Here is a 223452-nt window from a genome sequence, read left to right on the forward strand (position 1 = left end):
TTCCTTAAGGAAATTTGGGAGCAAGGAAAAAAGATGCAAAGTAGGAAGAAAAGCAAAGACACTTTGGAGGCGCAGGGTCTAAGCCTGGACGGACCCAAGCTGCTTACCTGGTGCGTGCCTGCTATGTGTCAGGTACCCGCTAGGTGTTCGAGGTTTGCGAACAGAAGGGCAGGAGGAACTGCTGGGGCGACCGAGAGGCTGGGTGGCGCAAGGGATTAAAAGCACACCGCTGGAGAGGCAGCCCCGGGGCAAAATAGGGGGCATCTTCCCCTCACCTTCTTCAAAGCCTGTTAGAGACAAAAACTTTAAATGCCTGCTGCCAGAGCTGGGAACCACTTCCGATGTAAAAGATAGGAAATATTCTCAGAAGCAATGTTAGAAAATAGGAGTTTTTAAAATAAAAGCTTGTGATTTATAAGCTGAACTAAAGTTTGGGTGTACTAAGTGTATGTCATTAGATTCTTGTGGAATTAGCCTGGGAAATTAATACCATACGTTTTTCTGTGAGAAAATGTGTTTAAGACAACCACCTTCCCAACTAATTGAAGTGTGACCCGGTTATTATTATACACTGCCCAGCACCCAGTTCTGGGGCAGTCAAGAGCAGGACACTACGAACAGCTGTTACTGCCACCTGCCTGGTACTCGGCTTTCTGAAACAAGTCACAGGGTTGTAGAACACCCAGGAGCAAGCAGGCGGATCACTCTTTAAACACACAAAACAAAAAACCTTGCACTATGCTGCTCTAAAGTAATCAGTGATTCTGAGACAGCATCCTTCTCCCTCAGAGCACCCTCCCCTCTTGCATCTACCAAGGAAAAATAAAGAAGACAATCTGAAAACAGTTAAAAGGATTTAAAAATTATTTACTCTTTACTTTTATTACAATAAATATTTATCAATAATAGAATGAAACAATTTTAAATTAAAACCTACTGCATTACTTTTGGGGTTCACAGCAGCAGAAATAAACATAAATCCAGTTCAGAAGGCAAGGCTTCCAGAATCCACTGGCAAGAAACAGTCAGGTCTTGATTATCGATCGGGGCCAGCAATGGGGAACAGTAACACCAACGATGCAAAAGTAACAGTGATAGGATCTATTTGTGGACCAAACTGTCTACGACTTCACAACACTGCAGATAAGGAACTTTTAAGCGAGTTGTAAAGCCCCATTTCTGCAAGAGCTAGATCTCTTCCCCCCCTCGAGCTCTTGAGCACAACAACTGCTCCCAGAGCTGCCTTCTGGCCAGGGATGGGCCCCACCACCATTCAGAGCCAGAAGACTCAAACCCGATGGAAGCAGCCGTCTTCTTCAAAAACTGTCTTTCTGGCTCACAATCCCTGGTGGAAGGGAAACAGAAAGAGACGTATTTCACACGGGCCTTCCGTGGGGATTGAGATGAACTGCAAGTAGGAACGACTGTGGCTCTAGAGGAGGAAGAGGCTTCAGAATTAGGGGCTACGTGCCGATTAGGTCAACAGGAAGAGACAATCTAACGAGGGTGTACCATTTTTGCAGATAATCAAGAGCACACTGCATGTATATATGAATATATCATACATAGATATGCAGAAAACCTATGTGTACATATCAAATACGTATACACACACACACCACACATAACCAGATAAATGCTACATTATTTACCACGAACACAGCAAGTTCTAGACAGACCCATTATGAATATGCTCCATTCAACTACCTGAAAGAGGAAACGAAAGACTTTGTGTTCCCCTTTATCTCACTGACACACTCTGCTTGTGGCACACACGTCCCAGTTGCGTAAGTGGTGTTGCTAATAGGTACCTGAGAAGGCACGGAGTCGTCCTTGTTTCAGAATACCACACACAGCAAACTGCAACGGGTCCGAGCCACACAAGGTACTAACTGATTCGGCAGGATGCCTGCCACCTGTCCTTAGTCACAGGGCACGAAGCCTTACGCAGAAAAGTAGCCATTTCTCTTCCTACAGGTGGCTACAAATTTAACCTGTTTTGTCCTACGGGAGGGGAAGGGGACGAGGTAGGGGTCAGGGAGTCTGTACCTGGGCAGTAACTCACTGCTTCCCCACTACCCAGAGGAAATGCTACTTTCATAAAACAACTAAAATTTGGAGTGTAACACTGAAGTCTGCTTTCTTGGCACGTTTTGGAACGAGCATGTCATTACATGTAGCTGGGTGTTTGTCTCCCGAAAGCTGACTCATTTCGTTTAAGTTATCTAAACAAAATAACCTACAATGTTAATACTGTGGGCAGTTTCAATCAGCAGTTGTTAAAGTCTGATGCTGAATGATACCAGTAATTCACACAGATGTAAAATGCAACATTCATAGATCTTGTGAAATGAACATCCCTCTGGTAACGAGTTAGTAATATCAAGTACTAACTAAATGTGTTCCACGTAAGGTCAAGAACTTACTCCTTAGAATTAAAAAGTGCTCGTCAAGAATATAAGAATCTTGGGATCATGGCGAGTTGTGTATGTTTTAATAAAAAAACAAAATCAATTCCAAATTTTAATGGTTAACCCATAGAAACTGCTCAAGAGAAGACTTTAGCCAAAGAGCCATAAAGCATCCCCAGCAGTCAGCCAATCCTGGTATCTTTAATACTGACTTTAAGTTCCATGTAGCATTAGGTACTCTAAGGCCATGATCCAATTCACAAGCTTTAAAAACAGCACCACTTTGGTTTAGCCTACCTTTCTACAAATGATTCTGTGAAGAGTAAGACAATGTGAATGGACCACACAATCCTTCTGTTAGGTCCATATGGACTTTCTTATAGGGATAAGCCCTTGTTAAGATATTCTAAAATCAGTCCACGTGCCACTTTCCAATTCTGGGAACCCGGCCTTTCTGACCGAATGCAACACAGTCTCCTCACTCCGGCCACCTGTGAGAAGGCTACAGATGGCAGAACATTTTCTGCTTCCCTAAATATTAGCTCATTGAAGATCTCTCTGTCTTAAGAGCAGGTCCCCGCTTAAAAACAAACCAGAAAAATCCGCTAGATTACTATCTCTCGCATATTTGTTTATTGAAGAGCAAAGCGTAGTACTAGCATGTGGGTTAGAAAGTAAGGTTACGTTTATTTTGCACTGTGGAAGCCCTGCAACGAATCAGCCAGCAGATTCCACTCCCATGGCTTCACACGAGGAAGAAGGTACATGTTGCCACTCTCTCTGGAAAAGCTCGACAACCAGGATTTACCAGAAACCCTAGTGTAACTGCTTGCCAATGCCAGTCATCTGGGCCACTGTCAAAGACGGAAAGTAAACTACACAAGTCACATGGGTCACAAAATTAATAAAAGAAAAATCAGAAATTTACTTAAGCTTCCTAAGACATAGAGAGCATCACACATTCAAGTTTCACGGTGATTAGTTTAACACCATTTGCCTGTTAAAACTGTCACTTAAAATATACATGTCAAAGTGCTTCAAATGCAGCATACTAATTAAAATTCCTCTTGGAAGGTTCCAGTACCGGCAGCTAATTTAGGAAGGTTATTCACCCACAGGGTGTTCAAGAAAGGGCATGCTGCCTTACAAAGACACTTGAGAAGAAAAAGAAAATTCTAACTGGACTTCACAAATCTCCCACAGAGTGCTCAACCAAGTCCAGAACTGCTAAAGGCCACTCGGAACATAGGAATCAACGCAACCAAAGATTTCTGTATTTATTTTTGGCCTTTCTGGGGACCCACAGCCAAAAGTTCTAGCCCATCGGCTTCATTCTGTTGCCTCCAGCACATTCCCAGTCCTAGACCAGCAAAGAGATCTAAGGCAATCAAGGAGATTGGAATGTGGCAATACCTAGGTGCTACAGAGCAAGTTGGCGCCTCTGTCCTCGGTGGTGGCAAGTTCAAAGGAAGCCCAGAAGAAGAATGAAAGGAAGAGTCACACACAGGCTTCTAGTTAGAATGGAAAGGGGAAATGGAGCCTTTGACTCAAACACCTTCAGTTTACCTTTTTATTTTCCACAGGTGATAGAATCAAAGTCTACTTTGGCAAGCAAGGTACATTCCAAAGGTTTTTCAACGGACTACAAAATAAATTCTTGGAAAACTGAGCATTTAGGAAACCTCCAAATTCACATTTGAATTTGAAATTAGTGGCGGAATGATGATTCAAATTGAAATGTGAGAAGTTTAAATTCTGTATTGCACTAGGATCACTGGGCACTAAGGTGACCCCTTTTTCTCCTTAAAGTGGACCCGATGCCTGCTTTTTCTCTTACATGTTCCCCCAGAGCCCAGACTCCGGGTCATGATCAATACTCTTTTGGTACCTACTTAGAATGTGGGCAACCCTAGACGTACACTCCTCTTCCCCAAACCTCTACTAAAATAAGTGACATGTTGGTAGTAGCACAAGTACATTCTAGACTAATCAGCACGGAGCTTTTTTAAAATTAGAATTAAGAGCATTTTAAGCATGGTGCGATTCAAATGCCAAGGACGATTTTGCTGTTTGTGTATTACGCGGTTGTGTGCATCGGTTGTGTGCGAATGGAGGAGCGCTGCCGTAACCCGTGACAATTTTAAACTGTGCGATGCACTGACGGTCACGAATGTTAGTAAAGGACTGGGAAAGATGGCAATAACATACTCTAGTCAGGTAAAGATTTTTCTATCCCATGCCCCCCTCAAATGTGGGGGAATTAATTTCTGTCAAGCACCGAAGAGCACGTTTCATACCATAACCGGACAAGAAACTTCTCACAGGTCTGGGTAACTCTGGTCCGCAGAGACACAAAGGAAACCTCCGGCCTGGCTAAGGCACTCTACTCTGAAATGGACAGAAAACATGCATGTGTGGCCAACCACGCCATTGCTCCCCTAAAGGCAGCTCAGCGTATGCTGGGAGAAAGGCTGGGGTGGTCCACTCACCCCCAAAATATCATGCAGAAGCCTGAAAGATCTTGTATATTTATATTTATACTTTGGAAATGTGGTGGTAATTGGCAAGACACAAATGCTCAGAGCTATTTGTAATGAAGTCCTGCTTCAGCTGCTGTATCACTACGTAACAAATGGGGCTTTTGAGATGCACTTCAAGATGGCAGACGAAACCAAGAAAACGTCAGCAGTATACCAATGATGCACAAGTCCACAGTATTCTGAAACAGTTACTCAGTTTCACTTTTATCTTGCTGACGGCCACCTTTCTTTCATCTAACGGTGCCAATGAAACTATGGCATAATTCTTTACCACTGTAGGGAAATATACAGTACAGGCACAAATAATTTCAAATAAACTTAATGCAGTAGAAAAAGAACAGAAACACACTTTGAGGTAAAACAGCCCCAGAAGTACAGGACACGACCCCATGCCAGAAAGGGTGTGTGTGTGTGTGTGTGTGTGTATGTGTGTGTGTGTGTGTATAACTATACTGTACAAGGTGAAGAAAGCCTGTGGTCCAAATTTGTCATTTAATAAATATTTATCAGTTCTTTCCTTATATAATACAGATTACTCTCATTCTGTGTACAAGGTCAACAAAATAGTAAAATGATTAGCTCAGAAACCTTTGAATGAAGCTTTGTTCCCGGCCCAAAATAACACTTGATCCAGTTCAATTTTGCAGATGACAAAGAACAAGGTATACAAAAAATAGAGTTACCGTTACTTAATTCATTCATCCTCTGACCTCCATGATGGCAAGTTACTAACAAACATGGAATCACTACCCACATTTTCCTGCATCAATTTCTCACCTATTTTCAGTCTCAGAAAAAGTCACCAGATATACCTCAACCTTTACGAGCCGTTTTTAAAAATGAGTACAGAACCATGAGTTAGCTCCTTGACTCCTCATTTCTAATAAACTGGATGACAATGATTAGAATTTACAAACTTAAAAACTGAAATATCAATTATAGTTATTTTTACAAAGCAGCAGACTGAAATTTAAAAAGGAATACATTACAATTAAATTTAACGATGGTCACATTCATAGATAAATAATGGTAAAGAATTTAATTACATATCAACACAGTGGTGCCAGTTTTATCCAAGTGCAATCCATCCAAAAAAAAAAAGGGTTTAAGATACACTCTTCATTCAAGCACAAACTTCATTCAGTGGAAAATAAAGGAAAATCAGCAAGTAAATTTCACCACCACCAAACTACACGGAGACAAAGTCAAGAAGAAAGTCATGAGAAGGTGTCATCTAAAAAACAACCACATTGAAGTCAAAGGGATTTTTACCCCTGTCAGTAAACCTCAAAAATTATTCCAAGTCATTTTAAAGAGAGTAGATACTAAGTAAGGCATATATCTCAAAAGTTTTCTTCAACTGGGGAAGTGGAGAAGTGGGCAAGTTGGGGAAGAAAGAATTTCTACTTCCTTATCCTGTATGAAATAAAAACACAGCACTCTCTCCTCCACAAAAAAGAGACAGGACGGATGAATGGAAGAACAAATTGAATCTGGAAACTAATTTCAGAGTGAGGTTCATAGCAGTAATTCATAGGGAGGTTCGTGAGATTCCTAACTCCAAGGTAAATTTCTCTTATAAGGAAGTTTATCTGTGTTCCTTACGAGTAATTATCACAGGACTGGGACTGTCACATGCATTCATATAATCATAGTTCGCAGGCACCAAATCTCACCAACTTGCCGCTGAGGGGGAAAATACATTTAAACGATGAACCATGTTAATGTGTGAGCTACAATTATGATCCATTCTCTACTAAGTCTCAATAGAATATTTCTCTTTAAAAGAAAATTAAACCGGGGGCACCCGGGTGGTGCAGTCGGTTAAGCGTCTGACTCTTGATCTCAGCTCAGGTCATGATCTTGGCAGTTAGTGAGTTCGAGCCCCGCATCAGGCTCTGCGCTGATTGCATGGAGCCTGCTTGGGATTCTGTCTCTCCTTCTCTCTGCCCCTCCTCCACTTGTGCTCTCTTTCTCTCCTCTCCAACTAGGTAAATAAACTTAAAAAAATTTTTTTTAATTAAATTAAATTAAACCATTTGTCAAGATCTGTTCCCAAGAAAGAGAGCCAGAATACTAGAGAATCTAAATATATATATTAGCTCTCTTAGCACATGAGGACAAAAGGCATTTCCATGGGAAAGAGAAATGAGTATTTGGCAACTGTATATTGTTCTGTAATCATTTGGCATCTCTGGCTAACAGTAACTTGCTCTTATCTTTTCCCCATATTAGATTTGGGCTATTGATAACTTCCATAGCAAAAGACCTACTACTGAAACAGTATCAAATATGAAAACATTTTGTGGTTTTCTTAATGTTATCAGTGTTCCTAAACCAATCTTGGGGCTCTAAAAATAAAAACAAAGCATCTTTAACTCTGTACGAACCAAAACAGCATGGACTCATGAAGCTAACATCACTAGAAACATTTTGCTGGTCTAAAGTACATTATGCCTAACCAAAATGCCACACAGTTTTATAAAAAGTAAGTTGGGAATTAGTAGGTCCAAAATTTCGTAAATTCAGATCATTTGTCCAAGTACTATACACACTGAGTTCCCGTGTCTGTTAAGCAGATCAGTTTAGTTCAATGGTGATGGATGAAATATTTACAAGCATCTTATTTACAGTACTTCCTTCTGTAGATTACAGGCCAATACTCTTTTCTTCCGTTCCTAGTCAATCCGAGTTTGGTTTCCTCAATGAGAAGGGATAAATCTGAAAATGGTTGCTCAGCTGCTTTACCTATATAGAAAACCAGAACATGAGACGGTAACAAACACATTCCTAATTATTTTTAAAAAGCACACAAAATTCACCCACTGGAGACAATTTACCGACTGTAACAGCAAAACTCAGCAGAAATAATGAAGAGGCTTTTGTGGACTAGGATAGCTACTGAGCTAGAGGGCTATAGAATTCTACAGAATACTAGAACTACCCTGGGAAAGTTAGGACTTAACATGGGTCTGCCTAACTCCCAAATCTAGAATTTCTTCCAGAGCCCTCCAGACCACCCAGATTCACACCCAAATCTACTGGGTTAGTTGACACAATAATATCTAGTAGGTCAAATATTTACATATATAGACTCTCTATTCAACTGCTTACAGCATTTCTAGATAATCATTCCTAATCCTGATGAAACAGTATAAAAGCAGATCTCTACATTTTAGGTTAGGGTATCCCTAGTGGGCAGGCAAGACCTTGGTTATGTGTCAGTTACCAAAGTTCTAGTTCTGTTGCTGTCATTTATATTTCAATAGTTCAAATGAATGTTCTGTGTAGCTTTCAAGTTTCACCTTCTGGTCAGAAGTTGCAAAACGTGGCAAGAGAGCACAAAGACCGACAAAAAAGATATTCCTAGAATTTTTTTCAATTACTTTGATTTATTTTCCAGATTTTTAACAGTGAAAATATACTGCCTTCGTAATTTAACAAAAAAGGTTTTTTGGTTTGGTTCGGTATATGTATGGTTTCTTAAAGATATGCTTCTGAAGGGTTGTAAAAAATTAGAACAAGTATAAAAGACATTTACAACTATATTCTACTTCATGCATGTGAAATATAAAAGCCTAAGAGTGTTGACATAAAGCATTTATGTTAAGTATGCATAAATAAAAACATAAATGATTATGTCCTCATGTCACAATCCATAGTTATCGTGGATTTTTTTCATCTACTTTGTTCTAACAAATGTAGGCTGCTTTGGGGAGAACACTAAGGGAAGAAACCTAAGTTTAGCAACATATACAAGGTAAAAGGCATGACAGGTGTGCTCATTTAAAAAAATTTTTTTAATGTTTATTTTGAAGGAGAGACAGAGCGTTGAGTGGGGGAGGGGCAGAGAGAGAGAGAGACACACACACACACACACACACACAGAATCCCAAGCAGGCTCCAGACTCTGAGCTGTCAGCACAGAGCCCGACGCAGGGCTCAAACTCACGAACCACAAGATCGTGACCTGAGCTGAAGTCAGACATGTAGCCGACCAAGCCACCCAGGTGCCCCTAGGTGCGCTCATTTTAAAATATTATGACAGAAGACATGTGTCTCAAACTGAGTCACGGTAGAGTTCCTTTCAAAACAAGCATACCAAATAGAAGCAGTATTTTAAGAGCCATAAAAACATGAATACCCTTTTACATAACCTCATTGCTATGAAATTATCCTCAGAAAATAAAGAAAAATATATTACTCCAGATTGTTATTTTTGTTGTTGTTGTTATTCCAACCTTATTTGTAATGGTGAAAATGTGGAAACAACCTAGATGATTAAAATAACTGGATCATAATTAAGTAAACTGGGTAATTATTAAGTAATCTCCTTGCTGGAACACTGTACAATTAAAAACCATAATTATAAGACCATGCTAAAATACATGATTAGAAAAGAATGTTAAAGTGTGAGGAAAAGAAAATAAATTGCATGGCTCTGATTTTCATTTTATTATATCTACCTTAGTCCATTTGCCCTGAAACTAGTCTCTTTTTAGAAGAGAATATTAAGGTTTGCAAAATACTTCTTAAATCCATTCTCTTCTATAAGTCTCCTGATAAAAACTCCCCTAAAGCTAAAGAAGCAAGTATACAGGGGCACCCGGGGGGGGCTCACTCGGTTGCACATCCGATTCTTGACTTCAGCTCAGGTCATGATCTCACCGTCTGAGTTTGAGCTCCATGTCAGGATTAGGATTCTCTCTCTCTCCTTCGCTCTGCCCCTTCCCTGTTCACACTCTCTGTCTGTCTCTGTCTCTCAAAATAAATAAATAGGGGCGCCTGGGTGGCTCAGTCGGTTAAGCGTCTGACTTCGGCTCAGGTCATGATCTCATGGTTTACGAGTTCGAGCCCCACATCGGGCTCTGTGCTGACAGTGCAGAGCCTGGAACCTGCTTTGGATTCTGTGTCTCCCTCTCTCCCTGCCCCTCCCCATTTGTGCTCTGTCTCTGTCTCTCTCTGTCTCTCAAAATTAAATAAACATTAAAAATAAATAAAATTTTTTAAAAAGTATAGAAATAGATAATCAACAAATGGGATTACTTGGTCTCATATAACTAAAAGCACACAAGAGCTTACAATTCCATTCACCAAGAAAACAGTTCACATTTGTACCTAAAAAAAAAAGAACTCCTCATAATAACTATTGAGTTTTAAAGTTATTTGTAGTTACTGTAACATACTCATCAGAGAAACAATATCTGACATTATGTACCTGGATATTATCCAATATTTATAGGGACTATCCCAATTCTTCCAGCTACTTTCATAAGCAACTTTCTTTTGAAATTTTTCCTTCGCCACTTTTCTACTACTTACAAGAACCAAATAGAACCAATTTTGCTCTAGATGACTCACCACTCGTACTCCATAATGGATGTGGGCCAGAGTGAAAACAGCTGTTAAGGTATACAGGAGAATGCTCTCAACGTAGGAGGCTACTCCTAAGTTTACCACCAGGACAACCAAGAAAAGAGGAACCAGCAACCAATTCAAAGTTGGGCACCGAGTACTGCTCATTTGACAAACAATCAGCTGACACTTGAAGTTAGGGAAAAGGAAAAAAAAAAAAAAAAAAAGAATGAAAATTTAATTAGCAAAGCACTTCATTTTCTTAAAATATAATTTATTGTCAAATTGGCTTCCATGCAACACTCAGTGCTCATCCCAACAAGTGCCCTCCTCAATGCCCATCACCCACTTTCCCCTCTACCCCAACCCCCATCAACCCTCAGTTTGTTCTCTGTATTTAAGAGTCTCTTATGGTTTGCCTCCTTCCCTCTCTGTAACTTTTTTTCCCCCTGCCACTCCCCCATGGTCTTCTGTTAAGTTTCTCAAGATCCACATATGAGTGAAAACATGGTATTCGTCTTTCTCTGCCTGACTTATTTCACTTAGCATAGTACCCAGGTTCCATCCACATTGCTGCAAATGGCATGATTTCATTCTTTCTCACTGCCAAGTAGTATTCCACTGTATATATAAACCACATCTTCTTCATCCATTCATCAGTTGATGGACATTTAGGCTCTTTCCATAATTTGGCTATTGTTGAAAGTGCTGCTATAAACATTGGGGTACAAGTGCCCCTATGCATCAGCACTCCTGTATCCCTTGGGTAAATTCCTAGTAGTGCTATTGCTGGGTCATAGGGTAGGTCTATTTTTAATTTTTTGAGGAACCTCCACACCGTTTTCCAGAGCGGCTGCACCAGTTTGCATTCCCACCAGCAGTGCCAGAGGGTTCTCGTTTCTCCACATCCTCGCCAGCATCTATAGTCTCCCGATTTGTTCATTTTGGCCACTCTGACTGGCGTGAGGTGGTATCTGAGTGTGGTTTTGATTTGTATTTCCCTGATGAGAAGTGACGTTGAGCATCATTTCATATGTCTGTTGGCCATCTGGATGTCGTCTTTGGAAAAGTGTCTATTCATGTCTTCTGCGCATTTCTTCACTGGATTATTTGTTTTTCGGGTGCGAAGTTTGGTGAGTTCTTTATAGATTTTGGATACTAGCCCTTTATCTGCTATGTCATTTAGCTAAGCACTTCAAAACAAGTCACTCCAACATTAAAAGCATTCCAGTACTTGAGCCAACACAGTTACACAACATTATTAAGTTCAGAAGTTCTCAACTGCTCAGAAGCCCAACGGAACCCCTGTCCCACCTCCAAACCCGTGGACTCTCAGAGTGTGGGTCAGACAAGGCTGGAAAATAATTTAGTAAGGATGCTATAGAAGGGATTCTTCCACTAGGTAACAGTTTGGATAAAAGGAATTTCTCCCGATTTTAAGATGGTGTGATATCTGAAAAGAACTTTCAAAATAGCCCTGTATAGCTCCTCCATACACCTAAATTTCTTTATAGTGATGAAGAGATGCTATCTCCAATTCAGTCATATTGTCATATTAACACCTCAAAACCTCTCTGGCTTCCTTTACTTCCAATACCTTACTCAAATCTACTTTTATTCCTTCAGAGATAATTTTTTAATACAATGTATTAATATTTTCAGATCTTTAAACCCTGTGAAATCAGTAGGACCGGTGATAATGAACACATATTACACACATGGAAACATAAGCTCAGTGGCTAGCTTTTAAAGTAAAAAGTTATTAAGGACCTGACCAGAGCTAGAGCACATGCTCCCGGGTTGTCAGGACTATTAAGGTCTTTTCTCAACTGCGCCCGATCTCTCCTGGCTGCTGTCTTGCTGGGCCATGGCAGAGAAAGGGCTTTTGAAAAATATGTTGTATTTATTACAAAGTTTTTACACCTGTTCTTAATTTTAAAATCAGCTGATTTAAAAATGTGTGCGTGCGTGCGTGTGTGTGTATGTGTTTTCTCAAAAACCCTTTTTAGTTTCCCTAAACTAATCATTAGATCTGCAGCCATCTGGAAAAGGTAAAAATAATTTTTAGCATGTTCGTGTTTGGGTTTATTACTCTTTAAAGTTTCTACTGTAAAATATCTTTAAATTAAAATCTGTCTATTTTTAATTCTAAAGATTTCTCCAATTATCACATTTTGTCATATATTCCTTAGATAGGACTTAAATGAAAAAAAACCTGGGGCGCCTGAGTCACTCAGCTTAAGCATCTGGCTCCTGGCTTAGGCTCAGATCATGATCTCACAGTTAGTGAGATCGAGCCTTACGTTGGGCTCAGCGCTGACAGCGAGGAGACTGCTTGGGATTCTCTCTCTCCCTCTCTCTCTCTGCCCCTCCCTTGCATGTGCTCTCTCTCACTCAAAATAATAAACATTAAAAAAAAGAAAAAGAAAAAACCTTACTGTGATGTTGGCAAAGGCTGTTCCAACCATAAAGTAGAATAGTCTAGGATGTATCTCTAAAATATCTGAAGGTGACTGAAGGATCCATGCTGTAGACAAAATGAATAGCAAACATGGAGAAAAAAAGGGAACCATAGCTTCATAGACTGAATTGTGTTTCAAGGTGTTATTTTTATAGCTTCTGAAAAAAAAATCAAGTAATACAAAGAACATTATTACAATATAAAAATCATTCCGTATTTGTAACTTTTGTAGTTTTGAAACTTTTTTCACACTTATCCTCTTAATTTACACTCACAATAATCCCACAGCATACATAGAACCAACATTACTAAACCCCATTTTACAGACAGGTTAAGTGACAACGTGAGAATTCAAATTTATATAACTTCCTACCAAGTGGCAGGGCCAGGACTAGAATGGAAGTGTTCTGACCCCGGGGCCTCCAGAACGTAAAGATAAATAAAACCTGATCTTTTGTTTTACAAGGTTTATGCTCTAGGAGGGGAAATAAAATGAACACAAAACAGCACTAGCAAGTACCTGGCTGTGTTATTATGATACAAAGTGACAGAGAATCTAAGAGCGGACGACTCTGCACTGAGACTGTCCTAGCATATCTCACTGTCTCTGGCCACACACTCCCATACGTGTTTGCTCATCTGAACAAAGCCCCAAATTCTCGTCTTGGTTCTGTCACTGACAACATGATTCTGGACAAGATATTGCCTGATGAGGACCTCATCCTTAGAAGAAGAGGAAATGTCTCAATCTCTAAGGCCTTCAGAGCTTTAAATTTTATGGTTTCTATGAATGGCTGCCAGCTGCCATCGACAGGGAAGATTCACAGAGTGTGGCTTGACAGAGAGGATTCTGCAAGACAGATCTGAGAACTGAAGGATGAAGTGGGAAGTACAAGTGTTTCACGTAAAGGAGACAGCACTAGAGGGAAGTGGGGGCCAAATTACCAAGGAGAGAAAACAGCAAAGTACTTCCAGGGCCCGTAAGAAAATTCAGTGGGGCTGAGCAAAGGTGAAGTACAGATCAGAGAAATGAAACTCTGCCCAGGCAACTCCCACAGTATCCCCGGCCCCACTCCTCGGGGCGGGAATTTTTATATAGTGCGACTTGGAAGTCAGCATAGATCCGGGGTTTGGTCCTAAACTACACAAATTCAGAAATTTAATTTTATGATCATGCTGACTAAACTTATACAGAATCAATTCATAAAAACTTACCATCAATTTCTAAAAAGGACGTAAACCTGTCACTATTCAACGGGAACACACTCCTTCCCAATTCACTCACAAAAAATGACAAATTAGAAGACTTGTCTGGTGAACCAAAAACTGTAACAAAAGAACTAGTAGTTTGTGCTGTGGTTGAAATGACCACACAGCCACCGTAGATACCCTAAACGGTCTTAAACTCATCCCAGATTCAAAATACAGCTTTTATGACCTTCTCAAAATGTCCAGATTCCAAAAGCAAAACAGATCCTAAAATTCATCTGAGTAACAACTGTCACACTTCTTGCCCAAAAATAATAAGGTACTTACCTGAAAAAGTTCAATAAACTCATCGGAAGAGTCACACATAATGCACAGCCTAAAAGGGAGAATATTTAAATTACTGTGAATTATTATTCAAGAGAGATTTTTATAATTATCGAATACATACAAAATATGTAATAGTTTTAGACCCAGTAATTCGCAGGTTTGGGTTTACTTCTGTAATGAAATTAAATACATTTCTGAACAACACTGACAACCGGAAGAGCAGCAGGGCAGTCTGGTGGTTCAGTGCGGAGGCTCGGGAGCCAGACTGGGCTCGAGTCTCGGTTGTGCCAACAGGTTACGTGATTTCAGGCAGATTAACGCTTCCGCGCCTCAATTTCCTCTTTTATAAGCCAGAGATAGAACTGGCCCCGCAGGGTTTTTGAGAAACAAATGAGTGATTACACGCAAAGACACCTGGAGCAGGGCTTGGCATACAGGAAATCGCACGAGTGTGAGTTACCGATGGATTCCGCGGTTTCCCGTTGCCACTGATTTTTCTTTCCCAAGCATTCTTCATTTCTCCGCCCGCTCCGCCCACAGACACCAGTTCTTTCCCCTCAGACCTAATCAAGACAGCCCTCCCAGGAAGCCCTACCATTGCTTCCGCTGCCCTCGCTCTCTACTAGCTGACTCTGCTATTCCCAATCACTCGCCAGACTTTTCCATGGCCTTCCTCAGTACTCTTTTATTCCTTCTGCCTTCCCTCTGCAGAAACTGCACTCTTGAATTTACCAAGCTCTCCTAATGATCAAATTCGATATTCTTTCTTCATTCCTGGCTTCTAAGTGAGAGGACTCCATTGACTCTCCACTAACTGTAATTCTTTCTCCCTTTGCCTTTGTGATTCCATCCTCCCAATGTTCCTGTCAGCCATCCAGCTACTACGTGTGGTGTCCTTTATTGGCAACTCTGTCTCCTGCGCATTCCTAACTGGGCATTCACCTGTGCTTCTATCCTCCCTCAGAGAATCCTCTCTTACAGCTTTAACTAGACGCTTCTTGCAGATGACTCCAAAAGCTGGCAACGTACTCTTGGGCAAATCAGACAATCTCTCTGAGCTTCAGACTCCACAGATGTCCAATGTGGATGGGTTCAATGATTTCCTAATATCCCTTGCAGTTTTAAAATTCTCTGATTTGCTGGGGAGGGGGGGTGGTGGTGGCACCGGGATGGCTCAGTCGGTTGAGCTTCCGACTTCGGCTCAGGTCATGATCTCACGGTCTGCGAGTTCGAGCCCCACGTCGGGCTCTGTGCTGACAGCTCAGAGCCTGCAGCCTGCTTCAGATTCTGGGTCTCCCTCTCTCTCTGACCCTCCCTCATTCATGCTCTGCCTCAAAAATAAATAAACATTAAAATTCTCTGATCCGGGGCACCTGAGTGGTTCAGTCAGTTTAGCATCTAACTCCTGATTTCAGCTCAAGTCATGATCTGTTTGTCTGAGCCCAATGCACTGACAGCATGGAGTCTGCTTGGGATTCTTTCTCTCTCTCTCTCTCTCTCTCTCTCTCCACCCCCCCCCCCATGCACGTGCATGTACTACTCTCTCTCCCTCCCTCAAAATAAATATTTAAAAATAAACAAAAATAAAACTCTCTGATTCTACAGATTATAGAGATGTAACTTCCTGATCTTTCTCTCTGTCAAACTCCAAATCAACACATGTGGCAAGTTTCTGGATACTTCATTTGGATATTTCACTGTCACTCAACAGATGAGCCCCAGCTTATGCACTCCAGACTCCCACTGACCACACTTGGCCTGGGGTGAGAAGGTGGTCAGTACACCTGTGGCCTGAAGGATCAAACGACAGAAAGAGATTCCTTCAAAACAGCTCCTAAGACATTTTGCTAAAATGAGATGAAAAGACTGGAATCCACCAAACAGAAATCCCATCTGGGAAGATGAATTACTCTGCCACTCCCGAGCCCAACTGGAACAACGTTCCTCAAGTTAGAAGAGCTTAGAGAGAAGGAGAAGACAGGCTGGTGTCCTCAGAAATCTTTAGCAGGTGACTCGGCTTCGTGCTGGGAAGCACAGGTAGGGAGCCAGGGCTGAATCAATTGACCCAGAATCACTGCGACGCTGAGGTGTCGGAAGCAGGCTGACACAAACTGGCAAAAGATTTGCTACCAAGAGTATTTTTAGTTTAAAATATCTTGAAATAGCTCTAGCTTAAATACAGCAAGCATGTGGGAAGCTTGAGCTCTATACGGGTTGCCAAAAAGACATACCACATCTTCTCTTACTCCTCTCAACGGCACCTAACGTGCTTTCCGTAAAAAGGACGGGCATATCGCAGAGATATTACAGGTTGACTCCATACCACCGCAACAAAACAAACATCGAACGGCACAAGAAAGCCACGTGAATTTTTCGGTTTCCCAGTTACGTTTATGCTATAATGTACTCTATTAAGAGTGCAATGGCATCATGTCTAAAACAGATGTGCTTGCCCTAATTTAAAAATACTTTATGGCTCTAAGACTCTAACCATCATCTGAGCTTTCGGTGAGGTGCAGTCTTTTTGCTGGTGGAGGGTCTTGTCTTGAGGCTGATGGCTCCTGACTCATCAGGGGGGTGGCTGCTGAAGATTGGGGTGGCTGTGGCAAGTTCTCAAAACAAGAAACAGTGAAGCTTCCCAGTGAAGCTTCTGACTCCTCCTTTCACAATTTCTCTACAGTAGGTGAGGCTGTCTGATAGGGTTTTATCCACTGTAGAACTTCTTTCAAAACAGTCAATCCTCTCTAATCCTGCCACCGCTTTGTTTCAACTTAGTTTATGCAATATGCGAAATCCTTTGTTGTCATTTCAACAATCTTCACGGCATCTTCACCAGTAGATACTGTCTCAAGAAAACCATGTTGTTTTTTCATCCATCAGAAGTAACTCATCTGCTACAAAGTTTGAGCACCAGATTGCAGTAATTCAGTCCCAGCTTCAGGCTCCACTTCTAATTACAGTTCTCTTGCTGTTTCCACCACAGCTAGTTACTTCCTTCACTGAAGTCTTGAACCCCTCAAAGTCATCCATCCATAAAGGCTGGAATCAACTTCTTCCAAATTCCTGTCAATGTTGATATTCTGACCTCTCCCCATGAATCACAAATGATCTTAGTGGCATCTACAATACTGAATCCTTTCCAGGTTTTCAATTTACTTTGCCTAGATCCATCAGATCTTACAGCCTTATAAACCTGTATTTATTTCTTCAATAATAAGACTTGAAACTTGAAATTACTCTTCAAGCTCCTGCAGGATGGATGCTTTGTTAGCAAGCAGGAAAACAACGTTAATCCCATTGTACGCTGTAATCAGAGCTCTTGGGTGACTAGGTGCTTGTCAGTGAGCAGTAAGATTTTGAAAGGAATCCTTTTTTTCTGAGCAGATCTCAATAGGGGGCTTAAAACACTCAGCAAACCATGTTGTAAACAGATGTGCTACTGTCCAGGCTTTGTTGTTCCATGTATAGAGGACGGGCAGGGTAGATGTGGCAAATTCTTAAGGGCCCTAGGATTTTCACAATAGTCGATCAGCACTGGCTTCACGTCCAAGTCACCAGCTGCATTAGCCCCTACCGTGAGAGTCAGCCTGTCCTTTGAAGCTCTGAAACCAGGCATTGACTTCTCCTCTCTAGCTATGAAAGTCCTAGATGGCATCTCCTTCCGATATTAAGGCTGTTACAGGTACACTCAAAATCTGTTGTGTCGTGTAGCCACGTTCTTGAATTATCTGAGGCGGATCATCCGGAGAACTTGCTGCGGCTCCTGCATCAGCACTTGCTGCCTCATCCTGCACTTTTACGACACACAGAAGTCTTCTTTCCTTAACCGACTGAGCCACTCAGGCGCCCCAAGCCTTCTTTCCTTTAAACCTCACGAACCAACCTCTGCGAGCTTCACGCTTCTCCTGCAGCTTCTTCCCCTCCCTCGGTTTTCCTAGAAGTGAAGAGAGCTAGGGCCTTGTTCTGAATCAGGCTTTGGCTCAAGGGAATGTTGTGGCTGCCTTGATCTCCTATTCAGAACACCAAAACTTCCTCCATGTCACAATAAGGCTGCTTCTCACTTTCGTATCATTCTTGTGTTTAGGAAGGAGCACTTTTCATTTTCTTCAAGAGCTTTTCCACTGCATTTACAAACTTAGCTAAATGTGTGGCGCAAGGGGCCTGGCTTTGGGCCTATCTCGGCTTTCGACATGCCCCCCTTACTAAGCTTCATCACTTCTAGTTTGTAATTTAAAGAGGGAGACATGTGACTCTTCCTTTCACTTGAGCACTCAGAAGCCACTGGAGGGTCATTAACTGGCCTAATTTCAATACTGTATCTCAGGAAATAGGGAGGCCCAAGGAGAGGGAGAGAGATGAGAGGGAGAGCGGAGGGTGGGTGGCACAGTCAGACACACACATTCGTCTATTAAATGGCAGTCTTCCGTGGGCGTGCTTTGTGTGTCCCCAAAACAATTCCAACAGTAACATCAAAGACCGCGCGTCACAGACCACCATAGCGAATATAATAATGATGAAAAAGTGTGAAATACTGTGAGAATTACCAAAATCTGACAGACAGAGACATGAAGGGAGCCAATGCTGTTGGGAAAATGTTGCTGACAGACTTGCCCGACAAAGGGCTACCACAAGCCTTCAATTTGTAAAAGAGACAAGTATCTGCAAAGCACAATAAAGTGCAATAAAACAAGGTATGCCTGTATGGGGAAAGCTGCTTTATTTACTTATACAGAAACATGTGGGCTTTTGTTTTATTTCAGAAAGAAGAATTCAGGTAAACTCGTAAGTTACATGGAAAATTATGTGCCTATAAAAAGTATCCACTTTACCATCCCAAAATATATCTCACACCTCAGAGGATTCCATCTTCTCGTTAAGTTTAACACTTCAACGTAAATTCAACAATCCTGCCACAAGACTAGCCACTTAAATCAGAAGATTCACTATGTGGTGGGAGTGAAAAGAAGCTAGCCTTGTCAGGCTAAAGAAATCCGTTCATACAAAAACCCCCGAAAAAAGAACATTTGGAAGATTACAGCAGGGTTCTAAAATATCTGTAGACCAGAGCAACAGAGAACGGCCCAAACCACTGCCTAAAAGCCAGTGCCTGACGGATCAGCTTCTCAGCCGTTTCTAAGCTTTATCTAACGCCCATTCTATTAGCAAGGTGCACTGGGTAGCGAGGGGGGTTATTTTTCAGATAAGGGAACAGAGCAATAGCCGACAGCTTGCTTTTTTTTTCTTTTTTTTTTTCTTCTACAGAGGTCCTAATGCCACTCCTAATGCCCCGAAGTAACAGCCCAGATAACTTCCTCTTTGCATAGAAAACACTCCCCCACTCAGTTAATCATCCCGTAGATATTCCCTCTGGCTAAAATCAAAAGGGAAACATTACCACAATCCAAATTTTTTACCAAATAAAACATTGTTACCAAAATCCTTTACCTATTATCCGGTGGCAAAAAAGAGTATCGGAGGAGAATAGCACAACTTTCCAATGAATGTATTACAAAGTAATCTGTGTCATCTATTTCCTACAAACTAATGGTCTTCAATTCTGAGATAGGCACGAAATCTACACCAAATGTCCACCTAAATGTGGATCCTCTCCAACAGTCTAGATTCATTTAAACAGTTAGTTTACGAGGTTTATGCGATTTTGGTATTTATTTTCTTCGGACTGGAAACAGCTTGGTGCCACACACAAAAAAACCACAACACAGGAATTTTATTTTCCTTACTGGTTTGGTTGAAACCCTACAGGGCTATAGGGCTGTTCTGCTCGCTGGAGGGAACGGGAGAGAGGGACAGGTGTTACTGCTCGTAATCAATCAAACACTGGCTTGGATAACAAAGTGATGTTAAAATAGGCTTCAACATGGAGCTTCTTACCAATAATCATTGCAGTGAATAGGTCTCTATATAAGAAATTAAACAGGAAAGGTTCATACCAGGCCTCAACTCCCACAATCGCAGTCACTATGTAGACAAAAGATATAGTCTGGAAGGAAAATGCAGACAAAAGCATACAGAGGCATTAACAGCTGGAAAGGTCAAGGAGCCCGCAATGCTGTATGCAGCGTTAAATCTCGTAGTTTTAGTAAAAGCAAGAAGTACACTTAAATTTGATAATGTGGCAAGTCTTCTTCCCTTTAAAAGTTGCGGGTTTTTTAGCCAACAATGCCATAAAATAACTAACTTCTACACAATGCAAACAACTGGCCATAATTTAGAACACTTTAAGGCACTTCAGGAATCGGTTAAGGTACGACACGGTCCAATTTGCCTACCCGATCACTTTCTTCAAACATTCCAATGTCTGAGGCTTTACTGGGACCTTAGGTACAAACGGGCAAAATGGCAACACAAAAAGCTGGGATTCAAAGGCAGGGAGAGTTAATAGCAAGCCTCTTAAGTAAAAGAAAACAAGTATCTCTACTCATTGAAAGCTCCCAGTAAAGACAAAAAAGCAACAATTATATGTGCATCTCTCTCTTTACAAAATCAACAGTTCAAAGGAATATTTATTAACATTAAGAAACTGCTCATTTTTTAGTTAATAATGACATTGTGATTATGTTTTTTTAAAAGTGCTTTTACTACTTAGAGATAGATGGGAAAACGTTGATCACATAATATCAGGAATTTCCTTTAAAATAATTGGGAGGAAGGGTATACATGAAACTAGACTGGCCATATAGCTGTTGAACCTAAGGAACAGGTACATAAGGGTTCACTATGCTATCCCTACTTTTTTATGTGCTTGAGATTTTCATAAATAAGCAACAAATAATACAAGATAAAAAGGAAATTTTTTTAAAAGCACACATCAGTTCTGGCCAAAAAAGCATAAGGGCAATAAAGAAGGAATGACAATGACAAAGACTACTCCCTTCCCCCTCCCCCCCCCAAAAAAAAATTCATAGCACTGTAGAAAATTTAAGGCAGAACACATACTTACCACCTGGCTAATGTCATATCCCCACGGCAGGAAAAGAATCCCTGTATTATACTTCTCCCAGTGGGACAGGATAAAAGAAAACAAAACTACCCATAGTAGGAGGTAAAGAACAAAAACACTGACACCAGATGGTCCTCGTCCAAAGATGGAATACACAGTCACAACAAAGTAAACACATGACCAACTATCAAGGCCATGGTCAAAAAGCTCCCCTAAAGGGGTGCTGGAATTGGTTCTCCGGGCCTGCTTTCCATCCACACCATCTGCAACAGAAACACATTACCATGGGAAAAGGTCAACATCGGTACCGCAGGGAGAAAATCTTCTTTAACAAACTGGAGAAACACAAAACAAATCAGCGTATCATAGGAATGTTGATGAACTAAAGTACAGCGACCAGCCAGGACTGTAAAAATCCAACCTCTAATTCCTACAATTCAAAGATTTCAGAAAAAAACAAACAAACAAAAAAACCCACCTTAATTTCTTAGAGTTTAACCTAAAACTTAAAGTATATTACATCAACTAAATGGTGTCAATTTTAGATGTGAAGACAAAGCATTGTAGTTGGACTCTGAATTCTTCCAAATCGGACTAACAACTGAGTTGTTCTGCTAGCCACAAATTCTCAGGCCTCCAGAGAATATGCAAGTTATTCATCACAACTGATCTAACCACTCCTTGCTCTAGGATCCAAAAACATCCCGAACTTCAGTCGTAACACCTATTTCATCTTGTTTGAAATTACAGTCACTTTGTTACAGATGTGCTCCTTCCCCGATTTTAAGTGCTTTCAGAAAAGGCTTTGCACACAGCAGGTGTTCAGTAAATATAAGAATTAAATGTATTGAAACTGTGCAAGGCACTGTTCCTGATGCTGTGAAGATTATCATAAGAATAATCTCCGAATAAAGTAAGTTTGCGTCCTCAGTGTTTATAACTGAGAATGGAGACAAAACATGGCGATTAAAGATACAGTACATCCCAAACCACAAAAGAGTTCGGAAAAGGGACAAGCACTCTTCAGGCTAAGATAATCAAGAACGGCCTTCCAGACCAGATGAAACCTGAGTGGGGACATAAAGAATGAGTTGGATTTCAGTAGATAAGAGTATGCTGTTTCAAGAGGAGGGAGTGCTATCAGCAAAAACACCAAGATGGAAAAGCACATGCGTGTTCAGAGAATGCCAAAGTAGTTTAGGTCGACCAGAGGAAACCAGTAGGTAAAGAGGGCGGTAGAGAGGCCAGAAGGGAGGTTGGAGCCAGCTCAAAAGTTTCAGGGAGTACGGGGGGCTACGAAAAGGATGTGAGTACGGGAATGACAGGGGTAAAGGTAGTGACGTGCTTCAGGAAGATTCACCTGGCAGCAGTGTGAATGGCAGAGAGAACACTAACCAGTAAGGCCCGCACTGACATGGAATACAGCAGGAATGAAAGGCTGGAGGCAGGTGAGATATTAAGAAAGTCAAACTGGCAATGCAGCAAAAGATGAGTGGTGAGGCTAAAGGACCAGAAGATCCTCCCGATTTCCCATCTGGGTAACTAAGAGAGTGGTAGAAATGGGGAAGTCCAAAGAGCCTGCCTGACGGAAAAGATGCTGAGTACAAGTTTAGATGCTAAAACTGAACTGTTGGCAGAATTATCCACATGATCATGTCAAGCAACTCAACCTCAGGTACTTACTAACAACTCAGAAAATATATGAGGGCTAGATAGAAACACAAGAGTCATCTCAATAGTGATAAGAATTATCGAGGGAATAAGAGGAAAGGGAAAGTTGAGGATACAGCACAGTGAAACACCTTCATTTAGGGGCAGAAACAGAGGAGCTGGGGCGTGAGGGGTGTAGGGAGAGAAAAAGAGTGGGAGAACAGTAAAACCTAGTTACAAAGAAGAGTCTGAGGGGCGCCTGGCTGACTCAGTTGGAGGGGCACGTGACTCTTGATCTCAGGGTTGTGAGTTCGAGCCCCACGTTGGGTGTAGAGATTACTTAAAGAAATAAAACTTAAAAAAAAAAAAAGAGTCTGAAGCATAGCTCGGCACGCTTGTGCAAGAACCAACCACCCTGCTATAAATAAGACACAATTCCTGTGGTCTCTCAGGAACCGTGAGTCTAGTAGGAGAGACAATATTAAGGAAAAAAAAAAATCTGGACTATAAAAATTTCTCCCCAAAAGAAACAGTTCTATTAACAAGTGCAGCAGGATTAGGCTAATAGTAAAGATTCAGGAATTAAAAATTCCTATAATTACCTGTGCTTATCTTGCTCACTATAGTATTATCCCAGTGTCTAGCTCAGTTTGTTGCAAAGAAGGCCTCTAGGGGCACCTGGGTTAAGCGTCTGACTCCTGATTTCAGCTTAGGACATAATCTCACAGTTAGGGAGTTCAAGCCCCACGTCGGGCTCTGTGCTGATAGTGGAGAGCCTGCTCGGGATTCCCTCTCCCCCTCCTCCCTCTGCCCCTACCCTGCTTGTGCTCTCTGTCTCAAAATAAATAAATAAACTTAAAAAAATCTTTTTTTTTTTTTTTTTTTTTTTTTTTTTTTCCCAAAAAGAAGGCCTTTAAAAATATTGTTGAAGGAACACATGAGAGGATGAATTCCAGATTCCTGCCCAAATACGGCAGATCTCTGTTATATAGCGTTAGGAACATTTCTGCTAGCTGAAGTATTTCCAAAAAGTCTTTTCTCATTATTTGCTGGCTTAATTTACTATTTGCAGCGCAACTCCTGTGCATTTGTTACAAATACTAAATCCGAGAACTGCATACTAATTAGGTCTTGTACATCTTCCCACTGAACCCATTCCAGCTCCACCAGTCTGGGGTGTGCGAAGTTACACAATGTTTTTTCAGAAAGGTAATTCAGGGTATATAGCATATATTATGACAAAAGAACAAAACAAAACAAAAACACCTCAGGCGGACCCAGAGCAGCACCCTGTGATCAAACACATTAATATTTCTGCAGCAAAATGTAAGAACAATCACACTAGTAGGATATAGTTTAAAAGTTGCCTCATGTTGGTTCAAGGCAGTTTTGCAACAAACAGTTCACGTTCGGTGAGGGCTTTTGCCAAAACTGTGGATGTGAAAAAGGTAGATAATATGGTATATCAAAAAGCTCTTATGACCTGCCGTTAAAAGTCAGAGCCCTCAGGCCACTCTCACCTTCTTCCCTATTCCTCCCTGCCCTTGGCAACCAAACCCTAGAGCAGATTTTTTTTTAATGTTTCGAAATGTTTATTTATTTATTTTGACAAAGAGGGAGAGAGGGAATCCCAAGCAGGCTCTATGCTGTCAACACAGAGGGGCTCGACCCCATGAACCGTAAGATCATGAGCCAAAATCAAGAGTCAGATGCTTAACTGACTGCGCCACCCAGGCACCCCTGCAGCAGAATTTTTTTATTTTTAATTTTTTAATGTTTTTATTTATTTTTGAGAGAGAGACAGTGTGAGCGGGGGAAGGGCAGAGAGACAGACAGACAGACAGAATCTGAAGCAGGCTCCAGGCTCTGAGCTGTCAGCACAGAGCCCTGGCGTGGGGCTCGAATACATGAACTGAACCATGAGATCATGACCTGAGCTGAAGAGGGACACTAAACTGACTGAGCCACCCAGGCGCCCCTACAGCAGAATTTTTAAACCTGCTCATATTTAAGAACAAATATGCAAAAGCTTCTGCCTAAAATGTAATTTTTCACTAAGCTTTCTCCTAATTCTTCTGGACTTCACTCTCTTCCTTCCCCAAATTCTGGCAGTTCTGGTCACCTGCAATGTCAGCGTGTAATCATATACCAGATTATACTGGTTTTATGAGTCATTTTTATCTGAGAGATCTAAGCAACTTTAAGTCAGGGTCTGGTATTTTATATTCACTTAAAAACTATATACTTAAAAAAATCATGAAAAGCTGGGGGGGAGGGGTGGGCAGGGTGGCTCAGTCGGTTGAGCGTCCAACTTCGGCTCAGATCCCGATCTCGCGGTTTATGAGTTCAAGCCCTGTGTAGGCCTCTGTGCTGACAGCTCAGAGCCTAGAGCCTGCTTCGGATTCTGGGTCTTCCTCTCTCTCTCTGACCTTCCCTCACTTGTGTTCTCTCTCTCTCTCTCTCTCGCTCTCTCTCTCTCAGAAACAATAAATGAATAAACTTTACAAAAATCATTTTAAAAAGTAATAAAAAAATAAATTTTACAAATAAAAATGAGAACTATATACTGACTACCTACTATGTGTTAGGTACTGTTCTAAATACTGGGCACAGAGCCCCCAAAGAATGTTCGCTTTAGAGTAGAGAGACAAGTAGGTTATATGGTTTTGAGTGCTATGGAGAAAAATAAAGCAGGGAAGGAGAATAGGAGAATGCAGGACAAGCCATGCAAACAGAACCAACAAAAAGCATTCTTGGCAACATAGACAGTTATGGCCTAGCACAGGGACCTCCCTCACCACCTCCTGCACCAAATAAGAATTAATTACTTTCTTATTCTCCCACTCATTCCTGTTTCCCCGCTGTGCTCTATTGTAGCAGCTCTCTCCATACTCCACAATTATCTGACAGGTCGGCATTGTTTCCCAAACTGAAGGCAAAAATGACGTCTTATTCCAGTTGCTGGTAAATATTTTTTGTAAGGAGCCAGATAGTAAATAGTTGAGGCATTATGGGTCATCAGGAGACACCGTTGCTACTACTCAACCTTGTCTTTGTTGCAAAAAGCAAGCATAGAGCCCTTTTGGCTCCCCGAGCAGAGCCATGGCAATCAGTAAGAAGAAGGGCCTGACAAAAGGCAGCAAAAAAGGGGGCCAAGAAGAAAGTGGTTGATCCATTTGCTAGGAAAGATCAGTATGAAGTGAAAGCACCAGCTATGCTTGATATAAGAAATATTGGAAAAACACTAGTCACGAGAACTCAGGGAGCCAAAACTGCATCTGATGGCCTCAAGGGTTGTGTTTTTTAAGTGAGCCTTGCTGATCTACAGAATGATGAAGTTGCATTTAGAAAATCCAAGCTAATAACTGAGGATGTTCAGGGCAGAAACTGCCTAAGTTCTATTGTGTGGATCTCACCCGTGGAATTCTAGGAAAGTTCCATGGTCACAAAATGGCAGACCACGATTGAAGCTCATGTTGATGTCAAGCCACCGACAGTTACTTGCTTCATCTATTTTGTGTTGGTTTTACTAAAAAACCCAACAATTAGATTTGGAAGACCTTTAGGCTCAGCACCAACAGGTCCACCGTGTTCAGAAAAAGACAATGGAAATCATAACCCGAGAGGTGCAGACAAATGACTCGAAAGCAGTGGTCAATAAACTGATTCCAGACAGCATCGGAAAAGACACAGAAAAGGCATGTCAATCTATTTATCCACTCCATGATATCTTCATTAGAAAAGTAAAAGTGCTAAAGAAGCCCAGGTTTGAGTTGGGAAAGCTCATGGAGCTTCATGGTGAAGGCAGTAGTTCTAGAAACGCTACTGGGGATGAGACCAGTGCTAAAGTTGAACGAGCTGATGGATATGAGCCACCAGTCCAAGAATCTGTTTAAAATTCAGTCATTTAATGGTGACAAATAAGAAGTCTTATTTGTGACGTTAAAAAAAAAAAAAAAAAAGAAAGCAAGCAAGCAAGCAGGCAGGCAGGCATAGACAACAAGTAAAGGAATGAATATAGCAGTGTTCCAACAAAACTTTACTTATAAAAATAGGACAGAGTCGGCCTGCAAGAGGCAGTTTGCCAACTCATATCTTATTCTCTGCATCCCTAGCAATGAATGACAATATTTTCCAGAGAGAAACTCAAAAACATATTTATTATACTGAATAGGAAATCAGTAAGCCTTAGTTAAAACGAATTAAGCATAGGAGAAAATGTTAATTTAGTGGATGGCTATCCTTGCTGAAAGAGTCACCAGCCATTGACTAAAATGAATATTTGCCAATTTCTTACCTAGAGTGTAGGCTATGAAGTTGAGGATTCCCACCACAATCCAAACCCAGTCGGGTACATGCTTGTGACCCGGTGCTGCAAAGGAAAGCACTCAGACTTCAATACAAAGTATGATCATTCTTACTATAGCACGCACTGCCATTGAGAAATATTTCTATTTATTAAATAGAAGTTCTATTAAATAGAAGTTAAATAGAAGTTTACAATATACTTTTAATGCAGATTTAGGTAAATATTAAAATACATCGGGAAACTGACAAAACCAAAGAAGTAACTGCCCAACCCCTCATAAACAATAGGCACTTATTTTGAGCTTTAATCATAACTCAAAACTGACTGTTCATCTCTACCTGAAAATTACTTACATGCTAAGAATGAAAAGTAATGTTTTTGGAACTTAAAAGATGCTTGTGTTTAATCTGATCTTCACTGTTGACGAATATCCTACAAACATGTACTGAACCTTCAATCTATATTTTCTCACTACATTATTAACTAGCTAAACAAAAGACCTTTTCATTTGGGTGACTAAGTATCAGAAGGTCTGGGTTCCAGTCCTGGCTCTATATTCAAACGACCATGAATAGATCGTTTATCCTTTCCTATCTTCCATTTCCCAAATATACCAGGACTAGATGGTTTATCTGGTCCTCTAGTTTCTATGACTTGGGGAAATACACATAATATTTACATATTTTTAGCCCTCTTAATAACTAGTAAATAATGTTAGAGTAGTTAGAAAAATTAATATTTCTAGTTATAAAAGAAACTTTTGAAGACGTTCTAAAGATTAAAATACAAATTTTTAAAAGCCGCTTAATATCAAAACCATGCTTGATAAAACTTAATCTTATTATCCACATAGTACCTTATGATCTTCGATTGTCATTTTATTACATGTACAAAAGCTATGGCTTAAAATTTCAATTGCTAAAGGTAGGCATACATACAGTTTCAATATTCAGAATTTCTATAGGATCAAGTTGTAAGTTTTTGAAACTCTGAACTTTCCTAAAAAAAACAATGTTGTTGGTGACTTAATTTCTCCAGGTCAGTCCACAAAAGTCTGCTAACCCCACAACACCAGTGAATTATAACACTAAGACTATTTACTACATCATTTATAAATATTCTTACTGGAAAATACATACTCTGACTTAGAATGCAAAAATTATTCATCTACCTCCATCTTTCTATTCCTCTCAACCCTATCAACCGGCTGAGCAATGAAAATAAACTCTTTTGGCCACTTATCCCCCCTCATCCCAAATACAGCCAGATTCTGTCCTATGGCCTGGGGCAGAAACAGGGCAAGGGAATGTGAAGACAGGAACAGCTATGAAAGAAAACACTGGAGTCTGGGGTGGGAGCAGGCCAACAACTGCCTCCAAAAGCATTTCTCTTCTCCCTTCCCCAACTGACTTCTGTCAATAAACGTTCACGGTCTAAGAACCATTTTCACAGGAAACTTGGAGTTATTCAAGGCAAATGTGGATGCTGAGCAGAGGGAAAGAGAGATCACATTCCCGTCAAAGGCAGGGGGTGATTTTTCTTGCATCATTAGAAAAAGAGAAGGGATATTTCTGGAACTGGTAAATATGTTGGACCCTGCTTATACTCACTTTCAGGCAAAGTGTCAGTCCTAAATATTGTGTCTTCTTGTAAATCCAATTATTCTTTATTTATCAAAACCCCACTGCTTTTTAGACAGCCTATCTACATTAAGTAGCCAATTTGGTTTCTAGAACTTAATGGAAATATGCATAACAGATTGTGAAAACACAACTTAGCTTTTACACCCAATTCTAACATTTTACATACCTTTAAAATATCCAGAACTTCTCCAACAGACAAGCATATCAATTGAACCAGAAAATAACCGCATGTCATTTTTCTCCATTTAGGCATTTTAAATTTTATATTAAAGTAATAATCTTACCTGAAGCATAAAAGTCAGGATCAAAGTATGCCATAAGTAGGAAATTGAACACAACCAGCAGAAAGCCAGAGAAGGTTATCAGATTTGGAGCCAGCCAAGTAGGAAATACCTATTTGTTTCAAAATAATTACAAAATAATTAAAGTAAAGGAAGCGCTCTGACCACTATGCAATATGAAATTGAAGTCATAATAAAAGCTATAAACTTGACAGATCATATCTAGGAGGTATATATATTAAAACGTAAACCACAATGTTCAGTTGATAGAAATAAGCATTTCGTTCTTCTGTTTTCTGTATTTTAAATTCTATAATCAACAAACTTGTAATCATAATATTATTTATTTTAGAAAATGTTTAAATGCATTTTATAAAAATGATAAATTCTAGTATAAGAATATAAACTTATACTTCAACAATAAAATAAATCAAAAGGTATGTGACTAAGGGAAAGGAGAATGAGAGAGTAATTTCTCTAGACATCTTACTAAACAAACACTTGTATCCATAACACTCCTTAAAATACTTACAACTTACTAAAACGTAAGTACAAGCCTATTAATCGTCTTACCTTTACTATAGTATTCCAAAATGGATGCATGACATACAGAGAGAGTGGATTGGTATCCACGGCACTGTACTGTTAAGAAATGAAAAGAAAATATTCAGTTCTCCTTGCACACTGGCAAGTAGTACAATAATCCTCGAGCGAAAGTAATACTACAAAAATAACCCAGAGAACATGTCTGTTTACATGATGTCCTGGTCTATATAACAAAACTGGAGGAACAATATAAATAGGGCAAAGACACAGCCACGTTTCTCTGTTTCACTCAACCAACTTTTATAGTGTTACACTGTTTCGGTGGGGATATTTATATTGCTTACAAGGTCTCACTCACAATGCAAGATCAAAAACGCTCACACTGTGTACATTCAAACACTGACTTTCTCAACCTCCTCCGAATACGCTTACTAAGTGTGCAACCTCGGGCAAGTTACTTCATCTCTGCCTTAGTTTGTCCGCTTGTAAATGAGGACGAGAGCTTCTACCCCAAAGGTCTGCCATAAAAATTAGGCAAATTAACCATACGCATGAGTGCTACATATTAGATATTACTAACTGTGCCTTAACCACCAAAGGATGACAGATCCCTTTACAGCAGGAAAACGGATCACACACATAAGCAACGGAAGACAACAATAGGTTAGGGTTCTGTGGTAATCAAGTTTTTTCCCTAATTATGGAGTTATTCAGTAAAAATTCAAAGGAGATTTTAACAAATAGACACACACATACTGGAGTACCCGGCATGCTGGAAGCACTCCACTAGGTGTGGGGAAGAAGGGATACTTAATTGGTAAGGGATCATTCCCACCTCAAAGAGTGGGAATATTACCTAATTCGTCCAGTTGACATTTACACAATGTCACAAAGAGTCAAATGTCTGAAAAAAAGTTTGTGTTTGTTTTTTTTTTTAATTAAGTCAATTTATTTATCTTGAGAGAGAGTGTGTGCAAGAGACAGCAGGGGAGGGGCAGAGAGAGAGGGAAAGAATCCCAAGTAGGCTCCGATGCGGTGCTCAGTCACACAACGGTGAGATCATGACTTGAGCCTCAATCAAGAGTCAGACACTTAACAGACTGAGCCACCCAGACACCCCAAAAAGTTTTGGGTTTTGTTTAATTAATTTATTTTGAAAGAGACAGCAAGCAGGGGAGAGGCAGAGAGAGAGAGGGAGAATCTCACACAGTCTCCGCTGTCAGCACACAGCCCAACGTGGGGCTCAAACCCACCAACCGTGAGATCGTGACCTGAGCCAAAATCAAGAGTTGAACGCTTAACTGGCTTAGCCACCCAGGAACACCCACACCCCCCCCGAAAGGTTTTGTATTTTATATTTATGCTTAGTATGTACATAAAATTAGTAGTAAGCGTTTGAATATCTAATTTTTTAAAAATCATAAAGGTCAAATTTCTTCCTGAATGCTTTTGAATACACAGAAAATGTTTCCTCATCAGTGTTTCAAGACTCACAAGTGTGATGGAACAAAAATAGTAAATAAACAGAAATAACTTAAAATACTGGAGCAAAGACAGATAACTAGTTAAGTCAAAATGATCGAACAGACTCCATGTCTGAGTACCTTCATTTCTCCAACCCATTCCAACTGAAATGGGATCAGTGGGACAAAGGACCTGAGCTAGACAGTGGGAGGAAAACGGAGAAGAACTCTGCCAGCCACAGTGAGAGGCTGTGCGGCTTCAGCCAGACTCCAGGCAGGAGCCTACTTAAATGCATGTTACTGTTCTGACTACAATCAATTTGTGGGGCACCCGGCTGGTTCAGTTGGAAAAGCATGGGACTCTTGATCTCAGGGTCACGAGTTCAAGCCCCACATTGGGTGCAGAGAGATACTTAAAAAAATAAACCTTAAAAAAAAAAAAGAAGTTTTCTCTAAAAAAGTTTTTTTAAATCATAACATAACATAACATAACATAACATAACATAACATAACATAACATAACATAACATAACATAACATAACATAAAGTGGTACTTGCACGGCTCTCTACAGGCCACAAAGCCTTTCCACATAATAGCTACAGCTACATCTACACCTCTGCAGAATGAGGGGTCCTCAACTGACAGGACTGCTTGGATTTAAGTCTCTGCACCTGAGGACACAGAACGAGTAGGAGCCCCTGGCAGCTGCCAATAACAAAGGGGAGGCCCTGGCCGCACCCAGACCCACTTGATGTAGCCAGCGGGTCAGATAAACAGGGAAACCACACATTTCAAGTCCACCATCTACTGCAAAGTACAGAAGTTGTAAGAAGTCCAAATCAGAAGGAAACTGTTTAAGACATCACATGAGTACCTAATATGGTGTACAAAGTACAATGTTCTTAATTGGAATGTTTGCTGAATGAGTGTCTTTCAGCAGTTTTCCATTATTTAATTTAGAACTACAAAGATGTCCTTAAATGACAGTATTTTGATCCGAAAAGCTCCTCTTTTTAAACCCTGAAGTTTCACCATTAAACTTCTACTTCAGGAGATCAGTAGTATGAAAAGAACAAACAGCTAAATTTAAGAAAGTCAGTCTGCCTAAATGGATCTTCCACATTTAAGCTCAAGTAAGCAAGAAAATGTAATAGGAGATCACAAAAGGTAGCAAACAATAAACCTAAAGAACACTCCGTGCTCTAGCCTTACCTGAGTATTTTTCAAGATCACGTATCACTTAGTATAAACAAAGAAACTTAAAACTGTCTTGTGAGTCAACAGGAGGAAAAAAAATGATTCAGACCTTCCACATGCATGAAAAAATAAGTAAAACATACACTTTTAAAGATGTTAAACTAGATTTAGGTATTTGTTAATGCTCAGTAAACATATTTTTATTTTCTATTGGAATGGTATATATCCGAGTATCTTAACCCAGCAGGCAATCCACTGTTAAGCTCACTGTGACTCGCTTGATCTCCAGGCTGCAAGGCTGGATGAAGCTATCACCCTGGAGAAATGGCTGAAAACCATAGCCTGGGTTTGAGAAAATCTCAGAATCATAAGCGTTCAGGAGATGTCTAGGTCCTTATGTGCCTGACCCTCGCTTATGCAAACAGGTACAACAATCATCCGGCCTCCTTTTAAATGCCTCTGGGGCAAAAAACTCATTATTTCCAGAAGCAACGCAACCCATGTTAAACTAACTTCTCTATACACTAACAAGATCCTCCCCTTGCCCCGTATTTTCTATCCTGTTTTCATTTTGTCTTACAAAGTTAAGCAGACAGGGGTCCAATTTTTCTTCCAAACAATAGTGCTTCAAATATTTGAAGACTGCTCTCTCCCTGTCCTACCCACTTCTTCTCTTCACCTGCTTAAACATCTCATGTCCCTCTTGCTGCTCCTCTTGCCATGCCTTCAATCTTCTTCCTCATCTAGGTCTAGTCTTTAGACCAGAGGTTGGAAAGCTTTTCCGGAAAGCATCAGATAGTAAATATTTTAGGCTCTGCAGGCCATAGAGTCTCTGTAACAAACACTACCACTGAAGCAAGCAAGCAGTCACAGAAAATAAGTACACAAATGGGCACGGCTGTGGTCCAGTAAAATTTTATTCACAAAAACAAGTGCCTGAGGGCTTTAGTTTGACAATCTATACTCCACATGACCCAAAATGTTGTTAAGCCAACACGAACATGTGATCGGGGCAAAAGAAACATTTCATGTGGTGCAGGAGTAGAAAGAACATGACCATAAGCCCCTCTTCCTCAATGACTTGTTTCTCTGATGCCCAACATACTACTTTCCTACGGCAACAAAAGCATTCTGCAGAGTTAAACACAACCGCACAGTTGGACTGCTAAACTACCTTTCTCTACACTAATATGATGACTGTTGGAACCCAGTACTAGACTCTACACTTATCTTATCACATTTTATCTTATTAGATTCAACTCATCCTTCTATCCCTTCCAGATCTCTTCAGATTCAGACTCACTTATCAAGGTGATAGTTATGCCTTGCCAAACCCTCAGCATGTCAATGTGTCATGCTAATAACAGTACCTTCACTGAAGTCTCTGTAAAAATGCTGATCAAGATAGAACTTCTGAACATTTCCCTCAAGATTGCTCTTAGTATACCGAACAATTGTTACTTAGGTATAGAATTCGGTACCGTCACCTATGGCAATTAGTCCATCTTGCCCATGAGAAGAAATTTTCTTAAAATCTTAGTAAGATCAGAATTACTTTAGATTACCTTTTGCCAAAAATCAGAAAGTTTCAGAACTTTTTTTTTTTACTTCAGTACAAGGCAGAAAATAGAGCAGCATTCATTTTTCACTCATTCATTCAGAAAGCCAACAAATATTTATGATTGAATACCTATGACTGTACCAGGCAACTTTTTGCTAGGCCCAGTGAAGAGAATGATGAACAAGACTGAAACGTTCCCTATGCTCACCAAGTCTATGGTCTTTTGTGAGATAGACGATAAGCCCAAAAACAAAGAAAAGTCACACGTTGTGTTAAATACTGTGAAGGAATAAGAGGGTATTTTGCAAGAGGCCAAGGGGTAGGGAGTATGCCTAGTCTGAGTGGCCAGAGAAAGCTTCACTAAGGAAGGGACACTTCGGCTGGGTCCTAAAAGATGAGAAGACCGGCAAGGAACATATGAGATATTATAGGGAGTGAAGAAGTGAGACACTAAAGAGAACATGCTGTTGTAGATTCCATTTATATGAAGTTCAAAAACAGACAAATTAATTTATGGCGAAAGAAGTCATAATAGTAGTTTGATGAGAAAGACTGAAAGGGGGCCTTCTGAGTTGCCAGAATCAATTCGATTATCTTGATCGCAGTGGTGGTTATATGGGTATATACATATGTAAAAATTCATGAAATTAGGGGCGCGTGGGTGGCTCAGTCAGTTGAACATCTGACTCTTGATTTCAGGTCATGATCTCACGGTCTGTGGGATCGAGTCTGCAGCGCGGAGCCTGCTTGGGATTCTCTCTCTCCCTCTCAAAAATAATAAAACAAATCAAAAAAAAAATTTTAATGTCATTAAATTAGACACTTAAGATCTGTGCATCTATATGTAACTTATACCTGAAATGAAATAGAAAATAAAGAATACGTGTGTGGCAGTGCGTGCATGTGTGCATGCACACACCCACGCATATTGCAGGGAGGGGAGTGCGTGCCAAGCTACCTTCCAAGCAGAGAGAACAAAATGTGCAAAGACCAAAAAGCTAGAAATACTTTGAATACTGGAAGAAGGCCAGCGCAGCTATGGTCTAGTGAGCAAGGAAGAGAGGCGTGTAAATGAGACTGGAGAGGTGGGCCTGCACCGCCCGGCCAGACCACAGTGAGCCAGATTTTATTGTAAACCCAGTGCATGTCCTGCTTTACATTTTGAAAGGGTCATACTGACTACAGTGCAGAAAATGGACTGGAAGGGTACCAAAGTGCAAACAGAGACCAGTTATGAGACTTACGGTACATCAGGCAGAGAGGATTATGGGTTAGGCTAGTAGCAGTACAGTAACTTCTACATTATTTCCAAATATGCTGTGAGGTACACATTTTTGAGGACAGTAAAAATGTGAGACTCCCCTTAATTTAAGAATGAAATGGGCTCTAATGAAAGGAAAACTATGAAACCACCTCCTTAGACATAGGAATATTTCCTTTATAAAGGTACTGTGTTTTAAATCCCTTCTCTGTACTGATAAGAAAACGGATACGAACTGACACACCTTTGCACTAAATACAGAGCTTTGGACAAATGATTAATTAGACTGAGGCCACTGTCCCAAGTAATGCTCTACTATCTACAATCAGCAGCAGATTTCCCCTGCTTCGTTTGTCTTCTAAACAGCATAAGGAGAACCGGGCTCTTACCGTCAAATCAATTTTAATATAAGGCCCGTCCTTACCCACCTGAAATATAAGCTTTACACTTATAAAACACATTTAGTTTGCTGCAGTAATCCACAAAGTGGCTCAAGTACAAGTTAACAGTAGCTCATAAACTGCACTTCATGTTAATCACTTCAGAATGCAAGCAAACTCAAAATGACATTTCTAATTTTTAAAAATTACTTCCAAAATTCTTGAGTTCCAAAATTATTCACGTTTTTGGGAGTGTAAAAGACTGTAAAATTCAAAGATCCCAACAGCTAATAAACAGAAAGGTCCAAACTGTGAGTCCTTTCTGATTCATCCTGAAACACGTCTATGAAATTGATCACTTTGTTTGAAACCAGACTACACTTCCTTGGCTCAAATACAATCGTGACCTACCTAAACCCAATTTACTGAAATCATTATTCTCATAATATCCTCCAAAACACACTTTTTGTCTTCCAATTTGTGGCAGGCACAACCTAAAGTAATCCCCAGTGAGTCGAGCCCTTGTATAAGCAATCCCTTCCCCTTGATGGTTCATTCCACTCCCCTGAGGTGGACCCTGTGACTCGTTTCTAACCAACAGAATATAGCAAAGGTGACAGATGGCACTGCCTATTAGGATACACTCTACGACAAGGGTGATGAGATATCCCTTCCGTGATACATTTCACTATGTAAGTCTTCATCTTAGCAGTTTGGAGGAGTCTCTTGCTGGCTTTTATGAAGGAAACAGCAAGGATGTGAACTGCCTGTGGTGAGGGCCATGGGGCAGGGAAAAATGGGAAAGCTCTAGGAGCTAAGAGCCTCAGCCCTAGAGCTGGAAAGAACTGAAGACTGCCAACGACCACACAAGCCTGGATGAGGGCCCCAAGCTCCAGATGAGAATACAGCCCAGATGACACCTTCATTGCAGCCCGGTGAGACCCTGACCAGAAGCGCTGGCTAACAATGCCCAGACTCCCAACAGAGGATGTGAGATCATAAACCTGTGCTGTCTTATGCCACCAAGTCTGTGATAATTTGTTACCCAGCAATAGGAAACTAGTGCACAGTCCGGAAAGCACTACATCATCTTTTCTACGAAGAGCCATCTTGAGGCTCCTACCCACAAAATCAAGAACACCTGATGCCTGAGAGCTGCCATACTACATTACGGTAACAGAGTTTCTTACTGCTCTACACCCATTTCTTGGTTTCAACTGCTCTTCAGATTGCAATAGAATTGAATATCTCTTTGATGAGGTGTTCTCAAACTGTAATCACCAAACTGAACCCAAATTCTCGGGCCCTGCCCCAGACATACAGAATCAGACACTCTGAGCACAGCCCAGCCATCTCTTTTATCGGACCCTCCTGGTGATTTGGAAGCACGCCTAGGTTTGAGGAGCACTGCTCTCCTCAATGTTGAAAACAAACATTAACGGCACTTCCACCACTCCGCGGCTGAGGGATAAACCACACCATTAGTCTAGTGACCAACACCTATTCCTCCTTACGGTAACTTCAAATACTGCAGTGCAAGCAAGAGACACGATATAATAAAATTCAGCAAGTACTCACTAAATTTACTAAGTCCAAGGCATTGTGCTAGAACAATCTGTGGTATAAAAACACCAAAGCTAAACTTAAAATGCAAAAGAAAGGGAGGAAGGGAGGAAAGGAAGGAAGGGAGGATAGAAAGGAAGAGAAGGAAAAGAGAAGGCGAGAAGAGAAGGAAAGAAGGAAGGAAGGAAGGAAAACAAAGAAACAGGATGAAGGGAGGGACCAACCAACCCAAGGACAAAATTTTTTAATTTCTTAAAAGACTTTTTTATCAATACAAGATTTTAAGAACTACAATAACAGAACATGACTCCGTGGGCAAGGAGATCTCATTTCAGTCAATATTATCATTTCCATCTGCTAACAAGTCAGAGGGAAGGTGGTGACAGAAGATTGGAGAAGCTAGAGCAGCAAGAACAAGCAAGTCATGATGACAGATTTGCTTGCTAAACTTAAATAATCTATAATAAATTCTAAGAAGAGAGGACAAAAGCAGGGGTCGTGTAGTGAAGAAACTAGAAATCCTTACAGAGGAAATCTGTATTATCAGATGCATGGGAAACACATGGAAGGTATTGCAGATTCTTAAACAGGAGAGTAACATTTGAGAAGATTTACCTACTCTGCCAGTTGATATGACTAAATAGAGGAGAAATCTGAAGGCCAAGACTATCAGTGGGACCCAAGCTAGACAGTGACCTGTCAGTTACTCTTCCCATTCATTAAGTTGTCACCCTTAACTTACTTTCTTAAAATACCCTTTCTCTTATAAGTTCTTGTGGTGTGGGTTCACATGTCCATTTATGTTAGCCAATGCTGACAAACAGGGAAGCACAAATGTCAAGTTTTATTTCCTATTTACTTAACATTAATATAGCACTATGTGCCAGGTGCTTTACAAATAGTAACTCACTCAATTTTGATAATGATCCTATGAGGCAGATCATTATCAAAATTGAGTGAGTTACTATTTGTAAATGTTACAATCTGTGATCTATTCACAGATGAGGAAACCTGGTCAGAGAAGACACTGTTACTCACGGTCATAACGCTAATATGTAGTTTCTAACTTAATATTAGTCCCAGGGGTGTCTGGGTGGCTCAGTCGGTTAAGCGTCCGACTCTTGATTTTGGCTCAGGTCACGATTTCACAGTTTCATGAGTGCGAGCCCTGTGTGGGGCTCTGCACACTGACCAGGCGGAGCCTGCTTGGGATTCTCCCTCTCTCCCTCTCTCTCTGCCCCTCCCCGACTTGCGCTGTCTCTCTTAAAATAAATACTAAAAAAAACCAAAAAAACAAAAATTATACCCAAAGCTACTTATTTAATCGAAAGACATTTACCTCAATTAAAGCTAATACTATATGAAATGTTCTTAATACTCAACAAAATGTAAGACTAGTAAATTTACAGTCATCTATTCACCTCTGGTAATAATTTTTAAATGGGGGGAAAGAAAACAAAAACACGTCTTTCTTTTTCACTGTGCATGTTTCCCATCTGCGAATATTAGACACAAACCCAATCAGGCATGTCATTGAAGGTCTTTACTGGATGTTTCTATATCTGCTACAAAACACCCAGGAACTGCAAGGCAAAGCCTACCTTTCATTCTTAGATTTGAGAGGAAGCAAAGCATGAAGAAAATGGGCTCCGAACCCAGACCGCCTGGGTTCAAATCTCAGGTTTGGGACCTTGAACAAGTTACTTAAAATCTCTGTGTCTCAGTAAAGTACTAGTGCCTACACCTCAAGAGGCACTTGTGAACATTAAATGAGATAATATATGTAAAGCACTTAAAGCAATGCCTGCCATATAGTAAATGCTATATAAATGTCTGCTATCACTGTCATTATTATTACTCAGTATTTACAACAATATTGCCCTTGCCATTTCAACTTTCCTTCACTGGGCTCACCCGGCTCAGCCCGGTACCTCACAGAGCCACTTCCTTATGCCTAATTTACCATGGTCTTCCTGGTCTCTGTGCCTTGGTTCCCACTACCAGTCTCTCTAGAACATTTCTCCAACTCTCCCTGATGCGCTGGGCAAATTCTTTTTCAGCAAAGTTCTTCACATTTTAACATTACAGGAGTTAGGAAAACAAGCCATCATCAGTGAATTGATATTTCAGAAAAGAGCAAAACAACCAAGATGCTTCTTCCAAATAGTACCTAAAAGTAGACCTACCTTCTTCCCACCACCTTGACTTTTCTCCGTCATTCTGCAGAAGTCCCCCCACCCAGCCCTCTTTCGCTCCTTCTGAGAGACTCCTCTGCCTCTGCCAACTACAAAAATAATTCTCTCCGTGAGCCATTTACAAATCTATACCTAAGGCCACTAAAATGCTTTTCAAGCCTTATAAATGTGTTTATAGGTGGCAACGGGCAGCTCCCCCGATCTACTTAAGGAGACCACGCACAACTAAAGATGAGTTACGTCTGAACTAACTGTAACATATCTAGATAATGCCATCACCAACATGTCATACTATAGCTGGCCTGCAGCCGTAAGTGAAAATCAGGTTTAAGAATTTCTCATGTGTCTACTGTGGCCCAGAAGAAAAGTGTTCTGATATTTGATATCATTACAGAATATTCCTCTAGTAGAGAATAATGCATCCATAAGTGCTATTTCTTTAGAACATGAAGTTTTCTTTGTTTCAACTCCCTGTCCACAAACCACACCTTCACAGGGCCCCATCCAAGAGAAGAGCCCTGCGCAAAAGATTTCTGTTATCCGGCCAGATTCAGCATCATTTATCACTTAAATTATTCTGTGCTAGAAGGGTCAGTCTCTCATGAGTTTGTTTACTCAGGAGATAGGAAATCAAGAAAGTTAAATCTTAGACAAAACAAATGTCAGGTGCTATTCTTGCCAAGGTGCCTTTCCAGAGTTAATGCTTCACAAAACCCTTATTGCGGTGACTGCTGCCTCTACCCACCCAGTCATCTTACCAGAGAACCTGCGTCATCCCAGACACCTACCCCCCATCCCTCATCCCTCCCCTCACACCACCAACACCTCCAGCTGGTCACTCATCGTGTTCTGTCAGTTTGCAATCTTAAATCAGGGATCACAAACAGGGATCGGGAGGATAAACTGAACATAGCAGGCCTGAATGAAGTTTGCGGACTGGTAGGGAGATGGCAAACTGGAGAGCAAATACCTTTTTGAAAGAGGACAGGCACTATTTAGCTCCAGGAGAGTCTTGCCAAGAGGAAGTTCTGGGCCGATGTTTCCACTCTTCTAGTTTTCCTTTTTTCTTTTTTTAAGTAGGTTCAGGCCCAGCACAGAGCCCATCATGGGGCTCGAACTCATGACCCTGAGATCAAGACCTGAGCTGAGATCAAGAGTCGGCCGCTCAACCGGGCCACCCAGTAGCCCCTCACTATTCTGGTTTTTCAAACTAGCCCAGAAATCTGGATTTTTTATGGGGAAGACGCCAATTTTTGAAACAAAGTACGTGTGGGCCAAATTAAACATATCTGCTGGCCAAATTCAGTGGGCAGGTTAACCAGCTTTTACTTCTATCTTTAAAATACCCACGCCACTGCTTTTAGATTCAGGCCTTCCTCATTTCTTACCTAAGTTTATGCAGAAGGATCCTAAAAGGTCTCCAGATTACTCCATCCGTTTAGGAAGCTGCCAAGGCAACCTTCCTAAAATTAAAATCTGCTCCTGTTTAAAATCAAACAGCTGCCCCAAGCCTAGAGCATGACAGTGTGCCTAAAAATCACCTGAGGTATTAAACATGCTGATAACAGTAAGTTACCTAATCTGGATCTCCCAAAGTCAGGCTAGGAATCTGCTATTTAAACACTTTCCCAGGCGATGCTGATGCTGATAGTCCTTAGGCCACAGATCTCCCTAAAGGATAAAATCTAGAAGCCCTTTCCACCAAAGCATCCCCTGTGACAGAGCCCCACCTCCCTCTCTTCAGCCTCATCTCCTGCCCCTCCACCATTATGCCTAAAATCTGCCTTCTTAGGGTTCCCAGCAAATACTCCCGGGCCTTCACTCCTTTTACAATCCACTGCTCCTCTGTTCCTTTACTCCCGAGTCATCATCTGGTCACGTGAGACCCACTCAGCTTGATCTTTCTAGATTGAGCTCTGCCTTTCCCTCCATCCTCTCCCTGAAGCCTTTCTCAGCTTTAACCCTCACTCCCTGGAGCTGCTTCCCTATCCTCTCCCACCTTGCCCGGCACTTACCTAACTGCACTTACTAACTATCTATAGCCGTCTATCTACTTGCCCATATGCCACTAGCTTAATTTTGCAGCCCCAGTGCTATGCCTGACACAGACCAGGCCCTCAATAGATGCTTACTGAATACACGGAATCAAACTGTATGAACCAGTAAGGGTGAAGGCTAGATTCTTTGAGCATTTCCATCAGGATGCACACAGTCTCTCTTTACAACCTGTTAACTGCGATATACTAATTAATTCACAATTATCATAGGTCCCGTAATCAGGCTGTTGTTGACATGCAAGGTAGAACTACCGTAACAGCAGAAACCAATTCATCATAAAATTATTCGCATGAAACCAAACAAGATATTTCAAAGCACACTTACCTCCTCTCTGAAGCAAAATGATACAATTTCAAACTGACTGTTACACTGTCAATTAACCTATGCCTCCCCTAGGCCAGATTACATAAACCACGATAGACGTTTCACCCTTAGCTAAGTGGCAAAATCCTTCAACTCTAAAGACCTGTCCAAAGAAAGGACAGGTAGAAAGGAGGACTAAGCCTCACAAAGGTAAAATCCCTCAATATAATTGTCCAAAGGTACATGAATAAGCAACAGAGAAAATGGCAGTTAAACCCCTGACATCTTCACATTCAAAATACAGAAGTATCCTTCTGATATCCAGGAGATGGACAGCTCCCTTTTACCACACTTCCAAAATGTTTTATATTCTTCTACACTTTCATTCCTTCGATAAATATTTCTTGAGCGCCTATTCTGTTCATACACTAGACCCTGGTCATGTTGAATAAGACAGCTATAGGCCCTACCCTCCCAGAGCTCATATTCTAACAGAGAAGACAGACTCTCAAGTAATGATTCACCTGCTTAATAAAACTGTGGTAACTCGATGGAGAACACAGGTGTTAAGACAGCACATAACATACAATCCATCCCATGCTTTCTTCTGCACCGAAAAGCAATGGTCGTAGTTGCTTACTACTGAAATCTAATTACCACTCTACGTGTGCACAACCTATCCGCAGTTATTCTGAATAACAGCCAGGTTCCCAACCGTAGCTCTCAGATGTACCTCTAGGGAGACAAAGAAATTAAACTAACCAAAAGTAATTTTGCCACCAGCAGCTTTTATACTATCAAGTTTTCTCTACATCTCTTTGCTGTCATATACAGGGTCACCTTAGGGAATAAAAATCTCTTGACTGTTTTGAGTCTTTACCCATTTATGGGATGATCTTCTTCAGAAGCTGTTTTAGAGGCACCTGGGTAGCTCAGTCGATTAAGCGTCCAACTTCGGCTCAGATCATGATTTCATGGTTCATGAGTTCAAGCCCCACATCGGGCTCTCTGCTATCAGCGTGGAGCCCGCCTTGGATCCTCTGTCCCCCTCTCTCTCTGTCCCTACACAGCTCGCATGCACGCACACATGCGCGGTCTCTGTCTCTCAAAAATAACCTTTTTTTGAAAAGCTGCTTTAGGGGCGTCTGGATGGCGCAGTCGGTCAAGTGCCTGACTCTTGAGCTCGGCTCAGGTCATGATCTCACAGTTTGTGAGTTTGAGCGCCACATCAGGCTGTGCTGATGGTGCAGAGCCTGCTTGGGATTCTGTCTCTTCCTCTCTCTGCCCCTCCTCAATTTGTGCTCTCTCTCAAAATAAAAAAATAAACTTAAAAAAAAAAAGCTGTTTTAATTCAATAAGCATTTATAAAGCACTTACTGGTGAAGACCACACAATGGGAATGTGTGATCTTTAGGAAGGAAGTGTCTCTAGGGCAATTCACATTCCAGTGAAACTGACTACACAGATTCTTCCTGAGACACCTTTAGATTCATATTTTTAATATAAACACAATACTCAGTAAGGAACCCTCTACTAGAAGCAGCTGAGGTTATACATTTGTGACCCTCCTTCTTTTAAAATAACATCAACGCACTATATTTTCGTGAACGTTGGACACTTGTTAAAATGACCTTTGTTTTCCAGGATGATAGGAAATCTGCTGTCAGACACAGGAAGTGAGTCAGATAATGGAAGAGTGGAAAAGATAGGAATAGAAAAGCACACTAAAATTTCCTGTAGATTAGAACACCTACCTAGTTGGAAATATAAATTTAGGGAACACTGTTTATAAGAAAAAGTAGATTCCATATTACAGACACTGCTGCAAAGGAAACAGCTATCCTACTGGCACTTACCCAGAAAGCAGATCCTAGTAGGGGAAAAAAGTTTGTTTTTTGGTTTTTGTTTTTTTTAACATAATTGTCAAATCGGCTCGCATACAACACCCAGTGCTCATCCCAACAAGTGCCATCCTCAATGCCCATCACCCATTTTCCGCTCTCCCCCCTCCCAGAAAAAGTTTTATATGTCAATATTTACAGTGCAGAAGAGATAACAGAAAGGGGGGTAGAGCTGAAGGCAAAATAGGAGGTATCTGGGTTAATGACCTTCTTTAATGAAGTTGTAAAGCCCTAGTCATGGTTACCGAGAAGGCTCTGGAACTTCTTTCCACTTAAGTTTTAAGACATGTCAGCACCCCAGGTCAAAATTGTATGATACTACATTGCTTGAAAGCATTGGAATGTATTATATGACTTGCTACGGTCCTTTACAGTTTTTCCAATTCCAACTAGGCCAAATCCATTATGATTTCCTTCAGCAATCCATTCATTCTACATATGTTTAATGGGTTCTTAGTATGCACAACAGTACTGTGCTCAGGTCGTGGTGGTCCGTACAAGTCTAACCTTGGATATTACGTTCTAATAGGGAAACACACTAACAAATTCCATAAGGGAGCAGAGGGTGCTCTGACAGCACACTTAAGGGGAGAGGAGAGGGGCACCTGGGTGGCCAAGTTGGTTAAGTGTCCAACTTCAGCTCAGATCATAATCTCACCATTCGTGGGTTTGAGCCCTGCATCAGGCTCTGTGCTGATAGCTCGAAGCCCAGAGCCTGCTTCCGATTCTGTGTCTCTGGCTCTCTCTGCCCCTCCCCTGCATGTGCTCTGTCTCTCTCTCTCTCAAAAAATAAACATTTTGGTTTTTTTGAAAAGAGAAGAGAGGAGAGCTTAGGGAATGCTTCTCTGAGGAAGTAACATTTAAGACATGAAGATGAATATAAATGGGAAGGGAAGCTACATTCCTGGCAGAAGTAACAACGTTACTTAAAGATCTGAGAAGAGAAAAAAAAAAAAAAAAATGGCAGGAGGGAGGAGACAGCTACTAATGCTGTCAGGGGCAGAGAGTGAGAGGCATGACATGGACATGAAGCTGAAGACCGGCAAGGACCATGACATTCAGAGTCATGTAGATCATGTTATGGACTGTTTGGATTTCATTCCAAGAGCAATGAGAGGACCGTAGTGGGTTTTAAGCAAAGGAGTGATGTGACCAGATGCACATTTTTTTTTTTTTTAAAGATCACTATGGGGGCGCCTGGGTGGCGCAGTCAGTTAAGCGTCCGACTTCAGCCAGGTCACGATCTCACGGTCCGTGAGTTCGAGCCCCGCATCAGGCTCTGGGCTGATGGCTCAGAGCCTGGAGCCTGTTTCAGATTCTGTGTCTCCCTCTCTCTCTGCCCCTCCCCCGTTCATGCTCTGTCTCTCTCTGTCCCAAAAATAAATAAACGTTGAAAAAAAAAAATTAAAAAAAAAAAAAAACAAAAAAAAAACAAAAAACAAACAAACAAAAAAAAAAAAGATCACTATGAACCAGAGAAAAGACTATGAGGGAAAAGGGAATGTGGGCAAGCAACCAAATAAAGTAGTACCAGATTATAACCCCAAGTATAAACTAAATATTCATATTCAATATTAATATTGATATAAATAGTTGGATAAATATACAATGGGAAGAAAAGACAAATCTCCCGTACATAATTGCAAACAAATTATGTCACTACTCTGCCCTCAAGGAGGGAGGGCATAACTCTCCACTCTCAAGTGAGGGCTGTGCAGAGTGAGTTCCTTCCAAAGAGAGTAACCTTACAGGGAGAAATCTAACAAACACTACGTTGGTCAGGTGATCCAAATCAATATCAACAGTGAGTGACAAGTCATACTGATAGCACGTACTTATCACATGACGCAATGAAATGGCACTTCATCTAATGCTCTTCCTCCCCAAACCCCATAACCCTTACCTAATCATGAGAACATCAGACAAATCCTAAGTGAGGGACATTCTACAAAATACATAGCCAGAACTCCTCAAAACTATCCAGGTTACCAAAAACAAGGGAAGTCTGAGAAATCGTCACAGCCGAGAGGAGCCTAAGGAGACAGGACAACTAAATGAAATGTGAGCTCCTAGATGAGATCCCACAACAGAAAAAGAGCATTGGGTAGAAACTAAGAAGATCTAAGTACAGACCTCAGTTAATAATGTATAAATATTGGTTACTTGTGACAAATGTACCATACTAATCTAAGATGTTAATAGAGAAAACTGGGTATGAAGCATAGGGGAACTCTACTATCTTCACAATTCTTCTGTGAATCTATTCTAAAAGTATTCTAAAATAAAAAGATGACTTAAAGCGTACGTGGGAAGAGTGGTAATGGAACCACTCGTCTAGCTTTGCCTAAAAATGATAGAAGGTACAGGACCTAGTGATTCACTAGTTGGTGGGTGAGGTAGAGGAATCGAGAGTGAAAGCGACACAGAGAGCAAGGATGAAAGGTTACAGCCCAGATTTCAGGCTAGGAAAACTGGATGGGCAGGGGAGTCATTCACTGATAAGGGAGCAGCAGAGTAAAACCAGATTTGGAGGAAAGTTAACAACCAGCATTGACTGGAGGCTCATTACGTGTCAGGCCCTTCTCAAATTCCTATAATCATTTTGCACCATAGAGACTATTATTTGGCCCAAAGCCAACTAAAGAAATTAGAGTTTGGGATCAGGTTTCTATGTGCTCCAAAGCCCGCGCTCTTTCTACTACACAGTTCGTTCGGTGCACATTTACTTCATCTGGCAGCCCAAGCGCCACAAGCTACTGAAGTGGAGTGCATCAGCAGTGCGACCTCATACTCCTACTGCCCGGGCCTCATCTGCCAAAGACTAGCTCCATCTGAAGTTGTGTGTAAGAGGCGGGTGGAGATTTCATTAAAATGAAGACAATTAAGACACCACGAAAGGAACTGCATCAGCAAATAATGATGATGGTGGTGATGATGAAGATGAAGTAAAGAAGCGCAGGGAATTCTCTGGTTCCACTCCCGTGGAGAGGTCTCCTAAGGTAGAGGCAATTCCCCGAGGAGGGTACCGAGTCAAGGCGGCGGCCCTAGGATGCTCCCACGCACCTTGACCCCTAAGCCCCAAGTCTCGGCGAGACCCCCGGGGAAACGCCGGCCAGCCCGCCCGCCCAGGTCCACGCGGCACAAGGTGACACGGACCGCGCCTGCCCCTCAGCCGCCAGGGAGAGGCCGGGACGAGAAGGGAGAGGGACGTCCGCGGGGCCCCGCGCTACCTTGTACTTATCAAAGCCAGCCAGCTGCTCCGGGCTCACGTATTCGTAACCAGCCATGACGACCCGAACACCGAGCGCCCACTCGGCAGCGACTCTCCGCGACGAGGTGCGGAAACACGAGCACCACACCGGCAGAGCAAGGATGGGAAGGCTTGGGCAGGCAAAGGTGGTAGGAGAGCTGCGCTCCGCCCACCGCGCACGCGTAGCGGCCTCAGGCCACTTCCGCCGCCTCCCAGGGCGCAAGCGCAGCCTCCACCTCTCCCCGCCCGAGGTGGGGATCGCTAGCCTGCTCACGAGTTCCGCCCCCTCACGCCGTCGCAGTCCAATCAGCGTGGATCGGACAACACGAAGTCCCGCCTTCCAGGTCTTCTCGTCTCTTCATTCGCTAACGTCAAAATTGGTGAGCTGAAGTAAGGCGAGAGTGGAGGTAAAAGGTCAATTTCCCAGGGGGCCTTGCTCCTCCCTCCGGGGGTTGGGGCGGTTCTCTGGTTTCGTTCGGGTTGCGGTGGTGGTCTACGAACCAGTTCAGAAGTACCCAGGGAAGAGCCGTGACGTGAACTTGCCAGAGAAAGGGTGTGTGCCCGGCGCGCTGCGGCTCCCGGCAGGCTGTAGGAGCTCAGGGAGGTGATTGGACGTAGAGAAACCAGTGGGGAGCCTCGGGGAAGGCTTTTTCCGTCTGTAAAGTGGCGTGGAAGGGCGCTGGAGACGAACCCCTCAGACCTCTTCGCTCTCCGCTCTGTCAAACTGTTGCAAATTGAAATTGCTCACGTCTCCAACCAGATAAAAGCACTGGTCTCTGAGTCTCTAGGGATCTTTAAGTGCGTTTGCAGGAAGTGCATGCACGTAACTGGAGCCAAAAGTAGAAAGAACACTAGATCAATGGCTAGTGTGTATCAAGCTAATAATAAAATTTAATAATAGTAATAATTGCTCCCTTTTCTTTTTTTGAGCACCTTCTATAAGGGGAACTTTATATACATTATCACCAACCCCCATAACAAAACTATTAAGTGGAAGGCACTTTCCCTATTTCGCAAATTAGGAAATAAAAATTCAGATTACCTAACTTGACCAGGATCAGGCCATTAATTATACAGCTCGGGAGTGGTCAACCCAACACGAAATGAGGTTCTTCGTGTCGGAAACCACTACCTAAGAAAGATTCTCAGTCTCTGGGTCTCTGAAACAAGGGTGATTCTTTTAAGATCTCTTATGTTCCTTATATTAACTCGTTAAACATAATTATTGGGTGCTCAATCTATGCCAAGAACATTATTTTTATTTCTGCGTGTGTCTCATCTCACTTTCTAAAGTACAAGGTTCTTATGAGGTAATAGATATAAAGCATCTATCATCACACCTGATACATGGCAGATGATCAATAAACTTGAACATCATTTTCCTTCACTTGTCCTAAGGAAAGGACCTGTATCTTGTACACCTTAATTTTCCCTTGTCCTTATAGTCCAGTGCCTTGCAGATAATACATGGTCAATACCTTTCCTTGAATGAATGAGCAGCGATCTCTTTGCTATGCTGTGCAGTGCCTGCTTTGAGGACATTAGAAATGTGGATCTCCCTTTAATCTAGGAACAAAATTGCCTCTAATGAAAGGAAAACTATGAAACCACCTTCTTCGACGTGTAAAAGTATTTCCTTTGTGCATGTACTGTATTTAAATCCCTTCTGTGTACTGATAAGAAAACTGAATTGACAAGGTCTCTGCCCTAAATATGTGTTTTGGACAGTGTATTAATCAGAGTGAGGCTACCGTCCCAAGTAATATGCTACAGATTTCATCTGCTGTGTGTTTCTTCTAATCACTATGAAGAGAAAAAAAAAAAAAATCTTCGCATCAAATGCTTGTTGATATAAGGCCTGTGCTTATCCATCACCCACTGACGCTTATCTGTCCTCTATCTCATACACTGACCACGCTTTCCGCTTTCCAAAATAATCATCATAGAAAATATTTGTGCTAGAAGCAATGTTACCACCTTTGTAATATAAACTGGAAAAAAAAAAGTGTTTTCATTCGTGGCATTCCTGCTTTATTTAGTTTTAAGTATGAGGGTGTCAGATAAATAGATACCTAGAAAATTGGAAGTTAAGGACTAACATAGTTAAAAACTCCAACATAAGTTATTAAAGCCATAAAAATGGCCGAGGTTTCCCAAGGAAGGTTATAAAAAGGTACTGATTTGGTTAGCATTTTAAAATAATTCTGATGCCTTATAGTAATAAGTTCTATGATTTTCAAAGGAATTTGGTATCTCACTAGATCAGCTTAACAAGCCTGAGCCATGGGCCAGATAGTTGTTCTAATTGTACAGAACAGAACGGCAGAAGTATTCTATTACATCTCATGCAAAAATTACCCAGTTTGTGGTAAAATTGGAACAAGAGCACGGGTCATCAAATTTTTAAATAATTTTAAAATAATTTTTCCACTACACCTTGCTTCTACAAGTTACCACAGTAAGATATTTAAAAAGGGAAAATTCACAAGTCAGTTTTAAATCAAGGCTAGAGGGGATTAAAAAAAAGAACTAGGAAAGAACTGAACAGACTCATTAAATTGCTTATTGTTTCTTAAAAATAGAATTCCCTTGCTAGAGTGAACCTTCTCTAGTTAAGTTTTGTCTGCTTGGTTTTTGCTGTATTTCACATTTTTTAAAAACATAATCCTAAGTAAAAATGTGTAGAGAACTCTATTTGAATGGGTCATCAATCAATCATCACAGAAAAGATCTGTGCAACATACTGAGATTCAGTATAAGCTAATACTGCTTTGTACTTCCCACTCCCCAAGTCAGTAGAGGCTCTCTGCTGTTCTGTGACTTGTCATCCCACCTGCCTCCCAATGGTTTTCTGGTCATTTTTGTTCCCTTAACCTTTGAATACAAACTCAATTGTGTCCATAGTCATTCAAAACCCAGATAATCACTGTAAAGTTTCAACCTAGTGTCATATGAAGTAAGAATAAAATGACAGGGGCGCCTGTGTGGCTCAGTTGGTTGAGCGACCAACTTCGGCTCAGGTCATGATCTCATGGTTTGTGAGTTTGAGCCCCGCGTCGGGCTCTGTGCTGACAGCTCAGAGCCTGGAGCCTGCTTCCGATTCTGTCTCTCTCTCTCTCTCTCTCTCTCTCTCTCTCTCTGCCCCTCCCCCACTCACGCTCTGTCTCTCAGAAATAAATGTCAAAAAAAAAATTTTTTTTTTAAAGAATAAAATGACAGGTCTAGTAATTTATTTACACTCTCTACATACTTACCATTCTTTGTTTTGGAGATGGTGATTATTCTTTTATAGCCATTATTCATGAGCATGGCTATTATACATAAAAGGAGAGTTATTTTAAAAAATTGATCTCAGGGGCACCTGGGTGGCTCAATGGGTTAAACATCCGACTCTTAGCTTCAGCTCGGGTCCTGATCTCACCCTTCGTGAGTTCAAGCCCTTCAATGGGCCCTGTGCTGACATTGCAGAGCCTGCTTGCAATTCTGTCTCCCTCTCTCTCTGCCCTTCCCCCTGCTCACTCTCTCGCTCTCGATCTCTCTCTCTCTCAAAAATAAATAAACTTAAAAAAAAAAAAAAAACTGATCCCAGGCAGGAGCATCTGGCTGGCTCAGTCGGTGGAACATGCAACGCTTGTTCTCAGGGTCATGAGTTCAAGCCCTATGTTGGGTGTAGAGATTAAATATAAAATCTTTTTTAAAAATTGATCTCAGGCAAAATTTTATAGTGGGAAAACTCTTATTTTGAGCATTCTTGAAGTTCTGGCAATGACCCAGCATCTGATTTTCCAAGCAGAGAGTTGATACCCCTCCTACACAAACAGCCCCCCGCCCCATTGTTACCGCACTAGAATGGAAGCAGAACTCTAGGTGAATCAAGTACAAATCATTCAGATGGGTAGCCAGAGTGCCATCACCCCATCTCCTTATTCCTTTTTGCTTCATCTAATGCCAGGTCTGCAGATCTAACCAAATGTAACCACTATTCTTTTCATTATTATTATTATTTCAATTTGAACATAGAGCCATACAAGACACCCCATTTTTGAGGAAGGATTATTTTTGTCTTCCTGAAACTTTGAGTCATTGGAGTTGAGATCAACAGTTATTTAGTTTTCCGTGGAAGAGAAAGATACTAGCAGAGAAACCTAAGAGGAGCAAGAGAGAAGGAAAGATTGCTGTAATTCATTTTCCTGTAAGAATCCCCAGAAATCTAGGGCAGGAGTTCAGGCAATAGTTGTCAACATAGATATCTACTGCATAGGGCTTTGAGATCTGCCTTGATATACCCAAGGCTGTGCCGCCTGCTAGACCAGAACTCTAGCAGAAGCTGGTTCTATTTTCAGGAAACAAGGCTTACAAATATGAAACAATGTGTAGAAATAGCAGTTCGTTATCTCCTCCTGTATCCTTGTTGCACTCCAGCCATGTGCCAAATACAGATACCATTATAGACCGTGGAGATGCAAAATGGAATAAAACGTGGATGCCACACAAGCAATACATTATTACTGCATTCTGTGAATGACCAGTACCATCCAATGCCCTAGCTCTTCAAAGTTTCTCTCTTCCCGCCTCCCACCACACCCCCTTTAAAAAGTTCACTGTTAGGGGCACCTGGCTGGCTCAGTCGGTTAAGCGTCCGACTTCAGCTCAGGTCATGATCTCGTGGTCAGTGTGTTCGAGCCCCGCATCGGGCTCTGTGCTAACAGCTCGGAGCCTGGAGCCTGCTTCGGATTCTGTGTCTCCCTCTGTCTCTGCTCCTCCCCCACTCACTCACGCTCTGTCTCTCTGTCTCAAAAATGAATAAACGTTAAAAAAAAAAAAAAAAAGAAAAGAAAAGTTCACTGTTAAAAGTTTGAGATATTTTGTTTCAGAGAATTGACTTGAAGATTGGAAACAAAGGGTTGGAACCAAAACTAAACTTTCTAAAAACTCTGAAATCTCATAGATGTTGATTTAACATTTAAATAAATAATCTAGGGGTGCCTCAGTCGGTTGAGTGTCTGACTTCGGCTCAGGTCATGATCTCACAGTTCATGGGTTCAAGCCCCACATCAGGCTCTGTGCTTGCTCAGAGCAAGCGGTCAGCACAGAGCCTGGAGCCTGCTTCAGATTCTGTGTTTCCTTCTGTCTCTGCCCCTCCCCCGCTCACGCTTTGTCTCACTCTGTTTCTCAAAACTAAATAAATGGAAAAAAATTTTAAATAAATAATCTAGAGGATGAGATACAGAAACAGCTCTTCAAGTGTACTAATGATACTATGATAGTCTTTCATAATGAAATTCTGTATCAGTTGGCATAAGCTGCAAGAAAATAAAAGGTTTTTTCTTTAATGTTTATTTATATTTGAGAGAGAGAGACAGAGACAGAGCATGAGTGGGGGAGAGGCAGAGAGAGAGACACACACACACAGAATCCGAACCAGGCTCCAGGCTCTAAGCTGTCAGCACAGAGCTGGACGCGGGGCTCGAACTACAAACCGTGAGATCATAACCTGCGCCGAAGTCGGACGATTAACCAACTGAGCCACCCAGGTGCCCCAAGAAAATAAAAGGTGAAGCAGATGTAAAAGTTATTTATCACCACATAACAGATCATGCAAAACCTAGTAGCTTAAAATAACAACCATTTTATTTGCTTATAATTCTGTGGGTTAGCAATTTGGAGTGGGCTTAGCTGGGCTGTTTCAAGAGGGGGTAAGTAGGAGCTGCAAGGCCTTTCAAAGCCTAGGCTCAGAAATCACACAGTGTCACTTCTGTCTCATTCTCCTGGACAAAATGAATCACAAGGCTAGCCCAGATTGGTGGGAAGGAAAATAAATTTCACTTCTTGCAGAGAGAGAAGGAGACCCAGAATCCGAAGGAGGCTCCAGGCTCTGAGCTGTCAGCACAGAGCCCAACGCGGAGCTCGAACCCACAAACCGCGAGATCATGACCTGAGCCAAAGTCGGATGCTTAACCCCGACTGAGCCACACAGACGCCTCTAGATTTCACTTCTTAATGGATGGAATGACAAAGTCACCTGGCAAGGGGGCCTGCACAGAAGAATGGGAGCGCATTATTGCAATCATCTTTGCAAACTCCAGATTAGCTACAATGAAGACGAGACAGTAAGTTATGCTTCATCAGGAAAAGATTTCGAAACCACTAAATTGCACGTGAATTCTTTTAAGGTATTGATCAAAAAGAAGTCAAAACAAACTAAAACAGTAAAACCCCTTGTCCCAAGGCTTTAATTAACATAAGCTGTCTCTTGCTTCCAAATCTCCCACCCACTCTCAACCCTCTCCACTCTGGTTTCCAACCTCACCAGCTCTCCTGAAATGGTTGCCTCGGGGCTCCTCACTTTGTTGTTAAATCAGATAGACTCTTGAAGACTTCTTATCTGACTTTTCATCGGCTTACACTGCCTGCTGTCTTTCCTTGAAACATCTTCCTCCCATGATTACTCTGAATTCCGTTTTTATTCTGACTCCTCTTAACTCACACACACACACACACACACACACACACACACACACACACACGGGCTTGATCCCACTGTTTCTCTGCGCTTCTAGAGCATCCTGTGTGATGGGGCTCTTGAGCAAACGGCTAAGAAAGAATTCTTGAGACATCTTTGGTGCAAAAAGGTGATTTTATTAAAGCATGAGAACAGGACCTGCGGGCAGAAAGAGCTGCACTGGGGTTGTGAGGAGTGACTGATTATATACTTTTAAGTTGGTGGGGGTTAGGGATCGCGTAGGTCTCTAAGAAACTTGAAAGCAAGGCTTTTAGGACCTTGAGGGGCTAGCTACTGTTAAGATAAGGTTACTTTTAGTCTTTAATAAAACAAAACCATGAAGGAAGTAAGGCAGCCACGAGTTGCTTGAGGAAGGTCACGCTCTGCGTGTTTCAGGTGTCTATCAGTGGGCTGCAGGCTGTAAAGAGATTTAATTTCAGCTACATTTCTCTTGCCTTTGTTTCCCTCATCATTTCCCCCCCTGAACAACTTGGACCCTTAAATCTTTAAGGTTGTTGAAGGCAGAAGGTCTCATCTTTGGTAGTTTCTTCCTGCTGAATAGGGGCATAGAGATATTTCTACCTATGGGTCAAAGTTGGTCAGTTGAGAATTTAATAGGAGTTAGGAAAGGCTAAGGCAGATGTATCTAGAGTTGATAACATATGGGAGTTTCCTTGAGTAGAAAGGATCATCTGTTGGCTTGAAGTTATGGCAGTGAAGGAATCTTAGCACCAGGTGGAGAGACATGGGAGAAAACAGCAAAACACAATTAAAATAACAAAAAGAAACAGAAGCCCAAATAAGAGTCCTTTGGTAAATGGGGTGCCTGGGGTGGCACAGCCGGTTAAGCATCTGACTCCAGCTCAGGTCATGATCTCGCTGTTGGTGGGTTCGAGCCCCAAATCGGGCTCTGTGCTGACCCATCAGAGCCTGGAGCCTGCTTCAGATTCTGTGTCTCCCTCTATCTCTGTCCCTCCCCTGCTTGTGCTCTGTGTCTCTCTCTCTCAAAAATAAATAAACATTAAAACAATTAAAAATCAAAAAATTTACAAAAGAGTCCTTTGATAGTTGACAAAAATTTTCCTTTAGTCCAGGAGTTTAACCAATTATTAAGGGAAAGAGAGAGATAATTTAAAGAGCCAATTTGAGTATTTGTCAGTTAGAAACTCAGAACTATTTTTGTGATAATCTCGGATGTATATACAGCGTTCTGTTTTTATAAAGGCATAAGTTTTACCTCGTGCAGCAGTTAAAACATCTAATGCCATTTTATTTTGTAGAACTGTGTGATGCATTTGAGTTATTTTAGTGTTTTATAATATAATGTTATTTTGAGAGTCATTTAAGGCCTTGATTGTGTAATGAGTGGGGTTAACCATCACATGGACTCTGTTTTGCTTAGTAAGCAATCAGGTAATTAATAAGAGGCACTTTTATAGAAACAGGAAAAATACAGGTTAATGGTTGGAGCAAAATTATAAACTGAGTGAGTCTGAAGTGCCGCCAGTGAGAAGATTTCTAGATGTCAGGCTTGAAGCATCTTTGAAGTTTACCTCGAGTTGTCTAGCAAACAACAAACATTTAAAGACAATCAGAATTGGAATTTAACATCTGCAAAGGTGAGTTACTGGAACACAAATTTTCTAATAACCCTTATTTCTGAAGACAGCCAAATCAAGACTAATTCATTTGTAGAACAAGTCCACTTTTAACAAAGAAGGCCTAATTATTTACATAAGCTCAGCAAGAACAGCAATTGGGCCTGTGGATCTTTTAAAATTTGCTTTGCTGGAACTTTTGATAAGGAATCTAGATTGAACTTTAGTAGCCTCTCCAGGCCAGAAGCCAAGCCAAGTACTTGCCATCAGACATGCCTGCAGTACCTGTAGATTTGGGCAAATTCCTTCCGCGAGGTCCCCAAGATATCCTGCACCTGCCAGGAAGTGACATTCTTTACTTACCTGGTAAGGCTGCTGGGAACTCTACGAGCTATAAGCAAGGTACCAGAACAACTTTCCCAAGGGGCTTTATTGGCAGCAAGTTTCAGAAAGTCAACTTCAGTTCCCTAAAGCTGTCTGGTCACATCTGAGTCTATGAACGTCACCCTCAAATATGACATTCTAGTCAAAGCCTTGGTAAAATAACGAGTATTTCCAATGGTGTCCTATTACAAGAACAGGTTCTTACTGAACTTAGGCGAGCAAGTGTAATTGCCATGAAGGAGAGAATACTTACTGAGAGCTTTTGACTTTCTGAGGGTTCAGGTAGGTTCAGTTTGTTCACAAGTGAATACTTTATCACATTTCTGTATGTCATAGATATTTTAAGAGAAAATTTCCTTAATATGGAAGAGCAAACATTATAGAATCAGTAATATTTCCAACAAGAGCCACAAAAACTACAATCTTCCCTAATTTATTTAGTCCCATGTTACTAATTCTTGTTCAGTTTGAATGCAGCTTTTTAGTTCTGAAAATTTCTACCCATTTGTTTTATGATCTTAAAGATGTCAAATACCTGTTTGTCCTAAAAGTCCTTTTTATACATCTCCTTGAAGATGAAACACGTTTTGTTAGAGCATCAGAACAATAACTATAAATAGCAAAAGACTCAAAAATGGACATGGTTAACAATCTGATATGAGAGTTCATTATGATGCAATTAATAAGGAAATTCAGTTATTTCTGTGACACATAACACTTTGATAATTAGAATGTTAAGTGATAACCTCATAGCAAGCATATTAAAAATTTAGGAATTTTATATATTTATATATACCAAATATACATATATATTTATTTATATATACCATATATATATTTATATATACAAAATATATATATATAGTATCTATATATCAAATATATAATATATATACATATTATATATATTTGAGCAGTTATAGCATTTACCCAAGCAATACAACCTAAGGTTTACCATTATTTGTTTGACAGGGCTTTCCAAGTACCATACCAAATAAAAAGGCCCAATTGGTCAAAAAGATTTCATCTACAATTCAAATCCTGGGAAGTTTGTTAAAACTTTAGAAAGTTATAAAGCACATCCTAAATAGAATTACAGATCATTACAACCCTTAATTATTTATTTAGCCAAGACAGCAATAAGAAATTCTAAAGGGAAATATGTAGGTTTATATAGTCATTAGCAAAACCTAGCTCCTTTAGCATTGAGACGTTTTAATGAAGTAATCAAAGGCCTGATAAAGACAAAACATAAAGCTTTGATTTTCCCATAAGACAAAAGAGAAAAGACCTTTGTTTACATTTTTTAAAATCAAGAGCAGATCAACAATCCAAGAAAACTTTGTCTTTTTCACAGAGAGAAAAGCAGAATTTTAATCTTATACCAGTGTATTTTTAAAATCCATTCATTTCAATCTTAGTCCGTCCTAACTGCACATAAAATTCCTTTCCAAAGATTTCCCTTTATGAACCTTCTACAACTTTCCTTTGCATTTAGGTTTTGTCCCAAGCCATTTCTCTCCAAACAACCAGTCTCATTTAGGACTAAATTACTTACTTTTACCTGCAACGAAAATGTATTCCTTATTACAAGTGTCTTCTACTTTTCTACATACAGAGTTGCTTTCCTTATTTCCATCAGTCTTAATTACATTCAGCAGAATTTTAACTCTTAGAAACCTTAGACTCCGATGAAAACTAAGTAGTAACCAATCGTGAACTGTGACACCAGAATTTTTTAGATGGCAAATTTATGAATCAACTAAGCACAAAGCAGGTTTTCCAGCAGACCCAAATACCCTTAGTTTTTTCTGCAATAAGTCAAAAGCATAAACCTATGTTTAGTAATTAATGCTTTAACACCTTATCCTATTTGGAAAACACCTAGATGTCCAATGAATTTAACTTTAACTTATCAACCAAACAGAACCTTAAGGCTTCAGGTAGCCAAGAACTGAAAGCTGTCTTAACAATTACCCACGAAAACTCCTGAGACAGAGTTAGCCATCATTTTAAGTCGTCTTTTGGTTAACAAATTGCAACGGAGATAACACCAGTTTGTTTGGCCTTCAGTAAACCTAGGTAGAAAGAGTTTTACATATCTAATCCTGATAACTCTACAGACATGTCTATCTTAATTAAGCCAACAAATTTAAATTAGTTTAAATACCGAATACATTCCACCTGTGTCCACTTAAAGTCAATCACTGTGTTCCCCATTGTTAATTTTTACTTGGGACATTGGCCAGGAAATCTAAAATGGGCGGTGTAAGTCCAAGGGGGGTGCCCTTTGCTCCTTGACAGTGAGGGGAGGAGGAGGAGCTGATGGTGCCACAGGTATGGAAGATGCAGACTGTACCCAAGGTGGTGCAGAAACAGGAGGAGGGGTGGCGGGGCGGGGGGGGGGGGGGGGGGCGAAGAGGAGAGGTGCAGCCAGGAAGCCTGGAGGTGGATAAAAGCCCAGAGGACAGAGAAAGACGTCTCCAAGTCCTAAAGCCCAGACAGATGAACAGGTGCAGACTTTTTTTTCCCCCAACAAGTGGAAATGGCTAGTCTAGGTCAGACCACAGAATATAGGGAACTTCCCCAAAACAAAAGGAGTTTTGGCAGCTGCTTGAGAATATTCTTCAAAAATTTTTTACTGTTTATTTATTTTTGAGAGAGAGGGGGACAGGGCATGAGCAGGGGAGGGGTAGAGAGAGAGGGAGACACAGAATCCGAAGCAGGTTCCAGGCTCTGAGCTGTCAGCACAGAGCCCGACGTGGGGCTCAAACTCACGAACCTGAGATCGTGACCTGGGCCGAAGTAAGACACTTAACCAACTGAGCCACCCAGGTGCCCCCTTTTTAAAAAATTTTAATGTTTATTTATTTTTGAGAGAGAGAGGGACACAGCATGAGCAGGGGAGGGGTAGAGAGAGGGGGAGTAATATTCTTTAAAGTCTTCATCCTGAGGTAGGCCAACCAGAGACAATTGGCTCCAATTATCATAGTCATTAACCCAAGAAATGAGTGAGCCCCCACATACGGCTAGTATAACCTGAATCTATTAGGAAGGAGGAACAGTGAGAGAGAGTGTCAGAGCTTCATTAAGGATGGCCTTCATTAAGGATGGTCCAGCAACCTAGGTTTATTCAGAGGAGGCCTGTTTAGACAATCATCCAATATATCAGGAGGGAGTTTATCAGCCTGGTTAGTGGTGAAACACATTCTGCAAGAGGCCCTCCATTCTGGATCCTGATCTAGGGCCATGAAAGCCCGGACATAGGGTACCTCAGTCCATTCGCCCTGTTTCCTGCAGAAGAGATCTGATAGATCTTATTAACACCATGCAGTGTTACAGAAGATCAGTCCCTTCCTAAATTTTGCAATCTGAATTGATTCCAGGGGGTTAAGAGGCAACCCAAGGGAGATTCCTTGGGGACTGAAGAAGATCCCATGTTTCTAGGAAAGTAGAGAAATTCCATTACCAAAACTCCCCCCCCCCCAACTCCCCGGTGGAGTCCCACACAGGATGTGTCAGAGGTTCCTGGTGTCAAAGCGACCTGAGGCATCCCTCACACAAAATCACTATGATCACCGACTAGCCGCTAAGGGCCCCAGAGAAAGGATGCTAGCGTCCCTTCACTTCCCCATTGCACCCTAGGCTACAAATGGGTGCCTGGTGTATGGACCAAAATACCATGCCATGCCTTGAAAGCCATGCCGTAAAAGGCCGTGCTGTAAAGGCCATGCCTTAGTTTACCTTGTCTTGAGAAGCATGCCATGAAGGTCTTGCCTTCATTTCCCTGATGGCTGTGCCATTTTTAACCCATGGAAAATACTAGAAAAGTTTTACAAGGGGGAATTACCCAATTCTGTAATTTACATGTGGATAGAGGACATTGACAGAAAACAGTAAAGACAGAAATCCATCATGATCTAAGCGACATTCCAACACATACAGTCTTTATAGCCAACTTCCTTAGGAAATGGTCCCTGGTTGGGCTTTAATTCAATTGAGTACTGGTTTCAACTGGCTCCCAGTGGGGTCTCCTGGCCCAAAGGGGCTAGACCAGTGATGTGGAGGCGATCACATTAGACCAATATGGAGGAAACCTCACACAGGAGTCTTAAGATTGGCAGCCACTTAGGTGGCTGTCCTGTGCCCAAGACAGACGACTTTGTATAAGGACAGGAATAAAGAGAGGGCATCAAGTTTCTGGGTCTTATTGCCATTCCGGCCAGGGTTACTAACTTCCAGCCAAAAGGCAGGCTTTCTCCTCCCTATACAGTAGCTAGAGGATTGCAGCTGAGCAATTGATGTTCCAATAAGACCATACTCCCTGAAAAGCCCCTGAAGTGAGAGTAAAGGAAGAAAAGAGAAACTCCTCACCAAGTTTGCACCAAGGCTCAGAGTCCAGATAAAAAGACTCAAAGCCCCACGTTCAGGCGCCAAATGATGGGGTTCTTGAGCAAACGGCTAAGAAAGAATTCTCGAGACATCTTTGGTGCAAAAAGGTGATTTTATTAAAGCACGGGGACAGGACCTGCGGGCAGAAAGAGCTGCACTGGGGTTGTGAGGAGTGACTGATTATATACTTTTAAGTTGGTGGGGTTAGGGATCGCGTAGGTCTCTAAGAAACTTGAAAGCAAGGCTTTTAGGACCTTGAGGGGCTAGCTACTGTTAAGATAAGGTTACTTTTAGTCTTTAATAAAACAAAACCATGAAGGAAGTAAGGCAGCCACGAGTTGCTTGAGGAAGGTCACGCTCTGCGTGTTTCAGGTGTCTATCAGTGGGCTGCAGGCTGTAAAGAGATTTAATTTCAGCTACATTTCTCTTGCCTTTGTTTCCTTTCTCACTGTACATACCTCTTTCTTCACACTTACATGTTATAAATTCTCTATTTTTAATGTGTATTTATTTTTAAGTTTATTTCTTTATTTTGAGAGAAAGAGAGGGAGAGAGAGAGAGAGCAAGTGAGCCTGAGTGGGGGAGGGGTAGAGAGAATGGAAGAGAGAGTATCCTAAGCAGGCTCCATGCTGTCAGCGCAGAGCCTGACATAAGGCTTCAACCCATGAAACTGTGAGATCACGGCCTGAGCCGAAATCAAGAGTCAGACACTTAACCAACTGAGGCACCCAGGCACCCCCTAATGTTTATTTATTTTTGAGAGAGAGAGCATGAGCTGGGGAGGGACAGAGAGGGGGGTGGAACAGAGGATCCAAAGCGGGCTCTGGGGTGACAGCACAGAGCCTGACGCGGGGGCTCGGAAGTCACAAACTGCGAGATCGTGACCTGAGCCGAAGTCGGATGCTTAACCGACTGAGCCACCCAGGCGCCCCAGAAATTTTCTATTGTCTTATCTGTCTTACTGGATTCTGAGTGCCTTGAGGGTAAGGACCACAACTGTAAACCCCGGAACCTAGCATAATGCCTTGTACTCCACAAGTCCTCAGTAAGTACCCCACCCCCCACCCCGCCTTGGTACTTTTATGGTTTTATTAACATAAACACAACGTGCATATGAGCTGTCTATTCACTTTTCTTCGTCGTGCAGCCTGGCATCAGGACTGGTGACTCTGATGGACAGTTGGGCTGTTCTTTCCACCATGGCTTCGCGGGTCTCCGGGGGGACACATTGTAGACAATCCCTGCACAGTGAGATTTGCTGCCCATCAGCAGCACTTCAAGCTCCCTGGCATTGTGGACTAGGAACTTCCAGAAGCCACTGGGCAGCACATGCTTGGCTTTCTTGATGCTCCCATAACCAGTGTTGGGCATCGACTTCTGGGTACCCTATTGTCAATGCCTCTGGGTTTCCACCAGTCGCACTTGATTTTGACAGATTCATCTGACTGGTGCCAGATGAACTTTTTGGTCCTCTTTTTAATGATCTCGGGCTTCACCAAAGGTCTGAGGGCAGCCGTGATGCCAAGTAGGAGATGGCTGCTCACCCCCAGTGAGCGGCGAGGAAGAGAGGGGCTTCGTTAAGCTTTCACTGAATTAAATGAACTGTGAGGGGATAAAGAAATATGTGTTGCTGTCACCAGGAAGTCCTATAAAACTCTTCATATTCATTACCCTAGTGACCCCACACTGGAAGAATATACTTCCAGGAGGTAAGCTGAAAGAAAAGAATCTTTATTGCCAAGATTTATAAAGAGCCATATTTATCACTGGAGGGGGAAAATGCAGGCAATCAAAATGTCCAGTGAATTAAGGACCCAAACTGTAAACAATGGTAAACCAATGTGGTAAAATATACAGTCATTAAAAAGAAAAGTGAGTGGTTGCAAAAAAAAAAAAAAAAAAAAAGGAGGAAAACGCAGAAAATAACAATTGTTGGCAAAGATGAGGAGAAACTGGAATTCTTGTGTGTGTTGCTGGTAGAATTACGAAATGATGCAGCACCTATGCAAAAATGTTGGACGGTTCCCCAAAAAGTTAACCATGGAGTTACCATATGACCCAGCAATTCCACTCCTGGGAATATACCCCAAAACCTGTACATGATGCTCACAGGAGCATTATTTATAATAGCCAAAAAATGGAAATAACCTAAATGTCTTTCAACCGATGAATGGATGAACAAAATGTGTATATCCACACGGTGGGATATTATTCACCCACAAAAAGGAATGGCGGCCTGATCCGAGCTGCAACATGGATGAACCTTTAACCATTATGCTGTGTGAAAGAGGCCAGGCACAAAGAACCGTATATTGTATGGTTCCATTTGTATGAAATTTCCAGAACGGGTAAACCCATAGAGACAGAAAGTGGATTAGTGATTGCCAGGCAATGAGGGTGAGGAGGACAGAGAATAACTTCTAACAGACATGGGGTTTCTTTTGGGGTGATGAAAATGTTCTGGAATTAGATAGTGGTGGCACAACCTTGGGAATATATTAAAAACTATTGAAATGTACCCTTTAAAATTCTATGTGAAGTGAATTTTCATCTCAATTTAAACAAGGTAAAACAGCATGGTATTTAAAAGAAAAGCACAAAATAACACATACAAACTTCTTCCAACCAAAAATGTATTGGTGACCAGTAGGGAAAGACAGAAGAATACCAGGAATTGGGTGTTTTATTATTTTATTTATTATTATTATTGGGCCTTTTATTATTTTGGTAGAGTTGCTTCAAATGTACTACCTTTAAAGACATATCTGCCAGAACATTATAGCAAAGCGTGCAGAGCTAACACCGTAGAACTGTAAAGTCCTACAATTTAGCATAAAACCATACAGTTCTAACATTTTATAAAGTGGGAAGGGATAAATAAAGGAATAAGGCTTGCAACTAAGGCAATAGGTAAAAAGCCAAGGGAGAATTAAGTAGGATAAAGCACTCTTGATAGGTTATTTTTAAAAATCCCATCTTTATACAGGCACAGCCTTTAAATTGTATGCAGTGCTAGAAATTTCATTTGAGAAATGAAAGCCTACGTATATATTACAAGAAATAATTCTCTCATGAAGAAGGTGCCTGTGGCTGGGGTCCCTGGCAGCCATGGTCACTGTCACCCTGGTCCTGCAGAAGAATTATTCCTTTTTTTTTTTTCAAAAAATGTTTTATGTTTATTCATTTTTGAGAGACAGAGAGAGACAGAACGTGAGCAAGGATGGGGAGAGAGAGGGAGACACAGAATCCGAAGCAGGCTCCAGGCTCTGAGCTGTCAGCACAGAGCCCGATGCGGGGCTCGAACTCACAGACCGTGAGATCATGACCTGAGCCGAAGTCAGAAGCTCAACCGACTGAGCCACCGAGGTGCCCCTTGAGTGTTCTAAGAATACTTAGCTCTTCTAAATTTAGAAAAGTGTTTAAAAACACATGTAATAATGATGACTGTAAAAGTGCCACTCACCTGCTATAAAGAAAAAAATGTTTTAAGGAGATGGATATGATTGTCATTCTATAATTCATTTAGAAAATTATAAAAACACACACAAATGTAATAGAACTGCCCTACGACCCAGCAATAGCACTACTGGGAATTTATCCAAAGGGTACAGGAGTGCTGATGCATAGGGGCACATGTACCCCAATGTTAATAGCAGCACTTTCAACAATAGCCATATTATGGAAAGAGCCTAAATGTCCATCAACTGATGAATGGATGAAGAAGATGTGGTTTATATATACAGTGGAATACTACTTGGCAGTGAGAAAGAATGAAATCATGCCATTTGCAGCAACGTGGATGGAACTGGAAGCTATTATACTGAGTGAAATAAGTCAGTCAGAGAAAGACGGATATCATGTTTTCACTCATATGTGGATCTTGAGAAACTTAACAGAAGACCATGGGGGAAGGGAAGGGGGAAAAATCGTTACAAACAGAGAGGGAGGGAGGCAAACCATAAGTGACTCTTAAATGCAGAGAACAAGCTGAGGGTTGACGGGTGGGGGGAGAGGGGAAAATGGGTGATGGGCATTGAGGAGGGCACTTGTCGGGATGAGCATTGGGGGCTGTATATAAGTGACGAATCACAGGAATCTACCCCAAAACCAAGAGCACTCTGTACACCCTGTATGTTAGCTAATTTAACAGTACATTATATTAAAAAAATAAATTAAAAAATGTAATAAAGATTGTTATAAGAGTGCTGTGCTACTTTGAGAAGAGTGCTACTTAAGGGAATCGGTGTGATAAACATTCTGCAATGCTCTTAACAATGTTTTTAAACACATGCAATGGAGACAGTTGTAAGTGTGCTACGTGCCTGCTACTTTGACAAGAGTATCATTCCAGAGTCATTTGACTAACTTGAGAGAGAGGGAGTTTAGAAAAACGACCCCATTGAGTTTTATGAACTCCTGAGTTCATCTTCAGTTGTGCCTGCATGAATCTGACCCCAAACAGCATACCGTAGATTGAACTACAGTAAGAGACAGACCGTCACCAGGGCGCAAACTGACCACTAGGGGGCATATACGTAGCAGATCTGAAGAGCACTGTGCGGCTGGTGAAAAGGGAACTGATGTGAAAAATACAATCCACGGTAGGTTGGGCAGATCTCATGACATGAACCAAACCAGTCAGTTGCCTGCTTACACAAAAATAGCAACATTTTCTATAGGATTTAAATTTTAAAAAAATTTTTAAATGTTTATTTCTGAGACAGAGACAGAGCATGAGTGGGGGAGGGGCAGAGAGCGAGGGAGACCCAGAATCCGAAGCAGGCTCCAGGCTCTGAGCTGTCAGCACAGAGCCCGACGGGGGGCTCAAACTCACAAACCGTGAGATCATAACCTGAGCCGAAGTTGGTCGCTCAACGAACTGAGCCACACAGGCGCCCCTGCAGTCTCATAACATAATATCACATGTCCAGATACAATCCAAAATTACTTGGCATATAAAAAAAATAGGAAATCTCAACTCACATGGGGAAAAAAAAGAAAAAAAACAACAATCAACAGGCACCAATGCTGAAATGACGTAGACGTTGGAATGATCAAAAATAAGACATTAAGGCAAGTATTTTAAAAATGTCGTATGAACATTGTTGAATGAGAAGATGAAAAGTCTCAGCAAAGACATAGAAAATATAAAGACCCAAATGGTAATGCCGTAATCATAATTTTTTTTAAATTACTGCATAGACTCTGTATTGGTTTCCTATTGCTTCTGTAACAAATTACTACAAACATAAGGGTTTAAAACAAAACAAACGTCGTATCTTACAGTTATGAGGATCAGAAATCTGAAGTGAATCTTGCAGGGTTAACATCAAGATGTCGGTAAGGCTGCATTTCTTCTGGAGGTTCCAGAGAAGAATCCATCTCCTTCCTTCTTCCAGCTTCTAGCGGCTGCCTGCGTTCTTTGGCTCGTGGTCCCTTTCTCCAGCTTCGAAGTGAATCACTCCAACCTCTGCTTCTGTTGTAGATCGTTTTGTTGTTTTTTTTTTTGTCCCTCATATTCCTGTCGTCCTTTTATAAGGAAGTGTGTGATTACATTGGGCCCACCCAGATAATCCAGGATAATTTTCCTATCTCAACATCCTTAACTAAATCACACCTGTTATTCACAACAGAGAGGGGAAAAATTTGAAAACCTGAACACAGGTCTACGAAAAAATACAGAAAATAAAAGTCTAATACTTGGCATCAGAGTCCAAGAAAGAGAGGAGAAAGAACGTGGTGCAGATAAACTATTTGAAGAAATAATGGCTCAAATTTGATGGGACACATAAAGCTACGTATGGAAAAGGCTCAGTGAATCCAAAACAGGGCAAGCCTTAAAAAAAGGCCCAGCCTAGCCACCTTGTAACAGCTAAAAATTAAAGACAAAGAAAAAACCTTGAAAGCAGCCATAGAAATGATACATTACTTACAAGGGAACAATAACCATGGATTTTTCATCAGAAACCATGAAGGCCAGAAAGAAGTGGAACAACATTTTTAAAGTACAGTTGACCTTTGAACAACTCAAGGGTTAGGGGTGCTGACCCCTAGCACAGTCCAAAATCCACGTATACCGTTTGACTCCCCAGAAACTTAACCACAAATAGCCTACTGTTGAGGGCAAGCCTTATTGATAATATAAACAGTCAATTAACATATATTTTGTGTGTTGCATATATTATATACTACATTCTTATAATAAAGTAACTTAGAGAAAGTGAAATCTTGAGAAAATCATAAGAAAGGGAATGGAGGGGGATGGGTAAAAGGGGTGAAAGGGAATGGAAGGTACAGACTTCCAGGTATGGAATGAATAGGTCATGGGAATAAAAGGTAGAGCATAGGGCGACGTGAGGCTCGAACTCACGGACTACAAGCTCGTGACCTGAGCCGAAGTCGGACACTTAATTGACTGAACCACCCAGGATCATATATGCTCCAAAGATCATATAATTCAACTCCTTCATTGTATTGATGTGAAAGTGAGGTCTCTAGAAAGATGAAGTGATTGTCTTGAATCACAAGGTCGTGTAATCCTGTAGTTTAATATAATAACCACTTTTCCACTGTTATAGCTTCCTTGGCTTTTCTGAGCACGTGTCCATACACATTCCTTTAATTATAAATAACAGAAACCTGCCCTAACTAGCTCAAGCAAGAAGGGAAATCATTGAAAGAAGTTGGGGTCCCTGATGGAACTCAAGACCAGGAGTGCAAATAAGCATCAAGAATAAACTCAAGTTGGGGGCACCTGCGTATCTCAGTCAGTTAAGCGTCAGACTTTGGCTGGGATCATGATCTCGAGGTTGGTGAATTTGAGCCCCGCATGGCCCGCTGACAGCGCAGAGCCTGCTTCGGATCCTCTGTCTCCCTCTCTCTCTGCCCCTCCTCTGCTCGCTCTGTCTGTCAAAAATCAAGAAACATTGAAAGAAAAAAATAAAAGAAAGGATAAACTAAAGTTGAAACGATGGACTGTCCGTTTCCTTCCCTCTTCCACACACCTTCCAATTTTCCCTTCTTCTGTTTCCGTCCACACGTTAGTCTCACTCTTCCTTTGAGCCCAGACCATCTCCCCAGTCCACGCAGCCGAAAAACAGTAGCTGCTGAGTTTTACGTGTTGCAGATCCGACCTCAGGCTCTTACTAGGTCCCAGCTCCCAGAATATCTCAGAAGAGAGAAATGTTCCCAAGGTGGCATTAGATGTGTCCTCACTGACTCCACTGTGATCAGGGAGCAGCATGACGGTGTAAAACGACTAGTTCCACAGTAAACTGGGGATTATGGATAGAAGGTAATTCTAGGAAGCGAGTCAAAAAGTAAGTAGAATATAAGCATGACAGTAGGTTTTCCAGTACAAGTACCTACTATGTTTTGCTCTCGCACACCTTCCTATATGGCTTATATTGAAACGCATTTTCTAGGTTTACCGACTTGATAAAATCTACCCATTTGTATATTTCGTCAATTAGTTAAGTGAAGTTTTCCAGTTTTCTCTTTCACTAGAATATTGAAACAAACCTTGTTATCATCTTGGATGGTGCTGGCAAGGAAGTTTCTTCAATTCTTCTCCCCTTTCTTTCCACTGAAGGGAGGGAAATTCTCCTCCCCGGAAGGATAGACCGTTTGTTCCCCCCTCACCCCCCAACCTCTTCCCCAAGCAAAAAGTGGTTTAACTGCTTGATAAGACATGCAGAACAGGCTCTGGGTGTTCCCTCTTTGGGAGTGGCCCATCCTCCAGACTCGCTCTCAGCAAGCCGGTCCCCGCAAGGGAGACCCGGAGATGCCTGGCCGTGTCAGGGTCCAGCTTCGCAAATTCAGTTTGAGGAGGATGTATTGGGAAGTGCATCTGGCTGAGATCCAAACCATCTTCTCCCACTCAGCTCTTCCAGTAATGAAGCCGATTTGGATCCCCAGCTGTCTGACTCCTGTGTCCGCTTCTCCATTAGTTGCCCCTCATCAAACCTTAATACATAGCTGTTCACTCAGAGGAGAAAAAGAAAAACAAAACAAAACAAAACTTCTTTCACGGAGTTATATTACCATCTGGAAGCCTTTGGTGATTTGTATAAGGTATTTCGTATTTTTCCTTGTAGATCACAGGTTTGTTCCCAATGGTCACATTTGCCAAATTAAGGACCTCTAGATAAGTAAGGTATTCATGAGCTGACTTCCAAAGAACTGCCTGATTCATACCCTCCTACCCTCGCCTGATTTTAGATTGTATTTATTTTCCTCTTCTCCTTAGGAAAAGAAGACTTTTTGAAGAACTGCTTTCTTTGTGGGATCAATGCTGTCTCATATTATCTTTAATTCATTTTTGTAGACAGAAGTTCCAGTTATTCTATATTTAAAATTAATCCAGCTTAATTCCCTGTATCTAAATTCCCTCAATTCAAAGTCAGAACACCTGGCTTCAAGCTTTGGCTCGCCATCCACTAATTGTGTGATCTTTGCCAAGTCAGTTTCTCCTCTTGGCTCCTTTTCCTCCTCTATAAGTGAGAAGGCTGAAGTAGATAATACTGAGATAGGGAAACTGAGGAGACTCCATTTTATTTGTTTGTTTATTTATTTATTTACTTACTTAAACTCAAGTTAGTTAACATACAGTGCAGCTTTGACTTCATGAGTAGAACCCAGTGATTCGTCTCTTACTTATGACACCCAGTGCTCATCCCAGCAAGTGCCCTCCTTAGTGCCCATCCCCCATTTAACACGCCCCCCCCCCCCGCCCCCCGCCCCGGCCCACCTCCCCTCCAGCAGCCCTCAGTTTGTTCTCTGTATTTAAGAGGAAGAGACTCCATTTTTAAAAGGCTCCATCTCTGTTTTCCTGCTCGGCCCTATTGACTCATGTTCTGTATTTCTATTTGCATCTGAGTAAAAACCAGAGAAGCTACTCAGGTTCCCACTCCAAGGGGGGAAGCAAGAGGGTTAATCATTTTTCGTCCTCAGGCCCCAAACACCTGACAGGATCTAAGAAGAGCCGGATCCCAAATACGTTCCAGAACGTTAGCGTCAAACAAACCTGGCTGAAGGTGGCATCGGTAGTCCCCACTTTCAACGATTTATGGAATACCACCTATCGGGGCGCCTGGGTGGCTCAGTTGATTGAGCATCCAACTCTTGGTTTCGCTCAGGTCATGATCTCATAGTTTCATGAGTTCGAGTTCTGCATCGGGCTCCTTGCTGACAATATGGAGCCTGCTTGGGATTCTCTGTCTCCCTCTCTCTCTGCCCCTCCCCCACTCATGCTGTCTCTGTCTCTCTCAAAATAAATAAATATATTTAAAAGAAAGAAAGGAAGGAAGGACGGAAGGAAGAAAACCTATTATTCACCGGTCTCTCACCTTTGATGGGACCGATCCTGGATTCCTGAAGGAACACGTATACAGGACCCCTTTCCAATATAAACCGCTAACCCCAAGCTACAATGAGACTAACTCTCCTTTCCTTTCTGAGTCTCCCAGGCACTCATCTGTTCTCTGTCACTCGTGCTATCCAGTAAACTCTGTTTTCACTTCTTCCTAGCTTGCATTTGACTTCTACCCTGTAGCCTCTTGCCTGGTCCTGCAGGACCCCCCCCCCCCCCCGCTTGCCCCCCACGATGGATCCTTGGACCCAGCCTGCCTGCATCAATATCTCAGCTAAGTTCCCTTCCCAATCTAACAATCTATCATTTACTGTTGCCAATAATGTAATGCCATGTCTGGTGGAAAGAGAATAAGAAGTTAGGATTCTCATGGGATAAAGGTCTAAGCTACATTTATTCTTTAGTAACCTATTAGTAGTTTATATAGTAAAGAAGGTTTTAAGATAACCTGCTTGGATACAGATAAGAGAAGCCCAGATCGCAAACCTTTGTTATCGAAGACCCTGCTGACGTGTCCTGGAGGGCTCAAAGCCCAAAGGAATGGAAAAGAAATTTCTTTTGCCCAGGGTGCAACCGAAAAGCTGCCGGCAGGGGTGGACACTTACTGGTTTCAAAATATCAGTAGGTATATAGAAGGATAGAAGCCAATAGCCATATGGTTGGCCTTGGACTTGGGGAGTACGTTGGTGGCAGCAATAAGTACCTATTTATCTGAACCCCACCCTGAGCCTGAGACCTGAGTCAACCTGCAGGTGCTTCCTGGCAACTGGGGACACCTGGGCAAACATGAAGAACTCTGAACCCGGTTGGTACATAAGAAAGGAGTTGAGACTGTAAGATTTGACATTTTTATTAAGGCTTTTTTTTCCATTATGGAGTACCAAATTGAAAAATACAGAAACACAGAAAAGCATGCCAAATCCTACCATTTAGTTAGAACCACCGTTAACATCTTGGTGTGTTTCATCTGTGGATTGATTCACTTGAAACAAATATTACTTAAGGCCTCTGGTGCATGGTACTAGGTCCTGGGGAATCCTGAGGTCAAGCCAACGGACGCGTTGTAGAGCCTGTAGCATTCCTTCCAATCTTTTCTAGGCATTGTTTTGTGCCGGCACGGATGTGTCGAACTTTAAAATTACGGAAACAGCTCCATTTCTCTCTTCTGTAGTCCCTGCTCCTCGGGAGCCCCTGTTGAGCATTGTCCGGGGCCACTTCATGCTTTGACTGGTGCACTTCGGTGACCGTGGCAGATGCTGTTAGTGTCCTGTATCCCCCAGGAGCGTCTCAGACCACCTGCTGCTACACTGCACGGTTCTCGCCATGCTGATAGCATCCCACGCCCAGCATTGTAGCTTCTCACTCTGGTTCTCAAACCCGATTCTTCACCGTTTTCAAGCTTTCTGAAATGAATTACTTACAAAGTCTTTGTTTCCCATGCATGTATTTGTTCTGTGTGTCCCCTATGCCTTCCATAGCCGTCTAGCAAGGGGAGACTTGAGGAGGTAGTGAAGTAGAAATGTACTGGGGCTGGATTTTTACTCTAGGATCTGTGTGTGTGTGTGTGTGTGTGTGTGTGTGTGTGTGTGTTTAAATCAACCCTTTCTTTTTTTTTTTTTTTGATTACAAAAATACATGCCTCTGTTTAGAAAAAATATATACCAGACACACCCAGATCCTTACTCCCCTTCCCAGAAGCAACACTCGCCAACTTTCTGATGTGTTTTTCCAGAAATAGCCATTCTAGAAATATCTTTTCTAGGTATAGAAAGCACAGGTATTTAATATAGATTCCCTTTTTTTACATAAAGGTGAGCATAATATACACTTTAAAGTTCACCATATATATTGAGATGCAGTCCAAAATAGAGTTTACTTGACTTTTTTTCCACAACAATGTCTGGTTGTTTGGAATTGTCCCTTTTGAATGGATATTTTGGTTGTTTAACTCATTTACTATCACAAATAACTCTGCCTTGAACATCCTTATACACACATTTTTGTACCCACGTATCACTACACTTCTGTCAACACTGAATATGATCAATACATATCTTGTCTTTTGATAATTAGTAGATGACAGTATTTTCTTATTTCAATGTGGATTTTTATGTATTTCAAACTATTGACATTGCTTTTTCAGTAAACTGATTTTTTTTCTTATTTTTATCCATGTTCTATCTTAATGCTGTAAGATAAAAATTTCTTATGTTAAGATAAAAATTTCTTATGTAAGATAAAAATTTCTTATGTTAATTTCTTTATTCAGTCATCATACTACAAACATGTTACCTTTTGCCTTTTTATCCTAATGCCCTTTTCATCCCCAAATTAAAGCTTCATTTTCTTTTTGGCTTTCTGGGTTTTGTGTCTTGTTTAGAAAAGCCATCCTCACTTCAAAACCATTTTGTGAGATTACTTGATAATCTCTCCCAGCATTTTCCCAGGTTCTTTGTTAAATTTAAGACTCTGGAAATTATCTTAGGCTGTATGATACATACAGGCCTAATGTTCGTCTTTTCTGGGCTCTGGGATCAATGATCCAGCTTCCTGGAAGTTTCAGGACAATCCAGATTTCCCAGATCCCTGGAGACATGACTGAACCTAGCTTATTGACACATTGCTGGCTGTGACCTAGGAGCTGCCCACCCCCCCCAAGCCCTCTCCTCTTCACTGAGTTCTTGGTTCAGACCCCAGAACCTGAGCAGACCATTCTCACTGGGGCATGTGGGTTCCAGGTGGCCCCACAGGGACCTAGATGCCCATGTGACTTAGTCACAGGCTGTAGCACTTCCTCTGTAAATTTGGCGACTCCTGTCCCCTCTTCCCTCCCATCCCGGCTGTGCTGGGCCTTGCCAACTCCTCTTGGAGGAAATTTGCATCATGCAGCAGCCTGAGGACTCAGGAGGACTGATTCACTGAGCCATGATCTACTCAGCTGTCCCCCTGCTACTCCTGGCTGTGACTCTCCCTCTGGTGGGGTCACCAGCTGCTCAAGTATCCCAACCTGTGAGTAAAACTGGGGGGAGGACCCAGGTAAGACGCAGCAAGCTGTGGACGAAGGGACAGGTGGAGGGGCAAGGGCCAGGGGGAGAAGTCATGTAAAAAAGAAAGGCCAGTTTGTTGTAAAATCTCTGAGAGGTCAGTCTTATTTTCCAGGCTGTGGGATAGCTTTTATTTCTTTGAGTCACTGTGAACTCCAGTGATGCCAGAAGGCTCTCCCAGTCAAGCTTGCCCTTTAAAAATTAAAAGAAAAGGGGCGCCCGGGTGGCTCAGTCGGTTGAGTGTCCGACTTTGGCTCAGGTCATGATCACCCAGTCTGTGGGTTTGAGCTCCGCATCAGGCTCTGTGCTGACAGCTCGGAGCCTGGAGCCTGCTTCGGGTCGTGTCTCCCTCTCTCTGTCCTTCCTCTGCTCACACTGTCTCACTTTCAAAATAAATTAAAAATAAAAAATGAAAAGAAAAGAAAAATTTTCCAGATTTGGGAACCACCGGCATAGAGGACAGGAGAGAATCTGAAGAAAGACAGCAGAGTTGAAATTAGCACTTTTTGATCTGTTTTCTCCCAGGTAGCGTCTATATCTATATTTGTATCTCTCTGTGCCTGTATTTGTATCCGTATCTGTATCTGTATCCGTACCCATATCTATATCTGTATCTGTCTCTGGATAGATACCCACATTCACGGACAACTTTGGGAGAGGGAGGAGTTGGTGAGGAAATAATTTACAGGAACAAGAGACCGAGGGAAGATGCTGCCTTATGCCCACCCTCGGTCGCAGTTCCTACGGAGGGAGTAGAAGTCCCCAAGCCTCTGAGCCCCAGCCAGCTCTGCCCAGCCCTCCCCACCGGTGTTCCAGACACAGCGTTTCAATTAGCCTAGAGGCCCAGGGACAGGTAAATTCGGGAAGGAATTAAGCAAAGCATGTTGACTCTCCAGGGTGTGCCTGGTTCCTGGGTTCAGGTGGCATTTGCAGGGCCTGGCGGGGTCCTTGGGGCTGTATCCCTGCCGCCTCCTACCAGAAGCCTGCTTTCCCCTCCTGATGTGCCTGCTGGATTACAGGCAAAAAGAAAGGCTTCAAGGGGCATCTGAGTTCAGTCGGCTGAGCATCTGACTTCGGCTCAGGTCATGATTTCACAGTTCAGTTCATGAGTTCGAGCCCCACGTGCTCACTGCTGTCAGCACGGAGGCCAATTTAGATCCTCTGTCCCCCCACCCTCTCTCGGCCCCTCCCCCATTCTCTCTTTCTCTCTCTCAAATGTAAACATTAAAAAAAAAGAGAAGAGCTTCAAAGAGGTAGAGTCATGCCAAATGACTCAGGCTAGTCCCCAAGTTGCTTGGGGAAGAAGGTGTCCCTGGAAGAAATGTGGGGTCAGCCCCCTCTCAGAGGTCTCTCCTCGTGCTCTGTTCCAGGGACAGAGTCAGGCTGGAGGGGAATCGGGGCAGCAACTGAACCAAAAGAGTGGAGCAGGTGGTGAGTGGATGGAGTGGAGAGGAGGAGGAAGGGGTGAGGGGAGGGAGGGGAAGCGGGGGGAGCAGAGGGAGCGGGGAATGAGGCTGAAGAGGGCACACGTGTGGAGGTACCGATCCACGGCTGGTCATGGCGGCCGCACAGGTCCAGATTCCAGTTCTCTGGCTAAGAGGCCTTGAGAAAATCCTCCATCTTGGAGAGGCTCGTCTACGGGCTGAGGGTTTGGGGGGAAGGGTGGCGTGGAGCTGCGTGTGACCGCACCCCAGCTAGCGAGGGCTATGGCCCTCTTGAGGCTTGTCAGCTCCTAGCTGGCCTATGGGAGGTGGGGCCTGCCCTGGGTCCTGGCAGTCACCAGCCAGGTGTGGGAGGCAGAAGGGGACCCTGGCCTTGCTGTCTCTCCTCTGTAGAATCAGTCTTGGTCTCAGTCTATGTACAGCTGGACTTTTCAAATCAGACCTGGCCATTGACACTCTCCAGGACCCTGACTCCCCCCTTTGCCTCGGCCTCCTCTCCCCCAGCAAGTCTCGCTGGCCTCGGCCTCACCACAGGTAGGGGGGATTCTACGGAGCCCTGCCTCTCAGCTCTCAGCGGCCCTTACACTGCCTGTGGGGGAAGGAGGCTCAGACAAAAAGGAACCTGGGCTTCCCAGGCCTGCGGCCAGCTTGCCTGAACGGCTGCCCCTTTCCATCTCCTGGAGGGTCTGCATGGCCCGGCTCCTTCCCCATCTCCCCCCCAGACAGACCCTTTCCTTCCTGTTCTATGCCCCCCTCTTCGAAACTCTGCAGAGGCCCAAGAGGCAGCCGGTGGTGGGCTGGCACTTCTCCGCCCCCACCCCTGAGGACTTCGCCCAGCAGGACCTCCGCTGCTTTGAACCCTGGCCTGAGGAGGCAGTCCCGGATGGCTGAGGCTCTTGTGACTTCGGGATTGTTCCAGGCACCCAGCCCTAGAGCCTCTCGGGCATCGGGTCCTGACTACCTGGCTGTCTCACACAGGCTGCCCACTTCTTGTCCCCTCCTTTTGCCCCAGAGTGTAATGTCCACCACGATGGCTGCACCTACTGTGCCTGCCTCCCTGGGTACCAGTGGAACGCCAGCGTCTGCTCCTGTCGCCGTCCCTGCCGGAGTCCCCGCAGCCGCGGGCCCTGTGGCTGTCTGGTCTTCAGCCCTCCTGAAGCCGGGTACTGCCAGCTGCTGCCACCTGGTGAGGAGGTTTGGGAACTTGGAAACCAATGGGCCCAAGTGAAAGAAAGCCCGTGTTTTCTCCTCTCTGACCCTTGTGTTTCTGCCAGCCGGCCCAAGCCCAGTGGCTCCCGGTGGTGGGAGAAATGCCAGTTATCCTGGCAGATCACAGCCCTGAGCCTGGGGCCCGAGTAGGGAGACGAATGAACAACAGAGCTCCTGAGACATATGGACACGGAGAGAAAGTGCTAGAGTGACTGCTGTTGACCCCGGAAGGCCAGGAAGGGGCTCCGGCGGCCCCAGGTTACCTAGGGAAGTGGAAATCACCGGCCAAAAGGCTTCCCCGTTGGTTCCCAATGACAGATAGGTCTGGACTGCAGCATCCAGGGACAAAACAAAACAGTATTGAGGGTGTGGGGAGGAAGTGAGGAGGAATGGGTTTCGGACGATGGGGAAGGAGTGAGAGCTTAGCCACGTGGAGGGCCACAATTCATGCTCTAAGCGGCCCCTGCCTCCTGCCTCCCCACAGTCCCCGGAACACTGAGCCTGAACTCCCAGGTGCAGATGCCTGGCAACACGCTAAACCTGACCCTCGTCACGAGCCATGAGACCACCAACCTAAACTGGTTCCTGCGGCCTGCGGGGAGCCCCAGACCCATCCTCCTGCAGCCGGGGACACAGGTGTCCCTGACCTCCAGCCCGGGCCAGGCTGTCCTCAGCATCCTCAACATCTCGCATAAATGGGCAGGTAGCCAGCCTGCCCTTCCTCTCATCTCTCTTCTCCGTCCTCCTCTTCTCTCTGTCCTTCCTCCCGCACCTTGCCTTCCCCCTCCTCCCTCTCTTCTCCTTCCTGCTCTTCTTCTCTCCCCTTCTTTTCCCTTTTCATCTTCCCATTTACCCATTCTGGGGAAACAAAGGCCCGGAGAGAATGGGCTTCCATTTCAGCAGAGAACAGACGCCTGTTTTTCTTCAAGATGTTGCAGTGGCAGCGGGCAGTGCTGGAAAGGCATCTCCTGGTGGAGAAGAGGTTCACCTTAGGATTCGAGGTTCCAGGCTATTAAAAACAAAAGTTAGGAGCCTCTTCTCCAGTCCTTTTCCTCCTCGAAACCCCTTTCAAGGCAGGGATCTCTCTCTCTCTCTTTCTTAAATTTTTAATATTTATTTTTGAGAGCGAGAGAGCCCGCGTGCACGCGCACGAGTGGGGGAGGGGCAGAGAGACAGGGAGACACAGAATCCGAAGCAGGCTCCAGGCTCTGAGCTGTCATCACGGAGCCCGAAGTGGGGCTCGAACCCACCAGCTGTGAGATCATGACCTGAGCCGAAGTCAGATGTGCAACCGACTGAGCCACCCAGGCAGGGATCTTTCTTGCTGGGCTTAAGCAGAGGCCAGACCTGGCAGGAGAGCTTCTGCGGCGCAGGGGTGGGGCGGAGGAGCCGGGAGGTACAGCAGGTGTGTATCTGCAGGTGAGTACACGTGCCGCTTCGAAGCTCAGGGATTCAGGTGGGAGCTGTACCAGGTGGTGAAGGTGCCCCTGCAGGCGACAGATGTGGCCCGGCTTCCAGACCAGCTCTCCATCTCCTGCGCCACCAGCCCCAGTTTCCAGCTGAGCTGCTGCCTCCCCAGCACACACCTGGTCTACACGGCTTCCTGGAGCCCCACAGAGGGCAGCAAAGGTACGAGGAGCGCTGTGTCTGGCTCAGGGGACAAGGGGCAGCTGGTGTCCTCCGAGCAGCTGGCTGTTCAACTCCCAGGAAGCAGAGGCTGCAGTTCAACGTGGGGCTCCGGGTCCAAGTTCATTCAATACCGTGGTTACCCCGTGAGCGATCCTAACCCTCCTGATACAGCAGTAACCACATGAGTGTAGATAACTGCTCACAAGATGTTTTCCCACGACCTTAATGAACTCTGGCCACACACTCTGTGAAGTCCTGGGGCTGGTTAGAGACTCCCAGGCGCCCTTCACCAAGATCCAAGCTCCGCCTCTGCAGTTTGATGCTCGCACACAACTCCGCTCTGCCCCACGGTATCATCTGCTTCCGAAGTTGCTAGAGAGACTGCAAGGGCATCTCTGGGCCTGCCGGGTTCTGGGTCTGCTCCAGGCCCAGTAACCGCTCCCCTCTCTCTCGTGTCACCTTCAGCCTCCTTAGTCAACACGCCAGGCTCCTGGTGCCTCGTGCTGACCGTTCAGCGCTGCCCTGCCGCTGACACCACGTATACTTGTGAGCTGCAGAGCCCAGGACTGACCCCTCTCAGGGTCCCCGTCTCTGTCACCATCATCCAGGGTACGTGGGGCTCGGGGTCCAGCTGGTTGGGTCCAGCTCTCACCTGCTCGCCCTGGGAGCTCCTCGACGTTTCCCCCACACTGGGCCACACGGCCAGTCTCCAGACCCCGAACGCGGGGGAGGCTGGGGCTACACCACGGTTGCTGAGCCTCCTTGATATCATTCTTCAGACGGAGACGCCACCTGCCCTGAGGACTCCTCGGCTGTTGCCTGGAATGTCACCAAGGCTGGCCACGTGGCACAGGCCCCGTGTCCAGTGAACAGGACAGGCGTGGTGAAGCGGACCTGCGGGCCTGATGGCAGTTGGGAGCCCATCCACGGCGGCTGCACGGACACAGGGGTCCTGGCCTTGTTTCACAGAGCCTGGGTAAAGCTTCAGGCCCCGCTGCTCCGGGCCTCGCCCTCCATGACCTACCCCTTTCTCACTCGGGACCTAGCTTTAGAACCCTTTCCCCCCTGAGGCCTGGCCTGGAGGCCCCTCACCTTCCCTGAACCGGAGCCTGGCAGAGCCAGGGTGTGAGGGTGGGGGCCACAGATGCCCGGGACTCTCACGGTGGGGAGGGCGCTCTCCTCCAATCCTAATCCCACCAAGTGTCCAGCCCACTAACACAGGTGTGAGTTCCTTCCGTGTGGCTTCCCGCTCCCCCGGGGACTGGAACAGGGCTGGGGAGGAAAGAGCTGGATGGGGGAGGAGCGGCCCCTCCCTTGTGACATCTCACCCATCCCCCCACCCCCCCCACTTCCTGCTGTGTCTGGTCTGTCTCAGCTGCTGCGGGCAGGCCAGGGCTGGCCTGCTGTGGAGGCGCCACAGATCCTGGCTGAGCTGTCGGAGCAGGCGAAGGTGGTGAGCTCGCCCTCTGACTTATTGGCACTGCTGGGCACCATATCCTTCCTGGCCAAGGTGGTGGTGGATGCCAGAATACAGCTTAACCGCAGCGCCCTGGAGGTGAGATCTCTGAGCCACAGCGGGGGGCCGCCGGGGTAGTGGGGGCCCGAAGCTCTTTACCTCTGGGCACTTCTGTCCCTCTGGCATCACCATGGGCTGTCAGAAGGCAGACCTTTCGAGAGAGTCTGAGTGTCTGCTCTCCTGGTCCGTCTCGCCCCTTGGACATCGGTTTCCAAGGCCATGGAATATGGACAAGGTCTGAGGCTGGGAACACGTGGGAGGTCGGGGAAGGCAGGAAGGGATGTGAAGACACGAGTTCAGAAGCATTTATGGACACGCAGAGATGGGTGGATATGGTGTAAGCTCACGCGCCCAAACAGACACACGCACACACACGACACCTACACGGAGGTCCCCACGCCCTCAGCTTTTGCTGGACTCACCTGAACCAGCTCCCAGAGTGGGCAACGACTGATGACCATTAAGCTGCATCCAAAAGAATAACCAGGGCCAATGACAGTGCGCCCTCTTCCTATCTGGGAATGTATGTCACATGTGGGTGGACAGACGTGCATGTGGCCTTCCACTTCAGAACATCGTGCCCGCTAACCACTGGGCCCCACTCCTAGCTTTACAGACCTGTTGGGGTCAAGGCATTGGAGAGGGCCCCCCTTCACCCTGGGTGGCCCAAGGGATGGAGGCGAGAGAAAGGTCGTCAGATGGAGGTGCTGGATGTGCATCGGGAGACCACGTACTTGAAGCCACCCCGGTGGTAACCCGTTCTTCCCATCTAGAAACTCTCCCTTCTCGGGCCTGTCTTCCCCTTCCCCTTTCCCTCCCCTCTTGGGTCTCTTGCGCAAGCCTAGGAAAGGTAGGTCTGGGGCCTCTGGTTCCCAGCGCCCCTGACGCAGCGCCGTGGGTTCTAGCGGCCAGCGCTCATCTCTTTGCTGGGCTCTCTCTGTTGGGTGCCGCAGGCTCTCCTGAAAACCACAGACAAGGTCCTAGACCTGGACACCAGCTCTCTGTGGACCCCAGCCCGGGCCCAGAAGCCCTCGACAGGCTCAGATCTCCTGCTGGCTGTGGAGACCCTGGCACGCAGTCTGTGCCCTCAGGATCACCCCTTCTCCTTCAGCTTGCAAAACGTGCGGCTGCAGACCCAGCTGCTTGGGCCGTTTCCCGCTGACTACAGAGTCTCCTTCCCCACTCGGCCCCCACTGCGGGCCCACATTCCCAGGTGCTCCCTGGCCCCGCTGGGCCGTAACGGCACCAACGTCAGTATTACTAGCCTGGTGCTGCGGAAACTGGACCGCCTTCTGCCCTCAAGCTACGGGCAGGGGCTGGGGGACTCCGTCTATGCCACTCCCGGCCTGGTCCTCGCCATCTCCGTCATGGCAGGTGGGCAGGCCTTCGACCAGGGAGAAGTCGTCATGGACTTCGGGGGCACGGGTGGCACTCCGCACTGTGTCTTCTGGGACCACAGCCTCTTCCGGGGCAAGGGGGGCTGGTCGGATGAAGGGTGCCAGGTGCAGACAGCTCGTGCCAGCCCCACCACCCGGTGCGTCTGTCGGCACCTCACCGCTTTCTCCGTCCTCACGTCCCCAGACACTGTTCCGGAAAACCTCACCCTGGAGCGGCTGAGTCAGGTGGGCTTGGGGGCCTCCATCGTGGCACTGCTTGTGTGCCTAGGTGTGTACAGGCTGGTTTGGAGAGTGGTGGCACAGAGCAAAGTCGCCTACTTACGCCACACGGCCCTGCTCAACGTGGTGCTCTGCCTTTTGGCCGCAGACGCCTGCTTCCTGGGAGCCCCACTGCTTCCTCCGGGGCCCCGAAGCCCGCTCTGCCTGGCCGCTGCCTTCCTCTGTCATTTCCTCTACCTGGCCACCTTTTTCTGGATGCTGGCTCAGGCCCTGATGCTGGCCCACCAGCTGCTCTTCGTCTTCGATCAGCTGTCCCAGTGCCGAGTACTCTCCCTGATGGTGGTCCTCGGCTACGTGTGCCCGATGGGGTTTGCAGGTGCCGCCCTGGCCCTCTACCTACCTCGAGGGCAATACCTGAGGGAGGGGGCGTGCTGGTTAAGTGGGAAGGGAGGGGCGCTCTACACCTTCGTGGGGCCAGTGCTGGCCATAGTGGCCGTGAACGGGCTGGTACTCGCCATGGCCGTGCGGAAGCTCCTGAGGCCTTCGCCGTCAGAGGGGCCCCGGGCGGAGAGGCGCCAAGCCCTTCTGGCGGTGATCAAAGCCCTGCTCGTTCTCACGCCCATCTTCGGCCTCACCTGGGGGCTGGGCCTGGCCACCCTGCTGGAGGAAGTCTCCACAGTGCCTCACTACATCTTCACGATTCTCAACACCACCCAGGTGGGTGATAAAGCGCCGGCTGTGCTTTTGCCCTTTTAGATGGTCTAGGTCACTGCCAGTGCCTTCTCGAGGAGGGGTCGAGGTGGAGCAGGAGAAGCAGTCTCAGGAATTTTAGGAGACTTAGGTCTGGGCCGCAGTCCCTCCACGGACTCGCTGGAGGACTCTGGACAAACCTCTGGGAGCTCTGGTTTTCTCATCTGCGAAACAGTATCTGGTCTGGGCAGAGACGTCAGGGAATTGTCAGTACCCAAACTGATATTGATATTCCCTTGGTAACCAAAGCCGTCAGAGAAGCACCTGAAATGGATTCTATGCACCGAGCGGTGCTAATGCCCAGAAAACCCTAGATGGGAAGCCTCGGGACACAAATTAGACAGGACGACAGAGGCTGAAGGAAGAGGAGGGGGAGGGAGTCGATTTCGGTTGATTCCTTCCTCCATGACTAACTTATCCCCGTATCCCCCCGTTAAGGGCGTCTTCATCTTACTGTTTGGTTGCCTCATGGACAAGAAGGTGAGTCTGCCCACCTAACCTCCGCCCAACTTGCAGTGCCCAGGCCAGGACTTTGGCTGGCGTAACAAGGGCGTTACCTGTCCTGCAGGTACGAGAGGCTTTACTCAAACGCTTCTGCCGCTCCCAGTCCCCCAACTCCACCATCTCCCTGGTGAGTTATTGGCTTCAAATTCTCAGCTCTCCCACTAAGGGGTCAGACGCAGCCGTCCCACAGCCTTCCCGAGAGGAGACAGGCACAGCTAGAGGCTGAGAGAAGCTTGGGATTGTCTTCTAGAATGAGCACTTTCCAGGCTCGAAGTCCCCAACGATGGAGACAGGAGCTCCGTCAGAGCAGTCGGAGTCAGGTTCCTGGGCTCCTGATTACAACCTGGACTGCTGGGGACTCTCTTAGCCCCTGGTTTCTCCATTTGAAAATCTGCCTCCAGTTACTATATGAAGGGAAATGTAGGATCGGTAAGCATGGGAGTCAGCATAGCTGAGAACCAAGTTCCTTAGGGCTACTGCGGCCCCAGGCAGGTGAGAACGTGAAAATGGGCACAAGCTCATCAAAAGAGAGTCGATAATAATAATAGTCGCCCTGCAATTGGGCCTTCCGGCCCCTTCCTAGGCTACATATGAAACCTACATCCCAGAGCAGAGCCAAGGAAGAAGTGAAGACACCAGGTGAGAAGCAGGCCTTCCTGGGGGCAGCGTGCGTGGCATGGACGGAAGCGGAGGCTAGCAAAGGGCTTCCTGGCCAAGAAGGCTCCTCTTCACATGATTGACGGTCCCGGCCCACGGGTGGAAAACAGACTTTTCCAGCAGAGACATTTCTTGATGGGACGGGGAAGGTGGAGACCTCAGAGAGCAGGGAGTTTTACCACCACCAAGCCTTGGTTCAGTCCACTCTGAAAATTCCTTTGTGCGTTGTCAAATTCTTAATCGTCCTAGAAAACCCTTGCCTTGAAGGAATCGCCATTGGTGGGCTTGGTGTCCAGAGGGGTGGGCAGCCTGCAGAGGCGGTGAAAGGTCTGCTTCACCAGCCCAGAGCTTCAGGGTGAGCCCTTTTGCGGAGAAGGCAGAGGCTTTGAGTGAACCACACGCAGAGCCCATCCGAGGGAGTTGGGGGAACGAGAACCCACCAGGATGAGCCATGACCCGGGGCTCTGAGCCCTTCCCCCATCCGAGAGCTCAGCGCCCCCCCCCCCGCACAGACAGGCTAATGTCTCCACTCGTCACGTTCCCTTCTCTCGCAGGTCACCTGCCCACACCCCTAAACTATCCAAGCAAAAAGAGCATGAAAAACTAGCTAAAGCTACCTGTTGAATAAGCCTGCCTTTGCTGTAAACGTAATCGACAGATATTAAAGTTCAAAATAATTGCAAGTAAAACCGTCTCAACAGTTTTTGACCAATCGACAGTTCCTGGTACAGATTTGCTAAAAATTGTTTTATTTTTAACTACTCAGTGATTTCTTTTCTGATTATTTCTTCTCCATAGCTATGATGAAAGGATGACTGATGACAGGAACTCTAGTCTTGCAAACATTAAAGGTGAAGGACAGATTTTGGTTTGTTTCTTTTCAAAGTTTAGGAAAAGATGAAGTTAATAGGTCCCTCTTTCTTTAACTTTTCCAACAATATCAGTATAACTGTAAGTTTCATCGATGTACGAATGTATACAATCACCGATCTAAGAACGTTTGTAAGAGCGCATTAACGATTTTAAAGTAGAGAGGAAGTTGCCACAGACCGCTAAGAATTAAGGCAACAAGATGACAAAAAGGGCATTTAAAAGTGACAGGCTCAGGTCACCTGGGTGGCTAAGTCGGTTCAGTATCTGACTCTTAATTTGGGCTCAGGTCATGATCTCGCGGTTCATGAGTTCGAGCCTCACATCAGACTCTGCGCTGACAGTGCAAAAAAGCCTGCTTGGGATTCTGTGTCTCCCTCTCTCTCTGCCCCTCCCCTGCTCTCTTTCTCTCAAAAAGTAAACAAAAACATAAACTAACAAATCAATCAATCGATAAATGTGACCGGCTCAAGCTAAGACCAGATATGGAGAAGAAAAAAAGTGTTTTTTTAAAGCCTTGAGAGGATACCAAGACATCTAATTGAATTAACTCGTGGAATCCACAAGATGATGGGAGGGTTCTGAAAAATTTTTCAACTAGAGAAATGGAAAAAAATTCTTATGAATGAGCCTTTGTTAAATTACAAAAGTCATGGCTATTTTTATAAAATGGAATGGGAATGCTTTCTGTTGAAATGAATATGCTCTTGAAAACAGTTTTCTTATAAACATGGATCTGTGTATTTTCATTGTACAGACGTCAGCCTAAATAGTTCCCTACATGGATTCAATTGTTTCGTTCAAATAGAAGATACCAACTCAGCAGGGCACTTGCAAACCGTTCTATGCTTCGGACCTGTTCCAGCCCCCACGGGAGGCGGGCAGCCACTGAAACAGCGAGGGCTTTGCCTGCTGGTTTCCCTGGCCACAGGGTCCTGTCTCAATTGCCCTTGTACTTCATTAATATTTACAGTCTTAATTTTTTAAGTTATAAAACGATTTGTGAATAGTTCAAATAATACGCGTTCGCTTTAAAAGCAGCAGAGACCCCTGAGTGTGCTTCTGTCGAAATATACGTTCTCATATTTCCTTCTCAAATGACGGACACACTCAATGCATGCTTTGCTGCTAAAAACACACGTTAGGATTGACAAATGAAGTGACATTAAGCCTTCGTTCCCTTGGTTGTCACATAAAGAAGGACTGAAAAGAAAGTTCTGGAGGTAAATATAAAAAAGTAAAGATTTCATTTCTAAATTCTAATTTCATTTCTAAAAAGACGGCCTAAAGAAATAAGCAGACAAGTGAGCAGATGAATGTACCAAGGATGTGCGTTCCAGTGTGTTTATATCCTCCACAAAGCGCACTTGGTAAAACCAATGAGGATATATCTACCAAAGGAGTGCTATGTGGTCATTTAAAGTGACGACGTATAGCTACACCTACTGATACGGGAAAATGTTTAGGCTCTACAGCTAAGTAAGACAAAAGGGTTCCAGAATAGCATGATACCAGCCAATTTTGGTCCGTACCAAAATTGGGTCCCTTTGTGTCCAAATATGTGTGCACTGAAAAAGAGAGATATCAAAATATTAACAGTATCTTGCTACTTGATTTTTCACTTTTTTCTTGCTCTGTAAATATTATTTGAATTATTTTTTACAACGAGCATGTGTTTCTATGGTAGAAAAAACGTTATTTTGAAAGAGTTCTTCTGGACATTTTGCATATTTAAAAATAGAAACTTGTCAAGCAAAAAAAAAACAACAACAACAACAAAAAAAAACAAACCCATAAACAAAATACCCCCTGGAATTTAGATTTGTACAGAAGGGTGGACTACATTAGAGGTTCTCGAGGAAGCTTGGACTTCTGTTTTGGGAATCAATTCTGTCTGATCGCTGGCAGTTCCCTAAGCGTGGAGGGGGAAAGGGGCTCCCGGTTGAGTTTAGGGCAGGCACAAACATTGCCAACATGTCTAAATGCTTGGTCTCTTTCACAATGATGCATTTCTTTCCAGAGTAGTATTTTTCCTCAGTGTTTTTGTCCTTCATCCCCACATTCTCCCATTTCCTCTCAACCAATGATCCCTCTTCATTGAAAGAGCATAACATACCAGTTCAGAGTCCCAGATAAACCACAGCAGACACAGACAGAGGACCTCTGAGTCATCCATTAAGTCCCAGAAGAAGACTGGAGACTCTGCTACTGCTTTTCATTCCTTGAGAGAGACTGGAATTTGAGAGACCTGGAGAAAAAATTTAAAACGTAAATGAGAAAGGGTAGGGGGAGAAGATAGGCTGAGAATTAGGATTCCTCTCTCTGGAAAGATGGATGCAAAGGTGCAAAGAATGTGTCTGGTTTGCTGGTTGCTGTAGCTTCAGCATCTAAAATATGCTTAACATGTAACAGGCACTCAGTAAGTATTTATTGAATGAATGAACTATACAGACCACAGCAAGAACAGGGACTTTTGCTCAGAATCAGAGACCATGAGAAGCAAACAGCTGGAGGGCCTGTGGGGGTGGGGGGGTGGGGGGGTGGGGGGGGTGGTGGGTGAGGGAGGGGAGCACAGGGGGGAAGTGCACTTCTGAAGTGTGAATGAAAGATGAGGGCAAGTCAAGGCTCTCCTCCCAAATGGTTATTTGGTGGAACAAAGGGTCTAATTAAAGTTTTATATGAAAAGCGAGGCACTTAAGTTGGGATCTTTAAGAAGAGCATAACGGGGGAGGGGGGCAGGCACCTGGGTGGTTCAGTGGGTTGAGCATCTGACTTTGGCTCAGGTCCTGATCTAACGGCTTGTGAGTTTCGGCCCCGCCTACATCGGGCTGTCTGCTGTCGGGGCAGAGCCCGCTTTGGATCCTCTGTCCCCCACTCTTTGTCTCTCCTCCACTTGTACTCTCTCCCTGTCTCTCAAAAATGAATAAACATTAAAAAAATAGCGTAACCTGTTTGAGGTACCTGAGAGCAAACAGCAATGTGTACTTTATTTTTTTTTTAATGTTATTATTTACTTTTGAAGGAGAGAGAGACAGAGCGTGAGTAGGGGAGGAGCAGAGAGAGACATAGAATTTGAGGCAGGCTCCAGTCTCTAAGCTGTCAGCACAGAGCCCGATGCAGGGCTCGAATTCACGAACTGTGAGATCATGACCTGAGCCAAAGTCAGATGCTTAACCGACTGAGCCACCCAGGTGCCCCAGCAATGTGTACTTTAGATGGAGGCATCTGTAACCATGACAGCCAAGGGTCGTCTTTTGTAGCAGTCACACTACCGAAAATCGCTGTTTCTCTTAGGCATAGAATGTTTAGAAACAGTGCTCGCTTTGGCAGCACATATACTAAAATTGAAACCATACAGAGAAGATTAGCATGGCCCCTGTGCAAGGAGAACACACAAATTCGTGCAGTGTTCCAGATTTTTAGAAAGACAGATACCATATGTTTTCACTCATATGTGGATCCCGAGAAACTCAACAGAAGACCATGGGGGAGGGGAAGGGCGAAAAAAAGTTACAGAGAGGGAGGGAGGCAAACCATAAGAGACTCTTAAACACTGAGAACAAACTGAGGGTGGGTGGGGGGGTGGGGAGAGGGGAAAGTGGGTGATGCGCACTGAGGAGGGCACCTGTTGGGATGAGCACTGGGTGTTGTATGGGAACCAATCTGACAATACATTATATTTAATATAAAAAAAAGAATGTTTAGAAATAGCATGTAACTTACATAAAGTTGGGTGAACGTGACCTAACTGCAGACCTAGAACTTCAGAGACGCCACGAAAGCCCTCTCCAATCCGATCCCACTGCCTCCCGCCCAGAGGTAACTTCTACTCTGAATGTGATCAACATAACACTAAGAAAATTTTTTTGTGGTGAAACACGGAAAATTTCCCACTTTAACCAAGCGTACAGTTGCATAGTGGAAGGTACGTTCACAGTGCTGTGCGACCAATCTCCAGAACTCATCTTTCAAAACTGAAACTCTATACCTATTCGGCAACTCCCCATTCTCCCCACTCCAGTCCCTGGTAACCACCATTCTACTTCCTGTCTCAACGAAGGTGACTATTTTGTATACCTTATATAAGTACAACCATACAGTGTTTGTCCTTTTGTGACTGGTTTATTTCACTTAAGGTTCATCCATGTTGTAGCACGTGACAGGATTGCCTCCCTTTTTAAGGCTGCATAGTACTCTACCATGTGTATACACACATTCAGCTGTCAATGCACATTCGGGTCGCTTTCCCCTATTGGCTATTGTGAATAATGCCACGATGAATGTGGGTGCACAAATCCCTGCTTTCAATTCTTTGGGGTACGTACCTAGACATGGAGTTGCTAGATCATAGAATAATTCTATTTTTAATCTTTTGAGGAACGATCATACTGTTTCCCATAGCAGCTGGACCATTTTATATTCCCACCAACAGCGTACAAAGGCTCTGGTTTCTCTTACATCCTCACCACCGTGTGCTATTTTCTGTGTTGTTTTTTTTTTTTTTTTTTGAATATTATTTATTTTTGAGAGAGAGAGCAAGCGAGCGAGCGAGCAGGGAAGGGGCACAGAGGGAGACACAGATTCAGAAGCAGGCTCTAGGCTCTGACCTGTCAGCACGGAGCCCGACGCGGGGCTTGAACTCACAAACTACAAGATCATAACCTGAGCCAAAGCCAGATGCTCAATAGACTGAGCCACCCAGGTGCCCCTATTTTCTGGTTTTTTTGATAACAGATATCCTGATGGATGTGAGGTGGTATCTCGGTGTAGTTTTGATTAATGATGTTGGACTAGTTGGCTAGTGATATTGAACATCTTTTCATGTCCTTATTGGTCATCTGTATATATTTTTTAGAGAAACGCCTATTTAAATCCTTTGCCCATTTTTTTTTTTAATATTTATTTATTTTTTTGAGACAGAGAGAGACAGAGCATGAACAGGGGAGGGTCAGAGAGAGGGAGACACAGAATCTGAAACAGGCTCCAGGCTCTGAGCTGTCAGCACAGAGCCCGACGCGGGGCTTGAACTCACAGCCCTCACGGACCGCGAGATCATGACCTGAGCTGAAGTCAGCCGCTCAACCGACTGAGCCACCCAGGCGCCCCAATCCTTTGCCCATTTTTAAACTGGGTTATTTCTTGGTTGTTGAGTTGTAAGAGTTCTTTGTATGTTCTGGATATTATCAGATATATGACTTGCAAATATTTTCTCCAATAGGTTGCCCTTTGATGCACAGAAATTTTTAATTTTGATGAAGTCCAACCTATTTAGTTGTTGTTGTTGCCAGTGTTTTTGGTGTCACGGCCAAGAAAGTATTGCCAAATCTAATGTCATGTAGCTTTTCCTGTTTTCTTCTAAGAAGTTTATCAATTTAGCTCTTATGTTTAGGTCTTCGATCCACTTTGAGTTAATTTTTGTACATGGTGTAAGGTAAGGGTCCAACTTTCATTCTTTTGCAGGTGGCCCATTTTCCCAACACCATTTGCGGACAAGACTGTCCTTTCTCCATTAAACGGTCTTAGCACTCTTGCCAAAAATCATTGGACCACATCAGATTTATTTCTGGGCTTAAACAAAAACCAACTTATCTCCAGAAGGTTCTCCTTGGGCCAGTGATGGGGCTCAGCCCTGCTGCCCCCTCCAGCCGCCCCTCCACTGACTGCCTCTGCTGGGTTCTGCGTCTGCTCGCTGAAGAAGCTGAACAGGCGAGAGGAGTCTCTTCCCTTGGGCGCGTGGGCCCCAGTTAGCAGAGGCTTTGAGTCCTAACACCACAGCTGATGGCTGCAGGGGAGGGAGACCAGAATACTCCTTTAGAAATGAGTTGCACAACTGACAAGGCACTCACTGATGCTGATGCGCTTGCTGAAAGACTGAGAGATCATGATGACGCAGCAGAATCTCCGACCGAGCAAACCACCGCTCTCAACAAGTGAGCAGACGTGATGAGCAGGATCAGGAAGAAATTCGAGAGCTTAACGAAGTTGCAAGACATCGGCCACAGTCCGAGTTGGTTATGGGAATCCAGCAAGAAAGCAGGCAAATCAGAGAAGTACAACCAAAGAACAAAGAATTGCATACATTCCTGGAAGAACATCCATAGACTGCTAACGGCTAGCAAAAAAGATGATCTGGATATAATGATGAAGTCAAAAGAGCAGCACTCCCAGACTGACATGGGTTGTTGTAACAGCTCTGGAGTCTTCCTTGATGCATCCTGACACATCTTTGAAACATCTCAACATGGACCGGAGAGGAGGCACTTGGAAGCAAATCAGAAATTCCAACTGCATGTTGATCAGATAACGGAAATGACGGCAGTAATGAGGAAAGCCATTGAAACTGATAAGCAACAGGGGTGCAAGGTACTGGAACACATATTTCAACTTGAACAAGAAAACAAAGGCTTGAGAGAGATCCTTCACAGGAGTGCATGTGTGCATGAGCAGGGGAGGGGCAGAAAGGGAGAGAATCCCAACTCAGGGCTTGAGCCCACAAACTGTGAGATCATGACCTGAGCCTTAATCAAGAGTCAGAGGCTTAACCGACTGGGCCACCCAGGTGCCATTTTTGAACCTTAGGAAAGATGTGTCTGAAAGTCCATCTTTGACAGTATTAGTGACCAGAAGCAACCAGAGTCTGAGGAAGAGCTGAAGAGCCTGTAAGTCTTTGAGTTTCATATACTTCAGATGGTCACTGGGACTGGTCTACTAAAGTGAATGAGTTAACAGAAAAATCAATCTCAAGGTATGCTTTTTTTTTCCCTATAGTACGCACAGTGGATTGGCAATGACATTTTCTTTTTTACTATTTTAGAGACAGAGAGAGAAAATGCAAGTGAGCAGAAAAGAGTGGCAGAGGGAGGGAGGGAGGGAGGGGGAGAGAGAGAGAAAGAGAGAGAATCCTACGTAGGCTCCATACTCAGTGTGGAGCCCAATGCTCAATCCTACGACCCTGGGGTCATGACCTGAGCCAGAGGCAAGAGCTGCTGCTCAACTAAGCCACCCAGGCGCACCTATAAGTATTCATTTGATGTTTTACAAAATATATATCTAGTATGTAAATTTTTAAAAGCCACTAGAAATAGAAATGGACTTGAACATCAACTGAAATCTAAACTTTTCTTATTTTGTGATTATAGGATTAAAGAGGATAAAACGGTAAAAAACAAAACACCATTATTTCCAGATCTTTCCACTAATGTCCTTTTTCTGTTTCAAATCCAACCCATGATACCATAGTACATTTGTCATGTCTCCTTAGCTTCCTCTGGTCTGAGTTTCTCTGTATTCTTATTTTTTGTGAACTTGATAGTTTTGAACACATTCTGTGTAGATGTCCCTCAGTTTGTGTTGCATGCTTTTTTTTTTATGACCCAACTGGGCTAATGGGTATTTGGAAAGAATACCCCTGAAGTGAAGTGCCCCTTTGATCACATTATGCCGGAAGTATGTGGTATCTACATGCCAGCACTGTTAACCTTGGTCACTTAGTGAAATTAGTGCTTGCCATGTTTCTCCACTGTAAAGATGCCTTGTTTTCCCTTCTCATACTCTATTTGCTGGAGTTGAGACATGAAGTCCAGCCCACACTCAACTGAGGACGGACATGTCCTACTTCCTGGATCACGGAGTCTACACGCATTATTTGGAATTCTTCTGTATGAAAGACCTCTTTTCCCTTCCCTTAACTGTTTTAGAAAACATTTTTATCTCATATGTAGGCCTCTCAGAAACAGACTTAAGTTTTGCCTGTTTCTGAACCTGTCCTGTCAATGAACATTTGTTATTTACAATATTTTGCATTAAAGAGCAATGGTGCTATGCACTCTCTTGCACGCGTCTCCTGGCATTCCTGTGCTGGGTCACAGACCGTGTGTCCTATTCAAATGTGCAAGATGCCAAGCTGTTTTCCAAGTGGTTCATATCAATCTGTATTCTCACCAGCGGTGTGTCATAGTTCCTATTGTTCCACATCCTCATCAACACCTGGTATTGAGTCTTCATTTTTCCTGATGGGTATAAAAGAATAGCTCATTATGATCCTAATTTGATTTTTCATTACTAATGAGCCTCTTTTCATGTTTATTCTCCATTTCTACATTATTTTCTAAAAAATGCCGGTTCATATCTTTTGCCCATTATTTTGTAAGTCATCTTTCTTCTTTCTGATGTACGGGAATTCTTCATATAACCTGGATCCCTTGAAAGATAGATCTGTATCAGGGTGACATAGATCGTGAGAGAGAGAGATGTATCTCCTTTGTAGGATGCATCTGTATCTTTGTCCCTTTTGTGGTTTGTCTTTCCATTCTGTCACATAAACAAAAGTTCTTATTTCAACATAGGCAATTTTTTTTTTTTTAAGGTTTATTTTTGAGAGAGACAGAGTGCAAACGGTGGGCAGGCGGGGGGGAGGGGCGGCAGAGAGAGAGGAGGAGACAGAATCCGCAGCAGGTTCCAGCCTGGAGCTGTCAGCAGAGTCGAGCGTGGGGCTCAAACCCATGAACTGTGAGACCATCACTTGAGCCAAAGTCGGACACTTAACTAACTGAGCCCCCCAGGCACCCCTTTTTTAAAAAGGTTTTTAATGTTTTTATTTATAAAATTTCTTTACACTTGACTTAAATCCTTGCAGAGACATCTCCAAACAGTGAAATAAATTTACCCCCAAGGAGCAATGGGGAAAAAAGTGTCATTCTAAAATGTTTTTTGTTTTGTTTTTTTTTTTAACATTTATTTATTTTTGAGAGACAGAGCATGAGCAGGGGAGGGGCAGAGAGAGAGGGAGACACAGAATCAGAAGCAGCCTCCAGGGTCTGAGCTGTCAGCACAGAGCCCAATGCGGGGCTCGAACCCAACGAACCGTGGGATCGTGACCTGAGCGGAAGTCAGATGCTTCGAATGAGCCACCCAGGAGCCCCAAAAAGGTGTTATTCTAAAGCAGGACCTTCTTTATACCCCTAGCAGCCACATGACTGACTAAAATGGCTAAAAGTTACAAATGAGTAATTAAAGGCAAAATCTGCCCCCAAGCCAAGAGAACAACCCTTTATCTCTGGTAAAAACTAAGGCAAACAGTTCTTCAATACTCCCTCACTTTATTAAGTGTAACAGGGTACTTATATATCTAAACATTTACTGTAAGTTTTCAGTGACATTTAAACTCTGAATTACCTTTCCATAATTAAGTTTCTTTAGGCACATTGGTTTGTATTTTATAGAAAACACTCATCTTTAGGTCACAAATAGGAAGGAGTATACTTTGCAAATGTTACAAAGATGATTCCAAATCTCTCCTGAACTGCAACCACTCATTTAAGTATTTAATGAAAATAGAGCCCCCAAACAACTGTTTAAACATAACACTGAGAGATTCTGCTGATTAAGAAATCCCTGAAAGAGTAGTAAGCCGTGATTACTGGAAAGCTCAGAATACTAGCAAGGCTTAATTGCAAAGTATTGAACAGAAGGCCACAAATTGTCTTTTCCTAAGAGGAGACAGGAACTAAGGATGTCAGTTAGTAATGCATTGGAATGGCATTGCCTAGTGCGAGTGTTGCGCAGAAACTCCAGGTCACCTCTCCTTTATTATTTCGGATAAGCTTCCACTATCATCGCATGGCCCTGTAAAGGAGAAAAAAAAAGAGCTCCATTAGAGCAACGGAAGGCAATGAATCCAGCCAGTCCTGAGGCAAAAGGGAACAATGGGAAAAGTACGGGCTTTGGAGTCCGATCCTGGGCCTGCCTTTCAAACACTGTGTGATCTTGTGTGTATATGGGCAAGGGGAGTGTTGCCACTGGCATCTAGTGGGTAGAGATCCCGCTAAACATCCTACAACACGGAACACAACCCCCCCCCCCCCCATAACAAATAATTATCTGGCCCCAAATGTTAATAGAGACAACGCTGAGACACTCTACTCTGTATCCATAATGCGGGATTCCTCCTCTGGTCTCCCAGTCACATTTGTATCACTTATTTGGCTCTTGATGAAACAATGCCAAGTTTAATCTACTTAAAAAAAATTTTTTTTTTTTAACGTTTATTTATTTTTGAGACAGAGAGAGAGCATGAACGGGGGAGGGTCAGAGAGAGGGAGACACAGAATCTGAAACAGGCTCCAGGCTCTGAGCTGTCAGCACAGAGCCCAACGTGGGGCTCGAACTCACGGACCGCGAGATCATGACCTGAGCTGAAGTTGGCCGCTTAACCGACTGAGCCACCCAGGCGCCCCTAATCTACTTTTTAATCATCTCCTCTCGCCTTCACCAGACTGTAAACTTCTAGAAGAAAGGTACTGGGTGGTATTCTTCATTCATCCACAAAAGCATCCCGTATTGGGTTTTACTCTGTGTGCTAGGTGAACAACCAGGGAGCACACACTAGAAACCACAAGACACTAACCCACGTGGGCTGCCCACTCCGCACGATACTGTGCCCTCGTTATCTCCCTCAGTTAAGCCTGGCACAGAAAGATGGGAGGGGGGGCTCCAGTCCTGACTATGGTTTCCTCTGGACAAAGGTACACAGACTGAAAAGTGCTTTTCATCATGAAGTCTGAAATACTCTAGCCTACAAATAACTGACCCCTTGTTTCTTCAGTTTCTGAGACAGGTCATAAATAAAGGCTTTTAAATGCAAGATGTTTAAACTTTTATATAGCTTATTATTTATCTTGATCAGCAACAGAAAGTTTCTGTAATCTGGAAGAAAACCAGATCTGTTTCCCTCAGGACTGGGGACAAAAAGATTACAATCAGCCCTCCTTTTGGATTTTAGTCCCAGAGTGAAATGCCATATGTAGCAGGTAGGAAGTTGTGTCTGTAATGCAAGTAAGGCCAATGAGAGAAATCTGTAGAATAACAAATTCCCCCCAAATAAACAGCAATGTTATCCAGCAGTAAATTAATTTTCCAATTAAGGTATAATTCAGTTTTCAGGAAAGATAATTTACTTTTCGGAGAGATTTTATAAATATGACCTCAGGGTGACTAGATAAACGAGTAAAATTTTATCTAAAAAAAATTTTTTTTTAAGTTTAAGACAGAGACAGTGCAACTGGGGGAGGAGCAGAGAGAGAAGTAGAGAGAGAATCCCTCTTCGCACTCAGCACAGAGGCCGATGTGGGGCTTGAACCCCCGAAACCATGAGATCATGACCTGAGCTGAAACCAAGAGTCAGACGCTTAACCGACTGAACCACTCAGGTGCCCCGGCTCTAATTTTTTTCTACATGCTTTTTGTATATAGAAACATAATGAGGATGTGTTCCTTTTAAAATTAAAAAATATATATAAACATTATTTTAGGAATAGAAATAGCTTGAGTTTAAAAACTATCTTCCTTCCAAAGTACTATCAAGAATTAAAGTTGTACCCTCTTCTCTCAAAATAGGCTGCTTTTTTTTAGTTGTCTGTCATGAGAAATACTGCTCTAAGGATGTTTCAAAGTGAACCAAATGAAACGTGCTTGGAATGAGCTAGTTTGGTTTCCAAGAAAATGACTTTCCAGAAGCACCTCTGAAGCTGCTGTGACATACCTGCCCTCCAGCGGCACAGGCAGCCACCAAGCCATACTGGCCTCCCTCCTTCCGTAATCTGTTGGCAGCTGCCATGACCAACCGGCAGCCAGTAGCTCCAAATGGGTGTCCCAGGGACAGCGATCCACCCCAGTTGTTAAACTTCTCCAAAGGAGGTGACCCAACCTGGCTCCCACAAAAACAGACACAAATATAATGATGAGTTTACTTAAGATTAAGAATCAGGCCAGACTCCTAGCAAGAGGAAGGTAACAGAGATGGAGAAAATGACTAACTTGAGACACGTCACGTATTACTTTATCGTAAAGAAAAAAATTCTAGGTCAATTCTGAAAGCCGCTGTCTATTTACCTTCACCTAACACCAGAACTGGAAGAACAAAAGACAAAATAGAATTTCACTTTCATTTTTTCTAAAGATTTCCAGGAACTATTTTCCAACTAAGAAATAAATACATTTAATAAAATAAAAAATTCTTCATAAAAAGGAATTGCTTTCCCCTTCATATTCTTATTAACAGCCCAAATATTACTGTGCTTTGGAAATTCAAGCATACTTTTAATCACTTACCTTGGTTTTTCTACCCATGTAATTTTGTGCAAACCAATCAGAATCCATGGCTTTAAAATTAGCCAAAATCTGACCCTACAAGGGAAAGGACCTTGTTATTAATGTCCCTTGACATTAAAGTTGAGCAAGTCTTTACATCAGTTTTCAGTGAAATCTTCCTAAGGAAACATTTGCTTCTTTTGAAGGGCCTCTAAGAGATCACAGCAAAAGGTATGTCTTCAAAACCGCACGACTGGATTCCCCCCACTTAACACCCCTTCCAACAGTATAGGTCAGTATTTCAAATATAAAGCTCCACTTGTGTTTTATAACACTATCATAAAACACACTTGGATCTCCCCAACACAATACATTTTTTATGATTACAGTCCTTTGATATGTTATCTTTTAAGTGACTTACTGAGAATGCTTCATGAAATTCAAAAGCATCGATATCAGTCATTGTTAATCCTGCCCTTTCCAGAACTTTTGGAGTAGCGTAAGTTGGTCTAAAAAGAAAAAATAAGTAATGTGTTAAAACTTTAATTTTTAACCTAAGAACTCCTTATTCTCCAAGGTGAGTTTTACATAAGGTATTATAATGCCCTCCACTCATTCACTGCTTCTGTACAGATATTAAATATTGGGGACACAATAGTGAACTAAACAGACATAGCCTCTGTCCTTACAAAGTTTACATTCTAGAGTCAGGGATATAGCTAATAAACAAACTATGAAAGAGAAGGGAAAACAAATAATGTGAAAAATTAAAAAAAACACAGAGCTGTGAGGGATGGGAAGACAGTCTAAACACTAGGAGGCTTTCATAAAAGGCCATTATAAAGACTATGTAGCAATATGAAAAAATGCTTATGACACCTTAATGAAAAAAGAATACATTATATATGTAGAATTGTATACAAAAAAGAGGAAAAAAAATCCAAAACTGTAAAATAATATACCAACATAAAGGATTATTTTTAAGAATCCAACACACAAAACAATTATGAACTCAGAACTTAATGTACTTTAAAATCTATATAATAAATGTGGGTAATCAAATACTTCTAATGATAGTCCTAGGATATTTCTACACTGTTACCTACCCAAGTAAAAGTTGATCTTTTGGATCCTGAGACACATACACAAAATCCCTAGGTAAAAAACAGAGGGGTTAGCTCCAGTAATAAAATAAAGAAACCGAGGCGGCCATTTATTTGAACATTTACTTTACCTCAAATATGCCTTTGGCTTATAACCCATGGCCAGAGCTTTCTCCTCTGCCATTATCAGCATTGCAGATGCACCATCAGTCTGAAATGTTAAGCAGAACAATAACGTTAAATTCTTCAGCCTTTCTGGAAGTCTCTGTACAACCATTTTCTATGTAGTGTTCCTGAATCTATCAACTAATTACACTGTATACAGAGATTTTATAAAACAAAACTATTTTCATTTTATCCATAATTAATGGGCGACCCAAATACACACACTGACCCATTGTTTTAAGGAAGAGGGTAGAAAAACCTGTCAAAAAGCACCATCATTATCAAAATGGACAAAGAATAGGTAACATTAGAAGTATGTATTCATAATAAACTTAAGCCAAAAGAGTTTTGCTTTTGATAGAATATGAGAAATCTTATGAATTAAAATAGTCTCTCATTTACTTACTTATTTTTACATTTTATGGACTGTTTCTGAACTTGTTTCCTGCCTGTGGAAGGAAACACAGGCTTCGAGGTGATATGAAAGAAACAGGCAGGCAGCTGAGAACATTAGAACCATGGTCTTTCCTCTCTGGACACACCCCATATACTTCTTACCAACTGAGAAATCAAGTCGAGAGACAAAGAGCTACCACTGAAAAAAAGCCTTATACCATGACTAAAAGAAAGCTCAAAAAACAAAAACAAAAACAAACAAAAAAAAAAAAATCCAGGGGCACCTAGGTGGTTCAGTCGTTTAAGTGTTCAACTTAAGCTCAGGTCATGATCTCATGGTTCATGAGTTTGAGCCCCACGTTGGGCTCTGTGCTGACAGCTGGAGCCTGCTTCGGATTCTGTGTCTCCCTTTCTCTTTGTCCCTCCCCTGCTTGCCCTCTTCCTCTCAGAAATAAACATTAAAAAGAAAAAAAAATCCAAAACCCACTACTTTGGAGTTTGCAACATAAGAACAATTTCTACCACATTCTATGATATTATTTTAACTTAGTAACCCTGAAGTCACGATGGAGCTACCTTACCACCAACAGAGGAGCCATAAGGTCTGGAAACAGCGGTGACCATACATAATAATGGTTTATGGACATTACATTAATATGTTCAATGTGCCATTGTGCAAAGTTACAATGAATGTGGTGCATCAACACATCGCCCAAAACCCACCTATCTGTGATGTGCTGCCTCTGATGATTTGCATTTCTGACTTCCAATGACTAAACCTGCCCCTTTAGCACACACCAGAAGTAATCAAGGAAGTTCAGATCTGGCAAGAGTATAGCCCACCCCATGTGGCCCTATCATTCAATTTGGTTGTGGAAATGATTATCTAACCAGTCCTTCACCGCTCACGCCTAACAAGATGGTGGCATACCATCCTGCTGGAACCATTCCAGGCACCCCTCCCCTAGCCCAAGAGTGGGCGTTAAGTAGTCACTTAACAAGGTCAAACATGTCAACATGTACCCAGGTTTCCGGACATCACGTGCAGGTAAGGAAGATACGTTGTAAAAGAAATGCTGACCAGCTAGACTCTATCCAGAGGACTATACCCCAAGGTGGTAGGAGAAAAGAAACCACATCTTATGAGCAGAAACAGAATCAAAGGGATGTTTAGTTAAGGAGGAGCCAAAAAACAAGGAGGGATATGAAGCTATATGCTGATAAATAAAACCACCACCCCAAGAAATGAGGGTAGATATACTTATTCTATGTTTTATAGGAAAACGCTTATAGAAATTGCTTATAGTAATGTAATTGGGGGCCAGTATAGAGCAACATTTTCTAACAAGGGGAGCTAAAAGATAACTTGTCACACTCTCTGCCTACTTTCCACATCTCATACAACTCCTCAAATTCACATCCTATGCTCCAACCAAGCTTTTCCCCAAAGAAACCCTTGCTCTCATACCTCTTTGCTGTTCCCCTTGCCTAGAATGCATTTATTACACTTCTTGAACTGGCTTGTACCCTTCCTTCAAGATTTGCTGCTCAGATGCTACGTCCTCTACGGAGCCTCTCTGACTCCTCCCGTGCGCGTCTTCTCTGTTAGCCTGCGCTTACAACCTCCATCGCATCTTCTCCTGGCATTATCATCACTGGCCTTTCTACCCCCAGTGCTTAGGAGAGCTAATCAGAGTTTTCTGACTGGTTAAATGCCTGAAGTGAACAGCTTTTTGTATCAGAATCGTGGCTAGATTAGGTGACTCTGAAGGCCTTCAAACTAGGCTTCTTTCTGTTTTTTTAATAACCCCATTTTAATATTTTTATAATGAATAACTAGATGTTTACGCCTCTATTTATAATACATATAAATAGATCTATTGTAGGCTTTTCTACTGAAAGGCCACAGATATAAAAGTCACTAGTAAACACATAGAGCACACATAGTTACCAGGAAAGAAGAATTTGCAGCCGTCACTGTGCCATAGGGCTTGATGAATGCAGGTTTTAGTTTGGCCATCTGCTCCAGAGACGAAGGACGAATGCCATTATCTTTGGTAACTGTATCTTTTCCTAAAAAAAACATGAACTTTTTAACTCTAAAGAAGTACAAGCTTTATATATCTTCTCCAGAGAAATATGTTTTAAAAACTGTAAGAACAAGTGAAATGTAAACCATAGCTATTTACCAAAAAGAAAATCTTTTACAGTTATTAAGATGTCATCGAATCTTAATCAATACTTTTAGATTTTTTTTTTTAAGTAATCTTTACCCCTAACATGGGGCTTGAACCTACAACCCTGAGATCAAGAGTCGCATGCTCTACCAACTGAGCCAGTCAGGCACCCCTGAACTATATTTTTAAGACATCTGGGAAATAATCTAAATGATCTAACAAAAGGACACCCTACTTTCTTTCTTTTTTTTTTTTAAATGTTCATTTATTTTTGAGAGAGACAGAGCATGAGCGGGAAAGGGGCAGAGAGAGGGAGACACAGAATCGGAAGCAGGCTCCAGGCTCTGAGCTGTCAGCACAGAGCCCGATGCGGGGCTCGAACTCACGAACCGTGAGATCACGACCTGAGCTGAAGTTGGACGTTTAACTGACTGAGCCACCCAGGCGCCCAGGACACCCTACTTTCTTAAGGTATTTCTTCACATTTGGCTATTCTTCTATTCAGAAATCACATGAATGAAGAATTTTTAAGTGGGCATCTACATAAAAACTAAAATACAGCAGGAAGACCTAAAAGCAGACTCATGAAAACTTCTCTTTAAAATGTTGTGGGGCACCTGGGTGGCTCAATTGGTTAAATGTCTGACTCTTGGTTTCGGCTCAGGTCATGCTCACGGTTGTGAGATCAAGCCCCACCCCTTGCACTCTTCTGCACTGGCAGTGCAGAGCCTGCTTGGGATTCATTGTCTCCTTCCCTCCCTCCTCTCTCTCCCCCTCCGCCCCCACCCCCACTTGTGCACATGCTCTCTGTCAAAATAAATAAACATTAACAAAAATAAAATAGGGGTGCCTGGGTGGCTCAGTCGGTTGAGCGCCGACTTCGGCTCAGGTCACGATCTCGCGGTCCGTGAGTTCGAGCCCCGCATCGGGCCCCTGTGCTGACAGCTCAGAGCCCGGAGCCTGTTTCAATTCTGTGTCTCCCTCTCTCTGACCCTCCCCCATTCATGCTCTGTCTCTCTCGGTCTCAAAATTAAATAAACGTTAAAAAAAAAAAAAATTTTTTTTTAAAAATAAAATAAATAAAATAAAATATTGACCTATTACAACATAAATCGAACCTTGAGTCCATGTTTAAAAGTGAGTGTTCTGGAAACAGAACCAACTACTTACTGAGAAGTCATTTGGGGCTTTTGGAGTTTCAGAAGCGATTCAGAACTCTCAGAAGTCCCTAACAGGTGGCATGAAGCATCCTCCTTTATAAAGCTGAGGAAACCATTTTACCTGGTACTTTGAAGGGCACAACATCAGACAGGAGTCCTTCATCCTGGGCCTTCTTGGCCAGGCTGTGAGAGCGCAGCGCGTACTCATCCTGGTCCAGTCGAGAAACAGCAAAGGCAGCGGCCAGTCGGTCTGCAGAGTGGCCCATAGTCTCACTGGTGGAGAACTCGGCCACCGCAGGGAGCTGGGGAAGGGAACGTACAGGATCAGGTACGCTGTCAACAGGTGTTATACCATGCCCAGGGTTATCTGGGAAAGTCAAGACCAAGACAGGAGAAGCTTTTTGTGAGCAGGGTGTCTCTCAGGAGGGCTTACAAATTCAAATTTTCTAAGCACCATCTTTTTTCCCCATCTTGAGCAAATAATTAACCTTTCCCTGTAACTAATAGAATCTACAAATGAGCATAACCGACCGTATAACTAATTATGTATCTTTGCAGTGGGATGCTTTGGAAGCACAGGTCTTTACATAAGAGGTCCCAAGTCTTACCTCGGGTGACAGGAAATTCAATCTGAATTTAGAGATTAAAGACAGTCGCTGACCCAGAGTCTTGGCCTTATTGAGATCAAGCAACATCTTCCTCATTTTCCTTGAATGACGAATAGGGACATCAGACATTAACTCTACACCACCTGCCACGACCACATCGCACTGCCCAGAGGCGATCAAGCCAACACCTACAGGGCACAGGTTACAGGAACATGAACATCTTTTGCAGAAATTAACAGACCACTGATAATTGAAGCTTCTTGATTAAATTCCTGTTGTATGACAGTTATCAGCATTCTATAACATGTGTAATTACGCTTTTAACTTTTTCAGAGGGATTAAGATAATTTTTTTGAATGACTAAAACTATATTCAATGCACTAGAGAAAAACAAGTTTCATTCAGTCCATATGGACAACAGCTTCTGGAAATATCCACCGGACCAACCCTCAAATCAGTCTAAACCAGAACATTCTGCATATTTTACAAACTCCCAGCTTTAGTTTTCAGAAAGATTTTTATCCCTACAACAGGAATTTTTACTACAAGCTAGAGAAAGTCTAACTTTTGAAGATGTAAGGCAGCCCCTGCTCCTCTTTCTGGCCACTGGCGAGTATTTTGTTGCTCTATCTGGAAGTTGTCACATGCTTCATAGAGTGGTGAATGCCCCCAATCACGGCCTGTGGCATCATTTTCTGCCACTCATGAGGCAGGCTGCAACCTGGCCTTGATGTTACTAAAAGAGCACAGTCATCTTTCAGGTTTCGGTCTTTTCACAACAGGCACTGCCACTGCAAAACGTCCCACTATTTTGTTAGAGTTTGTCAGGAGAATTTGTAACTAATTATTAAAATTCCACAGGTGTGGGGAGAAAGCAGAGGAAAGAGTCTGTTCTTCTTACACAGTGATTTATCACTTGGGCCACAACCTTCATGGGGGTGTATTAGACTCCCCTAACTTAACCATTTTTTTTCTAATTTTTTTTTTTTAATGTTTATTTATTTTTGAGAGGAGAGGGGAGGAAAGAGAGAGAGAGAGAGAGAGAGAGAGAGAGAGAGAGAGGAGAGAGAGAGGGAGACAAAGAATCCGAAGCAGGCTGCAGGCTCTGAGCTGTCAGCACAGAGCCCAATGCGAGGCCTGAACCCATGGACCGTGAGATCATGACCTGAGCCAAAGTCAGATGCTTAACTGACTGAGCCACCCAGCCGCCCTGGGATTCACCTGACTTTAAAACCCAACAGGTTATAAATTATTCATGGCTCAAATTCAGAAGCACCCTCCTAGAGACATACTTCTCCAGCTGATAATCCCTGCTGTGGCCAGCCACATTACTGATGGAGAAACTACATGAATGGTTGTGTCCCTCAGGCATAGACAGCAAGAAAAGATGAGAACTACTTCAAAAATCGCAAATGTTAAATATGACCTTATTTTTGAAAAACGACACCAATTCAGAGATCTCTGCTGATCATATACTTTGGTTGAGAGTACTTTTTTTTATGATCGTATAAACGACCAAGGAGAATTAACATGTACCTTCTGCTTTCAAGTAAACATACCTGTGGTCATGGCTTGGTTGGCAGAGATGCAAGCCATGGTGACAGTGTGAGCAGGAGTCTTGTCAGAGAAGCCAGCTCCCAGGGCAGCCTTCAGGAAATACAGGAACGAAACGGTCACTTCTAAAGGAAGCGTTAACGTGGAAATGATGTCATGTGAGCACCACTTCTCCGTGTGGTGAATCAGGAAAGGGTTTGAGGTTAATACTCTACAGAGTAACATTCAGAATGAAATTAGGCCCATCATGGAAATGGCCCACTCATTTTTCATCTAGCCATTAACCGACAAGCGCTCTACGAAATTCTTGGTAGCCGGTTTCCAGTGTGGTGAACAGGCTATAGGTCACCTAATTCCTTAGCAATGCTGTGCTCTGGGCCTTCGAGAATATCAATACATAACTGGATTTTAATCTAAATTTCCAAATAGCCTTGAAGTAAACCTTTTAAATCCACCTGGTGGAAGGATGAAATAGGTCACGGAGTAAGATCCTCACGATCTGTGTTCCTGCACTTGAAAGGCTTGGTGGCAAAGCAAAAGTTACCAAAGCAGAAAGTGATTTCTAAAGAACCAACCACTCCCCTAACAGCCTTCCCACTCAGGTCCCTGCCTGCTCTCCACTCATTCCTCCCACTGCTAATCCGTCTCTCTTTGTGACTGCCACAGAATTCAGACAGCACCCTGAAGACCCAATGCAAAGGCAACTTGGAAAACTTGCCATTAAGGAGGAGTTCAAGTTGATGAAAGAAACTTTGCAAAAGTGCCTAAGCCCCAAGTAAGCATCTTTGAAATAAGGTCAGACCAGCTAACCAACTGGAAAAAGACAAACCTGTCCAGGATGATGGCACAATAGTTGCTTCAAAAGAGAACAATTTGAGGGGTCTTGACAAGAACTGAGGCCCTCCAGGGGCGCCTGGGTGGCTCAGTCGGTTGTGCATCCAACTTCAGCTCAGGTCATGATCTCACGGTTTCTGAGTTCGAGCCCCGCGTCGGGCTCTGTGCTGACAGCTGGGAGCCTGGAGCCTGCTTCGGATTCTGTGTCTCCCTCTCTCTCTGCCCCTCCCCTGCTTGTGCTCTCTCTCTGTCTCTCAAAACTGAATAAATGTAAAAAAATTAAAAAAAAAAAAGAACCGAGGCCCTCCATTAATCTTGCAAAATGGCCTCTATCTCTATCACTAAGGCACAGTAAACGTTACACATAACATGAAGACACCTATTATTTTATTATAATACTTATTGGGGAAAATAATGCTGCCAAAAAAAATCAATGTCTGATTCCATTTTTGCTTAAGAATTAATGCATAGATACAATAACAAAATATTTCATAACATTAAAGTTACGTTTTAAAAATAATGCTCTCACTATCCCCCCACCAGCCACCACCACCACTATTTAACTACGAGATTCTGGTTCCCATGAGGGGAATTCTTTTTTAGTGGCCCTTTTCTGAAACTACTTAACTATGCTCAGAATACAAGATCTCCTGTAATTTGGTAAAATAAACCTGCTTCCAAAGTCTAGATGAAGGAGGCTGAATGTTTCTTAAATAAGTTTTACTTTTTTAAAGTTTATTGAGAGAGAGAGAGAGAGCCCACGCGTGGGAGCGCCTGAGGACGCATGAGAGTGGGGGAGGGGCAGAGAAAGAATCTCAAGCAGGCTCCACACTGTCGGTGTGGAGCCCGACATGGGGCTCAAACTCAAAACACCGTGAGATCATGACCTGAGCTGAAACCAAGAGCCGGCCGCTTAACCAACTGAGCCACCCAGGCGCCCCGCTTTTATATTTACACTACCCATGTATCATCATCTGTAGAAACAGAAGTACGCCATAGTACATACTACATACAGTATAACCTTATTCTGGTCTTTTCAGGTAGACTTGATTCTCAGTGCCCAACATACTCTGCTGAAAACTACACCCTGGCAACGGCACGTCAGCCTCTCAATGCAGACCGATTCAAAAAAGGAAGAAAGAAGCAAATCTCCAGGGGCCGGGGGAGGAGAGCACACCAGTGGGGCAAGTGTAAAGGGCACTCAGGTCGTATGGCCCGATCCTCATAAGGTCCTTTCTAGCACGTATCCCACCCTTGGCCCCAGGTGACTCTCAGCCCTGAAAGAGCTTTAAATAGAAGTGGTTTCTGGGGAACCTTGTCCACATGCTTCTATTTAAAGCTTGAACAGCTCTCAAGGCAGGCTTAGGCTCTAGACAGCACACTAAGGGAAAAGGAGGAAGACGCCTCTTAGTCAAGGAGGAGAGCAGGGAAATCTGCAGAGGCCTTTCAGTAAAGTCAGGTTCATGGGAACTCAGCAACACAAGTCTTTAACATTTCCTATAAACATGACGAATACAGACAACAGGTCCTTCAAAAGCTCTCTAGTCGGAAGGTACATTAGCTTTTAGGTTACAATACAACTACGGAGAGACATCCTCATAACATCCTCCCCCAGGGCAACCTTCCCCTGGAGTGAATGCCCCTGGTACTGGTACAGGGCAGGGAGAGGCAACTACCACACGTCAATTCGTAGCTGCGATTTGCACATGGATGTAAAATTTTCTGACAGAATTTAGGGAAAAACATTATGGCTTTAAGTATTAGAACGGAAATACTGAAAAAACTGAAACGCTTGGTAGTTTTCAAGTGCTCTTATAAGAGCCACTTTGCTTTTTGCAGAATATAAAAGTTGCAAATGTATTATGACTAGCTTGATGCAGTTGTAAAATTGTCATATTCGACCCAGTCAGAAACGTGAAAGCCCAGGGAAAAACCAAAAAAATCAGGACGGGAAAAAAACCATTTTCTGTTCATAATTTTTTTTCTGCCTCCCTAACATCCTACAGTCGATTCTATGGGCTTAAGTAACACCAGATGTTCAGCAATATTAGCATTTACTGGCAGGTAAAAATGTGGGGCAGAACCAATACTTCCGGCCCTGCTCATGTCCCCTCCTGGCTGATAGTGATGGAAATTATTGCCCCCACAACTGTACTGAACATAGAGATACGGCAGGCACAAAGCTAGAAATAAAGAAAATGCTTAACACGCTGAAATGTGCTTTGGAGCCAACTTTATCCAAATAATCACTTTCAAATTGAAACAAAGCCCAGAAGATGTGTTTGGACTCTTCACCAGGAAATGCCTGTGTGACGTGTCACACAAGTTTTAAGGTCTGTTATCATCTCAGTTGCCACCAGTGAACGCTACCTGGAGCTATGCCAACTAGGGTAAAGGTAAACTCCTATGAGATGGTTTTAAACACACACCCTATGTGTCATGTCGTTAAAGGGAACAAATGAATCAGCAATGCCACCTCCAACAAAAACCACGTTGTGAAATAAGTTCTTTGCATAGTGTTGAAATTTTGAGTTAATTAGTAGCCACCGTAACATTATCAAAGTCACATCAGCCATACTTCCCTACGGTCTCTATTATCCTAAGGGATAGAAAAATGAACATATCCTAAAGCAGCTCAAATAACTGATTTGACTTACAGTATGAATATACACTAGTACAGTACAAGTCATTTGGTTTATACTATAATTCTCTCAAACATTCACATTCATTATTCAAATTGTAAAATCACATTTTAAGTCAAATATAACCTCACTTAAAACTTTTTAATAACTTTTGAAGAATAATTCTGTTCACTGAAATTCAATCGATTCTCCTATCAATCTCCTGGAACAACATGAAGTTCGTTTTACTCACCTCTCTAGCCACATTGCTAGTCTTCACTTCCTGTATAACTGTGCCAAAGATGATATAATCAACAACATCCTTCGGGACATTGGTCCGATGCAGCAAACCCCTGAGAGAAGTCCAAAGCAATAAAAACCGAGACAGTGCAGCAGGTCATCACATAAAACACTGTAATTCTTTTAAAATGACAAGCTAAATAGGAAGAATCAAAAATCATTTTGAGGGGTGCCTGCGTGGCTCAGTTGGTTGAGCGCCTGACTTTGGCTCAGGTCATGATCTCGTGGTTCATGGGTTCAAGCCCCGCATCGGGCTCACTGCTGTCAGTGTGGAGTCCACTTTAGATTCTCTGTCCCCTTTCTCTCTCTGCCCCTCCCCATTCGCACGCATTCTCTCAAAAATAAAACATTAAATAATTTAGAAAAAGATAAAGCAGATACATAAATATAGTAATGTTAATAGGAACCAAAGTTTCAGTCAAAAGAGAAAAGAGAGACAAGTATAAAATCAAAGAGATGAAATAAAATCCCAGGTATATTAAATTTAAATTTGGAGTACCAATATAAACCCATAATTGAAGCTATACATTTGTCTAGTTTTACCCACTGATAGAGACTAGAAGCAGTCACATTCCAGTAGGAAAGGAAGGAGTCAATCTTTTGGGTTTTTTTTAAATGTTTATTTTCTTTTTGAGAGAGAGAGACAGTGCAAGCAGGGGAGGGGCAGAGAGAGAGGGAGACACAGAATCCGAAGCAGGCTCCAGGCTCTGAGCTGTCAGCACAGAGCCCGACGTGGGGCCCAAACTCATGAACTGTGAGATCATGACCTGAGCCAAAGTCGGACGCCCAACCGACTGAGCCACCCAAGCGCCCCAGGAATGAGCCAATCTTGAACTCAGACTTGGTTCTTTTTTTTTCAGACTTGGTTTCTAAATGCCATTCCCCACTAAAGGAATCAGCTTATTTACTTTTTTTTTTAAAGATTTTATTTTGTTTTTTAAGTTTACTTATTGGAGAGAGTGGGGGAGGAGCAGAGAGAGAAAGAGAAAGAGAGAAAGAGAAAGAGAGAGAGAAAGAGAAAGAGAGAGAGAGAGAGAGAGAGAAAGAGAAAGAGAGAGAGAGAGAGAGAGAGAGAGAGAGAGAGAGAGAATCCCACGCAGCTTCCCTGGTGTCAGTCTAGAGCCCGAGGCAGGGCTTGATCTCATGAACCATGAGATCATGACCTGAGCCTAAACCAAGAGTCAGGCACTTAACTGACCGAGCCTCCCAGGTGCCTAAATATTTTATTTTTAATTAATCTCTCCACCCAACACTGGGCTCAAACTTACTTACAACCCTGAGATCAAGAGTCACATGCTCTACCAACTGAGCCAGCCAGGTGCCCCAGGAATAAGCTTTTTAAAAAAAATGACTGAGGCTAGGTCTAAGGCAAGACAAGTACAAACTAAATCTCACTGATCTTTTTTGTGCCAAAAAGAAGAAAGTACTTAAAGACTAACGGGATATCAAAAACAGGAACATGGGTGTACACATTTGTCAAAGTTCATCATACTATACACTTAAACGTGTGCATTTTATTATATTCAAGTTATACCTCAGAAAATAACATTACGCTAAAAAACAAAGGGACATAAGAACTTGGGGGTGCCTGGTTGGCTCAATTAGTAGAGCATGCGACTCTTGATCTCAGAGTCGTGAGTTTAAGCCCCACATTGGGTTGAGAGCTAACTTAAAAAAAAAAAAAAAAGAAACAACTTGACAGGAGCTCCCACAGATAAAATGCGTGAGCTTCAAAAAGAATATTGACTAACCTTAGCTATGACACAATAAGTAAAATGGGGCACCTGGCTGGCTCAGTCAGTGGAGCATTCGACTCTTGATTTTGGGATTTTAAGTTTGAGCCCCATGTTGGGTATAGAGCTTACTTAAAAATAAAAAAATCTTTTTAAATGGTTATATATTTTATTTTTTGAGAGAGAGAGGAAGGGTGGGGCAAAGAGAGAGGGAGACAGAGAATCCCAAGCAGGCTCCACACCGTCAGTGCAGAGCCCGTCGCAGGGCTCAAACTCATGAACTGTGAGACCGTGACCTGAGCCAAAATCAAGAGTCAGATGCCCAACTGACTGAGTCACCCAGGCAGTCCAAAAATAAAATCTTCAAAAAAAAACACAGTAAGTAAAAATTCGTAAGTCTTAAAACAAAGAAAAGCTGTTCTTTACAGAAAAATACCAGCCGATAAATGTAGGAGGAATAACAAAATTAGAAAAATCATAAATTTGTAACCTCTGATGTAATAAAACTGATTCAGGCAGGGGCGCCTGGGTGGCGCAGTCGGTTAAGCATCCGACTTCAGCCAGGTCACGATCTCGCGGTCTGTGAGTTCGAGCCCCGCGTCGGGCTCTGGGCTGATGGCTCGGAGCCTGGAGCCTGTTTCCGATTCTGTGTCTCCCTCTCTCTCTGCCCCTCCCCCGTTCATGCTCTGTCTCTCTCTGTCCCAAAAATAAATAAAAAACGTTGGAAAAAAAAAAAAAAAAAACTGATTCAGGCAAAACTGTCAATGAATGCTAAAAACCATCTGGTGAAAGACCATTGGGGAATGGGCGAGTCACACGGTGCTATGATACCACTTTACAGATTACTAATTGCAAAGGAAAAAAATGTACGTTTATAATCAAAAGACCTGGCAGTCTGACCATGACTGAGTGGTTAGATTTAGCATCACATATCATGTGCCTCCTGACATGACAGAATACCACGTGCGTAAACCCATAAAGCATTCTTCCCAAATACTGTTTAACCTGAAACTAATCAAGCCTCTAGAACGCGTCTCCAGTTTACAGGAAATTCGTAAGGGAAGTTAAATATCACCATGAAGAAACATTAAGAATACGGGACATTCCATCAAACAGGTGGCCTAGAGTTTTCAAAAGTCCCTGTCCTTTGGGGCATGGGAATGTTGGGGGAGAAAGAAAATGTTCTAAACTGAAGAGACTAAAAGAGACCTATCCATTTGTAATATGAACCTCGACTACGTCCTGGTTTGGGGGGAAAAAAAAACTAATGAAAGAAAAGACATTCTTGGAACAATTATGGGGGAATTGACTATGAACTGAACATTACTAGTTATGGAATCACTGTTACTGTTTTAGCTGTAGTAACAACATCCTGGAGGTCCTTATGCTCAGGAGATAAACACTTGAAGTATTTAGGGCTGAAGTTTCAAGATGTCTGCAACTCACTGTCAAATGCTTTATTAAACTATATAGACATGGCCAAATGGTTAACAATTATTAAATCTAGGTGGGAGGTATTTAGGTGCTCACTATATTATTCTTTCAATTTTATTGTACACTTGACAGTTTTTAAAATAAGAAGTTGTGGAAAAACTTGCAAAGCACCAGTCTGGGATCATAATCAGAAATAGGACGGGGTGCCTGGGTGGCTCAGTCGGTTAAGTGGCCAGCTTCGGCTCAGGTCATGATCTCACGGTCTGTGGGTTCGAGCCCCACGTCAGGCTCTGTGCTGACAGCTCAGAGCCTGGAGCCTGTTTCAGATTCTGTGTCTCCCTCTCTCTGCCCCTCCCCTGTTCATGCTCTGTCTCTCTCTGTCTCAAAAATAAAACATTAAAAAAAAATTGAAAAAAAATAAAAAATAAAAAAAAAGAAATAGGAAAACAAGGGGTAACCAGGTGGCTCAGTTGCTTAACCATCCATCCGACTTCAGCTCAGGTCATGATCTCACGGTTCCCTGAGCTTGACTCCATGTCAGGCTCTGTGCTGACAGCTGGGAGCCTAGAGCCTGCTTCAGATTCTGTGCCTCCCTCTGTCTCTGCCTGAGCGCCCACGCCCCCCCGCTACCCCCATCCCACTCGCATTGTCTCAAAGATAAACATTAGAAACATTTTTTAATGGAAAAATAAGCTAGTTTTAGGGAAAAGATAATTTTTATTTTTCAATTTTTGTTTATTTTTTTTGAGTAGGCTCCATACCCAATGTGGGGTTCAAACTCACAACCCTGAGATCAAGAGTCACGTGCTCTACCAACTGAGTCCAGGCACCCTGGTAAGTTTTATTTTTGATACACTGCACTTGGAAGTGTCTAAGGGGTCAAGTTTAGAGATTTGGGACCCTCCACATAGCAAAATAAAGATTAAGTAGATGAGATTTTTTTTAAGGAAAAGCATGCATACATAGAAATGCAATGCTGTAAGAACTAAAACTTGCCAAATACTTGTAAGAAAGTTAAAAAGATCCAGTTTTTTAAAGTAGGGAAAAATCATTCAGAAGATGGAAGGAAAATCTTAAAGGCATAATATGAATAAGTCAAAGGAAGACGGGGTCAAGTACAGCTGACAGGTCAATGCTAGAGAATACAAAGAGACCAAGGCCTGGGAAAAGGCCTGGGGAAAGGCCTGTGCATTTAGTGACCACAAAAGCCATTACAGAGAGAAGCTCCCGAAAGTATGGTTCCTGAAGAACAGTAGGAATGGAAATAATTATTATGAGATTAAAGGAAATGAATGGTAAGAAAAGAGAAGTAACTGCTGCTTTCATTCATTTTTAAAGTCTGGCAGGAAGAGAAGAAAAAGAATCAGATGGGCAGAAATGTCACCTGAGGGTTTTTTCAAACTAGAAGAGACCTGTGGCTGGTTTCTGAAGACACAGAAACAAGGCACTGATGAAAAATGAATGAGGTGATGCTTCACATGCTACTCCCACTGCAGAAACAGCCACACATTGTAGGACTTTCACCAAATTACTCACCTGGCTCAATCTCCTGTAACCGTACCTAATTTTACATTCTTACTTGGCTTACACATGGATCTTCAAGTCTCATTCTAGGCTTCTTTGTAGACAAATATTAGCTCCCATCTAAAACAATCATCAGGGGCGCCTGGGTGATTCAGTCGGTTAAGTGTCTGACTTAGTCGGCTCAGGTCATGATCTCCCAGTTTGTAAGTTCGAGCCCCATGTCGGGCTCTGCGCTGACAGCTCAGAGCCTGGAGAGTGCTTCTGATTCTGTGTCTCCCTCTCTCTGCCTCTCCCCCGCTTACATTCTGTCTCTCTCTCTCTCAAAATAAATAAATAAAATAAAATAATCACCAAATACATACATTGTATTTGCATTGATCGGTTATAACTAGCTAGCTAGCTACAGTGCTCGTGAAGGAATACTGTCACACTAAGAAACTGTTTGTCAAGCCCGCAAAATAAACACTGCTGACACCTACCAGCTGCTTGAATTTGTTTTGCACACATGGCCAAAATGGAGCGTCAGTAAATCTTGAAAAAGCTAGTAGGCGTGTGTTTCTCACCACATAAAAGGTAATATATCCTAGATATGGAAATCCTATTAAACATGTTTCACGTGTAAAAACTAGAGTAACAACTAAAATAAAACTGCATTTACTTACAAAAGTGCTGCTCTAGCCAAATCATGTGGCATCAGTTCCTTATATCTGAGGAAAGAAAAGAAACAATTTAAACTAAAAGCCTAGAACATTAACAGTGTTTTCATTCTATTTGAAACACCTAGAGATACCATCTAATATGCTCCTGCAAATGAACTTCATGATCTAAGGCAGTCCAGCATTCCAAATGAAGCAATATTGTGACTACTATTTGTCATCCTTCGCAATCTGGCGGGCCTGAACTCCTACTGAGCTGGCTAAGAATCTAACCAAGATGTGGCCCGGTATCTTATTGTTTATCATGACATATGTTACACGCTCTTTAAAACTAAACTCCACCTTCTCAGTTCTCTTTACTTCATTTTTTAAAATAGATTATTTTTCAACGTCCAAAGGGACCTGAGGGATGTATTAGGACTTTTTCAGAAACTTTTTGAAGTAATTTAAGATCTACGACAGAACTGGAAAGACCGAACAGAGATCCTGAATACCCTTTGCCTGGCTTCCTCTAATGCTAATATCTTATCCAACCATGATGCACCAGTCGACACTAAGAAATTGGTACTGCTACAACATTCGCTAAGCTGCTAACTTTATCTGGATCTCACCAGTTTTTCTACCAATGCCTGCTTCCTGTTCTGTTCTAATACCAAATCCATGTACTTAGTTGTCATGCCTTTGTTTCCTCCAATCTGTGACAGTTTCTCAGCCTTTCCTTGTCTTTGTGACCTTGACATTTGAAGACTAGGGTCATGGGTTTGGGGGAAGAATGCCAGAGAAGTGAAGTGCCCTTCTCATTGCTTCATATCAGAACGTGCATGATAGCAACATGTCTTATTACTAGTGAATCACTTGGTTAAAGCAGTATCTGCCCGTTTTCATCACTATTTTTCCCTTTCTGTACTCAAGTTGACTATAGAAGTGAGTCACCAGTCTGGACCTCACTCGAAGGGAGGAGAATTCAGCTCTACTTCCTACTGGAAGGAATAACAAAGGATCTGTGGACATGTTAAAAGCACCACAGTAATTAATAAATATTTAGGGGGAGAGAGTTGAGGCAACGCAAGTATCTCGTTTCTCAACATTTCTCACCTACTAATTTTAGCATTCATTCATAAATCCTCCTTGCAGCAATTACTACTGTGGTGTTCCAATGGTGATTCATTTCATCATTCCTTCTATATTCATTAGCTGAAATTCTTTGGTAAAGATGATGTGTCCCTTCTCTCTCATTTATGTATTTATTCAATTATTTATTTATTTATGTAAGATAGGATTCACATAAATATTTATTCTTTGGGTTACGATGTAATACTCTATTTTATTGGTCAAATTGTTCTAGCTTTCATCATTGGAAGTTATTTCAGATTGGTCCCTTGTCCTTTTCCCGTGTCATTTTTTTTTTTTTTTCTTAAAGCACTTCTTCACTTCCAGGCACTACAAAATGCTCCAGCCTCATCTTGTATTTTCTCTGGCTCAGCCCTGGTCACTCTTCTAGGCAGGCCTGGCTCCTTATACTGAAGAACGGTATTTAGAAACCAAGCTCTGCATGCAAACTCTGTTTAAATGTCAAAAATAAATTCCCTTTAAGTCAAAGATTAGGCCATTGGATTGAATAAGTTCATTCTACAAGTTCCTGAAAATCAAAACCTAAAAATCCAAAAATGTTTTTATTTTAATTCTGAATCACAGAAGAATTATCTGTAGTTTTCCAAATCTTTCAGAGGTAAAATGAGTTCCCTCAAATTTAGAACAGAATAATCTGGGGAAACATTGTGTGTCAATTTTAAAATGTCCAAACACTAAATTATCATTTTACAATGTTAACGCTCACATTCCTACCCTTCTCTACAAGGATGATTAGCAGATTCCCAAATCCCACTGCTGGCATCCATTCCTACGAGTGCTTCCCAAATGCCCTCCCCTTTTAAGAACCTTGTCTTCCAAATAGCACTCAAGTTAAAAGCAAAGTTTCCTCAAATTGAACAGAAGATCTTTTTCCACCTAGAAAATCATCTATTATATATAGAAGACCTATTTGTCACCTCAATCATAACATCAATCTCATGACTTGATTATTTGTCTTCTTTATAAATTCTTCTCCCTATATTGCCACTTTTGTTCTTTACATAAATATTACCTTGAAATTTTTTCCTTCTTTTCTATCAACTTTAATTTCTTATGTTATTCCAAGTTTATCTCTTCTCTGTACCACTAAGTTGCCCACGTACTTTGTCATCTCAGTCAGTTAAGATCCTGAATTAAACTAAAACACAACCACTAACAACAAAAGGAACCCCATACCAATGTGCTGAATATCTCAAATCAAACTTTAGGCAAATACTAATTACCAAAGAAAGTGTTTAAATAACGTAAGTAAATGAGATAGCTGAACGTGTTCAAATTTCTTAATAACTAGTAAAACAGCTGGAAACAAATACCTACATAGTATATAAGCAACCCTTACAAAAAAAGAATTGTCTTCCTAGCCTAGAACTTTCTACTCTTGACAGAACTTTCTTTTTCTACCCTGCTGCTGCGAAGTACGAGGCTCTCCTGTCCTCAGTTTCCTGCTGCTACAGCTTGAGATTCTTACTTTTACTGCTCTTGTCAGTAGAGGAAAAGATTACAGAGAAAAATGGCTTTACGATGCTGAGACAAGAGGGTGAGTGAAGAATCTTCACCACCACTCACTTACAGCATTAATTCTGTAAGAAAATACTCTCCAGGTTCTAAACCATATGTTTAAAAAAGAACGTGTACTGTTTGTGTATGTACACACACACAAAGGTATGCATCTTTGACAAACACACTGCTCTGCGCCTTGCTCTTTACACTTAACACATCCTCAGAAACTTTCTATATTAGTATATATTGATAGGCCTCACTCCTCTTAGCAGATGCCCAACATTCCCCAGTGCAGTAAGTTAGTGACTGCTTGTTCAAAATATGAGTATCAAAACAACCTAAACAAAACAGAACTAGTGTTTCACTTAGTTTGAACCTAGTTACCAAAGCCCATTATCAGCTTTTGGACAGACTAGGCCCCACTTGGGGATACAAAGCAGCAGACAAGTCTAAGGAGAACAGCAGTTTGGTTCTGGGAGATTTCTGTGCTCATCTAGGATCATTCTGGTTCTATTCACTTGGGGTTGTGCTATGCTGGGATTTCGACCAGCCTGTCAACTGCAATTCTGATCAGGAAGCCAAAGCAATGAATTAAAGGCCCTTCTGAATACCCACTGGCCCACAGCCTCGGTATTCAAACTTCTGAACAAGGACAGAAACAAGGTACTTATCTCCAGACAAGGAAAGCATACCTCTGCTGGAACCAAGGCATCTGGATCCACACTAGGTTTTCAAAATTGGTCTGGTTCAATCTAAAACTATACTAGGCTTGTTCATGAGAAAGGATGAAAAACAAATTTTGCCATTTTATTTTACCACTGGCCTTATTCTGTATTAATTTCATAAAGAATGCTATGCGTACATTAACCCACTAGCGACAGTATTACCGACTGGGTTACATTTGCAAAGACCACTTCTGAAAGTGTCTTAAAAGAAGAAATAAATAAAGTTACGTGTTAATTAACCGGATTTTAGTAATCATTTCACAACGTATACACATATGAAATCATCACATTGTATACCATAAAAAATCATGTCGTACAACCTAAATATATACAATTTTTATTTGCCAGTGATACCCTGAATAAAGCTGGAAAAGAAAAAAGAAAAAAAGAAGAGAACACAATCATTTAATACTTACGAAGTGCCCGACTGCAAAAATGGAATGCGAACACCCTCCACCACCACAATATTCCTTATATTGGGTTTGGCTAAGGTTTTCTTTGACTTGGTCTGGGCGGCTTTAAGGTAAAGTTCAAAGAACTATTAATTCAAATATATGAAGTCAGATGACTTTTTACCTTTTCAAAAATAGACATTCTAAGAATTACAACATTCAATGCCAAGCTGCATTTGCCACTTACCAAACCAGTTCAATTAAAAATTTTTAAAAAAGGCTAAGAAACTGACTAGCATTTACAAGTTTCCAAACGATATTTAAGGTAAATACAGAGATTATACCTAATAATGGTATATTCATTAATGAGAGTATTCATGCCATTAACGAAATTGTTTCTTTTTATCAAGTGTTTGACAATCACATTGAGAGCAGCCAATGTGTCACAGGTCTTCCCTTAATATTAGAAGTCCCGGGGTGCCTGGATGGCTTAGTCCTGCAACTGAGAGCATGCAACTCTTGATATCAGGGTTGTTAAGTTTGAGCCCCACATTGGGTATAGAGATTACTTTAAAAAATAAAAATCTCAAAAAAAAAAAAAGGAGTCTCAATAAACGATATCTACTCTTCACATAGCTTAGTATTCTTATTTTTATGTAGAAATAAAAGCCATTTGGTTGGTGATTATTGCCATTCTGCAAAAACCTAGAATGCCTCCTGATTCTGTTTGACTCAATTTATATAGTTTCTTTCCAACATCAAAAGAGCAACCTTCGTGCCAGTATAGGACTGGCACAAAAATAGACTCAGATCCCATAGAACACAACAGAGAGCCCAGAAATAAACCCATGCTTATATGGTCAATTAATCTATGACAATGGAGGCAAGAATATACAATGGGGAAAAGACAGTTTCTTCAACAAACGGTGTTGGGAAAATCAAACAGCGACATGCAAAGAATTGAAACTGGACTACTTTTTCTTACACCACACACAAAAATAAACTTTGATGAGTTAAAGACCTAAATGTGAGACCCGAAACCATGAAGTTCCTAGAAGAGAGCACAAGAAGTAATTTCTTTGATATCGGCTGTAGCGGTACGTTTCTAGATACGTCTCCTGAGGCAAGGGAGACAAAAGCAAAAATAAACTATTGGGACTACATCAAAATCAAAAGTTTTTACACAGCAAAAGAAAACATCAACGAAACAAGGCAACTTACTGAATGGAAGAAGATATTTGCAAATGATATATCTGGTAAGAGGTTAATATCCAAAATATATAAAGAATTTATACAACTCAACACCAAAAAAACCCAAATAATCTGATTAAAAATGATAGAGTGTCTGAACATTTTTCCAAAGAAGACATACAAATGGCCAACGGACACATGAAAAGATGCTCAACACCACTAATCATCAGGCAAATGCAAATCAAAACTACAATGAGATCACCTTACACCTGTCAGAATGGCTAAAATCAAAAAGACAAGAAATAACAAGTGTTAATGAAGATGTGGAGAAAAAGGAACCCTTGTGCACTACTGGGAAAAAACACAAATTGGTGCAGCCAATGTGGAAAATATTATGGAGGTTCTTCAAAAAATTAAAAACAGAAATACCGTATGATCTAGGGTCACCTGGGTGGCTCAGTCAGTTATGTGCCCAACTTCGGCTCAGGTCATGATTTCACGATTCGCGAGTCTGAACCCTGCATCGGACTCTGTGCTGACAGCTTGGAGCCTAGAGCCTGCTTTGGATTCTGTATCTCCCTCTCTCTCTGCCCCTCCCCACTCACACTCTGTCTCTCTCTCTCAAAAATAAACAAGCAATGAAGAAAAGAAGAAAAGAAAAGAAAAAAGAAAAGACAAGACATACCATATGACCTAGGAATTCCACTTCTGGGTACGTACCCAAAGAATACAAAAACACTAATTCAAAAAGATATACACACCCCTGTGTATACTGCAGCATTACTGAGAATAGCCAAAATATGGAAGCAACCCAAGCGCCCACCCATAGATGAATGAATAAAGATGTGATGTGTACACATACATACACGCACTCAATCAAATATTACTCAGCCATAAAAAAAGAATGATATCTTGGCATCTGTGACATGGATGAACCTAGAGGGTATAATGCCAAGTGAAGTAAGTCAGAGAAAGACAAATACCATATTATTTCACTCATATGTGGAATTTAAGAAACAAAACGAATGAACAAAGACAAGAAGAGACAAACAAAAAAACAGACTCTTAAATACAGAGAACTGGTGGGTTGCCAGAGGGGAGGTAGGTGGGGGAAATGGGTAAAGTAGACGAAAGGGATTAAGCATACACTTATCTTGATGAGCACTAAGTACAGAACTGCCGAATCATCACGTTGCACACCTGACCCTAATATAACAGAGTTAATTATACTTCAATTAAAAAAGAGCAACCCGGGGGCGCCTGGGTGGCTCAGTCGGTTAAGCGTCCGACTTCGGCTCAGGTCAGGATCTTGTGGTCCGTGAGCTCGAGCCCCGCGTCGGGCTCTGGGCTGGTGGCTCAGAGCCCGGAGCCTGCTTCCGATTCTGTGTCTCCCTCTCTTTCTGCCCCTCCCCCATTCATGCTCTGTCTCTCTCTGTCTCAAAAATAAATAAAGGTTAAAAAAAATTTTTAAAAAGAGCAACCTTTCTCTAATTTTTTAATTAAAAAAAAAAAAACATGAATACATGCTTGTGGCAAAGACACAAAAACAAAAACACACAACTCTAAAAGATGGAGAGTAAAACTAAATTTCCCTCTTGATGCCCTCCCCTGTCCTATCATTTCCTTTGAAGGAGATACTGCTAATTTGGCGTATAACTTTCAAACTTTTTTCTCTTTGAAGTTACATACATGCATACACTTATGTGTTATGTACAGTCTTCTGACCTGACCACGCCTACTGATATCATAGAGAACTATTTATGATAAATATCCACAATCAACTTGAAGGAAACAGTGGTCAGAGCTAAGAACCACGATAAAATGGGGTACAGATTCCCCTGTCAGCTGTAACAGAGGTGTGCTGGTGCAGGACACAAAGGCACAGGGAGATCAGCAAGGAGACTCTGGCAGACTCAAGCATGTGGTGCTAAAAGCCAGGATACAGGCAGTCTCAGTGTATGAATGGAAGGAAGGGACCAAGACAAGAGATTTTATCAAGGAAGACGAGGCATCCCGGTGACCAATCAGATATGGAAAGAACGGACAACAGGATTATAAAGGAAGTTTAGAGACTAAGAAAACCTAACTATTCTACACAGAGTAACAACTGGTTTGGGAAGAAAAATGACTTCACTCCTAAATATGCTGACTTCGAAGTGACAGAGAGACACCCAGGTGGGTATGTCCGCTTGACGAGGTAAAGCTCTGAAGACAAATGGGGTGTAGATGGGAGACCCATGAAGTACTTGCGGTTCGGAACACGGAAGAACAAGAGGCAGGTTTGACAGCAGCAGCTCACCCATCCCCCCTCTAAAGGGAGCTGGGCAGCCACAGACACCTCATCCCTGAGCCCACGGCCAAAGCTGATTAGATTCCAGGTGGGTCCTGGACCACCAAAGGACAATCCAGAGAGTGGCCAGCCAGTAACCCATGTCACCCACCTGTAAGTGATAAGCTGTGCCAGTCAGATTCTCTCTCTTAGGAATCTATGCAAAGAAGCACGAAGACAAATACTGATTAGTGGAAGCTGAAAGGATGCTGAGGGAAAACCAGGGTACTGGTAAACTGAAGTCACTTGTAAGCCAGTTATGGGGAAGCAAAAGCCTCGAGTGAGCAAAGCCAGCAGGCAGAGTGAAGAAGGATGTAAAGAAAGAAGAGAAAAGCCAGGAAAGAAGACACCACATGTCCAGGAGAAGACAGAGTAGCTGGTCCCTAGGGCTTCCTGGTTCCTACCGCCTTCCCAGCTGCAGCACACTCAAGCCCTCTTATCCTTCACTTGAGCGGGTCCATTACTCACAATTAAGGACTTGGATCTGTTGACCTCCCTACATTCAGAGGGCAGGGGGAAGGTGTGGGACAGAAGGTGAACTTGAGAGACAGCAGGAGACTCAGTAGAGATCAATGCCTGACAGCAAAAGCAGGAGAGAATCAAGGAGCACAAGATGGTCAAATGATTCAATACTCAAGGAGAATGAGGACTGGAAAGAGGCCATGAAATTGGAAGATGTGCAGATTACTCGTGACTGACCTTGGAGACAATAAAGAAATAAGGGGAAGTCAGATGACATGCCATCGTGTCCTTCCACTGACCACATGTCCCTTTTACACACTTCCAGATACAATTCAAATTCCTAACTCTTCTAATGAATTCCTGGCTTCACTAGGTTCCACCTCAACTCTCCCAAAGCATTTTCCCCTATTCAACACGTAACAAGAAGAGTGAGCCCCAGTCCCTCACACTGCTCGTGGGCTCATTTCAACCTCCCTGCCTTCATTCATGTACCCTCCCATCCGAGTGGCCTCTGCTAATTCTTACTTATCCCTCAAGGCTGGTTCACATTCCACCTCCTAGGAAACCTGTCCCTGATAACTAAGGTTACCTATAGTTTTTGCCTCTGAACTTCTGGCAACCTCTGAGGAAAAAATTGGCTATTCAAAACAATTTGGCATATTATAAAGCAATTAAACTAATGTTACAAGCCACATTTAAAAATAATATTTGCTACTCATTATGTACTGAAGTCACCCAATGGTCTCTCATTCTGTTTCTTGTGCACACTGGCTCCCAACCACATCAGAATTTTCTCAAAGGCTCCTTTTTATGTATTCCACAATGTATTCTAAGAAACTGAGTTGGGGATTAAAATATCTGGGTTCAAGTCCCTGCCCTGCCAAAACTTTACTATTTGCTGAACTAGATGGCCTCAAAAGTCTCCTCCCAACTCCAAAACCTAGGATTTTATGGCTGATACTCATTCTATATTTTACATATATAATTAAAGTCAAAGCAGATATGTTACATATTATCCCAGTGGTATACACATGTGTGTATATAGACACATAACATATATAGATATAAACACTGAACCAGCCCATAATCTCCAGTCTAATGACTGAAAACACCAACAAATTCTGTATCCCTCTACTCTAAATCCTTCATCCTAAGAGTTGTCAAGTAAGGACATTCACATGAGCTTCAAGAGGAGTAAGTTATAAAATTACTGCAACCTAAAACCTGTTCAGCATATGCCTCCCACCCCCACCCCCACCAGCTGGTCACATTCCTTTGTCTTATCATGTGCCTTCCTGTACATGATCAGCATCAACAGAAATCACTGTTATGGCACAAAAACAGACACTCAGATCAATGGAACAGGATAGAGAACCCAGAAATGGATCCACAAACGTATGGCCAACTAATCTTTGACAAAGCAGGAAAGAAGAGCCAATGGAATAAAGACAGTTTCTTCAGCAAGTGATGCTGGGAAAAGTGGACAGCGACAGGCAGAAAAATGAACCTGGACCACTTTCTTACACCATACCCAAAAATAAACTCAAAATGGATGAAAAGACCTAAATGTAAGATAGGAAGCCATCAAAATCCTAGAGGAGAAAACAGGCAAAAACCTCTTTGACCTTGGCCGCAGCAACTTCTTACTCAACACGTCTCCGGAGGCAAGGGAAACAAAAGCAAAAATGAACTACAGGGACCTCACCAAAATAAAAACCTTCTGCACAGCAAAGGAAACAATCGGCAAAACTAAATGGCAACTGGCAGAATGGGAGAAGATATTTGCAAACGACACATCAGATAAAGGGTTAGTATCCAAAATCCATAAAGAACTTATCAAACTCAACACCCAAAAAACAAATAATCCAGTGAAGAAATGGGCAAAAGACAAGAATAGACACTTCTCCAAAGACACCCAGATGGCCAACCGACACAGGAAAAAACGCTCAACATCACTCATCATCAGGGAAATACAAATCAAAACCACAATGAGCTACCACCTCACACCTGTCAGAATGACTAACATTAACAACTCAGGCAACAACAGATGTTGGTGAGGATGCGGAGAAAGAGGATCTCTTCTGTGTTGCTGGTGGGAATGCAAGCTGGTGCAGAAGCTCTGGAAAACAGTACGGAGGTTCCTCAAAAAATTAAAAACAGAACTACCCTAGGACCCAGCAATTACACTACTAGGTATTTATCCATGGGATACACGTGTGCTGTTTCGAAGGGACACATGCACCCCCATGTTTATAGCAGTGCTATCGACAATAGCCAAAGTATGGAAAGAGCCCAAAAGTCCATCGATGGATGAATGGATAAAGAAGATGTGGTATGGTGTAATACAATGGAGTATTACTCGGCAATCAAAAAGAATGAAATCTTGCCATTTCCAACTCCGTGGATGGAACTGGAGGGTATTATGCTAAGTGAAATGAGTCAGAGAAAGACAAAAATCATATGACTTCACTCATATGAGGACTTTGAGACAAAACAGATGAACATAAGGGGAAGGGAAACAAAAATAATATAAAAACAGGGAGGGGGACAAAACAAAAGAGACTCATAAATATGGAGAACAAACCGAGGGTTGCTGGAGGGGTTGTGGGAGGGGGGATGGGCTAAATGGGTAAGGGGCATTAAGGAATCTACTCCTGAAATCATCGCTTCACTGTATACTAATTTGGATGTAAATTTTAAAAAATAAAAAATAAAGTTAAATTATAAAAAAAAAAAAAGAGAAATCACTGTTAGACACCAGGGATGTAAAAAGGTTCAGGTCTCACAAGGGCTTGCAATACAGTTGTGGAGACAGAAACAAATATAAAGAAAAATAGTCTAAATGCTGGGTAAATGCTTTCCCTCTGTTGGTATTCGGTTTGACCTTCTCCCAGTTGGCAAGAATCAGGTCTATTTATGTGACTGCATAGCAAAGGCATCAGGGCAAACATCTGAATTAGGGAAAAGGTAAATGAGACAGAAAGGAATTATTCTTCATGAGACTAAAACAAATCGATACTCTAGCTAGACTTTAGAGGCTAGAAGAAATCTATTTGTTATATGACAACATTAAACTTCGCTAGATGGGATTAGGCAATAGACCTCTGAGAATATACTATATGTAAAATATAAAAATATCAGGGTGCCTGGCTGCTCAGCCAGTGGAGCATGCAACTCTTGATCTCAGGGTTATGAGTTCAAGCCCCATGTTGCGCAGGGATCCTGCTTTAAAAAAATTTTTTTTAATTGTAAAAATATAGGGGTGCCTGGGTGGCTCAGTCATTTAAACATCCAACTCTTGGTTTTGGCTCAGGTCATGACCTCGTGGTTTTGTGGTTTCGAGCCTCATGTGGGGCTCTGCACCAGCAGTATGGAGCCTGCTTGGGATTCTCTTTCTCACTCTTTCTGTCCCTCCCCCACTCCTGCTGTCTGTGTCTCTCAAATAAATTTAAAAAAAAACAAAAGCTTAAAAAAAAAATTTTAAAAAATTGTAAAAATATATATGTATCTAAAAATACCATTTTTCACTTATATTTAGTTTTCAAAGTGCTTTGAGATACCTTCATAACTATCTGAGACTCTAACAAGACTACAACTGTTATTCTTTTTTAGACAAAGAAATTAAAGCACAGGGAAGTAAAATGACCAGTTCAAGGTCACAGTGACCTGAGACAGAACTGGATGGAACAGAGTAAAGGTCTTCTGAATCCTGGTAAGATGCTTTTCTATTAAGCTATCGTCGAAGTAGAAATAGCATAATAAAACCAAAATCGTTAAATCATAGGTCAGTATAGGATCCGGGCAAAGAGAATAATGGCATGAACACGTCAGACTGTTTTTAAGCTCTGGTCATTGAAGATACATACCTACAGCAGATTTACATACCTACACTGGGCTTACCAAGGGTCTACATGACCATATAAATTCAACACATTTCCCGACTAAACAACATTCTTTTATTAACGACTTCCCCAATCACCCCTATTTCAGGAATGGGTCCTCTCCCACATGTGGATTGACAGAGAAGCCCATCATTAACCGCAAATGTAAAAAAGCGAACTTTGTCTCAAAATGTCTGTATCCTAATCATCTCCAGGACTGACAGCCGACTACACTGACCAGCAAGGTACACAGAACTGCCGTGAGTCCATCAGTAGCCTCCTGGCAACCCTACACCATGTAACGTTATTACTGGCTAGCCCTATATTGTTTTAATGTGAAGGCAATCGTGATGTTCCTGTTGCTCAGAAAAAAGAGAGAATTGGCAAATTAGTCCTGGTTTTTATTCATAATTCACAAATCTAAAAATCTAACTTTTAAACCAGAAGTGTTTATTTTATAAATTACTGTACCTGGGGCAGCTCGTAGCTGGGAGGAACAGCTTAGAGGTCTTAAAGCTGGAAGATAAAAACAGACTGTTTACAAAAAGCAGAACAATTCAATGTCTGTGTAAATTACTTATAAATCCAACTCTAATCTTAAAAAGAAAGAAGAAATACTTACAAAATCTGAGGGCCCATTTTGATGTACTGGGAAGATTTTTAAGCGTGTAAGTCAAGATGGAAGTCATTGTGAAATCTAAAAAGAGGAAACCAAAAATATACCCTGGGTTACTTGAACAATTTTGTGGCTTATAGTCTATGATCTCATCTTATCCATGGTGGCTATAAAGTACTATAAAATTACTGTATTACAAACTATCCTTCCTCTGATAATATAGCTACATTGACATGGCTTTCACAGTGCGTAAACCACTACTTTAAGCATTATTATTACACTCTTTGTAGGGACGAGAAAACTGAAGCACACGGGGACTGAGTGATTTGCCCAAAGATGCACAGCAGGTAAGGGGCAGAGCTGGGATCTGAAGCCAGGCAGTCTAGCTCCAGAGGTTACATCCTTCTCTTGGGTCAAAGGAATAGAGAGATTGCTGGACATGACCATGAAGCCACCAATGTTAATTTGTTGACTTTGAAGGTTATGCTGTGATTAGATATAATGCCTTGTGCAATGTTTGTATGTGAAGAAATGCACACTAAAGAATTTAGGAATGGTGTAGTGTCATGTCAACAACTTACTATCAACTGCTGTAAGAAAAAAAAGGTCATGTATTGTACTTGCGACTTTTTTTTTAAGTTTATTTTGTGTGTGTGTGTGTGTGAGAGAGAGAGAGAGAGAGTGAGAGAGAGCGTGAGTGAGCTGGGGAAGGGCAGAGAGAGGAGAGACTCCCAAGCAGGCTCCTTGCTGTCAGCAAGGAGCCCAGTGCAGGGCTTGAACCCACAAATCCTGATCTGAGCAAAAACCAAGAGTCGGAAGCTTAACGGAGCCACCCAGGTGCCCCTGCACTTATATTTTTAATAAGCTCATTATTGTTTCAAAATAACAAAAAAATGAAAAGACCCTACATATTAAAAATATTTAAAATACACTGCTTCCCTAAATTCTTCAAAAATGAATTCCTACAAATCAGTAAGAAAAATGGACAAAAGATATGCACACACTATTCATAAAAACAGAAATACAAATGGCTCTTAGATACATGAAGAGAAGTTCCTAAGGGAAAGGCAAATTGAAACCATAGAGACAGAATATTTGACCTGTGAAACTGGCAAAGGCTGGAAGGTTTGATACACTATCTGTTAAGAGTATGCACAAGCAGGAGCTCTCCATACTACTGTAGAGAGGGCAAACTGGGGCAATCCCTACAGAGGGCAATTTGGCAATTCACTGTCACAACTACAGTTGCCTAGAACTTTTGACCCAGCAATTCCACTTCCATGAATCTATTTCAAGGACGTTAGGTACACATGAGACAGGAGGCATTTCATTACTGCGTGTAACAGTGAAAGATCAGAAGAGTCAATAGGGAAGTGGTTAAGTAAACCAAACCACCACCACCCAGTGAAATATTATGCAGCTATGAAAGATAAGGAAATGGTTATGTACCACACAGTATATTGGTAACCTGTATTAAATGGAAAAAGTATAAAATAGGGGACAGCAGGTATTGTTCATGTTAAAAAGAGAAAAAAATAATGTATGTTATTTCCTTGTATCTGTGTAAAAATATCCCTGAAAGTAGAAAAACACATTAAAAAGGAAGAAAACTGAGGAGTGCCTAGGTGGCTTAGTTGGTTAAGTGTCCGACTCTTGATTTCAGCTCAGGTCACGATCTCACGGTTTGTGAGTTCGCTGGGCACGGTTTGTGAGTGTCACTGTGTTGACAGTGTGGAGCCTGCTTGGGATTCTCTCTCCCTCTTTCTCTGCCCCTCCCCACCTCTCTCTCAAAATAAGTAAATAACCTAAAAAATAAAAAAAGAGGAAAGAAACTGAGTAAGTAGGGGGCAAGGTGTAAGGAAGACTTGTCATTTGTCCGTCTTTTATAATTTCTCAATTTTGAAACATGTTTTAACTTAAAAAAAAAAAAAAAAAAGCTGGTGAGATTTGCCTATGAAGACTGTGGTAGCCAGCCTCCAAGACGGCTCCCAATAACCTCCACCTTTTGGTATTCCCATCCTTGTACAGTTGCCTCCCACATCATACAGCAGGTGGCCCATGTAAACAAAAGAATACAACACAAGTGACTGTGTCATTTCTGAGATCAGGCTATAAGAAACACTGCAACTTTGCTCTTGGTCCTTGTGATCCCTCACTCAGGGGGGAAGCCAGCTGGCACATCTCGAGCCAACACCTGTGAAAGGATTCACATGGTGAGGAACTGCCACCTCCTGCCAACAGTCACATGAGCTTGGACGTGGACCCTCAAGTACAGGCAAGCTCTCAGATGATGACAGCTCTGGGCAACATTCTGATTGCAACCTCATGAGAAATTAAGTCAGAACCACTGAACTAAGTCACCCCCCAAAAACTGTATGAAATAATAAATTTTTGTTTTAATCTGCTAAATTTTGGGGTAATTTGTTACAAAAATACAATAGAAAATATAAAAGTCTTGTTTAACTTCTCTTGGGTCTTTACAGACTAAAAAGAGGATGCCCTATGACTTCAATAAAGAAAAAAAATTACATTTTTCCAAATATATGGATTGAAAAGAGATGAAGGAATCCAAACTCCAGGCTCACCAGCCTAGGGATGCTCAAAAGACTTTGGCCAGGGAGAGACAAAGTGGCCCATGAGATGAGCACCACTGTTTCCAGAAGCTACCCATGATGCCACATGAGTCCTGGATACAAATTCCCTTAAGTTCATCTTAAGCATCATAAAAATAATCAAGCAAATGTCGATAAAGAAAAAGGAGTGGGTGTGGGGGACCTTGCTCCAATAGATACCAAAACTTTCTATAGAAATACCAGGAACTGGGGCACTTGGGTGGCTCAGTCAGTTAAGCATCCAACTTCAGCTCAGGTCATGATCTTGCTGTTCATGAGTTTGAGCCCTGCGTCGGGCTCTGTGCTGACAGCTCAGAGCCTGGAGCCTGCTTCAGATTCTGTGTCTCCCCCTCCCCCAATCACGCTCGCGCGCTCTCTCTCTCAAAAATAAAATAAACATTGGGGCGCCTGGGTGGCTCAGTCGGTGAGCGGCCGACTTAGGCTCAGGTCATGATCTCGCGGTCTGTGAGTTCGAGCCCCGCGTCGGGCTCTGTGCTGACGGCTCAGAGCCTGGAGCCTGTTTCAGATTCTGTGTCTCCCTCTCTCTGACCCTCCCCCGTTCATGCGCTGTCTCTCTCTGTCTCAAAAATAAATAAACGTTAAAAAAAATTAAAAAAATAAAATAAAATAAAATAAACATTAAAAAAATAATTAAAAAACAACACGAGGAACTAATAGTGCAACGCTGCCACAGGAGCCAATAAAACTAGTCAATAGAACAGGATGTAGCAAGTTCAGAAGCACACTCAAGTGCAAAAGAATTAAGTATGTAATGAAGATAACATTTGAAATAAACAAGAGAAAGATGAATTATTCAATGGATTTGTTGGGGAAAATGGCTAATCATTTGGAAAAAACTTTAGGCCCATAACTCATACATGCACAAATCAAGTCCAGACAGATTAATCTAATTATTCATAAGTTAACTATAAAAGTACTAGAAAAAAGTGTCAGAGAATATTTTCGTAATCTTATATGGGGCAAGCCTTCCAACATATGTCATAAAATCCCGAAGGCATAAAGGAAAAGAGAAACTAATGGATATGATTAAATTAACATGTAAATATCTACACAGCAAAAGATACTAAAAGAAAGTTAAAAGGCGAACAATAGATTCAGAAAAAATATTTGTAACACATAAAACAAAGGTTTAAGTAAAACAAAGGGTTAGTATCCATAATCCATAAAGAACTGTTACAAATGACAGAAAAAAGAGAAATAATATACAATGGAATCTGTGGTTTTCACCCAAATACCCATTTCACCCCGGTATGCAGTTGCCATATGTCGTTTACATGGGATTGAATCCAGCCCAACTCCAGGGTTTAAACCAATTAGAATAATTTCATTTTCTTTGTCAAGATCATTGGTTCGGATAACCAAGGCCTAAAACAATTGTGCATGGTATTGACTTAGGGATAATCTAGTCAGTCTGACATGCAAATCTTCTGCCTGGAATTCTGGAATATAAATCTTTCCTTCTGCAGCTTGGCACAGCTACCACAGTTTGTAAACATGAAAAAAGTTAGTCTAAGCATAGAGAGCTGACCCCCAAAAGAGGACAGAGCCGAGACTTTCAGAAAAGGAAACTAGAAAAAAGGAAAACTGCATCATATCTGAAGTCCATCCTCCCTTTGTGCTTTTCAGCTATTAGTCAGTAAATCCCCTTTAATAACCCAAGCTGAGTTTAATTTTGTTCTTTGAAACTAAAAGCCTCCTTACTGATACACCACTAAAAAGACAAAAACAAATGAACAATTCACAGAAGTAAAAATGTCAAATAAACAAAATATTAAATGTTCAACCTCACTAACAATAAAAATATTTTTAAAATCAAAACAAGGTATCATTGTGGGGTTGTAAGATTGGCAAAAATTAAAAATATGGCTAATACATAACTCTAGTAAGAACGGATCCATTTGAGCACTTCCATATACAGTTGGTAGTGGTGTAAACTGCTAAGGCCTTTTTGGAAGGCACTTTTTAGTCATCTGACAAAATCTGAATTGCGAATCCTCGAATTGGTCTTTAACCTGTAGAAATACTCAAGACGTATATGTAGCATACACAGATCTCTGGCCTACAGAAAGAGTCAAGATGTTCATTGTAGCACCGTTTGCCTCAGTGGAACACTGGAACTAATGTAAAAGCACACCAGTAGGAAATGGTTAAATACACTACAGACATACCATGGAACACTGCACAGCAGTTTGGAAAGAAAAATGAAACACAGTATACATGTAAATACTGACAGTGGAAAGATGTCCACAATATACATTAAATGAAAAAGCAACGCGCAGAACAATATATACAGTAAGACACCCACTTATTGCAGAGGGAGAAACAAGTCCATAAAGCTACGAGTCTACACACGGAATGAATAAAGGGCTTTCATTTTATATTCTTCTGTCTTCTCAAAAAAATTTTGTTACAATGAGCATTTTACTTTTTATGTACAGTTTAATTCTAGTTTTAAAGTCTACATAAATTAATATTTATATATATGTAAGTACACAAATGCATAAAAAATGTCCAGAAAAATACATTGCAAAATGTTAAACAGTAGTTATCTCTGGGTAGTGGAATTATAGGTATATTTATTTTATTCTCTGTAGTTTCTGAAAAATACTTAATATTATGAAATCAATAATTAAAAATATATTTTAAAAAAAGAGACAAAGCAAACTACCCTATGGAAGGCTGACCTTTACTGTCATTTGCTCTAACCTTTAGGAAAGAGACATTTGAACTCAAGAATTTGGGAAGCGTGGAAACTCAGCAGAGTAGTCTAGAGCAGGGTGTGGAACTACAGAAAGATGCATGAAGTTACAGGCACCTGGGTGTAAAGAAAAGGAAAAACACCCTAGGTAAGTAATGAAAGCCAAATGGAGCGGCTTAACAGTTCACTGTTACAGTGTCATTAAGACAATATGATGGTGGCACAAAAACAGACACTCAGATCAATGGAACAGAATAGAGAACCCAGAAATGGACCCACAAACGTATGGCCAACTAATCTTTGACAAAGCAGGAAAGAAGAGCCAATGGAATAAAGACAGTTTCTTCAGCAAGCGATGCTGGGAAAAGTGGACAGCGACAGGCAGAAAAATGAACCTGGACCACTTTCTTACACCATACCCAAAAATAAACTCAAAATGGATGAAAAGACCTAAATGTAAGATAGGAAGCCATCAAAATCCTAGAGGAGAAAACAGGCAAAAACCTCTTTGACCTTGGCCGCAGCAACTTCTTACTCAACACGTCTCCGGAGGCAAGGGAAACAAAAGCAAAAATGAACTACAGGGACCTCACCAAAATAAAAACCTTCTGCACAACAAAGGAAACAATCAGCAAAACTAAAAGGCAACTGGCAGAATGGGAGAAGATATTTGCAAACGACACATCAGATAAAGGGTTAGTATCCAAAATCCATAAAGAACTTATCAAACTCAACACCCAAAAAACAAATAATCCAGTGAAGAAATGGGCAAAAGACAGGAATAGACACTTCTCCAAAGAAGACGTCCAGATAGCCAACCGACACATGAGAACATGCTCCACATCACTCATCATCAGGGAAATACAAATCAAATCCACAACGAGATACCACCTCACACCTGTCAGAATGGCTAACATTAACAACTCAGGCAACAGATGCTGGTGAGGATGCGGAGAAAGGGGATCTCTTCTGCGTTTCTGGTGGGAATGCAAGCTGGTGCAGCCGCTCTGGAAAACAGTACGGAGGTTCCTCAAAAAATTAAAAATAGAACTACCCTACGACCCAGCAATTGCACTATTAGGTATTTATCCAAGGGATATAGGTATGCTGTTTCAAAGGGACACATGCACCCCCATGTGCATTGACAATAGCCAAAGCACTATTGACAATAGCCAAAGTATGGAAAGAGCCCAAATGTCCATCAATGGATGAATGGATAAAGATGTAGTATATATATATACAATGGAGTATCACTCGGCAATCAAAAAGAATGAAATCTTGTCATTTGCAACTACGTGGATAGAATTAGAGGGTATTATACTAAGCGAAATTAGTCAGAGAAAGACAAATATCATACGACTTCATTCATATAAGGACTTTAAGACACAGGACAGATGAACATAAGGGAAGGGAAGAAAAATAAAAACAGGGAAGGGGACAAAACATGAGACTCTTAAATATGGAGAACAAACAGAGCGTTACTGGAGAGGTTGGGGGGGGGTGGGCTAAATGGGCAAGGGGCATTAAGGAATCTACTCCTGAAATCATTGTTGCACTATATGCTAACTAATTTGGATGTAAATTAAAAAATAAAATTTAAGAAATAAATAAAATAAAAAATGAAATGAAATAGAGAAAAAAAAAAAAGACAATATAATGGGAAGGCACAGACTCTAAAATCAGCCTAAAGCCAAATCCTGGCTCCACCCTAGTTTTCTGACCTCAAGCAAGTTAATCTTTCTTAGAGTAAGATGTAGATAATTCCAGTACATACCTCATAGGGTTGCTGTCAGGAATAACTAAATTAATACAGACAAGCAATTAGAACGGTGCCTGATACGCACAGTAAGGGTCAAAGATGTTTGTTATTAATATTAATGGATGGTGGTAGAAATACACTTAGTTCCTCTCTATGTAAGCCACAATAAGCATAACATTTCTGCTCTGATGGAATTTATGATTTTGAGAGTACAAGGAACAAAAAAGTCAAGAGCCAAAAGGGGATGGCAAACTACAGTCCACAGGCCTTTAGCTAAGAAGAGTTTTTATATTTTTAAAGAATTGTAGAACTGAAGAAAACGAAACAACGAATATATGAGAGATCAATATGGGTCTGCAAAACTTAAACTATTTACTATCTAGCCCTTAATATAAGAATTTGCCACCGTTTATCTAAATAATGTGGCTAAACGTAATTATATGCAGAAGATAGCATTACGACGGCAGGAGACAAGCTTTTAACTGTAAAAAAAAAATCTTATGAGCTGGAGGGCTTCTGGAGATCATCAAGAATCCTTTTTGCAAATTAACGTTATTTCGTTTTGGAATCAATCGCATTAAGGCCTCGAACCCTTCTTTTCAACACACAAAAAACTATTATGCAATGTAGAGCTCGTGACTAGAAGTTAGTAGAGCGGCTCTAGTGCTATTTCCACCACCTGTGGCCATGGATGAGCCCGCTGACGCTGATTCACGGGCTTCATCGATAAAGTGGATAAATGACCAGATGATGGCCAGGCCCCTCCTACGTTAGAAAATCCTCTGGAGCCCTGGCTCTCCCAGCAGGATAGAAGAATAGCTCTACTCCTCCCACACTGGAGGCCCGAAAGGTCACGTGACCAAGCCCCGCTCCAGGTAGCTGGTGCAAGGTAATCCCAACTCCCCGTTCTAAATTTCTATTGCCGCTGACCTGGCTACAGGCAAGACGGATGAAACAAAAACACACAACGCAACATAGCCCAGCGCTTTATGCCGACACACGAGCAAAGAATTCGTTAACTTGCGGTGATAAGTTTAAAGACACAGATGACACCGCTACTCAGAACTACCGACTTCGAGCAAGTCCCAGTTACTGTCCTTATTGCACTGGTCCTGGAGACCCTGTCCGAGGGGCCTCCTTTCGCTCCCTGGAACTCCACTCCCCGCGAGAAGGGAGGCGGCCGCGGCTACTGATGCAGTAGACGGGAAAGAAAAGACAGATGTCGCCGCTGGGAAAGACCAGGCGGAAAGCCAAGCGCACGCCTCGACTCACCTTAGCCTCAGTCCTCTCCGGCTCCCGCTGCGGGCAAGCAAGGTTTTAACCCAAATGCCTGGACTAGACGTGACCAAGGGGCGGTTCCTGCCCAAAAGGACCCCTCACTCCCGCCAGCGAACTCCGCGGGCTGCCCACTGGCCGCCTGTATGGAAAAGCGGGCACTGCGCCTCCTCCTCTATGGGCCTCCTTCCTTCTAGCGGAGAAAGAGTCCTCCCCGCCCTGTTAGCTGGAAGCGAACGGCACGGCAAGGAGCCAGGGCAATTCGACATTGGGGGTTTTAGTCAGGCAGTATGTCGGGCGCCTGGCTGGGGCCAGGCTGAAGGAGAAAAATCCTCCACCCGCAGCCCCCACCTGAGTGCTTTCCACTCGTCCTCTTCAGCTCAAGATGGTGGCCTCCCGGGCGATAGGCAGTCTCCGTCGCTTCACTGCCTCCAGGACGCTCCGCTGCCCAGGTGAGACCTGGGTGGGAGCACCCCGCAGCCTCAGGCAGAACTCTTGGGGAGGCGCGTCTCCCTTTCGCTGTCGCCTTCCAGCCCCGCCTGGGAAACTCTGTCCTGGCTGCAGGGAAAGGATGCCCCTCTTGGACCCCCTTCCTGTGTCCTTGCGCACACTGACACCTCTTCTCTCGCTGCTCCCATGCCCTGCAGCGATTTCAGGCTCCGTAACCCCTAACGTTTCTGAGTCCTGTCTCCCGGGTCTGGCACCTTCCGCAATTCTCGTGGCACTTCTGTGCTCACGCCCATCTTCTTTTCTTTTACGATGGCCTCGGACCTGTCCCTTCTAGATCAGGAGTTCCAGGAGGACTGGAGCAATCCAAATCCGTCACATGTTTGTGGCCCCACCGCACCTTACTCTTAACAAGAGCTGTCTTAAAAGCTTCTTAGGTGGTATTAACCAGCTTTGCAAATTACTGCCACTCCCCGCTGCTTTCCCACAAAACCTTTTTTTTGTGTGTGTGCCCCTATTACCACATTTCAATAGAGAGCTCGACTCTTGCAGTTCCAATAATCCCGGTGTGAATGTATAGTATATTAAATTTCAAGGGAAGGTTCTGCAGTTTACCAGAAGAAACATTTTTTAAAAAAATACTCAAATACCACTGTCCTGCCTGTGGACACACTGGGGGCGGAGTGTCGACAAAATAAGATACGTGTACCTTAAGGAATAAAATGTTAGATAATTTTAAGAACTGTTCTAATTTTGTTTCTGATGGTACCCAGTTAGGCTTGCGTTAGCTATATTATCTTTTTTCTTTTCAGACTGGCAGTGAAAGGGTTAAAGTGGGTGCCTAGGGAAAATCAAGCATTTTCCTCCCATCTCAAATCTGTAAGGTGAAAAGTGACTTTTTATTGCATGTTACACTTAATACCGGCTAGTTTGAATTTTAACTCGTAATATGCCTTCCTCCTGGACCACCGAAATAGTATGCTTTTTGTAGACGTGGCTGGGGTCTGCTGTAAGGGATTAATTTTGGATGATTCAGTCTTTTTCTGCCTTCTTATTTCAACGTGTGATTTTAGTCTCCCCCGGACTGCTGTGTGTGTATATACAAATAATTATATTACAAAAAATTGAAATGTAAAGTTTGGGGAAGGGTTAAGAAAAAAGAGTCACCCATTCTCTTAATACATACAGTAATTGTTAGCATTTGGACATGTTACCTTACAGTTTTGTCTTGTTTTCTTTTCCACATTTGTGGCTTAAGGCTTTCTGGAAATCAAATATGTATGTTTGAACTAGCCTCCTCATTGGTTTTAAGGTACTTCTTATGGATTAGCAGCTTGTGTAACACTGAGGTGGTGGTCAGGTCGTGTGATTTCTGGTCACTAACTAGCTGTGTAACTTTGAACAAATATCTTAGTGTAACCGAGCTTTATTTTCCTCACCTGTGAAATGAATGAGACTTTTGGATTTTCTTAGACATTAGAAATACCATGAAAGAGCAATTCAAAGCATTTAAATTTGGAGTCTTTTAGGCTTGAATCTGGCTCTGCCTTTTATTCTTTAGTGACCTGGGACAATTAATTTCTATGTCTGTTTTCTCATTTGTGAAATGGAGAGTAATACTTTTGAGAACTTCAAAGGAGTTATTTTAGGTTAAAAGCAATTTTTCATTAATTCTCAGTACATGCTGCTATTAACTCTTTCCTGCCCTAAAGAACTATGATTCTGTATATCTGAGAATAAATGACAAGCTTAACTTTTCTATATTTTTTGTATAGAAATATATATACCCATATAAATGTTTATATATTTTGCATTGTTTTCACCAATAAGAAAATGTGGCTTATTATAGTTATTACCCCTTTGAATAGCAACTTAGGAATTTTGAAAACATGTCTAGAAAGTGAATTCAAAATTGCCTGCGACCTGGATTGCCATTTAGACTCAACATAATACTGAGTCTAAATGAAAGTCTGTGCCATGGTCATTAACAAATGTTTAATGATTATAACATTTACTGGTGGATGGGTAAATTTTCTTGAAACTGATTTCTAATCCTCAAAGTTCTAACCCATTCTTCCTCCACAAATTCTGTAATTATGAATATGACTGTGAAATTCAAGCCACAACTTGACCAAGATATTTTATTTAATTCCTACTCCTCAGTGTCGATTTTTTTTTTTTTTTTTAACGTTTATTTATTTTTGAGACAGAGAGAGACAAAGCATGAACGGGGGAGGGCCAGAGAGAGGGAGACACAGAATCTGAAACAGGCTCCAGGCTTTGAGCTGTCAGCACAGAGCCCGACGCGGGGCTCGAACTCAGGGACCGTGAGATCATGACCTGAGCCAAAGTCAGCCGCTTAACCGACTGAGCCACCCAGGCGCCCCTCCGTCTCGATTTCTAATATGTAAGTGGTAAAATAATTTCACAGGAAATGAATTAGAGGCAAATACTGTAGTAGAAGATGTGTATTTAAATTTGACTCACTTCCCAGGGCGCCTGGTGGCTCAGTTGGTTAAGTGTCCGACTTTGGCTCAGGTCATGATCTCGTGGGTTAAAGAGTTTGAGCCTAGTGTCAGGCCCCGTGCTGACAGCTCAGAGCCTGGAGCCTGCTTCCGATTCTGTGTCTCCCTCTCTCTCTACTCCTCCCCTGCTCGCTCACTCGAGCTCTCTCTCTCTAAAATAAATAAACATTTACAAAATAAATAAATAAACAAATTTGATTCACCTCCTTAATCCTATGTCTTCCCCCAGGGTTGAATATTGAGAAAAGCTTTTGATTGTATAACCCAAGTAACATTTTTGTATTGAAATTTGTGTCCTTGTAATCCAACTCTCTCCACTGCTGTAGTTTTAGGTCTTATAGGTATCTTTTGAGTTAAGTTATTGGGATGATTAAGAAGTAGGACAAAGGCTTATGCTTTTGCTGGCACAGTTGATATAGGCTAAAGTTCACCTAACTGCTATGGAGTAAGCTGTCCAGATTTGGTAATGGATACGGCTAGATTCCAAAAGCAAAGCTACCTTGTGGCTACCAACTTAATTTAGTTGCCTGTGGTTTGAATTCAAGATACATTTATACACTTATTTTCTCTTGGTTCTTTTTTTTTTTTTTTTTTTGTCTCTACTATGGCTTGAATTCGTTTCAAGATATGTTTGTACCCTTATTTTCCCCTTCGTTTTTTGTCTTTATTGATTTGGAGGAGGTGTTTTGTGTATATGTATATGGGTGTGTGTGCAGCAAAGGCAGATTAGTGGTAAGAGTTTAAAATGGTTTGACCCATGGGGCGCCTGGGTGGCTGAGTCCATTAAGTGTCCGAGTTCAGTTCAGGTCATGATCTCACGGCATGCCCCGTGTCTGGCTCTGTGCTGACAGCTCAGAGCCTGGAGCCTGCTTCAGAATCTGTCTCCCTCTCTCTCTGCCCCTCCCCCACTCACACTCTGTCTCTCCCTCTCCCTCAAGAATAAATAAACATTTTAAAACATTAAAAAATGGTTTGATCCATAAGCTAATGAGCACCAACCTCTTGTCTCAAATAGTTGGTCTTTAAAAATGCAACCCATGCCCGAGCCCTGGCACCTGCTCTATTTTCTTTTTGCTTAGCACTTACCTCCTAACTTACTTTTTTTACATATATTTATGTTTCTTGTTTTTCGGCTGTTTTTCCACCCTGTCCCTCCCACCCTGCATTCCTAGTCAGTCCATCCCCACTCTCATCCACTCTACCCTGTTCTATTCCCTGTTCCCCTCCCACTGGAATTTCCACCCTACGGGCAAAGTTCTTTTTATGCCAGACCTATTTTCACTTCTTCATTTATCTCTACTGAGGAGGAAGTGATTCTTCCTACGATATTCTTCCTGATATATATAATCCCCTGCTGCTGTAGAATATAAGCACCACAAAGACCAGGATTTTTATCTTTTTGTTCAGTCCAAGTGCCTAGAACAGTGCATGGCAGGCCACAGTGATTTTTTGGTGTTGCTGAATCAATGAATGATTGTGAGATGATGTTGGAAGAGCAAACTCTTTAGTTGGGGGAATGCAGTGATTAAAGAACAAAGTAGTAAATAATAAGGATCAAAATTGGCGGGGGAGAGAAAGATCATTACAGATGGAATCTCTTGATAACGCCTTGTGGAAAAGGTTGGGGCCATGATGCAAAACATAAAGAAAGAAGACTGGTAAATACAGATGGTACAGATTTTAAAAGGTGGGAAAGCAGAGAAGGGAAGTATATCATTAGTGAGGCAGAGGCATGGGGGTTAAGGAGATGGCTGGCTGGCTTCTATCTTAATTTATTTGGTTGTAGCCCTGTGACTTACAGATACGTTTATAATTATTATATCACTTTTACTTCTATCTTTATAAGAATGCCAAAATGCTCTAAGAGACTTGTTCATACAGCTAGTAAATGATGAACTTGATGTTTGAACCCAAGTCTTTTAACTCTCAGGTCCTTTGTCTTTGCTGATTTGGATTGCTTAAAGGAAAAATGCAGACAGAGCCAAAGATCACCTGACTCTGGTGCTTGTGTCATCCACACAGTTTTCTTTAACATCTTGCTTGCCTTTCAGACCAGTGTAAAGCTGCTATTTTCTGCGCTTTCTCTTCCTCTCCCTTAAAGAACTGCAGGATAGAGGGAAAGAAAGAGGAAGCAAGAGGCTTGGCTACCGCGACGGTCCCTCTCCTAATCCACTGCACCATCAGTGGGTTCTCCAAATCAGTGGCTCCCACATGCCCACTTGTTTGCTATCTGTTTCAGTCTCCTTTCTAAAAACTGCAGATTCTGAGGCCCAGCCCCCTTAAATTCTGATCCTGTGGTTCTAGGTTGTATGTCGCCCAGACATCTGTGAGTATATTTGAGCCTCCCCAGCTGATTCTAATGCCTGGAATCACTTCTCAATACTGCTGTGGGAATCCCAGTCCAGCTAGATATGGTGCATTGTCTCTTGGGTCCTGCTTTGGCCATGTGTATTAGTTCCCTAATCCAGAAGGGTCCCCGCCTCCTTGTCAAATATAGACCATCCTCAACATAAGCCCTATGTTGGGATCTGTGCTAATAGCACAGAGCCTGATTGGGATTCTCTCTTTGCCTCTCCCCCAATCATGTTCTCTTTCTCTCTCTCAAATAAAGTTTAAAAAATAAAAGTTAAAATCCCTAGTAACCTCTCAGCAGCTGAACCTTTCCACCAGCCTGTGACCATCTGTCTCTCTCTGTGACTACTCTCTCATTCTCCAAATCCCTTACCTTTATCTGGCTTAGATTTTGAGGGATCTCAAGAGTCTAAAACTGCCTTAGCATGCAGTGATAATCAAAGGTAATGAACAATAAAATTAAACCATGTTGGTCATTTTATGTCATGGTAGTATTCTTTTTTTTTTTTTTTTTGGAGAGCACAAGTTGGGGAGGGGCAGAGAGAGGAGGACAGAGGATCCCAAGCAAGCTCTGCCCTGACAGGCTGACAGCAGTGAGCCCGATGTGGGGCTCAAACTCTCAAACTGAGAGATCAAGACCTGAGCCGAAGTTGGAGGCTCAGCTGAGCCACCCAGGTGCCCCAACCTCTTTTTTTTTTTTTTTAATGCACTCCTAAGTTAGGCAGGCACTCCACACTCTCTTTAATTATGCTTGTGGATTCCAAGACTGTATATAGCCCCTAATGTAGTCCAAATGCAGTATGGTTTCACTGAAAATTAGACATAAAAAAAAGTTTTAATACTAGTAACTAAGAATGAAATAGTGATGGAATATTATTCAACCGTAAAGAATAAAATCTTAACCACTTGCAATAACGTGAGTAGTGCTAGAGAGTATAATGCTAAGTGAAATAAGTCAGAGAAAGATACCATATGAACTCACTCATGTGGAATTTAGGGAACAGAACAAACGGGCGCCTGGGTGGCCCAGTTGGTTAAGTGTGCCGACTTCAGCTCAGGTTATGACTCATGGTTTGTGGGTTTGAGCCCCGTGTCAGGCTCTGTGCTGACAGCGCGGAGCCTGGAGCCTGCTTCAGATTCTGTGTCTCCCTGTCTCTCTGCCCCTCCCCTGCTTGTGCTCTCTCTCAAAAATAAATAAAGATTTAAAAAATTTTTTTTAGTTAAAAAAGAACAAACAACCAAAAGAAAAAAGCGACAAACCAAGAAACAGACTCATAACTATAGAAAACAAACTGATGGTTACCAGAGGGGAGATGGTAGAAGGGATGGGTGAAATAGGTGATAGGGATTAAAGAGTGCACTTATCGTGAAAAAATATATAAAAGGAAAGAAATTAAATTTACTAATATTTAGTGTATGAATTGATAAAGTTAAATGTACACAAGTTATTTTAAAAAGAAGGAAATAAATACTGAGGGAAAGCTAGCACAATTAGAGGGATACATGAAGGAGCCACTGGATATTATTAAAGTACCAATTCTTGGGGCGCCTGCGTGGCTCAGTCAGTTAAGCGTCCTACTTAAGCTCAGGTCATGATCTCACAGCTCCCAGAATCGGGCTCTGTGCTGACAGCTCAGAGCCCGAAGCCTGCTTCAGATTCTGTGTCTCCCTCTCTCTGCCCCTCCCTCGTTCATGTTCTATCTTTCTCTGAAAAATAAACATTTAAAAAATAATAAAGCACTAATTCTTTATTGTATTTGATATTACTTTAAAACTTATGCCTTTTCCTGGATACATGTGTTTCCTGTGTACTGCTATTACGGTTAATAATTATTAAGGGATGGTTTTTTTATTTTTAGAGCTAAAGAGAAAACTTCTCTAAGATATTGGACAAGGTTTGGAAGATGTGGATAAGGAGGAGTAAGCAATTAAAGAGGCGTATTTTGAAGTGGTTTAATATGGTTTGAAGTGACATGTGGTCTGAAGTGCAGCATGAATATGAAAGAGAAAGGAAGAAAGAGCAAGGTGTTTTTAAAGAAGTTTGGAAGTTGCAACTAACAGATATGGACCCAGTGCTGACCTCCAGAATAGCTTGGTTACTACTTAGAGCAACACGTTTGTATGAGAGCAGGGCAAAGGTGACCCTTCAATGCTAGAAAGGAGTTAGAGTAATGCCCAGAACAAACTGAATTTTTGCATAGGAATTTCCCAGTGTTCCTTACTTTCGATCTGTAGTCCAGTTTGAAAGACCCCCTGTCGGGACTCCTCTCGTGATGACTTGTGCTCAGTATGTCATGTCATCAGTGTTATGCAGGAGAGCGTGAAGTAGTGAAGTGACTAGGAAAAAGGGAGAAGAGGAGCTGGTCTGTGTCATCCCCAGGGTAGGAATATCCTTGGTGGAGTGCAATATGGACCTGTTCAGTTGGAAATTCTTAAAAGAGTATGACTGGACTATTCCATAAATGGCCACTAGTGCCCGTTGATTTCACTTTTTTTTTAAAGTTTTTGCTTGAATTTTGTTTGAGTTTATTTTCTTATTTTATTTTTATTTTAACTTATTTGAGTTTAGCTAACATACAGTGTAATATTAGTTTCAGGTGTACAATATAGTGATTCAGCACTTGCATACATCACCCAGTGCTCATCACAAGTACATTCCTTAATCCCCATCACCTATTTAACCCATTCTCCCACTTACCCCCTTTTGGTAACCATCAGTTCTCTGTAATTAAGAATCTGTTTCTTGGTTTGCCTCTCTCTTTTTTTCCCTTTGCTCATTTGTTTCGTTTGTTAAATCCCACATATGAGTGAAATCATGCAGTATTTGTCTTTCTCTGACTTATTTTGCTTAGCATAGTACTCTCTGGCTGCAACCGTATGGTTGCAGATGGCAAGGTTGCATTCTTTTTTAGGGCTAATATTCCATTCTATATAATTTTACTTTGGATCATTTCTCCATAAAAATACAAGAGGATGTGGGGTCAGTTGAGCGTCCAACTCTTGATTTCGGCTCAGGTCATGATCCCAGGATCATGGGATCTAGCCCCGTGTCAGGCTCTGTGCTGTGCATGGAGCCTACTTGGAATTCTTTCCTATTGCTGCTCTAACAGATTCCCACAAATTCAGTGTCTGAAGCAATACAAATTTATTATGTATGTCAGAAACGAGTCTCATTGGGCTAAAATCAGAGGTGTTGCCAGGGCTGTGTTCATTCAGGATGCTCTTTGTTCATTCTGGAGAAGTCATTTTCTTGTCTTTCCTAGCTTCCAAGGCCACCTGTATTCCTTGACTTCTTCAAAGCCCGCAAAGTAGAGCTAAGTTCTTATGTTGCCATCTATCTGGTATTCTTTGACTCTCTCTTCTTTGAGATTAAATCGGGCCCGTCTGGATAATCCGGGCTACTCTCCCTATGTTTGGGTCAATTTTAATTCCATTCGTACCCATGATTTCCTTTGCCGTATAACCTATTTACAGTTTCTGGGACCTGGACATCTTTTTTTTTTAATGTTTATTTATTTTTGAGCAAGAGAGAGAGGGAACACGCACGCAAAACGAGGAAGGGGCAGAGAGAGAAGATCGGAAGTGGGCTGTGCACTGACAGCAGAGAGCCCAATGTGGGGCTCGAACTCGTGAACCATGAGATCATGCCCTGAGCAGAAGTTGGATACTTAACCGACCGAGCCACCCAGGTGCCCCAGGGACCTGGACATCTTTGAGAGGGGATTCTTCTACCTACCACATTTAATATCTAAATAATTTTATAAGCTGATAATTAAAATGAAAAAGGTATGGTAGTAGTCACAATCATCGTCCAGAATACATTAATCTCATTTTGGTTTTTTGTGGTTATAAATTCCAGCTTTGTTATATTTAGCAGGTACTACAGAAACTCTTAATTTTGTAATTGAATTTGAATCAAAATAGTAATTAAATTTGAATACCTTTTTCTTGCAGGTTATACCTGCCGCAACTTTTCAGCATCCTCTGCTTTGCTAAGTAAGTTTAATTTCTTGTCGACATGCTTACATTGCTTTTTAGATTTGTTTAGCAATAAACATGTTTACGAATAAATTATCCTTCTCTTTTTAGCCAGAACCCATATTAACTATGGAGTCAAAGGGGATGTGGCTGTTGTTCGAATTAACTCACCCAATTCAAAGGTACCTAATTTAACTTGCTGCAGTCTATGTCTACTAACTACATTCATGAATCCAGTGCTAAATAAAAAAGAAAGAAAAATCCACCAGTCTGACAGTAGTCTTATATGAATTTGTACTTGTAATAGTTTGACAGATTGCTCAAAGGAATACAGTTTTCTGGAGCAGAGGTCCTTGACTAAGAATTCCTTCTAGTTGACCTTAAGTGTCAGGTTAACATCAAGGATTAGTGAAATTAGCCTTCTGTTACTGTGTAGAATATGGAGGTGATTTACTAGATAAGAACCAAAGCGCATGCTCTGTTTAGGAGTCAGAACTCACCTATCCATCTTAACTACCAGGTTGTTAAACAGGCTTTCTTCATTACCTGCCCGCTGTAGTCATTATTCATAGAAAATTGCCTGGGTTAAATGTGGGTGTTAAGATTCCTGAGGAACTGGAATGACAGTGCAGTTCACATGTTGGAAGTCAAGTTCTGTTCTAAGTGGAGCTTCATTTGTTTTTGGCAACTTCAACAAAGCATTAATCCAGTCTTTGCCAAGAAGACCTCTGTTGCAGGAGCTTATGCTTTTCCCCCATCTAAAATGGGTGTCAAGTTTTGTTATTAGAGGTCTAGAGGGAACAGCAGTACCTAGATGGAGGCAATTAACAACTATCACAAATTAAGGAAAACAAGAGCCAATCTTCTTCACTAGAGTAAATTTTGGTGCCCACTGACCAATGATTCAAACTTAAGCTATTTTTTCCAAATTTTCTAAGTTGAGCATTTTTTCTGAACACAAAACAACACATGCCTACAGTGGGAAGTTTTAAAGCTATAAAGAAGAAAATAACAAATCATTCATACTACAAACCCAAAGATAACCACTTTTAACATTTAATCTAGTTTCAACAAATAATATTTACAAAGTAAAATCATACTATAGGTCTAATTTTGAGTTCTTTTATTCTTAATGTTATACAGACTTTTCCATACCAACAAATTCCATAGACTTATTTGTAGCCTGCATATGTTTTGAACTCTTTAAGAGTATGACCCTGAGTTCCTTCTTTGAGTAGATCTATTTTTAAAGGGAGGTTGCTTATGGTTGGCCGAAGCTGAATAGAAAACTACTGGGTTTAGATTTTTCCCCCCTGCCTCTCTTGCTTCTAACAATATATTTCTGCTGGATAAACAAATTTCCTACGATCAAAATAGCATTTCATGGTGATTTGCACATCTGGTACTTCAGATTTAAACCCTTAGATTTATATGTATTTCCCTTTGGCAGGTAAATACACTGAGCAGAGAACTGCAATCAGAGTTCATAGAAGTAATGAATGAAATCTGGGCTAATGATCAAATCAGAAGTGCCGTCCTTATCTCATCAAAGCCAGGCTGCTTTATTGCAGGTGCTGACATCAAGTAAGTTTTCAGAAATTTGAAGTCACCTTTGATCTTGGCTAATAGTATGTTTCTTAGGCCTAATCATTCCTCCATTTAAAAGGAGACAGAAGTAAATTCTCTGAAAGTTGTCTTTTTTAAAATTATTTACACAAATGTGTTAAAGTTGGTAAAAAAAAAAAAAAGGGGGGGGGCTTGTTGCTTAAACCATGTGAGACTAACCTTTCCTTAAAGAAGTTGAAAGCAGTTCTAAGAAAAATATTTGAGTAGAATAAAAAAATACTATAAAATTAAACTAACAATGTGGTGCCCCTCTTTTTTTTTTTTTAAACCCAACAGACCGTTAAATATTTAAAAGTTTGAAAATACCATGTTAACAAGGACTTGGAGAAATGAGACAGTTAATATATTACTAGTAGGAATGCCAGTTGGTACAGCAACTTTGGAAAACATTTTGGCAGCATTTAATAAAATTGAAAATGCATGTATCATATAATTCAGTGATATTCTTCTAGCTATACATGCTAGAGAAATCCCACCCTTTGTTTTTAAGGACCCATTTATGAGGATGTTCAGCCCTGTGTAGTTAAAATAATGAAGAATTTAAAGCAATTAAGTGTCAGTCCGTAGGGAAGTGGATAAGTAAACTGTGGTATTTTTACATGATAAAATACTACAAAATGATTCAAAGGAATTAACTAGATCCACAACATAATGTTAAAACTTAAAGACATAATGTTAAGTTTAAAAAAAAAAAGCAAGTTGTAGAATGTTCTATACAGTATGTAGTTTATGTAAACATTTTAATATTTTTTCTTAAGTTTATTTATTTTGAGAGAGAGAATCCCAAGCACTGACAGTGCAGAGCCTGACGCAGGGCTCGAACTCAATGAACCGTGGAGATCATGGCCTGAGCTAAAATCAAGAGTTGGAAGCCTAACCAACTGAGCCACCCAGGCGCCCTACTTTATGTAAACATTTTAAAATCACACATAAAATGTCTTATGTTATTTATGGATACAAATGTGTCGTTGGTCTGGAAGGATACACTGCAAACATTCGAAAATGGTTGTTTCAGGGTAAATGAAGTGACTGTTAAAAACTTGAGTTTGTCAGAGTGAACTTTAGTGATGCAGCTAATATTTTGTTATTTTTTAATGGTAAGATTTATGCATATATAATTTGTTTACAGTTCTTTAAAGCATTTATAAGGACTCTGTCTCTCAAAAATAAACACTAAAAAAATTTTTTTTTTAAAAACGGGCGCCTGGGTACTCAGTCGGTTAAGCGTCCGACTTTGGCTCATGTCATGATCTCACAGTGTGTGAGTTCAAGCCCACATCGGGCTCTGTGCTGACAGCTCAGAGCCTGGAGCCTGCTTCGGATTCTGTGTCTCCCTTTCTGTCTGCCCCTCTCCTGCTCGCAGTCTGTCTGTCTCTCAAAAATAAATAAACATTAAAAAAAAATTTTAAAGCATTTATAAGCAGGTGAGATGCTTAGTGTTAGTTTAATGGCTTAAAATGTTAACAGTTGTTAATTCTGTCAAAATATGAGTATTTGTTATATTATTCTTTGTACCTTATACAACGATAGCCAGCATTATAGGCTGAGTAATTTGTACCTAAGGTGTCTGTATAGTTTCAAACCTTGCTCCACATTGTGTACTCTTTTTGTTTATGCATAGTAATTAAGAATTTATAAATATTTAATGTGTATTTCTTAGAAAAAGCAAAATTATCTGTATCAAGTGCTTTTTATTCTAGCTCAGTTATTTGAGCCTAGCAAGACACTGATGTCTCAGGGCGCCTGGTTGGCTCAGTCGGTTAAGCGTCCGACTTCAGCTCAGGTCATGATCTCATAGTCTGGGAGTTCGAGCCCCGTGTCGGGCCCTGTGCTGACAGCTCAGAGCCTGGAGCCTGTTTCAGATTCTGTGTGTCCTTCTCTCTCTCTCCCCCTCCCCTGCTCATGCTCTCTTTCTGTCTCAAAAATAAATAAAAACATTGAAAAAAACAAAAAAGACATGGATGTCTCACTAAGCTACCTGGCTGTAGCTTTCTGTATCCATGGGAAAATACTTGTAGCTTCTGTGAAGCAAGCTGAGCAGCTCCCAGTATATAAAATGACAAAAACTTGTTATCTTTGACCAAACATACAAAATTCACAGTTTAAATGTTCTCAAGACCAAAATAACAAGTGAAACAAACTGAAATGAAAGGACATTGAATGCAACATTAGTGTGGTGAATCTTTTTTAATCATTAGGAGATCTAAAAACAATTTGAAAGCGTTTTTTTTCCACTGTCATTTTGATTAGCGTTGAATCTGAGGGTTACTTATAGTGAACATGTTTAATGTGATAGGAAAATATTTACCAAAAGATGATTTTTTGCATGTACAGAGTTTTGTAATCTAATGATTTTTTTAATAGAAAATAAAATTTTGCAACATGTTTTGTTTCGTGTTCTCTGGATCCGGAAATCTAACATTCTTTATGGAGAGGTGATGTAGCTGATATTAGTGCTATCTGAGGCAAAACCATTCTTAAACTTCTGAGTATTTGAAGATTCACTATCAAGTATTGACATATGATAGGGTAAGGATACAGTGGATGACATATTGAACCAAAGTACGGTATAATTTCATCTTTGTTTCTTTTCTCTGCTTTCTTGTTTGCTGCAGCATGTTAGCCTCTTGTAAGAGCGCGGAAGAGGTAATGCAGCTATCGCAGGAAGGCCAGAGAATGTTTGAGAAACTTGAGAAGTCCACAAAGCCTATTGTGGCTGCCATCAGTGGATCCTGCTTAGGAGGAGGACTTGAGGTATAGATTTATTCCAAAGTCTTTGAGACACTGTTGAGCCTGTTGGTGGGAATTACAAGCTGCTAACCTGTAGGCTACTCTTTTGCCTGCAAAAAGTTCTTGGAGGAGAATCAGCTTTTTAGTCATCCTCATGGCACAGAGCAAGTAAACCAAAGTGTGATGTATTCATTTTTATAAGTTTAGAAGTTTTGAACTAGATCTCTAAGGTCTCTTTCAATTCCAAAAACCTGGTTCAGGTTTGCAGGGCAAAGATTCAGAAGTGTGATTCATGCTCTTGAGCTACTGAAGTCTGGAGGAGACACACAGAGCATAATATGTGTGTAAGTGCTTTGTAAATAGTAAAGATGGTGAATAATGTCAGATCTGAGAAGAGATGCTTACTAGACTGGAGCATGTAGGAAAAGAGAGGGAAAAATAAAATAACATTTATTGAGCATTTATCACATGCTGAGCTTTGCGATAAACACTTTGATATATATTAATTAAGGAAACATATGCCTGGTCCTAAAAGACAAAATCATTCCACCTATGGGTATGGTACGAGCAAAGACAAAGGTAAGCACAACCTATTAGGACATCATAAGTAGGCCTGCTTGATTGAAAAGGAGGGTCTCTAGATGGTACTTAACTTAACTTGGCATGCAATGGACATGGTGTGTGCACTTTTCTATTGAGAGCTTCCATAGCTTTCAGCAGATTTTTAGGGAGATCCGCAACCCCCCAAAAAAGGTTAATAAATTAAGGGGAAAGTATGAAATAAGGCTAGAAAGAGAAATTATAGAAAGCATCAAATGCCAGCCTAGTGAATTTCCATTTATTCTGTGGGCACATTCCTGCATTAAGTAATCTTTAGACCCTCACATAACCTAAGGTTTTATAAATTTAAATTTTCTAACATTCTGATTTTCTTTCATTTGTTTGAAGCTTGCCATTTCCTGCCAATACAGAATAGCCACAAAAGATAGGAAAACAGTATTAGGTAGCCCTGAAGTCTTGCTGGGGATCTTACCAGGAGCAGGAGGCACACAAAGGCTGCCCAAAATGGTGAGTATAAGCCCCCTTGTGACCTTTAGAACCTCATTACCTATAGGCCCCTTTAGATCTATTTCCTCTGGTACAAAAGGCGCAACATGGGTATTCATTGTAGAATTTAGAACCAAAATAAAATATGAGTGTATAGGATCCACAACAAATTTTAGGGGCACCTGGGTGGCTCAGTCAGTTAAGCATCCAGCTTTGGCTCAGGTCATGATTTCCTGGTTCGTAAGTTCAAAGCCCCATGTCGGGCTTTGCACTGACAATGTGGAACCTGCTTGGGAGTCTCTCTCTCCCTCTCTCTGCCCCAACCGATTCTCTCTGCCCCAACCCCTTCTCTCTGCCCCTTCCCCACTTGTGTGTATGTGTGCACAAATAAACTTTAAAAAAAATAACAAATTTTATTCCTGGTGTTTAGTTTTTCAATTCCACTTTTTATTTTTTTAATTCCTTGATCAAAATGATTGATCAAGGGGGCACCTGGCTGACTCAGTCGGTTCAGCATCCAACTCTTGATTTTGGCTCAGGTCATAATTTCACAGTTCACGGGATTGAACCCGCATCAGGCTTGCTTGAGATTCTCTCTCTCCCTCTCTCTGCCCCTCCCCTGCTTATGCACGTGCTCTCTCTCAAAATAAATAAATAATAACATTTTTAAAACTTAAAAAAAAATTTTTTTAATTATTTATTTATTTTATCAAGGTTCTTTGTTAGTCTCTGAGGAAGTATAAAGATAAATAAGATATATGTTTGTCTTTCTGGAACTTACAGTTTTTTAAAGATTTTATTTATTTTTTACCTTTTTACCTTTTTTTTTTTTTTACCTTTTTAAAGATTTTTTTAAGATTTTTTTTTTTTTTAAGTTTATTTATTTTGAGAGAGACAGAGCATAGGCAGGGAGGGGCAAAGAGAGAGGGGGGCAGAAGATCTGAAGTGGGCTCTGTCCTGACAGCAAAGACCCCGATGTGGGACTCAACAGACTCACGAACTGTGAGATCATGACCTGAGCTGAAGTCAGATACTTAACTGGCTGAGCCACCCAGGCGCCTAAGATTTTATTTTTAAGCGATCTCTATACCCATGAAGGGGTTTAAATTTCCAGCCCCAGAATCAAGAGTTGCATGCTCTACCGACTAAGCCAGTCCAGTGCCCTTTGAGCTTACGGTTTACTTTGTTCCTTCTGTGCACAGTACCATTTTACTGGTTTTTCAAATCCAAAGGTCATATTTCATGATAAATATAAGAGGCAGCCCTTTCTCCTGACTTGGATGATCTCATTGCTGTATTCTGTAGAACCAGCAGCCAACCAGACTTCTGAATTCTTAAGAAGAAGGGAAGCATATCAGACCTGGAGGCCGCAGAGCAATCTTAATATCCGACTTGAGGGCCCGCTGAGCCTTACAGCTTTGGGCACCATTGACTGCTCAGTGAAAACAAGGCTCCGCAGAAATACTCTTTGTAGGGAAGTTGATATCAGCTGGGCACAGAAAAATGGGAAGATTTATGGTGTTAATTTTCTGATAATAAGTGTGTATTCCTTTACTGAAATTTTCAAGAGAATTTATTGAAAGAATGGATATGGGTATAGAAAATACTGCTGAGTTTCTTTTGTTGTTTAATTGGTATTTGAATGTTGCTAGAAACCATTCTTCTAGTAACTGCATAAGAAGCCCTGGCTGAGTTTTGTTTTTAAGCCTAAAATGCTTTTTACATTTTTTTAAGTGTGTATTTATTTTGAAAGAAAGAGAGAAAGTGTGCACAAGCAGGGGAAGGGCAGAGAGAGAGGAAGAGAATCTCATGCAGCTCCATGCTGTCAGGGCAGAGTCCAACATGAGGCTCAGTACCCTAAACTGTGAGATTGTGATCTGAGCTGAAATCAAGAGTCGAACATTCAACCAACTGAGCTGCCCAGGCACCCATTTAAGCCTAAAGTTCTTTATCGAAGACATTATCAAAACTACCAGGTTTCTCGGGGCTCAGTCGGTTGAGCGTCCGACTTCAGCTCAGGTCACGATCTTGCGGTCCGTGAGTTCGAGCCCCGCGTCAGGCTCTGGGCTGATGGCCCAGAGCCTGGAGCCTGCTTCCGATTCTGTGTCTCCCTCTCTCTCTGCCCCTCCCCCGTTCATGCTCTGTCTCTCTCTGTCTCAAAAATAAATAAATGTTAAAAAAAAATTTAAAAAAAAAAAAAAAAAACTACCAGGTTTCTCAACCTCCACTAGTTCCAATAAAGGAATTTTAAGTATCGGGGCACGTGGCTGGCTCAGTCAGCTAAGCATCCGGCTTCAGCTCAGGTCATGATCTCGCAGTTCGTGAGTTCGAGCCCCACGTTGGGCTCTGTGCTGACAGCTCAGAGCCTGGAGCCTGTTTCTGATTCTCTCTCTCTCTCTCTCTCTCTCTCTCTCTCTCTCTCTCTCTGTTCCTCCCCTGCTCATGCTCTCTCTTTCTAAAAAATAAAGATTTTTTAAAAAAAAGGAATTTTAAGTATTATATAAATGACATAATATGTAAGTGCAGAATTTTAGGAAACATGAAATTATTTCTCCACCTTATCTATTTCATAAGACAGAAATCTTAACATTTGAATTAAAAGAAGAAATACAGACATTTTAGCTTCCACTGGAGGTGTCTAATCCCAAAGTTACCTAAAACGTGTATTGGTGTGTAAAAATTGATTGGTAGATAGCATAGAAATCTGGTTTGATTTTTCTCATTTTAATATTTGCTCAGTTGAATGAATTGTAAACTGTAATTGTCACTCTCATATTTTTTCCCCTGTACTCTGATCCTTGCTTGCATGTTAGGTGGGTGTGCCTGCTGCTTTTGACATGATGTTGACTGGTAGAAACATTCGTGCAGACAGAGCAAAGAAAATGGGACTAGTTGACCAATTGGTGGAACCCCTGGGTAAGTGGTAGCGTGCCTCAGAGTTGGGCCTTATGAATTTATTTGTTAAAGAGTTAATGTCTTGAATATTGGTTAGAGTAAAATTCATACTCTTAAGAAATGAGTCATTCTGAAGAGTAAAGTTTTCTAAGTATAGCTAATACTAAATCATTTCCAACATCACCCCAACTTCTTGTTTTATTTTATAAATTACACATCAAGAGTACAGAATTGAATCAAGTCATTATTTTTGGTTCTTAAATTACCTGTATCATTATTCATAAAAACCTTCCTTCAGTTTTATGCATCTGTTTTAATACTACAATAAACATGTATGAAACAACCTGAGGATATTAACAGCAGTTGACATCTACAATGTGCTACTTCCTCCATACAGCATCTTTTCCTCCTCTGACCCAAGGAAACCACTATTCCACATTGTGTGTTTGTCACTGTCTTGCATTTCTTAAAAATCAGCATTACTGAGGGACACCTGGGTGGCTCAGTCAGTTAAGCATCCAACTCTTGATTTCAGCTCGGGTCATAATCTCGTGGTCGTGGTTGTGGTCATAAGAGCAAGCCTTGTGTCGGGCTCCACACTGGGTGGAGCCTGCCTGAGCTACTCTGTCTCTCTGCCCCTCTCCCTCCTGTGCATGTGCACTTTCTCTCTTTAAAAAAAAAAACAACAGCATTATTGAGATGTTATTTATGTAACAATAAATTTACCAATTTTTAATGTACACTTTGAGTTTTGACAAGTGTATATAGCTGTGTAAACACTACCCCAATCATATAATAGAATGTTTTTAGTATATAGCTTTTTGTGTCTTCTCTGATTTAGCCTAATGTTTTTGAGATTCATCCGAGTTGTCACACATATCAACAATTCCTTCCCATTGCTCGACGTTATGCCATTGTATAGATATACCATAATTTGTTTATCCGTTCAGTAAATGATGGAAATTAAGTGTTTCCAATTTGGGGCCGTTCAAAATAAAGCTGCTGTGAACATTCATCCACAAGTCTTTACGTGGATGTATACTTCATTTCTCTTGGACAAATACCAAAGCGTACATTGGCTGGATCATATGATAGATGTGTGTTTAGCTTTTAAGAAACTGTCAAACTGTTTTCTCAAAGTGGTTATACCATTTTGCATTCCTACCAGCGGTGTATGAGAGTTCTAGTTACCAACCACTTTGCAAGGTCAGTCTTTTTAATTTTAGAGCTTTTTCTTTTCTTTTCTTTTTTTTTTTTTTTAACGTTTATTTATTTTTGAGACAGAGAGAGACAGAGCATGAACAGGGGAGGTGCAGAGAGAGAGAGGGAGACACAGAATCTGAAACAGGCTCCAGGCTCTGAGCTGTCAGCACAGAGCCCGATGCGGGGCTCGAACTCATGGACTGTGAGATCATGACCTGAGCCGAAGTCGGACACTTAACCGACCAAGCCACCCAGGCGCCCCTCTTTTTTTTTTTTTTTTTTTTTTAAGAGAGAGAGCGAGCACGAGCATGAGCAGGGGAGGGGCAGAGTGAGAGAGACTGAATCTTAAGCTAAGTGTAGAGCCCAATGTGGGGCTCAATCTCACAACCATGAGATCATGACCTGAACTGAAATTAAGAGTTGGACGCTAGGCACCCCTAATTTTAGACCTTCCAATAGAAGTGTAGTAATATCTCATTGTGGTTTTAATTTATATTACTCTAATGACCAGAGTCATTAAGTTTCTTTCATGTGTTTATCTGCCTCCTGTATATATTCTGGTAAAGTGTCTGTTGAGATGTTTTGCCCATTTTGATTGAGTTTTTCTTTTTGAGGTTTTTTTTTAATGTTTTTTAAATTTATTTTTGAGAGAGAGACAGAGTGTGAGCAGGACACAGAATCTGAAATAGGCTCCAGGCTCTGAGCTGTCAGCACAGAGCTCGATGCGGGGCTCAAACTCGTGAACTGTGAGATCATAACCTGAGCCGAAGTCAGCCATTTAACCGACTGAGCCACCCAGGTGCCCCCTCTTATTATTGAGGTTTTGGAGTTCTTTTTATTAGGATACAAGTCCTTTGTGAGATCCGCAAATATTTTCTCCCTCTCTGCAGCTTGTCTTTTCATTTCTAAATGCAGAAATTCTTAATTTTGAAGGAAGCCCATTGTATCAGGATCTTCTTTCATGGATCATGCTGTTGGTGTTGTATCTAAGAAATTTTTTTCTTTCTTTTTTTTTAATGTTTATTTATTTTAGAGAGAGGGGTGCAAAGGGGGCTCTGTGCTGACAGCAGAGAGCCAGATGCAGGACTCAAACTCAAGAAACGTGAGATCATAACCTGAGTGAAGTCAGACTCTTAACCAACTGAGCCACCCAGGCACCTCTAAGAAATCTTTTCTTAACAAGACCACAAAGATTTTCTCCTGTATTTTCTTCTGGAAGTTTTGTGGTTTAGCTCTTTCATTTTGGTCTGTGACCCATTTCAAGTTAACTTTATGATGGTATGAGGTAGATTGAGTTTTGTTTGGGGTTTTTTTTTGCAAATGAATATCCAATCTCTTGACACAGTTTATTGAGAAGACTCTTCTTTCTCCCTTGAATTACCTTGACACCTTGGTCAAAAATCAGGTGTTTGGGTCTGCATCTGGATTTCCTGTCTCCAGTTATCTAAATGTCTTTACTTAAGCCAATAGCATACTGTCTTCATTATTGTGTTTTAGTGAATCTTGAAATCAGGTTGTATGACCCCCTCTATCATGGTTCTCTTTCAAAATTTATTTTGCCTATACTAGTTTCTTTGCATTTGCCTCCAAATTTTATAATCCTCTCATCCATGTCTACAAAAATACATGCTAGGATTTTGACTGAAATTGCACTGAATCATTGTATCAATTTGAGGAGAATTAACATCTTTAAAATATTGAGTCTTTTCATCATGGGTATGGTATAACTTCATTTAGTTCGTCTTTAATTTCTCTCATCAGTGTTCTATACTTTTCATTGAATATATCTTACATTTTGTTAAATGTATACATTAGTGCTTCATACATTTAGGACATCATGCTATTTTCACTTCAATTTATCATTGCTGATCACTAGTATATATAAATATAATTGACTTTTGTACATGGACCTTGTATTCTGTGACTTTGCTAAATTTATTCTAGTAGCTTTTTCTATAGACTTCTAAGGAGTTTCTATGTAAATAATAATGTTGTCTATAAAATATAGACATTTTGGCTTTTTCCTTCCCCATCTGGTTGGCATTTGTTATTTTATTCTTAACTTACTGTAGTGACTAAGATCCATAGTACAGTATCGGGTAGAGGTGGTGAAAACAGGTACTGTTAACTTGTTCCCATCTTAGGGGAAGAACATTCACTCTGATGTTGTGGAGTGTGTAGGGTTAGCTACAGCTTTTTTATATATGCCCTTTGTCAGATTACAGACATTTCCCTTTATCTATAGTTCGCTGAAAATAGATGTTGAATTTTGTCAAATGCAGAGTACGGTTGAGCCTTTCTGCATCTAAGAAGATGATTGTGTGGTTTTTGTCTTTTTTAGTCTGTTAGTAATACCAGTTATACTGAGTTTTGATTATTCAACCAGACTTGCATTCCCGAAATAAATTTCACTTGGTCATAATGTATTATCCTTTGTATAACATTTTGTACAGGACTTTTATGTCTGGTCATGAGAGCTAATGGTCTCAAGGATAATTTTCTTGTGATATTTTTGCTTGGTGTTGGTATCAGAATAATGCTGGCTTCATAAAATGAATTGGAATTTTTTTTTCTATTTTCTGGAAGAATATTTGTAGAATTGGTATTATTTCTTCTTTACTTGATAGAATTCACCAGTGAAGTCAGGTGGATGTGGAGTTTTCTTTGTTGGGAAGGTTTTTTTTTTATATATATATATATATATATACAAATTCACTTTCTTTTATAGATATAGGGTTATTGAATAAGGTTCTCCAATTGTTTTGCTTTTGAGTGAGAGCTGTAGTAGTTTGTTTCTCAAAGATTTTGTCCATTTTGGGGACGCCTGGGTGGCTCAGTTGGTTAAGTGTCCGACTTCAGCTCAGGGTATGATGTCACGGCTCATGAGTTCGAGCCCTGCGTTGGGCTCTGTGCTGACAGCTCGGAGCCTGGAGCCTGCTTTGGATTCTCTCTCTCTCTCTCTCTCTCTCTCTCTCTCTCTGTCTCTCTCTCTCTCTCTCTCTCTGCCCCCTACCCCGCTCACACTCTGTCTCTGTCTCACTCTCAAAAATAAAACATTTAAAAAAATAAGAAATAAATAATTTTTAAAAAAGGAAAAAAATATTTTGTCCATTTTATTTAACTTTCCAAATTTGTTACAGTGCAGTTGTTCAAAATACTTCATTATTATTCCTTCGATATCTTTATGCTCTGTAATGATATATATCATTTATACTCTTTCATTCCTGATATTGGTAATTTGTGTGTTCTCTATTATTTCCTTGAGAAGTCTGGCTAGAAATTTATCAAGAAATAGCTTTTAGTTTCATTGATTTTTCTCTGTTTTTTTTTTTTTTTTTATGTTTATTTATTTTTTGAGAGAGGGAGAGTCAGAGCTGAGCAGAGGAGGGGTTAGAGAGAGAGAGAGGGAGACACAGAATCAGAAGCAGGCTCCAGGCTCCCAGCTATCAGCACAGAGCCCAATGCAGGCTCAAACTCACGAAGATCATGACCTTGAGATCATGACCTGAGCCGAAGTCGGACGCTCAACCAACTGAGCCACCCAAGCGCCCCTGGTTTTTCTGTTTTTTGTTTGTTTGTTTGCTGTTTTATTGTTTTCGGCTATCTCATTATTTCTGCTTGCTTTTGGGTTTAATTTGTTCTCTTTCTAGTTTCTTAAGGTACAAGTTTAGATCATTGATTTTAGGCCTTTTTTCCTAACATAAGCATTTGAAGCGATCAACTTCCCTCTTAGCATTGCTTTATCTATCTGCATATTTTAATATTATGTTCTCACTTCCATGAAGGTCAGAATATTTTCAGATTTCTCATTATTTTTTTGACCCGTGTGTGATTTGCGAGTGTGTTACCTAATTTCCAAATATTTGCAGATGTTTCAGATACCTTTCTGTTACTGATTTCTGGTTTAATTTTGCCGTGATTACAGTTGAGCCTTATTATTTACAAGTTCCTTATCTGTAAACTTACCTACTCACTAAAATCTGTTGTGACCCCAAGATAATACTTATGGTGCTTTTGCAGTCATTAAGAGACACATACAGAGTGGTGAAAATTTCACATCTCCCAGTGCACGTGTTCCAGCTGAAGTCAAACAAGGCAACATTTTGCGTTCTTATTTCAGCTCTTAGAGCCAACAAGTGTCCTTTTCATGGTCTGTTTAGTGCCATGCTCTTCTCTTTGTGTGTGTGTGTGCTTTTCGGTTGTGATTTCGCTATTTAAAATGGTGAGAGCTAGGAGTGGAAAAGTACTGACTCAAGAGTAGAAGTATCTTTAAGGTTTCTCTTACTTCCCCCAATAAGGAGGCCTCATCAGAGGCACCTGAAGACGACCCTGATTGGAGGTCCCAAACAGACAGAAATGAGGCACTTGGGCAAAAAATGCAAATATATGGAAGAGCAGAGCCTGCAAGAGGTACCTGAGTTACTGACTACAAGTCCCATGAAAGTCTGTGGTGCATTGGCCGTGCCCCAAGTCTATTGTGGGAAGGACAGCTTTCCCAGTGAGGCCTGCTGGATAAAAGCCTTTCTAGTTGCCTGTGGTTGGGCCTGAAAAATCACACTTAACGGTTTTTGGCCAGGGGCTGGATGCCTCGATTTCTACAAATAGTCATGTGGCCATAGCAGGGGTTTATAACTACCTATTTCTGCTTCCCGTTCCATATTCCTTTTGCCCCCAGGAAGTACCTCAGTTGGTCATGGTTCTTTGCCTAGTAGGGTGACTTTCATTCCTAGAAGGTCTGGGCCACTAGCAGTACTGCGTGAATTGAGTTGTTGTAGTTTTCCATTAACTAATTACAGGTCCTTGTAGCACTAAGAGACCCCCGAAGAGATCTGTCACAGTCAAGCCATACTCTTCCTTACTCCCATTGTGCAGTAGCAGCCCGCACCCCCTTGGTGACCAGGGTTCGTCGTCCTGGAAAGGGACTGCAGCAGTGCACTTTCAGATGGCGCCTGCATATCACACAGAGCTGTGGACAAACCGGGCCTGAGTTTTCTCTTCCCCAGTCATCTATCTGGTCATAAGACACTCCCTGTGAGGCCCTAGGGGCAGACCGGGACAGAGAATGAGTAGGGATATTTTGGCCACCTTTTCATACAACTTGTGCCTTTAGGGTCTCCTCAAGCCCATTTTCCCATATACCACTTCCATTCGGTAATGGAGTACTGTTGCACACACGGAACTTTATGGTTTAGTGGGCCAGACAGCATCCGTTTCGTGATGGGCAGCTCAGGTCACGTGGTGATTTGCTGGCCCATGGTTAAGCTTTGAGTCTCTACTTAGGCCCACTAACAAGCCAAAAGCTGTCAGTAGGACAGTAGTTATTCACAGAGAATGGTAGGGCTTTGCTCCAAATTCCTAAGTGTCTGTACTCCAAACAGCATCTCTATCTAGCACTGACACTTCATGCCCCATCAGATCTGAATCATATGGTCTAAATAGTTTTTCTTCCTAGGCCCCGCTCAAAACTAGCAGCCTCTGAGTTACTCAGTAAAGGAGCTAGAGTAGCACACCCGAATGAAATGTTGCCTCTAAAATCCAAAAAGGCCCAGGAGGCGTTGTGCCTTGTTTTATGTGGTAGGATGGGCCGGGTGTGACGATGTATCCTTCACCTTGGGAGGGATGTCACCATGCCCCACACCACCGGACCCTAGAAATTTCACTTAGTTGGATATGTCTAGAGTAGTTGGTACTTCCTGTTCACCAGATTCATTTAGGATAATACCATCAATATAATGAACAGCATGATATCTTGTGGAAGGGAAGGGCAATAAACATTTAAAAAACAAAACAGGGGGCGCCTGGGTGGCGCAGTCGGTTAAGCATCCGACTTCAGCCAGGTCACGATCTCGCGGTCCGTGAGTTCGAGCCCCGTGTCAGGCTCTGGGCTGATGGCTCGGAGCCTGGAGCCTGTTTCCGATTCTGTGTCTCCCTCTCTCTCTGCCCCTCCCCCGTTCATGCTCTGCCTCTCTCTCTGTCCCAAAAATAAATAAAAAACGTTGAAAAAAAAAAATTTAAAAAAAATAAAAAACAAAACAGTTATCTTTTAAAGAGATTAAAAGTGAGAAAGGAGTCTTTCATATCTACCCACATATTTAGCATTTTTGGTGCTCTTTCTTCTTTGTGTAGCTCCACGTTCCCATTTGGTTTGATATTATTCCAACATGAAGAGCTTCACTTGACATACTCTGTAGAGTAGGTCTGCTGACAATTCTCACCTCTTGGTTTGTTTGACTGAGTCTTTATTTCAACTTCATTTTTCAAAGATATTCTTTTTTTTTTTTTTTAATGTTTATTTTTGAAAGAATGAAAGTGGCAGAGTGCAAGTGGGGAAGGGGCAGAGAGGGAGAGGGAGACACAGAATCCGAAGCAGACTCCAGGCCCTGAGCTGTCAGCACAGAGCCCCAGGCGGGGCTCAAACTCGTGAACCATGAGATCATGACCTGAGCCAAAGTCGGATGCTTAACTGACCTGAGCCACCCAGGTGCCCCCAAAAATATTCTTGATGGCTATAGAATTCCACGTTTCTAGTATTTTTCTTTTAGTACTTTATAGATGTCAACGTTAGTGGCTTGCATAATTTCTAATAGAAAGTCTGTTGTTTTTATCTTTGTTCTTCTGTATCTAGTGTGTCTCTCTCCCCGCCTCACCCCCCGCAGCTGCTCTCAGATTTTCCCTTTTTTACTGGTCTTATTTATTTATGATGTGCCTTGCTTTGTTATTGTTGCTGTTGTTTGTTAATGTTTGTTAGGCATGGGACTCATTGAGTTTCTCGGATAGTGGGCTTCTAGTTTTCATTAAATTGGAAAATTTTGGCTATTTCTTCCAATTTTTCCTATCTCCCCCCACCCTTTTTCTGGGGTTCCAATTTCACGTATGTTAGATTACTTGATATTGTCCTAAAATGAAGCAGTTTTTCTTTTTCAGTGTGTATATTTTCTATATATAGAAATAGAATAGAATATATAGAAATAGAATAAAACATATATTCTATATAGAGAATATATATAGAATACTTGCCATGTATTCAAGTTTCCTGATTATAATCTATTAATCCACTCCTGTGTATTTTTCATTTCAGGTGTTGGGTTTTTTCATATCTAGAAGTAATACTTGACTCACTTTTATGTATTCAATTTCTCTTCATACGTCTCTGTTTTCCTCTACCTTCTTGAACATATGGCATGAATTTACAATAGCCTTTCTAACATTGTGTCTGTTAATTCTGTCTTCATTTATGCATCTGTTTCTGTCAGTCAATTTGCGTCTTGTCTTTAGGCCATTTTTTTCATGCTTCTTTTCATGCCTTTATAAAAAGAAGCCTCAGGTAGTTTTGTTTCGTGCATGTGGAGAACAGTATTCGGCCAAAGTTTCGAGGGCCCCTCTGTAGATCTCTGGAGCTCTCTTTTCGTGGAGCAGCTACTCTCAATATTCTCCTTCACAAATTCCAGTTGCGTTGGCCTCTCTACAAGCTCATTGTGACTTTCGTGGGCCTTGTGCACATTTGCCATTCAGAAGTTTGGGGCTTAGTTCTTTCCCTTCCTCCTTCACATACTTTTAAAATAGTACAAATGTCTTAAGGGAGAGATTGCTTGTGTATTTGTTTCAGCCTTCTCCACTCTCAGGATTTTGTTTCCTAAATACTGCAAGATTGCACAAGATTGCCTTTTCAACTGCAGCTACCCCCTCCTTCCAGGCTTTTGACTGAGAGCCTGATAGATGTCTGTTTTTACAGCTCTGTAGAAAGAGCCTTTGAATTTTTGGGGCCTAGCTCTTTAGTCTCTTGCTTCAAGCAAGTTCAATATTGGGCAGATGCCTGAAGTGGAAAATGAGTTACATATTTTTAGCATGCCCCTTTCTGTATAGAAGTGTACTTTGTGTACTAAATTTTATGATAACTGAAATTTCTCTCTAGTTTTTTGACACAGCTCTTCCAGCTTCCTATACCACCTTAGAATTCCACAAATGTTCGCTGAGGAAGACTAGCTTTGCATTTGGCTTCTTCTAGTTTCTGATCTTTTGTGCATGACCACCAAAAACTGATCATTTCACTTGCCCACAGGAGCATCCTTCTGCTTGAGCCAAGTCTGATCTTCAGCCGACACCCAAAAGCATAACATACCCTCAGAAAAGAAAATGTCCAGCAATCATCAGTTCACCTCAGACAGGCTTATCTCTCTCTGGAATTTTAGTTCATATGGTCCTCATTGCTTCCACCACTCTCTAGTTTCTTTACAAATGTGATTTTACGATTTATTCATTCTTGTCCAGTTTTGCAGCAAGAATACAGGCCTAATGAGACCTTCTTCATCTGACTCAGAATTGTTGGAAGCCAGACTGAAAGGGCTTAAGACCTTGTTTTCTATCTAGAGGACATTGTTGCACCATTGCTCAGGTGTTTTTTGTTTGTTTGTTTGTCTGTTTTTGAGTCCATAGTTCATGACTCTGACTTGGAAAGCTGTGCTGAAAGTGATTTACATTCCAATCTATTGTGTTCATTTTTACAGGACCAGGACTAAAACCTTCAGAGGAACGGACAATTGAATATCTAGAAGAAGTTGCAGTTACTTTTGCCAAAGAACTATCTGATAAGAAAATCTCTCTAAAGAGAGACAAAGGATTAGTAGAAAGTGAGTGTCCTTATTAAAGAACAGAGACAAAGGTTCTTTCCAGGGAGTTTAATTTTATTTGCTGTAAATTTGAAATGAGAAAGAGGTAATAAATGCATTATTTACTCCAAGCATAGAGGCATCCTTAAGGAGTGTAACAACAACTCTGCTCTAGGGTTCTGAACCTTACACTGGTTGGTTAAAACCGTTTTTTTAAACTTTTTATTTTGGAAAATTTTAAGCATTAATATGAGAGTGGAATAATAGTATAATAGTGTAATAAATACCCGTGCACCCAACACCCAGCTTTAGCATTTATCAACTAATTAAACCATGTGTATAGAAGTGCTTAGGTTGCAATTTGGATTTTTTATATCAGAGTAAAGAGAAGTTCTTTCAGATAGCTGCAGTTATTGCATTTTTATGGAGTTTACAGAACAAACTAACAAGGAAGGCTAGGCTTTTTCCATGAAGTGTCTAAAAGCATTTTTTTTTTTTTTTAACAGAATTGACATCATATGCCATGAGCATTCCATTTGTCAGGCAACAGATTTATAAAAAGGTGGAAGAAAAAGTACGAAAACAGACCAAAGGCCTTTATCCTGCACCTCTGAAAATAATCGATGTGAGTCTTCACCCCATATTCCCACATTTCTCATATTTCCTCCCTTTGAGTAGAGCAGTATCCTTTATTGCCATTCTGAATCATGTGTGCCAGTACTAAAGTTCTTAATTCTGCTAGTGCAGTACTCACTAAAAATGAAGGAGGAGCATAGCAAGCTATGTGAGGCCTCATAAACTGACATATTTGGTAATAAGTAATGCCAGGCATAATGCATTTAAAACTAACTACCGGTTATAAACCAGGAAAGGAACCTATATTATATCAGTATAACAAGGCCAGTAAAAGATTGGGCATTAAGAGGTAGTCAAAATTAATGGCCTCAGTCTAAACCATTGTCAGTACCTAAAATATTTCATTGACTTCTCCTTTGCCATTATTATAAAAAAGATGTAGTGATACAGAAAAGTTCTGAAAAAGATCAAGGAGGGGGTGCCTGGGTGGCTCAGTCAGTTAAGCCTCCTATTCTTGATTTCAGCTCAAGTCATGATCTCTTGGTTCGTGGTTTTGAGCCCTATGTCAGGCTCTGCTGGCAGTGCAGAGCCTGCTTGGGATTCTCTCTCTCTCCCTCTCTCTGCCCCTCCCCTGCGCTCACTCACGCATTCTCTCTCTTCCCCCCACAAAGTAAATAAACTTTAAAAAGAAAAGGTCAAGGAGGATAATTAAAATGATCACAGGGTTAAGAACTTCTGTCTAAAACTCTTCAGTCTTCAATCCAGAAAGTCGAAGATTAAGAGAACATATAATCAAAGACTTCAAATATGGAGAATAAATCAGTCAACAGATATGTTTTGAGGAAAAGACACCAAAATGTGTAAAATATGACACGTAATTCCCTTCCCCCATTCATCTCCCAGCCTGGGCTGGGGAGATTAGACATGTGTATGTGGTAAGGCAGGTAACTGGAGTACAAGAGGCATTAGATGCCAGCATGGGATCACTGTCAGATAATGGGGAAAGAGGAAGATTGTTAAATGCACAGAGGAGGGAACAATCACTATGAACCAGAGAGATTAGGAAGAGCCTCATAGAATTTCACCTGAGCCCTGAAAAATGTATAGAGAGTAAACGAAGAGAAAGTAGTACCTGGTAGGATGGGCATTTTGAGCAAAGTCACAGAGGCCAGAAAGCATGAGGCTCTACAGGGAACATTTCATGAGGTCGTTTTTGTAGGAGAATAGTGAAATGTCTGCCAAAAGGCAGAATGAGCCTAGATTTTAGAAGATTGACAGGTAATGAATTTGGAAATTTGACTTTTGTTCTGGATAGATCATAGAGATCATGGTAGTAGCAAGTAAAAACAGGTTAGAAGGAGAGACAAAGTAGACACCTGAAGTCGGAAGCCATCTTGGTAACTCAGACTTGATGTTAGAGTGAGATCCCAAGGTCGAATAGTAAAAATACGAAGGTAGTAACAGAATTGCCAAAGAGAAGAGATCGTGAGTTAAATTTTAGAAGTGTTGAGTTTAGATGTTTCAGGAAACTCAAGCAACAGGAGTGTACACAAGTCAATTAAGAATGTAGGTTTATTTATCTGTCTGTTTTTAATCAATTTGTCTTTCCCATAAATTATGGTGAGTGATTACAGGGTCACTTCTTCGTCGTTTATACTTGCCATTGTACTTGAGATAGTACTTCCCCCAAACGTTAAGTTGAATCTATAGAGTTCATGAGCCACATGATAAACTAGATGATGTGCCTAGGGAAGAATGCACAGAGGGAGAAAAGGGCTCTGGGGACGTGCCTGTGTTAGGAAAGCAGGGGACAGTCTGGAAGAGCAATTTAAGCAGGAGGGAAGGGAATTAAGAAGAAAAGGGAAATCTTTTCTTGGACTTGGGCAGCGCTCCAAATCCAAGAAATGGACAGAGCTGATGACAGCTCTTTCTCTCTCTGTGTGTGTCTCTCTCTGACAAGATAACAGGATCTAGAGGTGGATAAGGAGGTAGAGTTTGAGCCGTGGAAACTCTGTCTTCCTTTCCTACTCTGACTTTTATTTATTCCCTTCTGTTTCGTTTCCTTGGATTTTATGCAAGGACTTGGAGATGGACAATAAAGTCAGTCTTAAGCAGCTGCTCAGTCCTCCTGGCTTTCTTACTCCAATTCCAGACTTTTGACTTACTGTTTGAATACTAACAAACTAGCAATTTTATTCAGCATTATTGGACATCTTGCCTGCCCATCGCAACAATGAACAGGTGCTTTATGTATTTTTTAGGCAGTAAAGACTGGAATTGAGCAAGGGAATGATGCTGGCTATGTCTCTGAATCTCAGGTAAAGTTATTTCCTTTCAACTTTTTATTACTAGATACAGGAAAGCCAAGATCTAAAACTCTGTATAAAGCTGAAAAAAGAAAAAGTGCCCAAAGCCTACCCCAAATTTTTTTCTTCCAGTGATTATCACTGCTTAGGATTGATTAATTTCAATGAGTGAGTAGATATTAAAGAACACCTTGGTGGTCCCAGCTGTTCGAACTTCCTTTCAGTAATGAGGGTTTAACTAGGGAGAGCAGGGCCAGAGTTCTAATCCTTTCAAAATGAATCACTTAGATATTTTTGTTCTGAGTTGAGCTGGTTTTGTTGTGATAAAATGAATACATTGATAGAAAATTGTGTTTCTTACTTGTTAGGGCCTTGAGGTAAGACTTTGAAGGCCAGCCTCTCTTGGTGAATTAGAAAATGGAAGGAACTGTCACATACCCACTAAAAGAAGACAGAGGGGCATATGAACCAGCCTTACCTCTTCCCACTTTTCCAACAAGTTGGTGACATTGCAGATTTAAGTGGTGTGGGTTGTTTTTTAAGTTTTAAGCAGTCCTTGAAGAATGGATTGCTCTCTGATAATAAGACAAAAGGTATCTGAAGAGCTTGGGACTAGTTCAAGAGAAAACATGTATGGTACTGGGTCGCTTATTACAGTCCACTCTGATTTAGACTTTTGTCTCTGATCCAGGTACATGTATGCATATATACAGAAAAATTGAAGCATAGGTTTCACAGATCAATTGTTGGCCTCACCACGTACGTTGTATGCCGTATGTCCTATGTGTCCTACTTACCACAGCCCACTAAATTTACGACAACTGATGGATCTCTACCTGCACTTTGAATATCACTGGTTTATTGAATAGACTCCACATTATTAGGGGCGCCTGGGTGGCTCAGTCGGTTAGGCATCCGATTTCAGCTCAGGTCATGATCTCACCGTCCGTGAGTTCAAGCCCCGCATTGGGCTCTGTGCTATCAGTTCAGAGCCCGGAGCGTGCTTCAGATTCTGTGTCTCCCTCTCTCTCTGCCCTTCCCCCACTCACGCTCTGTCTCTATCAAAAAATGAATAAACGTTAAAAAAAATTTTTTGTAATTAAAAAAAAATTAGTAGAACATTGTTTTATGTTCTATTGTTTCATGTTATATTAGGACATGAGAACAACTTTATTATGGGGATTCCTCCTTTGAAATGCTATCTGTAACCATACCAGTTAATTCTAGTAATATTGATGATGATGATAGCTGACATTGAGACCCTAGTCACTTTACTAGCATTCTCATTTAATTCCAGCAATACCGTAAAATAAGTGTTGTTTTTCCCGTTTAAGGATAAAGAAAGCTTCACAACTGGGAAATGGCAGGGTCAGGATTCAAACCCGGTTCTGTCAAACCTAGACTCTAAGTCTCATGCTGAGATTTGCCCTCCATAAGTATTAGGGCACTTTTCAAAGTGGCAGGTGTCACGTGGGGTGGACCAGAGTTGGGAGTCCTACCGCCTGGGTGTGAGTTCGATTTCTGTCACTCTAGGTGGTGTGGTCTTAAGCTTAATTTGTCCGGGCCTCCTCTTTCCAGCCTTTAAAATGAGAAGGTTGGTTGAGATGACTGTGCGGGTCTGTTTGGGCCCTGACACTCCAGTTCCATGAAAAAGGTTGGTTACTGCCACCTCAGGTGTACATAGTCTGAGAGCTCCGATGTATCCATAGCGTTTTCAAAACAGTTGTCGGAAAGTGCTGCAGGTGAGAAGGCCCCACCGCACCCCAGAGCACCCAGAGCACCACCTGTGTTACCTCTGCTCTGCAGACAAACCTGACCGAAGGAACCCCCGTCACTGAGACTGTGAAGTTCCACCTTTTCTTGTTCTCCTTTACTTTTCAGAAATTTGGAGAGCTTGCAATGACCAAAGAATCAAAGGCCTTGATGGGACTTTATCATGGTCAGGTCCTGTGTAAGAAGAATAAATTTGGAACTCCGCAGAAGGACGTGAAGTAAGTTAAATGCCACCTAGGGCGCCTTTGTGGGTTTCTCTACAGAGCTAGATTTATACCTTCGGTCTTCCCTACGCCTCCTCTGTCCTGAGCACATTAGATCCCTTTTCCTACTAAGAACTTTTTGACTTTCAAAGTGCTGCCTGGGCTGAGTTTTCTCCAGGCGCCCCCCCCCCCCCTCCACCCCCCCACAAAAGGGCTCCTATAGAGGCTTTCTTGTCTCACTATTGATGTCCCCTGGAAGTCTGGTTTACATCCCCTGTTCCCAAACCAAACACACTCTGCACTGTTTAATGGTCTTGTCTCTCCCTGTGACTTGAGATACCATCTCTGGGAACTCATACTTTCTCATTAAAAAAAATAAAGCCTCGTTCAGATTATTAAAGGCTTTTCCTTCCTCTAGCTTACAGCCTAAACATTAAAGATTCTACTTGCCTGTTTCATGTCTATTCTTTTAAGCAAGCCTTTCAATGCTATACTGCCCAATAGCTCTTCAGCATTTTAAATTTAATAATGCTCCGGGGTGCCTGGGTGGCTCAGTTGGTTAAGTATCCGACTTCGGCGCAGGTCACGATCTCACAGTTTGTGGGTTTGAGCCCGGCATTGGGTTCTGTGCTGACGGGTCAGAGCCCAGAGCCTGTTTCAGATTCTGTGTCTCCCTCTCTCTCTCTGCCCCTTCCCTGCTTGCTCTCTGTCTCTCTGTCTCTGTCTCTCTGTCTCTCTCTCTCTTTCAAAAATAAATAAACATTTAAAAAACAAAATTTAATAATGCTCCTAAACTCACCTTCTAGCTCAGTGGTTTCCATCCTGGGCATTGTTGCCCCCCCCCCTCCCCCCACAGCATCATTTGAAGATGTCTGGAAACATTTTTGGTTGTCACAGCTGCTGCTGGCATCTAATGAGCCAGAGGTCAGGGATGCTACTAAACACCCTACAGTGCATGAAACAGGCCTCTAGTCTGGGGCGCCTGGGTGACTCAGTCAGTAAGTGTCCAACTTTGGCTCAGGTCATGATCTCGTGGTTTGTGAGTTCGAGCCCCGTGTCAGGCTCTGGGCTGACAGCTCAGAGCCTGGAACCTGCTTCAGATTCTGTGTCTCTCTCTCTCTCTCTCTCTGCCCCTCCCCTGCTCATGTTCTGTCTCTCTCAAAAATAAACATTAAAAAAATAAAAAATAAACGGGTACCTAGGTGGTTCAGTCGGTTAAGCGTCTGACTTCGGCTCAGGTCATGGTCTTGTGGTCAGTGAGTTCAAACCCCATGTCGGGCTCTGTGCTGCCAGTTCAGAGCCTGGAGCCTGCTTCAGATTCTGTGTCTCCTCTCTCTGCTCCGCCCTCTGTCTCAGACACTCTGTCTCTCTCTGTCTCTCAAAAATGAATAAATCTTAAAAAAAAAAGTTTTAATAAAAAAAAAAGAAACCTAATGAGCCACTCCAAACTCATATATGAGTATGATTCATATATGCAGACCCCTGTCTGCATATGCTTTTTACTGTCATATGTAGATAGCATATACCATCTGGAAAGGTGTTGTTATACCAAATACACAAAAAAGACAGGCAACATCCACATGAATCTCCTATAAGAAGAAATAAAAAAATGAGAATCAAAATACAAAAAGCAACCATAATACAGAAGAAAACTGTAACACAACACTTCCAAACTTGAATTAAATATCCTTAAATAAGTATTTGCAGATAAGAAAAAATCACCTTGGCTCAGAAATGCAAAAACTTAGGGACGCCTGGATAGCTTAGTAGGTTAAGCGTCTGACTTCGGCTCAGGTCACGATCTCACAGTTCGTAAGTTCGAGTCCCGCATCAAACTCTGTGCTGACAGCTCAGAGCCTGGAACCTGCTTCAGATTCTGTGTCTCCCTCTCTCTCTGCCCCTTCCCCTGCTCATGCTCTGTCTCTCTCTCTGTCTCAAAAACAAACATTAAAACAAAAAATTTTTTAAGACATTCAAAAACTTAGAACTAAATGGGCAGAAAAATAGGATGATATAAGAGTTGATCTAACTTGGGAAATCAATTGAGGAAAAAGGTAACATCATCTTAGAAATGAGGATTTAATTGGGAATTCATTATAGGGTACTCAGGGCAGAATAGGTTGAACAGAATTGAATAAAGAACCGCGAAGAACTGAAGAAAGGGGATCCCTTTTCCTGCTTTCCCAGTTGTAACACCTCTGCTTCCTCCACTTCTGTCTCTCTGGGCTCTTCCCCCTCACCTTGGATAATGACTTGAGTTCCTTATCTGTGTTCTCTTTTTATAAATTAATTTCTTTATGCAGAGAATGCATTCTTATTCTCTTTAAGAAAACTGTTTTAGGGGCGCCTGGGTGGCTCAGTCAGTTAAGCGGCCGACTTCAGCTCAGGTCACGATCTCGCGGTCCATGAGTTCGAGCCCCGCGTCGGGCTCTGGGCTGATGGCTCAGAGCCTGGAGCCTGCTTCTGATTCTGTGTCTCCCTCTCTCTCTGCCCCTCCCCCGTTCATGCTCTGTCTCTCTCTGTCTCAAAAATAAATAAATGTTTTAAATGAGATTAAATATTAACTGATACTGTTTTGTGTTTATGGTTTGAATGTTGTAATATAAAAGGGACCCTTCGGTATAAAGCCTGTAACTTGCTCTTTTTATTCAGTGGTATGACTTGGAGACTATGTATATTGGTACATATCAATTAACTCCTTCCTCTTAATCTTTTACTGCTAGATTGATGGCTGTTTCCAATTTTTCATTATTACAAACATTGCACAACTGTTCATCACAGCCTGTCATTGTGTACATAAGTGCATTTCACTAGAGTACAGAATGAGATGTAGAATCATTGGGTCATAGAGTATGTGATTTTTTGCTGTAAGAAATTTGCCCTCCAAAGTAGGGCAAAGCATATTTCCATCAGCCATGCAGTGAAAAAAGCAGTTTTTGTACATCTTCACTGATGCTTTTACACTTTTTGCTAATCTGGTAGGGGAAGAATATCCCATTTTAATTTGCATTTCCCAGGGAAGCTGAGCATCTTTATTGGCAGTTTGAGTTTTTTTCTTTAGTGAATTGCTTTATATAAGCCCTTGCCCATTTTACTGGGTTGTCCATTTTGTTTTGTTTTTTGTTTTTTTTAAGTATATTTATTTTGAGAGGGGGCTGGAGAGAGAGAATCCCAAGCAGGCTCCATGCTGTCAATGTGGAGCCCAATGCAGGGCTCAAACCCACAAACCATGAGATCATGACCTGAGCCAAAATCAAGAGTCATGCTTAACTGAGACACTCGGGCACCCCGTCCTTTTTTTGTTGTTTTTTAAGTAATCTCCATGGCCAACTTGGGGCTCAAACTCATGACCGTGAGATCAAAAGTCACACACTCCACTGAGTAAGGCAGCCAGGTACCCCTGGGTTGTCTTTTTTTAATTGATAATATGCATGTTCTTTATTTCCCAAGTTGTAATTCTTTGCCGCTATATGTTGCAGATTTCCTCCTATCCTATGTTTATCTTAATTTTGTGTGGTCATTTGTCTAACAGAAATTTTTAGTTTCCACACAATAAATGTATCAATCTTTTCAGTCCCTGTTTTTTGTTTCTTGTGTTTTTTTTGAGAGAGAGAGAGAGACAGACAGACAGACAGACTGAGCATGAGTGGGGAGGGGCAGAGAGAGAAGGAAAATCCCAAGCAGGCTCTGCGCTGTCAGCACAGAGCCCCGTGCAGGGCTCGATCATGAAATGTGAGATCATGACCTGAGCTGAAATCAAGGGTCAGATGTTTAACCAGGTGAGCCACCCAGGCGCCCCTCAGTCTGTTCTTTATATGTATGTCTCTATCCTGTTTTCTCATTGTTCTCCAGTTTCTTAACATTAACCATGTAAGTGTGTTACTACAAAGTTACATTTGAAAGTTGCTTCCAGGACTTGAAATTAGGTTTCCTTTTTTGGGTCATAAATATGATTTCTGAACATTATAATCAGAATTGTTAGGAATGAAACTTTAACCTGTATTACAACTCTAATTTATGTCTACATAGTGCTGTAAATTTAGGCTTCTTTTTTGAAGGAAATCGTTCTGGAAAAAATTTTTTATTTGCTCTGGGAGTATGGCACATTGCTCCGGAACTATGGAAAACTAAAAAGAGGGGCTCCTGGGTGGCTCAGTCAGTTAAGCGTCCGTCTTCGGTTCAGGTCATGATCTCACAGTTTGTGAGTTGGAGCCCCGCGTCGGGCTCTGTGCTGACAGCTCAGAGCCTGGAGCCTGCTTTGGATTCTGTGTTTCGCTCTCTCTCTCCCCCTCCCCTGCTCACACTCTGTCTCTCTCTGTCTCAAAAATAAATAAAACATTTTTAAAAATTTAAAAAGAGTAATCAGGTATGATCTCTGGCCCATGAAATGCTTAGAATGTAATTGAGAGGACAAAAATAATGTGGATATATGGAGGTATTGGGGGATAGCGGGGTTAGGTCTAGAAGCAAAGAAGCCATCCAGGAGAATTTGATCTAATCCATGTAAGGAGTAAAATTGGCACAAATTTCAGGAGAAATGAAAACTTACTGGAAAATGGTAAAATCACTAACAAGTTAAGTGGAAGAAGTGGTATGTCTTTGGACATATCACTGCAAATTGGCTTTTGTTTGGAAAACAGAAATACTCATGTTGACTTCAGAATAAACCAGGTTGTTTTGTTCTCAGTGATCTTAAGGTATGATTGAAGATCAGTATAGTTCTGTCTTCTCGTGTAGGCCAACTCTTGTAGACCTAATGGATTTTTGCATTTAACTCCAAAAATCAGTCACTTATTAAAGGCATATTTTTATAGATAAAAATTGTTTAAAATACCTTATCGTTGTGCCCACTTTAGTTGGTGTACTGGATTATAACTTGGACAGTCTCCCACTTTTACTGAAGCGATAAGTTCACCAAAAGTCATTTATGCTTTCCTTCTAGGCACCTAGCCATTCTTGGTGCAGGGCTGATGGGGGCCGGCATCGCCCAGGTGTCTGTGGATAAGGGCATAAAGACCATCCTTAAAGATGCTACACTAGCCGGGCTGGACCGAGGACAGCAACAAGTGTTCAAAGGGTGAGCCAGCTCTCTGCCTCTGTCAGCAGAATACTGTTTGTTTTTTGCCATTACAGGTTCCTTTTTCCTGAACGTGGTGAGTACTGGATGCTCAGTAGTTAAGCTGTTTCCTTTGATTTTTAGAAACCGTGATTCCTTTCCCTTCATATTGTTGTACGTATTATAAACCATGAACATCACTGGAATCTGTAATGTCTGAATGCAGAAGAGAAAACTATCAGATATTTTTAAATGCCATTTATTTTACGCTTTGGTATCAAGACTAGAAATCCTCGTGTTTGTGAATTTTGATAGTTTCCATTTCACTGCTGTATTGTCATGGAACATTGAAACAGCATGACTCTGTGGAAGAAGAGGATGTGAGGAAATGTGTCATAACTGCAAATTGAAGGTTGGGGCTGGGATCAAAACTCGTGTACCTTATATTTCTTGGCTGCGTAACTGTGGAGAAGCAGGTAACAGATTTGGTTCCACAATGTCTGAGTCTTTACAGAATGTGTCTCCATCTTACCTTTGAATTAATAAAAGGTGAATATTATTCTCCCTCCTGCCCACATACTCCTCCTCCTCCCCTGGTCCCCACTCCCTGTTTTGCAGAGGGGGAAAAGCAGAGCAGCAGCTTGGCCAAACTAGGAACTGGTTTCAGCTCAGTTCTCCGCTCCAGTGTAATGAATAAGCTTGCTGCACTTGGACTGCCCTACACGTGACTTGTAGTTGAATGAGCTTTTTTCTTCAATGCGTTATGTAGCTTAATCATGTTTGACCTCTTTTCTGCAGAGACTCTTCTGCTGCTACTACTGTGCTACCCAAGGCATGGCAGGTTTAATCGTTTTGGCAGATTATTGTAAGATAGCAAGGAGTTGGAGTAAACGATTCTGAGGCCCCCCCCCACCAAAATTGGCATGTGCTAGCTAGATAACAGTGTTGCCCTGAGACTAGCATGTAAGCATCCCCAAACACCATCTCCTACGGTCACTGAAATGAGAAATTGCTGCTCGAGAACAGATGCCACTCTGTCTCTCTTGGAGTTAGGTGCCCCAGGTTTCCCTCTGTGCTTCAGAAACGTCAGCCTCTGGCAAGTGCCCCTCACCATACTGCTGACTGGGCATACACGTGTTTCCTAGCCTCTCTTGAAGACAGTTTCAAGATTAGGCATTAGAATTAGAGCAACTAATGATGTTTTGAACTCTGATGAGCATTTTGTTTGCTGACTGCTGACACAGTTGTCAGAAGCCAAGAAATTTGATTGAATACTTGTTTGAACTTACCCTGTGGCTTGAATTTTTCTTTTGGTTAAGGAAATTAGTGAATGTGATTCAGCTCCGTCCTTCATTCAGAGGAAAACTCTAGGTCAGTTATTCTGAAAGTGTGGTCAGATTAAAACCTAAGAGAGCCTGTTTTTCTTGGCAGTGAAAAGTAATCCGTTAAATGTCTAAATCGCAGAAATCCTTTTTAACTCCCTATGGGAAATAAGAAACCTTGAGTTAATATTTTATGTAATCAATACAAGGTGCTACCACATGCTAACTGGGAAGTGGATTTAAGGATAAAAGAAATAGGGGTGCCTGAGTGGCTTAGTCAGTTAAGCATCTGAGTCTCGATTTCAGCTCAGATCGTGATCTCACTGTGAGTTTGAGCCCCGCCTCAGTCTCCATGCTGACAGCACAGAGCCTGCTTTGGATTCTCTCTCCCTCTCTCTCTCTCTGCCCTTCTCCCCTGCTTATGCACTCTCTTCTTCTCTCAAAATAAATAAACTTATAAATAAATAAACAAGAAAGAATATAAGAAGTCATGCTCGGTCTCTTTTCCAGAAGGTTCTAATTATAGAATAACAAAATGATGCATGATCAGGTAGAAGTCCATGTGGTCTAGGACACGTGTGGGGTGTTCCCTCTGTTAGAGAGTTACTAGAGCTGCTCCTTTGTTTTGCCACTCTAGTGTTTGCGTTTACTCTTCTGGACAAATTTAACTGTTTCAGGAGTAATAGAGTTTATGTAAGTTCTGCATTTAGTGGCATCTTCTAGGAGAAAGAATGTGGATTTGGGGGCCATCCTGTCTTTGGCCCCCTAGTACCTAACCATTTGCCCACGAATCCCTTTGAGCCTGTTTGAGGAACTCTTCTTTCTCAAAATGGGAGTAAAAGAACCGCCTCACAGTATTGGTTGAAAATACATAGTGTGCCGTCTGGCCCCTGGACGCTCAGTAGGTGTTAAGTTTCCTATTCTTCCACTCTGACTAGGACTGTGTTTTTTCTAGATTGAATGATAAAGTGAAGAAGAAAGCTCTAACGTCATTTGAAAGGGACTCCATTTTCAGCAACTTGACTGGACAGCTCGATTACCAGGGTTTTGAAAAGGCCGACATGGTGATTGAAGCTGTTTTTGAGGATCTTAATGTTAAACACAGAGTGTTAAAGGAAGTAGAAGCGGTAAGTGAGAGGCCTGTTGTACTTGAATCCCAGTGAGTGGAGGACACGGGTTGTTTTTTGTTTTGTTTTTTAAACAGAAACTCATGGTTCCCTTTATAGGGCTGTTCATTTCCAAACATCAGTTTTTATGTCAATTCGTGCACACTACGTAGTTACAAAAGTCAAATCTGAGTCCTGAGGGAAGAAAATCAAGTAGTTTATTAACCTAAGCACAGGGTTCATTAGCATTCCGTGGGAGTTCAGTCACCCAGACCTACAGATAACCTCATGGAGTATAGCCAGCTTTCTTGACATTTTTGGTTGGCTACAAGCCGTAACTATACTTCTTCAGGTCTAGTCCACAAAGGAAGTAGGGGAGAAATTTTTTTCCCCTGGCAGGTTTCAGATGCTCACTTTGTGGAAATGTTGCTTTGGTTTTGACCCCAAATGTTCTACCTCCCATAAATAAAACAAGTGTTATAGTGGGTGGTATAAGAAAAGGCCCAGAGAAGAAATGACAATAATCCAGACACAAGATAGAACCGGGGTCTTGACCAGCCTATAGTTATATCAATAGAATGTGGGCTAATAAATTGTGCAAATGAAATGGCACAGACTTGGCAGTACTCTGGGTGTCTTGAGTAGTGGCTGTACCCTCACGACGCCCTTCTGTGTGAGGACGGTCGCTGCTGTGTGATAGACTGAACCTAAGGGGGGTTTGGAAACTAAAGACAAGCAGCTCTTTTGGGGACAGCTTCCACTTTGAAGTCCATACGTTGCAAAATCTTCCCTTTTGACAAAGTGTGATGTCGATTAGCTGAGGGGAAAAGTTCGAAGAGCCGGGTAGATTTATGTTCCGTCTGTGCCGGGTGGCACGTCAGCTCACGTGTGTAGGTGGTGTTCCCACGGCTCCGGGGGCACCTGCCGAGGCAGTGGCAGGTAGACCCTCAGGACCGGCAAAAGCAGACACAGGCAACATGGAGAGAAGAGCGTCTGCCGGGTGACTGGGTGATGGTATTTGCTTCCGGAGTGTCTGGGTTTGGGAGTGCCGGCATGGAGAAAGGTTTGTTAGTTTTAGCGGCTGGGAAACTAGCGGCCAAGGAGAAGAGAGGGAGGAGGGATCAGATCAAGAGAAGTGCAGACTGTGAACGAGCCTGTACAGCGGTGCCTCTGGCTGCCGAGCGAACAAAAGCAGAAGCGGTGGGGGCTTCTCAGGGCCTGGCCTGGACGGTGGGGGCTTCTCAGGGCCTGGCCTGGAGCTCAGCGCCTCACTGCTGCTTTCCGTTGGTAAAAGCAAGTCACGAGACTCGAGGGAGGAAGCGGTCTCCACCTCTGGATGGGAGGAGAGACGCCGGAACGAGGAGGGGGGGAGTTGTTGCCAACCGCCTTTGGAGACACTGGTTTGCTCTTCATAGAGAGTTTCACCACCAGCATGGAACGCCTCACCGCCAAGACATGCCCCCGGAGAGTCCGTTAGCTCCTTGCACTTACGCTCTGCTGTCAACTCACTGCTGATTAACTGAGATCATGGGGGCCTCACCACAAGCTGACCGCTAAGCCAGGCTTCGTCCACCAGGGGCCTCTCTAGAGTTTTCCCTTTTTTCTTTTTAAAAAAATCTTAATGCAGTATTTTGCCGGGTTACAATATTTTAGACTCACCTTTCAGTGTGTTGAATGTGTCTTGAACCTGATTCCCATCTCTGATGTTAAAATTTTGCCTGTCCCAGTTTGCACAAATTTGACAGATGCGCTGTCCATGTTTTTATATAAGCAGCTGAATAAAAACATGAATAACTTGCGATCATGGACAGAATGATGACATAGTCTATATTAAAGACTATTCTCCAGGTTGATAAAGCTAATAGTTAATAGTATTCACGTGCCATAGATTAATTACTGTGGTGCAACATTTTCTAATAACACCATAAAATGAGCTAGGCACGCACGGTATGGCTTGTTCTTATCAAAGTGAAGGGTGGGGGTATCATGAGCTTTCAGACTTGAGTGCAGATCCAGACAAGAAGAGGAATTGGCACCCATGCCAGATCTTGAAACGAATGAGATTTGATTCAAAGCCATCTTGTCAGTGTTTATCTGAGCTGTCTCATTTACCTAACTGCCGGGGTGTAGTCTCCAGGTTAGGATGCCGGGCCAGAGCTAGAAGGCAGCTGAATGGGAAAGAGAACAAGGCCGACACACTCCCCATCTCGGAAGCCCTGGGCAAATAGTATCCACTGTCTGAGTGGTTCTGGGGGAGAGCGGGGCTGGACCCAGGTGTCACCTTTAGCTTTGTTTGGACTGCAGTCATCTCTCAGGCCTACGTGACACGTTCTCAAATGCTTTTCCTTTGCAGGTGGTTCCGGATCACTGTGTCTTTGCCAGTAACACGTCTGCTCTCCCCATCCGTCAAATTGCCTCTGTCAGCAAAAGACCTGAGAAGGTAAATTCTGAACAGAGGGAAAACCCTGAAATGTTTTCCCACCACAGGCTTCCTGAGGAAGACTTAGAGCATGAGAAGGGACTGGTGTGGACTGTGAAGTAGAGGGGTGGTGGGCTCTCCCCAGAAACTGGGCACAGAGCAGCTCATCCCATGGCCACTGTGAGATGCTGGCGTAAGAGAAACACAGTGAAAGTGTACTCTCACAGGTGATTTGCATCCCTAACGGCTCTGATTTTTTAGGTTCGGACTATAAAACCTACCTTCTTTGGGGCGCTTGGGTGGCTGAGTCAGTGAAGCATCCAACTCTTGATCTCAGCTCAGGTCACAATCTCATGGTTTGTGGCTTTGAGTCCCACATTGGGCTCTGTGCTGACAGCACGAAGCCTACCTGGGATTCTCTGTCTCCCTCTCTCTCTCTGCCCCTACCCCGCTTACTCTCATTCAAAAATAAACATAAAAGAATAATGAAACCTACCTTTATTATAATAGGGGTTTTTTTTAACATCTATTTATTTTGGCGGTGCCTGGATGGCTCAGTCGGTTGGGTGTCTGACATTGGCTCAGGTCATGATCTCACAGTTGGTGAGTTCGAGCCCCACATCAGGCTCTGTGCTGACAGCTCAGAGCCTGGATTCTGCTTCGGATTCTATGTCTCCCTCTCCCTCTGCCCTTCCCCCATTCGCGGTCTGATTCTCTGTGTCTCTCAAAAATGAATAAACATTAAAAAAATCTTTTTTTAAATAAGTAATGTCTATTTATTTTTGAGAGAGAGAGGGAGACAGAATCCCAAGCAGCCTCGAACTGTGAGATCACGACCTGAGCCAAATGTTTAACTGACTGAGCCACCCAGGTACCCTATAATAAGGTATTTAAAGATAGGCCCAAGGGACATCTGGTTGGCTCAGTCTGTAGAGCTTGTGATGTGTGACTCATGATCTCGGGGTTGTGAATTTGAGCCCCATATTGGGTGTAGAGATCACTTAAATAATATCTTTAAAAATTTTAAAAAAAAAAACTTTTAAAAATAAAAATAGACCCCAAAATAAGAGGGGATACTCCAAAATCTCACATAAGCTACAGAGCAGACACCGGTGACTGAGACCTGTTTGGTTCCAACTTCATATCCAGGAATGGAAAATCAGGAGGTGTGTTGAGATGTGTCCACCTGTGGGTTCACTCAGACCTCCCACCAGGACACGAAAGGGTAGAAGCACTTTCAGTGTGCATTTGGAATGATGCTTAGAGATTCATCTTTGGGCTTCTGTCTACCGGAGTAACACTAGGAAAGTGAAATCACCCAAGGAGAAATAAAACACCTCACCTCTCTGGAGGGTAGCAATTAGCCTCAGCTAGCCAGAGTCAGCCAAAAGTAGGCAGGAAATATAAAGGACCTTTAAGCAGCTGGATTCGTTAACACAAAGTCCTTGTACTGAAAACACAAAAGTCTGTTTATTCCTATTCTAATAGTTTGCTAATGCAAGGTAATCTCATTTCCTAGCACACAGCAGATCGGAAGTGATGTAGGACCTGATAGAGGCAGGTTCAGGGATGGCAGGAGAAGGTCATAGGGAGAAGTGGCAGCTGATAGTGTGACACCGAGGGGAGACACAAAAACAGTATAAAGGTAGATGGACAGTCTGGCCATGTCCTATCACTCTGAGCACCTCTGCAACATTGAAAGTCCATAAAGGAGGGGCGCCCTGGTGGCTCAGTTGGTTGAATATCTGACTCCCGATTTTGGCTCAGGTCATGATCTCACAGTTCGTGAGTTCAAGCCCTCTGTCAGCACAGAGCCTGCTTGGGATTCTCTCTTCACCTCTCTCTTTGCCAATCCCCTGCTTGTGCTCTCTGTCTCTCTCAAAAATAAATAAGTAAACATTTTAAAAAAATAAATGAATAAAGTCCATAAAGGAGAATCTTCGATGCTAACTTCTCATCTTCCCAGTGGAGTGGAACAAGCATCATGCTTTGCAGTCCTGGCCTCCAGGTATCTTGGATAGCTTCTGCCACCTGCTTCTCCTTTGCTATATAAAATTAAGGTCAAAGGGGCATAGGTAGGGTCACCAGCCATCTGTTGGCTTTCCTGGGACATAGGACCTCCAGTGCTCCAACCAAGAAAGTCCCGGCAGTCCAGGACAAGTTGGTCACCTTTGGCACAACTTTCTTGAGTGATGTAAATACATTTTGCTTAGGGTAGTAATTACACGAGTGTATATGCAGTTGTTAAAACCCATCAATATGAACACTTTAAAGTCTGTACATTTCGTGTATAAATTATATGAAATATAGGCTAATTCCTTTTGCTCAGAAGTACTGAGTCTGAATAAGGACCTGCCTTTTTAAATGCTTTAGACATCAGTTAAAGAACAGTTGAGGGGTGAAAAGTAACTTTTGGATTGGTAAGTTTATGGAACATGTAAATGATGTGTGTATTACATAATGGAGGGTAGGCAGGCTTTGGAAACAGGCCAACTGTGATAGAATCCCACTGCCATTCACTAACTGACCCTCAGCTACCACTTTTAACCTCCTGATGTCTTTTTTCCTCATCTAGATAAGACTGGCTAGTTCACAGAGCGATGGGTTAAATGTAAAGAATAATGGCAAATGTATTAAAGAACAGTGCATAGCCAGCAATCAGTATTGCTGTTGTTATATTAGTTATATTATTAGATATTATTAGTTATATCTTACAATTAAGGTGAGGGTAGGGGGAGCAAAACTAAGTTCTATGGTGAAATTGTTCTCTCCCACAGCATTCAGTTTGGGAGGACCAATTGTTAGCTTAAGAAGGAGGTTCTCAACTTCAGCGTGAATCAGAATCACCTGGAAGACTTCTTAAGCACAGCTCTGGACCCTGCCCCCAGTCTCTCATTCAGTAGATGTGAGTCTGGGGCGGGCCTGAGAATTTGCAGTTCGAACATTTCCCAGGCGATGTTAATGCTACTGGTCCAGTACTTCACTTTGAGAATTATTGGTTTAATGAGTCTTCAGGTGCATTTGAATGTTGATAACTGTTATTTAAACCCGGTATCCTGGTGGTGAGGCCCATCTGTAAACTCGAGATCTAGCTCTGACGGTCTGGCATACTGACTCTTCTGCCTCCCTCTGCCTCCCCACCAGAAGAAGTGGGCCCTCTCACCTAAACTCAGTATCATTAATATGAGTGGAACCTTCATTCATTCTTCCCTGATAAATCTAATCTGGCCATTCGCTGTGATTTGGTGCTAATTGTCAGTAGGATCTGTTGCCCTCAGTGAAAAGCCCTAGAAGCAGATGGAAGAGGATTCCAGTGAGCCCTGTGAACACACTGAACTTTTTCTCAGAGAACCACAGTGCCACACCACACCGCTCGGCGGTGCCGAGCAGCATTCCTGTATCCAACTGCCTTTCTCTCCCTTGCTCTCCTAGCAAAGCGTGCGTGCTGGCGGGTTCTCTCCTCGGTGTTCTTAGATGTTGGCTTTGCCTTCCCCTTGCCAGGTGGTCGGCATGCACTACTTCTCTCCGGTGGACAAGATGCAACTGCTGGAGATCATCACAACCGAGAAAACTTCTAAGGACACAACTGCTTCCGTCGTGGCAGTCGGGCTCAAGCAGGGGAAGGTCATCGTTGTGGTTAAGGTAAAGAGCTGTGAAACAGGTGGCAGATTTGGGGAAAGTTCCGTCAAGACTCCTTATACCTCCAGGCTTGTTTACACCTATTCTGGGGCAAATATGTCACCTTTGGGTAGGATTTCCCCTTGGTTGTCTGCCGCATGGACAGTGCTGTGGACGGTACTGCTGAGTCACGGTCTGAGAGGGGAGTGTCTGGGACACGGCAGATTCTCCCAGCCATTCCAGACCTTTCAGGTGACTGTGAAACCCTGTGCTGTGACATTTGGTTGAAGCCGTGCTGCTCTGGCTGTGGCTTCCCCTGCAATGTAATTTTAACGATTCTGTTTGAAAGTATAAACCGCCTTGAATTTTGAAGCGACACCTGGGGAAGGGAGCCTGCTTTCACACTTGGGTGGCACCTGAAGCAGAGGAGCCGCCGAGCTCACGTTCTCTCCCTTGGCAGGACGGACCTGGCTTCTATACCACCCGGTGTCTCGCACCCATGATGTCTGAAGTCCTCCGAATCCTCCAGGTTGGTACCGCTCTTGGAATGTTGGAGGCATCTTCCACCCCTTACACCAGTCCTCCAAATTGGTTCTGTCGGGATGAGGAACGGGCTTCCTCCTAATACACTAAGTCCTGGTGCATCCCCGAGATGCCTGGGGATCTTTTTGCCTGGTCCTTCCACACGGTGGTTGGAAATCATGGGCTTTGCTGCCCTACAGCGGGCAGAATTTTAGCTCCGCTCCCTTAACCGCCTCCCTGCTCCACTAGGCCCAGGGCCTCCCGACATGCTCTTCACGGTTTCTGCATCCCCTTTGAGGCAGGGACCATCCAGAACACGCAGGCCCGTTGGCCTGATGGGTGCTGGGCCGGCTTCTGCTGCACACACCCCTCCGGTGGCACCTCCTCGCCGGGCACTCGTCAGACGCTGGCTCGGGGGGCTCCGCAGCACTGCTCCGTGGCGAGGCCTCTTCTCTTAGTTATGGGAGACTTCGCCCTGTGCGCCGCAGTATCTCATTACTACCGAGATTCAGAATTGCAAACGAGAAGGAAATGAACAGTGTGTTCATCTCTAAATGAATTTGTTCATTCCTTAAAGTGCTGTGGGTTCGGGAAGGCTCAGACTTTCCCCTTGCTGACTCCCAAAGCTCCTTTGCCTCCCTGGGTGGAACAGCCCCGGTCCTGGGCCTGGCCAGGCGGCGCCCGGGAGAGAAGCGGGTGTCGCGGCAGCCCGGTCTCGGAGGGCCAGCCTGGGGAGCCTTCGTGGGAGGGCCCAGGATGCCTTTCCTTGAGGTCCCTGCTTACCTCCCGTTCAGGAAGGAGTTGACCCTAAGAAGCTGGATTCCCTTACCACAAGCTTTGGCTTTCCCGTGGGTGCTGCCACACTGGTCGATGAAGTTGGCGTGGACGTGGCAAAACACGTGGCAGAAGATCTAGGCAAAGCCTTTGGGGAGCGGTTTGAAGGCGGAAGCGTAGAACTGCTGAAGCAGATGGTGTCCAGGGGCTTCCTGGGTGAGTAGCCTCAGAGACACGTAATTCCAGTTTCCTGAGACACAGTCCCAGAAGGCCCGTGTGGGAGAGTTCTTCCTAAACACAGAGCCCAGTGTCCAGGGAGTTTTTTAAATGACTTCACGACAACCCCTTAGGCTGGGCCCGTAGACCACAGACAAAGGCAGGACTCTGGCCTGAGGCTCCGCCACCGCCCAAGGTAGGCAAGACTGACAGGCACTCTCATCGGGGCCCAAGGCCTGGAATACGCCTGTCATCCTGCAGGAGCAAGTTCTGCACCCAGGCGTCCCCATGCTGTCTGGCCACCCGTGCAGAGAAGGTGATGCTTCTAACACAGAGGATATGAGGGAGGCCCGGCAGAGGTGGCTCGCTCGCTCTCTCGTCAAAGCAGCGGCAAAATCGGCACCGGGAGCACGGCATGCTAGGGCCTGGCGTTGCACGTCTGGACTTTAAAGCTGATCCAGGTGGCCTTTCCCAGCCACATACACAGAGTTCCAGGCTCCGGGAAACACAACGTCATTTTTCCTTCTCTGCCAACGCTGCTGGCAAACACCGAATTTCCAGGGTTAGCCAGCCAGCCAGGTCAGGGGTACGGTCGAGATGTTAGAGCTTCGCACAGACTGGCGGAGGAGAGAATCCTCAGGCTGGCGCTCTGAGAGATGGTAATCCTCCCTTTTCCGGCTTCTTTTAGGTCGCAAGTCTGGGAAGGGCTTTTACATCTACCAGGAGGGCGTGAAGAATAAGAGTTTGAATTCTGAGATGGATGGTATTTTGGCAAGTCTGAAGGTGCCTCCTAAGTCTGACGTGTGAGTTAACTTGAGTAGCTAATAGCGTGGAAACGTGTTTCTCTCCAAAGTTTCTCAGTCCTCTTCCATCTTCGTTATACTCACCTTGCCTGACCGAATACTCCTGCCCTTCCACATGCCTCCTCGCTTTCTGCCAAGCATCGGGGTGGGGACTGCAGCCAAGCCTTGGAAAGACCCCTGTTCCGGCCTTCCCTCTGAAGGTCTGGAGGGAACTCGAAAGACGATTGTCCTGGGTCCCTTCAAGCCCCAGGCCATTTTTATCATTTGTAATTGGCAGCTGATGAGGTCAAGAGATTCTGTCCACCCTCCCCTCCCCTCCCCTCCCCTGGTCTAAGCGCCAGTTTCAGGCCGATTAGGACAAGCAGCCCTAAGACTCTATTCCAAGGGTGAGGGCGGCTTCCCAGTGGCTCCTCCTCTCCAGCATTGGAAGTTCCGTCCTGGCTGACCCTCTGGGCTCTGGCGGCAGCAACCCTCTTTCCCGCACGCGCAGTTCCCGCGTCCCTCCCGTGACACTTCCTCTACCTCAGTGTCTCTCTCTCTCGGCAGCTGCTCTGACGAAGACCTCCAGTACCGCCTGGTGACAAGATTTGTGAATGAGGCCATCATGTGCCTGCAGGAAGGGATCCTGGCCACGCCCGCAGAGGGAGACATCGGAGCCGTCTTCGGGCTTGGCTTTCCCCCGTGCCTTGGAGGTTGGTCTCGCAAGTTGGGAAAGTAGCTTGTTTTACCCCAGAGCTCGTTTTGCTGTCGCCTTCAACGAAGTCCTGTTTCTCCATTTAGGGCCCTTCCGCTATGTGGATCTGTATGGTGCCCAGAAGATAGTGGACAGGCTCAGGAAGTACGAGGCTGCCTACGGAAAACCGTTCACCCCGTGCCAGCTGCTCATCGACCACGCTAACAGCCCCAACAAGAAGTTCTACCAGTGACGGGCCCTCACACCCTGCTCCCCGGCTAACACAGCTCCTGGCAGTGCTGGCTCTCCAGGAGAGTGGCATCTAGATTTATCAGGGTAACCAGAAGGAAAACAAATTCTGGCATTGGGGTGTGCTGGGATTCAAGTGCCTTCAGCAGGACTGTCTCTCCCTCCTGGTGAAATGTGGCTGTGAATTAGTTTGCACTTCATGTTAGAAGGTGGAACCCACCGTGCTCGTGAACCCATAAGCCTTGACGCTCAAAATGGCAGAGTCTCCGGAACCATCCTGCCCCCGCCCCCGGGCCAGTGGCGGGGAGGGCAGTTTTGCACCCTACCCAGTACACGAGAACAATAAAACCCAACTCTTCTCAGCCTGTCTACGTGCTCCTTTTTCTTCGGTCTTTGCCCTTCTGGTTTAAACCTGTCCTTCAAGGAGTCGGAATAAAGCCTTGGGCTCTCGGGGTGTGCATGTGTCGAGAGAGTTCTAGACAGCCCCTTAAGAGAGAGAGAGAGACCGTGACACGGGGGGGATTTAGGGGACTTCACAAACTAAACCCAGCTGTGTTTACAGACTCTGGCAGGCTTCTGCTTGCCGTGAGAAAGAGGCCCGACTGACCAGAGCAGGTGAAGGGCGAGAGGCCTGGAGGCCAGGGTTCAAGAGGCTTCTTTCCCCAGACGGCATTTCCTCATGGCACAATGTCATCCAGGGTTTATTGTGTGTGTGGCGGGACACATATTCAGGATGTCAGCATGGGCATGAGGCACAGGAGTGAATATTTTCCTGGCCAATAGATCCTGCACGTCTTGGCTGCCCCAGAGCACGGAAGGATGGATGCGTGGATGATCAGCGCGACGAGCGGGACGAAGGCCGAGCGGCCTGCCAGCACCACACGCTGCGAGAGCCCCCCCCCCCCCCCCCCCCCCCCCCCGCGCGGTGCCCTCTGGGCCGGAGAGGCCCGACGCTCACCTTCCGGCAGAAGCGCTACCCAGTCTGTGTAAGCGGCTAGGGGGCCCCCGACCAGCCTGGCAGAAGGACCCCCACTGCGTGTGCACAGAATCCTAACAAGTCACACCGTGTCGGGCTCTGAACCGTGACCCATTGCTCCTGCGTCTGCTCCAGCTGCCGGGATTCCAGACACCATCCCGGACCCAGCTCTGCCGGGACCAGTGGGCAAGGAGCTTAGCTCCGGCTTGACTGACTACTCACCGTTGGTTGGCTGGTTGGTTGGTTGCCACAGAGCCAGACTCTAAAATCAAGCCACCTCTGTGCTAGGGGTTCTCAGGTGACCAAAAGGTAGAGAACGGGTCCTCACACCAGAGCCATTAACGGGCTCCTAAAGGGCGCTCTGGGAGAGCCTCAGGCAGGCATTTGGCCAGTGCAGGAAAAACCTGGGGCCTGGCTGGCGAGCTGGAGTTTTCCACTCAGCAGCAATGGAAAGTAGGAATGATGTTGAAACCTTTGAGGGAGCTGGAACGTTCTTCTAGGGTAGGGGCTGATGAGGGGTTTTCAGAAGAGAACCCAGGAGTGGGCCACGGGCACACCCATTCCAGAGCCTTCTGCCTGGAGGCCTACACATTGTACCTGTCCGTCCCCGTGGTCCGGAAGAAGAGAGCCGCCGACACCCAGCATTCCACCTGCACTGTCCAGTGCTCTAGCATTTATTTCACTAGTCCCGGAGGATTCACTAAGGGATCGACAAGGAAACCAAATGCTTCATCAGTTTGTGTGTCCTGCTTCCTGACTCCCCTTGCCCTGGAGCAGAGGCATCAGCTCAGGGCCTGAGCACCGGCATGGCTTCACTACTCTTAAGAGAAAAACAGGAAATAAATATCTAGGAAGGCTAGGTAAGGCAGAAGAGAAGGCCTGTAACCCGGGGCCTGAGGCCAGCGGCACAAGAGTTAGTGTGGTCCTGGGTGATGAGACGGAGAGCCCGGGGGCTGGGGAGTAACGGGTGCTCGTACACCACGGCCAACCTCCGGGTGCCAAGCAGGTCGTCGTGCCCGAGATCCGGGGGACGAGGGCCTGCTGTGAGGCACATGAGCAAGTGCAGGAGGCCTGGGCTCCAGGAACGGGGAACGAGCAGGTTTCCCCAAACCACCGTGCTTTCTCCCCACCCACGCCACCTGTGCCAGCTACAGAGAGCAAGAGGACGGCACCGTGTGCTGGCCAGAATCAAGCGAAGTGGGAGCAGAGGGGAAGTGGGAGAGACTCGCCTCCAGAATCCAGGAGCGGCTGACCTAAATCTACCTGCTCCTCCGCGGAGTGAGAATCTTCGCAGACCGGACCCAGCCTGGCAAGATGGAAGGCGGAAGCCTGGGCACCGGGGACGTCAGGGGACCACCCGGCTCCCCGACTAGAGCACGTCAACAGCAGGGCCGTTCTCGTCCAGGGTCTTCACCTGCAAACCGGCACCGAGAGCTGGAGCCTCCGAGGCACGGTGGCACAGGCTTGTACTCGCTATCCCAGTGCTCGGGGCCGGGGCCCTGATTCACAGAAGGGGGAAGGAAGGGCGTCCCAGAGATACAGAAACGGCACCCAGACTCTGGGGCAGCTTAGGCCAAAAGCCCACAGGGCAGAGGGGAGAGGGCACTTGGGGAATTTGTGCTTAAGTTACGGACCACTGTCTTCCCTGGTCTCTAACCTCAACCTACAAGCTTGAGAAGTGCAAGAGGCCTGTGAAGTTCTGCACAAGGACACGGGAAGATGTTAGGTCACCGCGAAGGCCAGCTTTTGATGCCCTTCCTCCACGGGAATCACAGCAGTGTGGCCCCAGGCCCAGGTGTGCCCCGGTGCCTCCAGCCTCCTCCCCACATACTCTGCACAAAGGCCAGATGTCCCTGTGTAGGGGTCTGACCCCAGAGTCCCCCACTTCCAAGTGTGTCTGGATTCACTCTGAGGGGCTGCCTGGCCGCCTCAGTCTTGGCATAGATTCTCCTCGCAGGCGGGACCGGCTCCTGGGTCCCGCAGGCTGTCCCCCTGCAGCCCCGGGGCCTCCGTGCCAGCTTCCGGTTGCGCAGCTACGAGCCGGGAACATCAGATCTTGGGCCGCCAGCCTTTGATGAACTGCATGATCTTCTTGACCTGCAGCTTGGTGAGGTGGAAGTCATCTGCCAGGATGTCCTCGCTGAGCTGCACGAAGATGCTGCCGTCAATGCGTTCTCTGGCAAAGAAGCTCACCACGTCCTCTGAGAGCCCGATGAAACGTAGACTTCGAGAGACTTCCTCCAGGGAGAGTGCAGACAGGTCAGCGGGGGGCTGCCAGGAGGAGGCATCCCGGCCTCCCCAGCCTGCGACCCCCTCCCGGGGACTGGCAGGAGGCCCCTCCAGGCGCCCTTGGGCGAGAAGGAGCCGAGCTCCGCCCGCCTCGGGCCCCTGCAGGGCCACCGGTGACAGTGGGGTGGGGACCTGCCGCAGCACCAGACCTTCTGGTTCAAAGGCCTTGGGGGGTCCGAGTGGCGAGAGGCAGGGTCCGGGCCCAGGTGCCCCCACAGCTCTGGGCTCCTGACAGCGCAGCAGCTCGGGCTCCGGGGAACCGCCCTGGCCCAGCTCAAAGGGCTCCAGGGCTGGTTCCGGCCACTCGGAAGAGGAGGAGGAGGAGGTGGGACAGGAGGGGGGAGCAGCCGAGTAGGCCTGGCCTGGTGAGCCTGGGCCTGGAGAAAAAGCAGGGCTGGAGGTAGCCAGGGGGCCCGAGGTGGTCGTGGGCCCAGGAGAGGCGGCCACGGAAGGGCCCGAGGGGTAGGCAGGCCCCGAAAAGGGGTTGAGAGCTCCGAAAGGAGCAAAGCGTTTCTGTGGGTGAGAGGGCTTGAACAGAGGCGGGCAGCCGTGGTACGCCTTGACGGGGGTGTCAGCCCCCAAGACGGAGGCAGCCCGACTGCTCGGGGGCTCTGCGAGGGCCCGCGCGGCCTGGCTGGGCTGCGTGGTGGAGGGCAGGGGTCCCGGGGGTGGGCGGCCGGAGGCCTCGCCGGCCTTGCAGTCTCCCCAGGTGCACGGGTAGCAGTAAAGGGAGTAGGCATCCGGTGACGGTGAGCCGCTGCCGCTGCGGGAGGCTGCCCTGCGGGCAGAGACACAGATACGCGCGGAAATGCGACAGGCCGCTCTGCCAGGGCAGAGACTGCCACGCTGATCTCAGCAACGCCGGCTCGCGCCCCGGCCCCCAAGGCCTGAGACACCCCCCCCCCCCCCCCCCGCCCCGGGACTGCCCTAGTCTTCCTTCCAGCCTCTCCCACCCCTGGGAAAATGAGACTATGCTGAATCACGTAAAATTTTCATATGGCAAGGAGCACTCCATCCCGTGGCAGATCCCAGTCTGGAGGGAACCTGGGCCGTGTCCCCACCCAACCGACACCAGTTAGGAAAGGAACAAACTGAAGCGAGAAGGTGGAAAGCAAGGCGTGGCCCCAGCCCCCTCAAGCTCAGGTACTGCTCAGGAACATACGCCCTCCGAACCCCCAGGCCTGGACTCTTCCTCAGCACCGGCTCCCCTCCCTAGGCCCCTTCCCGAGGACCCAGCACCGAGAGAAGGAGGGGGCTCACCCATCCTGGAGGCCAGAGGAGTAGTAGGAGAGGCTGGAGCTGGGGGAGTGGATGGGCTGCAGCTTGGGGAAGCGTGGGGGCACCGGGGGGCTGCCCGAGGGTCGGCCGCCGCCATTGCCACCCCGGGGAGGCACAGGTGGGGCGTTGAGCAGGCGGCACTCCTCCTTCACCTGCAGGCAGAGGGCCGTGACTCCGCGTCCTGTCCCCAGGCGGCGGACACCCCTTGCCTCGCCCTTCCCAAGCAGCTGGGCAAGGAGGGCGTCTGGGATGGACACTGCCCCACTTTGCCAAGAGGCTATCTCCGCCTTACTCACCTCTGCCAGTCACCCACCCCGGCCCTCTAAGTCTCTCCAGCCTGTTTCACTCCACGAGAGCCCATGACATACACACCATCTCCTGTGGCCTTGGAAAGCCATCGTGAATATAAGAATATGTATATATGAGGAGATCCAAAACAGATAAGTAAACCTAGTCCCTCCTCAAGGAAAAGAAGAGGAAGAAAATGGTGTGACAAGGAGAAGAAAGGGCCATTGGTCATCAAGATCCCTTCCTTATAGGTCAAATACTCCCAGTGGACTCCCTGATGTTAACGGCTGCAGTCCACTGCTGTGGACCAGTGCGGTTGCAAAATTCTGCAGTAGGCACAGATAGGGTTCCTTAGTGCAGGACTTCTCAGAGCCTTTAATGAACCAGCGTTCTGTGGTTCCTAAGTGAGGAGGGGGTGGGTTAGGAATCATCCACTACATTTTCTAAACTTATTCCACCAGGGGACCTTCTTTTCCCTGGACAACTTAAAGGACTCCTGTTCTGTGGAGCCTTCTGAGCTCATCCCCAAACTCTCTCAAGCTAGAGACCTACGAGCATCTTTGTCTCCAGAACTCCCAGTGCCACCGCCCCTGGTTATCTACAGACCATATACATCTACGTCCCTGGTATCCACACCGGCCCTGGTATACCACAAACGCTCCAGCGTCCTTCTCCTTGTCCTTCTCTCCTTCCCCCGCCCCTGGGACACCTTCTGTCACAGGCTCCAGGGGCTGGAGGCGGAGCTACGAGGCTGGGGCGCAGGAGAACTTGCTTCTGGCCGGCCACCTCCCTGGAGCAGACACCCCCAGCCCCCCTCCCTGCCTCCCACCCCCGGCCACTCACCGCCTCGGACTTGGGAGGGACGGGAGGCGGCGGTGCCTCCGGCTCCAGGCGGGGCGGCCCGGCGGCCCCGAAGGAGATGAGGTCGGGCCCGGGGGGCGGCCGCGTCCGGCCCTCGGCGAGGCCCTCGGCCGCCTGGTGCGTCCACAGCTCCTCGTAGGGGATCTCGGCGGGCGGCGCGCCGGGCTCTGGCGGGCCGGCCCAGTCAGGGCTCACGTACTCCTGCTCGCCGTCGCCGGGCGGGCCGGGCGGGCCGGGCGGGCCGGGGGCGCGGGCGGGCGCCGGGGCGCGCGGGGGCGCGGGCAGGCAGAGGCGCGCGCGGCGCGGGCTGGCGCAGTCGTCGGCCAGCTCGGCGGGCGCCTCGCGCACGGCGGTGGAGTACTCGTCGGGGTCGAAGCGCTCGCGGCAGTAGGAGGCGCTGTCGCGCACCAGGCGCTCCACGCGAGGGTCCCCGGCCAGCAGGCCCTGCGGCAGCGCGAAGCGCGGCGTGTCGGTGAGCAGCAGGAAGTGCAGCGGCGCCGGGCCCTCGCGGCGCAGCGCCAGCCCCAGCACCACGGTCTTGGAGATGATGCTGACCAGCTTGTAGCAGTGGCCCTCCCGCACCGGGTGCAGGTCGTAGGGGTTGCGCGGCGGCCGGCTGGGCACCAGCACGTTCACGGGGAGCCGCACGCGCTCGATGATGGCGCGCACCGTGTGCTCGCCCTCCTGCATCTGCAGCTCCAGCGGGCTGCGCGTGCTGAAGCGGCCCTGGCACTGGAAGGGCAGGCTCAGGCTCTCGTTGGTGCGGTGGTTCATGCAGATGAGGCAGGGCATCTTGCCCTTGACGGGCCTGGCGCCGCCGCCGCCGCCACCCGCGGCCCCCGCACCCCCGGGGCCGCCGCCTCCCACCCCGGCCAGCGCCCCGGCCCGGCCCAGCTTGCGCAGCAGCGTGGTGAAGCGCGAACGCTCCTTGGTGGTCTTGGCACACAGGATCTCCGCCTGGCCCATGAGCGTGAGCTCGTCGCCCGCATGCAGCGTGAAGTTGTACACCTCGCTGTCCTCGCTGAACTCGCCCGACACCACCTGCGGATCCCAGAGACCGGGTGGGGCTTTAGCCGGTGGCCCAGGCAAAGCCCTCCTTTGAGGCGCGAGCACACCCCCCCACTCCCCGACACAGGAGCCTTTCCCAGGCTGAGACCGGATCAAGAGCACCGGACCGCAGGGTCAGGAGACCCACCTTCCCTCCCGGAGAGGCCACGTAGGAGCCGTGCAACCTTAAATGAGCTACTTCTGGGGCCTGAGTTGCCTCGTGTGTTAACTCTTGGAAGAACTGCAACATGTTGGTGTGCCATACTTTTAAAATATCCAGTAAATGGCAGCTTTTATTATCATTGCCTATACGATCTGGGCAGTAACAATACTCCATCTACTCAAGGCTACCGTGAAGAGGAGTGAACTGGTGGATAAGGGTTTGTAAACAGAAACGAGCCATCCGTACACCAGTGGGGGTCTGCCGGGACTGTGTGCCCCCAACGACCACTCTTCCTACAGAAGGGACGGGCTGCCCTGAGGATCTCCAAGTCAGGGCAGGACCCTCCACACACACTTCACCACCTATTCCGGGAAGTTCTGCAGGCCAGTGGGTCATACACCTGGCTCTTCTGACATGGCCCAAGGCCCTCAAGGGGCACTGTGACACCTTCTGCCTCCTGGATCCTAAGGACAACCCTCCAACCAGCGTGGGGACACCAGGCCTGGTGTGGCAAGGACTGACCTTGACACTGAAGGTGATAGCTTCCATCACAAAGATGCGGTCAGGGAAGACGCTGGCCACCTCTTCCACGCTGCTGAAGTACCTCACCGGCTCCCGCACGTCCCGGGCCTGCTCCAGGAGCTTGAACTTCCCTACGAAGGACGAACACAGGCTGCTAGGGCAGGCCTGCCCGCCGGTCCCCCCTTCTTGCTCCCCTCGCGTCAGCCAGCCCCTCTGGAACCGAGACTGCAGAAAGGCAGGTTTGCACAGCCTGAGGTGGAAGGGGCCAGGCAGCTGGCTCAAGGGGGGCAGGTGAGCACAGACCTAGCAACCAGAACCCCATGGAGAGCTTGTGGGTGGGTGAGGAGGCCCGCAGCTGCCTGCCCAGAGAAATCCGAATGCACATTGGCAGCCAAACGCTTGCACACAGAACTGGCCTCCAACCAAGCATCAGTGTCGCACTGGAGATGCTGGCTCCTGGCTTCGTCCCAGCCCCACTCTGACTTGCTGTGACCTTCCCCTCTCGGGGTCCTCGTCGGAGGGCAATGGAGCAGACGATCGGGGGTCCTGTCTGGATCTGGCATCCAACGCACGTACCTCGGGTTGCCGATCCATACCGATGCACCTGGCAGACCAGGGGCTCAGCCCCGGGCCTTGGAGACCCCAGGAGGGCTGCTCAGACTCCAGCTCTGTTCCCAGACCCTGCCCTGGTCCAACATTCAGCCCCTGGTGCAACATCCCAGAGGCCTCTGACCTGAGCCCGACAAAACCGCCTCCCTCCCTCCCTCCGACGAGGCCTTCCTAACCGGCGGTCAGGGGCTGTTTTAGCTGGCCCGGCAGATGCCCCCAGCAGGCACAGACTGTAAAAGAACGAGGATAATCCATGAAGCTGACCCCCTTGTATAAACTGTCTCACCTCACTGGTCACATATACCCTTTATGTGCCCTGAGACAGAGGGTGCAAGCCTAGATGACCCAGATAGAGTTGGTGCGACACAAAGCACCCAATGATGGCAGGATGGGACAGCTGCTACAACAGACTCGTGACTGAAGAGCCAAAGACCCGCCTGACGGTCCGAGGGGATCTTAAGAATGAAAAGAGTTTTACAGGGGCGCCTAGGTGGCTCAGTCAGTTAGGCGACCGTCTCTTGATTTCGGCTCAAGTCATGATCTCATAGTGGTGAGACCGGGCCCCACACCAGGTTTCACACTGTGGAGCCTGCTTAGGATTCTCTCTCTCCCTCTCTCTTGCCCCTCTTCCGCTTGTGCTCTCTCTCCAAATAAAAAAATAAACATTAAAAAAACAAAAAACAAAAAACGCTTTATAGAACGGACAGTCCACATGGAAGAAATAGCACGGACAAGACAGGGTCACCGGGGCGGCTCAGTCGGGTAAGGCTCAGGTCATGATCTCGTGGTTTGTGAGTTCAAGCCCCACGTTGGGCTCCGTGCTGCTGGTGTGGAGCCTGCTTGAGATTCTCTCCCCCTCTCTCTCTGCCCCTCCTCTGCTCTAGCTCTCTCTCTCTAAATAAATAAATAAACTTAAAAATTTTTTTTAAAAACAAGAGTCATGAGAGCAGATTGCCTGCCCAAAATGGTGAGTGCCTATGCCCAGGACTTGAGGAAGGTGCCAACGGCATGTGAAGCAGCAACCAGGTTATGAAAGGCTCTAAATGCCAGGTTAAGGCAGAAAGACTTTGCTCAGTAAGAAATGAGCTTTTGGCTTTCAGCTCAGAGGAAGCCAAGGTGCCACTTTCTCCCATCGTCCTGAATCCGGATTCATCTGACACCAGCCACCTCCGCCAGGCCACCTAAGTCCGACGCCCAAAAGATCGAAGTCACGGAAGGTGCCCTGGTGGGGTAGTCACTGCCATGTCTGCAGAGCCCCCAAGACTGGCCCCCCGGGTGCGCGTCCCAAGAAGGTTAGTGAGGACATCGCCAAGGCAAGTGGTGATCAGAAAGGTCTGAGGACGACAGCGAAACTGACCATTCAGAACAAACAGGCCCACGCTGAAGTGGGACCTTCTTCTGCCGACGCTCTGATCATCGAAGCCCTCAAGGACCCACCAAGACACAGAGAAAAGCAGAAAAACATCACGCGCGGTGGAAGTCTCACTTTTGACGAAACTGTCAACGTTGCCCAACAAAAGCAGCATGCATCTTTAGCTAGAGAATGCTCTAGAACCATTAAAGAGATCTTGGGGACTGCCTAGTCTGTAGGCTGCAATGCTGAAGGCTGCCCCCTTCAGGACAGCCTGTATGACGTGGTGCAGTGGACTACCCAGCTGGCTAAGAACTACAAAGGAAAATATCTCAATAAACGGTCATCTCACAGCCCAAAAAAGAAATGAAAGCCGTCGCAGTGTTTTGAGCAAGAAAATGCCAAGCTCCAAGTTGAGCTCCATAAAGAAAGCAGGGAGGTCATTCTGCAGGAGAGCCGGGACAGCCACTGGGGAAATGGCAAAATCAAGCAGACCAAGAGGCAGACTGGGGCAGCGGATTACGTGCAGGTAGGGGGAAGAAAGGACGCAGGCCACCAGCCGGGTCAGAAATGGAGCTGGCAAAACAGACCCTTAACTACAGAGAACAAACTGAGGGTTACTGGGGGAGGCTGGGGGGTGGGGGGGAGGGGATGGGCTCGATGGGGGATGGGTGTTAAGGAAGGCACTTGTGTTGAGCACCAGGCGCTCAACTACATTCTACTCCTGAAACTAATATTGCGCTGTATGTTACCTAACTGGAATTTAAATAAAAACCTGGCAATACCAAAAAACCAGAAAAACCAACACAACACGGGGCAGGCAGAGCTGCTAGTCAAAACTGGGAACCTGGAAGTAACATGTGGGGCAGAAGCCAGTCCTTGGGAGGCCAAGTGAGGCCCCCCAGGGGGTGCTCCTAGGGGGGTGAGCAAGCGCGGGCAGGGCTTAAGGACTCCGGGTGGGAGGTACAGACTGAACCCACAGGTGGGTCTTCAGCTAGGGCGGATCTCAACCCTTTGGGAACTCTCCTCCCAGAAAAAAATGCCAGCATCCTCCTGGCGTGAACACAAACACCGCGTTGTATACAGTATGTGGGTCCTGGAGCCCCCCAGACCCAGCCAGAATCCCAGACTGAGGACACTCCCCTGCCCCCAACGTGCTGAGAATGAAGAACGAAGGGCCCGGCAGCACCTAGAAGCGGGAAGGAAGTGAAGCTGAGAAAGGGAAGGGGAAGTGCCCAGGAGAAAGAGGAGACCCTTGTAAGAAAATGTGCCACAGCCCTCCAGGGCAGCGGCGAGAAACGGGAGGCGCCTGGCAAGGAACGGGGGTCTGGGGGGGGGGGGGGGGGGTCCGGGCAGCAGGGGCCGCACAGTGGCTACCATCCCACTGCGGGTGCCACCCCTCCCTCCCGCGGCCTCCCCCCCCCCCCCACTCACAAGCCCCCACCACAAGCAGCCAAGCGGGGAGAGCTGCCCGCTGCCCCCTGTGGGGAGAGCTGGAGCCAAGTCAGGGCTGCAGCCGGGAGAGGATGTGGCCGGCGGATCGATGTAACCATGGTAGCCAGCACCACCCCCTCCGCCGCAGCGCGGGCCCAGCACCGGTCATTACCGCGGGAGGAAGGAAGGGAGACCTCCCGGGAGCGATGCGCCAGCCCCTGGAAGCCTTCGCTCCCCCCGGCAGCTTCCTCTCCTGCCTCCCCCCGTAGTGAGACCCCAAGCGCCCCGCACCCTAGGGACCTGCCCCACCCCAGCCTGCCCCTGCTCCCTGCCCTTTCCCTCCTACGTCACATTCGCGCTCCCTGGCGTCCCTTCCAGCCAGAGCAGTCTCCCCTTCCTCTTAGCACCCGACCCCGGCCGCCGTTCCCTAAAGAATGGCGAGTAAATGTACAGGCTTGGGGTCGGACAGACCTAGTTGAATCCCATCTCTGGCACCAACCAGCCTCGCGACCTTGGGCGAATTATTTAATCTCTCCGGGCTTCAGTTTTCCCATCTGTGAAATGGAAGCACAGGGCTTAGCTCCCAGAATGCCGGCCAACGCTGACCTGAGCCACCTAGCCCCTTGTGCGGGGCGGTGGGGGCCCTCTCCGGGCAGCCAGGTCCCCCGAATCCACGGGCGGGCGCTGCACTGCACTCCCCTCCCCCGCCTTCCCTGAGGCTCCCGGGTCTCGCCACTGCCCCCGCCCACGTTATTATTAATTCATTAGGAGGAACTAGCGTCGGGCTGCACGCTCCGCTTCCAGGCTATAACCCCGTCCCTCCCCTCCCCCACTAGGGCCACCGAGCCACCCACCGGAAAGATGCGGCTAGGGATGCGACTCCCCTGCAGGCCAGCCGTCCGCCCCATGACCACACCGTCCACATGCACACAGGGGCACCAGAAGATTGCATAAGGGAAAGGGCCCCAGGCCTCCTGCACTCACTCACTCTTCCCTAGGAGGCTCTGTGCCTTGGTTTCCCTGATGTTTAATAACACAACTGAAATGGGACAGTAAAGTCACACTTCTGTCAGCGAGGGCTTTTTCCAATCTTTTGTTTTTTCATCCCAAGAAGATCTGGGGCCCCTTCCTGGACCAGTACCAGAGAGCCAGGCTGGGAAGTTTCTAGCTGCTAAGCAGGCCTTTCAAGGGCTCCAGGCTCAGGGCCCAACCCCGGGTCAGAAAGACACCAGAGTGTTTCCTCATCTTTTAAATGGGGTGTGGGAGCTATGGGGGTACCAACTTGACAGCGTTGTTTGTAAAGAGCAGAAGCCTTAGTCCTGTCCCCCTGGCTCAGAGGAGACCCAAGAAGGGCTGGGGACCCCAATACCTGGGAGGAAAGGAATGGGAGCCTTCCCAGCTCCAGCTCAGGAGTTCCCGACTTCTACTAGGGCAGGGGAAGGGGACTAGCAGTCACAAACACAGAACTGGGCAAGCTACCAGAGCTCTCGGAGCCTCACTTTGTGGGTTAGACGGAGCTAATAAGACTTTCTCACACGGCTGCCGTGAGGATGTTATGACGAAACACTCAGCTCAGCATCTGGAGGGCGGCGTGTGTTTAACACGCAGGAGCTGTGGGATCTTTGGGGCACACAGGGGCATCTCTGGAGGGGGCCACCAGATTCCCACCCTTCCCACCCAGGTGACAACAGCCCTGCGTCGCTGGTGTGGTGCAGGCGAGCATCAGCCCAGGAGTCCGGTCACCTGGGTTCTAGCCCTTGCTCCGCTGTTTCCTAGCTGTGTGACCCTGGGCAAATCACCTCCCTCTTAAAGCCTCTGTTCTGTCACGTGTAAAATACAAGGGCTGTGCTTTCCAGCAGCAGAATCCTTTCTTCAAACAAAATCGTATGTAAGATATCAACATCATACATATAACAGATAAAAGTACGAGTTCATTAGCATCATCTCATTTAAGTGTAAAATTTTCACATTCGCTGAGAAAGCCAGTCAGTGAAAACAAGGAGTTTAACACAAAAATTGGGAAAAATCAGGATTAGAGTGGACGAGTGCAGTTCTAAAATCAGCCTGAGCATCCCTTTGTTTCTGAAGAATTTTGGTTGCACACCAACCACTGAGAAGATCCCCGCACGAGACGTTCTCTTCGAGGGTCTGGACAAAAAAAAAGCCTTAATGAGGCAGCTCACAGTACACACCCAAGGTCTCTAGTTAGGGTTAAGGTTTGATTTGCAGCAGTGTGAGAGTGGGGTTAATTTTTAGATCATCAGTTTAAAATAAAATGTGAATGGGGCGCCTGGGGGGCTCAGTCCATTGAGTGTCTGACTCTGGCTCAGGTCATGATCTCGCAGTCTGTGAGTTCGAGCCCCGCATCGGGCTCTGTGCTGACAGCTCAGAGCCCGGAGCCTCCTTCGGATTCTGTGTCTCCCTCTCCTTCTGCCCTTCCCTCACTCGCGCTCCCCCTCTCTCAAAAATAAACGTTTAAAAAACTAAACGAAATAAAATGTGAATCAAAATTTTGCAACCAGAAACCCAGGACTCCCCCAGAAACGGTATGAAAACCACAGGGCCCTAACCGCCACCCGGCCAGCCATGTCCTCGTTCATCCCTGTGGCTCCAGGCAAAGGGTGGTCACTAACAGTTTCCCCCAAGGCCTACCCCCTACCCTCCTGCCTGCATCCCCCAGTGGCTCTATGTTATCTGTCCCTGGCTGGGCACACCTGGGTACTGCAGGGGGATGTCAATCTTGGGTCCGATGACGTAGTGGCCCTCCTCCAGGGTATGGGCTGTCACCGTTGTCCACTGGCGGCAGGAGTGAATGAGCAGGATGTCTCTCTCACTGACACCCTCAGCATACTCCCCTGGGAAGAGGAAGGAAAGGTAAAGTGGACATTAGGAGGGACGAAGGAGGCTAATGTCTTCACCAAGACCCTGACTGGGGATGGCTGCCCACGATCCCTGTCCAGGTCAACACCGCTCAGGGGACAGGCGCGCTGCCAGTTGTGGCCTCAGGGCTGTGAGTCACGCCTGGTCTCCCAGGGCTCTGGCTCCTGACGGGGCCCCAGCAACCACCCCGGCCACAGTCCTTCATTCACCACTTGCCTGGACGGCCTGCTGTCCCAGGCCCTGTGCTGTGAGCCAGGGTTCCGGCAGATGAGCCAGCCCCGCCCCCCCAGAGCACTTGGACCCATGGGGAGGTGGAAAGAGAGGTGAACCCAGAAAACAGGCCACGTTGGAGGTGCTGAGTGGAGGGTGTCTGGGTACTCCCAGACAGGAGCAGCAAACTAGGTGAGGTCTTCCCTGAGCAGACACTAGAGCTGGGCCTCAGGACCACCAGCAGAATTCTCAGCCCCCAAGTCAGTGCCTAAGCCAGGCGAGGAGGGCCTTGTCGGGGGCACAGACAGGGCTGAGACGGGCTATCCGTTGTGGATCCCTGCTTGAGGGGTCCCCAGAGATTCCTGGCTCTCTCTTGGACAGCCCCTTCTCACCCATTGCCACAAGGGTCTCCTACATGCAGGGGACCTCAAAGGAGAGGGGACAAAGTCTCCGATAACCCCTAGCCCCTCTCAGAGAAGCTGTTTCCTGGCTCTCCCTTTGTCAGCCCTTCACCCTCCCTGTCTTCGAAACACAGTGATGAGGTGGGGGCGGGGGGGGAGCTTGAAGGGGGAACCTAGTTCTGGGGGAAGCTGCACTAGGGCAGAGGTATTGGGAGGGGCCTGGGCCCAGAAGGCTCCAACCCCAGCAACGGTTTCCAGGAGAGCAGGAGGGGCTGGCCCAGCTTCCAGGGGGCCTGGTCTCCTGGATGCAGCTGGTGGGCAGGGGGAAGGTGGGGGGACGCCTCCTTCCCAGCCCTCTCAGACACAACTTACTAAATTGCTGCCACCCAAGCAAATGGGAAGTGGTTTATCCTGATTATCCTGATGACTGAGGGCTCCATGAAGGGTGTGGGGAGGATGTGCTCAGGCCCTTTGAGTGGGGCGGGCTCCCACTGCATTGGAGGGGGTCAGAGCTTTCCTCCTCAACCCCTCATGTCCTGGGGCAGAGGAAGCCCTCCTACTCTGCAACCTTCACAACCACACAAGGCACACACCAAAGGGCTATGGTTCACGGCCCCCAACAGTTGAGCCACAGCCCCTGGGCCTAGTGACAGGAGCTTGTCACCCCACTGACACAACTCAGTCCCATGGCTGCAACTACAGGGGCCTCTCCCAAATGCATAGGCTGTAGGGCCTTTAAGACTAAAGACACATTTTTGTTCACGTATTCGCACTCACAGTGACCACAGCCAAAGCCACCACAGACAGGTCACAGACAGGCAGACAGCTGGGCCATCACACCAGTTGTCCATTCACTCATCCCTCCGGTAAGTCCAGAATCTTTGTGAAGCGGGATATCCTCCTTCAAGGAGCCTGGAGCCCAGTGTGAAGGCAATAAACTATAAAAACGCGTGTACAGATTCAAGTCAGGGGTGCTGAGGCGCCACGGGAGCCCAGAGGAGGCCTGGTGGGACTGGGGAGCTCAGAAAGGACCCCCAGGAAAGGGAGATGCCAAAGAGGACGTGTGGGAAGTGGCCAGGCAGAACCTAGGGCCAGCTTATCCCATTCACACGCAGAAGGGGACAGCCTTGATGCTGACTCGGACAGCCTCGGGATCACTCGCTAACGATCTGGAGAGCAAGACGTTGGGCTGCTGAGCTCTCCTGCCCGACGGCCCCGGGCTCGGAAACTGACACGCAGCACGGTCGGTCGAGGGACACGCTGCGGCTCACGGTGCCCGTTCCACCCCGCCGCGGGTCGGAGGAGGGGCTGCGGGCCCCATGGAGGAGAGAGGAGCCTGTGGCCGCGGGCCCCATTAGCATTCAGGGAAGCGAGTGTGCCAACGCGGGCCAAACCCCTATTCTTCTCGCACACAAAACCCCCGGCCTGGCTGCCAGCCCCGGCTCCCGCCCCTCCTCCAGCCAAGCAGCCGCCCCCCCCCTTCCTCCAACCGGTCCCCTCGCTCCGTGCGGCCTCCAGGCGTCCCCTCTCGGGCCCCCATGCACAGTCCCATGGGCAGAGCAGCCTGGGCCCCTGGGAAGTGGGGCAAAACATGAGGGAGGGCCGGGACTTGGGGGCACGGCCGGCAGGAGGGCCCGATCATTCGGGCCTCTCCCCGAGGTGACCTGCCCGCCGGGGGCCACAGACTGCTCCCCGGGATGCGAAAGGAGAACGCAAGAAGGGTGCCAACAGGGGCCGATCGGGGCTGGGGGGTGGTGGCGGCGGTGGGAAGACGCAGTCCGAGGCCCAGGGGATGCGGGAGGATCGAGGTGAGAAGCGGGAGACAAAGGGACGGAGGGGGGCGCGGCCCAGGCCGGGGGTCTGAGGGCTGCAGGGAAAGGGATGCACCGACGGGGCGGCCGCGGGGCCTCCGCCGCGCTCCGGCTTCTAGCTGGCCGGGAAAACTCTGTCCCGGCCTGGTCTCAGTCCCTGTCCCGGATCTCTGTCCGGTGCCCGTGAGCAGGGCCCAGGAGGCGGCAGACCCTCGGCTCGTGGGCCCTGGGTCTCCAGGGAAGGCGTGCCGGGAGCCGCGCGAGGCCGAAGCCGGGAGCGGGAGGGCAGGGGCCACATCGTCACGGCCCCCTTAGCACCTGCCCAGAGAGCCCCCGATTTCCCCGCGGACCCCCAGCCCCCCTTCCCTCACCCCAGTACCTGGCCCGAGGCAGGCGAGCGTGGGCAGGCGGCAGCGGCTGACGATGAGGTCGAGCGGGAAGGCGCCCATGCTCCAGCGCAGGCCGGCCAGCCCGGCCGCCAGCTTCTCCATGGCATGGGCGCCCCCGGGGCCACCGTCCCGGGGCCCCGACGGCCAGTCCCGCGCGGCCCGGGCTCCCGCGCCCCGCCGCCACCTCCTGGGGCCGCCGCGGCGCTCCCCGCCTGGTGGCCCGGCCGGGGCTGCAGGCGTCACGTGGCCGGCCTCCCCGCGGGGCGCCGGCCCCCGCCCCCCGGCCCTCGCCCCACCCCCCGGCCCGCGCCCGCCGCCAAGTCCCGCCTCCCCGCCCGACCCCGCGCGCCCGCCCCTCTGCCCGGGCGTCCAGGTGACAGCCCGGCTCCGAGAACCCCGGGCGCGCGCCTGGAGGGAAAAGGAAGACGCGCGGCGGCACCTCCGGGGCGGGGTCGCGGCGGGGGTCAGCCTCCTGCACCCCGGCGGATGGATCTGGACTCCCTTTCCCCGCCGGCAGCGGCGCCTCTCCTCAGCCCCTCGTGCGGTGGCCTCCTGGAGTCGCCGCCGGCCCTGCCCCGGCCCTGCCCCGGCCCTGCCCTGCCCCGGCCCCTGAAGCTCCTGATCTTCGGCAGCTGCGGTCGTGGTCTCCAGGGCATTTATCACCGCCGGCTTCAAACAGCCTGCGAGGCCGCCTCATGAACCCCATTTTGCTGATGAGCAAACTGAGGCTCAGAGAGGTCAAGTGGCAGCTCGGCCTTGAATTCTGGTTTGGCTTCAAAACCTACTGCCTTCCCGGTACTCACCCCCCTGAACCCCAACTAAAGAGCACTTGCCAGGTTCCCCCTGCCTTCTTACCGCTTTTCCCAAGTCCTGGGGGCCAGAGAGCTCCAGAACACATACACGCGGTGTAAACTGCTCCCCCTCTGCCCAGAAGCGGACAGCTCCGGGCGGGTGAGGATTGGTGGAGTCCCCTCTCTCAGGCAGTTACCGAACTCCTCGTCCCCGCTCTCAGGCCCTGAAGTCCTGCTTCCTTTTCTGCTGTCCTCACCTCCTCCTTCCAACCCCTCGTGGCTCAAGCTCCGGAGTTCCTCTTGGGAAGCCCCTTCTCAGAAGCTGCGGTGACTTCAGCAGGGCCACCCTGCCAGAGGACCCCTTTGGCCCTCAATGTGTCTGCCCGCCTTCTGCAGGTGACCAGGGGCTGGTGCAGGGCTCCCGAGGGGCCGTGGGCCCTAGGTTGGTCCTTAAAGGGCCCCATGGACGCTAGTTCTCAGCCTCTGCACCCAGGGAGCCCACACACACACACACATTCAACACAAACCATCTCTTCAAGGTGACTAACCTCCCACATCGTGTGACCCGACCACCATAAAAATTGGCATCAAATAAGATGAACACAACTTCTCCTTGCGAAGATTCACATCAGGTCACTTGTTCAATCTCCATATTTTGCGGAGGTCAGAACGGGAGACTCCAAGGGCAGGATGCTTCGCTCCGAGACAACAAAACAGGAAAGCCGGACTAGGACTAGGAAGCAGGCCTCCAGCCGGGGCTAACCCCACAACCCCGCTGGCCCCGCTCCCTGTCCCGCCCAGGCCGCCTCGCCCCAGGCCCGCTGTCCACTGGGCAGGGGGTCCCCCAGCTCGCTCTTCCTTCAGCCACCAGAGTTGTGACTTGGGGTGGTCTGTGGGGGTGGGGGTGAGTTCTTTCCTGGGGAAGTGGGAAAGAGAGGGCAGAAGGGAAGGAGGAGGTAGAGAAAGGGGGAAATACGAGTGTCTAAGGAGGGGATGAAGGCGGGAGGATGAGGAGGCCAAAAGAAGGAAGTGAGGGAAAGGAGCCTGGCTTAGTCACTTTTCTTTCCCTCCCCGCAGGCCCTCTCTTGAGTAGGACGACCATATAATTTGTCACCCGAACGAATGAGGACAGTTTTGAGAGCGAAAGAGGTGCTAACTGGAACGAGAGGCATAAACCAGACTCTAGGACAGAGTGCAAACCAGGACTGGGCCATGTGGTCACCCCATCCCCGGGGGACACCTGTGAGCCCCGGATGTAGACGCCCCATGTACCGCCCACCTCAGGTCTGGACCTCAGCTTCCAGCCAAGCGCCCTCACCCCTCCAGCGGCAGAGACCTTCCATTTCAACAAGCCCGCGAGCACTTCCTCCTCCTTTATCTTCTATCCCCACTAAGGAAACACCTTTCACCTGGCCCCCCAACCTGGAAATCTCCTTAACCCTTACTTACATCCACCTGGTCGCCAAGTCCCTGCAGCGGCGCTTGCGCTCCCACCGTGCGTCAGGAGTCGCCCTTCCTCCTTGCCAGCCCTGCTTGTCCCTTCGTGCCTTCGGTGGTGCCTCCTCCAATCTTCTCTCCCCCGGGCCACCCTTCATCTTCCATGCCCAAAGCCCTAGAAGCTCTGGATTTGGGCTGAGTCAGGGACCACACTGGTGTGAGACATCGGGCAGAACCGCCTAACCTGTTGGACCCATTTCCTAACTTTTGTAAATTGTTCCGGAGTCTCTCCAGGGCTTTTGAACGGTTGGCCAACCTCCCAGGGACCCCACACAAGTGCCCAGATACATATAGCCCTTGATTTGCTTGGGCCTCAGGAGCCATGTAGGAAGGAACGCAGCCTCGCTTAGAGTCAGAACTTCTTAGCTCTTAGGCTGAGGTTTCTGGAAGATGGCTGGCAGGACACAGCCAGGAAGTACGGTGAGGGAGGTAGGGGGCGGGGCGGGGGGGGGGGGGGGGGGGGAGACACAGCCTGGCAGAGGCCCGCTGTTGGCCCAGAGGCCAGGCAGCGGCAGGGGTTAGCGGAGCAGGCCTCGAGTGGGGCAGAGAGGTCAACGGAGTAGAAAGATGGCGAAAGGAGCCTGAAGTGGCTGGGGAGGTGTGTGCAACAGCCCTGCCCCATCCCGTCTACTGGACAGAGAGCCGTCTCTGAGTCCGTGAACTGGGGGAGGCCAGAGAGCATTTGGGTAAGCACCTCTGAGAAATCTAGGAAATATTGCATCCAACTTTTTCTTTTAGAAAATTCGAAGCGTACACAAAGGTAGAGGTAATATGCTTATGAACCCCCGTATTTCTATGTAGCTGCTTACTCCCCCTCCTAATATGTTTTTTAAAAGTGTTACTGAGATATCTAATTCATATACTGTAACAACTCATCCATTTAAAGTAGACAATTCAGGGGCCCCTGGGTGGCTCAGTCGGTTAAGCGTCCGACTTTGGCTCAGGTCATGATCTCACGGTTCGTGAGCTCGAGCCCCATGTCGGGCTCTGTGCTGCCAGCTTGGAGCCCGGAGCCTGTCTTTGGATTCTGTGTCTCCCCCTCTCTCTGCCCTTCACCTGCTCATGCTGTCTTTCTCTCAAAAATAAATAAAACATTTAAAAAAAATTTTTAATAAATTATACAATTCAATGTTTTCAGCATATTCATCATCTTGTGCCACCATCACCATGATTTTGCCATAAATATGATTTGTGTCTCCTCATTTGTGTCCAGACTGGGCAGCTGTACTGTCATTAGGCATGTCTAAGGCCACGCACCCATTAGAAAGGATGCTTACAAAAGAATTGCAATGATTTGGGGAAATTCTCATTGTATAGTGTTAATGTAAAAAAAGTCAGGATAGCATTTCACGAATGGGTGAAAATAAGGAAAAGAAACAATCAAAGGGAACATGCTCTAATGTTAAAATGTGTCTGGGTCATGGAGTAAGTGATATTGTTTCTCTAAATTTAAAATATTCGAAGTTTTATACAGTGAAGAGCCATTTTTTGTTAGACGCCAGTTTAAACTTTGCATACAAATGAGGGAGTAGGACCTGATGGTATCCCAGGCCCTGCTCACCTCGAAGATTCTGATATGTGAATATTCTCCAAGCAGGCATCTTGTTGCCCACCAGAGGGCGCAGCGGGACCTCACAGCAGCAGGGCGAGGGCCCTCTGGGGTGGAGGAAGGCCTCCGATGGGGGGACCGGGACCACATGAGGGTTCTGGGGATAGCAGCCAACTTCCCTCTTCATAGGACACCCAGGGAGTGTCCTCACTCAACCGGTTTCTTTGATAAAAGAAATTCTTTCAGAGAAAAAAGAAAAATTCTTTCACTACCTCTTTATTTCAAATTCAGGCACTTACTACATTGCACTAAACATACATAACCGTTTGCTTTTAGAGTTGCCTTTCATTTCACTTACAATCCCTAAGTAATTTCCATGGATATAGCCCAACATTTTGTTCAACCTGTGTTTACAGGTTGTTGCAGATTGTCTTTTGCAACATTAAGAATCAGACAACTGGGGTGCCTGGGCCAATGACTCTTGATTTCCGGTCAGGTCATGATCCCAGGGTTGTAGGACTGAACCCCGCATTGGGTTCCTCGATGAGTGTGAAACCTGCTTAAAATTCTCTCTCTCCCTCTCTCTCTGCCCCTCCCCAATTCGCTCCTTATGGGGTATATGACTTATTTTTCTCATTTAAATACAAGTTACAAAACATATATTGTAGTAATGATTTCAGGAATAAAATTTAGTGATTCATCATTTAAAGGGGTATATGAGTTAATTATTGAATAACATTTTTTAAAGGGGGGGGGGCAACCTGGGTGGCTCAGTCGGTTAAGCATCCCACTTCAGCTCAGGTCATGATCTCACAGTTTGTAGGTTCAAGCCCCACGTCAGATTCTGTGCTGACAGCTCAGAGCCTGGAGCGTGCTTCGGATTCTGTGTCTCCCTCTCTCTCTGTCCCTCCCCGAGACTCGTGCTCTGTCTCTCTCTCTCAAAAATAAACAAAACATTAAAAATGTTTAAATAATAATATGGAGCATCTGGCTGGCTCAGTTGGTAGAACATGCAACTCTTGATCTTGGGGTCATGAGTTTGAGCCCCACCTTGGGTGTAGAAATTAGTTAAAAATTAAAAAAAAAAATTTTTTTTTTTTTTAGTGTTTATTTGAAACAAACGTGAGATCATGACCTGAGCCAAAATCAAGAGTCGGATGCTCAACCGACTGAGCCACCCAGGTGCCCCAAAATAAAAAAAAAATCTTTTTAAATAAATAATATAACTATTCCAGTGAGTGACTCTAGCTACGCGTTGTACAGACTCAGAATTGTGACCGTGTCCTTACATGTCTGTCGGCTGACAATTTTTCCAATTGTTCGTTGCTACTGTATAGACACTGTTGATTTGTATACAGCGAACTTCAACCTTCTTAAATTTACTTACCAGTTTTCATTTCTGTTTTTGCAGTTTCCTCGGGATTTTTCTATGCACATAATTGCTTGCCTATGTAAACAAAGACAATTTTATTTGATTGTCTCCAATCTGTATGCCCTTTATTTTGTGTCTCACTACACCAGCTAGGACCTCTAGTCCTGGGTTGAATCAGAGAGCTGAAAGTGGACATCTTTGCCTTGTTCCTGATTTTCTAGAAGGAAAGTCTTTCATCTTTCACCATTGAGTACGATGTTAGTTGTAGAGTTTTTGTAGGTGACTTATCAGGTGAGGCAGTTCCCTTCTAGTCCTAATATTTTGTTTCTGTTTGTCCCCTCTATTTTTTGTTCTCTGTTCTTCCTTTCCTGCCTCTTTTTCTATTTAAAGATTTTTTTTTTTAAGTTTTCTACTGGCTTTTTAACCATACTTCTTTCCATTGTGTGTGTGTGTGTGTGTGTGTGTGTGTGTGTGTTCTAGGGATTACATTATTCATTCTTACATTTACCCAGTACTGTTCCATACTAAATGTAGAAAACTTGTAACATATAGACCCATCTATCCCCTCTCCAGTATACTATAGTGCTAGATGGATTCCTAGATACATCTTATTGACCCCACAAGACAATGTCGTTGCTTTTACTTTAAAGAGTCACACATATAGGGGTGCCTGGGTGGCTCAGTCAGTTTAGCATCCCACTTCAGCTCAGGTCATGATCTCATAGTTCGTGAGTTCAAGCCCCATGTCAGGCTCTCTCTGCCCTTCCCCCACTCGCACTCTGTCTCTCTCAAAAAAAAATAAACATTAAAAAAAATTTTTTTAGGGGTGCCTGGGTGGCTCAGTTGGTTAAGCGTCCAACTTTGGCTCAGGTCATGATCTCACAGTTCGTGAGTGCGAGCCCTGCATTGGGCTCTGTGCTGACAGCTTAGAGCCTGGAGCCTGCTTCAAATTCTATGTCTCCCTCTCTCTCTGCTCCTCCCCCACTCATGCTCTGTCTCTCTCTCCTTCAAAAATAAATAAAAACATTAAAAATTTTTTTTAATTAAAAAAATTTTGGGGTGCCTGGGTGGCTCAGTCAGTAAAGCGGCCGACTTCGGCTCAGGTCATGATCTCACGGTCCGTGAGTTCAAGCCCCCCTGTCGGGCTCTGTGCTGACAGCTCAGAGCCTGGAGTCTGTTTCAGATTCTGTGTCTCCCTCTCTCTGACCCTCCCCCGTTCATGCTCTGTCTCTCTCTGTCTCAAAAATAAATAAATGTTAAAAAAAAAAATTAAAAAAAATTTTTAAAAGAGTGACACATATAATAATGAAATTAAGAAGAAAATAACAGACCTTTACACTTACCCACTGATGGTCTTTTATTCCTCTCTGAGGATCTAAGTTTCCACCTGATATTATTTCCCTTCAGCCTGTAGGACTTTCTTTAGCAATTATCGTGTGCATATCTGTGAATTCTCTTATCTTTTATCTAAGAATGTCTATTTTACCTTTATTCTTTTTTAAATTTTTTTTTTTCAACGTTTTTTATTTATTTTTGGGACAGAGAGAGACAGAGCATGAACGGGGGAGGGGCAGAGAGAGAGGGAGACACAGAATCGGAAACAGGCTCCAGGCTCCGAGCCATCAGCCCAGAGCCTGACGCGGGGCTCGAACTCACGGACCGCGAGATCGTGACCTGGCTGAAGTCGGACGCTTAACCGACTGCGCCACCCAGGCGCCCCTATTTTACCTTTATTCTTGAAAGACGTTTTTGCTGGATATAGAATTTTGAGTTGACACCCTTTTTTTTTCAGCCTTTAAAAATATCCTTTTACTTTTGTTTGGTATTTACAGTCCACTCCCTAGGGGCTTAATTTAGCTGTGTGTGTGTGTGTGTGTGTGTGTGTGTGTGTGTGTTGAATCCAGAGTTTCTCTTTTTTTTTCTTTCCTGTGTAAAGTTGCTCTGGTAGGATCTTACTCAACCATCACTAGAGGTAGACGACATATCCCAACTTAATTTTCAATTAAGCCTTTTTTTTTTTAAAGTTAAACCAATAGGAAAGTTGCAAGAATATTGCCACAAAGTCCCATATTCACCACATAATACCTATTATTCTTTCTTTTTTCTGAACCATTTGAAAGCAAGTTCTAGACATCATGCTGCTTTGCCCAGCGTGTGTTTCCTAAGAACTAGAACATTCTCTTACACAGCTAGAATTCAATTACTAAATTCAGGAAATTTAATCCTAATGCATAGTATTCAGTTCATATCTAATTTTTATTATCCAATATTGACCTTTATACTTCATAGAGTTCTTTTTTTTTTTCAAGATTAAGATCTAGGCTCATGCATTGTATGTAATTCGTTGTTGTGTCTCTAATCTAGAACAGTTTCTCAGCCTTTGTTGAACTTCTATGAAACTGACCATCTCCAAGAATACAGACCCTTTGCTCTGCAGAATGATCAGTCTGGGCTGATACGTCACTGTCAGGAATACTCAGCACGTTGCATCAGGAGACAGGTGATGTCAGTTTGTCCCATTTTTCATGATATTAACTCGGATCACTTGGTTAAGGCGGTGTCTGCTGGGTGTCCCCACTGCAAAGGCACCTTTTTCCCCTTTGTGATTAATGAAGAATTGGTGGGAAAATGTTGACTGAGTCAGCATGCTGTTTCCAGTACACTCTCACATCCCATGATAGCATCCATTGCTGGTTCCTGCCTCGGCCAGCTACCACTGTGATGGTTGCCACATGCTGATTTCCTAACTATATCATTTCCTCATGAATCAGTTGGCATTCTACGGTAAGAGGACCTTGCCCTCCACCCTCCCTTTACTTATTAACAATTCACGAATTCTTCTAAATTCTTCATTTATTGTGATGCTCACACTGAAGTCTATTTGACCAGTGGGAGCGTCTTTCAGCTAGTTCCTGGGTTCCACCGTCATGGTCCCATAATTCTTTGGAACTTTTCTTACTTTCTGGAACAACAGGACGTTCCAGGGTCATTCTGAGCATTCCCTGCCTCACCTAAGAATGGACTCAGCCATTTTTTCAAGAACTGCTGCTTCCTGTTAGTGATCCGTGGATGGTACTCTAGGGCAGTACTATCTTGAGTCCAGAGGAGAGATGCTCATCAGAGATGACAACAAGAAGCTTGTGTTGTCATCTGAGGGAAAAGTGTCCACAATCCTGCCCACCTGCTGCTTATCTCTGTGGATGCAACACCATAATAATCAACTGCCCTCTCTGCTGGCAGGCTGCATAGACCAAAGAACAGTCTGAAAGTCTTTCTTACTGCTCATGATTGAAGTGCCATGTGGGTACTGTCACCACGTGTTCTTACAAAAAGCTGAGCCAGGGGCGCCTGGGTGGCTCAATTGGTTAGGTGTTCGCCTCTTGATTTTGGCTCAGGTCATGATCTCACGGTTTCATGGGTTCAAGCCCCACGTCAGGCTCCGCGTTGGGGGTGTGAAGCCTGCTTGGGGTTCTCTCTACCCTTCCCTCACTCACGCTGTCTCTGCCTCTCTCAAAATAAATATATACACTTAAAAAAACAAAAAAAAGCTGAGCCACATCGGAGTTCTGGGGGACTCTTGTTCTGGGGGTTGTGAGTTTGAGCCCCACGTTGGGTGTAGAGATTTCTTAAATAAATACAACTTAAAATAGATAAATAATCTTAAAAAGTTTAGCTGAGCCATTCGTAAGGACATTTAAAAACTGAGTTTAATTTGTTGACTTTCAGTCCTCATTCAAGTCAGGACATAACACTGTGGTAGTTTCATTTTTATTCATCCTCTACAGTTAAGAATAGTTCACTGAAGATTTTCCTTCTTATTTCTGTGGTGTGAATTAGGAAATTACTTAGAACACAGCAAGATATAAAAGAACCACAATTTGATTGACTGGCAATTTACTGAATGTAGCTTGTTATTGCAAAAGAAAACATGGAAAGGAACCCATCAAGGGGCTTTTTTTCTTTTGTGTGTTTATGGTTTATCATAAAAAAGAGACTATTGTAAGGAGAAAGAGGAATTGAAACCTAATCCTTATCTATAGGCTGTCTCTGAAATGCTTCTTCCTAAAAATAAATAATTCATGAAATATTTACCTTAGGAAGCTAGAATTTTAAGTTTGGGGTCAATAGTGCCGAACACAGTAAATCATACTATGCCTCTTATAAGTTGTGTATTTTTTAAATGAATATGTTTCTTTATTCATTTTAGTTTAGTTATTATTTTTAACTAAATAATACATGTTTAGGGACACCTGGGTGGCTCAGTGGGGTTAAGTGTCCAACTTCGGCTCAGATCGTGATCTCGCAGTTTGTGAGTTCAAGCCAGGCGTTGGGCTCTGTGCTGACAGCTCGGAGCCTGGAGCCTGCTTCGGATTCTGTTTCCCTCTCTCTGCCTCTCCCCAGCTTGCACTCTGTCTCTCTCAAAAGTAAATAAACATAAATTTTTTTTTTACAAAAATAAATAATACATGTTTATCCTAAACAAAACATTTTGACTCTAAATAGTATTTTAAGCTTAAGAAAGTCCTAAGTGATCAATATGTTTCATTACTTTCTTTAATCCCTATTTTTTATTTTGTAAAATTTCTTCTAATTAAACTTCACTCTTACTAAGACTTGTTTTTTTTTTTTTAATGTTTATCTTTGAGACAGAGAGAGACAGAGCATGAGGAGGGGTGGGACAGAGAGAGAGAGACACACATAATCCGAAGCAGGCTCCAGGCTCTGAGCTGTCAGCACAGAGCCTGACTCAGGGCTCGAACTCATGAAACATGAGATCATGACTTCAGCCGAAGTTAGACGCTTAGCTGACTGAGCCACCCAGGCGCCCTCACTAAAAGTTTTTTTTACAAAACTATTTATTTGTTTGTTTGTTTGTTTAGACAGAGAGATAGAGAGAGAGTGGGGGGGAGAGGGCAGAGAGAGAGGGAGAGAATCTTTTTTTTTTTTTTAGCAGTTTCTTAAAATGTCTATTTTTCTCAGAATAGCCGATGATTTTCTGTTGTCTTTTGGTTCATTTTTTTTTTTTTAATTTTAACTTGTTTTATTTATTTTTTTTTATTTTTTTATTTTTTATTATTTTTTTTAACGTTTATTTATTTTTGAGACAGAGAGAGACAGAGCATGAACGGGGGAGGGGCAGAGAGAGAGGGAGACACAGAATCGGAAGCAGGCTCCAGGCTCTGAGCCATCAGCCCAGAGCCCGACGCGGGGCTCGAACTCACGGACCGCAAGATTGTGACCTGAGCTGAAGTTGGACGCTTAACCGACTGAGCCACCCAGGCGCCCCTATTTTTATTTTTTTTAATTTACATACAAATTAGTTAGCATATATTGCAACAATGGTTTCAGAAGTAGATTCCTTAGTGCCCCTGACCCATTTAGCCCATCCCCCCTCCCACAACCCCTCAGTAACCCTCAGTTTGTTCTCCATATTTATGAGTCTCTTCAGCAGCTGCTCTCCATGTCTTTTTCGGCACAGAGGCAAAGGCAGTGTTAGTGGCCAAGTCCAGGGCCAGCTCCTTCTCATCGTTTCTGAAGCCTGTTCTTGGACAATATCTGCATGACCCCTCCAGGCTGCGGCCTGCAAAGCTGTGTCTCCCAACTTGTTCTGTTGGTTCAGTTCAATGTTTGGCTGAGTGAACAGCATTCCCACCGTATCTGTGTGGCCCCCGTGGCAGGCCCGGTATAAAGTAGCGCTTCTGGCTTTGTCTGAGCCATTAACACCGACCCGGTTGTCCAAACGCTCTCTCAACCAGAGCAAATCGCCTCTGTTTGCAGCCTCGTGCGATGGATTCTGCCCGCTTGGCCACACAGTTGCCTGGGATTAATCCGGTCCTGCCTTTGGAGGTGCCTTTCCACCAGCTGGTACAGCTCAGGTCAGTCGTGTAGACAATACGCCCCTCCTCAAAGTACAGTTCATCTGCAGCTCTGGGTTCAAACGTATACAGAGATCTGAACACTTTAACTGGCCCTGGTTTGACCAGTGTGGGTGGCCGCTTCGACATCATCGCGCTCCCTTGAACAGCAGAGGAGCCTCAAGACCACGCACGAAAAGCCAACCCAACGCCCCGACAGCCCGCACTCCAGGGGCCCCAAGGTTTCTTTTTGTCTGGTCTGCAGCTGTGGGCCTTCAAGGACCTGTGCCCACCCTTGACCGTCAGACCAGCAAGTGCAGGCAGAAGAAAGAGAATCTTAAGCAGACTCCACGTGGGGGCTCGATCCCATGACCCTACAGTCATGACCTGAGCTGAAATCTAGATCTGGCATTCTGACTGAGCCACCCAGGTGCCTGACTTTTTTTTTTAAGTAAGCTCTATGCCCAAGGTGCAGCTTGAATTCAGAACCCACCCCCCCCCCCCCCCCGCCGCCGCCCCCCCATCCCATTGCAACCTCTGCCCAGTGAGCCAGCCAGGTGCCCCCCCCCGCTAAGACGTTTTTAAATCTGATGTTTCATTATCCTTTTTGTGTCTTGCTTTTAAATATTTTTATTTGTACAATATGACAAGTTTCAGAATCCTTTAAGAATGACTTCATTCAAATTGTTTTCTAAAAGAGAGATTCTGCACTGGGTGTCGTTCATACCGTTCAGAACCACATTTGCCTGAATAAACATTTCGGATGGACTTCGTGTCATCTGGGCCCAAGCGACAGCAAACGATGAAGCAAAACTGTAGAAACTGTCCAACATCTTTTGCGTGAATCAAGTCGATGAATTAGCTGAGCATCTAACAGCTTTGCCTTTGTCTGCTGAGACGGACCGTCCAATAATTCCAATGAAATTCCCATCTGAGCAATGAGACAATTAGATCGATGGAAGAGAATAGAGAGCCAGAAATAGACCCATACAAATATACTCAGCTAATCTTTGACAAAAGAGCAAAGGCATTCAATGGCAAACGAAAGAATAGTCTTTTCAACAAATGCTGCTGGACCAACAGGACATCCACACGCAAAAAAAAAAAAAAAAAAAAAAAAAAAAATCTAGAGGCTCTTGGCTGGCTCAGACCATGCAGCGTGTGATTCTTGATCTCAGGGTTGTAGGTTTGAGCCCCAGTTGGGTGTAGAAATTACTTTAAAAATAAGTTGTAAAAAAAATACAGAAAGAAATAATCTAGACACAAACCTTACACCCTTCACAAAAATTAATTCAAAATGGATTCTAGATCCAAATGCACAATACAAAACTATAGATTTCATAGAAGTTAACACAGGAGGAAACGTAAGTGACTTGGGGTGGGCGATGACTTTTTAGATACGACATCAAAAGCACGATTCATGAAAGAAAAAATTCATGGAAGAGATATTGGACTTCAGTAAAATTACAAACTTCTGTTCTACCAATCTGAGCAGTGGATAGAGCGTGGACAATATTCACGGTTACCAAAGAGTGTTAGCTTCCTTCTCCAGATTTAAATCTGACATTTTGAAGAAGGCAACAAATCCTAGGAACTAACATATGGGCCTACATCTGAATCAGAACAGGAAAAGGGCAGCTTCCCCTTTTCCTCGGGAAATGGAATTATTCCCATCACAAAAAAAGTACAACATGGCTGATACTTTCATAACCAGGAAAATCAACCACAAATTTACCCTTACACTGCTTTGCAGCTGTTTACAACAAGGATTCCAGCCACCTGGCAGCAGGGGTGGAAGGCAGCAACTGAGAGGCCCGGGCTTACTGATCTAGTCAAGCCAAGGAGTTTCCAGAACTTGAGCTCCTACCCAGTCACCTACACGGTGACTGGACAGCCCTCCTGGTAAGTTGGATCTATCCTCATGTCACAAGTAGACATCCTGGCCTCGCAAGTAGATACCCAATCAATGCAGAAACTCCAAACTCACTGTGTAATCACTGGCAGTTACATGAGAATTTCAAAGTTTTTGGCAAATTATATATTTCAACTTATTTGTGTTCTAAGTGGAATTCTATTGAAGAAAAGCATTTAATTTACTACTGAACCACTGATAAAATTAAAAACGATATAATGCTACTGTTGAAAACTATGGTAACAAAAAAACTTGTGGTAACACAACATAAAGTTTACCATTTTAATTTTTTTTTATGTTTACTTATGTATTTTTGAGAAGGAGTGGGGGGCAGGGAGGGACAGAGAGAGAGGGAGAGAGAGAGAATCCCAAGCATACTCCGCAATGTCAGCACGGAGCCCGACACAGGGCTTGAACCCACGAACCATGAGATCATGACCTGAGCCAAAATCAAGACCAACTGAGCCACCCAGGTGCCCCTAAAATTTACCATTTTAAAGTGTACAATTCGGTGGCATTTAGTACATTCACAACATTGTGTGCCCATCACTGCTTTCTAGTTCCAGAACATTTTCATCGCCCTAAGAGGAAACTCCACACCCACTAAGCAGTCCCTCCCCAGGCCCTCTCTTCCCCAGCCCTGGCAACCACTAATCTACTTTCTGTCTCTGGGATTTTTCTTTCTTTTTTTTTTAGTATTTATTTTGAGGTGGCGGGGGGGAGCGGGGGGCAGAGAGAGAGGGAGAGAGAGAATCCCAGCAGGCTCTGTTGTCAGCACGGAGCCAGACGTGGGCTCGATATCATCAACCACGAGCTCATGACCTGAGCCCAAATCAAGAGGCAGATGCTTAACCCACTGAGCCACCAGGCGCCCCTAGGATTGTTCTATTCTGAATGTATCATACAAATGACTCCTACACCACGTGATCTTCTGTGTCTGGCTTCATTCACTTAACCACAATGTCTTCTAGATTTCATCCCTTTTGTAGCATATATCAGTACTTCGTTCCTTTTTGAGGCTGAAAAATAGCCCAATGTATACACAGACCACATTCTGTTTATCCACTCACCAACTGATGGACATTTGGGTACTTTCTTCCTGTTGGCTATTGTGAGCAGTTCTGCTTTAGTCGGCGGGAACAGGTTCTTGTTTGTTTCATTTCTTTTGGTTACATACTTAGGAGTGGAATTGCTGAGTCATCTGGTAGGTCTATGTTTCATTTCTCAAGGAGCCACCAAACTGTTTTCCACGGTGGCTGCACCATTTTACGTTCCCACTAGCCAGGTACCTGGTTCCAGGTCCTCCACATCTTAAGCAACACTTGTCTTCTCGGTGGGGTTTTTGGTTGGTTTTGTTTGTTTGTTTTTGTTACGGCCATCCTAACGGGTGTGGAGTGGTATCTCATTGTAATTTTCAAGACAGAAGGGGCTTTTTGATGATTTCAATCTTTTTAAATGTATTGAAACTTGTTTAATGTAGTGCTATTTTGGAAATGACACGAATCTATTATTTTTTTAATGTGAATTCTTATTATTACAGTATTCTGGGAAATTAAATATTAATAAAGACAATCGGTTCTGAAAAAGGGAATTGTAAACGCTAGTCAATTGTATACCTACACCTCTGTGTGATGCAAAGTCCCATTTTGATATCGTAGCATATATACTTTTTATATCATTTCCTAAAGTACTGCTTCATTTTTTTGAAGACTTTATTTTTAAGTAATCTCTATACCCATCATGGGTCTCAAACCCACAACCTGAGATCAAGAGCCACACGCTCCACAGACTGAGCCATCCAGGTCCCCAGTACTGCTTTATTTTTACTATAAATATCAAGGAGTGAAAATAGCCCTTCATGAGGGCATAGACTTCTGTGAGTCAGACCCGCCTGGGCCTGAACCAAAGTTTTTCTCCCTGCTGTGTGACCTTGGAAAATTACGTAACTTTGCTGAGCTTGCATTTATTTATGTGCCAAATGGGGACAATGATGCAAGGAGTATATATCCTAAGTCAGGATTAGTTGAAATCAGATTATAAAAGGTGGCTGGCAGGGGCGCCTGGGAGGCTCAGTCGGTTGAACATCTGACTTCAGCTCAGGTCATGATCTCACAGTTTATGAGTTCGAGCCCCTCGTGAGGTTCTGTGCCGACAGTGTGGAGCCTGCTTGGGATTCTCTCTCTCCCTTTCTCTCTGCTCCTCCCCTGCTGGCTCGCTCTCTCTCTCTCTCTCTCTCTCTCTCAAAATACATAAATAAACTTTAAAAATAAAAGGACAAACATGGTGTCTGAAGCCAGGAGTTTGATGGCATTCCCTGGGGCATGAGTGCAGATAAAGGGGAGACAAGTGCTCTGAGAACTGAGTTCTGAGACACTCTGACACTTGGAGGTCAAGAGGAAGACACCAGCAAGACTGAGGGGGAAGGGGAGGGAGTGGAGAGCAGGGTTCTGGAAGCCAGGTGAAGCAAGTGTTTCAGGAAGGAGAGAGATTCAGGCAACATCTCAAGAGTGAGTAGCCACTCTGACCTTGGCAGGAGCTCTCTGGCTGGGGTGGAGGGGAAGGAGCCCTGAGGGAATGCTCTAGAAGGGTTGGAGACAAGTACACACGGCGCTTTCGGAGAATTTGGCATAAAGCAGAGCAGAGAAATGGCTGTTGGAGCTGGGCATCCCAAGGAGAGGGCTTGTATTTTTTGCTAAGTATTAGAGATATTTCAGCATGTTTTCAAGTTGTGGTCTTCCTGTCCTTGTGTGCAATACTGTGCCCTTAGAAGAGATTTCCCTGTTCTAGGTGGTTTGGAGCCATTTCTCTAGAAAACATTTTCCCTCTGAGTTATCCAGTCCATTTTTGTCAACGCTGAGAATTTGCCCAGAGTAACGGCTTCCTCTCTAATTGTGGCAGCCAGTTTAAAAGGGAGGTTCCAGGGGCTGGAGTTTTGCACCCCTGCTTTCTGCCTCTTACTGCGTGTGAGGATTAATCACAGCCCTGACGGGAAGGTTTCAGGTCACCACAAGCCTGTGCTTCATCCCGCTCGTTCCCCAGTAAGAGTAGAGGCGCCAGGACAAAGTGGAAATGGCCTTGATGGGGAAGAGAGAGCGACCTGGGCCCCCCTGCAGCTCAGGTCCCATCAGCTGTGTGACCATGAGTATGTCCGGTGGCATCTCTTGGCGTCTGTAAATTAAAGCACCACAACCAGATCTCTAGGTGACCTATCTGTCCCTCAGATTGTGCTTGCTTTCTTGAGAATTTGGCTACGCACTTACAGTTCTTACAATGCACCAATATGATTCGTCCTGCTTGTTCTGGAGACCACGTCCTCCGGGTCCACTGGAGGCGGCTTGCTTCCTGGGCCAGCTGCACAGCTGTCCAGGGCTGGCTTCCTGGGACCCGGGGCTCCCTCTTTCTTGCGGCACATTTTCATTTTGCAAGAATGTCCTGTAATAGATTCCTGAGGATGTGAGCAAGGGAAGGAAAAATTTACCTCTTTGTATATCTGAGTATGTCATTTTGTATTTGACAGTAAATTGAGTAAGTACAGAATTCTACATAGAACATCCCTTTCGTTCAGAATTTTGAAGATACTGCCCCATTGTTTCCTAAGTGCCTGCATTACTTTAGGACAACGTATATCATTCAGGTTCTTGATCCTTTGTATTCCCCCCCCCCAATACTTTTTATTTTTTCTTAATCTTTTCTTTTATCCTTGCGGTTCTGAAATGCCACGATGACGTTCCTTGGTGCAGGTAGTTTTTCGTTCTGTGCCAGGCCCTTTCAATCTGGAGACTAGTATCTCTCAGTTTGGGGCAGTTTTCTTGCATTCTCTCTCCAATGATCACCATCCTTCTGTTTTCCTATTTTCTTTTTCTGGACCTCCAATTAATCCGATTGTGGCCTTTGGATTCGCCCTCTGAATTCCTTACCATTTCTTCCACTTTTCTGTCTCCATGTCTCCATTTCCCTCTCCACGCCCCCCCCCCCCCCATCTTTTGCTAGTTTGTGTGTTTTACTTTCTGGGAGATTTCCCTCATTTTCACCTTCTAATTCTTCTCTTGAATCTTTTATTTCAGTTGACCATTTTTATTTTTGTGAATTCTCTCTCATTGTTTTTGTTTCGTTTTGTTTTGTTTTTTAAAATATCATCCTGAAGCACCTGGGTGGCTCAGTCCGTTAAGCATCTGACTCTTGGTTTCGGCACAGGTAGGTTGGTTGTTCGAGCCTCGAGGAGGAGTAGGGCTCTGTGCTGGCAGGGCGGAGCCTACTTGGGATTCTCTCTCCCTCTCTCTCTGCCCCTTCCCCGCTTGTTCTGTCTCTCAAAATAGATAAACATTTAAAATATAGCATCCTATTCTTATTTATTTAAGTAACCTCTACCCCCAACACAGGGATCTTACAACCCTGAGATCAAGAGTCACGCACTTACAGACTGAGTCAGCCAGGCACCCCAGCATCCTACAGTTGCTTTACGAATTCAACATCATGTTGTATCCAAGGATATTCATTAAAGTGCATTTGAGGTTTTTCTTTGGTTTTCTCCAGGTTTTGTTTTGTTTTGTTTCCTTTTTCTGTCTCTCTGTTGGTTGTTTTATTCTCTTTTATGTCACCACGAAGAACTGAATATCTGATTCAATGCAAGTATCGGTTAAGTCTGGGTATCGGGTACGTGGATTTTTATTCATTTTTCTATACTTTTCTGTATGTTTGAGCGATTTCATATATGTTTCAGGTAGATTGAAAACTTCATGTATGTCCGACTAGGTGACTGGAAACCTTCAGCACAGCATAAGCCACAGCGAGCTGGCCTTTTACGTGGTATGACTCCAAGCGCAGTATTCTCTTGTGCCAGGTTTCCCAGAGCAGATCTTCTCATCTTCTGCCTGGATATCCCCAAATTCTGGGGGAATGGAGGCGAGAAGGCAAGAGTCTGAGGAGCCCATCATTCAAGATGCAGCCGTTCACTGCCCTGCTTTTGACCCTGCACCTCATCCCCACCTTTCCCTATGCCTGGTGCCCTTGAGTCCAGAACCTCTGTCACTCCATTTCTGCAGATAATAAACCTTCAGCTTCCCGGCTGCAAGGGATGATCAGGGACACCTGGGGACCCCATTATTCCTTTTTTTAAAAAAAGATTTCATGGGGGGGGCACCTAGGTGGCGCAGTCAGTCGAGCTTCTGACTTTGGCTCAGGTCATTCGGGAGTTCAAGCCCCGCGTCGGGCTCTCTGCTGTCAGCACAGAGCCTGCTCTGTCCCCCTCTCTCTCCGCCCCTCCCCTGCTGGCTCTCACTCTATCAAAAATAAACAAACATGAAAAAATACATATACTTTATTCTTTTAAGTAATCTCTGCGCCCAACATGGGACTCGAACTCAGAATCCCGAGGTCAAGTGTCGCACATGCTACCGACCAAGCCAGCCAGATGCCCCCCATTATTTCTTATACAGACTCTCTACCTGTCCCGTTCCATCTATGGCCACATGCCTGACATCTCAATGGTACCCGGTGCTCCTAAATCCTGGAATTGGGGATTCAGGGCAAATCTCACTCTTTTTTGGCATTCTTTTCTGAAAACATTGAGGTTGTAACTTCTGCTCTAGGACATTTTAGCTCTGTTCCCCATCTCTCATTTTTAGAAGACTTAGTTCAATATTTGCATAAATGAAACTTTTAATCCTCACAGATGTCACTTGCCTTTGAATATATTTTCTAAATTTGGGTACAAATGACAAAGTGTTACATTAGTTTCAGGTGCACAACACGGTGATTCGAGAAGTCTATACTTATGCTGTGCTCACCACGGGTGTGTAGCTCCCATCTGTCACCATGCGACCCTGTTATAATATCATTGACTATATTCCCTAAGCTGTACCTTTCATTCCCATGACTTATTTATTCCATAACTGGAAGTCTGCATCTCCCACTTAATTTTGTGTGGCTATGTTTACCATAAATTCGACAAGACGGGATCTCACACTGACGGGCTCTGGGAAAATTTCTCACGGACACAATGGAGACATGCAGTTCCCAGAAATGGTCACAAGGTGGCGCGGGGACTCTACATTTAATTTCTAGTTTCTCCGCACTACCCCAGCCAACCGGCAAGAGTTAAAAGTACTGTGAATCTTGGTTAAATCCAGCAGAGGGGAACCAGCAATCTAGGATCTTTCTGCGGAAAGGAGTCTCAGATTACTTTCTGGTCCACCCGCTTTTAGAGACAAGGTAATGGAGATCCACAGGAATCAACCAATCTGTCCTATATCCGGAGGTGGTCAGTCGGAAAAGACCCTAGGCTTGAATTTTAAAATTCTCTTAAAGTCATATTCAGAGTTGCCTTCAAATTGTAATACAAATGTGAGTGCATGAAGGTGGCCGTAGGAACGAGGAGGCCAGTGCAGTCCCTGCGGAATGAGGTGGCCTGAAAGAAACAGAAGTAAAAGTCGCCGGTTCACTTACCCCACGTCCTGAGCTCTTGCCGCAGTGTGCGAAGTGTTGTGAAGACATGAAGGGGACAAGACAGGGTCCCCGCCCTGCAGAGTTTACAGTCTGGTAATGAGCCAACAGGAGACAGTGAACTGCAACCAAGGAAGTCTGCCCCGGGGGAAGGTAGGTCACAAGGGCTCCTCTCAGTATGGAGAAGCAGAAGCCCCTTCCCTGCTCAGGAGCGGGTGCCCTTGCTGGTGGGATTTGGGCTGGCTCTGGAAGAACAGTGGAAGTCAACCCTTCTCAAATTGGAATCTGCTGCGCCTAGGGCTTTTGTTTAGACGCAGATTGTAACTCAGTAAGATTGTGTGTGCTGAGATTCGGCATTTCTCCCAGGCTCCCAGGTGATTCCGGTGTGGCCTACCTGAAGGAACAGCAAGGCTGGAGGCACTGGTTCTTGAACAAAAAACTACTAACACTCCAGTCTCACCTGAGAGATACTGTGTTAATTGGGCTAGGGTGTGACTTTGGCATTGGTATTTTTAAAAGCACTTCCCAGGGGCACCTGGGTGGCCCAGTCAGTTAAGCGTCCGACTTCGGCTCAAGTCACGCTCTCGCAGTTTGTGAGTTCGAGCTCCGCCTTGGGATCTGTGCTGACAGCTCGGAGCCTGGAGCCTGCTTCAGACTCTGTCTCCCTCTCTGTCTGCTCTTCCCCCACTGGCACTCTGCCTCTCTCTCTAAAAAATAAGCATTAAAAAATTAAAAAAAAAAAAAAAGCACTTCCCAGGTGATTCTAATGCAGAGTAAGGTGTGAACATCACTGATGTGGGGGACATTTGTCACTCTTTCTACCCAGCACCTGAAACCCCCCCACCCACACACCTAGAGTCAGAGCCCACCCCCACACTACTGAAGCTAAAATCAAGAGATACCCTTTCCCCCACTTCCCAAACATCGGGGGGCACAAGTGTGCACTTTGGGCTTCACCAACCAACTTAACCATCTCAGACTTTGCAGCAAGAGCCACTGAAAGGAGTGGAGGCTGCACGGTATTGACCTCAGCCAGGATTCTGGCAGTGTTGGCAGCTACATTGTTCCCAGAGGCAGCGGTGACAATTCCTGGGGCACGATGTGCAGCAGCAGGAACTGTCAGACCTTAGCAGACCAATTCTGCTCAGCCTGATTTTGAGCAGGGGACTGGGCTGCACAGCCTCTGAAGTTGCTTCTGTGGTCCCAGAGATTGGGGGCTACCCACTGTAAGTTTAAACCCACACGGAGGCTTTATGATTAAATATAATATACACTTTAAAACACCAGAAAACAAATGCATGGGTTAATGAGTTGCTACAAGGCAAACACCCTTATAAACACCCATGCTAGAAGATTTTGCTGTCCCCGAAACTCACTTATAACTCCTCGCTCCCTGCTAAGAATATCCCTGTCCCGACTTTTAGAGTAATCATTTCATTAATTTTCTTTATAGTATATAACTTCTGTGGTTCCCTAAACACCTTATAGTTTAGTCTTTTCTTTTCCCCTTTCAGTCTTTGATTCACTTAGAATCTCTCTCTCTCTCTCTGCCCCCACTGAAATTTAATGGTTTGAAGAGACTGGATCAGTTGTCTTGTAAAATTTACCGGTCTGGATTTTGTTGATTGATGCAGTTCAGTGTGTTCCTCCGTCCTCAGATTTCCTAGAAACTGGCAGTTGCATCCAAACCAAAGGTTTGATCTGAGGCTTGAGATTTTTTGGTATGGCCTCATCACAGGAAGCACTCTGTTAATGGTCAGAAGTACATGTCTGTCTGTCTCTGTTTTGTTGAATCTCCCTTTGTGATGTTAGCCATTAGTCATTCCTAGATCCATTAATTGATTAGCAGTTTCAAAACAGTAAAATTCTGTTGCTTCTCTCTTCTTTGGTGGAATACTTCTCTGTAGACTAACTTCACCTTGTTTACTATTTATTGAGAAGAAAAATGTTCTCTGTCCTCCTAGGGGCAGTTGTTTGGAAACTTGCAAACTCAACCAAAAGACACATTAGCAAGAGAAAAGCAGATTTTTATTCACTATGTATCTGTGCGTTCACGGAAGAATGTGTCTCTTAGAATTTGGGGTTTATATACCACTTTAATGCAGGATAGGGAAGGGCAGAGAGGCACTTCTAAGGGGACAAATGACTTCTTATGGGGGGAGGGGGAGAAGGGGCACTTAAGTGACTTTTTGGAAAGATAAATGATCCCTTAGGAGGACAGGGGGTAAAATAGTCCTGCGACGATGTATTTGGATGTGATACAAATCTGTCCAAAAGCTGAGTTGCTCCTTAGTGACAAGTGAGTTCTTTTGGGAAGCTATGTTTTTAGGCAGATAAGGGATTTCAGAAACTCAGATACTTTTAAGTTCAAAATAATTTTTAGGCCACAGTGGCTTATTTTGGCCCCTTCACTCTTTTAGTCACCCAGTGATATAGTATGCATGGGGAAATCAAGGTAAATTCTTGATTGTTTTCTTTACCAGGGAGAGGTGTGGTCGGGAGGAGAGCGCTGTTTCCCAAGCAACCTCCAGTAGCGACCAATTAGGGGCGTGTGTGCACATACATGTGTATTACATCATTATGGAAACACAGATTTAACAGTATTTGATGTGTTTGAAATGTCCTCTCTCTGGCCAGAGTGGGCTTCTTCAAGCTGGCATCCAAGCCATACATCCTTATGATGAGGGAGCGTGGGGCAGGCCGAGAGCCAAGTGCAGTTCACAGCAAACCCCGCCCCGTCCTGTCCCCCACCCCAGGTGGGATCTGTGTGATATTCCCCGGGCACTCCTGGCTACCCAAGAACAAAGGAAAGGGGCGTAAGTGCTTGCCACGATGATGTGGGAAACTAAGGCAAATGAAACATTAAATTCCCTTGCTGTCTACAGTCCACTGACAAGCCCTTGAAACTGGCAGAGTGACCACCTTCTACGAGCTCAGCTTGCCTGCATGATGACACTGTTAGTGGCCAAAGAGAATCTTGGCTGACCACCCCCCCCCCCCCCCCCGGAACCTGCAAGTCTACCTTAACATATAAAAATTCCTTTGGAAACTTCCGTTATCTCAACTGCCCCAAGATATATGTTGGCAATCATACTCCACGCTTATGGCCCCCTGATATACACCTGAAGGGTCTCATGACTGAGGTTTTGCTAAATGGTAATAAATGGCATTTTCCTAGCACAGCTCACCCCTCTAGGTCCTGGAAACCTTGCTTCCAAAATACCTTAGAGACTTACTCCATCCCTGACCCCCGCCCAACCCGAGGGTATGTAATGAGTGACCTGTCACAACCGCAGTGTAGCAATTCCTGCCCACGGGTCCGGTCCCCGTGCTTTAATAAAATCACCTTTTTGCACCAAAGACATCTTCAAGAATTCTTTCTTGGCCATCGGCTCCGGAACTAACCCCCCACCCCCCATCACCCTAAAACTTCATCGCTTAGATTTTCAGAACTTCTCTGGTATGACATTTTCTGGTTCATCTTACACATTTCCTGTCACAAACATGGACTCTGCCATTTCTTCACAAAACTCTGGTTTCTTTTAGTGGGAAAAAGGAACTTCTGAGGGCCCAGTCTGTGGTAGCCCTCGGTTTATAGAAGATTCCCTGCATTTGCTGTTGGAGGGTGCAAGCCCATGTGAGTGTCAGCTACGGCTCCAACACTGGTTGGCAGAGTTTCCAAGCACTTGCTGGTTATCTTGGAGTTCTTCGATCCATCAGATGCCCCATTTCTTCCCCGTTTTCTTCTGCGCAGATGTTATTATGCAGCTCCCGTTTCTGTCAGATTTGGAGGCTTATGGGGGAACGTCATCAACTACTTTGGCTGTATACATCGTTCGTGGGTTTTGCTGTCCTACGTGCTGTGTTTTTATGGCGGCCTTTGTGGAAAATGGAAAATTATGCCACTGCTACCACCTTCTTATAAAAATGCACCTTTAACAACCTCGTAACAAATGTCCTCCATCGTGTAAGTAAAGCCACACTGGTTTTTACCGTTCTCAGCAAAGAACCAAAACGAATACGGAGGGGTCTTAATTAAGCAAAGGGATGGCAGAGGCAAGGATTTGTCACCTGACCTGTTTTGAAGCCTCCAAAGAGCTAAGTACATTTGTGTAGCACTTTGGTTGACAGTTAAGGCTGTAACATGGGTTGGGGCCTGGAGAAGGTCTTCAACTGCCAGATTAGGTCGACTCACCGTTTTATTTCCCCGGAAGCTTGGATGGTGACAAACTGTGATCAAAGCACAGGACACATCCTTGGTGTAGGCAACTGGGCCACTGGAGATTCTTGAGCAGGGGGCTTCAGAAGGTGAACTTCTGATGCGTGCAAGATGGACAAGGGGTGTGTGAGAGGTAGGCCAACACGGGGTGTTGGGCCCGGAAAGTGGTGCAGTGTCCAGAAGAGAGGACCGAGCACCAAAACTAGAGCGGTGGGAGTATGAAGGGGAAGGCCGGCAGTAATGGGGGGGGGGGGGGCAGTGGGAGAGACTGAACAGTACGCGGTGACGGGGAGAGGAAGGGCAGGCAGCGGCTGAGGTCTCAAAGCTGGGTGATTAATAAGAAAATAGGAATGTAACCTCCTACACGAGGGACCTCGGGCTGAAAGCAGAAAAATGATCCCTGTCCTAGGAATTTATTCTTTACACAGTTCTCTTCAAACATTTCTTTCCTAGGAAATACTTCATCGGCCTGTTAGAAAGCAGAGCGCATGGCCTGTGTTGACGCGGGATGGGAGGAAGGAGAGAGCGGATGGGAGGAGGGAGGGAGCGGGGAGAGAGGACTGTGCTGATGACGCGGAATGGGAGGAGGGCGCAGCCCTCGCTCGGCTGTTCAAGCGGCGGCCCGGCGGCCCGTGGGAGGCACCACAGAGAAAGGCGCCCAGCCGCAGCCCGGCGACCTACAGTCACTCCGGAGCTCGATCTCATCCCACAGCTCGCCCGGAGAAAGTCGGTGCCTTCACCTCACAGGCACTGCTCGCTGCAGCATCCGCCTCCAAAATCTGCCAGACCTAAGTGGTTTCTGTAATTGCCAACGTGAAACTGAAGAGGCTTTAACGGAATACCTGAAGCACTTCGGAAGAGGCACGGGTGGACGGCCTCTCCTTGGGAGTCCGATCATGTGTTCAAAGCAATATCCACTCTGCTACCTGCACATCCGGTCGAAAGTAAATGGACCGTTCTCACCGAACACGAAGACCCTGCACTTCAAGCAGTCACGGGAGAGCGCAATATTGGATTGACTACTCTCTAGCTTCAGTCAAAGGACGAACTGAGCCCATTTCTGAATCAAATGAGAACATGAATTACCCTCTCTTGAAGAACCTTTAAATAAACAGTAAGTCAAATCACCAGAAAGCTACAAATGCCACCACTGGTTTTAATTTACTGTTTTATGGAAATTCTCAAAAAGGGTAGAAGTACACAAGCAAATTTATGCATTTTAGGAACTTGCATTGGAGACGTTTTCACTTGTAGGCCACTGAACCTTAATGGCGGGAATTTCTGAATTTTGTGCCAGAGATTTTTTCCTTAGCAACCATTCTCTTTAAGATGTAACAAGACTACACACCTTTTTACCTCCGTGCTGGAAATCTCAGACCTAAATTCAGTGTCCCAGAAAAGCTTGTATGACTTAATCTTATATGAAGTTATACCGTACTAGTCATTTGTTACAAACGATCTCAAATCCACCTAAGAATTTGGCAAAAACTATATCCAGCTACCTTCCTTCCCCTCTCCTGTATTTTATTTCACCATTACTTGTGGTAGCAATTCATAAGCAACCCAGGTCCCTCTCAAAGTCTACCCTTAGCCAATTAAGAGAAATGTGAAAAGCAACTGCCTTATTGTTGACCTTCAGGCAAAAGACGTCTGGAAGGAGGAGGAAACATAAAATTGGTAGGGTGGCAAGGGGGAATATAGGTTTAAACTAACAAGGGCTTTACTCTATGAGAAAAGTGTCAAGGTTAGGCTCAATGGTTAACATTAGCTCGGTAAGACCTGGGGCACCCGGCTGGCTGTCAGAAGAGCACGCGTCTCTTAATCCCAGGGTTGTGAGTTCGAGCCCCGTGTTGGGTGTAGAGATTAAGTAAATAAAAATTGTTTTTTAAGAACTAGGTTAAGACTACACTCCAGCACTCTGTGGGCTCTGGCACATGTTGATCACTCCCATTATAATCACTATAACCAAACCCTAAGACTCTTGTCCTGAGAAACTGGTAAAGTGAAGATGAAAAGAAGGAGCACTGGCATCACGCTTGTTTTCCAAACCCAACTCCAGCACCAACTGGATGTGCAACCGTACGACTTAATCTGAGATGTTTTATTTTGTAAAATGGATACCATTTCACCAGGTAGTTGTGGACATAACCCAAAGAATATAGAACTGTGTCACAGTATCTATCAGGCTCCTTAGTAGGCAAGAAATATTCTTTCCCTTTCACCTACTGGAACTGAAAACGCTGCATTGCCCTCTGCCATCATTTTAGCCTGGTCCTATTCAAATCTCAATTCACCTAACTTCCTAGGTGATCAATCTCTAGGACCCTCCTGCTTTTTCTCCGTTTCCAACACCTCCAGACTTGTTTTCCTCAGACACACTTCTCTCTTGCCACTTCCGAGAGCTTACCAGGATTCCCCACTGCCAATCATCGACCGGTTGGGCTTCTGGTTTCTCACGTAAGCAAAGCCTGTTACAAATTTACTTGTGGACCCTCCTTCCCCTCCCCCTTAATTCACTTATTTAAGAACCAATTCATGTCCCTATTCCCTATTCCCTCAAAAGCCACCCCAACTATTACCCACCAACTGAACTTGCTCTTAAATATTAATACAGCACTTGGGGCGCCTGGGTGGCTCAGTCGGCTGGGCAGCCGACTACAGCTCAGGTCATGATCTCACGGTCTGTGGGTTCGAGCCCCGCGTTGGGCTTTGTCCTGAGAGCTCAGAGCCTGGAGCCTGCTGCCGATTCTGTTTCTCCCTCTCTCTCTCTGATCCTTCCCTGCTTTGCTGTGTCTCTCTCTCAAAAATAATAAATAAAAAAAATTTTTTAAAGTTTTAAATACAATACAGCACTTCAAACCTGAATCACATCTAATTGGGTAAGCTCTACACCCAATGTGGGGCTTCAACTCATGACGCCCCCGAGATCAAGAGCTGCGTGCTCCACCGACTGAGCCAGCCAGGCGCCCCTAGTTGGCTCTTACATCTGCTTACCTCATTACTGCTTTTGCTTTCTAAACAAAATCAT

The 223452-nt window shown here is 44.2% G+C and overlaps 5 protein-coding genes, 1 long non-coding RNA gene, 1 other non-coding gene and 4 pseudogenes across 13 annotated transcripts; 5 read left to right on the top strand and 6 right to left on the bottom strand.

The window, feature by feature from the left end:
• Positions 1 to 846: 846 nt before the first annotated feature.
• Positions 847 to 47031, bottom strand: SELENOI (selenoprotein I). Of its 2 annotated transcripts, XM_019449902.2 has the most exons (10): positions 46808 to 47019; positions 29721 to 29789; positions 29151 to 29259; positions 27212 to 27286; positions 21265 to 21527; positions 20196 to 20304; positions 14304 to 14352; positions 12745 to 12925; positions 10313 to 10495; positions 847 to 7699 (listed from the first exon to the last, which is right to left on the bottom strand). In XM_019449902.2, the coding sequence occupies exons 1-10, from the start codon at positions 46862 to 46864 to the stop codon at positions 7601 to 7603; spliced, it is 1194 nt and encodes a 397-aa protein (XP_019305447.1). In that variant the 5' UTR covers positions 46865 to 47019; the 3' UTR covers positions 847 to 7600. The 2 variants fall into 2 exon arrangements, with proteins under 2 accessions (XP_019305447.1, XP_019305453.1); XM_019449908.2 differs by lacking the exon at positions 10313 to 10495 and having other exon boundaries at positions 20255 to 20304; positions 46808 to 47031.
• On the top strand, positions 26017 to 26854 carry LOC109267250 (40S ribosomal protein S3a-like; annotated as a pseudogene).
• Positions 47032 to 60638: 13607 nt separating the features above from the next.
• On the bottom strand, positions 60639 to 62813 carry LOC109262760 (60S ribosomal protein L32-like; annotated as a pseudogene).
• A 1843-nt stretch (positions 62814 to 64656) lies between these two features.
• LOC109267254 (uncharacterized) lies at positions 64657 to 69538 on the bottom strand. Its single transcript, XR_008418079.1, has 5 exons — positions 69051 to 69538; positions 67225 to 67680; positions 66708 to 66871; positions 66458 to 66605; positions 64657 to 65232 (listed from the first exon to the last, which is right to left on the bottom strand). It is a non-coding gene; the product is annotated as an uncharacterized LOC109267254 (long non-coding RNA).
• Positions 69539 to 71998: 2460 nt separating this feature from the next.
• ADGRF3 (adhesion G protein-coupled receptor F3) lies at positions 71999 to 82129 on the top strand. 3 transcript variants are annotated; one of them, XM_019449936.2, is made up of 13 exons: positions 71999 to 72082; positions 73488 to 73548; positions 73953 to 74093; positions 74572 to 74745; positions 75226 to 75471; positions 76188 to 76397; positions 76863 to 77006; positions 77177 to 77373; positions 77773 to 77952; positions 78867 to 80246; positions 80718 to 80759; positions 80848 to 80910; positions 81367 to 82129. In XM_019449936.2, the coding sequence occupies exons 1-13, from the start codon at positions 71999 to 72001 to the stop codon at positions 81424 to 81426; spliced, it is 2982 nt and encodes a 993-aa protein (XP_019305481.2). In that variant the 3' UTR covers positions 81427 to 82129. The 3 variants fall into 3 exon arrangements, with proteins under 3 accessions (XP_019305481.2, XP_053747049.1, XP_019305472.2); XM_053891074.1 differs by lacking the exon at positions 71999 to 72082 and having other exon boundaries at positions 73332 to 73548; positions 75253 to 75471; positions 80848 to 82129; XM_019449927.2 differs by lacking the exons at positions 71999 to 72082; positions 73488 to 73548; positions 73953 to 74093 and having other exon boundaries at positions 74437 to 74745; positions 75253 to 75471.
• Positions 82130 to 85624: 3495 nt separating this feature from the next.
• Positions 85625 to 85731, top strand: LOC128773712 (U6 spliceosomal RNA). Its single transcript, XR_008418148.1, has one exon. It is a non-coding gene; the product is annotated as a U6 spliceosomal RNA (small nuclear RNA).
• Positions 85732 to 88127: 2396 nt separating this feature from the next.
• Positions 88128 to 88962, top strand: LOC109267269 (FGFR1 oncogene partner 2-like; annotated as a pseudogene).
• Positions 88963 to 90880: 1918 nt separating this feature from the next.
• On the bottom strand, positions 90881 to 131701 carry HADHB (hydroxyacyl-CoA dehydrogenase trifunctional multienzyme complex subunit beta). 4 transcript variants are annotated; one of them, XM_019449989.2, is made up of 16 exons: positions 131606 to 131701; positions 122896 to 122970; positions 122745 to 122789; positions 114435 to 114534; positions 110669 to 110713; positions 105269 to 105368; positions 101566 to 101653; positions 100007 to 100194; positions 99520 to 99700; positions 98013 to 98134; positions 95632 to 95711; positions 95504 to 95551; positions 94819 to 94906; positions 94419 to 94493; positions 93850 to 94014; positions 90881 to 91934 (listed from the first exon to the last, which is right to left on the bottom strand). In XM_019449989.2, the coding sequence occupies exons 2-16, from the start codon at positions 122960 to 122962 to the stop codon at positions 91899 to 91901; spliced, it is 1428 nt and encodes a 475-aa protein (XP_019305534.1). In that variant the 5' UTR covers positions 122963 to 122970; positions 131606 to 131701; the 3' UTR covers positions 90881 to 91898. The 4 variants fall into 4 exon arrangements, with proteins under 4 accessions (XP_019305534.1, XP_019305523.1, XP_053747050.1 ...); XM_019449978.2 differs by lacking the exon at positions 131606 to 131701 and adding an exon at positions 131252 to 131456; XM_053891075.1 differs by lacking the exon at positions 131606 to 131701 and adding an exon at positions 131053 to 131075.
• Positions 131594 to 180641, top strand: HADHA (hydroxyacyl-CoA dehydrogenase trifunctional multienzyme complex subunit alpha). Its single transcript, XM_019449966.2, has 20 exons — positions 131594 to 131706; positions 140533 to 140574; positions 140668 to 140738; positions 142007 to 142140; positions 144798 to 144936; positions 145861 to 145980; positions 148773 to 148875; positions 158562 to 158684; positions 159170 to 159288; positions 161501 to 161557; positions 163427 to 163536; positions 168464 to 168598; positions 170855 to 171026; positions 173359 to 173445; positions 176926 to 177066; positions 177503 to 177571; positions 178359 to 178554; positions 179243 to 179357; positions 179904 to 180049; positions 180138 to 180641. The coding sequence occupies exons 1-20, from the start codon at positions 131640 to 131642 to the stop codon at positions 180281 to 180283; spliced, it is 2292 nt and encodes a 763-aa protein (XP_019305511.2). The 5' UTR covers positions 131594 to 131639; the 3' UTR covers positions 180284 to 180641.
• Positions 180642 to 181899: 1258 nt separating this feature from the next.
• GAREM2 (GRB2 associated regulator of MAPK1 subtype 2) lies at positions 181900 to 197026 on the bottom strand. The gene is made up of 6 exons (XM_053891077.1): positions 196779 to 197026; positions 193812 to 193952; positions 187704 to 187834; positions 185954 to 187012; positions 184805 to 184974; positions 181900 to 184322 (listed from the first exon to the last, which is right to left on the bottom strand). The coding sequence occupies exons 1-6, from the start codon at positions 196888 to 196890 to the stop codon at positions 183305 to 183307; spliced, it is 2631 nt and encodes an 876-aa protein (XP_053747052.1). The 5' UTR covers positions 196891 to 197026; the 3' UTR covers positions 181900 to 183304.
• Positions 197027 to 207288: 10262 nt separating this feature from the next.
• Positions 207289 to 208339, bottom strand: LOC109267295 (osteoclast-stimulating factor 1-like; annotated as a pseudogene).
• Between the last annotated feature and the right edge of the window lie 15113 nt (positions 208340 to 223452).

The sequence above is a fragment of the Panthera pardus genome, unplaced genomic scaffold (genome assembly GCF_024362965.1).
Source record: "Panthera pardus isolate Hobbes unplaced genomic scaffold, ASM2436296v1 HiC_scaffold_26, whole genome shotgun sequence".
NCBI lineage: Eukaryota > Metazoa > Chordata > Mammalia > Carnivora > Felidae > Panthera > Panthera pardus.

Coding starts and splice junctions, on each gene's coding strand:
- SELENOI (XM_019449908.2), bottom strand. CDS start 46,864: ATGGCTGGTTACGAATACGTGAGCCCGGAGCAGCTGGCTGGCTTTGAT. Junction 29,790..46,807: donor CTGGCTTTGATAAGTACAAG/GTAGCGCGGGGC, acceptor ATTTCTTAACAG/TACAGTGCCGTGGATACCAA. Junction 27,287..29,150: donor TCCTGACTTTTATGCTTCAG/GTAAGATTATTA, acceptor TTTCCTTTGCAG/CACCGGGTCACAAGCATGTA.
- HADHA (XM_019449966.2), top strand. CDS start 131,640: ATGGTGGCCTCCCGGGCGATAGGCAGTCTCCGTCGCTTCACTGCCTCC. Junction 140,739..142,006: donor TTAACTCACCCAATTCAAAG/GTACCTAATTTA, acceptor TCCCTTTGGCAG/GTAAATACACTGAGCAGAGA. Junction 179,358..179,903: donor GTGCCTCCTAAGTCTGACGT/GTGAGTTAACTT, acceptor CTCTCTCGGCAG/CTGCTCTGACGAAGACCTCC.
- HADHB (XM_019449989.2), bottom strand. CDS start 122,962: ATGACTTCCATCTTGACTTACACGCTTAAAAATCTTCCCAGTACATCA. Junction 105,369..110,668: donor TTGGCTAGAGCAGCACTTTT/GTAAGTAAATGC, acceptor GACTTCTCTCAG/GGGTTTGCTGCATCGGACCA. Junction 101,654..105,268: donor CTAGCAATGTGGCTAGAGAG/GTGAGTAAAACG, acceptor TATTTCCTGAAG/GCTGCCCTGGGAGCTGGCTT.
- GAREM2 (XM_053891077.1), bottom strand. CDS start 196,890: ATGGAGAAGCTGGCGGCCGGGCTGGCCGGCCTGCGCTGGAGCATGGGC. Junction 187,013..187,703: donor CTATCACCTTCAGTGTCAAG/GTCAGTCCTTGC, acceptor TGGGATCCGCAG/GTGGTGTCGGGCGAGTTCAG. Junction 184,975..185,953: donor TCCCTCCCAAGTCCGAGGCG/GTGAGTGGCCGG, acceptor CTCTGCCTGCAG/GTGAAGGAGGAGTGCCGCCT.
- ADGRF3 (XM_053891074.1), top strand. CDS start 73,386: ATGACTCAGGCTAGTCCCCAAGTTGCTTGGGGAAGAAGGTGTCCCTGG. Junction 74,746..75,252: donor CTGCCAGCTGCTGCCACCTG/GTGAGGAGGTTT, acceptor GCCTCCCCACAG/TCCCCGGAACACTGAGCCTG. Junction 77,007..77,176: donor CTCTGTCACCATCATCCAGG/GTACGTGGGGCT, acceptor ATCATTCTTCAG/ACGGAGACGCCACCTGCCCT.